A 251368-nucleotide genomic window follows, 5' to 3' on the forward strand; every position below is an offset into this window, starting at 1 on the left:
GAGTGCCATGGCTGCACCTGTGCAGTTCAAACCAGTCCCCACAGCCTCCCCCAGGCCTGGACACTGCGGGGGGGAGGGGAGGACCAAAAGTCCGCAACCCCTGGGCCCTCGGGCTGACACCTGCCCGCAACACCCACACGCTGAACATGCCCCGGGGCCTGCTTCTTCCCCAGGCGGGTTCCTAGGACGGGGACGGCGCGCCCCCTCGTGGCCGCGCGGGGAGGCGCCCAAGGATCCCGCTGTTGAGGGCAGGGCCAAAGGAGACCACCGCTTCTGCTCCCTTAGACCAGGCTCAGAGTTCTCAGCAGGGGGTTAGTGGGGTCCCAGGCTCCCCACTCTGCCACCGCCTTACCTCCCTCCACCGCTGGGGGTTTCCCCCCTGGATGGGATTTCTGCAGTCAAGGTCGGCCTTTGGAGGGAAAACAGCCAGGTCTGGAAACCTAAACAGAACTACACTGAAGAGACTAGAACTTGGGCAATTGTATGGTTATGGATGGAGCGCCCTAGGGTTCTAATTTGCCTTTGTCTTGATTGCGCCTGGATGTAGTGGTTTAGTTTTACCCGACTGTTGAAATTAGAAAAGATTGGGGGGCAGAGAGGGGGCATCCAACTTTTGTTGTCACCTGAGATCATACTGTGCTGGTGGGCAGAATAATGCCTCCTCCCTAGGACGTGCCCATGCTAATGCCAATGATGAGGAAGCAGAAAGCTAGCTACGGGACAAAGCACAAGCTGACACCCTGCAAACACACCCCCCACACATACACACTGCTGGGTGGGATAAGTGTGCCAGTTCCAGGAAGTTCCCAACTGTCTTAATGTTAATGTCCTACTAAAGGGAAAAACAACCTTAACTTGACAATGGCGAAGGCCTCCGGTATCTTGTAGTTGTCTTTAGCATATGAAAATTCTTTTGAAAACCTCTCTTTTTCCCTACCCCCAACTTCCAAGTATATAATGAGGCAAGATGCATAACCCCGGGGCAGCCTCTCTTTCTGCCCATGGATTCTGTCCCTGGGCTTTAATAAAACCACCATTTTGCACCAAAGACATCTCAAGAATTCTTTCTTCATCATCGGGTCCGGACCTCACCCCACGAAACCTCACCTATATCCTAAACTACATCATGTGGTGCCCAAACGTGGGGCTTCGAGTCTTTTCCTCTGCACTCTGAGCTTCTCTGCAAACTGGGTGAGTACTTCCTCTCCTCTTCCTTTACTTTCATTCCAGGGGCTCTTGGAGGATTAGGGTCTTACTGGAACACTTTGCTGTCCATTGCTTAGGCTGCAGTCCTCTCACCCGTGGCTACTCTATGGGGAGGAGAAAGCCTGCCTTTTGGCTGGAAGTTAATACCCTGGAGGAAATGGTAATGAGACCGAGAAACTTTTTTTTTTTTTTAAGATTTTATTTATTTATCAGAGAGAGAGAGAGACAGAGGCAGGCAGAGGGAGAAGTAGGCTCCTTGCTCAGCAAGGAGCCCAATGTGGGACTCGATCCCAGGACCCTGTGATCATGACCTGAGCCGAAGGCAGACGCTTAACCGACTGAGCCACCCAGGCGTCCCGAGACCGAGAAACTTTTTGCCCTCTCTTTATTCCTGTCCTTATACAAAGTTGTCTTGGGCACAGGATAGCAACCTAAGTCACCAGGACGGCTGCCAATCTTAAGGCTCCCATGTGAGGTTTACTCCTCATTGGTCTAATGTGACCCCCCCCCCCCCCCCCGCTTGGCGCTGGCCAAAACTAGTATCCGGTTGAACTAAAACCCACCCGGGGACCATTTCCCAAGAAGGAGGCTGTAAAGACTAGCTGTGTTGCAATGCCGCTTAGAACCATGACGGATTTCTGTCTTCACTGTTTTCCGTCTATGTCCTCTACTAACTACTTATGCTACAAAATTGGGTAATTTCCCTTTGTAAAACTTCTCGTGTTCTCCATGGGTTAAAAACAGTGGGTTCTTCAAGGCAAGGTAAAATAAGGTGTGAACAGGACCTTCTAGGCATGGTATTTCGGTCCATAGCTGGCACCCATCGAATCCAGAATACGATGGGGAAGGGGGGAGGGCAGGCCTCCCTCCTACAGGGGTCTTTAAAGGTGATAGCGATCATAGCGAATTTGTTTTGGGGGACGCCTTGGGTCGCTTTGACACCAGGAACCTCTGACATATCCTATGTGTGGGACACCACCCGGGAGTTCAGGGTGGGGGGTGGATTTTCTTCAGTAATGGACTTCTCCAGGCCTGGGAGCTTCTTCAGTCCCCAAGGATTCTCCCTTGAGATGCCTTTTCACCCACTGGAAACAATTCGGTTTGCAAAATTTAGGAAAGAACTGAGCTCCTGCACCGCTGCCTGGCCTCAGTGGGATCTATCATTTAGATCTCTTGGGCAGGAAACGGGGCAAATTGACCTGAGCTAACTTCATTGCGTGTACCTAGGTCTCCATCGCCCTACCCCAGGGCCCTGACCTAAGGACCTCTTGCAGAATGTGTTTACCCGACTGTGTAGGCTAGTAAACCCCCTCCTGACATACTGGATGATAATTATCTAAATAGGCCTCCTCCAGTAAGCCCGGGTTGCTGGAGGAAACACAGGCCCTCCCAGACAAATGGGACTCGCACTCTCTCTCTCTCTGTCCCTCCTCCTCATAGAGTTGGGGGCTTCTCCCTCACTCATTTCCCGGGTCAATGGCTGTGACTGGAGCCAACTGTGATGAGTCTACCTGGAGGCAGGGACGTTAAGGAATCTTCCCAAGCAGCTGCTGAAACTCCCTTTGTGTTGGGGAAATTTCCCTGTCTTCTCTGGCCCAACGTGGACTGCCTATCCTCCCCTGTGGGCGGGAAAACATGGCATCTGCTCCTCCAGAGCTGATGCGCTCTAGAACGGGAACGCTTGCTCGGCCTTCTGGCAGCGCTTCTCCTCTTCTGCCTCCCCCTCCCCCACCTCCTGTTTCTGCGCCGCCACCGTGGCTGCAGTCGCAGAACCGGCTTCTAGACCATCCTCCGTGCCTCAGGCACCAGGGCTCCTTTTCCCCTCGCCATCAACGAGGGAAGAAGAGCGCCCCCTGGACCTACCACACCCGCTCCAGATTTCCCCACCAGTGTCTCGGGTAAAAATTGGCAATGGGGAGGATCCAGGTGGAACATAATTCAGTATTGAAAGTGATTTAAGTTTGTTGGTTTGATTAAGTCAGACACGTCTTTAAAGGTATCAGCCCGAAATGTGAAACTTTTATTCTCTTGAGGTTTGCTGAAGGGCAAAAAAGCTCCTGTTACCTCTGTTGCAATTACTTAGCAAAAAGATGACTTAAAGTGATGGTTCATCTTGTCTGTCTCCAAGTTCTCATAGGAACTTGTTAAAAAAGGTTTCGAAGTCTTTGGGAAACTTGATGGTAAATGGGATCGAATTCATTGGACATCTAGGTCTTTTCTCGGTGAGATAAAAATACCAAAGCCTTGATTACTGAATGTAGGTTTGTACTTTTGACTTCTTATTGCAAAAAACGAGGGACATTTGAATCTGTTGGTAAACATGCTTTGTGCTGAACTGGTTCACAAATTTGCCCTCTAAAGAGTTTTGGTGTAACAGTTCACAGTTGGTTACTACCTAGTCTTCATTAGAGTAAGCTTTCTAAGAGTGCGAAATTCTGCTAAATGTAACTAAGACTGATGGAAATAAGGGAAACAACTCTATGTAGAAACATAGGAGATGTGTAAAAAAGGTATAAGGAATGGGAATGCATTTTTGTTGAAGGTCAAAGAAGGTAATTTTGTCCTAAATAAGATGGTTGTTTGGGGAGAAAGGGCTTGGGACAAAATTTAATTGCAAAAGAAAGTTGTAGAAGGTTTGTGAAGGGAAATCTTTGGAAAGGAATTTTAGGTGTGGTCAGGACAGACGAAGGTTGAAATAAAAGGATTTTATTTTATTTTATTTTAAAGATTTTATTTATCCATTTAGAACAGAGAGAGACACAGCGAAAGAGGGAACACAAGCAGGGGGAGTGGGAGAGGGAGAAGCAGGCTTCCCGCGGAGCAGGGAGCCCGACGTGGGGCTCCATCCCAGGACCCCGGGATCATGACCAAGCAGAAGACACGCCTAACGACTGAGCCACCCAGGCACCCTGAAATAAAAGGATTTTAAAAGTACAGTGGTATAAGATTGAATTTCTCTCTCTTTTCAAAAGACAAAATTTTCTTGAATTATTGGTCTGCTCTTAATAAGAAATTGTAAACAAACTTTTTTTCTTTTTTGTCTGCCCAGAAAACCAGGTTATGTTTTGTCGTTATCAGGTCTTTGATTACTTGGTTAAAACTTCTCAATGGGTGGCTGGGTGGCTCAGTCAGTGTCTGCCTTTGTCTCAGGTCATGATCCTGAAGTCCCAGATTGGAGTCCCCCTTGGGGCTCTGCGCTCAGTCAGGAGTCTGCTTCTCCCTCTGACCTTCCGCCACTTTCCTGCTTTCTCTCTCTCTCAAATAAATAAAATCTTAAGAAAAAACAAAACAAAACTCCTCAATATAAAGGAGCTAAGTCTTGCTAGCAACTATATAACCCTACATATTTGCCTTTGGGATCTCTTATTGTCACCTTGGTTAAATAAAAAAATTAAGTTTTGTAATATGTAATCCTATTCAGGCATGTGCTTTAAAATGTTGAGGTTTTTTTAACAAACTTCCCAAGATTTAAATTGTAAATAAAGTCACTGTGACTTATTAGGCCTTTTTATTTGGTATGTTAAGTTACTCTGGAAGCTCAGTCAAGCCTTAGGTTACATTTGGGTAAATGCTATGATTATTCTAGAGATGATATGCAGTTCCTAAAGTTTTAATATGTTCTGGTATAAGACCATCACTTAATAATTTGATTATTGAAGTCTTACGTGTCACAGAACTAACCAGATTACCTTGCCAGCCATATTGTAACCTCTCATCAGAGCTTTAACCATGTCTATTTTTGAGTCTTTTGTCACTTACAGATATTGTTCTTATTCTCTTGTATAATATTTCATCCTCAAGGAGATTCATATAAAGAACTTTTAGGACAAATACAGGTATTCAGTATCTTTAAGATCAAAAAATTGAAATGTAAGGATTTCCAGAACTAATTAAAGCTGCATTCAAACTAAACAAGAATAGTAACATGGGACTAAGTAAATTGGGAAAAACGATTATAGGTTTGTTTTGTAACTCTTGGTTGAAACATTGCTGGTTCTTTAATATTTGCTTTTCCAGACTAAGGCAGTTTTCTCTTAAGACGTTAGTGATATACAGAAATAATAAGACAAACCAAAGCATTTAACTTTTTTCTCTACCTGAACCCTCCAAAATGCAAAAGGTCTCTCAGTAACTATTCTTTCTTCCATGGCAATCATAGTCATTTGCATAAGTTCAATAAGAATCTGTTCTCCTTATAACAGGACACCATTGGAAACACTGGTTATTTTACCAAGGCTTTGACTGGAATGTCACATTTGAGAGAGACATGCAGAGACTCAGCTGTGATCAAACAGCTTTAAAGAACTAAGGTTGACTTTATGAAACATGGAGCTGTAAAGCCCCTTGGAAATGTTGGCCTGATACCTTGCTTACAGAGTTTTGGCGGAGTTTTGGCGGCCTCACTAGGTAAGTAAATGTCACTTCCTGGCAGGTGCAGGAACCTCCAGATACTTTGGGAACCTCATGAAGAGGAATTTGCCCAAATCTATAGGTATTGCAGGCAATTCTGATGGCAAGTACTTGGCTTGGCTTCTGGCCTGGAGAGGCTACTAAAAGTTCAACCTAGAGATTCCTTATAAAAAATGTTCCAGCAAAGCAGATTCTAAAAGATCAGTATGATCTATCACTATTCTTGCTGAGCTTCTGTAAATAATTTGGCCAAGTTTGTTAAAATTGGACTTGTTTAGTAAAATTAATTAGTCTTGATTTGGCTTTCTCTGGAAATGAAGGTTATCTTAGAGAGAAAAATTATGTTTCAATAACCCACCTTTATGGATATTAAATCCTAGTGTTGATTATCCTTAAATGTTGTTTGCCTAAGCTAGACAACTTGATAAACTTTAGAGAAATTGACACAATAGTTCATGAATAGGCAATCTTCTTGCTTGTTATTCTGTGGGGATAAATAATAACAGGACTCCATGGGATTATCATTAAACACCTGAAAAAAAATGGATTTGATTCTCCAACAATTGTATAATGCATCTAGCACCTTGACCAATTCTGTGTGGCTGGGATGACAAAATCGCTCCTTAAAAGCCAGAGTGTACCCCACTCCATGGGGTTAACTGTGGTCTTGTGGAGATAATGGATGGCCCCACTTTCTTTATGATTGAATTAGATGGTACACTTGGGGATGCCCTTATCTCTTGAGACAAGTCTTCTCAGTGTTTCCTTATAATTAGGATATTGTTAAGGCTGGACCTCAAACAAAAGGGCCTTCTTGATGGTTTTATTACTTAGTCACATTTATCCTAGAAGCCACCTCTATTGAGGTACAATTGCAAACAAAGGCTTTAGCCAAGCATACAACAGCCCTCCTGGTAAAAGGAGCCTCAGAGCTCACTATGGGACAGTCCCTGACCGTAATGACTTCACATCAGGCCCAGAGTGTCTTAGAGACCAAAAGCCACCAATGGTTGATGGGAAGCTGACTTACTAAATACCAGGCTATGCTTATCAATATGCCTGGAATTATACTTACAACCTGTCAAACTTTAAACCCAGCTACCCTTATGCCTGAGCCTGACCATTGAACTTCTATAAGCATAACTGTTCAGAGGTTACTGATCTTGTTCATTCTAGTTGACCAGATTTAAGATGCCCCTATTAAAAATGCAGATGACAGTTGGTTTACCAAGGGGACTAGTTTCATGCAAAAGGGAATAAGAAAAGCTGGGTTTGCCATAGTCAGTCTAACTTAAGACTGTTGAGGCCAAAGCCCTGTCAGCAAATACATCTGCCGCAACAGCAGTTAATAATGCCCACCGACGCTTTGCAGTTGCCAAAAGCCTTAAAAATCATTATTTTACTGACTCCAAAATATGCCTTCCTAGTCCCATATGCCCATGGAGCAATTTGAAGAAAAGGGGATTATTATCAAGCAAATAACTCCCCAATCAAATGTGGGCCTAAAATTACTACACACATTCACAGGATGGCCCTCCAAAACCGAATAGCCCTTGAAATCCCGACTGCAGTTCAAGGAGGCCCAAAACTAGATGGCTGGCTCCTAATGGACCCAGTGGTTCTCTGTGTCCATAGCTTCCCCCAGGCTGGTTAGCCCACTGTTCTCTGGGTTTTACCTGGATACACAGACACATTCTTAAAACCATTACCAACCCAGCCAACCTTCCAAATTTAAAACAATGGTGGACGTGTTCTACATCTCATTGGCATGACCAACTGACATCCATCTCTGTTCCCTCTCTGAGACTGGAGGATGTTGTTTGGCACATGGAAGCTGCTAATAAGTACCCGGTCAAAGCCCTAAATGACACTCAAAGTAGCATTTCTCTATTAAATACTGAGGTGACACAAATGTGTGATGCAGTTTTTCAACATAGAATGGCATTAGATGTTTTAGCTGCTGCACAAGGTAGAACTTGTGCTATCATAGAAACAGAATGCCGTGCATACACTCCAGATGACCACAGAAATATGTCTCGGTTTCTAACTGACATGAATCCTCAAATTGACACTTTAAATGATCTGTCTTTCCTTTAGTGATTGCTTTAAACTTGGGTCTTTGATTCAGACTTCTTTTTCTCATTATAATATTAGTTGTCATTTCCAGAGTCTCCCTGCCTGGTGCCAAGACACTTTCATTGACGTAACTTCCTGCTGACAGATGATCTTTCCTACTCGTGGAGGTTCACATATGTCATCCGGATTGGATTCAGCTGCCCCCCCTTTCGTAACTCCCCTTTATGTTCCCCAACTGACCAATATTGACCCATAGGTAAGGACATCTCTATGCCCCTATTCAGCAGGAAGAAGCTACAGAAGATGAGACCTTCCACCTTCAACAACCTTAAAGATTTAAGGGTCACAATTGTTCAGGGGTGAAATGATGAGGGAGCAGAAGGCTAGCTGAGGATAAAGCACAAGCTGACACCCTGAACCCCCACCCCCCAGTCCTGGGTGGGATACTTGTGACATTCCTCCAGGAAGCTCCCAATTGTCTTAATGTTAATGCCTTGCTAGAGGGAAAGACAACCTTAACTTGACAATGGCTAGGCCTCCCCTTTTCCTGTGAGTCCTCTCTAGCATTTGAAAGTTCTTTTTTTTTTTTTAAGATTTTATTTTTTTATTTGAGAGAGAGAGAGCATGAGCAGAGGGAGGGGCAGGGGCAGAGGGAGAGGGAGAAGCAGACTCCCCGTTGAACAGGGAGCCTGATGGGGCGCTTGATCCCAGGACCCCAAGATCATGACCAGAGCCGAAGGCAGACGCTGAACCGACCGAGCCACCCAGGTGCCCCTGTAGTTCTTTTGAGAACCTTTTCCCCTACCCCCAACTCCCAAGCATATAATGAGCTTCCACTCACAACCCGGGGGCAGCAGCTCTTTCTGCCCACAGGTCCTGTCCTGTGCCTTAATAAAACCACCATTTTGCACCAGAGATATCTCAAGAATTCTTTCTTCATCGTTGGCTCTGGACCTCACCCCACCAAACCTCACCTGTATTCCAAAACCCCATCACAAGTCACCTGTGCACATGTTCCATCCTGCAGCAAAAGGGACCCTGCAGAGGTGCTTATGTTAAGGACCTTGAGATGGGGAGATGATCCTGGATTATCCAGGCGGCGCCCTGCAATGACAAGGGGGTCCTAAAACCCAAAGAGGCAGAGAAGGAGGTCGGAAGGAGGCTGTGTGAGGAGGACGCTGCCTGCTGGGGCTGGGGCTGGGGCTGAGCATGGAGGAGGGGCCTCTAGGAGCTGGAACAGGCAAAGAGACACACTGCCTGATTAACCTGAAAAATAGAAACCGCCAGGTATTTTACCAGCCAAAATGGGATTTGTGGGAACACTAATGCTCTTTTAATATTATGCTTGGGAGTACAGTGTTGCTTTTGTGTAAATCTGACATCCAAAAGAGGGAGTGGTACATCTGTTTTATTCCCTGTAATAAAGGTGATTTCTGGGAATTGTTTAAAAAAAAAAGATGGGATTCGTGGGGAATAAAAGGGAAAGGTGATGTGGGACAAACCAGCTGTGGCAAAACCATAGGCGAGTCTGGAGAACAGGGGGAGGTAAGCTCTTCTTTTTGGAGAAAAGGGGTCAGTTGGGAAGGCTGTTATAAAAGTCCATCGGGGTGAAATGTGAGTTGGAAGTGTGCTGGCGTCTCCCTGGGGGACAAGGCTAGCGTTTCTTACTCTGGCCGGGTTAGTGGAGGCCTATCCATGTGCAATGTCAAGTCCCTGTAAGGTCAGATCAGTCTCTTCCCCTGGGGGCTGCGATGCCCTAGGAGGTAAGGAGAGTGAAGGAGCTCCCTTGCTGAAACCTCAGGACTGCACTTTAGTGAGGTTTCCCTTGACTTATTTCCACCCTCTCCTAGAGCCCCCAGAAGGGAAGGCAGCCCTGTGGACATTTGATTTGAGTCCAGTGAGAGCCCTGTTGGGACTTTGCACCGTCGGAACTGTAAGATAAAACATGTGTGTTCTTTTAAGGTGCCATGTTTAGGCGACTTGGTACCACAGGAATAGCAAACTGATGTAATCATCTAGCTCATTCACCTCAGCGGTAATGAGATCTGGGGGATGCGATAAATTCTGTACAAATTCTGCAGGTTGTCTGTCCTAGGTCGACAGGTCAAGGGCCGGTTTTATTCGTGTTCACGTGCTACGTTTAGGTACCTGCTGATGGGATGTGGGACCGGAGCAAACGGCCAAGGAAGAATTCCTGAGGTGTCTTCGGTACAAACAGGTGGTTTTATGAAAGTTCAGGGACAGGAACCCTGGGCAGGAAAAGCTGCCCTGAGATTGTGAGGAGTGACTGATGATATACTTTACATTGGGGGTAGAGGGTAGAGATAAAGAAGTCTCCAAAGGATTTTTAGGTGTTAAAGGAGACTTCCAGGATCCTGGAGGTCTGGCTATTTTCTAGCTAAGGTGCTTTTTCCTCTGGTGAAGCATTACCCTTAAGGCGGTTGTGAGCTCCTGGAGGAATGTCTTGCTCCGCCTGTCTCAGGTATGTATCCATGGACTGCAGGTTGTAAGGACATTTACTTTTACCGACATTTCTTTTGCTTTGTTCTCATCACTTGCCATCTTTTCTCTTTCCATTCTTTTCCCTGGGATTCACAGTCTGTTCCCTGCAGGGGCTCAGCAAGGTTCTTATAGGAATTGGTGGTCACACAGAAAGATTTTTAATTTTTAGGAGTGGGCTCTGTTACTTGCACGGGGAGGGGTAGGACATAACTTACAAAAAGGTGAATATTGGACAATCCTCCCATCAAAGGTACGAAGGAGCTCATTTTTGTTGCAATGAGTTCTCTTAAGGCACAGAGCTACTTTTCAACCTTTCACAAAGGGTGAAATAAAGAATGGGCTTTAGGGCTTTTCCTGGAAAGAGAGCTGTGCCTGGATCCTGAGCAGAGTGAGGTTTATATGACACCATGTGCTATTGCTTTCCTAAATGTTATGTACCGAAAATGAATTTTGTAGCAGCAGTATCTGAGTTCGCCACTGATTACTGACTATCCCGTCAGTGTGCACCAGCCCTGGTGGCACAGGGATGGAGGATGAATTGCTGGGATGCTGGAATCACCACAGGGCAACATGGTCCTGCCCTTGGTTTGTCTTTTTTTTTTTTTTTTAAGATTTTATTTATTTATTTGATGGAGAGAGGGAGGCAGGCAGAGAGAGAGAGGGAGAAGCAGGCTCCCCGCTGAGCAGGACCCTGGGATAATTTCTGAGCCAAAGGCAGATGCTTACCCAACTGAGCCACCCAGGCACCCTGCTTTCCTTATCTTGATAGCTAACTGACTTTCATCCATTCTGCTGATTGGGCCAGCGAGTTCCTCTATATCGACGGCCAAAGGCCTTCATGGAAACACTTGAACAGCAGAGCGTGAGAGCAGATGCGCGGTCACTCCATCGACTGTAAAAGTAGGGGCAGCCCTACCTTGGGTGCGAGTCTTTTCTTGGGTCTTTTTGTTACTGGTGGTGGTGGCGATGGTTGTGAGGATCGTTTCTGAGGGTTTTGTTTGTTGTTATTGTCTGTGGTTTTAACTCTGTCTAGGAAATAATTGTGGAGTGATAGCTTTATAGTAATTCTAGGAAGGCAAAAGGACATAACTAAGGACTCTTCCCAAGGAATATTTGCAGGTCTCTATGCCAACATTTATGGAAGGACTTATACACTTTTCAACTGAAGGGTATCAGTGAAAATAAAACAACTGGGGGCACCTGGGTGGCTCAGTCATTAAGTGTCTGCCTTCTGCTCAGGTGATGGTCCCAGGGTCCTGGGATTGAGCCCCACACTGGTCTCCCTGCTCAGTGGGAAGTCTGCTTCTCCTTCTCCCTCTGCATGCCGCTCCCCCTGCTTGTGCTCTCTCTCTGTCAGATAAATAAATAAAATCTTTAAAGAAAACTATTTATACTTTTGGGTCAGTGTTAGAGAAAAACAGTTTTCAGCTGTGGTCTGCAGCCCACCCGCATCAGAATCACCTGGGGTATTTATGTAAGAAATGCACATTGTGGGGCCCCACACCAACGAAATCTCTTGGCATTTGGGACCAAGGAAGTGGCTTCTCTGATCCCCACAGCTGATTCTAAGGCTCTCCAAATCTAAGAACCACTCTCTTCTATTTTCAGATTGGGGATTTTTACAAAATGAAGAAGGCAAGACTTCTTCTTTTAAACTTAGACTCCAAGTCTTAGACTATGACCTTCTTAGGGACAGTGTGCCTTTCCTACTCTTACACACTCAGCCTAGAGACTGGTGCCGAAATCAGAAACAGAGCAGGTGAGGAAAAATGATTTTTTTCTTTATACACATTTTCCTTTCATAGCCACCAAAAAGACCGTGTTTCATTTCCTCTAACAGACCCTGTCCACCAGTTATGTTGCCCTCAACATATCACTATAGCAACATATATAAATATCTATGGTACATTTATACACACGTACATGCCTTCTAAAGCACTGTCAGGACACAGACTAGGCTTTCCCACAACTGGAGGCTTCTCAGGTGCCACTTCAAAATGATCACCGGTTTGTCTTACACATGACTTTCACTGGGCTTGGCCTGGCCACGAGTCCCAGTTCCCCAGAGAGGAGTTAGGGTGATGCAAGGCGACAGCATATTCAGAGCGAGGTGGCCACACTTTGGAGATCCTAAAAGAAGGGAACTAGGAGGTGCTAGGCTAAGCAGGAGATGGTGCGTGGGAAGCCAGCGCTTTGGCCATGTGCATTCAAAGCACTCAGGAGCCGCGGTGTAGACTGACACCCAGCCTGACGGCGACCCGGCTGAGCTGGCCCCGGGGAAGTGTGGATCTGGGGGTCGTGCTGGCTGAGCCCCACTGGCCCTCAGGGCACCGCTGTCACTCGTGGGCTTTGGAACGGGCCGAAGAGCTCCCGTGTGGGGACCAGGTGTCCCATCTGTAGGCAGCAGGGCCCTGTGTCCCCTGAGCTGACCATCTGAGGACGGGCGCTGGAGCGAGAAGTGGCCGTTGCCAGTCCCCAGGCCAGTGCGGCACTAAGAAGCAGTGTCACGAGCTCCTCTACAGACTGTGCGTGTTTGCTCAGTGCGGGGCTGAGCAGCCCCTGGCGGATGGTGTCCCTTAGCCATAGGAGAGGCTGTCTGCTCTCCGCCCTCCTCCACCGGCCCGGCCTCTTGACTCCTCCTGGACCCTCCAGCAGGTGTGGAGGAGTGGGATCCAGGTCTCCTCAGTAGATTGGCATCTGCACCAAAGGGGGGCAGGCCCATCCTTCCTGCTGTTGGCAAGACCTCTGGCGGCTCCTCTTCTTGCGTGGCTCCTGGAAGGCAAGGGTCACAAGACTGGGGTGTACGGCAGAGCCCTTAGGGACTTCACCTGGAGACAAAAAGAACAAGGTGAGAGTCCAGGATCAGGGCCTGCTGGTGGCTGCCTGAGCTGCAGTGAGCACTGGGCGGTGGCAGAGCCGGGAGCTCAGAGAGAGCCTGACAGAAGGATGCGCCCAGGGCAAGGGGCGCCGTCCCGAGGTGCCACCAGGTGAGAGGGAAAGTTCCCCACCACCTCGGGCGGGTGATGGCCCTGCTCAGAGCCACTGCACACCAGGTGCCCAGATCCCACATTCCCTCTTCACGGGCCAGTTCACTCCCCAGTTCACTTGGAGCAAAATGATGGCTTTTGTGACCTCCCAGGAGCCGATGTGCTTAGTATGAAACATGCCCATGTAGAAACAGCCTGTGGATGGAATATTATGCAGCCATCAAAAGGAATGAGATCTTGCCATTTGCAACGACGTGGATGGAACTGGAGGGTGTTATGCTGAGTGAAATAAGTCAATCAGAGAAAGACATGTATCACATGACCTCACTGATATGAGGAATTCTTAATCTCAGGAAACAAACTGAGGGTTGCTGGAGTGGTGGGGGGTGGGAGGGATGGGGTGGCTGGGTGATAGACATTGGGTAGGGTATGTGCTATGGTGAGTGCTGTGAATTGTGCAAGACTGTTGAATCAGAGATCTGTACTTCTGAAACAAATAATGCAACATATGTTAAGAAAAAAGAAAAAGAAGAAGATAGCAGGAGGGGAAGAATGAAGGGGAGTAAATCGGAGGGGGAGATGAACCATGAGAGACAATGGATTCTGAAAAACAAACTGAGGGTTCTAGAGGGGAGGAGGGTGGGGGGATGGGTTAGCCTGGTGATGGGTATTAAAGAGGGCACATTCTGCGTGGAGCACTGGGTGTTATGCACAAACAATGAATCATGGAACACTACATCAAAAACTAATGATGTAATGTATGGTGGTTAATATAATAATAAAAAAAAAAAAGCCTGTGGTAGGAAGGAGAGAATGTTGTGCAGAGAAGTCCCCTGTTAAGTTCATGTCCCACTTACTTAATGAGGAGAGGGAGGGGCCGCATCAGCAGGGAGCTCAGAACCACCCCCCCAACGTCTAGTGCCCCCTCTTACAGATGAGGGCCGGCGGGCTCACCGACACTGAGGGGGCCAGCCACAGGGCCAGTTAGTGACAAGCCTGGGATTAGAACCCAGGCCTCGGGCCCTTTCCATTGGTCTCTGGGAAGTGCAGAGGAAACTTCCGAACAAGGGGAAGCCAGTGGGTGTGTGGGACTATTGGGTTACCTTTGCTGGGACAGGAATAAGGCTTTACAGAGGCCATCTTGTATGTGTTCTTCTAAACAGGCTCAGGAAAGAAAGGAATCATCAGAGAAGAACAAAAGGGAATTCGCCCCCCAAAAAAGGAGGGTGAAGTCATGAAGTCATTTTCATACTGTGGGATCAACATTCTCTCAGTTTCCATCAGGAACATTCCTAGGAATCGGCCCAACTGCTTACGGCAGAGCTTTAAAGTCCAAGTGAAGGGTTTAGTTTCTTTCTTTCTTCTTTTTTAAGTAATCTCCATGCCGAGTGTGGAGCCCAACACTGGGCTTGAAGCCACAACCATGAGATCAAGACCTGAGCCACGATCAAGTCAGATGCTCAACTGCCTGAGCCACCCTGGTGCCTTACCTAAAGGTTTAGTTTCTGATTTACAAGCCATTTGCCACACTTCAGCTTACTTGCTAGGGAATGGGTTAGTATTTGAAGTAAACGTACAGAATAGCTGCTATATACATAAAATGTTTCCCTTCAAGTTTCATTTTTATTTATTATCAAATTCTCTTTTAGTTCAAGAAGACCCAATGGTTTTCTTTGGAAAAAGAAAGATCAAAACTGAATTGCTGTTCTCTGCCGCTAGAGCGTGCAGTGGAATCAACCGATTCGATCGCATCTGGGGTTTATTTTTTCATGAAGTGAAAAGAGCTACAGGAAACACTAGAGCTGGTCCCAGAGCCCTTTCCTGGAAGCTAATTCAGAGGTGGACTCCCCATGTCCTCTGATCTTGGGAATCAACTCACTTGCTTTCGTCGGACTCCTGACTTGGCCTAAAGGAGGGAAGAAGTGGGGTGAGGAGAGGGTGACAATGTGACAAGGAGAGGAGATGGCAGGGGACAGACTGGGGTGGGAGAGGTGATGGGGCACGAAGCTACAAGGACACTTAGTGAGGACCTGAGTCCTAGGAGTGGACCAGAAATCCTCTCCGGGAAGGTCAGAGTGGGTCCGGGATCGTCGCAGACTCTGAAGGTAGGTGGGGATGGATATGGGATGGGTTGGGCCTGGGTTCTGTGGCTCTGGCGGGTGCAATGGTCTCCTTACCTCCAAATTAGTCCTTGCCTTCTTCAAAACATCATGTGTCCTGGTCACTGAAACAACAAAACAGCACAACAGGCAGAAGTGACCAGCTGGGCCCATACTTGCCTGGTGTGTTCTAAAGGGTATCCTTCTGGTCGCCCAGCTCAGGGTCTTCTGCTGCCGCCACCCAGTGCCCCTTCCTCTGCATCTACAATTACTCATGGCACAGGACGTTTGGGGACATTACATCGGTCTGCACCCCCCCCCGGTCTTTCTGGTCACGGTCCATCTGTAGCACAAGTGGGGAGTCTGGAAGTCCCCCCACCCCTAATTTCCTCTCCCATCCCCTGGCTCGGGGACACCCACACTGGCTGAAGATGAACTGCTCCATGCTCTCCTTCTGCTGGTTGGCAGTCTTCAGACGCTCCACTGTGCTCTGAAGGAGACTCTCCTGTTTGGACAGTTTGGTTCTCAGTTCCAGAAGTTCCCTTTTCATGGACTGTCCCTGGGGAAGGGAAACGGTCTCTCTGTCAATGGTCAGAAGGCCTAAAAGCACCCCATGCTTTGCTGCTCTTGAAAATCAAAAGTGGGATTCTATAATCTTCTCAACTATTTCTGGACTGGAGTCCCTCCATGAAAGCCTCTAAAACCCTCCAGCTGAGGCCCGCTTAGAATGAGGCCATTGGGTTGGAACTCTGAGAACCTGGGAGCCTCCATGCAGATGGACACAGGCCTCCACCCCTGCTGCTGAGGAGAACTGACCGCAGGGCAGCCCCAGGACCCCCAGCGGTGGTACAAGAGCTCACATTTAGCGCTGACACCAGTTCTAGTGCCCTGGCACCTCGGAGAAGGCTTGCTGGTTGGGAATGTTGTGCCTGGGGAGACAGTCTGCGATTTTGTAGATCTTTGGACCAACTTCAAGATGGCAAAACACCCTCTCCCTCAGAACTGGCATAGTTTGGGCCCATAAGGTGTCCGTGACTTTAATCTGGCCTTAGAATCCTGGGGAGGGCGGTGGGGGATAAATTGAGAAGCCTTCCTGTCCAGGCTCCCACTACCCAGAGTCCAGGCCTCAAGGCTGAGGGCACCTGGCGGGTGGGGAGGCTGACTCTCCCAGGCCTGGCCCAGAGATGTGGAGGGGCGCTATGTATTGGAATGACGCAGTGGGTGGCTCAAGGAGGCTGGTCATATTCTGTGGGGGTGGCATGGGGAAAGGAGTTTTCGACATTTTCACAGGTCCCTAAATTTTTCAGCTCAGCTAAGTTCCAAAAGTGAAAGAACCTGAACATTCCTGGTCACCGGGGTTCTCATGCGTCTACCCTCTCCCTGTTCTGTCCTTCCCTCTTTGCTGGGGGGGTGGGGGGGGTGGAGAAGGGATGTCCTCCGAGCTGCACTGCCAGCCACCACCACAGATGACAGGTCTTCCCCTGGGGACGCTCCCCTAAGGCCCCTCAGTCCCAACTCAGCTGTCTAGCTCCTGACCTTTAGGACTTGTGGAACCAAGGAGGCAGAATGGCATTTAGGGCAAAAGCGGTGAAGGAGGCCACCACTCACCGTGCTGCCAGACAGGGCAGGGCCGGGGGAGCTGGGCAGGGCCGCTCGCCAGAACATGGTGAGGAGGGAGGCCGACTCCTCCAGCGTGTGCTGCAGGGCCTGGGCGCTGCTCCCAAGTTCATGGATGCCTTTGCTGCCGGGCACCTGGGGGAGAGGGGATATAGCCCTGGGTACCACCGAGGCTGAGAGATCGCTCTCTCCCGCCCCCCCGCCCCCAGCACAGGGCTCAGGTTTCCTTCGTGAGTGAGGCACAGTCACGGGCCTGCTTGACCCTGTGAAACCCTTTTTTAACCTGGAAGCCGGATCTCCACCTCAGCAGTGACCTCCAACTTGCAAGAATCACTAGATTCCGGCTTCTGTCATACTCTCTGTAAGCTTCTAGTCCTGCTCCGTGCTCTCGGGTCTAAGGTCCCTGATTTTTGCCCTGGCACCCCTGTGCACATCTCTAAATCATACCTTCTGCTTCAGCTGGGCTGAACTATTTGTAGCTCCAAGGACTGAAATGCCATTCCCTTTACCTGGAATGCTACCCTCCATCACCCCGAGAACCTGCGTATCCCCCTAGTGGTTCCTCTAGGCCCCTGTGACTTTCCTTGCCTGGCACAATGACCCCTTCTGTGTTCGTGCCCTCACAACTCAGAGGATGGCTTCTGATCCTGAGCCCAGGGCCCCTGTTGTCCTTATTTACTTGGATGTGTGGCCTTCTCTCTGGGTTGGGGGCTCTGGGGGACAGGGCTGTCCCTGCATGTCCATGCGTCTCCAGTGGCTTGGAGAACGCAGCACCTGGTACCTGTCCTCTGAACAGGGAAGTACTCTGAGAAGGCACACTGCCCGTTTCCCTCCCCTGCTCAGTCTGCGCAGAGAAATCCCACGGCTGCCAGGCCTCTCACCCCTTCTACAACATGTGGCCCATTTGGATGCAAATCTTGAATTTCCAGCCACCTGATTAAGTGGTTTTACTCTGCCCACAGATGACCATGTGCCAGGGTGACTGGACCAGATAATAAGCGAACAAAGGGTGCTCAGTAGAGCACCACACATAAGCCAATACTCAGCAAATGTTCTACAGATGAGGATGACAATGCTCCTCAAGCTCTTCTGTGTTTCTGAGAGGAAAAATCAGTCAGAGCGGAGTTTATAGTGAAAATAGGGGATGGAGAAGAAAGGCCTGGCTGGGCATAAGCAGAAGATGTAGCCTCAGCTGTGGGAGATGTGCAGTGGGAGAAGGAGCTCAGATCAGAAGGAGAAAGGGCACGAGGAAAAAGGAACACCTAAGATCTACAACGTGATTACCTCTGTGCCCTGAGTTTCAAGGCCTGGGAAGGTGCAGGCTGATCTCACAAGAGCTGCTATCTTTTTGACCAGCAGTTTGCCCTCCCCTATCTGCTGTCGTAGGGCACTATAGTCATCAATGTGGCCAATGACATGGCGGCCATGTTTACTGGCAAAAGAACCATCAGTAGCTTCGCCCTCCAGCTTGGGAGGATTCATTACTGCCGAAGCATCCAAATCCAGCTCTGAAAAACAAAACCAGAACAACACAGAATCCACAGTGATAAGCATATCCTCAGTCCAGTCCATTCTAAAATAGACATCAATTACTGAAAGAGGCCAGGAACAGGAAAGGCACTCTGGGAAAGTACAAGCGAGGTATGAAGTCCATAGATTTCTGGGTTCTACATTTTTATAATCTTTCTTACATCAACTCATAATGATAAAATGGCCAGGAGGCAAATTTTATCCTTATTGACAAATGAAATATCCAGGACAAATATGATTTTAACAGAAAGTTTTTAATTTCCGGTTGAGAAGACACAGACAAATTAAGCTGGACACAGAGAGCACTTTCAAGGAGGGAGAGAGCACCATACAATGAAGTACAACAGAGCAATAGGAAAAACCACAAGAGGAAGAATAATGGCAAGAAAGGTGGCCACAGAAGGTGGAATGAGTAGGGCTGAAGACCTTGGGACCCGGGGGAAAAAAAATCTCTACAATCAGATAATGTGTCCATTAGTAACCAAAAGTTACTTGCATTGGTAATTTTATATCATCAGTCCCTGAATCCTTCAGTTGCCATAGTTACCATTTGTCTTATTGAAGATGGCGGTCTCTGAGCCAGGAGCAGCGGGAGAAGGGCCAGGGAACACGAGCACTGGAGAATTCATGCCAACATCTCGTACTGGAGGGGAAGCAATGGAGTCTAGGGCGTAAAGACAAAAACAATTTTCAGGAACCCTGGAAGAACCCTGGAACGCACTGCTCACCAAACCCATGCACAGCCTAGTCTTCACCAGCAGAGATCTAAGGCAGTGTGGTTTGTCTCTTACATCATCGTCACTCCCAGACCATGATTGTAAGCAACAGCAAACACATCCCTTAGTTTGGAACAAGAACATGTTCCTTTAATGTGTTCCATGAGAAGCAACTTCTGGTCTGAAGAATTGTTAGGTGCATTTTTCTAACCTGCATTTTGAATATAATTATGTGTGCAATTTCTAATACACTGCCTTGTAACTAAGTATAAATATGCACACCTATGATGTGGAGAACAAAGGCAAAAGGAGATGTAGATAAGGTTAAATGTCCTTACACCCTGCAGCCCAGGGACAAATACTTGAGGCGGGCAGAGTAAGACGTTACTTCAGGAGCTCCCAACTGTCTTAATGACCTACTAGAGGGAAAAACAGTCTTAGCTTGACAATAGCCAGGCCTCCAGTATCCCCTGAGTCTTCTTTAGCATATTAAAGTCCTTTTGGAAACTTCCCTTTGCCTCTGCCTCCCCCAACTCCAAAGTATATAACCGACGGCTCCTCACAACCCCAGCGCAGCTCTTCTGCCCATGGGTCCTGTCCCCGTGCTGTAATAAAAACCTTTTTGCACCAAAAATGTCTTTTTTTTTAAAGATTTTATTTATTTATTTGAGAGAGAGAGAATGAGAAATAGAGAGCACGAGAGGGAAGAGGGTCAGAGGGAGAAGCAGACTCCCTCCTGAGCAGGGAGCCCGATGTGGGACTCGATTCCGGGACTCCAGGATCATGACCTGAGCCGAAGGCAGTCGCCTAACCAACTGAGCCACCCAGGCGCCCTGCACCAAAAATGTCTTAAGAATTCTTTCTTGGCCATCAGCTCTGAGTCCCAATATTTCCACATCCCATATGCATAGTATATGTGTCAAAAATACTAAATCAAAGGATGAATGGACTTGTGGGCAATTAAACTAGCGTTCCAATCACCGTTCTGATGAGTTAGCGCTAGAAAAAATGCAGTAGGATGAGAAGGTGTGGCGGGCGAGAGACACCCTCCTGGAGACCAGGCAGCAATCCTACAGCGGAGGAATTGGAAAAGAGAGGAGACAGGGACAATCCTGCTCAGGAGGTGGCTTAGAACCAGCTCTCTAGCTCAGGCGTCTTGGGCGGATGAGCAGCAGAAGCAGTGGTGGAGTTGCTGGGGCTGAGTCCTGGCTGGGGTCGTGGGGGCACCGGGTAGGAGGGCAGAGTGAGGGGTCATAACAACACTACAACCATCACGGCAGCCTGGGTGGAGCCCGGCAGTTCCTACGGGCCACAGTCCACGTGACACCTTCTTATCTAATGGCCACAACACAGGATCTTGGAAGCATCACCTTCATTTGACAAGTGAGGTCATTATCTCATCAGTGAAAGTCTCGCAGGCCCAGGACGGGGGGGGGGGGGGGGGGGGCTAAGGATTAACATGCCCCAGGAAAAGCAGGCAGGAATGTGTTTGAAAGCTCAGCTTTAGATAATCCTGAGCAGAAATGGCTCCTGTTGAAATACAGTTGAAAATAGGGCCCTGGAGGTGAGAGGAGTTAGTGAATTAAAAAAAGAAGAGAAAAGGGGCGCCTGGGTGGCTCAGTCGTTAAGCATCTGCCTTCAGCTCAGGTCATGGTCCCAGGGTCCTGGGATCGAGCCCCGCATGGGGCTCTCTGCTCAGTGGGAAGCCTGCTTCTCCCTCTCCCGCTCCCCCTGCTTGTGTTCCCTCTCTCACTATGTCTCTCTCTGTCAAATAAATAAAGAAAATCTTAAAAAAAGAAAAGAAGAAGAAGAGAAAGAAGACGAAGTTGATCTGAGTGTGTCAAGATTGGGGGTGGCAGTATTAACATTCAGATAGAAGCTAGGCAAAGGGGGCTGGATGAAGGACTTTGAGAAGAGAGGGAGAGAGCAGGCAAGCAGGAGAGGGGATGACAGCCTCCGGGACAGGAACGGCTTCCACTCAGCTGAGTTCCCCTCCCACCAAGGAATGGGGATCTGGAAGGCCAGGGACACCGAGACAGAGCATAGTGAGGAGGAAGGACGGGGGCTGGAAACCAAAACAGCTGGTTCGAATTCTGGGTGGGGTCTCAGCTGTCGCAAACCTTGGTGTGCGAGTTAACGTCTCAATGCCGAAGTTTTCCCACGTTGAAATACGGAGAGTAAACCCTCCCTTACCTCTCGGATGAAAAACTTTGAAAAATTGTTTGAAAACCCATGGTAAATTTTATTTTTTATTTTTTTTAAGATTTTATTTATTTGAGAGCGAGAGAATGAGAGAGAGAGAGCATGAGAGGGAAGAGGGTCAGAGGGAGAAGCAGACTCCCTGCTGAGCAGGGAGCCCGATGCGGGACTCGATCCCGGGACTCCGGGATCATGACCTGAGCCGAAGGCCATCGCCCAACTGACTGAGCCACCCAGGCGCCCTGAAAACGCATGGTAAATTCTAAAGCACTCCACAAATACAAGGAAGAGATACTAACATACACAGCTGTTAACTGCGGAGCAATCCTTATCGTGTCAGGCACTTGTAAATTATTCCCCTTAATGCTCCAAATGGCCTTACAACATATATATGATTATTATCCTCATCTTGAAGATGAGAAAAGTAAGGCTTAAGTACCCGAGGACTTCAAACACCTTGCCCAAGGCAAGCAACTTGCACGCACAAACTCAGAGTCTGGAGCCCTAGCGAGCTGGGACCCTCAACCCCGCCCCCTCGCCCCAGGCTGGACACTGAAACGTCTGCGATTTCACCCGGACCCTAAGGAGTGTGGGAGAGGGAAGCCGGTCCCTTCCACCACAGACGTCCTGGCCCCCGCCCCCCTGGCTACGGCTGTCCCGGTCCCCTTGTCATTCCCACCATGGAAGAGCGGTTGCTTGTTTCCAGGGTCCTCCTGGTTGGCGGAGGAGGGGCTGAGGCTGGCGTTGCCCCCCTCACCGTCCAACTGCTGCTCCAGCTGCTGTCGCAGACCGTTGTTCACCTGGATGCTTCGCTCCAGCTGCCCTCGCAAAGCTCGGATCTCTGCCACCAGCTGGCTCAAGTCACTGCTCGAAGGGACCTGGTGCCCGGCATCCCGGGTGGAAGCTGAAAGAAGAGAGGGGAGGGGTCTGGTCTGGTGGCTGGGATCCAAGCTTTCCAAGCATTTGTCAGAACACTCCTCTGGGACACTCCTTTTGGCTCGGGATCCCGCTGTCCTCTCAGGGTCCCAGGCAACACATCTGGGACGGAGCTGCCCCTTTGCCCGTGTGGGGCCTGGCACGCAGAGTGAGACAGACCGCACACGGGAATTTCCCTGAGGCTCATGTGACCCACCTGCATCTGGAGAGCCTTGGATGAGCAGGTGGGGTCAAGGCCTATTATTAGTCCACTTCCACAGGAACCCTAGTGCTACAGGTCAGAGAGTGGGGTCTTCCGAGATAGGGGGTCAGCACCGCGCTACAGAAGGGCAGGAGATGATGGAGAAGGAGAGTTGATGCCTCCATGCTCAGGAGTCACCTCGGAGAGGAGAGGAGGCACCAGGCCTTTGACAGCATGTAGGAATGGGAGTCTCTGCTAGAGGCTGGGGGTCACAACTCACTGAACTGTTCTACTTCGCCATGTTTTGTTTTGTTTTTTACCTCCATTTGCCACACACAGTCTGTTTCTTCATACCAGGGATGAAGAGAGGTAAGCAATATTTTACAAGACCACATATCTTATCTGAAACCTTGAAGCCAAATATATTTCAAAAAATAGAATTTGTTTTGGTGTGTAGGAAGGCAATAGGATCCATATACCATCTATCATGTAGTGCATGCATAGGGTTGCATCTGAGCCACAGGCCTTTAGTCAAACACATTCATATATATTTTTTGAAGATTTTATATATTTGACAGAGAGAGACACAGAGAGAGAGGGAACACAAGCAGGGGGAGTGGGAGAGGGAGAAGCAGGCTTCCCGCAGAACATGGAGCCCAATGTGGGGCTCGATCCCAGGATCCCGGGATCATGACCTGAGCCGAAGGCAGACACTTAACGACTGAGCCACCCACATTCATATTTCTGTGATGAGCCGGGTGAACATTATCACTGAGTGGGGAAGTGAAGACTGTGAATACCCTTTCGGTCAGTTCAGATAGGTTTTGTGACCAAATGAGTATATGAAAGAGATATCACAGAATTCATGGTTCTCACAGGATTATAGAATTAAGGATAAGAGACTATGGGGCTTTAGTGGTAGTAGCTTTGAAATGACTCCTAAAACACCTATAAGAAGGGAGAAAGGCATGAAAGAAGATGTAGGCAGGATGAAGTGATTTCTAGATACTAACCCCAAAGCTCCATGAAGCTCTTTCCTATCTTTCTTTCCCTACATCCAAATTCTCACAAAGTTTTGCTTATTTTTAAAAAATGTTGTCCATCTATCCATTCCTCTTTCTCTTCCCAATAGCACTTTATATCAGACTCTCCTCACGTAAATGCCCTATAACTGCCCCCATTCAGTGGGTTTCCCTGATTCGAACGTCTCCTGACTCCAGCGTGTCCCACCAGTCCTACCGTCTGAGAGTTCTGTTCCCATCAAGTACCTATTTTGCTTGGAAAAACACTCATTTTCCATGGCCTGCTATGTAGAATGTAAACTTTCATCGTACTTCGTTGGTCCTCTACATACCGGCAGCTGTCTCATCAACTGACCTGACTTCTCACACTCCCTGATACAAAGCTCTCCCACAGGCAGGTTGGACCCGATGCTCCCATGAGCGCACATAAACTATTCTCTCAGGCTGCGGTGCGCCTGATACTTCTTTGAGTTCTGGTTCACCTTCTCATCAGCAAATTAGGAAATCCAATCAGGTTTTATGAAAATGCAAATTTGGCTGAATGTTGAAAATTCCATATTGCTTAAGGAATTTTTAAACATAAAATAAAAAAAAATTAGAACTGCAAGGCTGAGAGAGCCAACATCCCATCCAAAGCAAGAGCTGTTTCTATGGGATCCTTGACAAGTCATCCCTTTCTGTTTAAAGAGGGCTTGGATGGGAAGCTTATTCCTTCACAAACTAGCCATTCCATCACTTGAAGGCTCTAGGGGTAAGGAAGACATAAATTATGTAAGTCCAAATTCCACTGCCCTTCATCCTTTGACTCTTGTTCAGCCCTCTAAAAGGACACCAAACACATCAGCTCTTTTTCACCTGATAGTTCTTCAAATATTTAAAGCCAGTTCTCTTCTCCTTGTGACCTTTTCCAGGCCTAAAATTGGTTAGTTTCTCTGACAGCTCAAGATTTCTGGTCTCCCAGCATGGTGGTCCCTGTCTTCACTATGTTCCCTGGTTTGCCAATGTCCCTTTTACAAGATGGTGCCCCACAATCTAACAGTATTTCCGACATGGTCACTTCATATGGACACCACTCTTACCCTACTGCGGTCTCAGGTTGAATTGGCTTTTGTAGCAACCTTTGCCTACAAGTTCCTTGTCCCAGTGGGTTTCTAACTAACTCCCCATCCTCAAGCTCACGAATGGCTAGAGAGCCAGGCCTTCCCATCCTGTACCTCTACCACTGATAATTTTAATCAAGCTCAAGGTTTTTTGGTGTTTTTTTTTATCTTTTCTAAATTTATCATGTTGACATCAGTCCTCTGTTCTAGCCTGGTTGGAGTTATTAACTTGATGTTTAGAATACGCTCTCCCATTTGTACGGCAATGGGGAAATAGAAGAAGATTCTCCAACGTTAGATCAGTATTTTAGCAGGTGGCAAAAGTCCTCAAATAAAATGGTTTAAAATTTAAATCCAGGCTTGAAATTTAGATTCTAATAGAGGTATTTCTGTAAATGTTTTGCATCTTTTAATTTTCTCCCTGGGGAATGGGTCAGGGTGGGAGCAGGTTGCCCACTGTACTGGCTGCATGGGTGGTCAATCTGTATTAGTCACAATATTCAAGACCTTCTCACTTGATGGTGCCATCAGGACAGTTCTTTGAATTAAAAAAAAAAAATCACTGTATAAGCTGGACTTCTATCAGCTTTTCCCTGGCCATCTAGGTAGGCAGAGTTGGACTCTTGTGGCCTACTTTTAAGGATGTCTCAGCTGGATCTTGCTCATGTCACCAACCCCTGGGCTTTGCGCATGAGAGAACCCCTCTGTTCTTATTGGCAGCCCTAGACCTGGCTGGGAGTTTCCGAGGCAGAAGTCTTTCCAGAGCTCTACAACTCCCAGGGTAAAGACCTCACCAGGATCCTAAGCAAGGGCAGGGAGCTCATGGGGGAGGGGGGACGGGAGACACATACCTTTCAGCCCCTTCTTGGAATTGCCATAAAGCACCTCGTAGATCTGTAGCTCCGACCGGAGGGACTGGAAGAGCTGCTGTTTATCTTCACACTGTTGCTGCAGGAGGGCCAGCTTACGCTGCAGCCTGCAGGGGGGAAGCAAGGGCCTGCTGAGTGGCCAGCGCCCCTCGGCCGCTCCAGGGCACCTGCTGTCAGCCTGCCTTTGCATCATGGTGTTTTAGCCCGACATGTCAACCCAGGGGCCATGAAGACCTTTCCTTTTATTTTACAGATGTAGAAACAAGCTCTGAGAGGTGAAGTAACTTTGCTTGAAGTCATGCCATTAGCTACGTTAGCTGGGAGCAGACACACAGCTCCGTATTCTTACTGCCCCTACAGTGTTCTTTTCACGGTGACCGGCAGTTACAGGGTTTATGCCGGGGATGCGCATGACGGTTGGTGAGGATGCTTCCTCCATTACGGTGAGACTAATATCCTTAAACTAACTGGAAGGATGAGAACATTTTTTCTCCAGGATCTGATATGCTGAAAACCTTTTTTTTCTTTTTTTAAGATTTATTGATTGATTGATTTGAGAGAGACGGAGAGTGTGTGCGTACAAGTGGTAGGAGGGGCAGAGGAGAGAGAAGAAGAGGGAAAGAAGCCCAAGCAGATTCCAAGCTGAGCGCCAAGCCCAACACGGGGCTCGTTCTTAGGACTTGGAGATCACGATCTGAGCCAAAATCAAGAGCCAGACACTTAACCAACTGAGCCACCCAGGTGCCCCTGATAATGCTGAAGCCTTCTAAAATAGGGTTTTACTCTCCCAACTTTGGAGTGAAAAAGGCATTCCCAGAGAAGTCATTCCTTCTGCTCAAAGTCATCCATAAATCAGGAATAGCAGAGGGGAAACTGAGGGTCCCAAAAGGCACCAATACCTGACTTGCCAATATCCCTTCTTCTAAATCTGAAAACAGGGCCACCTTCCTTCTTATTGGGCTCCCTCTTACCTGGAGTCTTTCTCCTGGAGGGACAGGCGCTCCTCCTGGAAATGCAAGATCTCCTGCTGCTTCTCCTTCAAGTCTTCCAGAAGCTGCTGCCGTTCCCCCTTTTGGTGCTCCAGCTCCATCTCCAACTCTTGAAGCCGGGCTCGAGAGGACAGCAGAGCCTCCCTCAGGCATTCTGTCTCCTGGGAGCGCTCTGGTGAGTGGAACACAGGAGGATTTATACTGTGGGGCCAGAGGTCAGCAGGAAGAGGAGCCCAAGCTCATCGATCCTGACACACAGAACTAAGGCAACATGAAGGCCAGCTAATTCTGCAGCTGCTTGGGGAGGCAGAGGGTGTCAGCTCACCACATCCACACGCCCTGGGGAATGTGGAGCCTCCATCTTTGCAATGCCCTTGATCTTCTGATTTCATAAGGTCTACAAGGTCTACCCTGCTTTTAGAGAAAATGCTGTGGTCTTTCTTTCTTCCCTTCCTTCTTTCTTCCCTTCTTCCTTCCTCCCTTCCTTTCTAAGATTTTATTTATTTATTTGAGAGACAGAGCAGGAGCAGTGGGGAGGAGGCAGAGGGAGAGGGAGAAGCAGACTCCCCGCTGAGCAGGGAACCTGACATGGGGGCTCGATCCCAGGACCCTGGGACCATGACCTGAAGCAAAGGCAGATGCTTAACCGACGAGCCACCCAGGCGCCCAAAACGCTGTGGTTTCTAATGCTCACTATTTTCTAAGTTCACACACCCTCTGTGTGATAATCCATTCTTGAATTTTGCCAAAGACCAACATCAAGATTTCTTGTCTACGGTTTTTAGAATATATTATACTCGTCAATTTGAAAATGGGGACATCTGTTCTTTTCTGGGCTTGTGGCATCCCAATGATCTGCACGGTTTCTCAGAGACTATGGACAGGGACTCTGAGAATCGGGCTGCAGGTGCTGTCAGTCGTCCGAGGGGAGGCCCCGGGCCTGGCCGACTGCGCCTATTCACATCTTAGTGTCTTCTCCCCTGGGAGGTCTGTGCTAGTCTGTCCCGGCTGCAATGGGGGTTTAGCAGCTGTGCCTTCTCTCTTATCTGTGACCTCTCATTACTTCCCCATCAGTGACCTTTTCCCCTCACATCTTCCTGCTCTGGAGAGGCAAATTTAGAAATATGACTTGATGTCTCTCTTCCTGTTCCACAAGCATTCTTTCATTCTGGGCTTAATCCTTTAGGAAACTATTAGTCTTTTATGGCTAGTCAATAAATATTTGCAGATAAATATAATTTGTTATTGATCATATATTGATTTGATCAAGTCAACTGACACTAAGGTCAGCTGCTCCCAGGTCCCAGAGGAAATGATACCCCCTCCCCCCTTGGATGCCCATCAAATAGTGCTGGGAACGCTCTGGAGGACATTTGGCTGGTGCCTCCAGACACACAGTCCTGAGGATCCCTAAGCAGAGAGGAGCCCAGAGTGGGTAAGGGAGGGAAGGTAGTGGGAGACGGGGATGGCAGCTCAGTACTGGGGGAGACACACGAGGCTGTGGTAAAGTCTGGGCAAGTAGAACAGACACCTAACTGGTATCCAGTTTCATAACTAATGACTGAATATCTGAACGTCTATGGGTTGCACAGAGGTGGTGGATTTCCTAGAGCTATCTTTCTCCCTAGAGCCTTGGAGCATGAGGGCCCATGGTTGGGACCTCTCAGGAAGTAGCCCCTTCTAGACTGAGAACAGCCATGGGACTTTGGGTTGGCAGATCTGGTTGGCTGTTATATCCACCTTCTTCTCTTGACTTCAAGGGGTGATTGGTGTGGCCAGGAGGAAAGGGACCCGGAATGAGCACAGTGTGTGGCTTTTACCACCCACCTCTGGAAACATGACTCAGCTGAGCCTGAAGGCTCCGGTTTTCTTCCTTAAGGACTCTGTTCTCGTTGTAGAGCTGAGGTGTGGGTTCCAGGCCAGGACTGTAGAAATTAGAGGTGGATCCTGTCCCAGGAAGTGCGGGCAGACACGTTACACATTTGGGTAACAGATGCTTTCAAGAAGCCACCCGTCCTGTACCTGCAGAAATACTGTTCCAACCCAGCAGGAGTGCCTGGGGGTACTCGAGGCCTGACCCCCAAGCCTGGTGGGCCGAGTGCCTGGTTTCTGTGGGCCTCCTACCCGTGGGTTCTGTGCGGGCCCCACCACGTGCCCTAGCTGCAACGGTTCCAGGGGCTCTTGCCCCGCAATAGCAGCAGGTGTGCTGCGGGCAGGACAAGGGCGTGTACGGGGAACGGCCTCCAAGCGACAGCAGCCTGAGAGGACAGTGTCGGGAGAAAGGCCACCTCGGCGAGTGGCTGGGGGAGGGCGCCCGCTGACCTGGCTCTACCACCTGCCGATCCCACGACAAGGCACGGAGAGGTCAGCAGGCACTTATACGAGCAGATTAAGGATGGGATGAGAAGTCAGACACTCTGCGGACACACCTTGTTAGTTCTGCCAGGAGTAAAGTTCTCTCTTCGCTACAGTCTATCTACAAAGTGAGGATTAGAGGACCTGCCCCACCCGCCTTGCCGGGCTGTGTGGAAGGAGCAAGTAGAGGAAAGCCTAGCAGGTGCTTTGAAAAACGTGCCGCTCAGCCTAAGGGCCTTCCCTTCAGAAGTTCCCCAGTCGTGACAGAAGTGGCGGGCTCTGGGCCTCTCCTACCGTTCCCACGGGCTGCACAGCTGAGCCGGTGTTCGAGCTGCTCCCGGAGGCGGTCATTGATGCAGATGGACTCCTCCAGACGCTGGCGCAGGTTCCGGATCTCACCAAGATGTTCTTCTAGCAGGTCAGCCCCTGCAGCCATCCCGCCAGGACACGAAGGAGGTGGGAGATAGGGAATCCTGGTCACCAGTGGGGCCCAGGTGGGGATGGGGCTCGGCCAGTGGCTCCTCAGCAGGATCCCTGAACATCCCCATCCTTCCACCAACTGCATTCTCTCACGTGGGCACTCAGGAACACAGTGACTTCACTTAAAGAGTAAACTGGCTCTCAAACCCAGGACAGCCCAGCGCGAAGCATGCCCCCGTGGCCTCCTCCTACACACAGTAAGTGTGACGGAGTTTTAAAATTTATTTATTTATTTGAGAGAGAGAGAGAGAGAGCGCGCGAGCGAGCGCATGAGCGGGGGTGAGGGGAGGGGCTGAGGGAGAGGGAGAAGCAGGCTCCCCGCTGAGCAGGGAGTCCGATGGGGGACTTAATCCCAGGACCCTGAGATCATGACCTGAGCCGAAGGCAGATGCTTAACCGACTGAGCCACCCAGGCACCCCAAAGTGTGACGGAGTTTTAAATAAAAGTGTGCAGTGACCAGTGTAACTGGTGAGTGTGAGGGAGTTCCATATGGTTTAGAAAAATAACTGAAGTATCTGGAAAGGTGTGGTGACCTGAGTGTGACTTTCTCTCCTGAGTGTGTTAGGGAAGACCTCACTCTACCCTGATACCGTTCCTCTGACTGATTCTTGACTGAACATTCTTTAACGAGGCATCAAGCACTTCCTCCAGCCTCAGAGAGGAGGCATGAGGAAAAAGTCCATGAATATAAACTTCTCCTATGTGGTTAATGACATGAACGTGAGAGCACAATCGGGTCCCTGACTTTCCCAGTCCCCTGAACGGCAGTGAGGCCCTGGGCAGGGAGGCCAAATGGGGGCACTTAGAAAGGTCCAGCACGGATAGGACCCTTTCATTTTACCCCCACTGTGTGAGCTGGGGACTAGAGAAATGAAAAATGCCCCTGCCCAGGTAGGAGAGGGGTAGACTCTAAATGAGATTGCATTTCACAGGCTGACCTGCCCGGCTTTGTGTTTCACCTGTGGGTTTGGAGTTAAGCTGACACACAGAGGATCCTGAGGACCGGTCGCCTGATACACTCCCTTTCTGAGGCCTCATCACATCCCACTGGCTGCTGCTGCCCAGGTAGCTGGGCTCCAGGCTTCTGCCCAGTTCTGTGCTGCCCCTCAGAGGAGAGTGGGGCTGGGCGGCGTTGAGATAGTGGGAAGAACTGGCTTCTAAATGGTTGCTTGGCAATGCAGCTGGGGAAGCAGGGTGGCCGGTGCTGACACCTGGGCAGAAAGAAACCGGAGTGAGGAAGAGAGGATTAGAAGGGCAGGGCCAGCCAAGAAGTGTGGGGTTGTTAAGAATGGACACTAAAGGGGACATGCGCGATGTCGGAGATCCCAGTCCATTGCAGAATACCAATTAGATGAAGACCATAACCTATAGGCTGTAGCTTTCACCCCATGTATTTGCTGGCATGAGACACCAAGAGGCAGAGGATGGATAAAGTAGCTGAAAGTCACCGGTGTACACAAAGGAAAAGTCCAGTGGCCCCACTCCTGCCTTCTACTATAATTCCTCCTGATAGAGTCCAGGAAAGTTCCAGAAAGAGAACTCAGTCCTCGTTTCAGGGGATATAGCACATTCCTATTCACAGATGTGCTCAGTGCTAGCATCCATGGAGGGATGTAGGACCTTTCATTTAACTTAGGCTGACACTTTCATAGATCTTAGGAAATCACGGGCCTTCCCCTGAGCCAGATCATCTCTGCTTCTATGTAAAAAGAAGTTCAGCCCGTGGGAGAGACACAGAGAGGTGGGCAGGACTGTAGTTTAGGATATTCATATTCAGAAGACTGCTTTCTTTCAGGGATTATCAGCATGCGCAGCAGAGTAAACAGGTAGCTCGACCTAAGCACAGAGGAAGAGGTCATCATTCCCTCCAACCAAGCCAAACTCCTCTGAGGGGATAATGCAATTGGCACTTGTCAATTTTTATCTCCATTTGTAACTGGTTCTCAAATCTGGCTATATACTAGAATCACCTTGGAAAATGTAAGCAAACATATACTGATGCCTGGACCTCCGAGAGATTTTGCCTTAACTGGGGGTATAGCTTGGGCACTGGATGTTTTAAAATCATCCCAGGTGATTCAAATAGGCAGCAAAATTTGAGAAATACTGTCATGGGTCTCTCCTTCCCCAATTTGCAAAATACTAAATGTTCATTAGGATCATTGGGAGTTAAAGAGGGGGATGAAAAATGTCAGCATCTGAATTTTTTTTTAAGTAGGCTCCATGCCCAGCGTGGAGCCCAAGGTGAGGCTTGAACTCCCGACCCTGAGATCAAGACCTGAGCTGCGATCAAGAATCGGATGCCTAACCACCTGAGCTACCCACGTGCCCCTCAGCATCTAAATTTTAGTTGGGATTCAGTAAAGATGTTATTTCCTACCTCTTTCACACCCCCTTCCTCCCCAGCCCAACACAAGGCAAAGGGGGAAATCAGGGGCTCTCGATAGCTTACTTTTTAACCAAAGTCGTAGAAGGTTCCAAGTCTATCAGTAACAGCGATCAGTATTCTCATGTTCCCAGTTTGCCCTGGCCACACAACAGAGAGCACATGCCCTGAACCATGCAAAGACACCAGACAGACTCTAGCACAAGGAGATCTTTGCCCCACAGTTACCTAAGAAGCCGCCATGCACCACTGTCCACGTGGAAGCTTGGTTCAAAGCAAACAAGGAACGCCGGTAAGCTGTAGTTCCTCAGAGAGGACTGTGCTTCAGGACGGACAGACAAGACAGGGCTATAATCTTGTTCACCAAAGCTGGGACCATCCAAACTCTGGTCAGTGGCTCAGACTAGATAGGACTTCAACCCATATCATACCCAGACCCTTTTTCATGCACAGATATCTCCTTCTGTCTTTCCTTTTGGACAAAGGCATCACAAATATGGAAAGGTAAAGGAAAAGTAAGATAGAGCACACTCTTGCCATTTTGATATGGGACAAATTTGTTCTCCATCAACTGTTGGTTCCAGAATTGCTCAAATAATAAGTTCTAGGTCAGAGACATCAGAACCTTCTACTGATCTCTAAAGAGAAAGAGAAAAGATTGTTACAAGGGGCTTTCAGAATTTGTTGAGCTTAGCTCGGAGCAGGATGGTAACAAAACCATCTAGACAGAGAAAGTATCATGGAAACACAGGCCTGGGAGCAGAAGACCCAGATTCAAGCCCATCTCTCCCTCTTACTAGTAACTTTCAACAAGTAGCTCCACTTCCCTGGGACTTAGTTCCCTGCTCAGGCTCTACCTATCACACAAGTGGCGTGAGGCTCAGGTGAGACCAGGTTCGTGCTGCTGGGTAAGCCTAGATTGCTACACCTGCGAAAGCTCTGATACGCAAGAGGCAGTCTTCTAGACTTCACTGCCTGCAAAAATGGAAGATGTACAAACTGTCCTAAAAAGGGTCTCATCTAACTGGTTCTGGGAATCAAACTAGGACAGAGTAGACTAGACAGTGTATTCATTTTCAGGGGTGACAAAAGAAATAAGCTGGGGTAAATGACAACGGGGGCTTCAGGTATGTGAACTCTTGGCTGTGGTCCTAGGTCACTGGACATTGTGCCTGGTGACCCTTACCATCAGTCTTTGGCTCGCCTGAGTAGTTTTTTTTTTTTTTTTCCCAAAGGCACAGAATGTGGTTTTAAGGTAACATCAAACTGATTTTTAGGTTTTTTTTTTTTTTTTTTTAAGCATTACTAGAGAGCAAATTCCTCATGTGAGGGTTTTATTTTTTTCTAAGCTATAATTGATCACACACACAGTTTTTATGATGAGGCATCCAGCTCCGACATATATTCCAAAAAGATGACTGTACATAGTCCGTCACTGACACGATCAGTGATCTCTGGAAAGTCAGAGGACGGAATTTACAATCAGGTAGCACAGCCCGTACTTCCAGTTCCAGCCATCCCCGTGTCACCTGTCCAGGGGTAAGTGACCCTTGCGCTGTAGGAAGAGAGGCTTAGTCACCTGAATCCTCAACCTGATGAGGTCAGGATCTGAACTGGATAAAGAGCGTTTTTTCACAGCAGGAGAATATCACAGGGATGGAAAGGATTCCCGGAAAAGTGGCCACTTTGTCTCGCATAGGCAAGGCCCAGAAGCTCTCACCTGTACCCTGCCCTGCCCACAAACACGTCACCGGCGTGTCAGGCCTTCAGCATACTTGGTGGCAACCCACACTGTCAGCAGTGGGAAAGGAGCAGGTCTAGGGCCTGAGGAACCGATGAGACACACACACACCAGAAAGACAACAGTAAATATATTTCCAAAAAAAGCAAGCAGGGCCATCCGTCAATCATCCCCTGGCGGTGTGCACACCCCATGTCGTTTTTAAAACTCTGCCACCAAGCCGAAGCCATGCAGAGCCACACAGGGTGGGGCTGCCATGCCCAAGCACACACGTGCAGCAGGAAGTGCTCACTTTCTCCCAACTGTTTCTGCAGCATCTGCAGCTCCTGCTGAGCCTCTGCCAAGGAGACCATGGGTGTCTCACAGCAGCCAAGGAGGGGAGGGCCAGTGGGGCTGAAAGGCAGGAAGCTGGGTGGAGCTGAGGGCATTGGTGCCTGGGGAAGGCTAACCAGCGTGGGTATGGAGGGAAAATGAAGGCCTAGAAACACAGAGTTGGGAAGAAAGGGGACACGTCATTAGAAAGAAAGTGAGAGAAAGGAATGGGGAAAAGATGGAGAAGATGAAACTATTTCTTGTCCAGATGTCTCCCTGGGGGGTGGCTATTATTCAGCATGGTGGGGCTGACAAGGCGAAGGGCAAGCATTGTTACCCAGTGTTAGCTGACCCCTCCGCCTTCTCCCTTGCCAGGGATATCCGGCATACATATTCTAAGGCATGGTGGCATAACTGTACCCCAAGCAGCTATCCCAGGCACGGATAGGTCAGGACGGCTGTGCCTCGATGCTCCCAAGCCCCCCTGGGCATGAGTCGGTCCTTGCCCCTCTGACAAGACTCCCTACACCTAGAACCCCTCTGACAGCATGCGGGCTCACCCTGAGGAGGGCAGGAGTGGCTAGGACTGCGGGGAAATGTGCATTCCTCACGCATGTAATTCAAGAATCTCATGGAAACAAACCTCAGAATTGCAAATCCATGGGTTCATTCACCAAATGAAAAATAAAGGTCTTGGTGAAGTGACTCAGACACAGTAGCTTGCATGCCTGTCTGGGCGTTCAAATCACTTAGGAAAAATTCTTAATACATGCAGATTCTTCAGGCCCTGATCTACTAAGTCACAAACTTTGGGAGGAGGGCTTGGAAATTTGCATTTAAAATAAATCTTCACAGATGACCATGATGCAGGCCATCTACGGACAGGTCTTTAGGGACCCTGGGATGTTCTGATGTTTGAATCTGTCTCCTCTTTCCTAAAAACAGTTATATGGCAGGTAGCCTATGGAGGGAGCAGAAACCAAGACTGGCCTGCGGAGAATGCCTCCCGTAAAAGACAATGAATACATTCTAATCACATCCCTCACCCCGGGATGCTGACACGCTCACAGAACAGCGCTGCAAGGACCCCCACGTTGCCAAGCAACATAGGCCAGGCATCCTTCAGGGAAGTGTTCTGATTTTAAAACCCCTGGCCTTCTGCTCTGTTTGACCCCAAAGCATTTACAGATATGTCTATAGTGCTAGGCAAATAGCTTTTCCCCATGACTTCCTGGGCCAGCAGCTGCCTACTGTGGCCCAGAAACTTTAAACCCCAGCTCAGAGTCAGACACACCCCCTTCTTAAGATGTTGGTTGACTTGTTCTCTGGAGAGACGGGGGCAGCAGAAGGAAAGCACTTTGCTTTCTGCAGGCACCTTACCACCAACCACACTGAAGGCAGCCAGCCAGTGGTGGCAAGAGGTAGGAGGCGAGGACAAAGTTTGCCTTTGCCCTGCCATCACTGGTGCAGGGCTCTAACTGAACAGCACACTCCCTGGCGATTAGGTTGGGGCAGGCAAATGAAATGTACCCCTCCAATTGGCTGCAGGATACGCACTATGTACATATCAAGGGCTGCCCAGCTATTCATAAATCCATGAATGATCATATGTAATTGCATTACAACAACGTGAACAGCATCTTGTAGAACACTGAAGCATCCTGAGCTGCTGCAGAGGCTCACCACACAGATAAAATGGGTAATGCCTACAGGCGAGCAGTAGGAGTGACTTTCTTTTTGTTCTGTGGCTACTATAATCCTGGGAGAAACATTTTGCCTCTTTGCTCCCCAGAGTGAAATGAAAGAAACAAAGGAAAATGTTTACTTTAAAATGATTCACCAACTCCTGGTCAAAATTGGTATGCAGATCAAAGTCTGTTGCAGATCTCTGATTTGTCTAAAATATTTAAAACAAAGAAAATGCAGACACAACTGGTGAACTAGGATGGCCTTTTGATTTCGTCTAGGGGTTGATGCATAGAAGCCCCTGACAGGGGAAACATTCGTCCCTGAAGAAAAGTCATACAGGCTGCTGAGAGAGAGGAGACAGAGCTCCTGCCATGTTGGCTGTCGCATACCTGGATGGGCCTGGCTGGCCTCCGGGGGGGGGTTCTGGGGAGCTGGCAAGCTGATGGGGTTGCTGCTGGGTTCGGCCTTAACCCCCCGAGGTGCACTGGTTGCTGATGGCTTAGGAGACAGGACAGCGGAATGACTCGAATGATGGATGGAATCTACAAAACCCATGAATGAAAGAAAATGTTGGGTGGTCAACAAAGAACTGGAATCTGGCCTTATATTTAGCCAGGGGTACCAAGGCAGAGCCGTGCTTTCTGGGAAAGCACCAAGCACAAGCACTGTGAGCAGTGTTCATTTCTTTGCTTGCAGAGAGCTTCTTGAGTGAGGCAAACTACCTTTGAGGTGAGAGTGGGGCCCAGACCCGGAAACCGTGAAAATGGCGTTTCCAAAAATACCAGGCGGGACCAACAGCATCTGCGACCACTGACAGATACTCAGGGGGTACTGGCTCAGGACACGCAGTGAGCAGGACCACTGCAGGAGGGAGAAGATGTCCCGTTTTAAGAAGGAGGTCAGTCAGACAGTCTGTGCTCATGAGGCAGCAGGGAAGAAAAGTCTGCTAGGACCTTCTCACTCTTCCCACCGTGGCTCCCCTTGGGTCTACCAGCATGCACATCCAGAGGAGACCCAGTGACACCTTGCAGAGTCAGGAGCAGAGCAAAGATCCTGAGCCACTGGGGCCTGTGCTTGGTGCTGGGTCCCACAGCCACGTTCAAGCCTGATATACACCAAGATGGATCTACAAGGTCTGGCTATGGACGTCTCCTCTCCACCTAGAGAAAAGTGGTACCGCTCCGACAGTGGGGGCTACCTGAGTGACCAGGCAGAGCCTTCTTCTCTTCATAGTGTGTGTACTCGCTGGCTACATCCATGTCAGAGCAGGCTTCCAGCTCATCAGACAGGAAGGAGGAGCTGCTGGGAGAGCGCTGGGAGTCCGACAAGGCATGGCTGCTGGAGGGCGTGAGGCACCGGGCATCCAGCTTGGCCTGTAGGACTTCAATCACTTTCTCCTTCTCCTGCAGCTCCCTGCTGAGCCTAGTGGGGTGAAGGGGGACAACAGGTGAAGCCAAGGTCACCGGACCAACTGGTCCTGACTGAGGTACACGGGAAAAGCCACAGAAGTCAAGGGAAACATTCCTGCAAAGGATGATCAAAACAATCTATCGCTGATTAGGGGCGGAGGGTAGGTGGGGTGCAGAGGGAGGAGGAGGTGCAGTCGCCACCCAGGGCACTGGGCACGGGCGATGCTGGGAACTAGTGGAGACTCAGCCAGCCCTCTGAGGCACAGCTGCTCCAAGTGTGGCCCCAGCAGAGCTGCAGTCCAAGAACTGTTGGTTACCAGTCTCCAAGAAGATAAGTACAGTAACTGAAGGTAAGCAGTGAGAAACATACAGCAGCTTGGCATTGCCACTGACAACCAAGAGCAGGATGTGCGGAATCATCTGGTTGACTGAGGGTACAGTCCATGTATGTGTCTGTGATGGACTGGAAATGGAAACAAAACCAAAACACTTTGCTCTTCACCACAGTATTCGGAGAAGCACTATGTGGTCTAAAGCACACTTCCAACACAGAGGGGTTTGAACTAGGGGCTACAGTGGATTCTGAGCCCATATTTTACCGCATGTGATAAGATTAGATGCAGTGACTCATTGAAAACTGGTTCCTGAGACGCTGTGTAGCCCCCCAGGCATCTGCAACATCCAGGCCTTTCCCCTCCTAGGAACTGTACTGTGGTTCTTTGATTCTTCCTACCCCCTTGCCCCCCAGGGAAATTGGACGATTATTAAACTAGCTGCCAACTCAACTCAGGGTAAGCCAACTTAGTAGCACAAAGGAAGAAAGCAGAGGAGAACCTTGGGGGTGCCAAGGACCCCTGGAACCTGGTTAGTTTACTGTTGGGTCAGACTGACTCTAGGTTACCAAGCCTGGAGAATAAATACGCAAATAGAAATCAACAGAATTACAGCAAAAGAGAGTAAAGAATTAGGCTGAGGTGTTTTACGAATAAATGAATTCATTATAATCCACATTTCCCTGCCCTCATTTGTAAAGTTACAGTCACCCTGGACCCCTTGGGCCTTGTTCCTGATTCCTTTACCAGATGCTATTTCAAATTACCTGAGAGCCAGCGGTTCAATTCCAGCTTGATCTTTCTCACTTTTATGATCCTCTGTAAGCCAAAATCAGAAAGAAATGGTAAGAAATTAAACCAGTCCCACTTCCCACATTATAAACGCAAGAGCCTCTGTGGGTACAGAACGGTAACTCCTCTGTGTACGTCCAGGACATGTAGGAGAATTACTTGGGAAGGCTGCAGACTGTATCCTCAGAGGGGAGACCTGTAGGCTCTCTTGAGCTCACCAGCAGACCTCCCCTGACTGGGTGATCAGCATCATGACTTCCTCTGCCCTAAATCAATGCAAAGAAGTTTAAAAGGCACTTGCCTAGCTTCTCTCTGGAACATTCCAGCTTCCAAGCCTGCCACAGACTGACTCCCAGGTGCATGCTCTGTGTCCCATCACCGCATTCATGTAGAACCCACTCTTGCTCTGAGGAAATGACAAACGCCCTGCCCCACCTCTGCACCTGCCACCAGCATGTGGGATGGCTGGCCCCCAAGACTGATCCTGCCTTCGGGTACTCTCAGGAAATGTTTTCTAAGTAAAGAGCTCCAATAATAACCAATATTCCTGGCCCTTGCACTATGACATTCAATGTCCAAATCATGTCCAAAGGAAGGGTGCTTTACCCATATTGGGATTATATTCATGTATGACACCACGCAATAAACAAAGAGACAAACACTGAAAGGCTAAGCCATTGCCCAGAGCAAGCTAATGGCGGCATCTAGGCCACCGCTCGGGTCTTGCGATTCTCAGGTCAGGCTCTTTTCACCATGATAAGGTCCTCCGACCTCTTCTCCCTTTCTCCCCCTTAGCACTGGGTGGACACAGCCGGCCTCCCTGAAGGCCACTTGCCACAAGTGCACCAGTTTCTGCCGCTGCAATCATGACCTCCCCAACCCTGTGTCCCTCCTCAATGCTCCCCAGTCCTGATCCTGTAATGGCCCCAGGAAATGAAGTGGAAGCAGGACCCTGGGTTAAAAGGCCGTGCTGGAGCTGTGGTGGCCACCTGGGCCTGGGGCTGTGCGAGTGACCGAGTGTGTGCCAAAGCTCTGTGGGGCCAACTTACTGGTGCTGAGTTTGCTGGTAAGCCTCTCTGTCAGCTGGCTTCCCTGGGCAAGCTGCTCCCGGAAGCTCTGCCCCAGGTAGTAGTCAATGTCATTGCTCCTAAGAAGGTCCTCAAAAGATTTTACTGTATCTTTTGCATGCTGGGTGAGAAGATAACAGATACCTCTCCCTTCTCGTATCTTCTGGCGTAGGTATGACAGCTCTCGGGCCTGATCCTGAATCAGGGAATCATATTTCCTAATACAGGAAACAAGAGGAAAAAGTAAGAATGAAAACGAGTGAATGTTAAATTATGGGCCTTCGGTAGAGATTTTCGTGGGAACATCTCTAAGGAGCTCCCCCAGGCTGAATTCTGGCACAGAGACCAAAGAAGGTATTTAAGAGTAAATCCCACTCTAATACATGACATCAATTTAGTGTGTCATTGCTCTTACACTGTTTTGTATATGTTAGTCAGACATCCAGGAGAATCCTAAGTCCTGTGGAGGTAAATACAGTGCCAAATTTTACATTCCTCACAGGACTAGTAGAGTGTAGATTCACAGTTGATACTCAAGAAACACTAAATGTATTTACTGAGTACTCAATAAACACAATAAATAAAAATAAATTCAGTGATTAGAATCAATCCTGGGACACCTGGCTGGCTCAGTTGGAAGAGCACGCGACTCTTGGTATCAGGGTCAGGAGTTCAAGCCCCACGTTGGGTGGAGAGATTACGTAAAATAAATAAATACATGAACTTGGGCGGGGGGGGGGGGAAGAATCACTTAATCCTAAGTCTAGATAGGCTCTTTAATGCCTTCTATTTGGAAGACCATCTATATTACGGCAGACTGTATTTTGCCAAGATGACCGCTACGCAAGTTCCTGTGCCACACGATGTTTCGCAATGTGCCTTTGCCCCTTCTCTCATTAGCAGGTAGAAGCTATTCTCCACCTCCTTAAATGTGGGCAAGCTCTGTGACCACTGTGACCGAGATAATGATGGGAGTGACACTGTGCGAAGAAAGGGAGTAGCTCTTAACTGTCCTGGCAACATCTACTTCCTGTCTGTTGGAAGCCAGCTGTCATGTAGAAGTAGAACTACCCTGAGACCACCATCCCATGAGAGGCCCATCCCAGGAAGAAAGACCCTGGAAGACAAGAAGCCACGGGGGAAAGAGAGAAGCCAAGGAGCACCACATCTCCAGACGCGTGAAGGAAGAAGCTATGTCCAGCGCCAGCCACCATCGGATGGCAGTCCCAGGAGAGACCCCACCCCCCAAGCGAGAGCCATCCTGCCGGGCCCCGTCAATCCACGTAAATTATTGTTTGAGGCCACTAAGGTTTTGGATGGTTTGATACTCAGTAGAGATAACAAGGACAGAGACCCAGATAGAAGTCTACCCAGTGTTTTTCAACACAAAGTATCAGTAACAGTAACAGTTATGTAAGTAGTACTGAGAGCTGAATGTATGTTAGGCAATTATAAGCACTTGTACTAATTCACTTAAATCCAATAAACCACCCACTGAGATAGGTTCTCTTACCCTCCTCGTTTAATAGGTAAGGAAAGAGGCCCAGAGAGTCTAAGTAAGTTGTATGGCTAGAAAGTGCCAGAGCTAGGATTCAGGATTCAGACCCAGGCAGTCTGGCTCCAGTCTTCCTGCTACACCACATATCCGGTGGCTTTACTAATAGATTCCTGAGAGGAAATCCCAGAGACTGGTGTCTCCCAGCAGGGCCTACTGACCTTTCTTCGGATCTAGGCCTAGCATTTATTTATTTTTTTTAAAGATTTATTTATTTATTTTGAGAGAGTGAGAATGAGAGAGAGAGAGAGAGAGAGAGTACATGAGGGGGGGAGGGTCAGAGGGAGAAGCAGGCTCCCCGCTGAGCAGGGAGCCCGATGCGGGACTGGATCCCGGGACTCCAGGATCATGACCTGAGCCGAAGGCAGTCACTTAACCAACTGAGCCACCCAGGTGCCCCTAGGCCTAGCATTTAAGTAGGCGCTCTTCTGATCGCCCCGATGGGTTCTCTCTTCTACCTGCCTGGGCTAGCTCACCTCCAACACAAACTTAGACGTCACCAACCAAATAAGGGTCCAAAGAGTGCCCCCCTTACCCAGGCCATGAGGCTGATCTCAGCTCCTCTGCCAGCTTCCCTTCCACTCCAGTTTTCAGGAGCTGGGCCTCCAGCTGGGACACTCTCTGGATCAGACTCTCCAGATCCTTTTTAGCCTGAAGCCCCGGGGGGTAGAAAGCTCCAGTGCCATCAGACAGCCACCCCTCATCCTCGTCAGTGACACTATGAGGTGAAGATCCCTGGAGGGTGCCAATGGCCTTCAGCTTTCGTGGTCTCTCCAGACTAGATGAATAGTCACTTGTAACCGAGAGGGACCGGACCCGGCTCTTGAGGTTTTGAATGATCTTGTTGGCATTCTGCAGCTGGGCCTTCAGGTCTCTGATGTCCTTTTGTAGGACAGAGATGTCTTCCGACTTTCCAGATGCCTGGAACTCCTCCTGCTTCCCTCGAGGGCTCTCCAAGGGCTTCGTGCCCGGGGGGCTGGCCGCTGGTGAGCCCAGGCGCCCCTCCACCAGGGCTGTTTCCCCGAGGCTGTCGTGCTCCTCACACTCTGAGAAAAGACAAAGACATCTTCCTGAATAAAGCTACACCTCTCCTGCCGCTGTAGCTGGAGGTAGCTTTGGTGCTGGGGATAGGAATTACTAGAGCAGAAGTTGAGGTGGTTACTTTATTCAGCCCCGTGCTTTACTAGCGTTCAAACATGGTATTTCTTATCCCCTCAACAGCCCTGCAGGTCAGGTACAGTCACCTTCTACTGCACTAAGTGTTTTCTCTTTTCTCCATTTCAGTTTGGTGGATGTCCCTACAGTCAAAGGCCTTCTATGACGGAAAAACAGGTTTTTTAGCTTAGGGTTTGCATATCTGCAAAAGCTCATCTGGTCTCTTCATTAAAAAGTCAGCCTTAGATGATCATCTGTTGGATAAAACTTTTCTTCTTTTAATTAACAGCAGTATGTTGAAAACTAATTAGAGACGTTCCAACTCATACTCAGCCTCGTGTTGGACAAGAGTTCTCTGCCAAGCTTCCCGTGCCTCACTGGTCCTGGGTCCCCTTCAGTCTACAATAACCCCTCAGCCCTACTCCTCTTCAGGTGTGGGACTGGCCAGCAGCTGCTGGATATGAAGGCCGACTCCAGGGAGGCCAGGTGAGCCCTGCCCTTGTGTTCCTACCGGGACTGGTGCTCTCCTCCCGCTCAGCCTCATTCTCGCTTCGGCCGCAGGTCTCATAGCCCAGATCCTGGAGGTCCACTTGCACCTGCTTGCTGTCCTGCTTCACCAAGGATTCACCTGCTCAGGAAGAGACAGAGGGGTGTCACAGAGGCTCTGAAGGTCCCACATACCCCCTCAACCTCAGTGGCACATGCCTTAGCCCTCAGGGGGCAGGGAGGTCAAAGGCAGAGTGGGATGGATGCTTCTTTGGACTCAAGTGGGAGAAGAGACCACCCACTCCAGACAGGACTTCTTCCACCACGATGAGCCCATGTTTGTCACTGATGATCTCACTACAACAACTGAGGTTTTGTGGGGACCAGACATCTTTAAGTTGGGTATTATATATATTATCATCCCTAGAAGCCCCAGTGAAACTAGCAAGGGCTTTATCCACAGAGGCTCAGTAAACACGTGAATGGAGCTGAACTAATTTAGAGTCCTAAAACATCGAGATCCATACGGTTCTATAAGATAGCTACTAGCCAAATGTGACTACTTCATTTTAAATTAATTAAAATTAGATAAAACTCCCAAGTTGAACTAGCCACATTTCACGTGCTTCATAAGCATTTCCATCACCGCAGGAAGTTCTATTCAAAAGCATGGATTTTTTTTTTAATTTTTTTTATTGTTATGTTAATCACCATATATTACATCATTAGTTTTTGATGCAGTGTTCCATGATTCATTGTTTGTTCATAACACCCAGTGCACCATGCAAAACGTGCCCTCCTCAATACCCATCACCAGGCTAACCCATCCCCCCACCCCCCTACCCTCTAGAACCCTCAGTTTGTTTTTCAGAGTCCATCATCTCTCATGGTTCGTCTCCCCCTCTGACTCAAAAGCATGGATTCTAAACCAATGGTGAGGATGTATTTTTGAAGAATAGGATTTGGTGCCAAGAGGAAGAGAGAAACCATCAGTATATGTTGAGAGACGTAAAGCATTTTGCTGACTATACCAGAAATCAGCAAACCTAGATGTTAGCCCATTTCCTCCCTATATGCTCACTGCAAACTTGCTTTGTTCTTTATTCTTCTCTGCCAGGTGCAAAAACTGAAGTTAAATATCCATTTCCACAGTTCTAGGACCCTGGTCAGGATTAAATTTGTTTTGAGGCTGGGGAAGAAAAGGGAAGTCTGCAAAGCATGTAGCTTCTCAGTGAGAAGACAGACGCCCTGGTGATGGTGAACCTAAGACTTACTAAGCATGACTCTGTATTTCTCCAGCTGGTTGGCCTGGGCAAAGACCGTGGCTTCTGATATCAGCAGCTTCTCCCGGAGATCCTGATAGCGTTGTCTGCATTGAGCCAGCTGGGAGCGCAGGTGCTTGGTGGATCCCAGAAGGCTGAATTCTGACTGAGGCCCAGGGTCTCGGGCCTGGGACCGGTTATCCAGCTGTGAAAAGAGCCAGCAGAGGGACCAGGCAGTCACGGCCCCTTCCCTTTCTGAACCCTGTGGACTTTATTCATGGGTTTGTTACAGCATTCCTCACGCCATTTGGTAGTGGCTTGCTTTCCAGCTCTGAGCTCCTGCAGAGCTAGGATAATGTTTTATTCATCTCTGTATCTACAGCACATGGTACAGTGCCAGTAGAGTCCACTGAGAAACTCTCAGTAAACACTGGTTCAGGGGTTGAAAACAGGGGGGGAGAAACCTCTCCTCATCTCTCCCTGTGCTCCTGCCCCACCCTTGTTCCCCGCCCCCGAATCCTCTATAGTCTCCATTTACTCAATACTCAGCAGAGCCCCTCCCCTTACGAGGACCCCGATAGCCCTTCCTGTGGCTCAGGAACAGACACCTGGGATGAGCTGTGACGAAAATGGCAGTGATAAGGACAGATGTCATTACACACCACTTGTCTGGGCTGCCTTAACCCCCAGGCATCCCTATAAGCATCCCATTGAAATGATCTGTTTTGTGCCATCTTTCCCCACCGTACCGAGTACTTATGGGGCAGAGACCAGGGCTTGCTGCCTTCTGCCCAATGCCTGGTGCGTTATCTGGAAAATTAAGCGCTGAAGAAATATTTATGAAAAATTAATTACCCAAGTAATATTTACGAGATAATGCTGTAAAAACTTTTCTAAAGGCTGAACGTGTGAGGACCATTATTACCACTACTTGGGGGGCAAAGGTGCCCTTGTCTCAGTCCCTTCTGACCCACGGGGGCAGAACTGTTACCTCCAGCCCTTCTCCACAGGTCTTTCATTCCATCTAATCCCACACTTACTTGGTGGCCATCCACGGTGAGGGGAGTCCCAAGGTCAAGGCTCTGGGGTCTGGGGCAGGGCCTTATGGTCACGTGCTCCTCTTCTTGGTGTTGGGGCTTCTCAGGAGAACCGACCAGCTCGGTGTTCATTCTGTCGATCTCCCGGGCCAGGGGCGCAAGGAGCTCTGGACTAAGCTTACTATTCCCGTCCTTGCTGCTCAGCACCAGCTGTTCTTTGAGGAGGTTGATGATGTTGTGAGCATTCTTCAGTTTTCCCTGGAGCTTTCTGAACTCAGCCTGAAGGCTATTCTCATTCAGACCCCCTCTGGCTACCACAGTTTCCACTGTCACCTCGCCCTTCTCCTGGTCTTCCTCAATCTCCCATCCATCAGACATTGCTTCTCCCATCTGCTCTTTCAGCTCTGCATTCTCAAGGCAAAGGCTCAGCATGGTGTTCCTGCAGGAAACACACACACACACACACACACACAATGAGCGGCTGGCTCCTCTCTCGGCCTCAATTCCTGTAGCTCCCATCTCGGTCCAGCAGAGACTCAGAGACACCCCAAAACGTGAAGCAACTTCAGAGACCAACAAGGGCTCCCTTATTTTATAGACAAGGAAACCAAAACTCAGGAAGAGAGACTTGCCCGCACTACCACAGCTACTTGGTGGCAACACAATCCCTAAAAATCTTGGACTCAACACACCTGGTCAAGTTATTCAGCCTCATTTTTTTTTTTTTTTAAGATTTTATTTATTTGAGTTAGAGAGAGAGAGCAAGAGAGCACAAGTAGCGGCAGGCAGAGGGAGAGGGAGAAGCAGGCTCCCCGCTGAGCAGGGAGCCCAACACGGGACTCAATCCCAGAACCCTGAGATCATGACCCGAGTCAAAGGCAGAAGCTCAACCGACTGAGCCACCCAGATGCCCCCTCAGCCTCATGTTCTAATTTTCAGTGGCCTCTGGAATAAACAAGGGTACTTACAGTGTTAAGAAAAAAAAATAAGGAAGACCTTGCCTGGGACAAATTTATTATGGGTTCTACAATTCTATTAATTATCATTGGTCAGTTTTCAACCACTGGATGAGAAATTGGGACCTAGGAAAATAAGAAATAAATAATACCAATCAGAACTACAATCAAATGTACTTCTGTAATTATTTGCTTTATGTCTAGCTCTTGTGATAGATCATCTTTATGAGGTCAGGGACTCTCTGCCCTGTTCACCCTGTATCCCCAGGGCCTTCACAGTGCCTACCACGAAAAACATTCATATTTGTATAAGAAATAAAATGGATAAACAACTAATTTTCACCAAGACATCCTAGACTCCATCCTTTCTTCCCACCAAACCCTTCACCAGGGTTGGATGGAAGTGATAAAAAAAAACAAAAAAACATGGCTTTAACAAGGCAATTCATTTAAATAGACAGTTCACTTAACCTCTTTGAGCCTCCGTCTCCTTTTATATAAAATAAGGATAACCCGTACCTAGTGGAGTCACTGGATGCTTAAATGAAATTGCATATATGGCTGGTCAGCTCAGGATCTGCGGCAGAGGATCATTTTATTCTGCTATACCAGCTGCAGACCTGAAAAGTACTAACATCAGAATCCTATGAGGTGCTTGTTAAAAAAAAAAAAACAAAAAAACTTTAGAGCTAAGACCTATGGATCTACATTTTACTTAAGTTCTGCAGCTGATCCTTAAGCATGCTAAATTGAGAACTGCTGACTAGAAGAGGCAAGGGAGACTAGTAATTCACACCTGGAAGGATTAGCAGGTGGGTATCTCCCTAGATTGGGTGTCTTAGAATCCTGAATTGGCTGGCTCAGTCAGTAGACCATGCGACTCTTGATCTTGAGGTTGTGAGTTCAAGCCCCACGCTGGGCATAGAGCTTGTTTAAAAACAACAACAACTTATGCTTTCACTTAAGTAGAATTTCACTTCAGTAGAAAGAAATATCATGGGAGTGCCTGGGTGACTCAGTAGGTTAAGATCTGACTCCTGATTTCAGCTCAGGTCATGAGCTCAGGGTTGTGAGATTGAGCCCCACATCAGGCTCCGTGCCAGGCATGGAGCCTGCTTAAGATTCTCTCTCCCTCTCCTTCTACCCCTCCCCCTCCTTGCATGCATGCTCTCGCTCACTCTTTCTCTTAAAAAAAAGAAAAAAGAAACATGATAATTCAGAGTAAAAAAAAAACCCAGCATGAAGGATGATCACAAGAATATTTCCAAGATTGTTCGACAAAGTATACAGCATAGAAGAAAAGGCTTAGATATTAAAAATTGGGAGGCAGGGGTCTAGCCATAGACTAATACGCAACTTTGAGCAAGTTGCTAGAACTTTTTGGACTGGACTTTCCTTGACTGTGAAATAAGGATTAGGCTACATGCCAAGGTCCTTTTCAGCGCTAATATTATTCTATGACTTGGGGACGTTTAAGTGGCACCTAATAGGCAGGGAAACAATAGGGCATGAGTTAGAAATTGTACACTTGCATTGCTGTGTTCTAAACAACAGGCCCACAATGATTATGACCCTCAGGGATGAATGAATGAATGAACAGATTAGCCCTACATCATCAGCATGTTCTCCAAGCATCTTTTGAAAAAATGCCATTAAAAACAGAGTGGCCAGGGACGCCAGGGTGGCTCAGTTGGTTAAGCATCTGCCTTCGGGGGCGCCTGGGTGGCTCAGTCGTTAAGCGTCTGCCTTCGGCTCAGGTCATGATCCCAGGGTCCTGGGATTGAGTCCCCCATCGGGCTCCCTGCTCAGCGGGAGGCCTGCTTGTGTTCCTGCTCTCACTGTCTCTCTCTGTCAAATGAATAAATAAAATCTTTAAAAAAAAAAAAAAAAGCATCTGCCTTCGGCTAAGGTTATGATCCCAGGGTCCTGGGATCGAGCCCTGTGTCAGGCTCCCTGCTCAGCAGGCAGTCTACTTCTCCCTCTCCTCCCCGCCTATGTTCCCTCACTATCTCTGTCTGTCTCTCTCTCAAATAAATGAATAAAAAAAAAAAACAAAACAGGGAAGTCTGGGTGGCTCAGTCATTGAGCGTCTGCCTTCAGCTCAGGTCATGATCCCAGGGTCCTGGGATCGAGCCCCGCATTGGGCTCCCTACTCCGCGGGAAGCCTGCTTCTCCCTCTCCCACTCCCCCTGCTTGTGTTCCCTCTCACGCTGTGTCTCTCTCTGTCAAATAAACAAACAAAATCTTTAAACAAACAAACACAGAGTGGCCAATCTAACCAATGAATCAACTATATGCCACTTTTGTAAAGTTAACAAAACAGCAGAGATGATGAAAATTGCTATTCCATGATTTAGGGATTCATGCTGTTAAGAGAGAGCTGAGGGGAGATGAAGGGGCCCCTGTATAAATCCTCCTCTCTCATGGACTATTCTGGTTCCACATGCAGCAGTGAAGCATCATGGGCAGTAGGACCTTCCTCAATATGTTCCAGTCAGTGCAAAAGAGCAATACCTGGCATACAGCTGGGAGATTTTCACTCGTGACTATGTGGCTAATAATGGGCACTATTAGACTGAATTAAGACCAGATTTAAATCATTTGAATGATCATCATTATCCAGTATTACTGAGTTGTCTCTAAAGAATTTGAACCATTAACGCATGGAGCTTGGCAGGTGGACCAAGAAGCCCTACAGCAGCACAAATGCCTTGACTGCAGTGGGGTGAACTCCTTGGCTCCAGTGGCCTCTCGATGGGCAGGCTCTCCTCTGGGCGGTGTCCTACCTGATGTGGGCAACAGAGGAGAATCCTGCTTCCTCAATTTGAGCCTTTAGCTCCTTCAGTTCCCCCTCAGCTCTCCTCTTTTCCTCTAAGTGCTGGTGGATCTCAGCCCTCAGGTGGAGCATTTCCTCCTGAAGACCTCTGTGACTGTCCCCTCCTGTTGAGGAAGGAGGGGGAAGACATGCATTCTGGGTCTCCACGGCTGCCAGGCTCTTCTCCAAGGCCACCTTGATGAGCTGAAAGAAAATCATAATTTAAAGAAGTTAGGTCATGAAAGAGGATCCTAGAGGAACATCAGATTGCAAAGGCAGCCTTTTTTTTTTTTTTAAGATTTATTTATTTCACAGAGAGCGACACAGAGAGAGAGGGCACACAAGCAGGGGAACAGCAGAGGGAGAGGGAGAAGCAGGCTTCCTGCCGAGCAGGGAGCCCGATGCGGGGCTGATCCCAGGACCCCAGGATCACGACCTGAGCCGAAGGCAGATGTTTAACAACGGAGCCACCCGGGCACCCTGCAAAAACAGCCTTTAATGGGAACAAAAAAGGCAGCCCTAAAATGAGCTCACCCTAAGGACTTCTCAGCCATAAGGGCCCTGGAGACTGGCCTGGGTGGGGAGGACACAAGAGAACAGGGGTGATTGCTGCCATGGGCAGGAAGAGCAGCATCCAGATGTGGGTGAGAAAAACACACAAGCACATCATAAATAAAAACCCAATGCAAACACATGATGTTTACACAGGACTGGAGAGTGTGGATGCTGTGATTCTTCTCTTCCTGGGGGACAGAGTCCCCGGAGAGGCTTCTTACAAGACAGGAAACTTCCTTGACGCCACAACTTCGGAGTCCTTGACTACAAAGATCTCGGTTTGAGACACCAGCTCTCAAAGCATAAGACCAAGCCTGCACCTCAGGCCCTAAAAAGGAAGACTAAAATGGAAGGCACTCAGCTACAGGTAAAACAGCAGCTTAATTTCACTGGCAGCAGGAGAATCCCGCCCTGTAACTACGGAGAAGTTAAGTGAGACCACCTGCCCACTTGTTGGCTATCACCCTCGTGCTGATGCTGCCAGGCCAATTCTCTCTACAAATCTCAGCACCTGAGAGGAAAAAAAGGTGGAAATAACTTCCCAACACCTTTCTATGTTTTGTGGATACTCCTGAAGTTACTCTTCAGTGCATCAACTCAAGCAGATCACGTAGCTTTTCCTCAAAGGAGAGTTCTTTAAAGACTTTATTGTTCATCTTGGGTTCCTCTCCAGGTTCCCCCACACTTATAAAAGTTTAGAAACGAAAACCTGGGTCTGAGAACCCACTCAGTGTATGACTACGTATTTTAGTGCAAGCATTTCTTGTCCATCCGTCCAATATTTATCTTAATACATCCCAATGCCACGTTGCTTCTTTCTCCTCTCCGTAACTGCACTTTGGGGTTCTACTTAGCTTCGGGTCCATTTTGATCCCCCAGCTTCCCACCTCTCTCCCACAGCTATTTCTGGCTCATGCGATTTCTTCTATCTGTATTAATACTGTGACTTGGGGGCGCCTGGGTGGCTCAGTCATTAAGCATCTGCCTTCAGCTTGGGTCGTGATCCCAGGGTCCTGGGATCGGGCCCCGCATCGGGCTCCCTGCTCTGCGGGAAGCCTGCTCCTCCCTCTCCCATTCCCGCTGCTTATGTTCCCTCTCTCGCTGTGTCTCTCTCTGTCAAATAAATAAATAAAATCTTTAAAAAAAAAATAGTGTGACTTGTACTTGTCACTGGTAAATTCATTCTGGCTATCCAGAATCATTTCTCAATGATCCAAGTCCTCAAAATATTTTATGTGCATCTCCACAAATCAAGTAGTAGCCACTCAGTTGGGGATGATTTGTAGAATTAATTATATGCTTTATACCTTCATTCAGGTCACAAATATATTGAACAGAACAGGGCCCTGAGCAGCTTCAATGGATCAATGATCGAGAGAGCTGCTTGGCCTGGCACAAAGCCATAAACTTCTGCTTGTAACTGAGCATGGTGAGACCTAGGCTGTATGGGTAGAGTCGATTCACGGCATGGGTGCACCATATGTATGTGCCATGGCGTTTAGTAGAACAGCAGTTGACGTTGCAAAGAGATAATGAAGAAAGATGCATAGACACAGTTGCTCATTTCCCAGGCATTCCTAGGGTTCCGAGCCTGACATTTGTCTCCCTGGCTCTGCTGCCGGGCTCAGTTAGACTGGCCTATCTCCGCGTGTGCCATCAAGCACTTGGGACAAGATAAAGAAAGGGGGACTGGATAAGACCACTTTTGAAAATTTTGGACCTCAACCCTTCATTTCAACCATGTGATGTTACCTTTCTATATAAACCCTTTCCAACTAATTTAACTAAAATAAACATTGCCAGGGTGCCTGGGTAGATCAGTGAGGTTAAGTGTCTGTCTTCAGCTCAGGTCATGATCTCAGGGTCCTGGGATCGAGCCCCACATCGGGCTCCCTGCTCAGTGGGGAGTCTGCTTCCCCCTCTGCCCCTGCTTGTGCTCTCTCTCTCTCAAATAAATAAATGAAACCTTTAAAAAAAATAAATAAACATTGCCATCAGCTTTGAATATGGGCACTTTATTCTTCTCTAAAACCTAAGTGTTCCTTCTGTTTAAAAATAACATCTCACTTCGGGGCACCTGGGTGGCTCAGTCGGTCAAGCGTCTGCCTTTGGCTCAGGTCATGATCCTGAGGTCCTGGGATTGAGCCCCATATCGGGCTCCCAGCTCAGCAGTGAAGTCTTCTTATCCCTCTCCCCCTCCCCCACCCCCGTGCTCATGCTCTCTCTCTCAAATAAATAAAATCTAAAAAAAAACAAAAAACTCACTTTAATGATGCCTACCTTTTTTTTTTTTTTAAGTAGGCTCCACACCCAGCAAGGAGCCAACATAGGGCCTGAACTCATGACCCCGAGATCAAGACCTGAGCTGAGATCAAGAGCTGGATGCCCAACTGACTGAGCCACCCAGGTGCCCCCGCTATACCTATTTTTAAACTGCCTTCTGAATGTATGTTATCTTCCATTGATTTAAATATACCTAGTTTCTTTAAAAAGAAAAAATTAAGAACCACGGAATGTCAATACCAGAAAGGGCCTGAAGGTACACCTGGTCTAATTTCCCCCTTTAAAATTAGAAAATAGAGCTATGATTTGTTTCCAGGCTAATTTGGGTTCTGTGTCAAAGGGAGCTTACTTTAAGCTAACTTATCTTTAAAGTTGAAATGTAAATGCATGAAAAATGACTCAGAATCTAGCTTTTTAATCAGTTTTTCTTTCTCATCTATAGAAAGGTGATATTTCTATATTTTCCCCAAATAAAACCCCAGGGCTTTCAGTATGTGTGGTGGTAGTATGAATCCTTTAGGTCTGTTGTTAATTATATCTCTTACAAGTTCCTCCCCACTGGTCATTTCCTAATTAATCTGTTCTATTGCTTCCATGGTATAACTAAACCTTTTGTGTGTGTGCTGGGTTTCCTTTTACCCTACAGAAATCTATGTGCACATCTGATCTCTTGTTTGAATCGAGTTGTTTTGTTTTTACCCTATGACATATGTCTCACAATGTAAATCAGTTCTCACATGCGTGAAGGGCATTAATGATTTTTTCTCAAGTTCTTCACACTAAGTCTACTGACTTTTTACTCTTTCATTGCATTGGAATCTTGATTCTTGATTAACTTTTTTCCACTGCACAAGTTCAGATGAAGAAAGGCAATGCTTGATTCATTTCACAGGCATTTCCTAGTTATTTATTACAGACCTTACATTTGCTCGAGAATGGGATTTTGTGGAAGATACCTGGGGAAAATTACCAACATAGCCAGACTTGAGACTTCCTGATGTGAGTGAGTCTAAAAATAAGGATGCAGCAACTTGCTTTGGCTAAAAGATAGCTCTTGCCTTAGAAGGAACACAAAGTGGGATTTGTTTGTTAGGGGAAGTTTGTGTATGCCTGAGGTAGGAAGGTAGCCTGGTGTTGAGTAAAGTTTACCTTCCAAGGACACAGCAAGGAGGAACTCAGAGCCTAATTCCCCGGAAACCAGCAAACACAGTTTTGAGAATCTGGACACAAAACAGTTATGGCAAAACAAGCTTTATTTATTTGGCAGCAGGAGAGTCACACCCTCAAACTCCAGAAAAGTTGAAGTGAATTTACAATGATTTCATACACCATGGCTCCTCCTACCCAAAACTGGAGACTGATTTTCAAGGAAAGGTGATGGAAAGAAAATGATGCTTTCCCAAGATAGTCTTCATCCAGCAGGTATATAAATTTGTCTATCATGAGTCAAGCCCTAATCCAAAGGTTAACTAATAATTTATTAAGTAATTCTGCCACATAATAGGGCAGCCATTGCAAGGGAAATACACATGCCCCAATGTAAAGGTTTATTCCAGGGTTGAAATGACCTTCTCAGTATGTGGTCTGGTCATTTGCTCCATGCTATGCTATAGGAAGGAATCTGGCTGTCTTCACATCTGTGTCTCTGGTTCACTTTTTCTGAAGCTAATCCTGTCCACAGCAGCAATAACCACCAGTGACCAGCTGACTTCCCAATCTAACTCTTAGAGTGGACATTTGTTTATCTTGCAGATCCCTCTCTTCTCCCCAAAGCTCCTCAGTGACATTAAGGAGTGCAAGGCAGAGGGATCTGTCCGGAGAGGCAGCAGTATACATAATTAAAGTCACAAGCATTGGTTAGAAGGACTTAGAAGAAGCTGTTCAAGCAAAAGGAGAAGTGGAACTCATGCAAGAATTTAAGGGAGAAGTAAGGGTCAGGTATGGCTAGAGTAACAAAAAGTGGATCTTGGTAGAAGGTAAAGAAATGGTGTTGAGGACATGAGGTAGCCCAGACAACTAACTGCTCATGTCCTCAAGAGCCAAAGACTATGCCAAGTCCAGTGAGATTTGAGGAATGCTCATGTAGTTCTTTTTGTTGGTCTCCTCTTTTTCTTGTACAGGAGATAAAGAGGCAGACCTAGAAAGCCTCATTTTCCCAGCAGTTTTTCTAATAGCTCCAAGGAAGCTACCACTGGAAAAGTCCAGCTACTTCTGCAGAAGGATGGATACCAATGATCCACTTTCTCCTTAATAACTCAGAGACTCACATGTAGGAGATGTGATTGCTAAGTGTCACTATGCAAGGAGGAGACACATAGGAGGGCCAGTGAGTGCAATGGGATCACTGTCAGTGACTTAATCTCTGAGGTCCAGATATTCAACTCTTGAGCTTTCGAACATGCTGGTTACACCTTCACTGACGGCTGGTGGGAACAGTGTTTCAGCCTTGGGTACCAAGTTCTGAGGTTTGATGGGGGCTTGCTCTTGAAGTGTCACCTGCTGGTCACTGATGTGTCCCAACCTGGGTGGTCTGTCAGGTTGCCCAACAGACTTCTCTTTTGTGTAACGAGCTTTCACCAAGACAGATCCCTGCTTTGGAAGCATTCCAGTCCTCTTGGAGGTTCTCAGAGAGCACTCTCCTGAAGCAGGTCTTAGGCCTGCCACCTCCCCAAGCAGCCCTCCGATGACTCCCTGTCTTCTGTGGTGTGTTTCAGATACAAAAACCCAAGAGGGGAACTGTCCATGTTCTTGTAAGTAAACCTTCTTCTGAAGCTATAGCTATAGATGGCACAGAGGGGCAAAGGTGGGAAGGAGGGGTAAGAGAGAGAAAGAGTAAAAAAAAAAAAAAAAAAAAAAAGTGGATTGGAGAGAAAAGTGGAATGAGGGTAGGGGTTGGCTGGCAAGGTGGCTGGGAAGCTCAGGGAGGGCAGAAGGAAGACTGGGAAGTGGTTTTTATAAAAAGATAGCTTCTTCCTCTAGGCTCACAAGGGCTGCAGGAGACCACCAGACCCCAAAGGGCTCTGAGCCCTCCACCCTGGGAACCCAGAACCTGACTTGGACTTACTTGCTGGTGGCTATTGTGGGCAGCCTCCTCCTCGATGCTGTCCGTGAACTCGGTGCTAGCATCTTCAGTATCGTCCCCTGCAGCTGCACCTGGAAGTGGGTCCAGAAGAGAAAGGTGATTCCCTTCACAGGTGACTTTCAGACAGCAGCTAAAATTACACTTTTTGCCACCTGCCTCTGATTTCTTCCTTTCCCCATTGGCATGGCCCCCTAGCCAGCAGGGCTGAAGGCAGAACCAGGGCGCCTAATCTGTAGAAAAGCCTTATATCACTGATGCTTTCTTACAAATATTTAAGCTTAAGCCTTAAAACATTCGTTGGCTTTGACTGCACAGACCTGCACCTAAGGAGCTGGCTGTTAGATAGAGTGCTTATTCCTCTCACCTATTTCCAGAAAGCCTGAACCATTTCTTGTCCTGCCAGTCCAGTTATGTAACAACTTTCTCTTTTGAAACATGAGCCCAACATGACTAACCTTTTCCCCACCCTCGAGTACTGAGAGGGTCCCTGATTTCCTGGGGATAAAGGGAGACCTGCTTTCCTCATACTTCTCCATCTCTGGGATCATAGGGTGAGTGTATCTCGAGGAACACCCCTCTAGGGGCTCTGTGTTCTACAGAAGCTCAGGACTAGCCAAGGCTCAAGGCACAGAATGGTTTGGGTGTTTCCTAATTCCTTCCTTTAACCTCCCCATCTCTCTCAAACTCTTGCCCAATGCCAACATCTTTTGCCTGAAGAGTGTCTTATAATTCTTTGTCCACGTGAGTTTTAACACATTCTTTCATTCCTTAAAGATGGACACAGTCATCCGAGGGCACAAACATCTATGTCTTGCACTAAGGGAGGACAAATAGCTGCAGTTTGTGGTCTGGGCAAAGGTCTGAAACAGTGTTGACCAATAGAACTTTCTGCAATTCCATGTATGTGCTGCCCAATACAGCAGACACATGTGGCTACTGAGCACTCGAAATGGGCTAGGATGATTGAGGAACTAAATTTTTTATTTAATTTAAATTAATTTAAATTTAAATTCAACTAGCCACACATGGCTCATGGCTGCCATATTGGACAGAACAAAACTAGGGCATTTCTTCCTCTCCACATCTGTTACAATAAAAGACTGTCCATCCAATTTTAGGTTAAGACCCGTGGCCCACATTACTGATTTCTTCTGAAAATGGAGGAACTTATGATGGTTAATTCATTTTAACACCAAAGAAAATCTACCATGACACTCCCCGGGTCTACAGAACAGGTCTTATAGAACCTGCCCAAGTTAGAGAAGCTTGAGATCTAGTTCTGACCCTGGCCTCAGCAACCAACCTATTAAAACTCCTCTTCTGACCACTGAGTAACTTGTGCCTGAAAGAAATTTATGGTTTCTCCAAGGTTACACAGCTAGTCCCGACAAGAGCTGTGCCAAGGAGTCAAGTCTCTGGACTTTCAGACAGAGGCAACTTCTGGTGACAAATCAGATCTTTATCTTTGTTTCTTCCTCCAAGACCAAAGAAACTGCTCCTGAGTTCAGATATCCATGGATGAATAATGAGCATCCACTATCCTCTCTGCAGATAACGTGAACAGGGGCAGATCACACCTTCATTCCATCTCTTGGTATCTGCAAGTTCATGCTAGAGTATTTGCAATGACCCAGGCCAATCTTATTAAGGTATTGAAAGGTAGTAAGCATGTTGCCCTAACAACTTAATCTTACGACTCATTCCATGGATGTTGTATTAACTTTGGACCAAGTTCCTATGCCCTGTTCAATAAGGTCCTACCTACAAGGAGGTACCTCCACCACTCAGCATTCTTAGAAATTCCCTGGCAGACTGTGTACAATAGGGATTTCCAATACTTTTTCAAACCAGCCCCAGAACCATTTCATTCACAATACTGGTTGCAGAGAGATGGATAAACATACTCCCTAAGCTTTGACAACTCACTGAAATCTAGGATGCTAATTCACTTGTGGACATCCATATCTTACTATGCTTATTTTGGAAAATCTTTCCCTGTACAACAGTAGAGATCAGAATCTTTCATTTTTTCCTCGCAAAGAAAATGAATGTCCCACACAATGACAGATTAAGAAAACATAGTTTTCACATTGTTTCTCCCCTGAGCTTTGAGCTAGAGAATGATCCTGTGGTTGAAGAAAGCTCAGCTGGGTGAGCTGAACTCATCTCCATTATTATTCTTGGTGGCTTGTGTGACCATGCTGCCCCACATCCCCTGAGGATTCCTGTGCTAGGTTCCAGGAGTAAGGTAAGGGAGGATTGGAAAAAGTGCCTGTCACTGGTCTTGAAGGCTTTCATCTCACACGTACTGCCCTCCACTTACCTTTGTTTGCCTTTCTGATACCATGTCTGCATTTTTAGATAATGTTCTCTCTTTAAGTGACTCAGGGACACAATACCATGTGTTAAATGGAGGGTTAAATGGAAACAAATTGGGAGTTAAATGGAAACAAAGTAAGAATGCCCATTTCATCCCAATATTCTACTACATAGGAGTTTTGCTTTCCTTATTTATTTTTAGTGAGCTTAGTCTGCTGCAGTTCCTTCAGGGGAGCTTCAACAGGTGCTCAGCCTTTTACCAATGTGAATTAGAATGCTGAAGGCTCGGGTGGGGGGCAGTGGCTAGAATAAAGTTGAAAAAATTTTATAGAAAATACTGGCATGAATAAGTTATCCCACATAAAGCCCTGTAAGTTGACACTAGAGACCTTTCTGTTACCATTGTTTTTTAATCAATGACAATAAAATATTTTCTCTTTGCTGAGGGAATACCCTTTTCTAAGCTTTTACAAGGCAACAAAACACTATCTTCCAAACTAACTTGTAATGTTCCAAATCTCTAATTTAAAGGTACTATACTAAAAAAAATAGGTACTATACTTTATATTGGTGAATCTACTGCTTATTATTTTAGATACTCTGAAAAGTAAGAGTCTGTCACTTCAAACTTAATTTTCTTCTCCAGGTTTTATCTCCAGGTTAAGTTTCACATGTTAGCCTAGAAATTTTATTAAAAAAATTTTATTTGAGGCTTTGATGGTGGTTTCCAAATTGTGGTTCTTGCAAATTTCTAGGCTCAGAGCCATATATAATATAGGTGGTGCCCCAAACTCCCTTTTAGATTTAGAAAATTATTTTCCACCAGCTATCTAACTTGGTAAACTACACAGAAATAAAAGCCTCTAAAATACTGTAAATCCTTCCATGAAAACTTAAGTGTTATGCACATGTATTCTTTTAGTCATTGAAACAAAAATGGGATAGTTTTTGTGGAGATTTTTAAAATTGAGGATGGCATAATTATTAAGAACATGGACCCTGGAGCCCAACTGTTTAGGTTTGGTTTCTCCTTCTGTCATTAGTTATGTGACTTTAGGCAAGCCACCTTTGTGTAATTGTTTCCTCACTTACTAAGTAGGGTTAACAGTGATTTCCACTCCATACGTTTGTTCCCTAGTGAACTTCAAAGGATTCGCTGCGTTTAAAGTGCTTAGAACGGCGCTTGGCACGCAGTGTATACTCAATAAATACTGCCTTTAAGCAATATTATTATTGTTGTTGGTAAACTGATACGGTCTATGGGCTGAAAAAAGGTGGCCACAGAACCTAAGTGCAATCTGCTGAGAGGAATTTTATATTATAACTGGATGATCTTGATTGCATCTATCTGCACTTCCCTACTTCTGAGTATCTGTTTCCCCCAACAGGAGGCTTGAAATAGTACTTTTTGGTCTCTCTGCTTCACAGGACAGTTGAAAAACAGTTGTCAGTAAAGTAGGATGAATTCTTTTGAACAGGTGTTTTACAAATAGGATTCATCACTATTATATTACAACTGCCTTAAAACTCCATCATGTATGAATAAGCCTTAGAAGAAAAGTCATATAGTGTTAATTCTTCAGTCATGAACCCAAACTGGGTTACAAGACCCTTTTCCCTGAATGCCACTCTCCAGTCATTATTGTTTCCCCTTTAAGCTATTTATATTCAACCAACAGAAAAGGAGTGATATTTCCCACAGAGTTACTCAGAACACAGCAGGAGTCCTATTTGACTCATTTTGAAAGGGGATTCAAAGAATGAAAACTGTACAACATGAGTAAGCGTGTGGTGCCAAAAGCCCCCCGCTGGTCTTCCCCTCAGCACCAGGCTCTCGTACCAGATCCTCTGGGCCATCTCACTTTCACTCTTAGGCAGCCTGCCATGTGCTGATTATTACGAGAACTCTCACATGGTCGTGTCATGAACCAACTAAACTATCCCTGACTTAAATATTATGATGCTGTATGACAGAATCAAACAAGAAGCTCTCCTGTCAAACTCTGCATCCATTCCCTTCTGGATCATAAAAGAACTTTAAGATTTCATATAGCTCTCCGTAAGCTTCTGCTGAGAAATAAAACTCTTCCACTGGACAGAAGGAAAGAAAACTGCTGTCTGCAGTCGAGCCCCTTTAGGCTGTATTTTTGTCCTTAGACTGCAACATCTCTTAGGCAGCTTTTCTAGCTTGTACTTTATTCAGAAAGCAATTTTCCAGGGACTTAAAGTTCTGTAATGTCAAGGAGTTCTTCCTGTTTGTGGCCTCTTTTTTTTCCCCTCAAAGAACACAAGCAGCAGGCCTTTCTTTCCAGGAACATTTACGGGGGGAGAACCACCCACCAGAACAACTGGCTCCTCAAATCTCCATCCTGTTTGCTACTGCTCTCCCTCAACAAGGAGAACAAGAAAGAGTTATTAAAGTAAAAGAGTTCCATTCACATTTCTGGGGGAAGTGTGATGCTGTTTCTTTAGTCTCACTTCCTTGAGAGAAGAACAATCCAGGTTTCTTCCTCTTCCCTCCTCTAGTTAAATAAATTACAAAAGCATTCACTCAGGGGCACCTGGGTGGCTCAGTCGGTTAAGCGCCTGCCTTCCGCTCAGGTCATGATCCCAGGGTCCTGGGATCAAGTCCCTCATCGGGCTCCCGGCTCAGCAGGGAGTCTGCTTGTCCCTCTAGCTCTGCCTGCAGCTCCCCCTACTGGTGCTCTCTCTCTGAAATAAACAAAAAAATCTTTAAATTAAAAAAAAAAAAAAAAAAAAAAGCATTCACTCATTCCAGAGCCTTAACTTTGACCGGGATTTTTAGTACAATGATCAATAGACTGATTCTCCTATAAAGAAACAAACAAAGAAAAAGACATGAGCTTTCTCTACTTCTCTTCTCATCAGTCTTTTCAAGAATGAAACCAAGTGGTTACTGTTTGGCCTTTGATACTTTTATTGGATCAGTAACAATTTTTTGTGTCTCAACTAAAGCAGCTGAAATTCTAACACTTAGGTATTAAAAAGCACACTCTCCATTTCAGCACAAATGTTCACACAGTTTAACACAGCACAGTGCCATGAAGAAATGAATTTCCAGAGGAAAATATACAGCTTATTTTGGTGGGAAAATAGTCCTATAAGTAATCTAATGCCAAGTTACTGGATCATTTAACATGTCACTTCCTTCATTTAAATTGTTATGAAATTGCTTTACTTTTTCTCGACAGCCCTAGGATCAAAATTTTAAGTGATAGAAGTAAAATTGCTTTTATTATCAAACTCAATACTTCACGGAAACAGAAATTCATGACTTATAGAAAATACTTGTACACACACATGCCTCAAATTTTACAGATTGAGATGCTGGTATTTTAGAGCAATGATTTTGATAATTGCAAAAGGAAGCACTATATACTCATGTTATATACTAAAAGCAAAGCTACATGCATGTGCTAGACAATTTTGAGTTTTTAAAGGGAACAAGGAAGCCGATTTAGTTCATCTACTTAACACCCCTATTCTTCATATTATTTTCTATTGAACATTTTCTTGCTGAACTTCCTATTTTATCCTTTCAGTTTTAGCAAAAGGAAAACAAATGCAAAAAGAATTAGTACATCACTTTGTAAGTTTAATCATTCTTTTTTGAAATCTGGTAAAATTCGTATTGTCAGCTTTACATGTTGTGTTTTCCTTCCACTTCTCATCCTCTACTGGAAACAAATTACAATGCAAATTTTTTATTTGGGAAACACATCCTGGCTCATAGAAAGAAGTTGAGGACTTACCTTTTGTCAATACTCAAGACTACTTAAAAGCAACATGCCTGTCTTTTAATTATAATAAAGTTGTTTAACAAAGTTATTACTCTAAATGTCTAGTGAGAAGGTGTCTTAAATCCATATTCCAAAATGTAAAATGTTGTAAGACTCAAAAACTATTAACCTACAGAAACCACTCTGATGTATTGTCCCATTGACTCATTCCTTCTATTTTTTTATTACCAGGTTGCTTCATATAAGCTTCGTATTCCTAGCTACTCTTTCTACAGTACTGATGGTTCTTCATGACCAAAGGGAGAAGAAAAGCGCTCTAAATTTTAACCTTAAAAAAAAAGAGAGAGAAAATATTCTACATGCTTGGATCTCACAGGATGTTAGTTTCTGAAAAAGAAAGCTAATTTCATTTATTCTACCTCTGATACCATTTTACAAGGCAAGATGGAAAGTGGACTGTCAGGGCATGGGTTACTACTATTTCTTCCTAGCTTCATGGGACGATTGTCACATTTCCCTGCAGACCTGTGGAATTACTACGGAGGCCTAGTTGAACAGGCAACTTGAGTTTTTCAGGGACATCAAATGTGGAGATCCTATGACTTTTTCATATAAAAAGACCATGAGGGGCACCTGGGCAGCTGGGTTGGTTGGGTGTCTGCCTTTAGCTCAGGTCATGATCCCATAGTCCTGGAATCAAGCCCCAAGTCGAGTTAGGCTTCCTGTTCAGTGGGGAGTCTGCTTCTCCCTCTCTCTCTCCCCATGGCTTGTGCTCTCTCTCTCTCAAATAAATATAAAATCTTAAAAAAAAGAAAAAAAAAAAAGACCATGAAACCAGAAAACAACTTGATCCTAACAAACAGGAACTAGAGTTTGCTAATACCAGGTGCTCAAGGAAAGCAAAGGAACTGAAGTATTGTCCTTTTACGGTTTACAGTCTAAACGGAAGTGACTATAGGTAGGTCAACTTTTATCCTTCAAAGAAAAGAGCAATGTTTGGTATAGTCTGATCTGCTTCTCCTTTCCCTAATTAGAGAACCCTAGATCAAACTGGAAGAGAGACAGAACATCAGTTTTCTTGAATTGCTTTGCATCTGTGAACCAAACTTCCCAGCACCAGATACCAAATTAGCATAAATTAGCATAAAAGTGAAAGGTCTTTTATGTATATCTGTGCCAGAGGTCACTTAGGTATAAACTGTGCAAGTAGAATATACTAAAGAACCCTCCAGGAAACTTTTTGTGGCTAGGATCCTGTATAGGTCACAATTTTCTTAATCTTTATAGATCTCTTACTGTATGTAATGACATTGACACATCTTTTTAAAATATGAATAAGGAAGTAGAGGTACCAAAAATACTGCTCTTGTCCACAGTGAATGAAGAGAAGTGGGTGTGGGAGAGGGGTGGGTGAGATTCAGGATAAGCGCATACCTATCAAAGCAAAAGGCTGACAACATTAAAATAGCCCAGTCATCCTTTTCAAAAAAAAATGGTCACTTGGCTAAATGGCTAAGAAGAAAACACCAGAAAAACACTGACTTTTACTAGGCACTAATAATCGTCAGACTTCTGCAAAAGAAAAGAGTTTAAGGGAAAGATCCATCAAAAGGACTTCCATTTCACTCATTAAATACATCTTCTTAAGGAGTGCCTGGGTGGCTCAGTCGTTAAGCATCTGCCTTCGGCTCAGGTCATGATCCCAGGGTCCTGGGATCGAGTCCCTCATCGGGCTCCCTGCTCTGCGGGAAGCCTGCTTCTCCCTCTCCTGCTCCCCCTGCTTGTGTTCCCTCTCTCGCTGTCTCTCTGTCAAATAAATAAATACATCTTCTTAGAGGTCCTTTTCAGCTCTAAGAACTATAGACTTCATCTCCCCTGACTTACAACCATTACTTCGGGTATTTGCTATTATTCAAAAAAGAAATGGATGTAAAAACAAATCTATCAATATGGATTTTTCTCATTTTAAGTTCTACGCTTCTAATTAATCATGGCCTGGCTTTAATTCATTCAAGATTTTTTTTTTTTTAATTCAAGCACAAGGTTCTACAAGCCCATGATGCTTTCTCTAAAATTATTCTAAGGCTGAAAAATGCCTGACAAAGGTAGAATAATCCAGTAAAAGAAAGGGTCTGTGCTCCTGAAGAGAGAATGGAATCATACTGTATCGTGGTAAATAAAATTCTATGAATGATGTGGCCAGTCATAGCATCATCTGTCTGTGGGTTACAGAACAAAATTCATCAGTCGAGTTCTCTAATGAGATGCCAAATTATCACACAAAATTGTTACACTAGCAAGCTCTCTCCAGATAGCACTGTTTGCAAGCATCATTCCAGATTTTAGTCACATCCATAGTATCAGGATCAACCTCTTAGTTTATTCTTTGCCACAAAAATCACTTAATTATCTAAAATGTTTCCCAAGGACCAATATGAAGGGTGATTAACTGTAGCACAAGTTGGTCTGACTCTTCAGGATCCAAATCAGGAACAGAATTCACTTACTTTCTCCCCACTAATCTATTTCGATCATTTTTCAATAGGAAGTTGGGTTTCTCATTATTCATCCAGCTACCTTAATATTTCTAACACTTAGTAACATGTCAAGGTACCAAAGAGAAATTCCTACTCTTGGAGGATGATAGAAGCAGGAGTAGTAATTAGAAATTACTGTAATCACTATAAGCCTTTAGAACCTAAGAATCACCCATGGTTGATTCTTAACAGGACACTTAGAAAGCTTCCTTGGTCTGTTAGCAAAATTAAGGGAAAACACCTCCTAAATGCCCTGTAATCATATGACAGACTAGTCTTTGCTGGGTTGACATTTCTGTAAGTTCAATTACCCCTTCTTTCCTTCCAGAAAATTACAAAAATCTTTGTGCAGGGAAGGGTCTCTAAAGATTGGAAGACTAAGAAAGTAGATGGTTCTGCTTATACTTCCCAGCCCCTTCCTTAAATGACTCCCCACCCCAAAGGCCATGAAAATTGGAAAGCATTTCATTAAGAGGAAGGCTTACGGCTATCAATCTTTTGCAAAATACTTCATCAGAAAAATCCCAGGGTGTTTCTCCAGTAGAACATTTTCTTCCCTGTCCACTTCGGTTTGACCGATGCTCTTATCTGTTGTTACAGGCATGGCTAAGGTTACAGAAGCTGGACAGAATTTAGAATGTAAGGCAACCCATGTCAACACATGAACGTGAAAGAAATTAAAGTATCATGTGAATAATGGGGGGAAAACAGAAAACTCTTTGTGCTCCCCCTCGTTGAGAAAGAGTACTCAGTCACCTTTATGATGCTGGAAAGCCTCAATCCCTGTTCACCAAAGTCCATGTTTAAAACCTGCCATATTAGCTTCTAATGTAGGAAATTTATAACCAGCAGAAATATGAAACCTCATGGTGTTGAACCCGCAAAGCTCCAAAGTAATCCTGATTACTTGTTATACTCTTGACATTGAAGCTAGCAGAAATACAATCTCCAGGGCCCCTTTCCTTAAGCCTGTCGCGTTGCCATAAGAAAGCACGAAGACAATGACCCAAACCTACAAACCCAGGTCTACAACCTTTCTTTCTAAACTATTCGAACACTTCGAAGCCTATTATTTTAATGGAGTAATGTTTAAGCACTAAAACATGAAAAACATAGGACTCTATCTCATGCCACTACCAAATGAAAAACCAGAAGCAATACTTTCCTCTGGCTGCAATAAGCAATTTGGTGAAATGCTGAATTTAAAGGGGGAACATTACATTTGAAATTTTCTTTTTACATAAAGAATCATGATTCTGAAAGACAATCCCTGTTCACCAAATTCCAAGTTTAAAACCTGAAATGAGTTTTTATTGAAATCGTGTTGACTACATAATACTCTTGTGGTTTAAAGGAAAAATATTAATGGAATTTATAATTTCATTAGATTCCACCTAATCTAATTTCACTATCACTATTATTCACTTATCAACTCTGAAACGCTATCAGAGGAGAAGGTTTACTGTAAACACTTTGTCTTTGCCTCCTCTCTTCGACTTGACCCTTCCAATACTTGTAGTCTGCTATGGCAAGACATGGCTTTGATTACCTTCTGATAAGGATTATACCACTTTTGCAACGTCATTCTTATAGACATTTAATCTCTTTCATCTTGAGACATTTATTTGATTAAAAAAAATTTCTCTCAAAGAGGAGTTGGCTGATGGCAAAAATAACACACATGCATGCATTTACGACATGATATGGAACATATGAAATGGATGGTGAGAGTGGGGGAGGGATAAACTTTATTGGCCCACGGGGAGAGATGGGGGAACAAGGACGGGCCTGGGAAAAGTGAATATGGGTGGGAAAACTGAAATGGAATGCTTTAAAAAGGTGCACATACACTTTGTAACCTCCACCGTTCAACTCAGAGATAGATATGTACAGTGCCATACAGATAGACTAAAGTGAGTTTCACTTTGTAGTTGATGCTACTGGTAACAGTTCTACCGTTAGCAAGTCACCATTTAATTCTGCCAGAGTCAGACAAGGCTCTCGGGTTAGTGCAAACAAGGTTTTCCATCCTGGGCTGCAGGCTGACCCGCCAGTGCTCAGAAGGCATGCTTGTGACGAACTCGCACACTTTCCAGTTCCCCACCTCCAATGGCGGCCAGGGTCTCCAGCCTGCTTAAACGCTCCAGACTTCTTCCAAGAACTTCTTCTAGCCGACCGCGTATCACCTGGGCCCCTTCTAATTCCACCTGCAGAGTTCGGTCTCTCTCTGAGCTGAGTAAACATGCCACATGGAAGGAAAACGGATTAGCCATCAACTGTAATGAGTCTACGCATACTTCCAAAGAGCCATGATACTTTCTAAAGGATGCTCTCTAGCACACAGTAAGTGGACACAGTTTTTGTTTGGGCACTGTCATCCTTCACTACGGGCAGATTAGCAAGGCCTGCTCCTTTCTTTAAAGCTTGCCTCTTTATGCTAGACTGTGAGCCAATGTCACATAAAATTATAGTTCCTAAGACTTATCTCATACCCCTATAGCCAACATAAAGAGAAATTTTACTTTTTGATGAGTATTAGTTTCGAAAAACCAAAACCCAGGAAAAACTAAATGCAAACTGAAGCAATACTGAGCCAAGGAGGGTCACTATTGAAGATCTGTGTTCTCTCATTTGGTAACCAGACTGGACAGAGCTCTGAGAAGGAATCCAGTTCAGAGAGACCAAAGATCCAGAGATTCTTTAAAAAGTAATACAATCAACTGATCCTATTGTATCTTTCCTCTGCCTTCATTTTCCTAAAGTAGAAAGAAAAACAAGGCTTAAACTGAACAATCAACTAGAAGAAAATGAATAGTAAAAAAATAAAAATTAGGAAAGAGAAAAAGGGACAAGGGCAGAGGCAGGATGAGAAAAAAAAATAAAGGGAATATAAAATGAACAAGAATGATATACGTGACCCAAAAATCAAGAATACAAGCAAATATATTCACCATGATGGCTATCAGTGATCCTGGGTTGATATTAGCCATCATGGCAAATAAATTTTCTTCAATGATACTCGCTGAGTATCAATACCCTTTATATCCTCACTCCTGGAACAGGACATGGAGCAGAGGAAGGAAGGGAAAACACTGAGTGTTTAGTATACACAAGGCATTATTTTAGACACCTGACCAGTCTTCTCATTTGATCACTGTGTAGCTATATGAGATAGGCGCTATTCCTGACTTAAGACTCAAACACTAGGCTCTGAGAGATCCACACACAACAAATGACAAACAAACAATGACAAACTGAGTAGTCCTAGTAATTGTCTCTGTTTTTTAACTCCCTGCTTTGAGATCATAAGCATCCGCACCTAAAGAGGAATAGAAGGACAAACACTGCCGTTACTCTCCTACCTCTCTGGATGGGCGTGGAACTTCACCAGACTGCTATAGAGCTGTCTCTCTGCTTGCAAAGCCTCATTGAGCCGACTCCGTTCATCTACCAGCCCTTCGAGCATCAGCAGCAACTGAGGAAAGAGCAGAAGCAATACACAAACGGACATGAGACATGAAGCACAGCAGATCCTGAGATAGCAGCCAAAGGAATGTACTCGCATGCACTATGACCAAAAAAACTCACTATTTTACTACTTGCTTAAACTTTCTATTATATTTTACAGTTTTCAAATAAATGTCGCATTACCTTGTTTTTTAATCTTTAAAACTCTATAAGACAGAAGTCAAACATGGAAGCAAGAAGAAAGAGGAGAGAGAGGCCAGAATCACAGGAAAGAGCTAAAAGAAGGGAGTGGAAGGGAAAGAGAGGAAGGGCCAGGAGACATACAGCAGGACTTACTGGTACTCTTCATTCACTCAGTAAAGATTTATTGAGCACATTCTATGTGCCAGGCTCTGTTCTAGGGCTAAACTTACTACCTAGTGGGTGGAGGAGACACCATCAATCGCAGACCTGTATCACAGTGAGCTTTATAGTAAGTGCTGTAAAGAACATGAGCCATGATGTATGCAACCAGCAGAGAGGTCTGTTTAAGTGAACTGCTTGAGTTAAAAGCCAGGACTGGAGTGAAACGAGGAGTTAGTGAGAGAGAGGATAACAAACAGGGAGTACAGGCAAGAAGGTGTTTTTTTAAAAGTCTGGCACTGAAGAGCGGTCAGCTATGGGGTAGTGGCTTGAAAGGAAGTACCAATGTTAGGGGCATCTCTTGCTGCTGCTGACCAAGGCAAGGCAACTTAAGAGCAGATTCTCTATGAAGTTCCATCAACAGACCCTTTCAGAGATCACTGAGATTGACAGCTTTTCCATTGTTTGTGTCATAGTAAAAATAAGGTTTATATTCCAAAGACTTACTTGTTGTCTTCGATTTCCTAAAGTTTCTTGACCCTGTGATTCTACTGAAGCAACTTTTTCCCGAAGAAGTAAGACTTCTTGCGTCAGGCGTTCCATAGCTGGTATGTCTTCAGGATCAACCAGTTGCATCTGTAGGTCCTGAAAGTCAAGGAAAAAAACTAGTAATAGGAATGCGGGGCGCCTGACTGGCTCAGTCAGTGGGGCTTGCAACTCTCGATCTTGGGGCTGTCCAGTGCTATTTAGCAGAGGGGCAAAGAAGCAGATGTCCCTGAAATAGTCTGCTCTACTTTCAAGTGGAATATTGATAAGCCATATGAAATAATACATTCTTTGTGAAATCTCAGCAACTCTAATACAAGTCAGAAAGAATATGGTGATATTAAGGGGCTCAAACTGACAGTGCATCAAGGAAATAAGGACTGGCCAAGGGACTCAGGGTATCCAAATGTCCTTTGAAGATGCCCTACAGGTATTCTGAGCTGTAATCATTTCCAAAAATCTTGAAAAAGCTGTGAAAGACCTTTATGAGGTCTTCTTTAATCTGTATGTTCCTGGTCAGGGACTCCATGTCGGCAGCCTGCACCTGTAGCTCTTCCTCTTGCACGGCCACCATGGACTGTAGCGCAGAAAGTTCCATCTGTGGAGAGAAGAGATCCTGAAGTCGGTGCGCAGAGGACGCAATATCTGTCACACTCCCATTTTAACATTGAGGCCAAGGTTCTTCCATATTGTATCACCATGAGCCAGTAATGCAAGTGCCGACTAGAAGATGAATAACAGTGCTCTAGTGGGTCAAATCAATTAACCACGTGGTGTGGTACCAAAGGGTGTTTTATGGGAAGCTGTAATGGTAGCTTTCAGGATGTCCTCCAGTTTAATTGGCACTGTAAAACATTTCAAATTTGTTTAATTAATGAGTTTATTATGCTGCTTAAAAAAAATGGGTCACCATGAGCAGAGGAGTGAATCCTCCCAACAACCCTAGAGGATCACTATTCTTCCATTCCTCAGTTTACAGAGGAGGTGACTGAGGCAGAGAGAAATTAAGGAAACTGTTCAAAGTCACAGAGCTAGGAAGGGGGAGATCCAGAATGTGAACTCAAGGAAGCAGACTCAGAACACGGAGGTTGTAATGCCTTTCCTGCAGATTCTAACACATCCATATATTCTTTATGGTAATGGCAAGTTATTTGTAAGTACACGTAGTGAGGAGGGTTGTTTTTTTTTTTTTAGATTTTTATTTATTTGTCAGAGAGACAGAGAGGGAGAGAGAGCACAAGCAGGGGGAGAAGCAGGCAGAGGGAGAAGCAGCCTCCCCACTGAGCAGGGAGCCCGATGCGGGACTCCATCCCAGGACCCTGGGATCATGACCTGAGCCGAAGGCAGACGCTAAACCAACTGAGCCACCCGGCGCCCCATGTAAGGAACTATTTGGAGATAATTAAAGGAAACAGGTGTGACCAAAAAGACAGATGATACACACCTAGTTTAAGGTAGAGCCAAGCTTCCTAAAGAAAGCAGCACCTGTTTCTTTAAGAAAGTATAAAATGTAAGTTACAAGTAGTAAAAATTTTACTTCAAATTCCATCAATGATGATAGTTCACTATGTGGGCTGGTGATGATTTATAACTACACAAAGTTATTTGATGTTCTGGGCTCCTTTGGCATGTTAGGAAGAAATGCCTCTCCTGCCATTTCCTTCGATGTTGAAGGACCTCAGTTTAACTCCTGACCCTTCCCCACCCTTTTAGTCAGCCCCAGGCAGGTAAAGGGACTTATCTTAATGGTACGTTGGGGAAGAATAAACCAGGCATGCTTGACTTAGCTCCATCTTTCTTCTTTTTGGGAGGTACCTGCCTGCAGGAAGCCTGTTTTCGCCACTGCTTCTCCAAGAGCGGACTCTTCCTCACCATGTAGAGTGGTCTGCCAAGGCCCAATGTCGTCTGTGACCAGGTAGATAAGTCTACCTAATTCTGGGGATTGGCTAGCATGCCCCTAGGTTCTTGCATTAAGTTCTCTACCTAAGCCTTTATCAGTAATGCAGCCGACAAAATACCAAACCATCTGCCACTACTTTGTTTTCTCTCTCCGTTTGTTCCGATCTTGGGTAAGGGAAAAGGAGTGCTACTTAGGAGGCCCTCTTCAGAGACCTCTATCACTATATAGCCAGGTATTTGCTCCATATTAGAAAAATTCAAACACGAGGAAGAAAACATTATGGCAGCAAGATAAATGTCTGCAGTCAGGCAGACACGGGTTTTGGGTTTTAAATCTTGGCATAATCTCCCTACAAGGCATTTAAACTAAGCTTCAGTTACCTCAATTATAAAATGGAAATAATAGCTACTTTTTAGGGCTATGTGAGAGGAGACAAAATGTATTTAAAAGTGCCTGGCAGGCAATCAGTGAATGTTAACTATTACTACCACTATTACTATGATTTCAAGACAGTAGGGAGAATGCTTAAAAATTCAGGAAAATCGACATGGCTTTTGGTACATAACTAATATCAAAGGGAATGTGATTAATGAATATATATGGCACTGAACTGAGAGGTTGGTAACTGATTAAGGACACAAAAGTAAGCAATATAGCTAAATATCACTTACTCAAAATAACCATTCATAGCCCTAATTTGATGATCCCCCAAACAATACAGAACCAAAAAGTAACATTACTCTTGAATTAAGTATATATGAGAAAAACAGAAACAGCTTATGGAAACCAAAATCTCCAACATGAGTAATCAGATAATGGCTAGAGTGGAACCCCAAAAAAGGAGGGGAGCTAAGGGATTTTTAAAACTGGTATTTTTAAAATGCCATACAATTTCATATCCTCAAAACTTGAGTCATAGAATAGGAGGCTGGTTCTAAGAAGAAACAGAGTAATGAGAAATTAAGAGGTACAGTAAGATAATTTTACCACAAATATGAATACAGGTTTTATATTCTAGATCTAACTCTGGCAAAGAGGTGGACCAAATCTGAGAAGCCAAGAGGCTTGGGAGGTTGGGAGGATTCACTCATCTGCTCATGGTGACCCATTTTTTTAAGCAGCATAATAAACTCATTAATTAAACAAATTTGAAATGTTTTACAGTGCCAATTAAACTGGAGGACATCCTTAAAGCTACCATTACAGCTTCCCATAAAACACCCTTTGGTACCACACCATGTGGTTAATTGATCTGACCCACTAGAGCACTATTATTCATCTTCTAGTTGGCACTTGCATAGACTAGCCAGGTAAACTTAATGTACTGCTGACCCTCTAAAACAGATGCCCTGGTCACATAGAGCCTTTTAGTTTTAGTTGGTAACTGTTCTGTAGCCCTAATACTTCTTCCACATCACAGCTGAATATAACAATCAGCTGTAAAGGGAGGGAGAAGGAGAAGGGATTCTGTAAGGCCGAGAGGCCTCGTCTAAGAAAATTCATGAAAACTCTACTGCTAGAAATACAGCCTAATGGAAAAATGATCTGCTCCAAGTAATGACTTCTTAGCAAGTATTTTGAGTCACAAAAGACCTGAATTTAAATCTTAGCTTTGGTATGTCTTAGTTCTATGGCAATTCCCCACCTCCATGGTTTGGTTTGGTTTGGTTTGGTTTTTTGAGAGAGCTTGCTAAGCAGGTGGGCGGGGGAGGAGCAGAGGGAGAGAAAGAATCTTCAATCTCATGCCCCTGAGATCATGACTGGGCTGAAATCAAGAGTCAGATGCTTATCTGACTAAGCCACCCAGGCGCCCCTTCCTACCTCCATGTTAAAATAAATAAATAAGTAAATCTGCATTTCACCTTCTTCATCTATAAAATAGGTCCAATACCACTTAGTTTGCAGAGCTGTAAGCCTTAGTGTTAATTTAAGTACCCAGTAGAGTACATTGCATATAGCAAGTACTCAATGAATTTATTGATCATCCCCCAAATTCTTCTGTTCCATATTTCTAAAGCTAATTTCATGGATCTAACATCATAATTCTAAGCAGCAATTATATAGTATCTCATTTTTTCACAGATCCTTTATAATGATTCCAGTTAGCAATGGGCAGAGAAAGCAGCCTTTGTCTTTTCAGAACTTAAAAGTTTAATGGTCTCCATTTATAAAAATAAGAGCATCTTTTGAGAAAAGGTGTACATAAAGCAATTTCTATGTTTCTCCAGAAAGAAAAAAAAGCCTTCCTTTGCATTTGGACCTAGCTTTATACTTGGACAACTGTACTCTTTTAAAAATAAACTATTTTGGCATCTCGGCTCTTTCCATAGTTTGGCTATTGTGGACATTGTTGCTATGAACATTGGGCTGCATGTGGCCCTTCTTTTCACTGCATCTGTGTCTTTGGGGTAAATACCCAGTAGTGCAATTGCTGGGTCATAGGGTAGCTCTATTTTTAATTTTTTGAGGAAACTCCACACTGTTTTCCAAAAGTGGCTGTACCAACTTGCATTCCCACCACAGTGTTAAGAGCCGAGATGCCCCTCAACAGACGAATGGATAAAGAAGAAGTGGTCCATATATACAATGGAATATTACTCAGCCATCAGAAAGGATGAATACCCAACTTTTACGTCAACGTGGATAGGACTGGAGGAGATTATGCTAAGTGAAATAAGTCAAGCAGAGAAAGTCAATTATCATACGGTTTCACTTATTTGTAGAACATAAGGAATGGCATGGAAGACATTAGGAGAAGGAAGGGAAAAATGAAGGGGGGGAAATCGGAGAGGGAGACGAACCATGAGAAGACTATGGACTCTGAGAAACAAACTGAGGGTGTTAGAGGGGAGTGAGTGGGGGGATGGGTTAGCCCAGTGATGGGTATTAAAGAGGGCACGTACTGCATGGAGCACTGGGTGTTATACACAAACAATGAATCATGGAACACTACATCAAAAACTAATGATGTAATGTATGGTGACTAACATAATAAAATTAAATTAAAAAAAGAAAAGAAAGATAAACTATTTTGGAAGAAAATAATAGGAATTTTGAAATTAGGCTCACTAGAACACTCACCCGACTTTCTCTTTCTTTTTTAGCCATGAGCTCAAGTTCCTCTTTGGCATTACTCAGTTCCTTTTCCAGCCCCGCAACTGTGTCCAAATCTCCTAAAAATGACCACATAGCACTCGTTTTAATCACTATAACATCATATGACCTCGGCCACTTTGTTTCTGAGGAATTTAGTCTGAATACACAATCTCACAATGACAACAGAAATATATGCACAGATTGTTCTTTGCAGCATTATTTGTAATAGCAAAATACTGCAATCAATCTACATGCCTATAAAAAGAAGAGTGAATAAACTACAGTATATCCATGCAATGAGGGACTATATACAACTCTAAAAAAGAATGAGGAAACTCTTTATGAACTGATACAGAATAATTTCTAAGATATGTTGTTAAGTAAAACAAGTTGGGTACAAAAGAATAAATCTAGTGGAGCCTGTTTTACATTAGGAAAGGGGGACATAAGAACACACACATACACATCACATAGAGACATAGGATTGCTCTCTTACTTTGCAAAAAGAAACATAGGAAGGATAACCCAGAAATGAAATTGGTTGCCTTCGAGGGAGGGGTGAAAACCAGAGAGAAATGTCAGAGAAGCTGATGGGTCTCCTGAGCATACGTTTTTATATATTTGAGTTTTGAACGTTAATATTTATTTTCAATGTGTAAAGTTAGCTCAATAATAATGGGGAAGGAAAAGCCTAAAACTGAATATTAACATAAATAAATGAGCCTATATAATAAATAGATAACATAAGCACCCAGAAAATTAAAAAATTAATCCAAATAATTTTTTGAACTCACTATTCCAACTGTATACCCTCAGTGGGAAATAGTCTAAGGATTAAAAAAATAAAAGAAATCTTAAATATTATTTAATAGACTTATTGTTGGTAGTGATATTCATGTAGCAATTCTAAACTACTTTAGTGTATTGTGCGAATGGGTAAACATATTCATGTTAGAGGTAAGCAGGTTTCTCAAGGTCAAAAAAAGGCAGATACAAATACAAGATAAGGCAAAGAAAGAACCTGTGGTGTTAAATTAGAATTAGAGAAATCAGTATCAAATACACACACACACACACACACACACACACACACACACACACACACACACACACCCTTAGCTCTGAGAAATCAGTATCAAATACACACATACACATACACACACACACACAGCTCTGTTCACCTAAAAGGCCCTAGAAGCAAATGACATACCTGTGACTATGAACCCATCTCATGCCCAGATATGAGTACCTAAGTGCTATTACCCACTTCAAGGAACCAGAGCTCCTTGAAGTAATGGGCAGTTCCAGGGCTGAGGCAGGGAAAGGGAAAGGTGATCACAGAACATCTTATTGCGCGGGAAAGTGTGGACATGCTGAAAAACTGATGGTGACGTATCAAAAGGACAGAGGAACAGCTTGAAGGGGCTCCAACTGGCCAAATCAGGGGTAGTCTGGGCATCAAATGGAATAATGACAGAAACAGATAATAAAATTATTATTTTTTTTAAAAAGAATCCATTAGAACACATTGATATAAAAAAAATGGAGTGGGGGAGAATAGGGAAAGGGCAGCTCCTTATGAAAGAACAGGTGCTAATACACAAGGAAGAAATTTTAGAAATAGAAATCACTTTTTTAAACTACCAACGTAATTGCTGCTTCGGGCAAGGCTGAGAGGATGCCAGAAGCCCTGGGTGAGTGGCTGTGGGAAGACGGTCAACCTCTCAGGGTGCTGGGCGGCAGGTCACCAACACAAAGGGAGAAATGCAGAGGTCTGGCAGATACAATCTTAACTAAGGAAAAATACAAACTGCTATCATGTGCTCCTGACGTGGTGCACTGAGAAAGACCTCACCCTTGTAGTATTCTTGCCGAAAATGTTTAACTTGAACTGAACCATGAGAAAACAATCAGAACCAGACTGAAGGCCATTCGCTGGCCCAGAGTTTTCAAAAATGCCAACGTCAAAAAAGACCAAAAAAGTCTAGAAAACTGTTCTAGACTAAAGGAGACTAACGAGACATGACAACTAAATGCATGCATGGTCCCGGAGGGGGAGACCCAACCACCAGGAACGTTCCCGGGACAATGGGAACTCTAGATATGAACTGTACATTAGGTACCAGGACTAGACCAAGGTTAAATTTCCTGAATGTGATCATTATACTGTAGTTATGTACAAGAATGCCCTTGCTTTTAGGAAATACAAAATGAAGTATTTAGAAATGAAGTGTCATGATATCTAAGTAATTTTTAAAAGGCTTAGAAAAAACATTCCATCCGTGTGTGTGCACGTGAAGAAATAGTGCAAATGTGGCAATAGGTTAATAGGTGGTGAATCTTAATAAAAGTCTGTATGTGTATTCACTGTAGGATTTTTGCCACTTTTCTAGAAGTTTGAAATTTGCAAAATAAAAAATTAGAGGTACTTTTTGAAAAAAGGTAGATAGGGAGTAAATTAAACAAATGAAGCATTCTTTACTCTTTGACTGACAAAGTTTTCCTGCAAAAAAATAGCTACTTGCATGACTTACCTATGGAATTCCATTAATACCTTACACTATAACACAGACACAAACTTTCTACATTCTTCTCCTTTCTTTTTTTTAAAAGTAGCTCCATGCCCAGGCCAGCATGGAGCCCAACATGGGGCTTGAACTCACGACTCTGAGATCAAGACCTGAGCTGAGATGAAGAGTTGGATGCTTATCTGACTGAGCCACCCAGGCGCCCCCTTACATTCTTTAATATCATTAAAAAAATCATAAGTTAATTCTCCAAGTCCACAACCTTTCTTATAGCATTACAATTACCACTATTTCTACAACTCACTGGGTAAATCTCTTCCTTGAAGCTACCCTAGATCCCAACCTTTTGCTCTGTGAAAGTCAGAGACTCTAATCCCCAGCACTCATTTAAGTTTTTCTCCTACTCTTCAATGAATTCATTTGTTTTTAGGGAGTTCAAGACCTACAATCATCTCTTAGATGGCTGTGATCTTGGCAAATAACTTAATGTACACTGCCTCCCCCTCCCAACACTGTAATTCAGGTTATGTCAAGTTACTGTGAGTAGCCTCAGCCTGCTTGTAACATACCCAGGAGAAGGTGTCAGCCCCATTGTCCTGTTGTGTAGGTTGGGAAACACACCTCCTCCATTTCTGAACCCATGAAAAGCTATCTGGAAAGAATGATCAGGAGGCAGTTTCCCTGAGCCAAACTGTACCCAGAACAATAGTCTCAATTCAACACAATGAGGATAGTTCTTTCTAGAAAAGACAGGTCTTCAGCCTTTCAGGGGCAATCTAATTTTTTCCCCCTTATTTTTTTCCATTAAGGTAGGAAAAGAGAGTCTTGGCCAAACCTATTAACAGAGTTACAGAAAGAAAAGACAGAAGATTCCTTAGTGAAATTAAATTTGATACTTACCTAATGAGGACCTGGGTATACTGGTATCCCCTTTGGCAGTCAACGAAATGCTATCATCTTTGGAGGGTATATGCACTGAACCCTAAAAATTGGAAGAGTCAGGGGATTTAGAAAGGTTACAGGAACCATGATCATAATGACAAGGACTTCACACAATTTGGTATTAAAATGATCACTCATGCCTCAGACACAAAAAGAAAAGGCAGTTGCCATGAACATCTATACAAGCATGTAATTCTTACTTGGTCAGTCTGCTCTCTAAGATGGGGGCTGCTGGAGGTAACTTCAGTGAGTTGGTTAGAGATGAGTGCTTGGGACATGAAGTCTTTCCCTCCTAAATACTGGCGCAGGGCCTGTAATTCTGAATTTCTTTCCATCAGGGCTTGTACCATCTTCTCTGCAGTGGCCTAGTAAGGAAATCACACATACCATTAGAAAGATACTCTAGAAAACAAAATTTGTGTTCTGAAGTTATTCGTTAAAAGTCAACTGTTTATGAAAAGCCAGTGGGGGCCCCCCAAAATAGTTTCCTTGCTTTCAGTTTACAGGGAAAAACAGCTGATGAGTGGAAAGAAAGTCTCTCAGAGAAAGAACACTGGAAAAACTGAATATAACACATCTGTTACAGATCAAACAACCTGAAACTGGCTCTGCCAGAACTCGATCAGGCAGAGGTATTAAGATTCTGGTTTGAAGTGGGATAGCAGATGTCCTTTACCCTGGGATACATGTGCCTTTGGGCTGGATGTTCTTTACCCAAACATTCGTTTGGTTTGTGCCCTTTACATCTTTGCCTGCTGATACCTTATCGGATTGGCCTCCTCTGTATATCCTATCTAAAACAGCCATCTTTTCTCTACTCCCAGTTCTCTTTGTCCTGCTAAGTGTTTACAATGCACTTACCATTATCTGATATATGTGTATCAACTGGATGTAAGTTTCCTAAGGGCAGGTTCTATGATGTTTTCTTCAGCGCTGAATCACAAGCACCCAGAACAGTGTCTGGCACATAGTAGGCACTCAATGCATATTTATTGAATGAATCAATTACACGGAAACATTTTTATCAGACCATACAATCATGAGAATCTGAACCTCAAAACCACCAAACCCAGTTTATTTAATTTCAAATCCCAGTTTTCTAAGACAGATGATGGCACAATAAGGAAAAGATCTAGAACATTGTTTGTAACCATTACCACATAGGAAGTCTGCATTTAATCAGAAAATCTGGAAACAATAAACTCAGACTAAAATTACTGGGGATAAAAGATGATGAATCAGTACTGTATTAGCTGTATCAGCATCAACTGGGGACAATTACTACTGTTTTAATGAGAAACTGAGCTCTTGTCATAATTTCTAAGGTAAATAAAAGAATAACCTTACATTTTTAGTAAGTAAATTTTGGGATCTTCAAGGATTTGGACATAACCATCTTAGAGGTTAACACTACATTATTAGTTTGCCTGAATAAAAATCTGCAGAAGTTACTATGGGAAAAAACATAACAAATAACATACAAGATCTCTTCTGTATATGTATATATGATCTATCTGGCTTGGTATTCTTTTTCTAGCAGTGTTGTTTTTAGCAATGGTTCTCCAACGTGGCTTGTGGACCGGCAGCATCACCATCACCTGAAAGCTTGTAAGAAATGCAAATTCTCGACTCCTATCTATACCTCCTAATTTCTGTCCCCAGGAGGAAGCCTGGGAATCTGTGTTTCTAAAGAGCAATCCAGGGGGAATTTCTCCTGCATATAAAATTTAAAAAGCAGATCTAGAATACAACCACTACTCTTTTTCTTGAGTTAAATCAATTTTTTGTAGTTTAGTCATCTGCTAGCTTCTACTTCTTTACTATCAGGAGTGTATAATATTTCTTTCTGAGGTGAAATAAACTAATTCAAGTTACAAAGGGGTTAAAAAGAACACTCATATAAAGACTTCTTTTAGCCTCCTGCCAAAGACTTAAATAATTCAGTGATTTTGTTAGGTCTTCTCTAGAAGCAATTTCTGCAGCTCATGGCAGAATGTTTCTAAGGAAATGTATATTCACTTCAGTGAGCCTAAGGATTAGAAAAGAAGATTATAACCATCCCATGATATAAGGAAGCATTAGAGAATATTATGGTCAAATAACAAAGGCAAATGAAAAGAATCTAGTCCACCCTGAAACTGGCTGGGGGGGTGGGGATTGTGGGTGACTGGTCCCTGAAATGCAGCACACATCTCTAGGCTTGAGGAGAAAGATACCTGGGAATGAGCATAAATTAAAAATTGACTTTTGAGGGGCACCTGAGTGGCTCAGTCAGTTAAGTGTCTGTCTTTGGCTCAGGTCATGATCCTGGGGTAGTAGGATAGAGCTCCCAGCTCAGCAGGGAGTCTGCTTCTCCCTTTCCCTTTGCCCCTCCCCCAGCTCCTGCTCTCTCTCTAATAGATAAAATCTTAAAAAAAAGTAAAATCTCTTAAAAAAAAATTGACTTTTGAAATACCTGTGTACCAGTATTGTAAGATTAATATATTCCATGTTACTATAAATTATTTATTCTCATCATGGCCTTTGAAAAAAAAACAATCTTTTTCCCCTTAAGATAATTCAGATTTTAGGGGCGCCTGGGTGGCTCAGTTGGTTAAGCGACTGCCTTCAGCTCAGGTCATGATCCTAGAGTCCCGGGATCGAGTCCCACATCAGGCTCCCTGCTCAGCAGGGAGTCTGCTTCTCCCTCTGACCCTTCCCCCTCTCATGCTCGCTCGCTCTCTCTCATTCTCTCTCTCAAATAAATAAAATCTTAAAAAAACAAGATAATTCAGATTTTATAAGAATTAAGAAAAAATATGTCAAGTGTAAGTTTTCCCATAACTTGGCTAAAAATAGAAAATATCACGAGTCTTGAGAATTTAGAATCAAAATCAAAACACTCCAGAACCCTGTATTCCCTTCTGTCAAAATTATCAGAATATTAAAGAAAGAAAATGTACAGAATGAAGTTAATGGGTACGTGTGTTATTTGGGCACCCTTCTCAATGCAAAGTGCCTAAAAATCTTGCATGCTCTGATGACAGATGTAAAACCGTAGTCTAGGTAACAGACTAAAAAACCCCTAACAGAATGGACTGCAAAATGACACACACATACACACTACAATGTTCAAACGCTCCCTATTCCCAGACTATAAATGCACTACACTCTTCTGGTCTCTGCATTAGTCCTTACTTGGCTCTCCTGCTCCCTGGTGCTCAGAGACTGAAGCAGGCCTTGAATCTCGATTTCATGTTCCACTGCTTGCTTGTTTCGATCGCTCAGCAGTTCCTGCAGCATCCTTTCCTTTCGCTGTAGGCGCCGGCACAGGTCCTCTGCTATCTCACTCTGTCCCGGTCCGAGCTTACAGAGCAACGTGGCACTAAGATCCTAATACAGAAGGGACACTGTAAGTTCTGGGGGTAAAGAATTCCCTCTACTACATATCAAGGGGTTTATAAGAATCTGGGCTTTTTTCTTTAAATTTTTTTATTGTTATGTTAATCACCATACATTACATCATTAGTTTGTGATGTAGTGTTCCATGATTCATTGTTTGTGCATAACACCCAGTGCTCCACACAGAACGTGCCCTCTTTAAGAATCTGTTATAGAGGGGCGCCTGGGTGGCTCAGTCGTTAAGTATCTGCCTTTGGCTCAGGTCATGGTCCCAGGGTCCTGGGATTAAGCCCTGCCCGCATCGGGCTCCCTGCTCCACGGAAAGCCTGCTTCTCCCTCGCTGCACTCCCCCTTGTTTGTTTCCCTCTCTGGTTGTGGCTCTGTCAAATAAATAAATAAAATCTTAAAAAAAAAAAAAAAAGAATCTGTTATAGAAGAAAGAGCTATGAGATTCTGGAGAACAAGTATCATGTTTTATTCACTTTTGTTTCCCCAGATCTCACACAGGCCGGGTACACAGAAGGCTGTAAGTACATGCTCAACGAATGAGCACTTAACAATACAGAAAAATACTTATAATGGCAACTTACATATTGTTTTCTGAAGTAGGCCCTTTCCTTATTTGCTCAGGGTACATAATAATCAATATTAGATGAGATGAATGGACATGCAGTCCATGTATTTATTTTCTCCCCAGTATAACTTTTGTAGGGGAAACACAAAATAATAAGCTCTAAAAGAATAATGAGCACTATATTTCTCAGCATGGTGATGAAGTTCCTACTTCTATACTGAGAGGTTGTAGATGGTGGTTAAAACTGTGGAACCACACTGCCTGGGCGGCTTACTGACTCTGTCACTTATTAATTATGTTACTTTGGACAAGTTATTTCATTTCAGAAGTCTGTTCCCTTGTCTGTAAATGAAGGATAATAATATATACCTCATAGACTTGTCAGGATTCAGTGAGTTAACATTCATCAAGCAATTATAACAGTGCCTAACAAGCATAAGCACCATCACTAAATAAGGTTAGCTATCACATTATAGGTGGATGTTTTAGTTCTCATTAATTCTCACATGATTTAATTGAGAAAGATAATTGTCACCTTGAGTTTAGAGGTAGAGGAAAAAAAGTCCCAGTGAAAGCCAATGACTCACCCAGGCACAGGATGGAATTTAAGACTTGGGTCACTGGCCCCCCAGACCTAAAGAGTCCCAATCCAAGACTGAGATTATATAATCACTAAACCAACTGCCACTAAACCAATTAGCTAAAGTCTTGCCTCCACTTCTTTGTTCCTGTCATGCAGAGATGTCTGTAACTGCTGAATGATACTTTCTTGTTCCTTCTGCCAATGGCTAAATTTGGTTTCCCTTTCTTCTTTCAGCCATTGGAGGTTTTGACAGGTGGCAGATAACTGCTCTACTTCCAGGCCTTTGGCCCTCAGGAGACTCTCCATACTCTACAGTAACAGAGAAAGCAATGCAAGTCAAAGGACCACCCCACACTCCCCAGGATAAATAAGAAACTTGATCCACCTTCAAATTATCTCCTAAAGTATCAATTTTTTGCAAAAGGAGAAAACTTAGTAACTAATCTAACAATGCCATACTAATCTTTTCTTTGGTTTTAGAAACTCTCATCTAATTTGTTTAGAGAAATAAAAATGAAGCATTTTTGAGGAGGCAGGCTGTACTACACAGGAAGTGAAGGACTTCTTTAAGAAGTGGAAGATGCCTAAATATATAAGCTCTAAAATACATATCCAAAAACAGCCCACAGTAAATATTAATAATCAAGTGTTCTGTGGCTATACAAGGATATGCATGTAATATTAATGAGAAAACAACAGTGTAACAGTCGTATCCTGGCAATGCTTATGTAAAAGTATACAGATATTGACAAGGATTAGAAACAAATCAGGGGCGCCTGGGTGGCGCAGTCATTAAGCGTCTGCCTTCAGCTCAGGTCATGATCCCAGGGTCCCGGGATCAAGCCCCACATCGGACTCCCTGCTCAGCGGGAAGCCTGCTTCTCCCTCTCCCTCTGCTTGCTGCTCCCCCTACTTGTGCTCTCTCTCTGTCAAATAAAGAAAATCTTAAAAAAAAAATCAGAAAGGATAGCTAGAAATCCATATTCACTACTTCCCCCTACAAAGTCCACAGCAGAAGTACTAACATTTCTCACTTCCTAATCTACAATGATGATAACTGTTTTTGTTATTTTCATACTTCTTTTTCTTATAAAGCAAATACCTTGGTTTTCAGAAAATGAAAAGGGTTGATGCTTCAGGCTTAGCATCCAAGTGGGAGAGAGCTATCAACCATGGCAGACTGTGCTCTTACCTGCATGGTAGCTTCATTAGAGGAGAGAATACCACGCAATCTCTCTAAGTCATGATCTCGTTCTCGCACGGCGAGATGAAGTTGACGCAGTTCTTTTTCCTTCTCTTCCAGAGTGGAGAACTTTTCATCGATTGCCCGCTGCAAGGAAAGTAAGGATCCTAAAGCTCCTTAGGATTCACTATTGTGATCACACTTATTCAATAAAAATATAAAGGAAGGGAAGACCAACTCCAAAAGGTAGCATATTAAGTAGACACATATTTCTAAGTACCTATGTGAACAGAACAATCCATAGTGCTGTAAACAAAACTAAGTTGCGTACCTCTAGAGCAACATCTCGATCTTGTATTCTCTGCCGAAGTTTCTCAAGCAACATTTCATCTGCTTCAAGGGTTTTGTCTGACTTATCTCGATATTGCAGGAGCTCCCGAAATTCCTAATGAGACCAAAAGATATTTCCCTTTATTTGTTTATCCAATATGCATCGAATTCCTACACTTTGCTAAACAATTTGTTATTCATGATAAAAAAACAAAATGTTATCACTCTCAAGGAAAACACAGGTTAACAGAGATAACAGAAGACATACAAATTGTTATTGTACACATGTGTATACGTGTGTGTGTGTGTACACATTATATATACATGGGTGTGTATGTCTGCATAGTTAGCTAGCTACTAGTGGAATACAGGATGCACTGTCTAAATCTCCCTGAAGGTGTCACTAAAGATCTCACAAAAGAGGTTACATTTGCTCTGAGTCTTACAGAACTGGGAGTTTCCCAAGTGAAGAGCACGTGGGGGTATTTCTTTTTTTTTTTTTTTTTTTTTTCGTGGGGGTATTTCTATCAGAGAGAAAATGTATGCACAATACATGCACACTATGAAAAAACTATGCTCATCAGAATGTAAGAGATTCAATAGGACTGAAACTTAGAGCAGGAGACTGATCACAGTCTTCTTCAGTGTTCCAAATTCTCCCTCCAACGTTCATTTTATCATGTAAGTAACTGGAAATTTCTATACAGATGTCTTCACCTACTAGACTGAGAACAGTGGTCATATCTTCTGTCTTCCCAGCACTAGCATAGTATCTGGTTCATAGAGGTGTTTAATAACTACTTGCTAAATATTTATTGCTTAAGTCTTTCAGGTCTGTATTTATTATTTCCTACACTTGCTGGTTAGCATTGTGGTTCATGAATTGTACTTTCTACTTATTTTGAATCCTCCTGGTTCCCACCTCTCAATGTTCTACATGTAACGGGTACTCAACACAGGTGGACTAATCTGAGATTACATGAACAGAACTTTCAGAGCTCTGTGAGCCCAGTTTCAGTTAAAATCATTACGTAGACTCACCTGAAGCAGCTGCTCTTTGTGACTCAGACTGTGGTTTAGGTGCTGAATGTGTTGATCATGGGTTCTAATCTCGTTGTGTCTTTCAGTCTCCAGGGTACGAAGCTGTTGGCTTTTACTCTGCAATTCTCCTTGGAGCTGCTGCAAGGCTTTTCGTAATTCCTGAATTAAACAGATTCCCTTTTTCAAACAATCTAAAATTTTCACCTGGTTAGTAGTGAGGCCTTAAAACTTTCAAGGCATACAGAATAAAATATAAAGTAGCAGGAAAGTGCCATTCTTACAATTCCTTTGGAAATATTATACATGAACCAAATAGGATATGGGAAATTGTGGGAACTGTGAATGGCAGTAAGATGTAAATTTCATATTATATAGTTCAATACTTACTCTCTAGTTTAAAAATGATAGCTCTATATAACTACTAAGCAGAACTCTGTCCCACTGTAACCCTGGATAAGCTCAAGGACAGAATATGTCTATCATCCTTTCACATCTTAAAAAAAAAAATGACAGCATATGCTCTAATGTAACAAGATAAAGGAACCACCTAAGAATTTTTTTTTAAAGATGTGGCTAATTGTGCATGCCATTCCTTTGAGTTGGGTTATTGGTTCCCACTATTCTGTCTTGCTAATCTTTCACCCACCCTTCAAGAAGAACCCCAGATAGCTCCTCCTCCATGAAGCTTTCCCTGCCTCCCTTCCTCAACCCCTCCTATATATTCCAATAGGACCCAAACATACTTCCTTTACCTCATTTCAGTATTTACACTAAAATTCTGTTTATGTGACTGTCTCATACTAAACTACAAGTAACTTAAGAGAAGAGAGCCTGTGATACTGACTCCTGTATTTCCAGAACACAGCCCAGTCTCTGGCACATGATATGAGGGCAATAAATGTCAAACTGAATTACTTTGATTAAGCAAGTGACTCAAGGATTCAACACAAACTGTCCTGATAAAAAGTTATTATCAGGGCAAAGTCAGCATCTCTGGCCACAAAACAACTGCCAATTTACCTGGTTATGTTTCCAAGATGCCTCTTTCTGCTGTTCTCTTTCTTGGGCAGCAGCCTCTACAAATTGCACACATCGTTTGGCATCAGCCAGTTGGCGTTCTTTTTGACGTACTACCCTCTGGAGTTTCTGTATTTCAAGCTGGCTGTAGAACAAAGCACTCTGAAGATCAAGCAGAGCCACCTGCTGCTGAGCTGGGGACGTACCCTCTGAGTTCTGAAAAAAGAGGAAAAACCACAATCACAAGGTGGGCAAGCACCAAGCAGCTGAGAAGACCAACAAAAGCAAAACTGTGACTGAACGTGGCACTTCCTCAACTGGAGTCTCGCCTCCTGTCCTATGCGACCCTCACATACATGAAGTTGTCCAAGCTGGCTTTGGTGCAGCATTTCTCGAAGCTTTGCCATTGTGTCATTTTGACCTTCAATCACCTGGTACAACTCCTCGGTCTGAAAATGAGACGGGGAGTACCGAACATATTAGTAAACTAAAAATAAATTCCGTTCTCACCTGTACAGATTTTAGAAATACCAATTTAAAGATTTTTTATTTATTTGACAGAGACAGACACAGCGAGAGAGGGAACACAAGCAGGGGGAGTGGGAGAGGGAGAAGCAGACTTCCCGCAGAGCAGGGACCCCGATGCGGGGCTCGATCCCAGGACTCTGGGATCATGACCTGAGCCGAAGGCAGACGCTTAACTGACTGAGCCACCCAGGCGCCCCTAGAAATACCAATTTAGATTACACTACGATTTCTCTAGGCTAACATCTGTTAGTCTGATGATCTGTTTCTACAAAATATAGAATACGTGTCTACTTTGATGGAACAAATCATTTCCTCACAGGTCCCTGACTACCAAATATTTACCTCATTTTCCCTGCTCTTCAGAGTTTCCTTGAGGCTTTGAATTGTACCGTCTTGCTTCTGAGATGACTCCTGAGCAGACTTGAGTTCACAGCTCATTTCATTCAGTTTCTCTTGAAGAATCTGAATTCGGCAAAGAAAAACAGGTCAATTTCTTTTAACCTCTAAATCAACTAGAAAGTCCTTCCTCAAATCTAGGTTTAAAGGATTTCCTAGAGAATATTACCGTGTTAATTTTTCCCCACATGTAGTAACCATTAAAGCCCTAAATCACTCATTAAGACAAAGTAGCAGGAAATATGAAATACTTAATCCAATATTCAACTGCTTCAATTCTCATGTACTGTGCTTTCTCTGTAATGGGCAGCTGTACTGGGCACTTGTCCACATGAATCACTGTGGATTCTATTTTTTTTTTTTTGAGAAAGAGAGAGTGCATGCGCACGTGCACACTTGCAGACTTGGGGTGGGAATAGGGGCAGGGAGAGAATCTTAAGCAGGCTACTGCCCTGCACAGAGCCAATTGCGGGGCTCGATCTCACCACCCTGAGATCATGACCTGAGCTGAAATCAAGAGCCAGACGCTTAACTTACTGAGCCACCCAGGTGCCCCTCACTGTGGATCCTTTATACAAAGACCAAGGAGTTCTGTTATCTCGGACAGGACGGAACACTACAAGAGTACATCAGGCCACAAGCTCAACATTCAAATTGTGGGCACTGATAAAATTTTCTTCTAAGCAAATGTTAGACACCTTGGGCTCTAAAGGGGTAAGAAGTTAAGTTAAAATCAAAAGCATAAACCTCCTATCTTGGTGCCTTATAGAGTTAAAGACTACATTCAAGTTTTAATTACAGATCTAAAAGGCACCAGAAATTCTGATCTGTGCACAGCAGGCTAAAATCTTGATGAGAGATAAAGAAAGGAAAGAACTACATTTTTAATCAAAAATATTCCTTAGAGCAACAGGAATACACAGTATCCATCTCCCAAGTCCTACGCAGAGAGGTTAAGAGCCTCAGCTAGAGCCAGTCACAACCTCAGGAAGCCCTGTGATCTCCAAGGGCCTGGACTGATCATACCTTGTTGGTGGCCTCCATTTGCTGTATTTTTTCCTGGAGTTCTGCCAAGTGGGAATCAGATACAGACTGCTGAGTTATAATGGTCTCATCTGAATTCAGCTTTTGTTGTTTGAGTAACTCTTCAGTCACAGGCTTGGAAGAAGCAGCAAGAGAAGTAAGTTGAGTTAAATGTAGCCAACAATAAATTTTATCTTCACCAAATGTCTCTGGCATCTTTTGGCAGAGACTTAGAAAACCAAAATTGTTACACCGATTATCAGTACAAATTCCTGAAGACAGTTCTGTTCCTTATTGAGTACTGATTTACTTCCACCCTTATGATACCCCCCTGCTCCCCTTCCTATCTTTCCCTGTGAACTCACACAAACACTACATATTCAGTTAAAGCAAATAATTCATAGTTTAAGCAGAAGAGAAGATTGAAAAAAGGAAATGCTTAAGATGACCAAATATGCATTTTATCCTATTTCTAATCAGGGAATTCAATAATCAAACCTCTACCAGCCCTTAGAGCTAGAAAAGGTACATTTCGACTATGCCCGTTCACATAACTGGAAAAATGGGCAGATTTTGAATATGGACTATACAGTATATTTTATCAATACCGTACTTCCTCAATTTGGTAATTATACTGTAGTTATGTAAGAGATGTTCTTGTCTTTAGGAAACATATGCTTATTTAGTATATAGACTCATAATATCTGCAACTAATTCTTAGATGGTTCAGGAATAAAGAAAATAATGTGTCTATACAGACAGTGCGAGTGAAACAGCAAATGTAGCAAAATATTAGTAATTGGTGAATCTGGATAAATGCTAGCAATCTGTGAATCTGGGAGTTCCTTGTATTTGTCTCATGACTTTTCTATAGATTAAAAATGATTTTGAAATAAAAAGTAAAAAAAATTAAAAATAAATTTCAAAATCCATAATGGTCTGGGAAGGAGGTATGTTTATAGGAATATCAAGTCACCAAAAAGATTCAGGAGGAAAAAAAACACATATTGTTTATTATAATGTAACAATAAATCAGGCTAAGATAAACCTACCGAACTGGACCTAACATTCATTATGAGCTAAGGGTACTAAAATAAAACTGTAGGAATTCACTGTGGCATTAAAATCCATCTCCTTTCTCCCTGACCCTTCCTACTCACCCCCCACACCCATTCCAATTAGGAAAAATATAAATCCATTAGGAAGGGAAAAAGGCAACTGCTGTTCATTTTCCCTTTCCCTCACACTTTCAAACTCTGACTACCACCTTCTAGGCAGTGGGATTAGAGCTTCCCTTAATGCCTTCCTGCCAACAACTGACTGAAAGTATAAAGCTTTCAGAAAAAAAAAGTTTTTTATTCTTCCAACGCTATTTATCAATTTTTTAAAACATCTGTTAAGTATCATAATATGCAAAGCACTGTGGGAGTTGGGAGTGAGGAGCCGTATAATAAAGGAATAAGGAAATACACAAAATACCAGATAGTGACACACCCTATGTTGTAAAACAGAAAAGCATTATAGAGTGGCAAAGTTACTATAAGTTGGTTGACCAGTTACTTTGAACTGGTTAAATGGAGACCTGCAGGACAGAAAGCCAATCCTGTAGAACAATCTAGGCAGAAGGAACAGCTAATGAAAAAGGCTTACAGTGGCTATGAGCCCAGGACAGAAAGGTCTATGTGGTTAGAGTAGCACTTTCCAACAGAAATATAATGTGAGCCATGTATGCAAATTTAAAATTTTGTAGTACCTTCATTGACTAAAGTAAAAAACAGATGAACTCAATTTCAATAAAATACTGTATCTGAGCCAATATATTATATCCAAAGAATTATCATAGATAAAAATTATCAACCAAGTATTTTACTTTCCTTCATACTCAGTCTCTGAAATTCGGGGTGTACTTTATACACACAGCATATCTCAACTCAGGCCAGCCGCATTTCAAGTGTTCAACAGCCACATAAGCCTGGGGGCTACCTTGCTGTCTAGCACAGGGCTAAGGCCTACTGAGCACCGACAAGAGGAAGCCAGGGGCCAGGTCATTCAGAGCTTCTACAGCAGGGTTAAAGAAGCTGGAGTGCATTCTCATTGAAATGAGAATGGACTGCAGTGTTTTTAAAAAAGAAAAGTAATGCAATTGTATTTATATTTTATTTTTTTTTTTAAAGATTTTATTTATTTATTTGAGAGACAGAGAGAATGAGAGAGAAAGCACATGAGATGGGGGTAGGGTCAGAGGGAGAAGCAGACTCCCCGCTGAGCAGGGAGCCCGACGCGGGACTCGATCCAGGGACTCCAGGATCATGACCTGAGCCGAAGGCAGTCGCTTAACCAACTGAGCCACCCAGGCGCCCTGTATTTATATTTTAAAAAGATCACTATAGCTGTGGTGATTGGACTGGGGAGGCCAGTAGGAGCAGGGAGACCACACAGGAGACTGCTTCAGTACTGTAGGTGAAAGAGAGTGGCTGGGATGATAGTGGTAGGAATGGAGGGGGAGAGAAATAGATCTATTTGGACATGTTTTGAAAGGGGAGTCAACAGGGCTGGAGAGGGAGAAAGAGAAAAGAAGCAAAGATGACTCCTAGAAAAACTGAGATATTTGTTACTGTGGGTATAACAGGCAGCCTTGCCCTGAAGCACTGTGAATTATGTCACGCCATGGGAGAAGTAACTGTATGAACAGATATTCACAACAATTCTAACTGATAAAGAAATAATTTTATCATTTATTTAATGATAAAACATTCTCTACAAAACTCGGCTTCTCAGTTCCTCACCGTAAAACACCTTTCCAGTGAAATCTATTATAAATATTTTTCAAATTTAAACCATAACAAGAATTCAAGAAAATAGCTTCAAGTTTAAAATGGCAGGGAAGGTGGTCCTATTTATTCACTTTATTTAAAAGACTTTATTTGAGAGAGAGAGAGAGAGAGAGCAGGAGCACAGAGGTAGGGTGGGAAGGAGAAGCAGACTCCCCCCCCCCCCGGCAGAGAGCCTGATTGTGGGGCTTGATCCCAGGACCCTGAGATCATGATCTGAGCCAAAGGCAGACACCCAATGGACTGAGCACCCGGATGCCCCTATTCACTTTAAACCAAAGAATCTCAGAGTTGTGAAGGAAACTTTATAAACTATCTGGTCTAATCCCATCGTACATTGGAAGAAATGGAGACTTAGAGAAGATAAGGAATGTCTGAAGCTACACAGGAAATCAGGAAAAGGGTCCAGTTAAACCAGATGCACTGAAGCTGGGAATGTATCTTTCAATCTCTATAAACCCACTGGCTACCATATTGCCTGGAATGTTGTAGGGACTAAAAGTTTCTGTTTATTAAGAGAAGAACAAAAAAAACACAAATAAAAACAGGCCTGTCTCCTAATGCCCAGTCCAATGCTCTAATCCTTCGGTGGCTCTTTAGAAATAAGACCAGATCGATAGATATTTAACAAAGACATTTCAACAGCAACTTTAAACCCAAAGAATGCCACAGAACAGTACATGACGAATGTGATTTAATCTGAACCCATCTTGGCATTAATAATCGCAGGAAATCTCTAAATCTGTAAATGTAATGTACTGACCTAAAGGCTGGAAGATGTCTGTTTCGTTTTTATTTATAACACTTTATTATTGAACATCTCAGAAAAATGTCCTTTCAGACAGCGGTGTGTCTGCCAAAAGACCACTTAGCAAAGTCCCCTGAGTTAATGGCTCAGAATGAATTCTTGAGAAATATCAAGTACATAAACCAATATTTCCTAAGACAATTTTATAAAACCTGAAATCAGTAATACTCAATTTGGCTGAATCAGTGCTAATTGCCAGACTATAGGTTACTAAAATCATGTTAACCATACTAATGTAATTTTAAATTAAACTGTCTTTGACTCATTTAGGACAAAAGCTTCCCAGCATCAGAAAAGAGAATTGCTTCCAGGCCTGATGTTGCATAAAATAAGACCTTTAGCCTAAAAAGGCAGTTATTTAGATCTGTGTTAACAGCATTTTTCTTGGCACCTCCTAGTCCTCACAATAGCCAAGTCTTAGATCTGGAACTGCTGTGGTTTTCTATCCTACTGTTAATAATGGGAGATACAAAAGGGCTATCAACTAGCATAAAATTAAAGGCCTAATCTTTGAGCAGCATCTAATGCCTACACCTTCCAAAGGGCCTGATCTAGGTTATGTAGCTAAACTGTGAGAGGGATAAATACTCCATAGCCACACAGGGGCAGACCCTGGTGTTGCAAGGTTTAGAGCAAAGATCTCTTGCTCTGTGAATTTAGATAGAAAAGGAAATTGCACATGAGCCAGAGCTGAATTGATGTTTACTAAGTGACCACACCCCTCCTATCATCTCTTCTAGTTCAGGGCCACACAATAAAGGAAATTACCAGCTAGCATAAGGCTTCAATCTCTTTCTGTAGATATTTAAACTACCTTGGGTTTTCAAGCATAAATTCTGTGGAAAGCAAATAAGTCAATTTGCATAATGCCAGAAAATTAGTAAGCAGGAGTACTACACTGTTGCTATTTTTCTTTAATATAGAACGAGCGCCTGGGTGGCTCAGTTGTTAAGCGTCTGCCTTTGGCTCAGGTCATGATCCCAGGGTCCTGGGATGGAGCCCCGAATCGAGCACCGCATCGGGCACCCTGCTCAGCTGGGAGCCTGCTTCTCGCTCTCCCTCTGCTGCTCCCCCTGCTTGTGCTCTCTCTCTGTGAAATAAATAAAATTTTTAAAAAAGAAAGAAGAGAAAGAAAAAAAGCAATCAGAAGGAACTCTGATGATGACATTTAATAGTGTATAGAATAGGTACGTGGAGGATTAAACAAAGGAATCAAAATGACCTTACAGAACAATCTTGCTCTTTAGGATGAGAGCTGTTCTTTGTATTTGTAGTAGAATTTAACTAAAGAAAAAATTTTTTCTTTCATGGTTTTTTCTTTAAACAACCTAAAAACATAAGTACCAAACTAATTTACATTGATTTCTATTCTTTCCGCATTTATTCAGAGAAACAGACAAAAACCAGTCTGCCTTTGTCCCAGTTAGCTCTGTTCGGACATAAACCACAACAGGCCCTAAGGAGCTTAAAAGTCAACCAGATTTTAACAACAGATCAGAGACCCCAATACAGATTTTATTTACAAACACCCTGAGCCCAATTTAATCTATATCCCCCCACATCCTTAATTACTGGAGAAAGTGGCACAGCAATTAAATGCCATTATTCTTTAAGCTGAATGTTTTCTCCCTCCTCTCAATGTTTTATTACTCTACAAACAGTAAAAAGAATGTAAGCCAAGTGACAGCAGAAAGATTACACACTACAATTTAAAGGTCTATTTTTTCCAGTGTCCAAATGTAATGAAGCAAAGGAACCTGATCTAAAGGTACAGTTACTATAGTTTAAATGTGCTCATTAGGATGACAATTTTCTTCACTGAATCCCTAAAGAATCTCCTTGAAATCTTAGGTTACAGAAAGATTCTTTATTTAAAATATTATTTAATTCAATGTACATCAGGAAATGTGATTTCATATACAGAATAATAAAAAGGTTCTGGCTGAGAATGGTTAAGAATCTTTGACTCGCCTAAGTTATTTAAACCATGAGCTTTCCTCTAAACTGAAAGGCTGCATGAGACAGTCTTTAAAATCCTTCCCAATCATAAAATTTGTTGAGTCCAAGCACCAAATGATAGTATTTTTAATTAAGTGTGGAGAAACAAACTCTTGTTTTGCCTGTAATTTCCTAATTTTCCTTACCTTTCTATAATATTGGCCATATTTGAGGGGGAAAGGGGTTAATCTGCCATCTACCCTGTCCAGATTATCTGTAGATCCTAATATGAAAACACCATGTTTAATTTGTGACATCTATGTCTGGTTGCAGAAATACTGTTAAAACCCAAATTCAACTGTGAAGTTCCACTGAAAGAAAAGGAAGCAAAAGAAAAGAAGTATGGAGAATTAGGCTTTCTAAACATTTTATACAAATGAAAACACAATTTAAAACTTTTTGTTATTTATCCTTTTTCATAATACCTCATATATGTTTCTGACAGTTTTATGTAAATTTAAAAATATTTCTCCCATTTTTCTGCTAAGTTCTAATAATCTGTATCAAGTAGAATATGCCAGATGTTTCACAAAGTTAAGTGAACTTAGCATTCACTGTTGCTGCAGAAACAAAATAGCACCTGTCAGGTCCCCATATATAGCTGAATTTAAAAGGTTGGTATGAAATCAATTGGGCAGAAATGAATAGCTCAAATTAAGATCAAGTGCCATCTTCTAGTCATTAAGAAATTCAAGACTATAATGGAGGAAACCTTTCAAGAGGATGTCAAACATCCTCTTAACAGAGCTCTGTAGGCAAACTGGCTGTGAACAGTTTTTGCCTTAGTGTTTTAAATGACACTTGAATTCCCAGTTTCTTTTATGAGCAAGTCATTAGTCCTCAAATGACTTATTTATTATAAATATTGCCCAAAAAGTACAACACTTTGGTGGATTAATAGGTTTTCCCCAAATCTTTATCCTATGCCCTAATCAGTTGGAGACACACCTCTGGGATGAAACACTTGATGCTCTAGGGAGAACTAACTGAGAACTCCCTCGCGGACTGGGAGAAAACATCTATAAATCTAAAAATGAAAACAAAGCAAAAAAAGAAGGAGGTGGGAGACAGAAAAAGAGGCAAGAGGAAAGAGTTCTAGGGCCAGATATAAGATCAAATGTTTTTTTATAGGGTAAAAGTCAATTAAAAATGTCTTCTTGCCTAAAATTTCTGTGATTTTGATAATTAACAGAAGGCCAATGGATAATGTTACAAGGAGGACTGTGAAAAGCCAGTTAGTTGAGTGTGAATCACGCTTACTAAAATGAGACACAAGCAAAGGTGCCGCAAAAATGGGCTCAGTGATTAGTTCTCTCAAGTGTAGAATATTAACCTTCACCTAGGCAGAAATCATGTGAAGCCTGAGGCCAGCTAACTATAATCAGAAAGGCACTATGTAGCCATTTTGTATACCTGGACCCGAAGTGGCAAATAATCTTCACAGAGATCATCCCACAGCTCCTGGAGGTCTGAAAGCTCCAAGGGATAACTCACAGGTGTCTTGTAAAGGGGTTTCAAAGGCCGGTTATGGAAACCGGAACTAACTCCATCTGTCATGATATGGCCAGGCCTGGCTCCAGGTGGGCTGGATTTCACTGGAATAGGAAGCTTGCTCCCTCGGGGGCTCTGGATAGGCTTATAATCGAGACCTTTAATCATGTTAAGAGCTAGCTCCAGCTTGTGGTTACATATATGCTGTGGAGCCTGTTCATCTGAACAACAGTCGCACTTTGCAAGTTCCTTTGCACTTCTCTCTGTTTCCTCATCCTTTTGTTGTGGAGGACTAGCCTGGACACTTGCATCCAAAGATTCCACAGAGGATCCTGGTGTCCCTTCCTCCATGCTTTCTCCATCTGGGGGTACCTTTGTACTTGGTAAATCCGATGGCCCAACCTCAGACAATGCTGGTTCTTCAGTGCAAATGCTGGTGGACCACCTAGAAGAAGGACCACACGAGATACTTCTGGCCACCTTTCGAGGCACCTTACAAATGGCTTCATAGTCAGAATCAGCGACCCGCAAGGCTGCACAACCACGGCATCTCCTGGGTCGGTTTCCAGGACCTTCCGAACCATGGCAGCTGTGTAGCTCCTGAATCTGATCCTCGTTTTCTACCCAACACTCAAACCCTGAATAGGCAAAGTCTTCCTGGAGCAGTGCAGAGTATCTTACATCGGGTAAGCCGGAAATGTCAACCGTCCCATTCCCCGCCTTGGTTTCCGTGCTGGAGTCATCGTTATTCTTACGATACATGCTAGCAATGCAGAACTTGAGGCGGTCCTTCTCCAGCAGCAGTTTTTGCAAACGCTCAATAGAAAGAGCTTCGATCCGGGCAATAACGGTGTCGAATCTATAGATACGATCAAGCATGAAAGCACACTTGCTGCAAGCAAATTCGGCTTTGCCATCGCGGGCGACATCCTTGCCCAGGACGTGCGAAAGCAGAACCTGGAGGTTGAGCTTAGATGCCGTGTGGAAGATCCAGCGCCGCTGGTTTCCACACAGCTCCCGGGCACAGATCCTGCAAATCTCCTTCATCTTCTCTCCTAGCGATTGCCGAGCTTCCCTGAGGCGGCTGCTGCTTGGTGTTCAATCACTGACGCTTCGCTGCGCTCCGTCTCCCGCCTCGGTGGCCTCCGGCCGGCATGGCACAGTCCGGTGGGGTCCCCACTCTGCAGGGGCGCACCTCCGCCACCCGCGCGCTGGCTCTGGGTACCAGAGTGGGCAGCCCCGCCCCTCGGGAAGGGGGCGGGCGTAGAAACGCCTTAGGGGGATGCTGAGTGACAGCAGCGCAGGCCACGCTCGAAACCTGCCATGTCCCCTCCAGCTGTCTCTCCCGCCTGCCGCCGCGCCCCCAACGTCCTCCCTTCTAGCAGGCTGGGTTCGCGGTACACTAGCAGCAGCCTGCTGCTGACGCAAAAATTCGGAGATCGAGGATCAGATTTCAAGATGGCGCCAGCGCCTCGGCGCCTGCGGCCAGCGGCGGGTTCCTCTGGGAGCTGTAGTCCGGGAGGCCGCTCCCCGCTCTGCGCATGCGCGGTGGCGAGAGTGTTCCCCTCGCCCCAAATCGGGTCGCAGCTCCTCGCGGTGGAACCGAGACCTGGCTCCTTGTGGGTACCGGTGGACAGCAGGACGCGCGCTGGCCACTACCAGGCTCCTTTCATCTGCTAAGATTTCACCCAGCGAACGCACCAGTTCCCTAGTGGATCGTCCCTCCCGCCCTAACGGGATGACCCGAGGATCTGCGTGGGGAGGAGAAAGTTGAATCCCCTCCCCCTCTCTCCACGGCTAGTGCCACGTACTCTGGATAGAACAGCCTGGCAGCGCCACTAGGTACCGCTGCGCGCCGCCTCCCTCCCGCCAGCAGCCCCACCTCTTCTCCCTACCCAGTCGGGTGCCGGGATTAAAAGGCCCTGGGGCTGCAGCGGCGGGCGGGGAAACAGGGTTGATAAACCAGAGGTGGTAGTTAAGACGGATTTTAGAAGGGTACATTCAACCTCTCGCTCGACAATTGGGAGTATCTAGAGAAGAGGACAAGTGTTTCTCTTCCTCGCAGTGCTGGGGGTGGGCGGTGGATTTAGCACTGCTGGACGATTTGCCCTTTTTTAGAAAAGAAAAGAGGACACAAAGCAGTCACCTGAGAAAGAGTCCGGCAAATACCACGTGAGCGCAGCTGGTTAACCAAGATTTTTAAAATAGGAGAAAATGGGTTTTTTCAAGAATGTAGACACCTGAGAGCAGATTACCATCATCAAATTCTCTTTCAGGTTCAGGTGGACTGCAGTCCCTATTTTGGGGGTGGGGAGGGTACGCAAAGTTTAGAACAAAAGACATAGCTTCTTTGAGCAAGAGTACAGAGTGCCAGGGAGTACTGAGGTCTGCAGAATTAGGGCTGGACATTTCACTGACTACAGTTAAGTACCCTGTCTTATTCAACAATATACAGTTGTCACCCCATCCTTGGGTATAGAACTTAGAATGCACACAAACTGGGGGGAAGCTGGAGCTCTGAGTAGGAGGAATCCAGGTGTCAACTTCCATTTATAATAGAGAATTCCCTTCTTGGCTTGAGAGGCATGCAGACACCAGACAGGAAGTAAAACAGTCCCCCCGGCAATCACCTGGAGTCCCCCCAGAGCAGGACATTTCCCAGTTACAAAAATGCTAAATTTCACTGGCTTGCCGTTGGGAGAGGTTAAGGCCAGCAACAGTCTGAAGTATTTCTCAACGTCATCTCTAGGACAGAGCCCATACTCCTAAGCAGGAAGACATTAAAATGCCTTCAATAAGAACCCAGAAAAAAACACCAAACTTCCTATGGAGAATTAAAAGAAATGATTTAGAAGTGTTTTAACAGTGCTTGGCTCATTGGATAATAGCTTATACTGTTATTTCGATATTATAATGGAATATTTTAAGATGATTTTAAAACTTTGTGGGGCTCTGCACCCTTAAGATTGTATTGTTCTCTTATTTAATCAACAAAACAAAATCTTAGTAGCTCCATCTTGAGAGAACAGTCCTTTGTATCTTTGGGTTTGGGAGGTTACAGAACTTTGCATATGTTATTTCACCTAAATATGCATGTTCTGGCCCTAAAACCAAGAATGTAAAATAGACTTCCAAGTAAAACTCACTACAGCTGCATTTTTGCCTGCCTCTAGGTATATGAACTTCAAAGTCAAAAGAAAGTAAACAATCTTTGAAATCTGTAGTGATCTATAGAGAGGCAAAGAGTTTCTGGACTCACCTACCAACAGACAGCATCAGGACTATACCCTGCTGTACCCTGTCTGATGTGTAGTTCTAAAGAGCTGAAAGAACTCAAAAGGTCCATAGAAGTGCAAATTAAGTCCTCTTCCTCAATTGTCAATGCAAGCCGCATTTTCTTACCGGGGAAAAGGCTAATGAAATAAAGTAATTAATGAAACAAAGTATTTTTCAGGAGCAAGTTAAATAATACTTTTTAGTATTCTCTATTCCTTAATAAGATTTTGCATCTGATTAATAGTTTCTAAACTTTAATGACAGTATATAGGTAGCTTGGTGTAGAAGTGCAAATGAGTATAAATGGAGAAAAAGTAGTTTTATCATTGAAGAATAGGTTCGCTAGATATAAGTAAAGATCAACATACAGAGAGAGCTATACATATCTAGGCTTCCAACAACAGATAGGAATAAATCACTCAACAATCACAGAACATTTGGAAATAGCACTCTACTCACTCCTAGAAAATATATTTTAAAAACATTATTTTGAAGTGTATAGTAAACTATTATAGTACTAGAACTGGTCCTAATATGATTATTTGGTATTACAGAATTTCATCCCAACTAAATTTCATCCCATCTAAAAGATCACTGGTGTATAGATAACAAAACTTGAACATAAAAATTAAAAAATAAAACTTACAGGGGCACCTGGATGGCTCAGTCGGTTAAGTATCTGACTTTGGCTCAGGTCATGATCTCAGGGTCCTGAGATAGAGCTGCACTGGGTTCCCTGCTCAGCGGGGAGTCTGCTCCCCCTCTCCTCTGCCCCTTCCCCTGCTCTTGCACACACTCTTTCTCTCCCTAAAATAAATGAATAAAACTTAAAAAAAAAAAACTTAGAAAAATCAGGTGATAATAAATTCAGAACTTCATGGTCCTTATCAATATCACCTTGGTTAATATTTTGCATTTAGTTAATACTGGCTACCTATGGGGAGGGAAATAAAACTGGGGGTTGAATAGGAACATTTACTTTTTTTTTTTTTTAAAGATTTTATTTATTTATTTGAGAGAGAGAGAGAATGAGAGACAGAGAGCATGAGAGATAGGAGGGTCAGAGGGAGAAGCAGACTCCCCGCCAAGCAGGGAGCCCGATGCGGGACTCGATCCCAGGACTCCAGGATCATGACCTGAGCTGAAGGCAGTCGCTTAACCAACTGAGCCACCCAGGTGCCCGGAACATTTACTTTTTTTTATATATATACTATGTGTCATTTGAATTTTTGGAAATAAATGTGTATTCATGTATTTAAATTTTTTTTAATTAGAAAATATTCAATAGTAAAAACTAAGACTGCCAATTTAACACACTAATATCAGAGTCTAAGTGGTAACACTTAAACCTAAAATGAGAATTTTTTAATATATATGGTAACTACATGTATTATATATGTGGACAACTTATATAAACAAAGATTCAAAGGGGATATACAAGTTATTAAATAGTGATTATGTCTGAAGAGTGGAATTATGGATACTTGTTTTCTTCTTCCTTCATTTGTATTCTATAATTTTCTGTATTAAGCATGAATTGCTTTTGTGATAAGACAAAAAACTGTTATTAAGAAATAGGTAAGATAAACACATTTTGATATATTTATACAATACTAGTTGGCAATAAAAAAAAAAAAATCTGATACCCACAACATGAATGAATCTCAAAAGCATGTTAAGTGAAACAAGCCGTATACAAGGCAGTACATTCTGTGTGATTCCTTTTAAGTCTACCAATGAGAAAAATTGAATCCACAGTGGTAGAAGTGCAGAAAGTGGTTATGAGGGATGACATAGGGTAAGAACTGGTTGCAGAGGAGCACAAAGGAATTTTCTGGGGTGATGAAAATGTTCTATATATTGTTTTCAGTGATGGTTACATGGATGTGTACAATTCTCCAAGTTCATTGAACTGAATGCTTAGATCTGTAGATTTTATATATGTTAGAATAGTTCAATAAAAAATAAAAAGGAAATAAATATAAAATATGTATTACCCATAAACTTTTAATCTGAGAGTTTTTTTTGTAGTTAGGAATTAACCCCCACTTTATCATAAGAATAGCTTTGAAAATTGGGAAGATAAAATATGGCCTAGAAAAAATTCTAATAAAAGCCCAACTGCAAATTCAAAACTTTATAAATACTATCCATAGGAGCTTTGAAAAACATTTTATATGCATATGCACACCACACATACATGATTGAAACAAGGCATGCCGATAAGGTAAGACTTGGCGCTTCTGATGGGCGCCTGGGTGGCTCAGTTGGTTGGGCGACTGCCTTCGGCTCAGGTCATGATCCTGGAGTCCCGGGATCGAGTCCCGCATCGGGCTCCCTGCTCAGCAGAGAGTCTGCTTCTCCCTCTCGTGCTCTCTATCTCTCATTCTCTCTCTCTCTCAAATAAATAAATAAAATCTTAAAAAAAAAAAAGACTTGGCGCTTCTGAGATGATTTAGAATAGGATAATTACTTCTAACACTTATCAAAGTTACATTTTAAGGGAAAATTGGACTGAGAACAGGTTTCATAGTATGATAAGCTGTTACGAATTAAATTGTTAATTTTATGTATCAGCAGTTTGACCTCAAAATGTGTTGATAAATGCATTCACAGCACTTATTAGCTATATGTACTAGTTAAATCATTTATATCTGACCTTTAATTTCCTAGTCTACAAAGTAAACTTGTTGAATTTAAACAGTAGATTTTAAATTTTGGCAGGCATCAGAATCCCCTGGAGGGCTTGATAAAACAGATTGCGGGGACCTACCTCCTAGAGTTTCTGATTCAGTTCGCCTTGGGTGGAGCCCAAGAATTTGGATTCCTAACAAATTCCTGGATCTTGCTGATGCTGCTGTCTGGGAATCACACTTTGGAAAATCACTGAATTAGAGCTATCCTAAACTGTATTCAGAAAAATCTCAGTCAAAAGATTAGAAGTTCTGCAGAGTAATAAAAAACCCCATCAATGAAGAACTACTTACAGATTGTCGAATTTAGAGAACTATATTCTCATTTGAATCAAAATTCCTAAGTAGTATTATGGTAAAGATCTTTTGCACTATCTCTATTTTGACCTCTAGATTTTGGGGCCTGGGAAGTATCTCTTAGAACCATAGCCACTTTTGTAACCACTATGTTGTAGAGCTTCTAAGACCTAATTCTAGGGTGGTGAGTTATTTCCAAGTGAATTAGACGGAAAATTCCCATGTCCCAAACAGTTGTGTTAGGTTTCACTGCCCTAGTTATGACATTGGAAATAGTTGTTCTAATTACTAAAAACTATGCCTCCCCCCCAAAAAAAAAGTGATTTTGGCAGATAAGCTAAAGCAGATAAGGAAATGTAAGAATATCAAAGTGAGGCCAGTTAAGCTTTATGGAAACACAAGCATGTGCATGACTCCCCTGTGATGGTTGGAAATATTTAAGAAGCCAGAAGCAATCATGCTTTGCATTAATTAATAACAGCATTTTGAAAGACTTGTTTTAAAACCAGGAGATTACCAGTTCAACTACAGATTGCAATATGGTCATCAGCAGAATCCATCTTAAAATAGGGAAGAGTCTTTCAAGTAATTAAATACCTATAGCTAAAATAAAAATAAAAAATAAAAATAAACACCTATAGCTGTTTAAGTGAATATTATTTTTTTATTTTTTTATTTTTGAGATTTTATTTATTTGAGAGAGAGAGAGAATGAGAGAGAGCACATGAGAGGGGTTAGGGTCAGAGGGAGAAGCAGACTCCCTGACGAGCAGGGAGCCTGATGAGGGACTTGATCCAGGGACTCCAGGATCATGACCTGAGCCAAAGGCAGTCGCTTAACCAGCTGAGCCACCCTGGTACCCATTTTTTTAAATTTTTTTAAAGATTTATTTCAGAGAGAGGGAGACAAGCTGATTCCCCACTGAACGGGGAATCCCATGCTGGGCTCCATCCCAGGACCCGAGATCATGACCTGAGCCGAAATCCAGAATCTGAAACTCAACCGACTGAGCCACCCCAAGTGAAAGGCACCCGAAGTGAATTTTAAAGTACATGTTAAGTAAACCAACCAATGAGCAAGAATTTGCACAAACTCAGTATGTCTTTTCTCTGTCTTTAGTGAGCTTTCAGTTTAGTTGAAGGGGAGAAAATGTGCATGCCAAAATTAGTGCAACTGACTGGCAAATGAAATGGTACTGATGAATTCAATAAGAGTGCAGAAAAAACTGAAATTAGTATGGGCTGAAATAGTTGAGGGGGACTTGAGATGGGTCTTAGGATGAAATAGTTGAGGGGGACGAGAGTGGCACTTGCGATGGGTCTTAGGATGTTGGAAACAAAGAAAGGGACTTCAGAAAAAGAAAAGGGCATCAATAGTCTTAGAAGTGGGTTGGATACATTGCTAGCCTATATAAAGGGAGATGTTGGGGATTTTGAGGGGCATCTGAATGGCCTGGCTCATCCTACTTTATACAACTTATCCTCTATAATTGTTCATTCAGAGAACACTTATGAAGAGCCAACTGTAAGCCAGACACTATGCTATGGTGCTGTGGAAGCTCTGGCAACTAGAATTTATGTTCAGCAAAGGCGAAAGAATTTGGACTTAATGTTATGGACTTGAACAAAGAATGGCATGGTGAAAACTTCATCTTAGGAAGATTAGCCAGACAACAGGATGGACTGGAATTTCTGGGAGAGATTTTGGGACGGTTATAGGAAGACCTGCTAAAAAGCCATTGCAGTTATTCATATGTGGGGTAATAAAAAAAAAAAAGTCTGTGGGAATGCAAGCTGGTGCAGCCACTCTGGAAAACAGTATGGAGATTCCCCAAAAAGTTGAAAATAGAGCTACCCAACACCCAGCAATTGCACTATTGGGTATTTACCCCAAAGATACAAATGTAATGATTTGAAAGGGTGTCTGCACCCCAATGTTCATAGCAGCAATGTCCACAATAGCCAAACTATGGAAAGAGCCCAGATGTCCATTGATAGATGAATGGATAAACAAAACGGGACACACACACACACACACACAATGGAATTATTTCGCAGCCATCAAAAAATGAACTGTTGCCATTGCAATGACATGGATGGAACTAGTGGGTATTATGCTAAGTAAAATAAGTCAATCAGAGAAAGACCATTATCCATATGATCTCACTGATATGTGGAATTTAAGAAACAAAGCAAAGGATCATAGGGGAAGAGAGGAAAACATGAAACAAGACGAAACCAGAGAGGGAGACAAACCATAAAAGACTCTTAATCTTAGGAAACAAACTGAGGGTTACTGGAGGGGTGGGAGTGGAGGGATGGGGTAACTGGGTGAGGGACATTGGGGAGGCTATGTGTTGTAATGAGCACTGGGTATTACATAAGACTGATGAATCACAGACCTGTACCCTTGAATATGTTAACTAATTGAATTTAAGTAAAAAACAGTCTGATGTAGAAATGGAAAGAAAGTGGTAAATATGAGAATCATTTTGAGGGAATGAAGAGCAGGACTTGATGACACAAACGTAGGATGAAGGAAAAAAGGATTAAAGATGAAAATTAGGTTTTTGGTTTCAAAGACTGGTAGAAAACATGGTCCAAATGAACAGAAATGTGAGAGTTGAGTCCATTTGCAAAAAGATAGTGAAAAATTTGATTAGGAACATGCTGAGTTTAGGTGACTGAAAAAACTAAGCGGGGGCGGGGGGCGGAACTAAGTGGTGCTCTTCTGCAATCAAAGCCCAGGTGAGATGGGGACAGAGTTTCAAGAATGAGAGGGACAATTAACGTCAAAAGCTAGGGAGAGATTAGTAGGCAAGATAAGGTCAAGCATATCATTTTCTGTAACTGTAACTTGTAAACTTGTGACTTGCAAACTTCAGAGTTGTTACCTTTAGTTCCTCAGAATCCTTCCCTATCAGGTTAAACACCAAATTTGGGATTCTTTTTCTGAACATCTCTAGCATGTTCAGAAATGTTGCTTTAGGGCGCCTGGGTGGCTCAGTTGGTTAAGCGACTGCCTTCGGTTCAGGTCATGATCCTGGAGTCCTGGGATCGAGTCCCACATCGGGCTCCCTGCTCGGCAGGGAGTCTGCTTCTCCCTCTGACCCTCTTCCCTCTCGTGCTCTCTCTCTCTCTCATTCTCTCTCTCTCAAATAAATAAATAAAATCTTTAATAAAAAAGGTATTAAAAAAAAAGAAATGTTGCTTTACATTTTCACTACATATTCTATTTCCAATTCTTGAAACCTAAAACCTGAACCATGTCACTAGGTTTAGAAGCTTACCCCTCTAATCATCCTCCATACTATTTCCAGAACATTCATAGTAAAGATCCGTCGTTGTCCAATATAAGATGAAGTCCAAAACCCTCGGCTTGGCATTTCAATATCTCTACAGAAAATTCCTAATCTACTTTTCAGCTGCATCTCATACTCCCTCCCTAATCATATGGTGTGGTGACAGGACATAAACTGCTTTATTATCTGTATGACCCGCCTCCCTCTTTTCTAATCTGATGGTCAGGCCCTTAGCATTATCTTAACTTGGGAATTTTTGCAGAGCAAAGAGCAGAGGCTTAAGTCAAATGCATTTCCTGACTTTAATAAAATTCTAAACCAAGTGAGAAGATTAAGCCAGGTGTCCCAGTGGGGAAGAGGAGAAAGAGGTCTTTGAGGTCAACAGAAAAGGAGGGGGTGAGATTTCACTCTGATCAGAAAGAGACTGGTTGGGCCGGGGGTGGGGTGAGGGGGGGTGGGGTGCGTGCCTGGGTGGCTCAGTCGTTAAGCGTCTGCCTTTGGCTCAGGTCATGATCCCAGGGTTCTGGGATCGAGTCCTTCCTCGGGCTCCCTGCTTAGTGGGAAGACTGCTTCTTCTTCTCCCACTCCCCCTGCTTGTGTTCCCTCTCTCACTGTGTCTCTCTCTGTCAAATCAATAAATAAAATCTTAAAAAAAAGGAAGAAAGAAAGAGACTGGGGATCAGAGAGTAACAGGGATCCACCTCCATTCCATATTAGTGCCCCAGAGAAGCAGTAGGACCTGAGGGGGAAATGCAATGGGTGACTTGGAGAGGCTGGACTCTATATCAAGGGGTTCTGGCTCCATAAAAGACTAACATAACAAGCTGTCAGAGTTGGCAGAACCATGCTTTTTGGGGAAGGGGTACTTCAGGGGTGGACCAATGGTAAGAGTAATCCCTTGATTCTTTGGCACCTGATAAAAACCATCACTTTCACATAACTGAGAGTAGGGAGCGATGTATGTACCAAATGGATGAAATTGAACTTCCTGCTAGCCTGATTAGGATAGGGACTCAGGGTAACATTCAACTGATTTAAAGAAAGTAAAGAAATGTGGTATTTCCTGCTTAACTGAATTTGTTTTGTTTTGTTTTTTAAAGATCTTATTTATTTATTTGACAGAGAGAGACACAGCGAGAGAGGGAACACAAGCAGGGAGAGTGGGAGAGGGAGAAGCAGGCCTCCCGCGGAGCAGGGAGCCCGATGCGGGGCTCGATCCCAGGACCCTGGGATCATGACCTGAGCTGAAGGCAGACACTTAACGAATGAGCCACCCAGATGCCCCTTAACTGAATTTGTCAACAAAGGGTCATACCCACTGCGAACCTTCTGTAGGTGTTCACTGAGGCTCAGTCCTAGACCCTTTCACCTCACTATTTTTATTTTCTTTCAATATCATCTTATCCTTTCCCATCTTTATACCGGTAACTTTCCATTTATATCTTTATCCCAGAATTTCCTCTGAGTTCAAATCTGAAATAGCCAACTACCTATTTGTATCTGCATATGATATGTCAGAGACATCTCAAAATTACACTCTTCCCCTTACCTATAATACCCCCCACACTCGTCCCTCCTAACTGTCTACTAGAGGTCAGCAAACTATGAACTGTGGGCTAAATTTGTCCCCCACCTGTTTTTTTAAATAAAGTTTTATTGGAACATACATGCCAACTCATTTATGTATTGTGTATGGCTATTTTTGTGCTACAATGGCAGAAACCTAATGACCTGCAAGGTCTAAATTATTTACCATCTGGCCTTTTACAGAAAATTTGGCTAATCCCTGCTCTTTGTTTTCTTCAAAGTACTTATTACAATTTGCAATTAGCTATTTGTTTGATTACTTGGTTATTTATTTATCTCCCTTATTAGATACAAGCTCCTTAAGGGGAAGAGCTCTTGACTTTCTTCTTTTCAGTATTTTTAAAATATTTATTATTGAAATATAGTTGACATGTAATATTATATTAGTTCCAGGTGTATAACATAGTGATTCAACAATTCTGTACATTATTCAATGTTCACAATAAGTATAGTCACCATCTGTCACATACAATTGTCCCTATGCCATACTTTTCATCTCTGTGACTTACTTATTTTATAACTGGAAATTTGTACATCATAATCCCCTTCACCTATTTTGCCATCCCCTCACCTCCCTTATTTGGCAACCACCGGTTTGTTCTCTGTACTTATGAGTCCGTTTCTGTTTTTTTGTTTTGTTTTTGAGATTCCACATATATATATATGAAATCATACAGTATTTATATATATAAAATTTATACATATAAAATGCTCTAGGTCTATCCATGTTGTTGTATGGCAAGATTTCACTCTTATTATGGCTGAGTAATATTCCATTGTATATATATACTGCATCCTCTTTATCCATCCATCTGTTGATGGACACACAGGTTGCTTCCATATCTGGGCTAGTGTAAATAATGCTACCATAAACAAAGAGGTGATTCATCTTTTCAAATCAGTGTTTTTGCTTTCTTTGGGTAAATACCAAGTAATGGAATTACTGGGTTGTATGGTAATTCTAGTTTTAATTTTTCAAGGAACCTCCATACTGTTTTCCACGGTGGCTGCACCAGCTTGCATTCCTACCAACAGTGCACAAGGGTTCCTTTAGCCCCACATTCTTGCTCACCAACCCTTGTTATTTCTTGTGTTTTTGATTTTAGACATTCTGACAAGTGTGAGGTGATATCTGCCTGTGCTTTTGATTTGCATTTCCCTGATGATCAGTGATATAGAGCATCTTTTCATGTGTCTGTTGGCCATCTGTCTGTCTTCTTTGGAAAAATCTCTATTCAGGTCTTCTGTCCATTTTTTAATTGGATTATTTTGGGGTTTTGGTGTTGAGTTGTATAAGGTCCTCATATATTTTAGATATTAACTCTTTATTAAATATATTATTTGCAAATATCTTCTCCCATTCAGTAGGTTGACGTTTTATTTTGTTGATGGTTTCTTTTGTTGTGCAAAAGCTTTTTATTTTGGTATAGTCCCCATAGTTTTATTTTGCTTTTGTTTCTCCTTGCCTAAGGAGACATATCTAGGAAAATGTTTCAAGACCGATGTCAAAGAGATAACTGCCTATGTTTTCTTCTAGGATTTTTATGGTTTCTGGTCTCAGTCTTTAATCCATTTTGTGTTTATTTTTGTGTATGGTGTAATAAAGTGGTTCAGTTTCATTCTTTTGCATGTAGCTGTCCAATTTTCCAAGCATCATTTAGTGAAGAGACTATCTTATCCCCACTGTATATTCTTGCCTACTTTGTCATAGATTATCTGGACTCTCTATTCTGTTCCAGTGACCTAGGTGTCTATTTTTGTGCCAGTACCATACTGTTTTGATCACTCTACCTTTGTAACATATCTTGACATCTGGAATTGTGATACTTCCAGCTTTGTTTTTTCTTTTTCAAGTCCGCTTTGGCTATTCAGGGTCTTTTGTGATTCCATACAAATTTTAGGATTATTTGTTCTAGTTCTGTGAAAAAAACATTGTTGGTATTTTGATAGACACTGCATTAAATGTGTAGATTGCTTTGGGTAGTATGGATATCTTAACAATATTGGTTTTCCAATCCATGAGCATGGAATATCTTTTCATTTGTGTCATCTTCAATTTCCTTCATCAATGTCTTATAGTTCTTGGAATACAGGCACCCCCTTGGTTTAATTTATTTCTTGGTATTTTATTACTTTTGGTGCCATTATAAATAGGATTGTTTTCTTAACTTCTCTTTCTGCTACTTCATTATTAGTGTATAGAAATGCAACCGATTTCTGTATATTAATTTTTTATCCTGTGACTTTGCTTAATTCACTATCAGTTCTAATAGTTTTTTAAAGGTGGACTCTTTAGGGTTTCCTATATATATTATTATGTCACCTGCAAATAGTGAAAGTTTTACTTCTTCCTTATCAATCTGGCTGCCTTTTATTTATTTTTTCTTGTCTGATTGCTATGGCTAGGACTTCCAATACTACATTGAATAGAAGTGGTGAGAGTGGACATGTTGAGGTATGTTCCCTCTAAACCTACTTTGTTGAGAGTTTTTATCATGAATGGATGTACTTTGTCAAATGTTTTTTTCTCTATTAAGATAATCATATGGTTTTTAATCCTTTTTCTTGTTAATGAGAGGTATCACGATTGATTTGCAAATATTAAACTACTCTTGCATCCTAGAATAAATCCCATTTGATGGTGGTGAATGATTTTTTCAATGTATTTTTGGATTCAGGTTGCTAATATTTTGTCAAGGATTTCTGCATCTATGTTCATTAGAGATATTGGCCTATAGTTTTCCTTTTTTTGTAGTGTTTTTATCTGGTTTTGGTATCAGGGTAATGCTGGCCTCGCAGAATGAATGGAAGCTTTCCTTCCTTTTTTATTTTTTGAGGTAGTTTGAGGATAGGTATTAACTCTTCCTTAGTGTTCAGTAGAGTTCACCTGTGAAGCCATCTGGTCCTGTACTTTTGTTTGTTGGGAGTTGTTTTTGTTTTTGTTTTTGTTTTTTTATTGCTGATTCAATTTCATTGCTAGTAATTAGTCTGTTCAAATTTTCTATTTCTTCCTGATTCAGTTCTTGAAGGTTATATGTTTCTAGGAATTTATCCATTTTTTATAGGTTGTCCAATTTGTTGGCATAAATTTTTCATAATATTTTCTTATAATCCTTTGTATTTCTGTGGTATCAGTTGTTACTTCTCTTCTTCTTTTCTGATTTTATTTATTTGAGTCCTCTGTCTCTCTCTTCCTCTCCCTCCCCTAACTCGTGCTCTTGCTCTCTGTCTCCTCTTTTTCTTTTCTTTCTTTCTTTTTTTTAATAAGTCTGTCTAACTGTTTATCAATTTTGTGCACCTTTTCAAAGAACCAGCTCCTGGTTTCATTGATCTGTTCTACTGTTTCTTTTGAGGTACTTTGGACAGTATGTTTCTAGATATCAATAAATAATCATTGAATGACTAAATGAATAAGTCAATGCCTTTCCTTTTCATCTCTTATTAAAATCTTATTCATTTCTTACAGATCACAATCTTCCCTGCCTACCCCAGCTCATGACCTTTTGTTCTTTCTCTACTGCTTTATATTTTGTTTCCATCAGCGGCTTCCTTACCTTCCAATTAGACTATCATCTCTAGAAGGCAGAGACTAAACCTTATGCATCTTTGCGTTCTTTTTTTCCTTCATGTTAACAGTACTTTGTGCACTGGAAATGCTCAATAAATACTTTTCATGAAGCTGTAATGAAATCCCTATTTTTCCACCTCCTTTGCTGCTCTAAAGGGTCAGGACTACAATTGCCTTAGATGATAAGGCCTTTTTCTGAGACATGTTACCAATGAAGGTTTTATCTGGGAGACAGTGAGGTTGAATGGGGGTTTATAAATGAGTCTCCACTTCAACATTCATCAGCTTAATGAAAAGGATACTGAAGAGCTGCTTTTTTTTTTTTAATATTTTATTTATTTATTTGACAGAGAGAGACGGTGAGAGAGGGAACGCAAGCAGGGGGAGTGGGAGAGGGAGAAGCAGGCTTCCTGCTGAGCAGGGAGCCCGATGTGGGGCTCGATCCCAGGACCCTAGGATCATGACCTGAGCCGAAGGCAGATGCTTAATGACTGAGCCACCCAGGCGCGCCTGAAGAGCTGCTTTGAAAAACATCTCCTTATATGAAGTTGGCTGGAGCTGCCCCAGCTACTAATCCCTGCAAGGTTTTCAGTCTCTGCCTGGAGCATTTGGAGTGTGTTCTTGCCTTAACCTCCACGTCAAAGCTCTCCATGGTAACACTGGAATGTTTGCTATTTTAAGAAATATGCCTCACTGCATGCAGTGCTGTTTACATTAGGTTCCAAACCAGGCATAAATGCAATAGTTTGAGTGTTTGCTGATTAGTGTGAGTGGGAATGTCCTGATTGCTTAATGGATGTCTCACCCTAATTCTGTTGTCCTGTTTCATTTTTTAAGGCAACCATACTGAAATTACATGTTAATAAATATTATACTTAGGGAAAACTGGACAATAGAAAAATGAAATAAAACAAGAATTCTTCCAGACTTTCCTTTGCAAGTAAGTACATCATTTCCCCTTGCGTTCACACCCTCTAGGTCTGGTTTCATTTAAAAGGCTCTTTGAAATGAAGCTTCTACTCTCCTGAAGAAGGGAATAATGTCAATAACTGGAACTATCACCAGCTTTTCAGAGTGCAGGTCTTTCATCTGCAACTTTGTGAATATACTCACGAAGGAAGAGAAAAATGCTTTGTAAAACTTCACTTTTATTAGATTTTCTTTTTACTAAAAGATGTGGACATGTTGCTTCAGCATGGCAGCTTTATCAGAAAGCTCCTGAGTGCTCTGATCACAACCACATGCTCTCGATCTGAATGGACATGGGGGATTGGAAGCAAACATGGAGTGATGTCGATCGGTGGCATGTCAAGTTTATGGCTTTCCTTGTTGCTGTTCTATGGAGTTAATTATATGATAGAAGGTCATAAGTATTGTGTAAGTATGGCTAAAATGAATGTACAATATTTTGGTGGAATGGAAAAGGAAAACAGCTTGAGCGATAGTAAAATCAATTAAATCAAATAATCTTGATCAAAACTGTCTCTTATTTGAGGGATGGAAGGCTCTGAAGTGAAACTTCCTATACTCAAGAGATTATACCCAGTCCAGACTTTCAGACTGAGATCACATGAGAAGTACTGATCTATGGGAAATGGGATAAGAGGAGTGTTTTCACTTGGACTACTCAAACCTAGACGAGTAAGGTCTGTGAACTCTCCTTCTTCTAAAGCCCAACTGTGGTATTCTCTCAGCTGTGAGGGGTCAGGGGAGGTGGAGGAAGTGAGTCAGTCTCCAGAAATCTAGGGATGGCTTTGCTGGAGATGAGGGAATTCTTAAGTCTCTCCAGAGCAGGCCCAGAGCTTAGAAAATGAACCTGTGCCGGGTGCCTGGGTGGCTCAGTTGGTTAAGCGACTGCCTTCGGCTCAGGTCATGATCCTGGAGTCCCGGGATCGAGTCCCGCATCGGGCTCCCTGCTCGGTGGAAAGCCTGCTTCTCCCTCTCCCTCTGCCTGCCTCTCTGCCTGCTTGTGCTCTCTCTCTCTATCTCTGTCAAATAAATAAATAAAATCTTTAAAAAAAAAAAAAGAAAAGAAAACCTGTGCCTTCCACATTGTGGGGGTGTGGCTTCTGTGGTTAGAGATGTCATGGCAGACAAAGGTTGAGGATACAGTGGGAGTAAGATGCTGCTACTGTTGGCAGACAAGGATGACGCCCACAGCGAAAACTTCAAATGTCATAGAGAGCAAGAGTTGTCACACATTACTGTAGACAGAGGGGGGAGACAAAGTACTTTATAATTGGTTTTATAATGTTCTTTGCCTCTAATTCAAGAATGGACTAGATGAATAGTTAACTATTTATATATTAACTAGTTAATAGTTGTGTCAAACCATGATTTGCTATCTCATGAGATGACATCGATTATCTGCTCAGTCAATGCTCAGTCTAAACAACCCCCAGGATTGCCTTTCTAAAATGCAAATCATATGCTTTTATTCCCCTTTGCTTAACTTTTTTTTTTTAATTATCTGTTTTTTATAACATGAAGTCCTTAGCTTGACACTTATGGGATGTCCCAGTTATGTATTCTATCATTTTCTAACACTTAGCATATATTTGGTAATACCAATTTCTCCCAATTCCTTAACTATGTTCCATATCACTTTATATACCGTTCCTCCTATAATACACTTCTGTTTTCTGCCTGGGGTCCTCAGCCTTTAAGGCCCAGGTCAAGAGTAACTTCCAGGTGAGGTTTCTTTGACTTTCAAAGGTAGAGTTAATCCCTGTCATCTGTGGGTTCCTTTTGCACTACACATAAATTTCTATCTCTTCATTTATCGTCCTGTATTTTAGTTCTTTGTTTACATGCCAATCTCTTATTGGACTATAAACCCTTTAGAAGCTAAAACCCCCAGACCAGTCGTTCTTACTGAGCAACTATACCATCTCCTAAAGTGCATTTTCCAAATTCATGGGGTGTTTCGTGTTTTTATTGTCATCACAATGATGACTGGAGCAATGGGTGCTACATAACTAGCAATGGGCAGGGCAAAGCATTGTTCCAAATTCTGAGTGACATCTATCTATCTATCTATTTATCTATCTATCTATCTAATTCCAGTTTATATGAAATGCATTAAATAAGCAAATTAATTAAGGCAAATTCATTAATTCATTTTAACAGAGGTTATCAGGACCTGGGAAAGGGAAGAATGAGGAATTATTGTTCTGGAAATTTTGGTTCATTGATCTTCTGAGAGCTGGTTTTGAACTTTGTCAATAGATCTCATTTGGTCAGTGACACACGTGTACATTTGTGATACTAGCTCTTCAGAACAGCAGTGGTGAATATAGGTGTGAACCCAAATAAATCTATGTTCAAATTCTGCCTTAATAACTTGGGTTACGTCACTTAATCTAAATACTGGTTCCCTACTTGCCATGGGAGGTTTATACTACTTAGTTCAAAGGTTGTAATGAGAGTTGAAAAAAACTGCATGTTCGGTCCTCCACATAGTGCTTGGAGCAGGATCAGGACTCAAAAAAAATGGGTCCTTCCTCTTTCCCCTTCCTCTTTCCCTTCACTGGCTAGCAGCATGACACTGTTTCATGGACACTCAATAAAAGCTGGGTCTCCAGGGACACCTGGGTGGCTCAGTCAGTTCAGCATCTGCCTTCAGCTCAGGTCATGATCTCAGGGTCCTGGGATCAAGCCCCATGGTAAGCCCCACATCATGCTCCATGCTCCATGCTCAGCCTCTCCCTCCCCCATGGCCCCTCCCCCACTCTTGCACACGTGCACTTTCCCCCTCTCTTTCTCTCTCTCAAATAAATAAATAAAATCTTAAAAAATATATATTTTCACTGTAGGGGTCCCTGGATGACTCAGACGGTTGAGCGTCTGACTCTTGATTTCAGAGCAGGTCATGATCTCAGGGTTGTGAGGTTAAGCCCTGTGACCTGCTTGGGCTAGATATGGAGCCTGCTTAAGATTCTCTCTCTTTCTCTCTCTCTCCCCCTCTGCCTCTTCCTCCCACCCCCGCTTGCACACTTGCACATGCACACACACATGCCTATACATTTTCTCTCTCTTAAAAAAATTTTTTTCACTTGCAATAAAATTATGTTGCTTTCCATTACCAACATGTTACCATTATGATTGTAGTAGGAACAGTATTAGTATTATTAGTAACTCTGTAGGATTAAAATGTGAAGTTTTGTTTTGTGCTTTCATTACTGAGTGACTTTTTTTTTTCATTACTGAGTGACTTTTAAATGTTCCATGGGGCACTGGTGAGGTAATATAACTTTATATAATCACCTGAACCTAGATCTGAGTTCTGCTATATATATAAACACAATGTTAATATACAGTGAGTTTTCCATGAATTGCTATGAAAATGAAGAAAGGGTTGATTTTTGTTTTGTTTGGAAATTTACCAAGAGTTTTTCACCTTGGCGTTGTCACCCTCATTTACTGATGCCATTCCCCTTGCCGTTTTTGAATTGCCAATATAACATGACTGTATCAGGCTACATTTGAAGCTATGACATTCACTTGATTTGCCATACAGATATAAGCACCTGACTATGTCTGCTAATATAATTGTGCCCATTAATTTATATATTAAAATAAACATTAGTTTATAATAAATTATTCTTGTTATGTCTCGTGTGTTACTATACCTCACAGGGTTGTTTTGAAGCTTATATTAATTTGAGTTAATATATATGGTTGGTAGAGTAGCACCTGGGGCACAGAAAATGCTACAATATGTGCTGAAGTTACTACTATTGAAAAGTTGTTGAGTATTCACTGATAAATAGTTTTAAATTGCACTTAGAATATGTATCTAAGAAGTCCTATGAATCCATTTCTAGGTTTTATATTATAATAATGTGAACCATTTGAGTGTAACTAAATGTTCCCAAGATGTTATAGAAAGTGCTTCAATATTTCTTTTTGTCTAGGAGATTAAAGTGAGATATAATTCTCATTTCACCAGTTTGCCCTGTACCATTCACACTCTGTTGTGGTCCTCCTGGGGAGCAATCACAGAAATTGACAACTTTGAGTTGAGTCTTTGCCTATAAAACAGTCTTTCTAAAAAGAGACAAACAAAAAGGCACACTCTTAAATACAGAGACCAAAGTTGCCCGAGGGTAGGTGGGTGGGGGGATGGGTGAAACTGACAAAGGGGAATAAGAGTGCACTCATCTTGATGAGCACTGAGAAATGTATAGAATTGTTGAATCATTTTGTACACCCGAAACTAATATAACACTGTATGGTGATTACGCTTGAATAAAAGTCCCTTCAGAAACTTTACAGGTATTTCAAGATGTATCTTGTAAAAAGCCTATGAACTTTATTTTCCCCTCCTATCTGCCTAATTCCATGTTTATACATCATTTCCTGAATTTGTCAACCAGAGCTTTCTAACCAAAGTGAAGCCATAGTCCAAGAAGTTTACAAGTACAGCTGAGATAGTGATTTCTTCTGCCCTCATCGCAGCCCAGGCACCCAGACTGACCACCGCCAAGTAAGAAGCTCCATCCACTTACCACTGTACCTCACAAATATTATCATTTTCTATTTGTGCCATGACACAGGGAAGATGGGAAGCGCTGCTTTAGGCTAATTCTTCTCCCTGTTCCTTTTATCCTGACTCCAACCTCTCTATATGTGAACCAATAAGTTAAACCTCACAGCCTGCTTGATCACTGGTCTAAGACCTGTAAGAATATCCAGTAATTGTTTATGCTGCTTGGGCACAGATGTATTCTAGGGTTCTTTTATGAAATACCTTTCTAGAAAATTAAAAGTTGAACAGAAGAGGGGAGTTTCCCCTGAGGTAACTTCCAAGAGCAACAATATAGACTAATACAATTATTTTTACCACGGTAAGAGTTCTTCAATATTAAAACCACAGTATGCACACCTGACACTAATATAACACTGGTGGTTAGCGACACTGGAATTAAAATAATAAATAAATAAAAACAAAATTAACTGAGAAAGAACCCACATTAAACATCCTGTATAGTTATAAATCACTCAGGGTGGTGGGCAAAATTCTAATGGCCCCAATGCTTCCCAGCCCCTGATAGCCGCCGCATCTTTGAGTAATCCCTACCTCTAGAGTGTGGGCAAGAACTGCAACTTGTTTCTAAGGAATAGAACATGGCAAAGATGATGGAATATCGCTACACAGGTATGCTACGTTATGTGGCAAGTGAATGGATATTGCACGTACAGTTAAGGTCCCTACTCAGTTGATCTTCAGTTAACCAAAAGGGTTATAACTGTGGGCCTGACCTAATCAGGTGAGCCTCTTAAAAGAGTGTATAGAGGTAGAGAAGCCACGGACCCCCTCTTTCTCTCCACTGGTGGCTGTGAAGAAGCAAGCTGCCACAACCCCTACAGCCACCCAGAAATAAATTCTTCCAACAACCTGAGGGACTTAGAAGCCGATCCTTCCTTAAGTGAACCTTTGGATGAGAAAGCAGTCTGCTCACACCTTGCTTTCAGACTTGTGAGACCCTGGGAAGAGACCCAGCAAAGCCATGCCTGGACTCCTGGCCCACAGAAACTGTGGGACGATGAACGTGTATGTTGTGTTAAGCCACTAAATCCATAGTCATTTGTTACACAGCAATAGATGACGAACACCAAGGCAAACAGCTCAGGAAGCACTGCTCACACCTCACCTGCACGTCCATGCTGGTTGGGTCCTCCAACAGATGGAGCAGTTGTTGTTTCTCTCGAGACAGCTGTTCTACAAGCTTCTCCTGGGCAGTCAGGCTCTGATTCAGTTCTTCAATTCTTCTGGAGCAAAGAAAAAGTCAGAACAACACTTATGGTCCTGATACTATTATTGCCTTTATTTTTCAGGCCACTCCAAAGACAGCATGATCGAGTCCAGTCAGTTTTTACCTTTTTGGGTCATTGAACTCTGGTATTTTTTCTCAGACGGCCATGTATTCTCTGCCCTAGTGCCCTACTATGTACACAAAATGACTTTCTGCTTCCATTTTCACCAGGTTCACAGACCTCCTGAAGCTGACCCACGGATCTATAGATCATAGGTATGTAACTCTTGGAATAAGGGCCCAGAAGTTGTGTTTCTAGTTGTTACTGTTCCACTCAAGAAACAATTCCTGGATAGCCATTACGTAAACTCAACACACCCCACCAAATGCCTGGGAATATAAAGTTAGAAAACACACAATCTCTGCTCTGTAGAAACTTTTTTTTTTTAAGATTTCTTTATTTATTATTTTAGAAAGAGAGCAGGAGGGAGGGGCAGAGGAAGAGGGAGAGAAGGGGTTTCAAGCAGACTCCCAGCTGAGCGCAGAGCCTGATGCGGGGCTCGATCCCACAACCCTGAGATCTCACAACCTGAGCCAAATCAAGAGACAGACGCTCAACGAACTGAGCCACCCAGACAACCCTTTGCTCGTAGAAGCTTAAATTCTTTTGCTGTGTGTGTGTCAGGGGTTTGGGGAGTGGGGAGACTCAGCGACAAAGGAAACAAAAAAACAAAAAACAACACGTAACAGGAATAGAATGTAAGGAGTGCTACCACGACAGAGGTGTCTACTATAGAGTACACTGAGCGCTACCATGGAACTGTAGGAAAAAAGACAGAGTCATTGAGCTTGGAGCAGTCTGTGGGACGTTTAGGAGAAGAGATTCGGAAAACTGGACTATTTTCCAGGTATAGGGAGGAGCTTGAACCAAGGAACAAAGGCATAAAGATAAAAGATATTTTGGGGGAAGAGTCACCGGAAAAAAGTATCGGGGGAAGAGGTGAGGGCTAGAGAAGAGGCTGGAAATTCAGCCTTGGCTTTAGGTTATCAGACTGTGCACACCGTGCTAAAGTGTACAAACCACAGGTTCCCATCAACAGCTATTCCTCATCTGCTATGTGCAAGGTATATCTTGCTGTTTCTCTTACGTCTTTAGAGTACTAGAGATACCTGTCCTTGGAAAACATGCTGGTACTAAATGAAGTGTTTCCAATTGTCATTATTATTCCTATGTAGGTGTGTAAGACAGTGATAGTAGCTTGGGAGGGAAATAGTTGGGAGAAAGGTGTGGGGTACCAGAAAGTCAAGTAGGAAGCACAAGGCATTTGCTTATAATTTATAAATTAATTTACAAATTATAAATTAATTAAGATTTGTGGATGAGAAAGAACTTTAAAAACTTAAAAACATCATGCAACTGCAAGCTGTAATGGTAATTATGATGATGAGGGGCGCCTGGGTGGCTCAGTCGGTTAAGCATCCGACTCTTGATTTGGCTCAGGTTGCGAGATCTCGGGGTTGTGAGACTGAGCCCGCCCCTCATCAGGCTCTGGGCTCAGCTGGGAGTCTGCTTGAAACTCCGTCTCTTTCCCTCTTCCTCTGCTCCAAGTCAGGGTCCACGCTGGGTGTGGAGCCTGCTTAGGATTCTGCTCCTCCCTCCTGCCCCTCTGCTTGTGCTCTCTCTCTCTCAAAAAAAAAAAAAAATAGTAATTATGATGATGAATGTGGATTCCATATCAAATTCCTCATGGTATCTATGCTAGAACATTTCTTTTTTCTCAAGCCTCCAACTTTACTTATCCCTTTGACCCTGAGTCTCTACAGATGATCTATTCTCCTACTTTACAAAGTTGGTAAGGCCATTTGATATAAACTCCCTAGCTTTTTTTTTTTTTAAGATTTTATTTATTTTTTGACAGAGAGAGAGACAGCGAGAGAGGGAACACAAGCAGGGGGAGTGGGAGAGGGAGGAGCAGGCTTCCTGCCGATGTGGGGCTTGATCCCAGGACCCTGGGATCATGACCTGAGCAGAAGGTAGACGCTTAACGACTGAGCCACCCAGGTGCCCCTAAACTCCCTAATTTATTGGTCACATGTGCATATGTTTTCTTTTGTTTGTTCAACAAGTGTTTATTGGGATATGGACATGAGACAAGGGTCTCAGGGAATCTAACAGGGAAAACCTGAAAACAAATACAATGCCACACTGAGAACTGTACAACAGTGGATGTGTATATAAAACACGGCAACAATACACAGACTTAATTCTGCTGTCATAAAAGCATTCACAGAAGTGATAATTGATGCCTGAGTGCATTTTGAAGTATGAATAGGAGTTCACCAGGAAGGAAAAACACAGCAGATGTTTTCCACAGAAGGAAGAGCATGAGCAAAATTTGGGAGACCCGACATAGCATCATTTGCTTCTGGAGGCGATGTGTGGATTCAGGGTTTAGATTCCGGCAATGCCTGCGGCCACGTTACACAACTCCCTAAATGCCAGTTTCTTCATTTATAAAGTATAATAATCCCTACCTCTGGGGTTGTTAGGAGTATTAAACAACATTATAGTACTCAGCTCAGTTGTATAGTAAGAGTGAAACAAACTTTAGTCATCATTACTATTACTAGTCATGCATCAGTGAAGTGTGAAGGGGTCATGGTGGGGATGAGTCTGGGAGAAATCAGGGGTCAGATCATAAAAGGCTTTGATGGCCATCGTAAGGAAAATGGACCTTACCTCCTGAAGGTGTCGTAGAGCATTTTATTTTATTTTTATTTTTTTAAAAAGATTTATTTATTTGAGAGAGAGAATAAGTGGGGCGAGGGGCAGAGGGACAGAATCTTCAAGTGGACTCCCTGCTGAGTACAGAGCCTGACATCGGGCTCGATCTCATGACCCATGAGATCATGACCTGGGCCAAAACCAAGAGTTGGACGCTTAACCAACTGAGCCACGCAGGCGCCCCTGGAGAGCATCTTAATGACTCTGCCATGTCAGTGATCAGATCTGTCTCAAAAAGATCACATTACTCATTGTGAGTACTTTGTGTGTTTTTCACCTATCCAGTTAAAAACTACTAAAGGCTTTTTATGCCACCATAGTACCATGCATCTAAGAGCCTAAATTATGTGCCAGTTTGATACTGATGAATTTTCCACTTCAAAACTTCTCTGAATTGTTAGATTGCAATAAAATAGAGGGGGCAGGTCCTGGAAGTAAAGAAATAACTAGGAAGTTGTTGCATTAACCTAGACAGGGGCGACCTCAACAATTGTCCAATTACCGTTAGAAGAAAATTCAAGCTCCTTACGGCATACAAAGCCAGCACAATCAGACCTTATTCCCAGTACAGCCTGCCTCCCTCTAGTCTTTCCCAGACCCTCTGCTCTAGTTATGTAGAACTATTTGCTTGTCTTGAAATATGCCTTTCCCTCTGTCTCCCTTGCATAGTTTCTCCATCAGCACAGAATTTCTCCCTTTCCCACCTACTTCCTACACTATTTCTTCAAACTCCTATTCATCCTTCAAAACCCAGCTCAGATTTCAACTCCCCCAGGAAACTTTCAATGGCACCTTGCTCTTTTAGACTGGAATAGATGACAATCCTCTATGTTCCAGAGGGCATCCCATGTTACTTCTATCAGAAAACTTATTGAAATCACGTAACATGTTTCTTACCAAGAAGACATGGGTCTTTCATCTTTGTAACCTTTGTGTTTAGGCCAGTGTCTGGCATGTAGCAGATGCTCAATAAACACGAATAAGTGAATCCATGTCTCTTGTTTGCCACCATTTGACCATTGTTCTACTTATACCTACTTGGGCTCCTTACGGCTCAGAAGTGAGTTCTGTTAATGGATACCATTGAAGACTTAACCCTAAAAAGAAAATCCTTGGTTGTGGGAGCTATAAAGTCTTGGAAATTGTGAAGGTCTACTCTAGGGCCTTAAAAGGGAACAGCACAGCTGGTATATGCTTTTGTAGCCTCGAGAACAGGCAAAAGACAAGTGACAAACAGAGCACAGGAGGCACCTACTTGTCCCGCTGGGCCAGGGTCTCAGTGTATTGGTCAGGATTGACCCAGTCCGTTGGTACCTCGTCCCTGTCCTTGGTGACTCCCTTCAGTTTCTCTGAGAGCTCTAGGTTACACTCTTTCTCTGCTTCCACCAGAGCTGCCATGCGCGCAGCCTCATTCTTTGCTAGCCTGGATTCCTGCAAAAAGAACAACAACTGAGAGACTGTGAAGTCCCCGCCTAGGTTAGGAGCCCAAGACTGGAGATACTTGGATGAGTTGGGGAAGGAAAGTAGGGAGAGAAAAGGTGAATGCCAGGAGGCAGAGCAGTAGGGAAATAGATGAAAGGGGGCCCAGGCCCATGGATCTCTGGAAGTCCTGCTCACCTCCTGCAGAAGCTGGATCTTATTCTCCAGGAGCTCGTAAACATGCTCCGTCTCCTGCTGTCTCTCCTCAAACTGGCGCCGGAGCTCAGCTTCATTATGGCTGTTGAGATTCTCCACATCAGCCCTGAAACCACAGAGCATTCGCCAGTCAGAGCCAGCCATATAATTTAGCAAATGGACCCGTTAAGGTTGTTTCAATAATTCAGAGTCACAGTGATGAGAAAAAAAAAAAATGAAGCATTTTTCCCTCTGCAATTATTTGTGGAACTGCTTTTTCCAAACTTTTCAGGTAATCTTTCAGGAACTCTATTTTTTTTTTTGTTGCTTGTCAATCAGAATATACTTGACTTCCTAGAGGAGGCTTCATTATTGCTATCGCTTTAAGAGGAAATTAATTTGGGAGGTGGGCAGTCATCAAATGGTTCAGAATTCAACATCCATGTTCATCTGTCCCTGGTCTCTTCCGTTTAGACTGTTCCCCCAGAGTGCTTTGCTAATTCCCTGTCTTGTTATTTGACTTTAAAGTGTTCCTTCCATTTAGGGTGCTGGGACAGAATATCCATTTGGACAGCCACAGAAATGCTCTCTTCCTTTATAGCTAGTAACCCACAGACTATCCTGAATCTGGGCTATCTATCCAGTTTTCCCACGGCCCCATGCAGAGAACAGAAATTTAATCTATGAAGCTCGGGGTTCTGGCCCAGCTTTGCTTCTCTGATGTCCTTAGGAATGAGTGTCCAGGCACTAGCATGAAGCGGGTAAGGTGTCACAAGCTTATTTATAGCTAACAACAGCTGCCCTTGATGTCTGAGGATTAACAATTTGGAGGCAGTATCAGGTGCTGAATGATCTTAATTCCGGTTTGGTTTTATTCCTGTTTTAAGCCATTTGTTGAGAATCATGGACCATCTTCTTGTTCTCAAGGCAGAGAACAATATTATGCCTTCATAGATTCATGATAAATCAGAGCTGCTCTATCCAAGCCCAGTGGCACTTTAATATTTGACCGAGAAGTCTGTGTCTATGAACACCAAAGGGGGCTTTCCCAAAGATTCTAGGATTCTTCGGTTGATAATGGACACTACTCAGCACCACCTCAGAGGCTACATTTTCTTGAGTTCCCATATCATTATACAGATTGGGGGTGGGTGTAGAGGGTCTTGGTTGTACAAGGGACACAACTCAAGAAAATAACTCAAGACCTGTAAATAGGCAGACCTCAAGAATCATCAACTTTGACTTCATATTCCTTGACAAATGCAACAGACAACAGCTAACTACAATATCTTGAGAATGGAAGTTATACATTTTCTGAGTAACTCGGCAGGGAATGCCTGATTTAATAGGCTACAGCTGTTGTAAAGTCATAAGGGCGTTGAACTTGATGCCAGAGATGTAGGCTCTGCCACTCATTTGAGAAGACTTTAATGTACCTAGTTTTCTCATTTCTAAAAATAGGATAATGCCACCCAATTAAAAGTTGAACGGACATAAAACATGTTTTAAAAGCATTACATGAATCTCAAAATTTATTTCTCAATTGTAAGTTTTCCTAAAGTCTATTAGCTCATTTAATGACTTATTAAGTCTTTAGTAATATCAGCATCATGTGTACAATTGAGTCTGGTTTTGAGTATTCTGATCTTGTTGGACTGCCATCCTAAATATCAAGAAATACTGCAGAGACAGAAGGAATGCCAGATCAGATTAAATGTATACAGATCCCAGAACAGAATCTAAAAATTATTTTTAATAGCAATTTTAACAATACTTGTCATTGAAAACAAAGGGGTTTTTAATGATAAAAACTATAAATTATAAAAGTAACCATTTTAACAATACAGAATTACATAAAGAAAAAAAGAAACAAGGCTTCTCCCCAACAAAAACTCTAATCTCATTTCCCTGATACAAGTAATATTGAAGAGTTTGGTAAATAGCCCTCTAGTTTTTTTTTTTTTTAATGCATAATCAAGCAAACACATGTAGACACAGAGGGGACTGTTTGTCTTTACACAAAGGGGCTTATACCATAAATATCACCCAGCACTTTTCCCCCTTGCTTAGTCTATCAGGGACTTCCCACCAAAATAATAATATAGAGCTAACTCATTCTTTTAAATGATTGCATAGTATTCCACAGTATGTTTATATCAAAATGTCTTCAACCATTGCCCTCTTGATGGATAGCTATTTCTAGTTTTTTGCCATTATAAATAATGATGCAGTAAACATCCTTCTGCATTTATTTTTGAGGGATAGATTCCTCCTAGAGAGTATTTGGTCAAAGGTAGTATGTATTTTTCACTTTGGTAGGTAGTGCCACATACCAAAAATATTGCCATAATTCAAACTCTCACCAGCAGTATATGAGAGTGCCCACTTTCCCCCAAATCTATGTCAACCCTTAATGTTATTAGCCAATTGTTGAATAGGAAGTTTATAATCTTAGGCCCAGTGAATTTCCAATCCACCTCAATGTCTGTCAGATTTAGTAATAGAGCCAAAGGGAAAGAAAGCACATTGTTTCAGTTTCTCAATTGGCCACAGCATTCACAGGCCAGAGTTAAGGTGAAGGAATTTGGTTCCAAATCTATTGTTCTCAGATTAATAAACCAGGCTCTGGAAAGAACGAAGAGCTCAACTGGTTCAAACTGCAACTCACCATGTTTTATCTAGATGCTGTTTCTTGTCCTGGAGTTCTCGTTTCAGGCTCTCTACTTCAACCTTCAGCTCGATGTTCTGAAAAGCACACAAGCGTTAATCACCATTAATTGCCATAGACCCTCTGTCCTGGAACCAGGTTCCTACTTGAGTCTTGCCTTGGTCCACAGCTTCTCATCTTATCCCAGACCTCTTCATGACCCATGACATAAATGAGATTCACATGGATCAGTAACCCAGTCAAGGATGAATGGACTATATAGCTTTGGGATGTCCCTGAAGCTACTTATCTGTTCTCCCAAGCCATTCATTCTTGCCCCTGGATGATGAACACCACCAAAGTCTGTTTGTTCTCTAAGGCATCAGAGGATAGCGTGTATATTAAAATAACTTTTTCTTACTCATGTAAGTCTGCTTCTGAAAGCCAAATTACTGTATATAGAATCCTATCTTACATATAACTGGGGACTTAATTATTTAAAGAAATCTTGTTGCAAACGTTTTTGAAAACAATATGCTGCCTTTATCGTTAAATTGAATTTTCATAAATTGCATTTGCTTAAAGTGATAGGGGATTCTTATGGTAAATTTATGAAGGAGACAATTTTTGTCGAGATGAAACAGCAACAAATTACGACCTGACAAACACGAAAAGGAAATGAAAACATCCCAGGAGAAGTAAAGTATGAACAGAGATTTGGTGAAATGTTGTCCACGGAACGTCCAGTACAGCTTGAATGGCCTCGTGTATGGTGAAGAGTGGGAAATCAGCACAGAAAATGTTCACAACTAGTTTGTGAAAGCTATGCTAAGATGACTGAATAGTAGCCAGTAGAGAACAAGAACTCATCAGGGAGCTTTAGGCAAAATATTGCCATGATCAGGTCTGTGTTGGGGAAGGAGTTCACAGTAGATGTAAAAAAGATGAATGAGTCAGGAGGCCACTGCTCAGAATAGAGACAGGGACTGTCTGGGGTCAAAGAGGTACAGCGAGCAAGACTCAAAAGGCATTTCCAAGGGGGAATCTGTGGGGCTTGCTGATCTGTAAGAGACAGAGAAGAGCAAAGACAATGCTGAGATTTCTAGCATGTGGGTGGTAATGCATACTATTAACTAAAATAGGGAACAGAAAAAGAGGAGCAGGTTTGTAGGGGAACCTAACGAGGAGTCTGAAAATACTAGTCAGGGATTTGCTTTATTAAGGCTTAGAGCTGAGTACACACAGATGAGTTGGTCCCTTCCCTGAATACGCAGTATGAAACAGGAAGAATTTCATCAGTACTATGTTATGGACTTACCATGTGCACCTCAGTCTTCCCACAGGTATGTTACGGTTGCTTTTTTTTTTTTTTTTTAATGAAGATAATAATGTCTACTCCACAGGGGGCTTTGTGCAGATTCAGTGGGATAAGGGACATAATACCCCTAGAAAACTTAGAACTCTGCCTTGCACACGGCTGCTCAACAACCTATGTTCACTGGCTAATGAATGCCAGTCAAGAGAGCTCCGCCCCACCAGGAAAAATATTTAAATCTAAAGGAAATAAAAATGGAATGTTAACCACACTGGAATTAAAAGAGAGAAAAAGAAAAAAGAAAAAAATGGAGGATGCAAATTCTGTGGGCTCTCTCCTAGATAAGAAAATGAAGTCAGTACTTGAATTAACTTGGCAAAAGTTTCCAGGTCCCTCATTTTAAAGGTAAGGAAATTGAAACTCGAAGACTTCCTCTAAGATAAAAACAATAATTGAATGCAGCATTCTGTGCTCCAGCATTTCAGCCAGAGACCAGCCCAGGAAGCACTGCCAATTTTTGCTTGATTTAGTAGAATGTGGTAAATTATAGAATTAGGGAAGGTACTACATTAGGCAGTTAAGTATAGCGGTCAAGAACATAGGCCCTGAAGGTGAGAAGAGGAGTTGGCAAGCCACCTGCCCTCTCTAAAAGCGTCAACCTCCTCCTCTATCAAAGGAGGATCATAATGGCACCTCTCTTATTAGGGTGTTAAGAAGACTGAATGAAATAATGCTCAAAACGTATATTGCGCAATCCATGACATGCAGTAAGCATTCAGCCAATGTTAGCTGTTATTAACTATAAAAACAAAAATGTACCCTCTCTGACTAGGACTGCCGAACTTCTCAACCAATCACATGTTAAGCTAATGTCATGTCATGGAAAGGAAAGAAAATTACTACACCAAAGGCAGGCTATCCCAGACACCTGCACACAAATACATGCCCAATTTGAACAGTCTGCAGGTGAGCTATATCCTTTCAAGATAAGTAGAAAAGACAAAAGAAAAGCAGGGAAAGAAAAGAAGAAGTAGGAAGGATGAAAAATAGAATTAATTCTCCAGGCTTTGGCATTTGGTCCACTCAATCAAACAGACAATAAAGTTTATGAGGCTCACACAGAACTGCTAAAACAGTCTCATTTCCACAAGATTAGATCCAAATCTTATGATCAGTTATTCCAGTGGATCAAAGTACTTTCACGGGTGTTAGAAAATCTACCACATGGAAATGCGAGTACATAACCAATTGACAGCACTGCAGTCTAACCCTTCTGTAACCTCTTTCTGCAGAAAAATCTCTGCATGGTTTATCACATTTATTCATTATCCATTAGCAAATATTCATATGTAAATTGTCCAATTCTAAGTACAGCTGGAGCGGATCCCAAATTAACTCCATCTGCTTATCACCAAGTCTTGTCAGCTCTTGGTCAAGATATCTGAGGAAATTTCTGTACTCAAGAAAGGGGCAGCTGGGCTGGCAAGGAAGAGAGCCTTTTTACATGTCCCCAGAGGAGTATTCACCTATCTAATTGAAGAAAAAGTTTCACTGATGAAGCTAAAATTAAATGACTGGAAATACAATAAACCTTCATTATGTTAATAACTTGAGCTTGAGAACTTGGCTAATGATGAGTTTATAGATTAACTGTGTTTCATCAGACTTTCTCTGTGTCGCAACTTGTCTTGTTTCCGGAAAAATCACGCCAGTGATAACCAATTACCTAACTCCTCCAAGGTTTCAATTTTATTTTTATTTTTATTTTTTTTTTAAGATTTTATTTATTTATTTGAGAGAGAGAATGAGAGAGAGAGAGAGAGCATGAGAGGGGAGAGGGTCAGAGGGAGAAGCAGACTCCCTGCTGAGCAGGGAGCCCGATGCGGGACTCGATCCCGGGACTCCAGGATCATGACCTGAGCCGAAGGCAGTCGCTTAACCACTGAGCCACCCAGGCGCCCCCAAGGTTTCAATTTTAACTCTACAAATCGATCCACTGCTCATAACTTCATATTCATGCAAGTGTGTGTGTGTGTGTGTGTGTGTGTGTGTGTGTGTTTTAATTACTCTTCAAGCACCCTGAGGAGAGGAACTATGTCTTATTTTGTATCTCTCATAATTTGCTTCTGGGGTAAGTGCAGGCACTTAAAAGAACAAAAAGCTTGACAGCATACAGTCATTGATAAAATCAGCAAGCAAAGTATGTGTTAGAGATTAAAGGTTGCTGGAACCAAAGTTCTTCCCATTGAAGTTCTTGACCTCAGGAAGTTCTCAGTGTAGTAAGATGTGAATTGGGATCAGTGAGTGAGGGAAACGGATATCAGGTCTTTGCAAGACAGTAGGTTATAAGCCAGAGAGGAGCACAGCCTTCCATAGAAGAGTCCTTATTTGACACAAAAAATAAATATGGCCAGATCTCACTTTAAATCAATTCTGTAAACTAAAATAATTCAAGAAGAAATAGGTTAGCAGGAAGAAGAGTCTCAAAATCTGTGAGCAGACCCTCTTATAATTTGTGATTATTCAAAGTGAAAACTAACTCTAAGTGGGTGAGTTATTTTAAAATCTTTTCTTTTTAGAATTGTATCCCTTCTAAGGAAAAGTATAGTTCGTAAATATTTTTTGCATACAGAGTAAATTTGTTTTCCGGACCTCTCTGATACCCCTGGGGCAAAGCCGTAGCTCTGTAAAACAGTGTGAAGTATTGACTATTTTCATAAGGAGTTCAATGTGTCCTGACCAAGGGACAAATGACCGGTCCCTACAAATCCCTAGAAATGCATTTTAGTAGCTTCCCAGTGAATTATTTGTAGATGAAGCTGCTTTCCATTCACCCAGGTTTTATTGTTTATTTATTTAAAAAAACTTTTTTAAAGATTTTATTTATTTGAGACAGAGGAAGAGAGCATGAGCAGGGGGAGAAGCAGACTCCCCGCTGAGCAGAGAGCCTGACATGGGACTCGATCCCAGGACCCTGAGATCATGACTGAGCTACCCAAGCACCCTCCATTCACCCAGTTTTAAAGGAAAAATAGAACTCTAGTGAGTCTAAATATTTGGTTCTGTCATTAACTAACTGTGTGACCTTGGACAAGTCATCCCCAAAGCTTTCTGGTTTTTATACAAATAATTTAAATCAGAGCCTCTCCCTCCTGCCCCATAAGAATTATAATCAAACCCCATTGCTCATCTCAGTTGATGTGAGACACCTAGCCAGAATGTGTTCAAATGCAAAACGTCAAGTCCTTGGACCATAGGGTAGAGGAAAGACTTTATTCAGTCCCTGTCTTTCTACTGTCATCCACTAGCACAGTGAAGCCCCAGATTAGACACACAGGTTGCCCCAACATGTGACAAGTGTCCTTCATTGTCAGGGAAAGGACAATAAGGCGGTGTCTTCAACTTCCATAACCAGAAGATTACAAGCCAAGGGCACTCTTCTGTCAGAGACCGCCTTAGTGTCCAGTCCCCCAGAGAGATGGAAAAAACCAAGCGGAAAAGTTTCAGCTTATACAATACAAAATACAAGGATCCATAACCAAATAACAAAACTCCTCCATTCAGGTCACTCTTTCAAGCCCTACCCGTGTCAGTCCTTACCAGAGGCCTGAAAACAATACCATTTCCTTCCTAGCCCAGTTTACCTTGGTTAGACAAACACGGACTGAATCCACACTGAGGCCGTGGATGGGTTCTCAGGTGATCGGGTATTTGGCCAGATGCAGCCAGCGTTTGTGTATGTGTGTGTGAAAGAGAGACAGAGACAGAAAGGGTGCTCATTGGGAAGACGACAGGGTAGCTGACTTGTGAGATTTGTATTTTCAGCCAATTCTAGTACTCTAATAGGTACTAGAAAGAGCAAGGTAGTCACAACCATGGTCCTCAGGGAATTTGCAGCCTATAAGGGCAATTAACCAGATTATAATAAAGTGTGATAAGCAGAGGAGACCTACGGGCACGGGGCTGGCTCAGTCGGTGGAGCGTGCAACACTTGATCTCAGGGTTGTGAGTTCGATCCCCATGTTGGTATAGAGCTTACTTAAAAATGAAATCTTTAAAAAAAAAAAGAAAAGGATGTTAAGTGACGCCGTGGGTGGTGCGACTGCAGCTGGAGGGCAGAGGAGGCAGCGCGCAAGTCCTGTCCTCGCCATGAGGCTGCAGCAAGCGCCGATGTCTGGGAAGGTATTCATTCAGCGAGACTACAGCAGTGGCACACGATGCCAGTTCCAGACCAAGTTCCCCGCGGAGATGGAGAACCGGATTGATAGACAGCAGTTTGAAGAAACAGTTCGAACTCTAAATAACCTTTATGCAGAAGCAGAGAAGCTTGGGGGCCAATCCCATCTTGAAGGCTGTTTGGCTTGTTTAACAGCATACACCGTCTTCTTATGCATGGAAACTCATTATGAGAAGGTTCTAAAGAAAGTGTCCAAATACATTCAAGAGCAGAATGAGAAGATACATGCTCCCCAAGGCCTCCTCCTGACAGATCCCATTGAGAGAGGACTTCGAGTTATTGAAATCACCATTTATGAAGACAGAGGTATGAGCAGTGGAAGATAAACCATAGAATTAAAGATCCCACCTCCAGCTGGGACCCTCATCTATCCACTGGCCGATCGCAGAGTGTCCCCTACCTCCTCTCCAGAGCATCATTCCTTTGTATCTGCTGCCAGAGCCACGGTGCCATTTACTCCAGGGACTAACTTTCTAAAATTCCACACCTGGAGTGACCTCTAATCGCTCAGCATCCACTTTGTGTCTGCAAATTGTGTAGGACTCTGTAATCTTTTGATTCGTTTCTGAGAAAACACAATGACGCATTTCACTTTTTTTTATTCAAAGCCATTAATAAAATAGGCCGTTGATTAGCCCAACATGAAGTTTCTTTCTTATCTGCCACCAGGATCAGTGGTTCTCTTCATTCCTTGGGCCAGCTTCCCAGGTGGCTCTCGACTTCCACGTCACATCTCAGCCAGTGTTCAGTCTTATTTCCCCGAAATTCATAAAATGCTTTTCTCCAGGATTTTGGTGAAAGGTAGCCTGTGTCTGTGGTTTTGCTAATGCATCTCCCAGATTTCAAGGAACTACCAGTTTTGCCATGACTAAAATCTTAAAGATCTGTTTCTGTTCAGTTTCTCAAACTGAAACTCATTGGAAAAATAATGTACAGTGTTATTTGTTTTATGATAGCAATTATTCCTAATTAAAGCAGTATTCAATGCAATTTCCAGTTATTTTTCTTTGGAGAATTTTGTTATTATTGCATTACCGCGAATGTTGGGAAGATGTAGTATGTGTTGCGTGTTCCTTACAAAAATAAGTAAGCACAATAAAGTGGATGCTAAACCATCAAACATAAATGTGCCTGCTGTGTCCCTGAATGTGTAATAAGCAAGTATAATACATATTTTAATTACAGTTTTGTTATAAATATAACTTATGAGAAAAAAAATTGATAGGAATAATACTGTAGATTGCTAATTTTTAACTGTCCCTACTGGCAGTTCAAATCTTATGATTCATAGACTTTGCTCATATACAGTATTCAGTGCACAGAAATCTTATGATTGGTTCAAGTACAGTAAGTTCAGGGATTTCCAACTAAAACTTTCCAGTGAGAGTCAGGGTTTCTCGTTCTTTTGGCTGTATGTTCTTAGTATCCGGGTTTCTTATGCCCTTCCTTCATCTTTGGGGTTTGAGAGCACTGTTTTGGGGAGAAAGTTCAGAAATATATTAGGAAAGAATGAAACCGTTAAAAGTTTTACTTTCAGAGATACTGTAGGTGCTAATACTGGATTTAATCTTTCAGATTTAGTTTATTCAGTAAATCTCATTGGTCTGTGTAATATTTTAAGCATATAAAATTTGTTTGTTACTTTAGAGCCTGTAATAGTGTGTCTTGTCTGCAATAACTTTGCTGAAATAAGAACACATTAGTAAAATTTTTCTTAAAAAAAAAAACTAAACACAGAGGAGACCTAGCATCAGATAGCTGAACGGGAATGCACACAGGTGGGAGGTATAAATGGCAGCAGATACACAATTCCTGTTAACCCCTAGCTTTAGCCTCCAAAGAAATTACTCCTAGACTCAACTCATGTACGTCATAACTTGGGTTGCCCTTCCTCTCAGATCCCTCATTCTAATCTTTCAGGGAGGAGGCCTATAAATCAGAAACTACAGAGCTGCCGAGGGAAAATAAAGGAGGTGGTACTCAGGGCAGTGTATGTCGAGGCCGCTGGTAGGCAATAGGCTCAAGTGATGGAATGTAGAAAGGGCCCGCAGCGACCCCCTGGCCAAATATAGACAGGCCCCTCAGACGACCTACCTCGACAGAGCCAGAGGCCCTCACTGACCGTGAGCTACGTACAGCCAAGCACAGTTCCCAAAAAAGGGAAGATTCCATAGGTTGCCATGCCTCCTTACCTTCCCCCTTTAAAAACAGCCCCGACCACTGCCTTCTTGCAGAGAGTCTCTCCTCTGCTGTCCTGCCCATGGCTCCCTTGCGGTGGAGTCAATAAACTTCTATCTCCTCTGTTCTGCCTCAGCTGAATCCTTTCCCCGTCTGTGCCACTGGCTTCCACCCAATCATTGCCCTACATCTGGAGGCTCCCGTCCGATCAAGAGACACCCATTTAGACACCACAGTGTAGAATTTAGAACTAAACTGTCCTGGGTTCAAATACAAACTCTCTCACATTCTATTAGGTTGAATCACATGGAAGTGCAAATATTCAACCATTTTTTACAGTTTCACGTAGTTTCACATAGTTCATCCTCTGCATTCTAGAGGTAAAACACGTAAGCTAAGTTTTATTTTTTTTTATTTTTTTTATTTTTTTTATTTTTTAAAGATTTTATTTATTTATTTATTTGAGACAGAGAGAATGAGAGAGAGAGAGAGTACATGAGAGGGGGGAGGGTCAGAGGGAGAAGCAGGCTCCCTTACTGAGCAGGGAGCCCGACGTGGGACTCGATCCCGGGACTCCAGGATCATGACCTGAGCCGAAGGCAGTCGCTTAACCGACTGAGCCACCCAGGCGCCCACGTAAGCTAAGTTTTAGTTGCTTCGGGTGCTAACAGCACTACCTTTCAGGGATATTAAGAAATTAAAGGAAAAGATGTAAGTGAAAATACTTGACATATGGTGGGTGTTCGATAAACATTAGTTTCCCGAAGGGAGTAAGATGCATGAATTGGGAAGGAGAGAGAGCTCTTTCTGGCTAACCCTGAGTTTAGGAACCCAAGAAAAGACAGATGAAAATGAGGTGTCTTGGGGTGCCTGGGTGGCTTAGTTGGTTAAGCATCTGACTCTTGATCTCAGCTCAGGTCTTGATCTCAGGGTGGTGAGTTCAACCCCGCATTGGGCTCCCTGCTGAGAATGGAGACTACTTAAAAAAAAAAAAAGGTGTCTTTGGATTTTGATGGTGGGGGAGCCTGTGGGGGTGAAGGGGGAGTATATGAGAAACCACTGTACCTCCTGCTCATTTTTGCTGTGCACCTAAAACTGCACTAAAAGACAAAAGTCTATTTAAAAATATGGGGGGGCGCCTGGGTGGCTCAGTTGGTTGAGCGACTGCCTTCGGCTCAGGTCATGATCCTGGAGTCCCGGGATCGAGTCCCACATCGGGCTCCCTGCTCAGCAGGGAGTCTGCTTCTCCCTCTGACCCTCTTCCCTCTCATTCTCTCTCTCAAATAAATAAATAAAATCTTTAAAAAAATAAATAAATAAAAATATGGGGGAAAATAGGAGAGGTGTCTCGGGCTTGTTTTATTTAGACTCTGAGCTCAGAGGTCCCAATATACACACTGCCTTGGCGTTCACACTGATCTGTAACTTAAACCCTTCTCAGCCACCCTTTAAAAATCTTGGTGGAGTCCCAGAAGCCTCAGTTGATCTGACCCAACTGAGCTGGCAAGTGAGAAAACATTCACAAATACCAATGATCTCAGTGATTATCTCCCCCTCCCAGCACATTCCTCAGCAGGACGAATCTCTCTCACTTGGCTGGAGCCTCTCTGTTCACAAATAGGCCTGGCTGGGCTTAATTTAGCAAAGTGCAGGCCTCTTGTGAAAGCCAGGGGTGAGGCTAGAGCCCCTGCGATCCCCAGGACACCTTGTGTAGAGACAGGAACGCAGCCCCACCAAAGCGACTGAAAGGATTATTCAAAATGATCTGTTTCCCTCGGCTATTCAGGAACAGGAGCCCAGGGGAGCCATCCTGTGCATTCTTTGACTTCTCTTTGGGCAGCAGGTACAGAATTGGGATAAGTAAAAATTTACCCTAGAGTAAAAAGTTTAAAAACTATATTAATTTTTCTATAGATACATTGGTGCACAGGACACCAATGGCTTACTAAGTATTTTAAAGTTATCCATGGCTTCTAACATGATCTGACATTCATGTCCAAATTCAGCTCTCAATTCTGGATTGACACTTACTTTGATGTATTCTCCAAAAAGGATAAAGCCACTCATTGGTGTTCTGCAAAGTGCGGGATGGAGTCCATTTCTCACCCTGAAGCTTGCATACAAACTGGAATCGAAGTTCTAACACCAGGCAGTCACTCCTCCGAAACCTCGCTGTGTCCTGAAGCCAGGTGCTCTGATCAGGCAACTCTTCTGAAATTATACCTCTGCTTGGGACCAGGGACAGTGCTTAGACTGTAGACCCCAAGCTGTGTGGTGCAGGATGGCAACCATGAGCCACATGGAGCTACTGTACCCTTAAGATGTGACTAGTCCAAACTGAGATGTGCTGTAAGGATTTCAAAGACGTAATACACACTGGGTTGCAAAAACTAGCCACAACGAAAGCATATATAAAATCTCAATAATTTTTAAATATTGACTTCATGTTGAAATGATAATATTTTAAATATATCATTAATATTCATGTCATGCGTTTCTTTTTACTTTTTTTTGTAATGTGGCCACTAGAAAACTATAAAGTACGTTTATGGCTCCTATTACATTTCTTTTTTTTTTTTTAAGATTTTATTTATTTGTCAGAGAGAGGGAGAGAGAGAGCACAAGCAGGGGGAGCAGGAGGCTTCCCGCTGAGCAAGGAGCCCAATGCAGGGCTCGATCCCAGGACCTCAGCCAAAGGCAGACGCTTAACTGACTAAGCCACCCAGGCATCCCTCCTATTACATTTCTGTTGGACAGTGCTGCTCTGTAAGATGTTAGGTAAAAGATGTACTGGTTTCAAGTACATTGCATGAAGACATGCTCTGACCTGCATCACAGTTAGTTCTGCGGCATAAGAGCACCTTTCAGAGTTTTTATGGGTTATGGCATTCATCAACCAACAAAATACAGAAGTGACTCCAGCTAACTACAAGTGGAGCAAAACTATCTAGGGGGGTTGATAAGAGTAACTGAACAAAAATCAGATCACAGGGGCGCCTGGGTGGCTCAGTTGGTTAAGTGTTTACTTTTGGCTCGGGTCATGATCCAAGGCTCCTGGAATCTAGCCCTGAGTTGGGCTCCCTGCTCAGTGGGGAGCCTGATTCTCCCCCCCTCCCTTTGCCCTCCCCTCTCTGTCCCCCCTTGTGCTCTCTCTCACTATCTCTCTCTCAAATGAATAAATAAAACCTTAAAAAAAAAAAAAAAAAGCCAGATCACAGTACTACCCAAACTACGTTCAGACAGTAAACAGCAAATGTCAGGAAGGCAGGGCCCCCTCTGTCTCCTCACAATTGTGTCCTCATCACTAGCACAGTGTCCATACACAGAAGATGATTATATATTCATCAAATGAAAAGATGTTGTTCAAAACAGAAATATAACCCACTCAAACAATTCTCACTGTCAAGAATTTCCTTGTCTTACACTTTCTCAGTTCGCTGGCTTTCCACTTCTGCCAACCCTCGGAGAGACTGCTCAGTTCTAGGACGTTCACCTGGAACACCAGCCTCTGGACCTCTCAGGGGGAGGAAATAGCAAAGGTGGTCCCCCTTCCACCTTTTCTGTACAGACGGGCCTCACCCGCAACTTCTGGGTGTTTGCAATTGATCAACAAACTTACTAAGTTTCTATGATTGGGCTCAGCACTGTTGAAGATTATGTTGAAGTTACAGAGGAAGTTTGAGATCAATCCAACCCACAGAGTGTTTCTAATCTAGAAGGAGATAAGAAATGCATACATGGAAAGATGATCACCAGCTGGGGATTAAATAACAGGTGCCAAATAATGCATCTGAACTGTAATTTCAGGAAGAGCAGAGAGAGTGAAAGATGATTTCAGGCAACAGGGATGAGGAAAGGCCCACCCGAGCAGATGTAATCTGAGTTGGACTCTGAAACCCAAGCAGGGTTTGGATAGGCAGAGAAAAAAGATACAGGTGGTCCAGGTGTGAACAAGGATGTGTCGGCAGGAATGAGCACACACGAAAGGGAGTGACTCACTCCAAGAACACGTTTGCAAATACACAGTGTGAGAATAAAGCTTGCTTCCTGCTTCATTAAGAATATTGAAACAACTGGAAGAAAACTGACAGTCTCCTACCACCACATCAATCCATCCACCAGCATCTGTGCTCACACACTCTTTCCACTTGTGACCTCGGATCGACTGTCCATGCTCCTGTCTAAAGCCAAACCTCCTACCTACGCACTAGGTCTCATTCTCCCTACTGCTCAAAAACAACATCCAGAAAGTCTCCCTTCTCTCCTCTACCAATATTTCACTTTCTACTGGAAAATTCTGTTGGTATACAAATGTGCTGTTATCCCTCCATCTTTTAGAAAAATGTTCTATGGACCCCATACTGTTACTAGTTACTGTCCCGTTTCTTTGCTCTCCTTTGCAACAAAACTCCTCAACATACTGAGTCACACTCACTGCCTCGACTCCTCCTCCTTGTTGTTAAACTAATGCAATCAGGCTTTTGCCTCCACTAGTCCACCAAAATGATGACTCTAATCAAGATCTCTAAGGGCATTTCTGTTGTTAAATCCAAACGTCAATTCTTACTCATCATATTACTTGACTACCATTGGCATTTCAAAAGGTTGATCCCTCCCCCCGCCCCCATTACACACTTCCTTCACTTGGCCTCCACAGCTCCAGACTCTTGGTTTTCCTCTCGCTTCACTGGTTGCATCCTCTCTCTCCTTTGCTGGTTCTCCCACCTTTCGCCCAACTGTTAACATTAGAATGACCCACGGCTTAGCCTTTGGTCTGTTTGTCCTCCCCCTTGGTAGGTCAAACTCCCTTGGTGATCTCATCCAGGCTCATGGCTTTAAATACCAACTCTATGCTGATACCTTCAATATTTATATCTCCAGCACAACCCTTTTCCAACTGCTTACTTGATATTGCCACTGGCAATGTTCAACAACTATCTCAAACACAAAATGTCCCAAATTAACTCCCACTCTCCACCCTCAAACCTATTCTATACAGAGCCTTCCCTCTCTCAATTATAGCAGCTCCACCCTTCCATCTACTTAAGCCAAAGCCCTGGGGTCTTCCTTGATTCCTTTCCTTCTCTCATTGGCTCCTTTCACAGCCAATCCATCAGCAATTTCGTTGGTGTTCCCTTCACTGCTTATCCCCACAACTGCTATTATCTTAGTCTGATCACCACCAGCTCCTATGTTAATTACTGCAATGGCTTCCTAATCACCTATGTTGGCCTGTATTCTGCTCCTTCCACAGCCTATTCTCATTACCATAGCCACAACGATCTTTTCAAAAGTCAGATAGGACTGTCATTCATCAAATTATTCCCCTGCTTAAAATCCTTTAATGGCTTCCCTTGCCACTTGGAGTAAAAACTAAAGTCTCTAAGATGATCTACAAGAGCCATTCTGATCTATACCAGCCCCTTTACCTCTGAGGCCTTACCTCCAAACATTCTCACCCTTTCTCGTGTTGCTTTGGCCACAATGGTTTTCCAGCACTTTGTGTGCCTGGAGTGTTCTTCCCCGTTACCTGTTTGGCTAACTTCCTCATTTCCTTCAAGTCATTGCTTAAAAATCATTTCCAATGGCATAGCTACTTTGGAAAACAGTTTGGCAGTATCCTAGAAGTTGAAATAGATGCTTCTTGCGTGACCTAACAATTCCACTATGGGGTATTTACCCAGGAGAGATAAAACAAAGACTTGGACATGAAAATTCATAGTGGCTTAATTTATAATAGCCAATCACTGGACACAACCCATGCGTTCATCAACAGGTAAATGGAAAAACAAATTGCATTATATTCATGTGATGGAATACTACTCAGCAATAAATGATGAATACTGACATAACAACATGGATAAACCTCAAAATCATGGTAAGCGAAAGAAGTCCAATACCAGAATATACACTGTATTATTCCATTTATATCAAATTCTAGAATAGCAAAAGTAAGCTATAGACAGAAAACAAATCCGTGGTTTCCTGCAGCTAATGGTGTGAGAGAATTGGCACCAGTGTGACATAAAAGCAAATTTTCTGGGTGATGGAAATGTTTTACATCTTGATTGTGTCATGGTTGTGGTATGGTTATATACATTTGTTCAAATTCACCAAACTATACACTTAATACAACTGATTAAACAAAAAGATCAAAGGAAAATAGAAATGATAAAGAAAGTGGCAATGCAAACAGCCAAGTGCAAAGGGTAAGCAAGGAGCTCAGCACAGAGACCACCAATCTGGGATGCCTTCATTGCCTCAGGTCAGCCTTGGGGACTATAAGTGCTGTGAGGGTAAAACCCACTAACATGTTTACTTCCCTTTCGATTTCCTCTCTGCAAAATAAGTGGGAAGATTGGAAAGACTCTAACATGGTTCCCCATGATCCTTGTCTCCTGGTGTTCATGCCTTTGTATAATCCCTTCCTCTCAAGTACGGGCAGGATGCGTAACTTGCTTCTAATCAATAGAACATAGCAAAGGCGGGGCGCCTGGGTGGCTCAGTCGGTTAAGCGTCTGCCTTCAGCTCAGGTCATGATCTCAGGGTCCTGGGATCGAGCCCCACATCAGGTTCCCTGCTCAGTGGGGAGTCTGTTTCTCCCTCACCCTCTTCCTGCTGCTCCCCCTGCTTATGCTCACTCTCTCTGTCAAATAAACAAACAAACAAACAAATAAATAAATAAAAAGAACATGGCAAAGGTGACAGAATGTCACTCCTGTGACTATGTTAAGTTTTAAGACTCCGTTTTGCTAGCAGAATTGCTCTAGAGCCTGCTGATTTGATGAGATAAGTGACCATATGGGGCAAGCTAACATGGCAAAGAACAGAGGTGGCTTCAAGGAACTGTGGGCAGCCTCTAGCTAATACCTAGCAAGAAGCCAGGACCCTTTGTCCTAGCACCACAAGGAAATAAATTCTGCCAACAATCCACATGAGTTCAGAAGCTGATTTTTCCCTAGTCAAGCCTTCAGATGAGAACTTGGCCTGGCCAATATCTTGGTTGTAGCCTAGTGAAACTCTGAGCATAGAACTCAGTGAAGTCTTCCTCACACATAAATGGTAAGATAATAAATATATATGTGTTTTTAAAATCACTTTCTAAAAATGGCCTTCCCTGACCACTTTTTTTTTAAGATTTTATTTATTTGAGAGAGAGAGAGAGAGCACAAGCAGGGTGGTAAGGGAGGTGCAGAGGGAGAAGCAGACTCCCCACTGAGCAGGGAGGTAGATGCAGGGCTCGATCCCAGGACCCTGGGATCACGACCTGAGCCGAAGGCAAACGCTTAACTGACTGAGCCACCCAGGCGCCCCCCGACCACTTTTTAATACTGCAACCCTCCCTCTACTCTTACACTTTTTGACCCCCTTACCCTGCTCTATCTTTTTCTTTTTTTCCCCAAGAGGGCTTATTACTTTCCAATATTGTACATATTTTATTTATTTATAATATTTACTGTTCTTCATCTGTTTCCTCATGCCAGAATACAAATTCCATGAGGATAAGAATGCTAGTCTGTTCTGCTCATTGATATATATTCCAACCACCTCCAGTAGCATCTGCAACATAGTATGTGTTCAATAAATAGTTTTAAATGAGTGAGGCCTAATGCTTAGATTTCAACTAGGATCAATCTATTCTAATTGTCAGCAGAAACAGAGCACAACTAATCACCATCTGTCACAAACTGAGATATACCAAATCTACTGTTAGGTCACCTCTGAGTCTGTTCTTCCCCAAATTAAAAAATCCAATTCCATTGCCTTTTTCTCATAAGCCTCATTTTTCTGGTTTCCTCTGAACTCGTGGGGTCCCATGCCAGACTCCCCACAGCCTGATAGGACAGTGTACAGGGCTAAGGACAGTCTGGTTCCTATTACATTCTACATGGCAATTTGCACCTGTTTCACAAGGAAAAATGAGGTCAATGCCGCCTTTCAGTGTAGATACATCAATGAGACAATGCCACCTCTTCCTTTCACCACCTTGGTGAAAGCCACTATGAAAAGAGATGGCATTTTACTAGAGCTCCTTCTTTTCTCATTGGTCAGTCCTTAATACAATGTAGAGTGATTCACTAAGAGGCATCATTTGCATTTGAAAGAATGACTAACTTTAAATTCTAAAGAATGTGCCAAGGCCTTGCTTACTAACTGAAGAATCGGGCCATGGAGCTGCTGGGCTACCAGGTACACGCCCTGAGGCTATTCGATGCACAGCGGTCCTGTGAAAACTGGGGACAAGACACCAACTTCCTAGAGCTATAATATGGTTGAGATTGAAATATGTGTAAAATGCAGAGAATGGTGCCCGGCATGTAGTAAACACTAAATGGACATCCTCCTTCCCTGGGTTTAAATGGGAAGCATTTAGCATTTAGTTTCCCTGTGTCTGTGTGAATTTTGGGGAAAGTGGAGAGAGGATATGGGACAAAGAAGGACAGAAAGGGCCCAAGCGCGGGGAAAACACTGACACCAGAGACAGGACCAGACCCGGGTCTAGAAACTCTACCTAGAAATAGACAGAGGAGGAGTCCTCAGGCTGTTTTTCCTCATGACCACTTAATTCCCTCCAGCTTATATCAAGACCCCTAGGCACTGGGGACATACTCTGGCACTTTGAAGAAGTAGGGGAAACAGAGAAAAGAGGGGGCGAGAGAAAGTAGGAAGCTACCAGTTGAAGGTAGAGAAAGCCTCAAGTGGAGTTCCAGTTGAATCGCTAACTGTAGTGATTCACACCATGCCCCCTATGTGGCCCCTGCATACCCAACCTTTCTACAGCTAGAGGAACCCCTCTGCTCTCACCCCAGTTACTACTGTCACGACTCTGCCTGGGTCCTCTGAGGCTTGAACAGGTTTGGCAGCAAGTTGGGCTTCTCCACAATCCCACAGCCTGGAAGGGATCAGAGAGAAAGAAGAAGACTTCGAACGAAAACTGTTCCCCACCTGTAAGAAATCTGCTCCCCTGAGCTCCTGAGGTACACTGTCTTCATTTGATTTCTATATGGGAAGACCCTAGGCTCCAGCTCTGGACACAGAAGTTCCTGACTTTGGAGTGGAGTGCCAGCAACACACCTTCTCATCGACTTGAGTTGTGCAGGTGGGCAGTACAAGACTGTTTATATTGAGCATATACTCAGCTTGACTAGAGAGAATCTGGACAGGGAGGCCCACTGCCGTAACTCTGAGAGGGGCAGCCTCAGAAAGAAGCTCTGAAACCTGTCTAGAAAGGTGCCCTAGAAGGATCTGCTTCCTTCTGGCCCTCAGTTAGGACCTAGACTCTCCTTATGCAGCTCCAGGCCATGGCTCCCCTGCAGGCAGCCTCCTTCCATTTCCCCAGGGCCTTGGAGGTGGGCTTCTCCCTGCCTCAAGCCTCCGTGCAGGCTTTCTAGAGCGCTGTGTGCCGAGACAGGTGGCTTCCTGCCCTTCATGGCAGCGGGGCCTGGCAGGAGATCGGGAGATGAAAAGCTGGCTTTACAAGGCAGCCAGGGCCTTGCGTTTGCTCCCAACCTCTTTCAAGCCAAGTTTCCAAATAACAGGGGTGGTAACTGCCCAGTGCAGCCCAAAGTCCATTCTAAAGATCCTTGGCAAAAAGCCACCTGACTGTTACTAGCTTTCCACAGAACGGCATGTACCAAGTTGGAGAACTGTCTTTTGGTGTGTGGGTAGATTAGCTGCTATTTAACATGATAGGGCAGGTTACTTTCCAGGCTGCACCAGCCCCCACGATGCGCCTTCTCCATGTATAACAGATCCTTATTTCTCTGTGAGGTTGAACTTGCTTACATGAGACGGCAAAGGCCAAGAGCAGGAAGCAGAGCAAAAAAAAGTTCACAATGACTTTTGGAAACATAAATGACATAAATGAAACTCCTGGGGAAGGGGTATGTAGGCTGAGGAAATAAATATTTTCTTTTGGAAGCGCACACAGATTACAGAATCACTTATCTGTGAATTGCTCTAGCTCCTGCTGTGTAACATTCTATTTTAGCCCAGTAGTGCAAAGGGGAAGAAAGTCTAAACTCGTGACAAGTATATAAATCCCTTGAACTTTTTTTGAAGACCAAGGAAGTCACTGTAAATACGTGGACAGGGAGCAAGGCCTCCTGGATTCTAGCCTCAACTTGACCATTAGCTTGTTCTATGACCTTAGGCAAGTGACTTGACTGTTCTGGGCCTCAGTTTTCTTTCTCGAAAATAAATTAGGGAAAGCTAAGTGAATTATTATTTTTGCAACTTTTCTGTGAATCTACAATTATTTTAAAATAAAATCTTTCCGAAAAAGTAAACATGTTACCATGTGATCCAATAATTCTGCCACTGGGTATATACCCAAAGAAAATGAAAACACTAATTCAAAAATTCAAAAAGATATATGCATTCCTATGTTTATTGGAAGCAGCCCAAGTATCCATCTATAGATGAATAGATAAAAAGATGCAGTATACACACACACTGAAATATTACTCAGCCATAAAAAAGAATGAAATCTTGCCATTTGCAACAACATGGGTGGATCTAAAGGATATAATGCTACGTGAAATAAGTCAATCAGAGAAAGACAAATACCATATGACTTCACTCATATGTGGAATTTAAGAAACAAAACAAAAAAAGGAAAAAAAGAGATCAAAACAAACTCCTAAATACAGAGGACAGGGGCGCCTGGGTGGCTCAGTCATTAGGTGTCTGCCTTCGGCTCAGGTCATGGTCCCGGGGTCCTGGGATCGAGCCCCGCATCGAGCCCCTCATTGGGCTCCCTGCTCGGCGGGGAGTCTGCCTCTCCCTCTGCCTCTGCTGCTCCCCCTGCTCATGCTCGCTCTCTCTCTCTCAAATAAATAAATAAAAATCTTAAAAAAAAAAATACAGAGGACTAATGTGGTTGCCAGAGGGGAGGTGGGTGGGGGGGATGGGTGAAATAGACAAAGGGGATTAAGAGTAGATTTATCATCATGAGCACTGAGAAATGCATAGACCCATCATTATATTGTACACCTAAAAGTAATATAACGCTGTATGGTAGTTACACTTGAATAAAAAAATTATTGTTAGAATTATATTGAATTTACAGACAAATCTATCTGGGGAGATATATCATAGTATCCAAAAATTTTTGATTAATCATACTACTTTTAGTTTCTAAGTACAGAATAATCAATTTTTGCTGTTAAAAATTATTCTTATCAACAAAATGTTTTGTGATTGTTTATGCTGACAGTTCTCCAATTTTTCTGAAATTTCTTACATACAGCGTCTCATCCATAGTAGCAACTGAAAAACTGCCCTGAGGGGCCACAGGGGAGGGAATGAAAAAAAAGAAAAAGAAAAAAAGAAAAACTGCTCTTTATCATGTTACGTGCTAATAAAGCTTTCTCTGTTATACTATATATTAGCTATTCATTCATTTTGTTTTTATTGAAAAAATGATTTAATTTTATAAAGTATAAAAGAGATGGAGATTTTTTGGTTCTCCAACAAATAAAATAATAATTGGAAAAAAAAAAACAGTAAAGGGGTTTTATAAATTATCTCCAAGATCTTCTCTAGCTCCAAACTGTGATTCTGTGTTCTTGTTTATCTCCATTCAGGTGAAAATAAGTCTCTTTCCAGCTATCCAAAGATATTTGTGCCCACTCTTCCTACCTCAGACGAGATGTTGATTAGCCCCAGCTAATCAACTAATCCAAACCTATTTTTTTGCTTTCAACATATCCCGTAGTCTAGGCAAAAACTGAATTCTCCAAAAGCACATTAAAAACAAACTGAGGGTTGCTGGAGTGGGGCGGGGAGGGATGGGTGGCTGGGTGACGGGCATTGGGGAGGGTATGTGCTATGGAGAGCGCTGTGAATTGTGCAAGACTGATGAATCACAGACCTGTACCTCTGAAACAAATTAATACATTATATGCTAATAAAAAATAAATAAATAAAAAGAAAAAAAAACACTCCATCCATATCCACTTTGTTCTTGTAAACAAGCAAATTCATCAAGCAGGGAAAAGCTGTTCCTGGCAGCCCATGCTCTCAGAATCTCAGTTTTCCCTAGCAACTGGGCTAATTATAACTCCGGCTACCTGGTAACAGCGCTCGATTTCCCCGACATTGGCTGGCAGTTTTAAAGCCGTCTCAGCTCTGCTGGCCCCTCCTTTACTGAGAAGGCTTCGGAGGAGCTGCGAGACCGGGAGACGAATGCTAGGTGAGAGGCCGCTCAGAACTCCAGAACTTCAGCGCTGGGAGGGATGTTAGTGACCATCCCGGTCCAGCCCTCTGATTTTACACATAAGTAACCAGAGGCCCAGAAAAAGTGACTTGTCTTAGCCAGGAACCTAGCAGTCTTCCTGATGTCTTCCTCTTAATCTTTCCATCCCAACTATCACCCAGTCCTACAGATATTTTACCTACGTATTTCACAGGTCAGTTCCCTCCCCTCTATGCCTATTCCTGTGGCCCTCATCATCTCCTGTCTGGCCTGTCCTGATGACTTCCCGCCTTATCTTCCATCCTCCCCACCCACCAGAAGGATCTAGCGTGTTCCCTGCTGCTTAAAGCCCATCAGTGGCTCCTTATCATCCTCAGGATAACGTCAACAGTTTTTAAAAATGGCACAAAGATTTAAGTCCCACAGACTCTTCAGCACCATTTTGTGTCTAGCACTTAAATTTAGCAACACAAAACCACTTATAATTCTCCACGCCTTCCATGTGGTTTCTTGCCTTTGGCATTTGCTTCTGGCAAAAGCCCTTTCTTTCCACCTCACCACCCACTGACTAACTAATGATTACCCTCCTTTTGAAGACAAAGCTCAGGCATCATCTCCTCAAAGAATCCTTTGTAAATTTTCCTTCCATCTATTCTATTCAGTTGGGTTAGAGATGCCTCATTTGAGTTTGCTTATACTCTGTACACATCTCTTTTACTGCTTTTTACCACACCCTATCACTTGTGCTTTACTCATCTCCGAAGCCCCAACTTCCAGCACAGTACTCAGAATACAGTAGGCACCCAATGAATGCTGATGAATGAGCAAATGGATAAATCCAAAGCTCCCCATGATCTATCCCTTTCTTATCTTTCCAATCTCATCTTACTGCTGCTACAAGCCCCTGAGACCATGTTCTAGCCCTACAGAATGACTCCAAGCATGGCAAACACAAAATGCTTTTTCATGACTTTGTGCCCTTGTATGGTATATGCTGTTTCTTCTAAGATCCTCTCCCCATTCCTTGTTGTGTCCTTTTAAGATTCAGTTCAAACTTCACTAACTTGCAAAGCCCTTCCTGGTGGATTTTTGTCATTCTCCTTAGGACTTTAGAACAATCTCACATGCCTCTATGGTAGCCTTTTTTTTTTTTTTTTAAGATTTTATTTATTTATTTATTTATTTATTTATTTATTTGAGAGAGAGAGAGCACACAAGCAGGGGTGGAGGGGGAAGGAGCAGAGGGAGAGGAAAAAGCAGACTCGCCACTGAGAAGGGAGCCCGATGTCGGGCTCGATCCCAGGACCCCGGGATCATGACCTGAGCCAAAGACAGATGCTTAGCCAGCTGAGCCACCTGGGTGCCCCTATGGTAGCCTTTATTATGCCATTTTTATTTATTTGATATCTTTCTCCACCAGCATCTGGCACAGTTTCTGGCATATAGGAGATAGTCAATAGATGTTTGAATGAATGAATGAATGAATGCATGTGTGCAAACCTGAGTAATTGAATGGCCACGGTGATAAGGCAAACAAGGGAAACATTTGAGATAGGAATTTAGAAGGCCTATTCTTTCAACTATATCATGCTATTTCTATCAGTGTGTAAACTTAGATGTACATAACCAATAGGAAGAGGAAATAGCTTTATAATAAGCTTATGTAGAAATATAAATTTTGTAGACATAGTTAAGGAGATGATTAGAAATGGATTAGAATTAAATTAGACTCCAGAATTTAGTTTTAGATTTATTTTCTGGTGATTGGAAGAAAAGGTCTTAAATATTCAAAGAAAAAAATTTTCTTTTTCCCAACAGGCAAGTATTAGGACTTCTAATGAAAAGCTCTTAAAAATGAGAAAATTGGGGGCACCTGGGTGGCTCAGTTGGTTGGGCGTCAGACTCTTGGTTTCGGTTCAGGTCCTCATGTCAAGGTCTTGACATCAAGCCCCTTGTTGGGCTCCACACTGAGCACAGAGTCTGCTTGGGATTCTTTCCCTCTTCCTCTCCCTTCCCTCTCTCACACATGCACTCTCTCTCTCTCAAATACATAAGTAAAATTTTAAAAATGAGAAACGTGGGGCGCCTGGGTGGCTCAGTCCCTAAGCGTCTGCCTTCAGCACAGGTCATGATCCCGGGGTCCTGGAATGGAGCCCCGCATCGGGCTCCCTGCTCCGCGGGAAGCCTGCTTCTCCCTCTCCCACTCCCCCTGCTTGTGTTCCTGCTCCCACTATCTCTCTGTGAAATAAATAAATAAAATCTTTAAAAAAATAAAAAATAAAAAATAAAAATGAGAAACGTTGTGTCAAGCAAAAACAGAAAATAAGTTGCTTTTGGTCAAAGCTTCCACAATATTTTAAAGTAACTGTAACAATTATGGGAAAGTTGCTTAAAATTTTTTTTATTGTAGTAAAATATAAAAAACATAAAATTTACCATTTTAACCATTTTTAAGCATACAGTTCAGTGATATTAAATACATTCATATTGTTGTGCAACCATCCATCTCCAGAACCTTTTCCCCAACTGACTGTACCCACTAAACAATAACTCCCCAGGACGCCTGAGTGCCTCAGTCTGTGAATGGAGCCCCGCAGGGCTCCCTGCTCAGCAGGGAGCCTGCTTGTCCCTCTGCCTGCCACTCACCCTACTTGTGCTCTCTTTCTCTGACAAATAAATAAATAAAATCTTTTTAAAAAATAAACACACAAACAAACAAACAAAAAGCTCCCCTTCCACACCCTCCCCCTGCCCCTGGCCACCACCATTCTACTCTTTGTCTCTATGAATTAGACTATTCTAGGTACCTCATTTAAGTGGAACCATATAAAAGTTGTTCTTTGGTGACTGGTTTATTTTACTTCACATAATGTCCTCAAAGTTCATCCATGATATAATAGGTGTCAGAAGTTCCTTCCTTTTTCAGGCTGAACAACATTCCATTGTGTGTGTGTACCACATTTTATCCATCTATCGATGGATAATTCAGGCTGCTTCTACCCTTTGGCTACGGTGAATAATGTTGCTATGAACATGGGTGTACAAATATGTTTGGGTCCCTGCTTGCTCTTCTTTCAGGTATATACCTAGAAGTGGACATGCTGGATCATATAATAATTCTATGTTTAATTTTTTTCGAGAATCATCATGCCATTTTCCACAGCCAGCTGGCCAACATATGTTATTTTCCAGTTTTTTATTTCTTTGTTTTGTTTTTATAGCAGTCACCCTAATAGCTGTGAAGATTAAACACTTTTTAAACCAAGAACACAAATACCAGTTACGACTATTTAATGACAGAGTCTCCCTCCTTTCTTCCTACTTCTACTCCCAAAAAGAAGAGGAAATGGACAAGCATGCCTTACAGACCTCAGAAAGCTGAGAACGAGGAATCACACACACAGTGTGCGCAGACACAGGCTACATTCACACCAGGCTTCCAGAGAACTCTTTAAAAATAGTTTGGCCAAAGTTGTCCTGATTTCTCTTCTCTCTACTTATATATTTCTCCCTTCCCTACTATGCACATTTCTTAGACTTCACATAAGTAAAACATAGAGGGAGATAAAAACCTTAGCAGCTAACTAAACAAGGGTTTAAAGGTTTACTAAACTGTAAAAAGAAAACAAGAGTCAACTCTGTTAAATATAAGAAGAAAACCATTCACTGTGTCACAGCAACTGCACCATCCCTTTAGGCAATAACCCGAGAAGGTGCAACCGAGCTCTAGTAGGTGTCTCCAGGTATGCAGGATAGTAACAATCCTTTATGTTGATTTAACACCTAACACATTAAAACAGGTTTGCATATGGGGAGGAGGGCAGGGCAGGAATTTGCACCTCTATTTTAGGAAACAGAGGCTCAAAGAAGTTATGGACATGGCCAAGGACAGACGCGTAGCAAGGAATATTCAGAATTCAGGTCTTCTGATTGAATCCCAAAGTTGTCTACCTACATTTTGCCATCCCTCAAAGATAGTAGTCTTTCTCTAATAGCTTTCCGTTGCTTCAAGTCAAAGTTCCTAAATTGTATAGCCCAATGGAGTTCCTATATTCAACTAAAAAAAAAAGATAGTTCTTAAAAGCAAAAAAATAAGGGGGGCCTGGGTGGTGCAGTCAGTTAGGCATCCAACTCTTGGTTTGGGCTCAGGTTGTGATTTGGGGTGGTGAGGTCGAGCCCCACATCAGACTCCAATATTTTCTTTAAAAAACAAAACAGAAATTTAACAGACCCAACCTTTCCTATTCATTCTCTTTGAAGGAATATTTGTACTTGAGGGTGACAGTAAATTTGCTGCAATATGGACACTTGGATTATATTATGTTATTTACGGGCAAACTAAAATGGAGAATTAAGACAAATAGGACAAATGGTCCCAAATCCACTATTGAGGAAAAAAAACTGACTTAAAATAAAAAATGATTGGACTTATCCAATAATTGGACTTATCTGGGCAATTTTGTCATCTCTCAATTTGTCACAATAATGGCAAATATTTCTTGAGGGCTTACTATATGATAGGCATTGTGCTGATTTGAACTAATTGGCTCATTTAATCCTCCCTCAGATCCTATAAGATAGGTGCTATTACAACACCCACTTCAGCTCAGAGACATTATAGTATTTTCCCAAATTAACACAGGTAGCAAGTAGTAGAACCAAGATTCCTTCTCAGGTCTGTTGGGTTTAGCTCTTAACTATTATGCCCAGTGATCACAGAATAGTAGAAATGATGAAAATTTAGGAGGCAAGTAAACTCAATAGGCTGTTTATCATGATTTTTTTTTTAAATTTTTTTTTAAGGTTTTATTTATTTATTTGAGAGAGAGAATGAGAGAGAGATAGCACATGAGAGGGGGAAAGGTCAGAGGGAGAAGCAGACTCTCCGCCGAGCAGGGAGCCTGATGTGGGACTCGATCCCGGGACTCCAGGATCATGACCTGAGCCGAAGGCAGTCGCTTAACCAACTGAGCCACCCAGGCGCCCTATCATGATTTTTAAAACCTGCAACAGAAGTACGCTATGTATAAACTTCAAAGTTAAAAAATAAATAAATAAACTTCCAAGTTTGCTCAGGAGAAATATCATCCAATCTCAAAGATGAGAAAGCACAGCTCAGAGAAGTCAGGAAGTTTAAGAGGCCGATATATAATGAAATACAACTCTTTCACCTCCTATCTAAATAAAGGCCAAAACGACTTTAACCTTCTAGTATCAATAATGTCATACTTTGGGCGCCTGGGTGGCTCAGTTGGTTAAGCGACTGCCTTAGGCTCAGGAGTCCTGCATCGGGCTCCCTGCTCAGCAGGGAGTCTGCTTCTCCCTCTGACCCTCCCCCCTCTCATGCTCTCTCTCTCTCTCTCTCTCTCTCATTCTTTCTCTCAAATAAATAAATAAAATCTTTAAAAAAAAAAATAATGTCATACTTAAACAGTGACTCTACCTGGTCCAGGAGGACGACATTCAGTTTTTCCTGATGGTTTTGTTATTGGATCTGGCCCTGTCAGATTTTAAATTACATTCTTAAAAGGGAGCCTTAAATTTTTTTAAGGCAACCTTGTTGGGGCCGGGGCGGGGGGGCGGGGGGTGGGTGCAAGGGGGCGCCTGGGTGGCTCGGTTGGTTAAGTGTTCAACTCTTGGTTTCCATTCAGGTCATGATCTCTCTCTCTCTCTCTCAAATAAAATAAATAAATATTTAAAAAAATAAAGCAACTTTGGGTAATACTAACTTCACACAAGTTTAACAAGTAGTCATCATGGGGCAAAATACAGTTGATAGTGGTTTTATGTGCTCTTTGGGGACTGGATGTTTACCACACAGCAGTGGATTTCATAAATTCCAGGGTTGGGCATATTTCCAGTGGCAGCGCACTCAGCGATCATGAGAAGATGCAGGATTAGATAATCAACAACAACCAGGAAGTCAGCCAAGTTGCCACCCAGAAATTATTTACCAGAGCAGCTGCAGCCCAGAAATGCTCACAAGCCAGTCTCCCTAGGAGTGGGCCATACTCAGCTGTGGAACACTTACAGCATTTTCTCACTTAACCTTGTTCCAGAATCAGGAGCTATATGTATTACAGTGGTTTCTCCCTTCCCTGCTTCAGACCTTCAGAACAGTCTTCCCACAAAAGCTGAACCTACAATTAATATTTGCTACCAACAGGGGGCAGTGGTACCTGAATATGCCCCAGTTCCCTGGCGCAGAAGGTAAGCAGCCTCTTCCTGTCCTGTTTCTTTTTAAATTGCTTACAGAAGTTGAAGTTCAAAAAGATAAACACTCAACAGAAACGCCTCCAGTCTCACAGAACCAATTTTTATGTATAATTTAATACTACTTTATTAATCCATAGCTAGCATGAGTTTTAGGATTATTTCTAAATTCTCTGAACAGCTCTAAAGAGAGAAACCCTTAACTCCTTTAATTTACTTGCTTTGAAGTTGATTCTTCTGGGTTTTTATGTAATTCTCTAACTCTTACACCTTCTCATACAATTAAACATCCTTATAGCTGCCATTACAACTAAGGACTATATGTATTTTAGTCTCTCCCTCACTCAACTACCTAACTGAGGACTTGCCACTTGGTGGGAGAAAGACTGAACCCTCTCTCCAGTCCGTTTCTCCTAAACTTTCCTATACTTCCCTTGCCTGCAGTCATGGCGAAATGCTTGATTGTCTCTAAGACAGTAATATTCCATTCTTTAGTGCAAATATCTTAACAAAAATCTGCTGTAGCAAAAATACATAGAATGATAAAATAATTACTATTCACAAGAGACTTACGTATGTTTCACAAACATTGGTTTTATTTAAAAGAATCATGCATACAGCACCCAAATTAGTGTGGATTCTGACTTAGCTGGGTGTGATTTAATGGTTTTTACTATATTTAAAGAAGCGTCCTTCCAACGCTAAAGAAAAATCAAGCTAAGTGTGGTCACAGAACAGGGCTCTAAATTCCCATCTGAACCACCTGACTTACCATGTGATGCACTGCATGTCATCCTAGGTGTCTCTTCACCCACACTGCTACTCATTCATTGTCCTAACCTTGTGGAACGCGAGGCATATTCATGGGAATGCCTGCAGGTAAGATTAAAAGAGCCTCTTTCCCATTTTAAAATCTCATAGTAACTATTATTACTGGTAAACCTATAACTACTACCCCCTCATATACATAGGAAGCTATGAAGTTTACAAAGTGCTGTGATCAAAGTCTTCTCGTTTCATCTTTAGGGCTGCTATTTATTCACACTCTCAACAAACAATCTTCAGTGCCTATGGAGTTGTGCAGTATTCTTCATGCCAATTCTACAGGGGCTGACATAGACTCAGAAAGGTTAAGTAACTTGCCTAGGTCCCCTGGTTGTCCAGGGCTCCCTGGCTGGGGTGGTTTTCTGATCCCTTGTCCTTCCATCAAAATGGAACTGCCCTTGTTTCTCTATCAAGCCCTCATCACTGCATAGTGTGATAAACTAATTTCAACCATGATATTAATGATTGATAATGGCTTTATGTGTTTTTCTTCCCAAATAAGAAGAGCATTTTAAACCTTCAGTGCTTCCCAAATAATCACAGCCAAATGGGATGAGTAATATGACAGATGGATTGAACAAAGATTTGGTAAGAAGGGAAAGGAGGGGACACAGTAATTTGCGATTCCTTAAATCACAGAATGCCAGTGGGTGCCCGATGACTCTGGACTTAAGGCCAGGAAGAGATAGCGCTTAGTGGCAATACTGGGCTAATAAAAGGGTTAGCAACCTTGGCATATGACAATGTCCTGTGCCGACTCTCCCCACCCTGCCCCTCTAGAATCTTTTTTTATTTTTTAAAGAATCTTCTTAATCACACTTCTCTAGGAGTGTAATGGTGCCCTCCCACACCCCACCCAAAATGTTCCCTGAGGACAGTCTTGTTAGCCAGTGCAGAGCAGAGGGGGAGACCAAATGATTCAAGCAGTCAGTTGATTCAAACTAAAAAAAAAAAAAAAAAAAAAATTCCTTTCCCTTAAATAATCCAAGACATTGCCCCTTCCTTCTGCCTTGCTTTGGAGACAGCTAATGAAAAATGCTTCTCCCTCTGCACAAGGCAGAAATTCATTCACTATTTCTACCCCGAGGCAAAGACTGCCATTCACCCTCCCAGCCTCTCCATCTCTCTGCATTACCAATCGCCACTTGATAATATCTTCCTTGACTTTGACCCCTGGCAACTCCATTCAGGCATGTTCACTCTATAGCCACGTAAGAGATTGAAGGTCAGTCTGGACCAATTTCAGGAAGATTCAGGTTAAAACATGGAAATCCAAGAAAGACAGAAAACAGGGCTAAATCCCCCAGATGTAGCTGCCCACATTAGTTGAATTTACCAAATAACTGTTTGGGTTTCAAAGACACCGGTTATTCCTCTGATCCAACATATTATCTGGCAGCCTGCAAAAGCTTCCCAACCTTCTTCTCGACAGGACAGGACACACATAGACAATGATAATATTTGTATAGTCTTCTGGTGTAAACAGCTAGAGATTTAGAAGCTCAGAAAAAATCAGAGGCGACCAGCTCCAGGTCACTCAGGCCACTTGAGAGCTTGTCCAGACACTAAGAAGGCTGAGGAAGCCAACATTGTGGTAACCGATTAGGAAGCTTCATCCAAAAGCCTTGTGTCCTCTTACCAACCAAGGTGCTGTCTCGTCTCACCCTCCCCTCAGCCAGCCCCCTCCCTCTTCCTTCCCCACCCCCATCACTCACCCAGCAACCCAGACCCGCCTCCCGCTCAGAGAAGCGTCCGCCCCCTCCCACCCCTGAGGCCATCAGCACCCTTTTCTTATTCTTAGGTGAACTAGTCCTAAGCCTGAAAACCCCTAAGATTCGATCTTTTAAATGTTATCTGCATTATCATCTTCAAGGACAAACACAAATTTCTCAGGGAACAGAACTGCGCTTAGCCCCTGCTTCTTCCTCCATAGGCTCATTCTCTGCCGCCACCGAGCCAGAGCTAGAAGGGGTCCTTCTCTAGCTGAACATATGTCCTGGAAACAACCTGCTTCAGAGTCACCTTGGCAGCTTTTAAAAAATGCAAACTTCCAGTGAGCGCGTTGGCTGACTCAGTCATAAGAGCAAGCGCTTCCTGGGGTCCTGAGTTCCAGCCCCATGTTGGGTGTAGAAATGACTAAAAAATAAAATAAACTTTAAAAAAATGCAAATTTTAAGACCCCCTTCCCTTGCATTACTAAGTCAGAATCCCCCGGGGGTAAGGCAGGGAATCTACATTGTAAACCAGCTCCCAAAGGTGACCCTTCTGAACAGTTCCACGGCAGAGCAAATTCTGATTTGATCCAGCTCTGTCTCTTTACACATAAGGAAAGTACAAAACAGTCACAAAAGAGGTGAAATGAGCTGGTCCAAGGTCACCCCCGCATTCAGGTGGCCAGACCTGGCGTGGAACCCGCCTCCCTCCCTAGTTAGCACCGCCAGAGGTAGGAAGAGCCTGGATATCGGTGGGTGGGCCAGTAGCCCCCTGCCCAGGGCTGGAGCGCACGGCTCCTGCACTCACTCGCTTGTAGATGTCATCCCGGCTGGCCTCATACTTCTGCTGCATGCGCTCCTCCAGGAAGTAGATGCGCAGCTTGAGGCTGAAGTTCTCCTTCTTCAGGTCATTGAGATGCTGGGACAGAGTGCGATATCCATTAGACATGGTGGGCAACCCATGGGGAGCAGCATGCCCAGTCGCCCCCTCACCCTAGGAACATAGTGCAGCTGCACCGCGGCATGAAGCGAGCCGCTGGGACGCTGCCGAGGCTATGGCGACATGACCCCAGTGGCTGGCGCTCTCTCGGGGACCTGGGACTGGGCTCACTGCTCTGGGTGCTGGAGCGCAGCGCACTTTCCTTTTTTACCTCTGGGAGATATTTGCGGAATTCCTGACAGAGGAACATGCTGCGTGAACTCAGACACAAGTGGTGTAACCCGACTCCAAGCCGGACCGGGCTGTCACCCTCCCCAAGCCTCGCAGGCCCAACTAGAGGCAGTTAACAGTTTCTTGGAAAAGAGAGAAAACTGACCCCCCAGAAGCTTCCAGGAAATGGGGAATGGGAATACTTAAAGGTGCTGGTGGGCTTGCACAAAAGAGAAGAAAATGAAGGGCTGTGTGTGTTAAGTGGGCACTTAAGTCTCTGGTGGCCCATCTGCACAATAAAACACAAAGGGGAGGGGGCGCCTGGCTGGCTCAGTCGGTAGAGCTTGCCACTCTTGGTCTCAGGATCCCGAGTTCCAGCCCCACACTGGGGATAGAGTTTACTTAAAAAAAAAAAAAAAAAAGCAAACAAACAAAAAACAAACCAAAGGAGTGTGGCCAGGAGCAAGAAATAGGTTGCTATAGGAAAGAGCACATGTCAAATATCCCCTTTCTGTCAGGTGCAGATCTTAAAGACCTATTAACAGGAGGGGAAGGCTCTCCAATTTCCTTTGATGATCCAGAATTCACCTCTAATCAGTTTCTTCCCAGTTTTGCTCCCTGGACTTTTCAAGTCCAGAAGCAGTTAAATAAATAGTCTTTACCACCACGTGCCTCCCACCCCGATACACACCAGAGCCACCCCCAAAGAAAGAGTAAATCTAGTTCCGTGGAAATCTTTGCGAGCTATTACCAGCTAGACAAGCTCACAGCGAGGCAGGGTCAAAGGCTCCTTCCTCCAAGGGATGAGGGAAAGAGGGCTGAGGGGGAAAGGGGAGGAGAGGAGGCGTCAGTCTGGAGCCCAGAGATTTCAGCCAGTCACTGGTTCTTACTCTGGCACCTGCCAAGTGGAGCCAGGCACTCACCACCAGATCCCGCTCGCAAAGCAATTTAAGATCCTTGAATGACAGCTGCAACATTAGCAGGAAGTATTATTTATACCACATCACACGGGACACTGAAGGTGACTAGGAGACCATCCCACAACACAGATATGAAACACAGGTTCCTAGTTCCAGTAATACCGGGTTGAAAAGCATTAATATTAACATCAAAGTAAAAGGAAACTAGACCTTTATACTTAAATCAAGTACTCACTTCTTCCCTAACCTACCTGTTCTTCAATCTTCTATCTTAATTCTTCATAATAAGTCTAACCAACATCTTCTGGGTATCCACCGGGTAGTATGTTGGGCATGACAAATACAAAGATGAAGATAGTCCCAACTCTCAAAGAGCTGGTGGCTATACAGATGGAGGGATGTGTTTTCCACTAGAATCCTTCAAGCTTGTGTTACTCAAACTTTTTACATTTTATACCGCAGTCCGGTACACACACACACCTACACGGACAGACATAACTGAAAAGTTTCACAAAGTAATGTTACCATCACTATGTGTGATGTACTCTGGTGTTTTTCTATTCTATTTTTCTTCCTGGGAGTGACCCGCTGAATTGATTTCATGACCCACTAAGACGTTTCATACTGAAGTTCGAAAAACACTGCATGTATGGGAACCCAGGAGAAAGAGTGATTCATTCTTACTGGAAAGATGAGAAAAAAGCTTCACTGAGACTTGCACTGCCCTTTAAAGATAGAAAAAGTTTGTGATTAACATAACAATAAAATTAAAAAAAAAAGATAGAAAAAGTTTGAGTGAATAAAGTGGCCTCAGGAGGTCATCATTAGAACTGAGCATTCTCTCAAATAGATTTGGATTACATGTGGGCAACACATTTCTTACCATCAGCTGTAACTTAAGACAAAATATTCCTCATTTCTAAAAAAATATACACATTCAAAATTCATTTAGCTCTTTTCATTAAATCTGTGCTCTTGGAATTAAAGAGTGTCATTTAGGCTTAGAGAGAGCAAGGAAGAGGGAAGTCTAAATGAAAACTCAGAAGATCCTTTTCTGGTCTGAAAATAGCTTGTATTTGTTACTAAATAGCTGTAAGACCTTGGAAATGCATTTCTCCAGAGGCCCAAGTGTCCTCATTTATAAAATGAAGTGGTTGGAAAGTAGGTGATTTTCAAGGCCCTTTTCTGGTCTAAGCTCCTAGAGGAAATAACCTACTTATTATCTACTTATTACCTACCTACTACTAACCAGGCTGCCAGATTCCAGATTTGTGTTTAATCATGATTTCAATGTCTATTTAGATTCTTTTAGCACAAAAGATAGCTTAATAAAAGTTCATGGAATGTAAAATTGCATATGAATGCAGGGATTCTTACCCAACCTAGGTATTTCTTTCTGTACATAAATGCCTGATTCGTCTTATGCCCAGTGATACCTTGCTTTTCTATCTCTCTGGCCCTTTTTCTGTTTTTTTGTTTTTGTTTTTGTTTTTGTTGTTTTGCCAGCTCCTTAAGGCGAGTGCTTAAACAATGGTCAGTTCTTCCCCCTTCTGATGTTTTTCTCTCCATACTTTGCCCCTCGAGATTTTATCCACTTTTAGGGCTATCACTGTGGCCTCCCAAACAACCCCAAACCTTCCACCTGAGCCCTCTCCCCCAAGAGCTAGCCTGACATACCCAGCTCTTTGCTAGATAGCTCAACTTGAATGTTCCATTCTCAAGGCAAACCTCATAGCAAAAACTTTTGCCACAGTCTATCATGTCTGCCAGACTTCACTCCAGACATCTGTCCTCCATATTACAGGCAGAGTAATACTTTCAAAACTCAAATCTTATCCTGACACCTCCCTTAGTTAAAATCCTTCACAGGCGTCTCAACACTCTCAGAATAAGGAAAACGCTATCACATCCCCTCAAGAAACACCCCGTCTTTTCTCAAGCCCTCGTTCCATTCCCACCCAAACAAAGCCTTCTCTGCTACCCCAGGCCAGAAGGATGTCTCCCCCTTTTGAACTCCTCAGGCAAATATCAACATTCTGCAAGTGCTCATCGGGTGCCTCATGACATGGCTTATCTGTTGTCTGGAGGGGTTATTTACACCTCTTAGAGCTATTTAACTTTTCCTGTGTTTATGTCTCTCCAGCTAGTCTGTGAGCTGCCCAATGAAAGGGTCAATGACTCACACATCTCTCTCTCCTCCTTCAGCTCCCACAACAGCCCGGAAGCCCTCCCCAGTGACAGGCATCCCCCTGTGGAGTCACAGCCGGCTTACAATCAGCTCCCCCACACTGGAGTGTTCTGAGGGCCGACAAGGCATATTTGGTGTCTTGGCACACTCACTGCATAGTATTGAGGAAGCGATCCCTAAATATCTGTGGAATCAATGAGTAGGTAAGTATTCCATATATATTTCACTTTTTGCTGATCTGACTTGTTAGATAGGGGCTAGCTTGCTTATATTATTCTCACAATTTTCCAATAATATAGAAAAGTTTGTTTTAATAGCTCCAAAGAGACTACATTTGCTAGGATGGTTACTGCAGGAAAATTTCTAAGTTTATATGCCTATCTAGCCCTTTCTCTTGACTCTAATATGTATCTAACTTCCTAGTAGAAATGTCCACTTGAATATAGACTTGAATACTTGTGGCATCTGAAACTGAACTCTTGAGCTTTCCCAGCACACATGTTCCTTCCCCAGTGGATCCAGTTTCAATTGGTAACAACTCAGTATTTGCAGTTGTTTGGGCCAAAACCTTCTGAGTTATTCTTTTCTCTTCTTTCTCCTACACATCATCTCATCTGTCTGTAAATCTCATTGTTTCTACTTTCTTTTTTTTTTAAGATTTTATTTATTTACTTGAGAGAGACAGAAAGAGAGAGAGAGAGCACACGAGAGGGGGGAGGGTCAGAAGCGGACTCCCCGCCGAGCAGGGAGCCCGATGCGGGATTTGATCCTGGGACTCCAAGATCATGACCTGAGCTGAAGGCAGTCACAACCAACTGAGCTACCCAGGCGCCCCTTATTTCTACTTTCTATAGAGAGAGAATCCATCTACTACCTCTGCACTGGTATCTTGGCCACTCTAGCCCAAGATGCTATGATTGAATGCTCCCCTAAATTACTGGACTAGCCCCGATAACTGGTCTCCCTGCTCCCACCCTTGCTCCCCTATAGTGTATTCTTAGCACGGAAGCCAGAGGGACCCTTTAAAATACGTCAGATTACTCCTCTGCCGGAAACCCCCACTGGTTTTTCATCAAGTTTAGAGTGAAATGCTAAGTCATGGGCGCCTGGGTGGCTCAGTTGGTTGAGCGACTGCCTTCGGCTCAGGTCATGATCCTGGAGTCCCGGGATCGAGTCCCACATCGGGCTCCCTGCTAGGCAGGGAGTCTGCTTCTCCCTCTGACCCTCTTCCCTCTCGTGCTCTCTCTCTCAAAAACTAAATAAAATCTTTAAAAAAAAAAAAAAAAAAGAAATGCTAAGTCATTTCATTAGCCCATTAAGGCCCAAGGCCCTAATCTAGAACCCAGCTCCTCATCTTGTCTTTTCCATTTTTCCTACTACTTTCTCCCTGCACACTTTGCTCCAGCCACATGCTTCCCTTTGCTCCCCCTCAAAAATAGCCAGCACCTTCCCTCCTCGGGGTCTTAGGGCTTGTTGATCCTTCTGTATGGTATGCTCCTTCTCTAGATATCTGCAGATTCTCTTCCTCACCTTCATTACTTAGGTCTTTGATCAGATGTCACTTTCCACCTTATTTAAAAGTGTAACTCTCCCTAGACCTCACCCCAGTAATCCCTTCATTGTTTTTTTTAATCCATACACTTTCATTATTTAAAATATTATATTTCCTTATTTATTTTGTTTCTTATCTGTCTCTGCCCACTAGCATGTGAACCCCATATGAAAGGCAGGATTTTTTCCTATTTTGTTCACTGCTATATCACTAGTACCAAGAATGGAGCTAGGGATACAATAGGTGCTCAATAAATATTTGTTGAACAAAAGAAATGATGAATAAGGGCACCTGGGTGGCTCAGTTGGTTGTGTCCAACTCTCGATTTTGGCTCAGGTCCTGATCTCAGAGATGTGGGATTGAGCTTTGCGCTCAGTGTGGAGTATGCTTGCCCTTCTCCCTCCCTCTGCTGGTGCTCTCTCCCTCTCTAAAATAAATAAATAAAATCTTTAAAAAAAGAATTGATCAATAATTAACCCGCTGACTTTGACCTCTCTGGATTTAATTCTTTTTCTTTTTTAAAGGTTTTATTTATTTATTTGAGTGAGAGAGAGAGAGGGTGCTCCCAACCCCTCCATCCCCCCCACCCCCACAACCTGGGCTCACTCTCACCATCCTGAGATCATGACCTGAGCTGAAACCAAGATGCTTAACCTACTGAACCACCCAGGGGTCCCTCTGGATTTAATTCTAATAGAACTCAATCTGTATACAAGATTACACAGGTGTTTCAGGATGAGGAATTTATCTAAAGGCATCCTTCCTTATAAAATGTTATTTTTTTTTAAAGATTTATTTGTTTATTTATTTAACAGAGATAGAGAGCACAAGTAGGCAGAGCAGAGGCAGAGGGAGAGGGAGAAGGAGGCTCCCTCCCCACTGAGCAGGGAGCCTGACTCGAGGGCTCCATTCCCAGTACCCTGAGATCATGACCTGAGCTGAAGGCAGATGCTTAACTGCCTGAGCCACCCAGGTACCCCTAAAATGTTATTTTTATAATTAAAATAAACTTTTCTAACTAACTTCAACATACAAGACAGAATCTGAACTTTTTTTAAATTTTTTTTTAAAGATTTTATTTATTTATTCATGAGAGACAGAGGGAGAGAGAGAGAGAGAGAGAGAAGCAGAGGGAGAAGCAGGCTCCCAAGGAGCAGGGAGCCTGATGCGGGACTCGATCCCAGGACTCTGGGATCATGACCTGAGCTGAAGGCAGACGCTTAACCATCTGAGCCACCCAGGCGCCCCAGAATCTGAACTTTGAATAAGGGTTCTGAGCAAATGGGGAATGACACATTACTAGCAAAGGACAAGATGAACTGTACAAATAGTAAAACTATAGAAAATAGGAAAGAGAGACTATCAGAGAAGGTTCCACAGAGAACTGGCGTTTTAGCTCTCCTGAAAGGATGAATCAGGTTTGGCTAGGCTCCGGGGAGAACACAGGGCAATCCAGGCAGGGAGAACAGAAGCAAAAGTACAGAAGGCCAACTGGACTAAAACAAGAGCCCATAATGTCATATAATGGGGAGACAGAGGATGGGAAGTACACAACCATTTTTGAAAGAGCTTTTTTTTTTTTTAAGATTTTATATATTTCTTTGACAGAGAGAGAGAGCACAAGCAGGGGGAGTGGCAGGCGGAGGGAGAAGAAGCAGGCTCTCCACTGAGCAGGGAGCCTGATGTGGGGCCCGATGTGGGGCTTCACCGGGGGTTCGATCCCAGCATCCTGGGATCGTGACCCAAGCCGAAGGCAGACACGTAACCAACTGACACATCCAGGCACCCCCGTTTAAGTCAGGCTGAGGAGCCTGAATTTGTTCCTCCAGGCAGATCCTGGCTCTCAATTTGCACAGGTGAAGAAAAGGGCAACGGAGGAGGGCCAGGAGCTGCTTACTAGGAAGACTGGTTGGTTGGTTTGTTCTTTCTGTTTTGTTTTACTTGTTTGCATCTTGTAGCCTTAACAAACAAAAGTGCACATACCTGGGCTGCGCGCTAGACCTACTCTATCCAGCCTCTTGCGGGCAGGTCCCAGGTCTGTATGTTTTGTTTTGTTTTTTTAATTTTTTTTTTTTTTTTTTTTTTTTTTTTATTTTTTGGGATCATAGGAGGAGAGAGAGAAAGAGAGAAGCAGGGGGAGAAGCAGGCTCCCAAGGAGCAGGGAGCCCAATGCGGGACTCGATCCCAGAACCCTGGGATCATGACCTGAACCGAAGGCAGACGCTTAACCATCTGAGCCACCCAGGCGCCCCAGGTCTGTATGTTTTTATAAACTCTGCATTGCTGGGAAAATAAAGAGACACTGCAAGTTCTTGAGCAACCGACAGCACGTCTGTCTTTGTTCTCCCTTTGTTACACAGAACATCAAAAATCTTCACTCTTCTCTCAAAATACTTTTTTCCAAACATTAATGGCTCTCCCCTGTTCTTTTTTTAATCTCTTCTTCCCATCGTTTCTTAATGTGTTAGTTCACACTGGAAATAAGACTTTGATAAGGACTCAATCAATGCTAACAATAGTAGGAGGATTACAAGCCAGTTGTTGTATGTCATGCCACTTTAACATAACCAACTGGCAAGTCGGCCTTTAAAAAAAACTCAGCTTCACATTTGCTTAATCATACTCAGACCCCCCAGATTGCTCTCATAATGGAAATGGTTGAAAACATATTAACGTCTCACCAATCTGTCTCCTAAAAATAAAGGTCCACTCCACTAAAAAATCATCTTCATTGACATTCTTTTCAAATATAATACTTCTGCAGCTTAAACTCTGTTAACTCGATATCTATGATAATTCATACCTACATTTCATGAAAATAAAATTATTCTTAAGTAACTTAATATGGTAAACAGAGGAGCAGGAGTAGTGTTTTCAGTAATCCTGGACACTTTATCCATTTGTAAACAGGCACTAAATATTATCACTATTACTCATATTTATCCAGGTGGGATAGCATGACGTTATGGAAAGAGCAATAGCTTTTGAACTAAAGAGATCGAGGTTCAAATCCCAGCTCTGCTATTTCCTAATTGTGTAACTTTGGGAAAGATACTTAATAGTATATTAAGCCAGGAGACTGGGGTCTGGGTAGGCTGCTAAGAGGGTTGCAATTATATTTGTTTTTTAATCTGAGACAAACAAAGTGAAAATAGTGTTTGTTAAAATTTAGATATGAGGGGGGGCGCACCTGGGTGGCTCAGTCAGTTAAGCTTCCAACTTTTGGTTTCGACTCGGGTCATGATCTCATGGGTGGTGAGATGGGGCTCTGCACTCAGCGGGGAGTCTGCTCCTTCCCCCACTCTCTCTGCCCCTTCCCCCACTCACGCTCTCCCTTTCTCTCTCTAAAATAAGTAAATGAATCTTAAAAAAAATTTTAGATATTAGGTATATGGACAAGTATTTTATTGTCCTTTGTACATTTCTGTTGTTTGTGAAATAGGTTATAATTTTTAAAAACTATTTCAAAGGGAATGAAACTAGGAAGTACAGGGAGGCAGCTTTGAATTAGACAGGAGGATAAATTCTCTAGTAGAGTTGGATGTAATGAACTCGTTGCCACACCACACTCCAGCCATACATTCATTCATCAAATATTTACTGACCACTGACATTATGAGGGACAGTATATTTCCTGTCACAAAAAGGACACAACTGAAACTAAAGGACCACTTACAGGGATTTTGTTTAAAAGTCTTCACACATCTGCTAGGAGTGAGCTCTAGAGGACTTTAAGGATCCTTACTTATCCTGAAATTCCAGGTATGAAGCATATTTTCTCACAGAAACAATACTACCAAAGGTAGCACTAGTGAGAAAGCTATAACTTTTTGAAGAAATCTCAGAACATGCCACTAGCTCTCTGATAGTAGAGCCGTAAAAGGTGGTGGGAGTCGACCTGTTCTGACAGGGCTCTGGCTGCCTTCACAGGAAGGTGAGGGAGGAGAGTAATGAGCATGAAGGGCATCGAATTTCCAAGACAAAAGCAGCAACGATGACTGGGACCCAAGGATGATCCCCAATAGATGATTTAACCTACAACTTTTCTGTCATATTTTCCAAGACAGCCCTATGGGAGAGGGGCATACAAATAACTGGAGACTATTTCCTATCTTATAACATCCAGTGAAATCCAATCCAGAAGCCTGACTTGTTTTGGGTTGGAGGATAGGGGTTGACAGGAAGAGATGGGGCAGGGAGAAGGTGAAGGATGGGTTTTTCCACATATAAATATTTTATTTGTAAGACATCTCTGTGCCTGGGCATTCCTATGCTTTTCAGATAAAATCTAAGCTGAAGAAATACACAAGTTTTAATTCCTGGCTGTTTTGAATGACTTAGACTGAATTACAAAATTAATTGGATGTAATTATGCTGTCTTCACAACGACAATCACCTGCATAGAATCTAACAATGTACAAAGGACTTCAATGTATATTATTTCATTTTATCTTGTGAAGAAGTAAGCAGATTAGATACTATTATCTCCATTACTCTCCAGGACAGTGAAACATCAAGAAGTTAGCTGCCTTGCTCGTTGAGAAAGTAGAGAAGCACAGACGAATGCTTGCAACAGTCTGACCCCTATTGTATACTGACCAGGGTCTTAGTCATGACATTAGATGACCCCTGTGAATTTGAGAGTCCCAGTGACTGATAAAGTACTTCCACTTCTACCTCACATCCCTGCATTTTTTAAAAAAGTATCTCTCACTGTAAATAATCTTCCTCGTGACCCTGGAGGATCTGACCACCTGAACTTATATAAAACATAGTTTTCCCCATTTTCAAGATGAACCTCAAAAGGTTAAACAGTTACCATATGACCCAGCAATTCTACTCATCATTATATATACCAGAAAATTGAAAGCATGTGTCCACACAAAGTCTTGCATATGAATGTTAATAAAAGCGTTATTAGTAAGAGCCAAAAAAATAGAAACATCTCAAATCTCCATCAACTCATGAATGGATACAGAGTTGAGTATAACCATACAAGGGAATATTTTTCAGCCATAAAAAGGAATGATATAGTGATACCTCGTACAACATGAATGAACCTTGAAAACATTATACTAATGTGAAAGAAGCCAGGCACAAAAAGTCACACGTTGTATGATTCTTTATATGAAATGTTTGAGAAAGGCAAATACACAGAGACAGAGTGTGGATGAATGGTTTCCAGGGCTTGGAGAGAGACGGAATGGGGAGTGACTGCTAAGAGGTATGAGGTTTTTTTTTGTGGGGGGAGATGAAAATGTTGTTTAACTAGGTAATGGTAATTGTTTTTGTTTTTTTTTAAAGATTTTATTTATTTATTTGACAGAGAGACACAGCGAAAGCAGGAACACAAGCAAGGGGAGTGGGAGTGGGAAAGGGAGAAGCAGGCTTCCCACTGAGCAGGGAGCCCGATGTGGGACTCGATCCCAGGACACCGGGATCATGACCTGAGCCGAAGGCAGACGCTTAACGACTGAGCCACCCAGGCGCCCGGTAATGGTAATTGTTGCTCAACTCAGTGAATATACTAAAATCGTGGAATTGTACACTTTAAAGGATGAATTTCATTGAGTGCAAATTAAATTTCAATAAAGCTGTTACTTAAAAAAGAAGAAGAAAGAAACCCAAGCTGAGAGAGGTAATTTGCTCAGTCCTTTGCCTTTTGCAAAGGATTTTTTTTAAGATTTATTTATTTATTTATTTGAGAGAGAGAGAGAGAGAGAGCCAGAGCATGAGTGGGAGGAGGGGCAGAGGGAGAAGTAGACTCCCCGCTGAGCAGGGAGCTCAGATTCTCCGAGAGTCTCCATGGCAGACACTTAACCGACTGAGATACCCAGGCGCCATACAAAGGATTTTTAATGATCGAGATTCAAAGTTCAATTCACTTCAACTCAGTTAAAAGCAAACGGTTTAGAACTGATCATTTCTAAATGTTATGTATATTAATCCCTCTTAGATTATGGGGCCCTAACATGAAGGCTTGAGGAAGTATCCTCTCTAGCGCTCACTATCAAAAACTCATGGATTCCCACGTCTTATCAAGTTAAAGTTTTGTTATTACCCTTAGATAAAACAGAAAACATATAATCCACTCTGTATTTTGACACAGGAAAAACATACTCCTTAGGCTATCCTGAATAACATGTATAACTTTTGCACACCATTTTAACAAGGAAAATGCCAATCAAAGTCAATCAACCTAGTTTTCCACTCATCAGCTTTCACTTTCACTTCCACATGGGGTTTCTGCCCAGTCTACCAGAAGTTAACTATTGATGCCTGCCTCAGAGAGCAGACTGCAAATGCTACAAAGACCTGGCTTTTTTTTCTTTTTTCTTTTGGGTTCCACAAAAACCAAATCTTTCTTCTCAAACCCTGTTTCTAAAATTTCAACCTAATTCCTGAAGTTTGCAAAGTCTTTTAAATGCTAAAATATTAATAATATCATTCCATTTTCTCCCCTAAAACTCAGAAGCATACTGAGACCCATTATCTAAACAGCCTTTTTTTTTTTTAAGATTTTATTTATTTATTTGACAGAGAGACACAGCGAGAGAGGGAACACAAGCAGTGGGAGTGGGAGAGGGAGAAGCAGGCTTCCCGCCGAGCAGGGAGCCCGATGCGGGGCTCGATCCCAGGACCTGGAATCATGACCTGAGCCGAAGGCAGACGCTTAACGATTGAGCCACCCAGGCGCCCCTAAACAGCCTTTTCTTGGTATAACTGACCGAATGGCAAGAGAGCTAACAACAGAGTTACTACATCAGGCTGATAAATAAACCGTATCTTTGGCAAGAGCATCATGTAGATAAAGGACAGGGATTCAGACGATGTTCCTGCTGTCTTCCCCCACCATAGATACACACCCACACCACCCCCGATCCTAGAATAACAAGTGTCATGGTCACCATCACATTAGAGCACTGTGAACTACATAAAACCAAAATAAAATGAATAACAACTCCCCTGGACACCAAAAATAAATGGGCCAGCCAGAAATAGTGCTGTCAGAGACACTGAAATGAGCTCCATGGCAGAAAGGACACTTGAAATGCACTGACACTAGGAGATCCCAAGGACTCCTGGGCTCCAGACTCACTTCTCCATCCATTTGGCCCAACCAACACCAGCAGGCCTTGGTGTTTTGTTCACAACTGGTTCAACCCAGACAGATTATTTGCTGAGCTTCTAGGATTCAGGGGGTGACATATCAATTTATGGCCTCAATTATTCTTCTAGTTTTTCAATAATCCTTTCTCTAACCTTCTCTAGGAAAGAAGGTGATTTCAAAGGCACAAGTAAGACTTTCTCTAGGCATGAGAGCTAAGAGTTCACAGTGATACCATAAATGATCATGGCTACAACAAGAAGGCTTTGACCATAAGAAGGGATGGGTGGGGGCGCCTGGGTGGCTCAGTTGGTTAAGCAACTGTCTTCGGCTCAGGTCATGATCCTGGAGTCCCGGGATCAAGTCCCGCATCGGGCTCCCTGCTCAGCAGGGAGTCTGTTTCTCCCTCTGACCCTCCCCCTCTCATGTGCTCTCTCTCTCTCATTCTCTCTCTCAAGTAAATAAATAAAAATCTTTAAAAAATAAAAAAAATAAAAAAATAAAAGGGATGGGTGGGGGGAGACACAGCCAACTTGAACCTCAATCAACACCCTAGTGCTCCAGCCATGACAAGAAGCCTATTTGTGAACTCACTATGCTCTCTGCTGCCTCCGGGAATTTTCATGGGTGGCAGCATTAGCCTGGAATGTCATTGCTCTTCACCTCCCACTCAGCTCTGACTTGACTATCTCCAACTTGCCCTTGGGACTTGACTTAGATATTACCTAGTAAAGGAAGCCTATCTGACCCAAAGCCTGGGTGAGGGCCCCTCCCAAGTGCTTCCACAGCATATTGGGGATGCCCTCTTATTATTAGAATTATCTGTTTGACTGTCTTGCCAGTTAGAGTCAGAATTTTTCAAGAACAGGAAGGATCTCCTTATTTTTTTTCCCCCAAAATGAAAATCTTCTTACTGGTTTTTGTTGCTGTTTTAATAATCATAGAAGTACTACACCTGCTTACTCTAGTTGCTCCCTTTCTCAAAGGATGGCATCACCTAGAAGTTGCCCAAGCAAGAAGGCCTGGCCTCATCCACTCATCCAAAACATAACAAAAAAGTCTACGGCCATACCACCCTGAACGCGCCCGATCTCGTCTGATCTCGGAAGCTAAGCAGGGTCGGGCCTGGTTAGTACTTGGATGGGAGAAGAGCATTTGACTGCAAAACATAACAAAAAAGAAAGAGGTTTCCCAATCTGTACCAGGTACTACACTAATCACTATATCTACTAGTGAATGAGACAAACCCTGTCCCTGCTATCATGGAGCTCAGATTCTAAAGGAAAGACAGACCTTGAACAAAGAACTCATATTGTTAAAGGGAAAAGTGCAAGGCACTTGGAAGTTTACAAGAGTGGCAGCCTAGCTGAGATAGGAATGGAGAGATGCATTGGTGGGAGGTCATCTTCGGGCTTCTTCTCCCTTCCTGGCTCTGCATCCAATCAACAGCGTAGCCCTGTCCCTTCTGCTTCTGAACTCTCCTTCTCTCTTTCATCTGTCCCTCTCTCCCACTCCTACACTGTCAGCACCACCAGGCATTGCCCAGAATCCTGCCACAGCCTCCTGACTGCCCTCTCTGCCTTAGACTTCCCTCCTCCAACCCAGAGTCTGTGCAGAAGCCAAAGGGAATTTCCTAAAAGGAAAATCTGATCATGTCACCTCCCTGTTCACAAACTTCTGGCAGTTCCCCACTGAGCTCCGTTAACATTTAAAAGCCTTTACACAATTTGCAAGGCCCTGCCTCCTGGCTTCTCTCAGTCTTTCCCCAGTCTTTAAAATTATTTATTATCTGTCAGAGAGAGAGAGAGAGAGAGAGAGAGAGACAGAGACTGCGCACAAGCAGGGGGAGCAGCAGACAGAGGGAGAAGCAGACTCCCCACTGAGCAGGGAGCCTGATAAGGGACAGATCCAAGGACCCTGGAATCATGACCTGAGCCAAAGGCAGATGCTTAACTGACTAAGCCACCCCCCCCCTTTTCTTTTAATTATTTATTGTCAGAGAGAGTGTCTTCCTCCATTCTTGAGACTTCTCTGCACTCCTTACACCCACTTACGAAGGTATATTAACTTAGTGAGGTTTTTGCTCAGCTGAATCAGGGCACCTGGCTGGCTCAGTCAGTAGAACATGTGTCTCTTGACCTCAGTGTGAGTTAAAGCCCCACATTGGGTGTAGAGATTACTTAAAAATAAAATCTTTAAAAAACAAAAGAAAGGGCGCCAGGGTCCCTCTCCCTCTGCCTGCCACTCCCTCTGATTGTGCTCTGTCCAATAAATAAATAATTCTTAAAAAAGAAAAGGAGGGGCACCTGGGTGGCTTAGTTGATAAAGCCTCCAACTCTTGATTTCGGCTCAGGGTCATGAGATGGAGCCCTGCACGGGGCTCCATGCTGGGCATGGAGACTGCTCAAGATTCTCTCTCTCTCCCTTTCCCTCCCATCCTCCCCCCTCCAGTTCAAGGGCTTGGGCATTGGCGCGCTCTCTCTTTCTCAAATAAATAAATAAATAATGAAAAAGAAAAAATATTCTGTGCTTATGATCGCTCAAATTTTAGATTTGCCCCTGCATTTACTTGTTCACCTAACAACTTTTTGAATGTCTCCGGATGCCAGTGAAAACAAAATCAATATGCCTGGGGCACTGTGGTTTGGTGAGCATAGATGTCGTTTTTTCTTTTCTTCTCTTTTCTTTTCTTTTTGATGAGAGCGCACTTCTGGGAGCATTCCTTTCCCAAGGCCATAAGGACAGAGAAACACTGCAGAGACTCTGGGAATGGCCGGACTTGAAGGCAGCAGTGACGAGGCCCAGATTCACCTCATCTAGAATAGGAACCCCAGACTGTGATAACTCAGATCTCCATAAAGGTAGAAAAAAAACCCTTTTAGGGCTTTTTTCCCCCCTCCCTCCCCACAGACTTCAAGATCCAAGGGGAAAAATTTTCCAGCATGGGTGGGGCCTCAACAGGCTGAATCACTGTGGTTGGTTTGAGACTGCCCGAGAAAGCTGGCTACAAACTATCATTAGGCAAACATTGTAGCTGGTTTTGCTAAACTTCTCGTGTTAAAGACATTACTGGAAAATGGGTAAACAGGAGAGGGCAGTGGAGGCCCTCTCTAGAACTTACAGCCACAGACCTCCACCCCTTAGGGATTTTGTGTAAGGTCTGCCATTTTGATTCTATCTATAAAACCAAACTGTAAACATTCCATCAATGTAACCTCTCCTCTGAATGGTCCTTTCATTTCCCAAGAACCCTGAGAATCACTGGAGGCGTCCTGGCTGCCACTTTGTGCCTGCACAGCTTGACACAAGTTATCTGAGGCTTGGTCTCCTCACAGGCCTAATGGATATAACAATACCTATCTCATCAGTTAGGAAAATGAACTGAAAAACAGCTAAAATAAAATATGTTAAGCATCTAAAAAGGTGCCTGGTATATAATAAACACTGGATAAATATTATTTATTATTATCAGCTACTATTATGATCTTAATAAGTCCAGTCAGATATTAGAAAAGGTCTTTTACTTTACATTTATAATTTTATCATCCCAGTTTAGGTGAAAAATTGTCTTCTTTTAAACTCTTCATTAAAAACAAGCATACTTGCGCGCCTGGGTGGCTCAGTTGGTTAAACGACTGCCTTCAGCTCAGGTCATGATCCTGGAGTCTCGGGATCGAGTCCCACATCGGGCTCCCTGCTCGGCGGGGAGTCTGCTTCTGCCTCTGACACTCTTCCCTCTCGTGCTCTCTCTCTCTCATTCTCTCTCTCTCAAATAAATAAATAAAATCTTTAAAAAAAAACAAGCACACTTTTCTTGACTCTTCAGTTTCCTATCCTAACCAATCAATTAATACATCAATATCCTTCTTAGAACTATGCAATTTACTGTGAATACACCCAGTGACTACTGAGTGGAGGCTGGGGGAAACACAAATTCACTAGAATTGGCTGGAGGAAAATAAGGCAGGGGAAATCCAAATCTAAATCTCACAAGTTTAGTTTAGGTGATGAGCATTTACTGAGCACTTACTACATACTGGCATTACACTAAATGCTAGAAAGTAGAAAAGCATGAACAAGAGGTGTTTTCTGCCCTTGAGGAGCTTATAGTCAGGGTCATATTTTGAGACGGAGAATCAGGGAAGGCACCCCCCCCCCCCCCCCAAAAAAAGGAAATGGTACTTGAGCTGAAACTTGAGGGATGAGTAGGCTGGCAGGTAGGGAATAGGACAGAAAGGGTATTCTAGGCAGAGAGGACCACCAGAACAAAAACTCAGAAGGATGAAACAGCTCCAACTTGTGAGCAGGTCAGAATTAATGGAGCAAAAAGCATGTGATGGAAACTATTGGGAAACAAAGATTTACAGTCTACTTAGAGAAGACAGGGCCACACTCTGCTCAGCTAAGTAGGAGGCATTAATTGTTCCAGCCCCGACACCACCATACTTTTACCAGGGGAGCCCCCCAGCCTAGAAAGGACTCTCTTTTAGGTCACAAAAATAAGGACTTTTTTAGGCCCACATTAGGGGACATTGGATTAGTTCCTTTGCTCCTCTTTGTGCCTTTATTTCCTCACTTGTAAATTGGGATGGTAGTTCTGTTTCTTCACAGGGTCATCGTTGGCATTACGTGAGATAGTCACGCGCACACCTGGAGCAGCCCCTGGCACATAGAAGGTGCCTGGCGTTTGCTGGCTTGTTTCATCCGCGGACTGCTCTGGTCTCACTCATCCCAGATACGGCGGGGGCGGGGCGGGGCGGGGGCTACGACCCATGAGAAAGCACATGGCAAGGAGTCTGTGAAAATCAGTCTGGGGCGCCCAGGTGGCTCAGTTGTTAGGCGTCTGCCTTCGGCTCAGGTCGTGATCCCAGGGTCCCGGGATCGAGCCCCACATCGGGCTCCCTGCTCCGCGGGGAAGCCTGCTTCTCCCTCTCCCACTCCCCCTGCTCGTGTTCCCTCTCTCGCTGTGTCTCTCTCTGTCAAATAAATAAATAAAAAGAAAGAAAGAGAGAAAAATAAAATCATTCTGACCCAACAGCCTGTCAGGGTTTATGATCATGGTGCATAAAGTCTATGACACGGTTTCTATGAGCCCTGACAACCACCTTTCTGACAAAGAAGTGTGTGGTCGCCTCATTGTTATTTATTTATTACTTGACACACAGCGGGGAGAGATGTGAAATATCCCTCGCTGGCCTTTTCTCTGTGTCCTCTCTTGGTTGCTGAGAGTGGTTCCCGGCCCTGAGAAGTGAGGACCATGCCGCCATCTTAGACCAGGCGGCAGAGAGGAAGGACTTGGAAGGCTGCACCTGGGAAGTCAGCGGACCTCTGCTTGGGGCCCAGCTCAGTTCATTTCCCTCTGCCCAGCCCCCCCCGCCCCGCCCCCTCTGGCCACTCGTTCCATCAGCGGAGGTGACGCCCTCACTTCTCTGTTACAAATCACCTCTGGACCAAAAGGAACACATCTGCAGACTCTGAAGAGAGCACCCTGCACCACGTTGAGGAGCACTGCGGCTTTGCTCGCCCGTTCTGCACAGCAGCAGATGCAAAAGGTGAAAAAAAAGAGGAGGGATTGTTAGCACCTCTCTTCCCACCACCAGCACCATACAGCTGTTCAGAGCTTTAGTCTTCAAAACCACTTAATACTCCTGCAAGCTCTCTGTCTTAAAAACAAATAAACAAACAAAAAAACCCCACAACAGTATCCATGACAACTCTGAGAAAAAAAAAAAACCCAACCCCAAAAATAGCACCCTTTTTTGAACGTGGAATTTCATTATTTTATGTCAAAGGTATCAATCCCAAGAATGAAAGGAAGCCACATATCTGAGGGCCTATTTACACAGTCCTCAGTCCACACAGTCTGTGGGCAACCCCCAGGGGGCACCAAAGAGCTATTTCTTTTTTTAGCACACGGGGATGTAAGAAATCCCAGTAGACAGGTTCTATTGTACAGACTTCCTGGGATCAATCCAGGGCACAGGGAGGTGGGGACTTGTACATTATCAGTAATTTGGCTCTTGGCCAAATCTAAGGATAAACGTATCAAGACAGAGTACTTCAAGGGTTCAGTCAGAAGTTTCAAGCAACAATGCCAGATTCTTTTTGAGAAGCAAATGGTTGTGGCCGAGGCCACCTTATACTGCAGACAGTATCCAGGTATCTAGAGTGGTTCAAGCCAGGCACTGAGAAAATAAAGACAGCTGACTGGACTAGGTCTCCTGGGCCCACTATGGTCCAGTTACAGATTTTCAGGGTGCCATTTAAACTTCTTTATTTGGGCACCTGGGTGGCTTAGGTTGGTTAAGGGTCCAACTCTTTTTTTTTTAGTATTTATTTATTTATTTATTTGTCAGAGAGAGAGAGAGAGCATGCACACAAGCAGGGGGACCGGCAGGCAGAGGGAGAAGCAGGCAAGGAGCCTGTTGCAGGACTCGATCCTGGGACCTTGGGATCACAACAAAACTTCCTAATTTATTCAAGAAGTAAAGCAGGGGTAAAAATGGAAAGACACAATCATTGGTACAGGCAATTGTCCATGAACCAGAGTGCTCAGCGCATATATTTATTGGGACACATATACTCTTTAATATACTCTTAAAAGAGACATCATTACGGCAAGAATGCCCACAAACTAAGCCATGGGTCATATTTTTCTGAGACATCACTATCCCTTGGTGCTCCTTCTAATCAGGATAACACGATTTTCCAACCACATGACTTACCTTCTCAAAGTCTCGAAGAGCCTGGGTCTGCACCTGAGGGGCTTTTTCAAATGCTCTCAAGGAAGGCGTCTGTCCAAAGAGGGTCTTTTCACCACTTCTCCAGATCTGTGATTGCACTGGAGGGCCTCGATCTTTAGTGTCACTAAGAAAAGCTGCGAGTAAAACAGAACGACAAAAACATTTTATATAACAGTAGCACTATGATCATTCTAACTGGCACATTCCAGCAGAATTTGGTTTCTACAAAATACAAACTATTCTGGGCCACATGGAAACAGTTCACATAAAGTAGCCTGTGGTTGATCATATTAATAATGGTCCCCAGTGGGGCGCCTGGGTGGCTCAGATGGTTAAGCAACTGCCTTCGGCTCAGGTCATGATCCCAGGGCCCTGGGATGGAGCCCCACATCAGGCTCCCTGCTGAGGGAGCCTGTTTCTCCCTCTGCCTGCCACTCCCCCTGCTTGTGCGCACGCTCTCTCTGTCAAATAAATAAAATCTTTAGGGGCGCCTGGGTGGCTCAGTCGTTAAGCGTCTGCCTTCGGCTCAGGTCTTGATCCCAGGGCCCTGGGATCGAGCCCCACATCGGGCTCCCTGCTCGGCGGGAAGCCTGCTTCTCCCTCTCCCACTCCCCCTGCTTGTGTTCCCTCTCTGTCAAATGAATAAATAAAATCTTTAAAAAATAATAATAATAAAAATAAATAAATAAATAAATAAATAAAATCTTTAAAAAAAAATAGTGGTCCCCAGGGAAACGCACTGGTTTATGTCTGTGCCCCTTTGTGATACGATGCTCCTGCTACTTCATCAGGAAGTGGAGTCTCTTTCTCTAGCCTTTGGAGACATCAGATTGAGGTGGGCTTAGGGTTGTAGAGACAAATAGAAGATGTAGAAAAATACATCTTTTCTTGGTTGACAGAAGGAATCAATGACCCTTTCTTACTGAGCATTTTTTTTTAAATCTGAAAGAATGACAGCCATTACAATCCACTGAGCTCCACAGACAGCATCAGTATAAGTAAGAGCAAAAGGGGCTCTGGGTCACTCTGTGCCTCACTGAGGAAAAATTAACTCGACATATGCTTATGAACAAAGGAGCTAAGAGGCAAAATGTCATCCTATGCTTTTTCCATCCTTTCTTTTTCTCTTTCCTTCCTTCCTTCCTTGTACATTCTGGTCTCCTCTGTCAAAATCAATTGACCATATATGCACGGGCACCAAAAGCAAAGGCACCAAGAACAAAAATAAACAAGTGGGGCTACATCAAACTAAAAAGCTTCTGCTCACAAAGCAAAGCATTAAGAATGAAAAGGCAAGTCATGGGATGGGAGCAAATATCCCTCCCTCCCTCCTTCCTTTTCTTTCTGCAAACTTTCCAGAATGAGCACAAGAAGAAGTCTCCAGATACTGCAATCAATTCAGACTTTTGTCTCTGCTAAGAAAAGAAAGAAAAAGAGGAGGAAGACAAAAAGGATCAGGAAGATGATGGTAAGGGGAAAAATGCAGAAGATAAAATATGATGAAGAAGAAAATAGTCGGGCACCTGGGTGGCTCAGTCGTTGGGCGTCTGCCTTGGGCTCAGGTCATGATCCCGGGGTCCTGGGATCCAGCCCCGCATTGGGCTCCCTGCTCAGCGGGAAGCCTGCTTCTCCCTCTCCCACTCCCCCTGCTTGTGTTCCCTCTCTCGCTATCTCTCTCTCTGTCAAATAAATAAATAAATAAAATCTTTAAAAAAAAAATAGTCATGAGAAATAGGATGATTCCAATGTAGCATTTATTTTTCTTGTCTAAAAGTATTTAACTCCCCATTACACCACTGGTTTTAAAGAAAAAAATGTTGAAATGTAAGGCCATATGATTTGTTTTTAAACTGCACACTGTACACGGTCTTCATTTGTGTAAAATTAACACAGTATCAGGTGTGTCTTTTGATAGCCCTGTCCTTAATGGTATTTCCAAAAGCCACGAACCTTGCCTGGTAGAAGATAGGGGTTTAAATTAGAACAGAAATTTAAAGCAGGTTTTATTGGTGCACAGCACAAATTCGTTATGGATAGAGGTGGTATTTTTTCCATATTCAGTTGTCTTTCATTCAGCTTGTACAAAAGAATTGTTGTTCTGTTAATTGTATGCTACTCCGGGCGCCTGGGTGGCTCAGTCCGTTAAGCGACTGCCTTCGGCTCAGGTCATGATCCTGGAGTCCCTGGATCGAGTCCCGCATCAGGCTCCCGGCTCATCGGGGAGTCTGCTTCTCCCTCTGACCCTCCCCCCTCTCACGTGCTCTCTCGCTCTCATTGTCTCTCTTTCTCAAATAAATAAATAAAAAAAAATCTTAAAAAAAATTGTAATTGTATGCTACTCTGTGATTGCAAATTAATAATAATTATAGTAATGTTGCACCTGTTCTGTTGATATTCTGATTACTTCTAAGTAAACGTAAATGCTTTACTAAAGAGAAATTGGAAAGAATTATTTCTCCCACATTTAGGTGAAATTAAATAGGCTATTGAATGGAAGGCGATTTGATGAAACAGAACGATACATTATAGTTAGATTAGTGAGATGCGATAGAAGGAGACGAGCCTTTGAAGCTTGGATATGAATCCTGACGACTTGCAAATTGTGGGAATTTAGGCAAATCTCTCTTTTTAAAAGATTTTATTTATTTATTTGAGAGAGAGACAGAGATAGTGAGAGAGCACAAGTAGGGAGGAGAGGGAGAAAGAAGCAGACTCCCCGCTGAGCAGGGGATGGGGGGGGTCTCAATCCCAGGACCCCGGGATCATGACCTGAGCTGAAGGCAGAGGCTTTAACGGACTGCGCCACCCAGGCGCCCCCAAGGCAAATATCTTAATTTGGCTGAGCCTCATTGCCTCAGTAAAAATGGGAATAACAATACTTACCTCACAGATCTTCTATATGAATTAAAGGAAATAAAAAATGAAAGTACTCAACCTAATATCTTGCCTGTAGTAGGTATCATCCCTACCCTTCCATTTTTGCCCTAGCCCTTTGATCTTTACCTCAGAATGGAGGATCTTGATGTTCAAAGTAAGTATGGCAGACCCTTGGAATTTGTAGACTTAACATACACAGTTACAAATGCTAATTTTAAGTGACTCTGAAATCCCTAACACATTCAAATTAAAACCTTTTTCCATGTTGTGCACATGAACCATCTGTGCTTCAAGGCTGGTATGAAAAAGGCAAATCACTTAGCAAAGTAAGTAGAACCGTTACGTGATTAAAAGTTTTTGTGAAAAATGCTCCCCAAAAGAGAACTATCTTCACTTTGGTTTCATAATTCAGGTAGCTCCCAGGCTAATGTTAGTTCAGTAATGATATGATATTATTATAAATACATTAATAATAATAATAATATTCACTGGGTGCTTATTCCTCGATAAACTCTGTACTAAGAGCTTCTCTCACTTAATCTCACTTATGAGGCTGACACTACTATTGTACCCATTTTAATGGTATATGAGTAGAGATTTCGTTTGGCAAAATCTATCTTAATCTTTTTACAAGTGCCTTAAACCTTGCAATTACAGAATCGTTAAAAGCACGAAGAGTTCACATAAGTATTTCAATTATGATTTACTGCACTGTGCTGGGAAGGTGGGAAATTATATGCTACAGTGGTATGTGCAGGTCTGGAAATTAGAGAATATTGCCATAATGACTTTAAAGGGGCCATAATTTATGGGAATTATAATCAGCAAGCACTCAAGAATTTATCAAGGTAAGGCCCACGGCCTCCTTACCTGCTGCATGACTTGTTCTAGGTACCATCTCCCCTTCATCCTCTGCAAAATAATCTCTGTGGAAAGAAAATATATTGTTAATTAATGAGATACCACCCCACATGGTCCCCCCATCTCTGGGTCAGTAAGACACCTATGTTCTGTTTTCTTTTATTTCTCCACAAGTATCCATTAAGCTCCTACTATATATCAAGGGCAGTGTTAAGTGTTGGAGATACAAAGACAAATGCCACAGGAAGGGTTCCCATCCTCAATAAGTACCTGTAAAGATAGCCACTGAACAAACAATTCCATCATGAGGGAACAGCAAAGACCCCACGTCGGGGAGGAAGTCAATCTGTTAGAAGAACAGAGAAAACCAGTGTTGCCACCCGACCATGCAGGACCTTGTGTGATGGGGTAAGGAGATTGAGTTTTATGTGAAGGGCAGTGGGAAACCACGGAAGGATTTTAAATGAGGGAGTGAATGGTAAATGACCAGATTTAGATTTTAAATAGACGATTCTGGCTGCTGAATGAGGCAGTGTGGAGGGAATACAAATGGATGGGAAAAGCAAGAAGAAGTTGTGATGGTTTTGACTAAGAGAAAGTCAGTGGAGATGGAGATAAGCAAAAAAAGCTCAAGATACGTGTAGGAAGTAGAGCTGACTCAGAAAACTTGGAAACTTGGAAACCAGGGGCGCCTGGGTGGCTCAGTTGGTTAGGCAACTGCCTTCGGCTGAGGTCATCATCCTGGAGTCCCGGATCAGGCTCCCTGCTCAGTAGGAAGTCTGCTTCTCCCTCTGACCCTCCCCCCTCTCATGCTCTCTCTCTCTCTCTATCTCATTCTCTCTCAAATAAATAAATAAAATCTTTAAAAAAAAAAGAAAACTTGGAAACCAGATAAAGTCTATTAAAGGTAATGTTAAAAATACCACGGCTCGGTAGCAAGAGGTATGTTTGTCTAGCACAGTGAAAGTCACCATCCGTAGCAAAGAAAGGAAAAATTTTTTCAAAACGTACTCAACAAATACTTGTCAAGCACCTACTATGTTTTTAGGCACTATTTTAAGCACCATGAATATAGCAGTGAATAGAACAGATGGAAATGCCTGCACTTGTGGAACTTACAGAAAGGGGAAACAAATAAGTAAACTGTGTAGAGTAATTGTGGACAAGTACTATAAAACATTGAAGTAGGGAATGGGGAGAGGGAGTGCTGGAGGTACAGGGAAGAGGAAGGGGTTGCAGTTTTCAGTAGGCAATGTTTCTCTGAGAAGCAAGAGAGTAGGCATTGGGGAAAGAGTCTTCTAAGCAGAGAACATCAAATACAAAGGCTCACAGGAGGGAGCACGCCAGAGTGTTTGGGAGCAGAAAGGAGGCCAGTATGGCTGGGCAGAGAGAGTGAGCACATAGTGAGGAAGTAGTAGGAGGTAAGGTCAAGGAAGTAATGGGAAGGCTGTGCAGGGGTCAGAGCGTATAAGGCCTTTCAGGCCGTTGAGAAGAATTTAGCCACTAGAATCTTGTGAGTCAAAAAGAGAGCTGAACTGAGTGATGAATGCTTTAAAAGGGCTGGCTACTGTTTTGACAACGGACTGGGTGGGGAAGGCAGAAACAGAGCCGATTGCAATAATCCTACAGAGAGATCCTTTCAACATTTAGTTTATTCCTTAGACTCTTGGGTACACCCAGTTAGTCATTCCAAAAAGAACTCTGTAGCCAGAGATTTAGAGGGCTTCTCTTTTTAAAAGCCAGAACACATTCACAGGCAGGCGGAAGAGAGACTCGCATTTGTTTAGAAATTGTTGTTCTTCCTTCTGGGCCTCAGGGCTGGATGCTGGCATGAATCTTCACTTTGTTAAGTTCCAGATGGACATCAAAGTACCAGACAAGTCACATTGGACTACACACACCACCTGGTGGCTTTTTATTATTCAAAAGCAGATCACCAGCTTGTGGTTCTTCCAGGTCATCTGCCTCTTTCCCTTCTCTACTTCCCATTAAAAATGTTCCCTGAGAGTAGAACAATTAAAGAGATGATGGTACCGCTTACAAATCCCCCTCCGTTGAGCTAAAGTAGGGGAAGGATGTTGAAGCCATCAGCCAGAGCAATGTGTTGAAAGATTTGTGGGGAGAAAACTTACACTTAGCCGCTGCTATTCAGCCACTGAATGGATTCTTTTTTACTCAGCCTGCAGACTTAGGTAAGTAACTGTGCATCTGCCATCAGCAACATGGTCACTCCCTAGGCCAAATTCAGCCTAGCCAGCATGTTTTCATTTGGTCGGCACAAGGATGACCTACTTCTAACTTCTCTTAGAAAATGAATGGGGTTGGGCGCCTGGGTGGCTCAGCTGGTTAAGCGACTGCCTTCGGCCCAGGTCATGATCCTGGAGTCCCGGGATCGAGTCCCGCATCGGGCTCCCTGCTCAGCGGGGAGTCTGCTTCTCCCTCTGACCCTCCCCCCTCTCGTGCTCTCTATCTCTCATTCTCTCTCTCTCAAACAAATAAATAAAATCTTAAAAAAAAAAAAAAAGAAAGAAAGTGAATGGGTCTAGCAACACTGGGCCTGCCTTCCCACCTAAGGGGATAACCTGCTGCCTTTCAACAGAACAAACACAGGATCTCCAGTTTGTCACAGTCCTTATCTTACCTTCGTAGCCCCAGCTCGCACACTCACTTGTGATACCCGCCTGGCTCCATGTAGGTCTCTGAGACTGTCACCATGGTATAGATCAAGTGCAGACAGAATTTCATTTCTGCTTTAACGCACAGTCTTGGGAATGGATAAGGAATATGTGGTATATATACACAAAGGAATATTAGGCAACCATAAAAGGATGAGATCATGCCATTTGAGACAACAGAGATGGACCTAGAGGATATTCTGTTAAGTGAAATAAGACAGACTGAGAAAGACAAATACCATGCGATTTCAGTCCTATGTGCAATTAAAAAAAAAAAAAACCCAAATGAATAGAGAAACAAAATGCAGAATCAAACCTATAAATACAGAGAAAAAACTGATGGTTGTCAGGGGGGAGGAGATGGGAAAAATGGGTGAAAAGGAGTGGCCGACACAGGCTTCCCGCTATAGAATGAATAGGTCAGGAGGAGAAAAGGTCCAGCACAGGGAACATAGTCAATGATATTATAGTAGTGATGTCTGGTGACAGAAAGTAGCTACACTTGTGATGAACATAGAATAATGACAGTACCTAAACTTGTGGAATCACTGTTGTATACCTGAAACTAATGTAACATTGTGTGTCAACCACACTCAGGTAAAAGGAAAAAAACTCAGTCTTGAGTAACCTGATTGCTTCAGCATGCAGTTCACGAATCTATGATGATAAACTACTAAAATTGGTTTATAAATCACTTTTACCTCTTGGGCTTCAGTTTCCTCAAATATTTGTAAAAGAAATACACAGATTTTTCTAAGGTTCCTCGCAGTAATTATGCAATTCTATTCCAAGAGACGCTTAACTATAAAACTCATTTTAACAATTTCCAAGGATCTGGGGAACTTTCCAGACATGATCTCAATCAATCCTCTTTGCTCTGAAGATTCCACATTATAGATCAGGAGCAGGTTACAACAACGCAGAGCATACAGGCCCCATGAGATACTTGATCTTCTCCAGTCCACCCACACTCACTCTGAGCTAGCTGTCTGCCCATTGTGAATCAGTAAGTGGAAGGATAGAGAGGTCACTTTGGATGGGTACTGAGTTAATGGACGTACTTACAGTCTCAGGAGATTTTTAAAAATCACTTTAACTCTATTAACAGCTCAAGTTCCCTCCCTTATTGCCCAAGAGTGGGGCTCATCATCTGTTCCAAAAGGTTGGGAAGGAATCTGATGCTCCCCCAGGGAAGGGGCTCATAGTGAAGAAACACAGGGTATATATGTCCAGGGGATTGCAATTTGTGACAACATCTGATAAACCAAAGTGCAAAGAGAATTGACGTATACTAGAGACAGACTCCAAGCTAGCTAGGCCCTACACACACGCGCACACGGCTTTGTGAAGCAGTAATATAGGATGGTAAATTCTAAATTTTGCCAAGCCACTCTCTTGCTTAATTTGAAGAACCAAGCATTTTCCAAGTACAACCCACCCACAAGCTGTTCGCCCATTTATTGCTGCATGGTATGTTGCCCATGCTCTCTTGATTTGCTGATAAATAGCTAAGAAGATATTGGACTCAAACAACACATCAACATTTAATATCCCATATTACTAGCTTTTCCTACAGTTTTCCAGGGTGATTAGGTTGAGACTAATCAGAAAATAATTGACTTTCCCAAAGCCATCTGCTACACTCTGCTACTCTGTTGCTGTCAAACTGTGCTCTGATGATTTTTTTTTCCAGTAATTTCCCAACTATAGCAGTTTCAATTATGTCAGGAATATCCAAGCACTCAATTTTGCTTTGCTCGAAAATGGCCACACTGACATGGCTCCTTTCCAAAATGTAAGCAGCAGAGTGGTGCCACTTGTCTATTCTCTCCTAACATTGTGAGGACGGGGTAGAAACGTGGGTCCTCCTTTCTTACCAAAGGGCAACACTACGATGGAGCCTTCAGAGAGAGAGTTTCTATAGTGCAGCCATTGGCCCTCCTTTGCAAACTGCACATTTGGTATTATTGCCTTGTATTTTGGTCTGTTTAATTTGTGGACTGAGAAGAGCAATGGATCATGTTATCCGACTATATTATTCACGAGCAATGGCAAAATGGCAACCACACAACTTTACATTACAAAGCAGGTTGTGAGACAAATCTTTAAACAGTATGAGATGGTGGTATCCCAGGACCAAAGTCACCCCCCAAACCATGTCTGAGGAGCTGATGTCTGCCTAGTCCCCAGTACTTTCTTTTCCTTGGTTTCACTTATTAAAATTTTTAACCACGGGGTATTTCTTCCCTGATGAGAGTGCAAACTCCCAAAGGGACGGTTATTTTCAGGTCCTCTCCCCAGGGCAGTCACGTCCACTTAGGTTGTTGGAGCGCCACACAGTTTAGGCCCCTCCTTCATCACTTACCACCACTCTTGCTTAAGATCTGTAAGCCTGTGGACAAAGGCCATCTCTTGGAGGCATTTTTCTATCTTTCAGACTTATTTTTATAGAGTTTTTTGGGTCATAAACAAAAACTCAGAAGGGTAAAAAACAATCTGCTATAGCAGTACTTAGAGCAAAAACCTGGGCCATGATTGACGTTCTTAGGTTTTTTTCCATTCCTTTTCATAAACATTTATTGAGAAGTGGCTTATATGGCAAGCCCTGGAAACATAAAGATGAAAAAGAAATATACTCCATCATCAAGGTGCTCAGACTCTACTGGGGAAGGCAGATGGCATTCAAAGAGATAATTACAAGAATAATGAGATTTAAAACAGAGATTTTTTTTTTTAAGATTCTATTTATTTATTTATTTGACAGAGAAAGAGAGAGACACAGCGAGAGAGGGAACACAAGCAGGGGGAGTGGGAGAGGGAGAAGCAGGCATCCCGCCAAGCAGGGAGCCCGATGCGGGGCTCCATCCAAGGACCCTGAGATCATGACCTGAGCTGAAGGCAGACGCTTAACGACTGAGCCACCCAGGTGCCCCTAAAACAGAGATTTCAGAACATAAATGAGATAGCAATTAATTTTGTCTGCCTGAGTAAGCATAAACTGCCCCCAGGACCCACCCCCCACCCCAGGCAATGCTTTTACCTTTCCCTCTCCTCAAACCTTCCTTCCCCAAGCTCTAACCCTCAGGTAGGAGTATTAAGGGAAGTCAAGGGTGCAAACTGGTTCTTCATTTGCATTTCCCTGCTCAAACACATTAGCTTTGTGTAACTACTTAGAACCCCCAAAGATGATTTAAAATGTAAGCAAAGAAGGATCAGGACTAAGATTTGTACCATAGTAAAAATGCCTCTAGATAGGGACTAGAAGAGAATCTGCACAAGAGATAAGGATGGAGGTTTAGGATGGTAGAAAATACATGTGAATATCCACCTTTTTTCTTTTTTTACTATTTTATACTAAAAGGTTAAAAAAAATTTTTTTTTTTAACTAGGCTCCAACACCTAGCATGGAGCCCAATTCAGGGCTTGAACTCATGACCCCAAGATCAAGACCTAAGCTGAGATCAAGAGTTGGACACTTAACCGACTGAGCCACCCAAGCACCCCTAACAGTTTAATTCTTATTTTTTAAAAAAGAGAATGTATTTTGATCCGATTTACACTGCCCTTCTAATGAAGCCCTCAAAAAAAGATAAACAGTGTAAGAGATTAGGTTCAGTCTGACCTCCTCAAACAGTGGAGATTATGTGGTGTGACAAGAAGGTTGTTGAGGTTTGCTCAGCACTAGACACTGAACGAAACACACATTCCATTCTAATTCCTATATTCTTTTTTTTTTTTTAAGATTTCATTTATTTATTTGAGAAAGAGAGAGAGATAGCGAGAGAAAGCACGAGCAGGGGGTCGGTGGGGGGAGAGGGAAAAGCAGGCTCCCTGCTGAGCAGGAGCCCGATGCAGGGCTCGATCCCAGCACCCTGGGATCATGACCTGAGCTGAAGGCAGATGCTTAACTGACTGAGCCACCCAGGCGCCCCTAATTCCTATATTCTTAAAGCGCATTTGACATAAGTAACTAAAGTCTGGTCCAAAGAAATCTTTCTGATGTTCAGAGTCAATTTTTTATATTTTTTATTTGTATCCCCATTGAACACACTTGCAAATAGAAAAGGGTTGGAAGGAGAAGAACTGTGGCCTACTTTCTCTAATGTGTGTTCTGGCTTTGAGAACTTTTAAATGGTAGGGTTTCACAAGCAGTGGCAGCTTAGGAACAGAGACGTCTACAGGTGACCGTCTCTGGCCTGCCTGTGCCTGACTTCACAGTTCAACATGTTCTCTTCCAGTGGAATTCCCCTCAGCACAATCTTGCATTAAATGTCCATCATTACTGTGGACGATCACCACCACCCACCACCAATGCCGTCACCACAATTCATTAAATGCCCAATGCTTTCCAGGCAACATCTCATTCAGTCCTCACAAAATCCTGTCCAGCAGGTCCTGTATCACAGATGAGGAAACAAGGGGTCTAGGAGGATGAAGTGACTTGCCCAAGATCATACAGCTAGCTGGTGTCAAGCCTGAACTTGAAAATGGCACTTGACTACAAACCTTTACTTTTTTCCAGTATGTCTTATTTCTACCTACGCCTTTACCGGAAGCTTCCTCTGTACCTGGCTTGACTGCAGGGAAGTGACCCCTGAGAATCTGAGCGGAGAGGGAGGGTGGACAGTGATGTTGTGTCGAGATTGGATTTAGACTCAAATCCAGACACAAACTTGTTTTTTGAGATGCCAATTCATCCCGGCTGGACACAGCTCACACTTGAGTATTTGAATACTGGTATAATAGATGCCATGTGACAAATGAATTAAAATCCTAAAAGGGAAGTGGCTAGTATGAGTTTTTTTATAGGTCCTATCCTGAAAAGTGAGTCGTCCATCATTTTACACTTCCTTATCTTTACCCAAATCTCTCTAAATGTTCATGCCGTCCCTGAACCTCTTCTGTGCTAACCCTTGCCACCGTCCCTAACAGACAAAGGGAAGAAACTAAAAGGCAGAAGACGTGATGGGACAGACAATCAAAACAGGACAGGCCCATAGTGAACAAGCTCTGAGACTTCTCAGATCTTTTTTTCTCTTGCCAACAGAGAAAATGAGTGTATCGTCATGTTCCAAATGTTACCAAAGCCCACCCCCTCTCAGCACCAGAACTGCAAAAACATATTTGAATGCAAATAGGGTAGAAGGCACAGATGCAGAGCATAAATACAGAGAGATGATAATTTTTTCTCATCTCAAGACCTATCATTATAACCTCTGCAAGCTAAGATGCTTATTTGGCAAAGCCCCCTCAGAACAGAGACAGCATCACTCGCGAGTCTCCCTCTGCATGCCGCCTAAGTGCGGGCTGACTTGGCACTGATACAGCAACATCCACTTTTCTCCAGTACAGGCTGCAATTACACCCTTCACTCAACAGACTCTATTCACTGTGAGTGACCACGGCCAAATGGAACTCTGGCAGACAGTTTTCCGAAGGGCTACTAAGTCCTCAACAGCTACAGAGAAGCTACAAGCATCACTGTGCATCTGCGACAACTGATCCATGTTTTATCACCTTCTTTGCTCTTGTACTAAGTCTTCGGCCTAAAAGGAATGAACATTATATTTCTTGCTCGTATCCATCAAGGTTCAGAGAAACAAACCACTTAATGCCACAAAAAGGTAAAGGAAGTTAAAGTAATTCTTTTTCTCACTTTGCCCCATGAGGTTATCGGACGCCCAAATATCTAATAAATCTCTTCCCTACGCCCTGAATCAGCTAAGACACTGATAATTACTCTTTCAAAAGAGACGTGAAAAACAATCTGCTTCAAATTCAGTCACATCACCGGGGGATGGTATGTGGTCTCCCCACCCACTTCTCAAACTTAGCTTGTGCTTTTGACTTTTGGTCCTGGCAATGCATTCTGTAGTCCTCAATCTTATTAACAACCACTATTCACAAGGCACTGTCGTATGCCAAGGCAGTTGGCACAGTCCATCTAGGAGCCTTAGACCAAGCATCAAGAGATAGATATTTTTTCCTGTTTCTACTTACCCTTTTATTCACATAATCTTTTACTGACTATTTCCTTTCTTTATTGCATCTATTTTTAATGATTTAAAAAGAATGACATGCTCCTTCTAGAAAATTTTGGAAAGGAGAAAAATGTATACAGAAAAGTAATAAAAAAGCGCTACCACTTAAAGGCAACATTGACAAACATTTTTTCTTGAAGATTTTATTTACTTATTTGAGAGAGAGAGAGAAAGTGCACGAGCAGGGGGACAAGCAGGCAGAGGGAGAAGCAGACTCCCTGCTGAGCAAGGAGCCCAATGTGGGACTGTAGCCCAGACCCCTGGGATCATGACCTGAGCCAAAGGCAGATGCTTAACCGACTGAGCCACTCAGGCATCCCTCGACAAAGATTTTTTTTTTAAAAGATTTTATTTTATTTTATTTGACAGAGAGAGCGATAGTGAGAGCAGGAACACAAGCAGGGGGAGTGGGAGAGGGAGAAGCAGGCTTCCCGCCGAGCAGGGAGCCTGATGCGGGGCTCGATCCTAGGATCCGGGGATCATGACCTAAGCCGAAGGCAGACGCTTAACGACTGAGCCAGCCAGGCGCCCCCCTCGACAAAGATTTTTAATGTATTTCCTTTCAGTTCTTCAGTTCATATGCTTGTGAGAATTCCACAAAATAGAAATAACATTGCATGTGCAACTTTGTATCTTGATTTTATTTATATTATTGAAATCAAAGGTTTTGAAGAATGCATTTTTAGGGGAACAGTCAGGGGAGGGGAGCGGAGGAGGCACATAAGAGGAGGAGGAGGAGAATTTCTTAATGTTATAGATCTGCTAGAAATAAAAAGAATGAATCTAGAGTCTTCTTTTTCAGTATGGTTCTATAATGTACTAAAAAAAGCTTATGAAGGGAACCCTTGTGCACTGCTGGTGGGAATATAAATTGGTGTAGCCACTATGGAAGAGAGTATGGAGGTTCCTTACAAAATTAAAAATAGAGCTACTGGGGCACCTGGGTGGATCAGTCAGGTAAACATCCGCTCTTGATCTCACCTTAGGTCTTGATCTCAGGGTCATGAGTTCAGGCCCTATGTTGAGCTCCATGCTGGAGCTCTACTTTTTTTAAGCTCTACTTAAAAAAAAAAAAAAAATAGAGCCATCATATGATCTAGGATTCCCACTTCTGGGTAATTACCTGAAGACGATTTGAAGAGATATATGCACCCCTGTGTTCACTGCAGCATTATTTACAATAGCCAAGATATGGAAGCAAATTAAGTATTCATCAACAGAAGAATGAATAAAGAAGATGTGGCATATATATACAATGGATATCACTCAGCTATAAAAAAGAACAAAATCTTGCCATTCATGACAACATGGGTGGACCTAGAGGGTATTATGCTAAGGGAAATAAGTCAGACAGAGAAAGACAAATATTGTATGACTTCATTTTAAGATGAAATCAAAAAAATAAAGTAAACACACAAAACAGAAACAGACTCATATACACAGAAAATAAACTGTTGGTTACCAGAGGTAGGGAGGGGTTGAAGGTATCAGTGAAATAGATGAAGAGATTTAGGAAGTACAAAATTCCAGTTATAAAATAAGTAAGTCAGGGGGATGTAAGTTACAGCATAAGAAATAGAGTCAATAATACAATAATAATTCTGTATGGTGACAGATGGTAACTAGACTTACGATGGGGATCATTTCATAATGTATAAAAAATATTGAATTAGTATGATGTACGCCTGAAACTAACATGATGTTGTATGTCAATTTCACTTCAACCAAAGAAAATAAATTAAAAAAAAATAAAACAAAGATTATAGACTCCTAGAGGATAATAAAACTGACCGAGGGTGACCAAGGTTTGGGGAATGTTAAGGCAGTAAGAGACTCTGAAGCAGTGCTGAGAGCAATTGAAAAGGCTGCCCCTGAGAGGTCCAGGCTCAGCAGGGAGAGGGACAAAAAGCAGGTGGCGTGGAAGAGAGAGGAACTGCAGTAAGCGATAAGGTGAACTGAATATTCAGAAACAATGAGGAGATGGGGGTATTTGACCTTGTGGTCAGGAAACAAACTCAGAGTTAAGGATCCTAAGGGTGGAGACTTTGGAGGGAGGATGAGCTGCAAAGCTGGCTTGCTGAGGGTGTATGGAAGTGGATTGGAAGAAAGGAAGTGTGAGGTCCAGGCAGAATAGTAATATACACTCCTGTCTAGTGACCTTTCTACAACATCAGCCACTTGCAGGCAGGGTTTTTATATCATTCACTATCATTCAGCTAGCATTTAAAAAGTCTAGATCATAACAGGAATTTGATGCATATAACTTAAACAACAAATAAATGCAATTTGATTATATAGTGTCATCAAGCTTTGGTAACCTGCTGTATCCATTCCATAACAGGGAGACACCTACCAAACAGATGTTCATATCAGCCTTGTGGGGAATGCTCTTTAGAAAGTTCTAAAGTGAGAATCTTCTAAGTGCTAGAAACAATGTTAGATGCTGAAGATTCAGAGACAAACAACAAAAAGTTCTTTCTTCCAATAAGCTTAGAGAATGGAAAACTTCACGTAAACCGACTAGTTAGCTGCAAGCAATGACAGATAGCATGCTCTGACTACAGAAAACACCCAGAATTAGGTTCCAAAAATAATTCCAAAAGGAGGTAATACTAAAACTAATCTTTGAAGGGTAAAGCTATCCTAGTAACGGCAAGGCTATAGGTGTGTAGGTGGGAACAGCTGGTACAGGAAGGCCCACATAATAATTTTAGCTCAGGAAGAGTAAAATGACACTCTACAATCAGCTCCTTAGGTAGTCTGGCAGTAAGGCTGTTCCCATGATGCCAATAAACTGGAAATCTCTAAGTAATACACAGAAGAAGCATTGTCAGACCAACTCAGTTCCAAACTTTATATGTTGTCACTTGATACACATTAATGTAAATTTCTTCCTGCTGTAAAAACATACTGACTGAGGTTTAAGGCAGCATATAAACAATGTTGCCCATAATCCCATCACCTAATATAGCATCTATTTTATTTTTTCCTCTCCTTGCGATAGACATCCTAATATGTATGCATAATTTTTTAAAAATTGCCTTAATGATTTGATATTTCTTTTTTTGAGGGGGGAGGGCACCGGGAGAAGGAGAGAAAATTTTTTCTTAAAGATTTATTTATTTATTTTAGAGAGAGAGCATGTGCGTGGCGGGGAGGGGCAGAGGGAGAGGGAGAAATCTTCAAGCAGACTCCCCACTGAGCACGGAGCCTAATGTGGGGCTCAACCTCAGGACCCTGAGATCATGACCTGAGCTGAAATCAAGAGTTGGACGCTTAACCGACAGAGCCACCCAGGCACCCCTGTATGTGTAATTTTGATGTAATTTATATCCACTTTTACTTTCTTATTAAAATTTTATTAAAATTTTCTGTTTATTACCATTTCAGGTAATACTCCAAGATGGTAACAGATATTAAGAGCAAGAGTGAAGCATTTTACTCTGGAGAGGAGTAGAAGTTGGGATGTTGCTACTGATTCACCTAGGATACATCACTTTATGTCACTTTATGACATTTCCCCTTCTACAATATAGGGACTCGGGTCTTGAAAAAGATGGTTAAATTGAACCAAAATATCCTCTGTATTTCTATGAGTTATAGGACTCTAAACAGTAAGCAATTTGTGGCGTATATTCAACAACTAAAAATGTTTGATACAGTTATCCTACTTCTGAACATCTATCATTCAAAAATAATCCTACGGAAGATGTTTTATGTACCCAGATGTTTATCACGTATTATTTATAACAGTTAAAAACTGGAACCCTAAAGACCTCAGTGTACGGGAATGACAGAGTAAAGTAGTATATTTCCACATATTCTACATCATGAATAACAATATTCCACATTATGACATGTAAAATAAATACATTCTTCCACTGTGTTAAATGCTAGAAATTATTCGATTTTCTTTGTCAGTCAATGCTTTCTATATGTCAGTAGTTACTGCTTCTTCATACCCCTTCCATCTTGGTCATGATGAAAAGATACCAGTGGCTACTGTTCCTAGATGGCATTGGAGAAGCCAAAGAGAAAGAAGTTTCTGGAGAGTGGAAAAGCAGAAAAGGACTGGGGATAATGAGACACATTAAGGGAAAATGTATTAGAAACTATTAAAGTGCCATGAAAATACAACTTATAGTTGTGATGATGATGATGATGATGATGATGAATAGTCTACGAATAATAAAGTGCTTCAACATGAGAAAAAAAAATTCAGATCAAGTTTGTCTTGCTGACCACAGAACTCAGAAGATTTTCTAAGACTGAGGAAAACAAGTCCTCAGTATATTTGAATGTTTTAAAATAGAATTGGGTAGAGCCACCTTGGGTCATCATGAGATCTCTTTTATTCTGGACTTTCTTCTAACTTTAAACGCTATTTGGATTTTTGCCAGAGACAACTTGTGGAATGTTCCGAGCTTATTTTGGAGTTTTATTTATAAAATAGGGTCAATTTCAACAGGAGTAGTGTCCCAGGGCATCCGCTGAATGGATGGAGGCTCCACACAGTTTTGTATAAATTATCCCTAAACCATCTAGAATGGAGAGCGCACTATGATGAGAGGCACCCAGTTTATCCTTTCAGAAACAAAATGACCCCTTCCCAGTCTTCTCAATGTTTTTGAAATCCACCCTTAGCATGTAAGCTGAAAGAAGCACAGGGCAGGGGTATCCAGTCTGATCTAGCACACCGGAAATAAGGAAGCAGGGATGAAGGCACTGATCGAGATAAATTCCACAAGCCAAAATCCAAGTATAGGCCTATTTTTTTTTTACGATTTTATTTATTTATTTGACAAAGAGAGACACAGCGAGGGACACAAGCAGGGGGAGTGGGAGAAGGAGAAGCACGCCTCCCGCTGAGCAGGGATCCTAAAGCGGGACTCGATCCCAGGAGCCTGGGATCATGACCCAAACCAAAGGCTTAATGACTGAGCCACACAGGCGCCCCAGTATAGGCCTATTTAAAAGCAGATCAGAGTTTCGAAGGCAGAAATTTTTCCTTCCCCAAATGCAGGAAATTAATAGCTAGAAGTGCTGAATGTTTAAAAGGGAAATTCAAAGACCAAAGATGTTTCAGTAATAGAATTATGAGAAAGAGCATTTTCCTAATAAAAAAAAGTGCTGTACGGGGCGCCTGGGTGACTCAGTTGGTTAAGCGACTGCCTTCGGCTCAGGTCATGATCCTGGAGTCCCGGGATCGAGTCCCGCATCGGGTTCCCTGCTCAGCAGGGAGTCTGCTTCTCCCTCTGACCCTCCCCCCCTCATGCTTTCTCTCTCTAACTCATTCTCTCTCTCAAATAAATAAATAAAATCTTAAAAAAAAAGAAGTGCTGTGTGCAAAGCAGCAGCATCAGCACACTGGGCAAAGGTACTGGACTCAACCAGACCTTCATGCCCTGGGGCCTAACTGACCTCTCTGGCCTCAGCTGCCCCATCTACAAAATGGAGAGAAATGCGATTTCTGGTTGTAACTATGCATTAGTAAATGGGACTCTCTGCCAACTTACCATGAATTCAAAGAGAAATAAATGTCTCTGCTTCCTCTACAGTTAAGAAGGCGTGAATGTAGCGTTAAGCTAAGAGTTAATACGGAGCAGAATAAATGCAAATAAGCTATCAATGGGGATCATTTAAGTGCAATATAACCATGGTAAATGGGCTTCTTGTCTTACTAGAAGGCTGAACTCACTTTATGTGGGGGAGAAGAAACAAAATCAAATTTTTTGAATTTTGAGACTGAACCACTATTTTTCTTGGCTGTTACTTCCCTTCTCCAAGTTTGCATAGCCACAGCAGGCAAATACAATCAACACTTGCATTGTGTTAAATTAAATTTCAAGGTTACATAAAACAACACAAAACAGACTATTAAATTCCTTTCCTAACCCTCAATCTTATAGGTAGCCCTGAAATAGTTCAAGTTCACTTTTCCTTGAGTTATTTGTTTAGGGAAGTTGACTAAGGTTCACGTATGATTTGCCTGACTTTTACTCAGCTTTTCCACATGCTACAAACAAGAGCATTTCTGCCCCCAAAGGAGAAGAGACTTAGTAATGACTTTTCCAGCATTTCATAGTGTGGTAGGCTGGATAATGGCCCTCCAAAGAAGTCCACATTCCTATTCTCCAGAACCTGTCAGTGTGCCACTTTAGATGGCAAAAGAGACTTTCAGATGAGATTAAGGATTTTGAGATAGCGGGATTATCCCAGATTATCCAGTTGGGCCCAAAGTAATTACAAGGGTTCTTGTAAGACATACCATGGGAGAGTCAGAATTAGGAGAGGAGAGGAGACAAGGGAGCAGAGACTGGATTGTTGCCATTGCTGGAAAGGGGCCATGAATCAAGCAATGTGGACAGCCTCTAAAGCTGGAAAAGGCAAGGACTAGATTCTTCCCTAGAGCCTCCAGGAGGAACATACTCCTGCAGACATCTTCCCTTTAGCCTAGAAGACCAATTTCCAGACTTCTGACTCCCAGAAATGCAAGATAATATATTTGTGTTGTTTTCAGCCACTAAATTCGTGGCAATTTGTTTCAGCAGCAAAAAGAAACTAATACAATCTAAGGAATCTGAAATACACACTCTTCAGTGAGTTGCTAGTCCAGATAAGGAATTTGAAACACACACTCTTCTTTAGTGAGTTGCTAGTTCCAATAAGTGAGTGCTAAAAATTCAGAGCTGTAGAAGCTGTTTGCCTGACAGATATGAGACTTACAAGATGAGCAAAATTATCCTCATCATCGGGTTCCTCATCATCTCCATGAGCTTATTCCTTTGATAACTCTTACCTTATTCATGGATATGAACTTGATTAGTGACCAAGCCAGCTTTTTTATAAGGCCGGTGTATCCATAGGAAATTTGCTATTCCAGAACCAACAATGTTCTCCCCATATGATTTAACCAAAGAGTCTGGCAACAGTCGGGCAACATCCCTGGGAAAAAAAAACCCCTGTTGACCTCTAGCAGGGCAGATGATGCACAGATAGCAGTAGGGGATATTTTACTTTGAGAACTCAAATACTCAGCACCCTGTCCTTCGTGGATAGACTGAGCAAGATAAAGGGTATAGAGAGGCTCATGTGAAGAACCTGTCAGAGAGGAAGCTTTCCAAGAGCTGCCAAGAATGAAACTTGGGAAGAGAATCACAGTCTTAAACTTATTCATAAGCTTGAGTAGTCAGGATAAGGAGCCAGCTCCAGAACCAACTCAGAAACTGAATCACCAGCAAAGCTCAACTCCAGGCTGTATTTCTTTCTCAGCTGTGTGTGTTCCCTGGGCAGGTTATTTAATGTCTCTGAAGTTCAATTTTTTTTTTGTCTTAAAAATGATGACTATAATAACATTTCCCTCATACCTCATAGGGTCGTGGGGATTAGGTGAAATGAAGTCTGTGAAGGGATTAGCACACAAGTTAATAGAGGCAAGCCTAATAAACAGTGGCTTTATAGTTAATTTTTATTCTTTGGATTTCTCAAGTGCTTTTATTCTTTGGATTTCTCAAGTGCTTCTCCCCTGTGCTCTCATGCGTATTTGTGCCTCAGCCTCTATTAAAATTATAGACAATGAGAAAGTACAATGCTTGAAGGCAGAAACCCAGTCTCATTCATTGTTTCACCCTTAGCATTTAGCACAGTGCTTTGCCTGTACTGGGCTCTCACATTTAAAATAAATGGTTATGGGCGCCTGGGTGGCTCAGTTGGTTAAGCGACTGCCTTCGGCTCAGGTCATGATCCTGGAGTCCCTGGATCGAGTCCCGCATCGGGCTCCCTGCTCAGCAGGGAGTCTGCTTCTCCCTCTGACCCTACCCCCATCTCATGTGCTTTCTCTCTCATTCTCTCTGTCTCTCAAATAAATAAATAAAATCTTAAAAAAAAAAAATAAAATAAATGGTTATGAACTTATCTTAGCTGTGAGTCAGGAAACACCTGAGACATCAGTTACGATATAAGATTACAGGATTTTTCCATCTATGATCCACCAGGTGGTGAAATAAACTAGCATTTTTTTCTTTTTTAAAGAAAAGGAGTAGGGTGGAAAACATCAGAGTACAAAACACACAGTAAGGTTAAGTATTGTTACATGAAACTCTTGTTTCAGTTATGTATGGGAGTATACCTGGTTGTAATATAAATTCATTTCTTAGTGTAAGGGCAAAACACCCCCAAAACCAAAAAATAACAACAACAACAACAAAAAACACCCATGAACATTCTGACTCTTCCACCTCAGCAACATTTGGTATTTTCTATCTTTTCCATTTCGGCTCTTCCAATATGTATACAGTGTATGGCATTGTGGTTCTAATTTGCATTTCCCTGATGACTAGTGATGTGGAGCACTTTTTCACTGTATCTCAGCCCATCGTCTATCCTCTTTATAACTACTTTAGAAAACTATTTGGCAGTATCTACTGAAGCTGATCATGCATTTCCGATTACTCAGAAATTCTACATCTATGCATTTACCCAACAGTAATATGTACATATGTTCACCAAAAGACATGCCCAAGAATGTTGATAGATAGCAACCTATTCATAATAGCTCCAAACCAGAAATTGCCCAAATGCTCATTAACAATAGAATGGATAAATAAATTTGATATAGTTACACACAGTAGAATCCCATACAGAAGGCAAGAATGAATGACCTACACACAACAATGTGGAAGAATCCCACAAGCATCAGATGGAATGAAAGAAGCCAGATATAAAAGAGTACACAGTGGATAATTTCATCGACATAAGGATCAAAACCAGGCAAAACAGGGCGCCTGGGTGGCTCAGATGGTTAAGCGTCTGCCTTCGGCTCAGGTCATGATCCCAGGGTCCTGGGATCGAGTCCCGCCTCAGGCTCCCTGCTCCTTGGGAGCCTGCTTCTCCCTCTGCTTCTCTCTCTCTCTCTCTCCCCACCTCTGTCGCTCATGAATAAATAAATAAAATCATTAAAAAAAAAAAAACAGGCAAAACTGATCTATGGTGTAAGAAGTTAGGATAATGGTTATTCTTGGGTCACAAGGGCTTCAGGGGTGCTGGTTATGTCCTCTTTCTTGATCTGAATGCCTATTAACATGGATATACTCACATTGTGACATTAATCGAACTATAAACATATTATTTGTGGTTTTCTAAATTATTTCTGAATTTATCTGAAATCTAAATATACATTTAAATATAAAGTTCAGAAAAACAAATATCCTTTTTTTTTTAAGTGTGAACAACACTGATTGATAGAGAGCAAGAATCCCTCATTACCATCAAGTGATCATCTAGCCTTTGCTTGAACAATTTCAGGGTCAGGAATCTATTTACTACCCAGGTAGGTCACTTGTTAGAAACCTTTTCCCTTACGCGAAGCCATAACTTGCCTCCTCACAATGTGCTCTGTCCTAAGAGATTCCAAATCCATCGATTCTCACTACCACCAACAGCTCTTCAAATATTTGCAGGAAGCCACCATATCCACCCCGACCCCAGCCCTGTCTTCACTTCCCCAGACTAAAGAACCCCAGGTCCTTTGGTAACCCCTCAAGGTATGGTCTTCAATCCCCTGTGTCTCTTGATTGCATTAGTGATGCCCACAACAGAGCACTACCCTCTAGGAAAGGCCTAAGAAGAGCAGAAAAGAGCAAAAAGTAGAATCATTATTTGTAAATCTAGATAGCACAGGTCTACCAACACACCCAAAGCTTCAATTTCTTTAACACTGACATGACATAGATCCCTCCTGTTGGACAATCAGGTGAAGTCTCCCAAATCTTTTTCACAAGTCCTATTAAGGCCCCAATATCCCTTCTGTGTCTGTACAGTCGGTCTGCTTTCTCTTAGGAGTCAACACACACATTTGACCTCACTCCAATCGCCAAAGCTAAATCCTGGAGATGGAGCAATATCTACCATGGAAACACCTCTGGAATCCAGCCTCTCTATCCACCCTCACCCTGACAAACAAAAATGAAGTCTTTGTCCCAACACATTATCTTTTATCCCTGGGTAGGTCTGTTTTAAAGTACCTTGAGGGGAAGGACTAGGGGGAAGGAGAAAACACAATTCCATTGGGCACCTCCAAAATCTGACCTAAAAGCTTGCTGTCACCCTGGTCTCAACAAAGCCTGGGCAATGAAGGGCACCCTGGTCTCTTCCTTCCTTCTCCCCTCCTCCGAGGTCACTCCAACTGGAGACTCTGGAGATGAGCAATGCTGGGCTCTGCTCACTCAGCGCTTTGCCTTTTGTGTGACTGGTAGTGGATGAGGTTGAGAAGGAAAACGTGGCAGGGTGAGAAGGAGGAATTCTGAAATAAAGGTATCTCTAAAGAATGACCTACGCCAATCCCTCTCATCCGTGGAACAGGGAAAAGACAGAGAACCATTTCTACAAAAACTTCCAGGTAAGCCCCGCTGGGTATTTTTAATACCAAGACTGGGTGGAAGGGAGATCCATTAAGCAAGGAAAACGCCAGGGAACAGCACATGTGCAGAAGGCTCAAGAGAAGTGGGAATTAGAGAGGCATTTAAAAAGAGAGAGAGAGAGACGGTATCAAAGGCCCCTAGGTGAGGGGCGACTTCTCCTTAGGGGCGCGGGGGAGGGGGGCGGCGCACCACATCCGGAATGCGGGGAGAAAGCAGCGGCTCACCTACCTCGTCCACGTCTGCTCCATTTTCCAGGCGCTTCCCCCTCACTCTCAGGGCGCTCCTCACCCGGGAGTGGAAGCAGCCTGGGAAAACGAGACCCCTTGCCCACGGATCTCCAGCGCCAAGAGCGGCAGCTTTTCCCTCCCCAGCTCCTTCTTTCTGTGTTGGCGAAGAGAGAGCTCGGCCCCCTGCTTTTTGAGAAAACCGATTTGACGTGGCCGAACCTCCGGCGAGCGGTGCGACGGGCACAAGGGAGGGACTGTTCTCAGTAGGAAGCGGGACGTGGAGCGGAGCGGCGCCCGGAGCCGTTCGGGGAACTGGGGCCGGAGGCAGCCCGGCGGGGCGCGCACCCGCTCCCGGGCTGAACCATGACTGGCTGGCACGAGTTGCTCGGCACCAGCTGAGCTGTCACCCGCGAGCGGAGGCGGGGCTCCCGGCAGCCAGTGTGCTGGGGCCCAGCCAGCCCAGGTGACACGCCTCCCCGCCGGGCTGATGTGGGCGCAAGGGCAGAGGGCTCAGAGCGCTCAGAGCGCGCCCTACCAAGCCCCTCCGTTCCTCCCCCGTCCCACTGAGGGGCGCTGTAAGAGAAACCCAACTAACCGTCGGGAGAATTTGGAGAGAAGGTCCTCTCGTGTGCCTGCATCACCCCACCCACAGGTAAACCCGGAACCGGAGCCGGGGCCCAGGAGGGTTTTCGGTGCAGTCCTGGCTGAATGCAGATGAACACCCCAGATGGTCATTGGACGTGACGTTATTTTCCCAGAGATCGGACATGTCAGTCTCACCATTAAACGGGGGACAGGAACCTTCCTCGAAACCTTGCAGCCTTGTTCGCTGCCTCCATCTCGGTCAGGCCCTGATTTTATACTCTTCTGCATCTTCCGCTTCAGTTTCCCAAGCACAGAGACAACTATGCTTCATGTAGCTTCGAAGGGGGCAGAGGGTTCCTGAACTTCCCAGAACTCTGGAAAAACTTCAAGACAGTAGCCGACAGGACTAGAATCTCCTCCTTAATTATTCTAAGATCATGGAAAAGGGCCCTTTGGTGACGGCACTGCCTGAGACTCTGTACCATCTGTTTATGGGATGAGGTTTAAACAAGTCAGACATGCTATAATTAAAGTGCTTACAGCCCCAAGCTCCTTTTTAGCTCTTAAATAAAACCTTTTTAGTAAGTGACATGATCACCGTTATTACTAGCGTTACCAATGACTTTTTTATTTTTATTTATTTTTTAAAGATTTTATTTATTTATTCATGAAAGACAGAGAGAGAGAGAGAGAGAGGCAGAGGGAGAAGCAGGCTCCCAAGGAGCAGGGAGCCCGACACGGGACTCGATCCCAGGGCCCTGGGATCACGACCTGAGCCGAAGGCAGACGCTTAACCATCTGAGCCACCCGGGCGCCCTTATTTATTTTTTTTTAAAAGATTTTATTTATTTATTTGAGAGAGAGAGAGAATGAAAGACGGAGAAAGCACATGAGATGGGGGGAGGGTCAGAGGGAGAAACAGACTCCCTGCCGAGCAGGGAGCCCGATGCGGGACTCGATCCAGGGACTCGATCCAGGGACTCCATCCAGGGACTCCATCCAGGGACTCCATCCAGGGACTCCAGGATCATGACCTGAGCCGAAGGCAGTCGCTTAACCAACTGAGCCACCCAGGCGCCCGACCAATGACCTTTTTTAATTTGCAGAAAGCTTTATAGTGGGCAGAAAGCCCACATGTGGCAATGTTTGATTTGGTTATACTTATTTCAGAGATGATAGAATTGAGACCCCAAAAAGCTAAAAGTCTCTGCTAAGGCTCTGATACAGGTTGTCTTCTCCATGGTGTGACCCCAGACATTTACTCTCTAAATTTCTGAAAATAACGCCAACAAGATGTCTCTACAGTGAACTGATTTCTTTTAGGTATCCTAGGAGTTTAACTCAGGAAGGGCCCCAGCATGCCTGAGAATTGGTGAAACTGTGGGGAGCCGGTATTCTTGGAGCTGTCATCCTGCCTACTACGTTTTGGATAAATTTCTCTAATTATCAGCACAGAATAGGGGTGGGGAGGGCAAGATAATAATAAAACATCTGAGGGTTTATTGGAACCATCTAATAGGCCCTTAATCTAGAATCCCCAAACCGTAGCATTTAGCTTGGACCTAAGGCCACACTGCTCCTGAGCTTAGAATGTTTCCAGGAAACATTTTAAGGCCCAGTTTGACCCCAGACAAGGCTTACAGGCTACCTGTCCTGAAAAGAATCTCCTGCTGCAAAAAAACAAGCAAAAAAGGGTGAGGAGAGTCAGTTTTCCATCCTCCATACCAAAGTTGGTGCTATATTTAGTTCTGTCTCAAATCAAATTATGGGCTACTGAGTTTGGAGAGGAACTGTATTTACAGCAAGACATATGCTGCATTCAAGAAGTGATAGCATTAGCTGGATGAACTATGGGGTCTCAGAAGTGAGGCTAGAAAACATGCCAGTTTATTTTTAAATCATGTTTTTACAAAGTTCACAGTACATTCATTGTAAACAGTTGAAAAATACAAAAAGAAGTATATAAAAAGTAAACTACCCATAATACCCAGAGATAATCAATGTTAAATGTTTGTTGAAATTTTTCAGTTCTCTTTTTAAAATGTATCTTTTAACCCAAAACACTGGCTCTCTCTTACACACCCAAGAGTATATTCTTAAAAAGAGAGATTTCATTGTTGTTTTCTGGATTACATTTATTGTCAAAAGAACAAAGTTTTTGGTTAGATTGTCAAAAAAAAATACTCACCCATATATCCACTCTGCCAACACAACTTTAAATTTCTCTACATTCCATCTAGTCATTATCTACACATATTACATATCTATTTCTATAGCTATAATAACAGCCTAGACATAAGTTATGCCCTCCTTTTCTTACTTATTACATATCTGTCCATGTTGTTAGAGTGTTTATATATTTATTATTTTAATGATTGTATAATACTATATAATATCAATCAATAGTTAATAATATTTTGTTACTGCATAGTTACACTGTTTCTAATATTAGACTCATAAATAATGCCTCCATTATTTTATTCTTTTGAATTGTTTCCCTAGGATAACTTCTTAGGGCATAGGAATGTGAGGATAAAAGCACTTTCCAGGGATGCCTGGCTGACTCAGTCAGTCGAGCATGTAACTCTTGATCTTGGGGTTGTATGTTCAAGCCCAGCACTGGGTGTAGAAATTACTCAAAAAAATAAAGCCTTTTGGGGCACCTGGGTGGCTCAGTTGGTTGAACATGTGACTCTTGGTTTTGGCTTGGGTCATGATCTCAGGGTCGTAGGATAGAGCCTCCTCCCTCCTCCACACCCCCCCCCCGCTCTGCTGGGGGGGTTCTGCTTAGGATTCTCTCCCTCTCCCTCTATCCTTCCCCCTGCTCTCTCTTCTCTCTCTCTAAAATAAATACATCTTTTTTAAAAAAAGTAAAATCTTTAAAAAGAAAGGACTTTCTAATTTTATCATCTTACACAGCCTGAATAACACTAGGATTTATCATTTTAACTGTTCTCTTTAATAGGTAAGAAATTATTTAATAGTTATAAGATATGTATAGCTATGTATCTGTGCCTATCTATATAGTATATAAATAAGCATTATCTCATTTTACTTTATATTTCTTAGAATACTAACTAGTAAAATCCTATTTCATAGGTCTTTTTTTTTTTTTTAAAGTAGGCTCCATGCCCAGCATGGAGCCCAATGCAGGCCTTGAACTCATGACACTGAGATCAAGACCTGAGCTGAGATCAAGAGTCAGACACTTAACTGACTGAGCCCGCCTGGAGCCCCTTTCATAGGCTTTCTTGCAAACCATTATCTCTAGTAGCTAGTCATCCTAAAATCCCGTTGTGTTGTCACTGTATTAGTCATCTTTTTGTTGCAACAATGCTGTTTAACAAAGAACTCCTAAACCTCAATATTGTACCACAAACATCCATTCCTCACTCAAGGATCTGGGCTTCAGGTATGGATTGGGTGAGCAAGACTATTCCAAGTAGCTCTCATTTCAGGACCCACACTGAAGAAGCAGTGGCTACCTGGGGAATATTTTCATGGTAGATTGCCAGAGTGTAGGAGAGTTGGCACAGACTCTTAAAGTCTGCACTCAGAACTGGCACATTGCCCTTTCTGCAGTATTTCATTCCCCAAAGTAATTTACACGGCCAAGTCCAAAGTCAGTGGTGCAAAAAAGTGCACTCTGCCCACAGACTACAGGAAGGGTGAGTAGGTGTAGAACAACAATGCAATTTACAATCTACCAGTCCCTGTATGCTGTGCTTTCTGGCTTTTTGTTAAACTTTTCTGCTGGTTGATGCATGGTAACTTTATCCTTCCCTACCCATTTAAAGTTAGGTGTGGCTTTTGGTCAATGAAATGTAACTTGTTTTGGCCACTGAAATGTGAAAGGAAGTCTCATGTGTCCACTTCTAGGTAGAATGTAGAAGTTTTTAAGAGTCAGTACACAATCAGTGACTGGCAGTTTCCACTGTTGTATTGATCTTTGAAGATCAATATGTGCCAAGATGAAGCTTCCATCCACTTGGGTCTCTGAAGTGACTCAGATGATCAAAGTGTTCCTACTGGCCCAAATTGAACATGTGGAATGACCAAGAAATACAATTTTGTTGTATTAAGTTACTGAGTTTTGGAAATTAGTTACTACTGCACCATAGCCTTGCCTATCTTGACACATTTCTTTTTTTTTTTTTAAGATTTATTTATTTATTTATTTGTCAGAGAGAGAGAGAGAGACAGAACACAAGCAGAGGTAGCAGCAGGCAGAGGGAGAAGCAGGCTCCCCAATGAGCAAGGAGCCCGATGCGGGGTTCGATCCCAGGACCCTGGGATCATGACCTGAGCCGAAGGCAGCCGCTTAACTGACTGAGCCACCCAGGCGTCCCTCTTGACACATTTCTTACTCCCATTTTGAGTAAGAGAAGACTATAGATCCCATGATTCATGCAAACAGTTACACATCTTCCTCCTTGTGTTATCTCTACCAGATTTCTGATTTAGGACTCAAAGAATCTGGGTAACTAATGTCAATAAATTAAAGCAGTTGTAAATTCAATCACTTATGTTATTCTTAAGTACATTGCTCTTGAACTGGTCAATGGATTGTGCTTCAGAAATGTCTGCATTGATGAGAAAAGACAAAAAATAGGAAGGTATTTCTTTTTTTTAATATACTCAGCTCAGAATACTCCAATGGTACTTTTACCTTCCATTCATTTTTTTTTTAATTCCTTTCACCTTTCTTCTCCCAAGCTTGATGCTGGGTAAAAAGGACTATTGATTTTGATGTAAATTACTGCATGAACTATAAGGCAACAATAAAAATAAAACACGTCTAACATACTTTTGTTAGATTCTTTTCTAAGAGTGCTGTGGGTACTGACTTTTTTCATCCTCCCCAAAACCTGGTGAGCTGGGCTCTAGTTATCTCTGTTTTTGTAAATGACTAACATGGAGCACAGGGAGGTGAAGTATATTGCCTAAGTTCACAAAGCTAAGAGGTAAAACAGCTTAGCTCCAAAATGTCACACCTAACCACTCACTACACACACTGCTTCCCTAATTCTGACACCCAGCATTCACTGAGACTTAGATAACAGGACACTATCTGTGACTCTTTCATTCCACCGATCACTGTAGTTGATCAGTCAGTGGATGTCCCCTCTCTCCCTCACCACACCACGTCCATCTCTCTAACCTTGGGTTTGTTGTTGTTGTTTTTTTAATGTCCTTTCTAGACAGAGAGGAGTCATTCCACAATCAAGGATGAGAGTGTCTGTGGCTCTTAAAGATGGCCATGAATTCTTTCCTTCTTCCATTGAGAGATGGGATCTAATTTTCCTCCCTTTTAATCTGGGTCTGCCTTAGAGACCTACTTGACTGATAGAATGCAGCAGTAAGAGATGTTCTGGGACTGTCAAGAAGCATTGCACCTTCCATGCAAGACCCTTTGGACACTTGCTTTTGAAGTCCAGAGCTACCAGATAAGAAACTCCCATGCTAGAGAAACTATAGCCAGGGTGCAGGGGAGCAAGAACACCTGGCTCCTGGAGTCCCAAACAGACCAGGTTCAGCTACCAACCTGACAAACTCCAAATGCAGAGAGATGAGCCGTGGTGAAACAAGAAAGAAATTCATTTCAATGAGGTCAATCCTAGGAAGACAGAGAACTAATATTCAAACACCGTCTGCGTCTGCACGATGCTGGAAATACTTCCAGGTGTATATAAGGAAAATGTGGGACAAAGGTGGGTGGGTACATGCAAATGGACCATAAAAGCCAGGTCGATCATTGTTTTGGGGTCAGTTACAGCAGTCTCACTGGTTCAGGGCAGTCCATAAGCTTGAGGGGGTAGTTACAATGTCCATCAGGGGATGCTTGCGGCAGGATCTTTTTTATTTTTTTTTAAGATTTTATTTATTTATTTTTTTGTCAGAGAGAGAGCACAAGCAGGGGAAGTGGCAGGCAGAGGTTGAAAGGTCAGGCTTCCCCACTGAGCAGGGAGCCCAATGCAGGACTCGATCCCAGGGTCCTGGGATCATGACCTGAGCCAAAGGCAGATGTTTTACCGACTGAGCCACCCAGGCATTCTGCCTGCAGGGTCATTTACCCGAGTTAAGAGGTAAGCTGGGGATGCCTGGGGGGCTGGACCTAACTGGGCAGCGCCAGCTGTGGCTATATGGAGTAGATCTGCCCTGCTGAGTCATGCTAGGATTACTCACCCCCAAATCATGAGATATAAAAACATGTTTTCTGTGTGCTAAGCCGTAAGTTTTGGAGTAGTTCACTAAATAGCAGTAGTTAACCAAGCCAGTTTGGTACTGTAAATGGGGTGTTGCTTTAACAAAAACCTAAATGACTTTGAGACCTGGATGCAGCCGAACCTCGAAAGGCCTCAAGAGACTGTTAGTGAAAGCTGGAAGGGCACTGAGGGGACTCCTAGAGAGACTGCGGACAGTGAAGAAAATATTATTAGGGACTGACAAAAAATAACCTGTGTTATGTCGTGGCAGAAATTTAGCCAAACCATTACCTGTGGGAATGTGGAAAATAGAAACTATCCCTAGTGAATGGGTGGGTCTGGCCAAGGACATTTTTAGACAGAATTTCAAAAGTGCTAACTGGTTTTTTTAAACCACACATGACAAGGTATGGATGGGAAAAGGTGGGTTAGGAAAAGAAAAAAAAAAAAAGAACTGTGCAGTTTTTAAGCAGAATTTGGGGGAAATAGTCAGGACTTGCTAGGTTCAAAAATTAAACTGCTGCTCATCCCAGTCTCTTCAGATAGCAGAAGCTTTCAAAGTAAGAAGTAGTTGCAGGACAAACATCAAATCCAACATGTGACTGTTAGACCCATGGTTAATACCTCAAAATATTTAAGGTGGTGCCTCATATACCATTTCGGTTAAACCAAGAGGCCCATCAGAATCTCGCGGGTGTGCCTCTCTGCTAGACAAAGAAGCTTCTAAGAATCTGAGGGGCCCATTGTCTCAAGGCAGCCCAAGGTAGAGAAGACCTTGTTTCGGAATGAAATGTGGGCATAGCTTTTGTCTAGAGGAGTTGATTGTAATTAGTACAAAAGACACCATCGATGTTCTTAAGCAAATTGTACCGGCATGGACTGAAAGGGATTAAGACAGGACAGAATGAAAAAGATGCTTTTGGACCCTCAACCTGCCAATGAGAGCAAACAAGCTGAGAAAGTTACCCAACTACAAACAAGGACCATTTCTTATGGAAAAAATGACTCAAAGAATTGAAACCAAAAGCCCAGAAGGCAGGCCAAGAGGTCTTCAGATCCAGAGGAACCGAACTCAAGGAGCTATACCCCAGGAGCCTCATCTTCACCTGAACTTGATTTACATGGTAAGATTCTGGATTTCTGAGCTGACACAGTAAATGTTATGATACTTTTGGGCGCTGTGGGAGGGAAGGAGTTATGCATGTGGTAACATCTGTGGCCAAAAGGTGCAGGACTGTGGTGGATTAAGGATAGTCGAAAATTCTTTGCTGCTTCTCCCATTACGAGGTGGGGTCTAATTCTCCTCCCCTTGAATCTGGGATGGTTTTAGTGAATGGCTTGACCAGGAGAATGCAGTGCTAGGCCATAAATTCTGAGGCTGGGCAATAAGAAGTCTCACAGCTTCCACCTGGACCTCTTGAGATCCTGAGCCGCCATGAAAGAAGTCTGACTACCCTGAGGTGGGGCCCAGAGACCACACATGCAACATCACCCAGCAGCTCCCACGAAGCTGCAACAGGCATTACTCACATTCTATGCCTGAGGTGAGTGACATTGTTCTGGGACCTCCAGAGCAGCCTTCAGCCGAATACCACCAAGTGACCCAGTCCATGCCACATGGTACAGATACATTGCTCAGCGGAGACTTGTTCAAATTCCCAACCCACAAAATCACAAAATATAATAAAATGGTTGTTGTTTTAAGCCACGAAGTTCTGAAGTACCTTGTTATGCAGAAATTGACAACTGGAGCAATGCCTTAAAGTGTGCACAAAAATTCTGATACATTATTCATTCATTCATTCATTCATTCAAAAAACACTGAGAACCACTGTGTGTCAGGCACTATTCTATATACGAGGGACACAGCAGTAGAACAAACATACAAGTAAACAGAAAAGACCCTGTTTTCATGGTGTTTACAATCTACTGGTATAAACAGACAATAAACAAAGAATTATCTACAATATGCCAGATGGCGGTAAGAAAACATCCCAGCAGGGCAACGTTCTTTTATAAATGAGTAAGTGGGGCCTCAGAGAGAGTGACAGGCCAGTAAGAAGCAGGTTACCAGGTATAATAAAACTAGAATTTCATGTGGTGAAAGACTGTCCAACTGAGTTCTCAAATTCAAATCCCATATCTATATTATAAGTGAAACAGAGCAACCTAAATGGGCAGAACTGAGGCTCGGATGGATGTGCCTCATTTCCCAGACCATGCAGGTAACCTGGAGAGAAAAGGCCGCATGTGTGTGAGTTGAAAGATCTGCCCTTCAGTCGCTGTGGGGGCCAGGGCGTGTGTGACTCTAGGACTGTACACAGTAGGCAAAGCCACAGCTCCACCTCAGAGCATCAGGGATCAGAACCAGGAGCAGTTTATGACAGAATGGGAAACAACCCTTGGGATAAGCAGAAATACTTGTGTACAGTAGGGGGACTTTGAGAAAGACTTCATTACCTGAAGGAACAGGTGGGAGTTCAGAGGTAGCTAACACTCATGGGACTTAATTTATTCCCACAAGCTGACAAAACTCTGGGGCAATTTGGTTACTTTAGTTCTTTCGATTCAACATTATTAGTTCAGCAAACATGTACAGAGCATATGCTAGGCATTGTGCTATGTGTTTAAAATCTAGTGTGGGAAGTTAGGCAGGCACTCATCAAACAATAATACAAATCATGTTGTGCAAAGTGCTACAGGAATGGTACAAAGAGGAACTTAAAGGAGGGAATGATTAATTAAATCTGACTAGAGAAGGTTTCATAAGAGAGGTAGCGTCTGAGTAGAGTCCTGAAGGATGCTAGTAATTCAAAACTTTATCATACATTAGGATTGCAAAATACAGTGCTTTTACTTAAAAATTTAAATTTTCACTGGTAGGGCCACCTGGGTGGCTCAGTCAGTTAAGCGTCTGCCTTCAGCTCAGGTCATGATCTCAGGGTCCTGGGATCGAGTCCTGCATCCGGCTCCCTGCTCAGTGAGGAGTCTGCTTCTCCCTCTCCCTCTGCCCCTCCCCCGCCTCTAGCTTGCTCACTCTCTCTCTCTCAATAAATGAATAAAATAGTTTTCAAAAAGTAAATTTTCATTGGTAGAAGAAGAAATGTTCCCAGTCTCCCCTGACTGACTACTTGGGGTCCCCTTCATCTGGAAGAGCCTTGCAGCATCGCCGATGTCACTGACAGGCATCACAACAGAGTAGCTTAAATTCCTGGCTCTAGAATCAGGGAGATTTGAAAATCTCCCCTCCCCCATCAATTTCCAGCCCTGTGATTTTGACAAGTTAAACCCTGTGCTTTACCTTCCTCGTTGGTAAAATATGGTTAATGATAGTAACTACCTAGTAGGGTAGTTGTGAGAACAAAGTGAGATAATATATGAAAAGGGTTTAATTCATTGCCCAGCACATTTTAAGCATTCAATAAATCATAGCTATTTTTTATTAATGTTTGCATACCAGGCAGGATTCCAACACCCCATAGAAGTTGTGAATTTTAATTTCAGTTCTGCTCCAAATTGTACTCTAGGGCTAGGCCAGTGACCCAGATTTTCCATTTCTCAGTTCTCTGATTTATCATATAAGACCAAAGCACTGACAAGGAAGCTGGATAAGCTGCTTCCCTCACTTCCTGGCTGGAGTTCTAGGTGGGAAAAAAAGTGGATATTTCTTCCATCATGTATTCCTCCCTTTGTCTCCCAACCTTCTCCCCCTGTCTTGAGGACTGTGTGTGTGTGTGTGTGTGTGTGTGTGTGCGTGTGTTTATTCCGATCCATCTCCATCACTAGCTAGCCTTGTCTGTCAGCTGTAACAAAAACCACAAAGAAAGAAATTATGACCAAGCCTTCAGACAGCTGGTGGTAATTTACCCCTACAATCCCCCTCATTCTTTCAACACCCACTATTTATGTGTATCTGATGCTGGGGGAGGGGGAATCCTGCAAGAAATGTGGTATGCAAATTTCTAGGAAAGGGCTGGAACAGTGAGGAGAGACTTGTGTGAATTGCATGGATAACTCTCCTTGCTTTGAACATAGATGTTGGGCCTTAAAAATTAGAGCAATTGATGTGAGGGTTAATAAAGAAATTTCTGGAACCAGAAACAATACTAGAATAAATTGACAAATAGCTTCCAAGGCATTCATGACAACTGCACCATCACTAAAACGTGAGTCATTTTCCAGCAAAGGGACAAGCACTTCCAGTTTTGAGGCCAGGGAGCATGGATCAGGCAATCCAGGCCTCTTGAAAGACCCAGAGAGATGATAACTAAGCGCAGCGCGTGATCTTGGTTTAGAGCTCGGGTTAGATTCTGAATTAGAAAACATATTGCTTAGGAGAAGGCAGCCATATATGGTCTCCGCTTTTGTTGTTTCTTGTATCATGTCACCTACTAGCTTGTCCTCAGAGCGACCAAGATGGATTTCTCTGTATTTAAAATTCTGGCAGACACTGAGAATCCCTGGCATTCTGTTCCCTCTACAGACCGGACCTAAGGACATATAGATATTATACATAAAGTTTAAAAAATTCAGTGTTACGCTTCATATATATATATATATATATATATACACATGTATAATATATATTTTCATTTATATGTAAGTATATGTATATATATATTTAGAACGTAAATCAGGTTTTAAAACTTGCCATCTTGAAAAAATATAAAAATTTTATTTATTTTTAAAGATTTTATTTATTTGTTAGAGAGAGAGCACAAGCAGTGGGAGTGGCAGGCAGAGGGAGAAGCAGGGTCCCCACTGACCAAGGAGCCTGATGCAGAACTCAATCCCAGGACCCTCTGATCATGACCTGAGCCAAAGGCAGACGCTTAACCAACTGAGCCACCCAGGCATCCCAAAAACATAAAAGTTTTATACATATGAAAAAGCTGCAAAAATAGTACAATGAAGTCCTGTAAATTCTTCAGTTGATTCACCAGTCACTAACATTTTGCCACATTTGTTTCCCCCTCCACACACACACACACACACACACACACACAAATTATTGATGAATCTTTTGAAAGTAAGATGCACACTCTTCACCCCTACATTTCACTGTGCATCTCCTAAGAATAACTAAAACTATTAACTTATTGTGATTATGTAAAAGAATATATCACCTCTCCCAGGTCCACTTCTGTCACTATTAAACAGAATCTGAAGTATTTGCACTGAATTACTTAACTAATATCAGGAGCTCTCCCTGGTAGATTTTTGGCTCAAATCTGCACAACTAATGAGAGTCATCAAAGTAATCACTCCCAGGACAAAGGTAAATATACAAGAAAGATAAATTCCCTCTCCTACACTTAGAATCACTGGAGGCCAATTTCTTGTCAGTTTAGAACAGCTGTTTTGTCCTGTCTTCCAGCTGGCAAGGATTCATGCATACTGACATGCAGCTCAGAAAGCCTCACACAATCAAAAACAAATTTTAATGAGAAAGATTCCACATGTGCATATTCACTTTTGTCTTAATTTCTATGTTAGCATATAGGAAGCCAAAATACTGAGCTGTGGAACTCAGTATCAAACATCTGGCAATCCTAGACAAAAAAATTAGCCTACTTCAACAGTCTTTCACCCTCGCAAAGTTCCATACTTGCATAGTTCAACCACCATGATTCATTTTAATTAAAATAATTTTTTATTAGATGAAAGTATGCCCATTTTAGGCGAAGTCTGTGATACAACAGCAGGTATAGAAATACTAGTTGACTCTAAATCGGAAGTTGTGATGTACAGAGAAGAATTATTGCATCCTATATTTGTTCGCCTTGGTATGTTCTCAGGAGATGGAGAGGAAAATCAGACCCAGAAGATCCTGGTGCTGATGGACTGGTTCAAGCTTTTTTTTTTTTTTAAGATTTATTTTTTATTTTATTTTAGAGAGAGAGAGAGAGCACTAGAGAGGGGAGGGGCAGAGGGAGAGGGAGGGAATCTCAAACAGACTCCCTGCTGAGCACGGAGCCCAACAGCAGGGCTTGATCCCAGGACCCTGAGACTGTGACCTGAGCTGAAATCAAGAGTCAGATGCTTAAGGAACTGAGTCACCCAGGTGCTCCATCAGACTTTTGATTCAACTGTGAAGGTGTTCAAGACTGGACCTCAGGTAAAGGGAGAAGTGCACCACTTTACCTGTGGTACAAAATCTGAGGGATGCCAAAGATTCAGTAATCAAGATAACTATATCTTAATGCAATATTTTTCAAAACAAAATTATTGAAAAAAATCCACAATGAACAAAATACCAAAATTTTAAATAAAAGCAGGATCTGCCTCTGCGTTTGCAAGATCTTGGGAGTGAGTGCCTTTCTTGCCCTCTGGCCAGGGCCCTGGTTGTTCATCCCCGAAGGTGTGACAAGAACCAAATCTTTAGATGCGTCCACTGGTGTCCTCTAGTGCTGTGTTCTGCTGACCTTGTTGGCAATAGTGCTGTGTGCATCATGAACCGCCACATATCAGGTGGCACCTTTAAGACACCACAAGGCAAAAGTGACTATCCAGCCTCCTCCCAACCTCCTTCCCAAATAGTTGCAAGGCTCAAAGGCAAGTTCCTGTGATTTATAGGGCATTGGGGGTGGGAAGGGGAGATGGGGAGAGAGGGTAAAAAGAACAACTTATCTTATGAATTGCTGCTAAAGCAATTACACCAGAATGCAAATTTTCAAGAACCTGCCCTTTTAAGAAAACCCTGAGCCCCAACTCTCAGTTTGAGGCACCTACCCATTCAACTCAAAGATGAAATCCACTTCACCTTTTGCCTTCCCATCACTTGGACTATAGTTAGCTCTGGAAATCAAAGTAGCCATTCTATATCCTCCACTCAGGTTCTACTGTATTCAAGCTGCTTAGGGAATTTCATCAGACTGGAGCCTCTTCTTTGGCAAGAGCTACCTACCCACAACACCATGAACTTGATCTTGGCTAGTGCAGACCATCTAGAGCTGCCCCTTGCTGGCAGAACCTATCTTACAGAATTGTGCTCACAGATATGGGTTGGCCCTTGGATGGGTCATCCATGCTCCAGGTACTCATAGTCACCAACACGACCCCATATGGTCTTACACCTGACCTGCTTCACTCATTTATGTTACCACCAGGTTGTCTGCAAGCACCAGGCATTTGCATATCCCTTCAGGACATGCCTGGTTCCTAGTGGTGAGGCACCCGAGGCCTGCCTTCTGCCTCTGTATCTAAATCTGTCTCACAGGACCAGTCTGCCTCTAATCTTGAGTCCTTTGTGCCACCTTTTTTTTAATCTACTCTCTGGACAGGACAGGGGAATCACAGCTCAGAACCTCAGCCTGAAGAGCTGACCCATTTGCCAGGCTCTTGACAATCCCTTCACCTGAGGCCAGACTCAGCTTCCCGTTTTCTCTTACTGAAGTATAACGCAGGGCCCAGTCCAATTGAAAGCAGGGCCCCAGATGTCTACCTCAGTTTCTGACATCTTATTTTCAAGGATTGGGCCCTTTCCAGTCTTCCCTGACATCCAATTTTTTTTTTAAAGATTTTATTTATTTATTCATGAGAGACAGAGGGAGAGAGAGAGAGAGAGAAGCAGAGGGAGAAGCAGGCTCCCAAGGAGCAGGGAGCCCGATGCGGGACTTGATCCCAGGACCCTGGGATCATGACCTGAGCCGAAGGCAGATGCTTAACCATCTGAGCCACCCAGGCGCCCTTTGACATCCAATTTCTGCCTGGAAGACGAGAACAGACCAAGTCCTGAGAAGGTGGGGTAAAGGGAAAGGAAATCCTGGGGGCCAGCTGAGGTAGAAGGGAGGTAAGATACACAAAAGTCTTAAAAGACACAAAAGGCTTTTAAGGTTTCCCTGAAATAAGGAAGAGAGGAAAAAAAGTTGCAGCCATTGAAGAACTCGAGTTGAAGGCTGAGAAAAACTAGCCTCTGTGTCAAACTAGAAGAGTAAAAAGAGGGTATAAAATTTAAAGATGCACCAAAGTTCAGCATTGCCATGGTGCCAAAATCTGCCAGTTGGCTTTTCTTTTAGGAAACCCAATAGCTGAATGCTAACTTCATGTAGTTTCTGAACTTGTGCTTATGTGAGTACCATAATATCTGATGAACATACCATGTCCATGATACAAATAGAGTGTGCCACTTAGATTTGTGTTAATATCTGAACACCCACCTTCAAATACAGGCAAGTTTTCTAGATATAATTTGGAGTGAAAAATCTCCTTATATCTTTTACATGTGGAAATTCTGTCAATCCTTCAAAGTATAAAAGTTTAAGTATTACTTCAAGAGTGAAATGATGCAATAATGAAAAATAATTGGGGCGCCTGGGTGGCTCAGTCGTTAAGCGTCTGCCTTCGGCTCAGGTCATGATCCCAGGGTCCTGGGATCGAGTCCCCCATCGGGCTCCCTGCTCAGCCGGGAGCCTGCTTCTTCCTCTCCTGCTCCCCCCTGCTTGTGTTCCCTCTCTAGCTGTCTCTCTCTGTGTCAAATAAATAAACAAATAAATCTTTTTAAAAAATGAAAAGTAATTATGGAGGCTCTTAATTTAAAAATCCATAGTTATTAATTATATTAATAACATAAGTAATGTTATTAATAGTTATTTTAAAGGCATATATGCCCCCAGTTTCTGGCTCTGTTAAGCTCTGACTAGTATGAGGGCAGCTTTGCTGATTTATATGAGAAACATACTCTAGGGGCGCCTGAGTGGCTCAGTCATTAAGCGTCTGCCTTCGGCTCAGGTCATGATCCCAGGGTCCTGGGATGGAGCCCCGCATCTGGCTCCCTGCTCCGCAGGAAGACTGCTTCTCCCTCTCACACTCCCCCTGCTTGTGTTCCCTCTCTCGCTGTGTCTCTCTCTGTCAAATAAATAAATAAAATCTGAAAAAAAAAAAAGAAACATACTCTAATTTGGTGGCAAGTACTGCTACATGGTAGTACATAGAAGAGACAATGAATACACCAACTAAGATCTTTTCTTGGGCCAACTTTGATAAACAAATAGTGGGTAGGAACCATCACTATAAACTACATATACAAGGTGGCTTCCCGGGGCACCTGGGTGGCTCAGTCGGTTAAGTGTCTGCCTTTGGCTCAGGTCATGATCTCAGGGTCCTGGGATGGAGCCTCACATCAGGCTCCCTGCTTGGTGGGGAGCCTGCTTCTCTCTCTGCCTCCCTCCCTCCCCTCCCCCCGCCCAGCTCATGCTCTCTCTCTCTCACTCGCTCTTCCTCTCAAATAAATAAAATCTTTAAAAATTAAAAAATAAAATTAAAAAATAAAAATAAATTTAAAAAATACAAAGTGGTCTCCCAATAGGTTATCTAAGGCAGAGCTTTCCAACCAGTATACCTCTTGTGCTGCAAACAAGTTACATTGTCCAGACATTGACCTCCTCAACCCTTAAGTCATCCAAGAAGATAGCCAGAACCAGTCGTTGCCAGCAATGTCTTCTAGGGATGCTTGGAGGGCTGACTGAGCAAGTAGAGTCTGATGTTTTTTGTTCTGTGGATACAGACAGAAATAGCTTGGCATAGTCTTTGGCCTAATCTCTGGTTCCACTCGTCCTTTCTTTTTTTGTGCTTGATTTGTAAGGGCCTCCTTCCAAAAGGAAGGAAAGAAAGGAATAAATCCTCGTGTTCCTCTAATTTCCAGGAATTTCTGTAATGGATGCACACTATGGTAGGCAGTCTCTAAGGTAGCCCCCAATGATCCCTGGTAATCACACTCTTGGTATTGGAAAGAGATTTACTATAAGGGATTGGCTCATGCAATTATGGAGGCTGGGAAGTCCCATTATCTGCTGTGTAGAAGCCAGAGACCCAGGAAAACTGATGTTGTTCTCAGAACCAGGGGGCCCATGGTATAAATCCCAGCTGAGATTAGAAGACTAATGTCCCTACTGCTGCACGCAGGCAGGGGGAGCAAATTCTCCCTACCTCTGTCTTTTTGTTCTATTTAGGCCCTCAAGGGATTGGATGGTGCCCATCTTCAGTGGAGAAGGCAATCTGCCTTACTCAGTCTGCCAATTTCAACTGCTAATCTCTTCTGGAAATACCCTCACCGACTCACCCAGAAATAATGTTTCACCAAATATTTGGGCACCCTGTGATCCAGTCAAATTGACACATACAATTCACCATCACAGCCACTAAGTTTTGGGGTAATTTGCTATGCAGCAATAGACAACGGATACACAGACTCCCAGACTTACCCTTAATCCAAGGTGATGCTGTAAAGTTAGAGACCCAGCCCTCCCATTCACAAAGAAGCTATTATTCTCTTTAAAGAAAGACAAAGAATTTGGAGCACTTATTTAAGGCTGCACAGTAGGACCTAGATTTATGGTGAAAATTAAGGGAGCAATAAATAGTACTTTTATAAGACCATTCTGTATAATATAGTGCCTAAGCATTTTCTTTCCAGAATGTGCTTTCAATTACTACCAAGAACATCTTTTTTCTTTTAGAAGATAGATGCAATTCATGAAAACATTTCTTTTCTATTTAATTTTATTAATTAATTAATTTATTTATTTGAGATAGACAGTGAGAGCATGCGACGTGGGGGGAGGGGCGGGGAGATCAGAGGGAGAGGCAGACTTCCCGCCGAGCAGGGAGCCCTATGCAGGGGCTGGATCCCAAGACCTGAGCTGAGGGCAGACACACAACCGACTGAGCCACCTAGGCGCCCCCAGGAAAATCTTTCTTGTTGAGAATATAATAAAGCTGTACACTGAGTTGCAATATTTACTTAGAGATTCCAAAGTCGAGATTTATATAGCAAGGAGGCAAAAAGATGTTATAGATTTGAATATTATGGAGACAAGAAGGATGCTAAAATATGGTACTGTTTCTGTTTGTACACTAAGGTCACTTGTTCATGTTGACTGCTCACTTTCTGTGAGCTGATGTGGTACAGCTGAATGTGAGTGTGAGATGAGCACACACACAGTGGATAAAATCCCCCCAGTCTGTGAATTCATGTGCCTATTATTCTGGGCCGGGAGCCCAGCTTGCTTTAAGTCTTTGTTATTTGATCAGTGTCCCAGATTCTCCTTTGAAATGTACAATTCACCCATTTTTATTAATCTGAATAGGGAACTATCTGATGCTTTTTTGATAGATTCACGTCCAGGTATGCTCCTTTTTGTTTTAAACAGGTCATTCATTTCTCCATGCTTTCAGGACTTATACCATATGAATTAGAAAGCAAATCCTCACAAGGTCAAATTTTAATAATGGAGCTTATTATTTTAAAACAGATGACATTTTACACTTGTTATGCTAACTTGGAGACCAGACCACTTTTGCCAAAGCTCTAGCAAAGGCTTTTTGTTATTGTTTTGGTTTGTTTTTTAAGGAAAAGAAAATCTAGGGTCATTGATGGTGAGCACTGTGAATTGTGCAAGACTGTTGAATCACAGACCTGTACCTCTGAAACAAATAACACATTATATGTTAAAAAAAAGAAGAAGAAGAAGATAGCAGGAGGGGTAGAATTAAGGGGGGAAATCGGAGGGGGAGACGAACCCTGAGAGACGGTGGACTCTGAAAAACAAACTGAGGGTTCTAAAGGGGAGGGGGGTGGGAGGATGGGTTAGCCTGGTGATGGGTATTAAAGAGGGCACGTTCTGCATGGAGCACTGGGCATTAGAGGCAAACAATGAATCATGGAACACTACATCAAAAACTAATGATGTAATGTATGGTGATTAACATAACATAATAATAAAACAAAACAAAAAAACTAATGATGTAATGTATGGTGACTAACATAACATAATAAAATTAAATTAAAAAAAAAGAAAAGAAACATTTTTAAAGCAAGATGGGCAAAAATAATTACTGCAATGCACATGAAACATAAATTTAGCACCTGCCAATTAAGCAGCACTTCTACCATTTCCTAATTGTATCATGGTGCCACATTTTTTAACCTTTCTATAAAAAATGGGGATAATAATAATATCTTTCTCACAGAACTGTATTGAGGACTAAATGAGATTATGTTTGGTAAATTGCTTAAGAGGTACACGGGGGTGGCTCAGTCAGTAAAGCGTCTGCCTTCAGCTCAGGTCATGATCCCAGGGTCCTGAGATCAAGTCCTGCATCGGGCTCCCTGCTCAGCGGGGAGCCTGCTTTTCCTTCTGCCTGCCACTCCCCCTGCTTGTGTTCCCTCTCTCTCTGGAAAAAAATAAGTAAAATCTTAAATAAATAAATAAATAAATTGCTTAAGATACGGCTTGGTATGTAGCAAGTGCTCAATAAAAATTTTTTTAATAAAAATTACTAATGACATAAATTATACAGGCAATAATCATAACAATGATACTACTGCTGTCATGAATGTCAGTGATCCAAATCTAACTTAAAGAATTCTGTTTGGAACTCCTGTGAGATCCAGGACAAATCCCCTTTATTTATGAGGCCCTCCATCTGGTCATCATATGCAACCCTCTGTGAAGGTATTTTTTATATTATCCAGAGTCCTCTCTGTTGGACAGATCTCCATCCCTGTCCCCCATAATGAGTGGGGAAAAAACTTCAACTAAGATTAAGCAAAAAACTTCAACCAGAGGTTTCAAATACAGCTTAACACAGAGACTCCAACAGTGAAGTCGTCTTTCTCCATCTCCATCTCCAATTCTGTTCTGATTTTATTTTCAGCATCTGCAGGGTAGTGAATTATCTGCCAGGAGACCCTACATTCTCTCTGAGGCTCACATGCATTAGAAGAGAGGCTGCCTCTTTCAGGAGGCCCCTGAAGAATCCTGTTTGAGTCAAGTGCCTATCCCTGAACTAATTCCTGACGCCATGGGGGAAAATTAATCTTTTTTTTTCATTAACATGAAAAAAATCTTTTGTTTAAATAGACTTAATTTTCTTAGAGCAATTTTAGGTTTAAATTATTCTTTTTAAAAAGGCCCATGATATATCCTTTTTTAAAAAAAATTTTTAAGGGGCGCCTGGGTGGCTCAGCCGTTAGCTGTCTGCCTTCGGCTTGGGTCATGGTCCCGGGGTCCTGGGATCGAGCCCCACCTTGGGCTCCCTGCTCAGTGGGAAGCCTGCTTCTCCCTCTCCCACTCCCCCTGCTTGTGTTCCCTCTCTCGCTGTCTCTCTGTCAAATAAATAAATAAAATTAAAAAAAAATTTTTTTTAAATCCATTTATTTGACAGAGAGAGAGCACAAGCAGGGGGAGCAGCAGTAGGAGAGGGAAAAGCAGGCTTCCCGTGGAGCAGGGAGTCTGACTCAGGGCTCGAGCCCAGGACCCTGAGATCATGACCCGAGCCGAAGGCAGAGACACTTAACCGACTGAGCCACCCAGGCGCCTTGTGATACCTCTTTTTTAAACTTCATTCCCCTCATCCAATACATCATCCAATTCTGTTGGCTCTACCTCCAAAGCATATTTTGACTCCATTCACTTCTTACCAGCTTGCCTGTTACCACCACAATGTGAATCACCATTATCTCGTATCTGGTCTACTTCCTGCAACAGTCTTCAAAGCAGCCTCCTTTGCTTCCACTCTTGGCCTCCTAAAGTCTGTTCTACAAGTGCAGGGTGATATTTTTAAACATTTTCCAGATCACATTATGCTTATGCTTCAAACCCTTCATCGGTTTCCCAGTGTCCTTAGAATAAAATCAACTTCTTCCCATGGCCTACAAGATCTCAGTCCAACTCTTCCCCCCATCCCCTGCCACTCTCGCTTTGTTCAGCATGCTTCCGCGGCCGCGGTCTTCCTTCTGTTCCTCCAACACCCCCAGGTATTCGGACCTTAGGGGTTTGCAACTGCAGTTCTCTTACCACCTGCTCGATCCCTCGCCAATCAATGATTCTTTTTTATTTTCCTTATAAACCTTATGAACATGAGAAATCACTTTATTGTGGGCGCCTGGGTGGCTCAGTCGTTAAGCGTCTGCCTTCGGCTCACGTCATGGTCCCAGGGTCCTGGGATCGAGTCCCACATCGGGCTCCCTGCTCCGCGGGAAGCCTGCTTCTCCCTCTCCCACTCCCCCTGCTTGTGTTCCCTCTCTCGCTGTGTCTCTGTCAAATAAATAAATAAAATCTTTAAAAAAAAACACTTTATTGTATATGTATGTACTCGTTTGCTGTACCATCCCCACGACTTCATTAAACTTAAGCTTGTGAGGGTGGAGCGTTTATCCTATAAGCTTGTTCTTTGTTCTATTCCAGCACCCAGAATTATTCCTGGCATTCCATACATACTTTTTGAGAAGACGAATGAGCCAACTTTAGCTAAATTAATTTTTTTAAGATTTTTATGTATTTATTTGACAGAGAGAGAGAGAGAGCCAGAGAGCACAAGCAGGGGGAGCATCAGAGGGAGAGAAGCAGGCTCCCTGCTATGCAGGGAGCCCGATGCAGGGCTCCATCCCAGGACCCTGGGATCACGACCTGAGCCGAAGGCAGACGTTTAACCAACTGAGCCACCCAGGCGCCCCTGTTTTTTGTTTCTGTTTTTTTTTTTTCCTTTATAAAGGATTACTGGAAGGGAAGACCCACAGAATCAAAGAAAGGGTTGAAGAATCAAAAGAAAAGGCTCAGAAAGGGCAGAAGAAACAATAAGGACCCAGGGAATACATGGTTCCAACCATTTTTCCACCTTTTTTTTTTTAAAGATTTTACTTATTTATTTGCTAGAGAGAGAGAAAGAGCACAAGCAGGGGGAGCTGCAGGCAGAGGGAGAGGGACAAGCAAGCTTCCCACCGAGCAAGGAGCCTGATGTGGGACTCAATCCCAGGATCCTAGGATCATGACCTGAGCCGAAAGCAGAAGCTTAACCAACTGAGCCACCCAGGGGTCCCCCCATTTTTCCACTTTATGTGGCTCCACTGAATACATGATTTTATGAAGAAAGTCAGATTGTCCTAGTGTGGGGTCTCGTCAGCATCATATAGTTAGGAGACCTTAATTGACGTTCCCTTTAATAAACAATGGGAAAAAAGGTAATTCTTTTCTTTTAAGATTTTATTTATTTATTTGACACAGAGAGAGAGATAATGAGAGACAGGACACGCAGGGAGAGCGGCAGGCAGGCAGAGGGAGAGGGAGAAGTAGGCTCTCTGCTGAGCAAGGAGCCAGATATGGGGCTCGATCCCAGCACCCTGGGATCATGACCTGAGCCGAAGGCAGCCGCTTAACTGACTGAGCCACCCGGGCGCCCAAAAAAGGTAATTCTTTAAAAGAAATGTAAGATGAACCATGAGAGACGATGGATTCTAAAAAACAAACTGAGGGTTCTAGAGGGGAGGAGGGTGGGGGGATGGGTTAGCCTGGTGATGGGTATTAAAGAGGGCACGTTCTGCGTGGAGCACTGGGTGTTATACGCAAACAATGAATCATGGAACACTGCACCCCAAAAACTAATGATGTAATGTATGGTGATTAACATAACACAATAATAGTAATAAAAAAAACAAAAATAAAAAAATAAAGTGCCATGCAAAAAAAAAAAAGAAAGAAAAGAAATGCAGGGTTATTGTCCAAAAAGGGGAGAAATGAATGCTCCCACAGCCAAAAAAAGGCATTAACAAATCTCTGCAAAAATCCCTGACCTTGTCATCTACAAGACATCTACTTTATTCTAATATTAACTGATGCATGCACAAGAAATGTATATAGATTTTAATATTACCCTACATCAAATAAAAGAGTAAGATACATCTATCAAAAATCATACAGCACATTCAGAAGATTTGCTCCTAAATGTTTTCTCTCTCCTATGACTCAGAAAAATTTAAAGGTCAGAGATGGTTCTACAAGATACCTCCTTTTGGATGTCCCAGACTGGAGTAATTCATTTCCCTGATCCCTGCTTCTCCTACCATATTATCTATCTCAGTTAATGATATTCTTCCTCCCTCCATGACTGATTTAGAAATTTAAGAGTACTCTTGTTTCCTCCCTCTTGTTCAGCAAGTCCTATCAATTCTACTTTAGAAATTCTCAAAAGTATCCCTTCTTTCCCTTCCCCACTACCACTGCCCATGTTGAAGCCCTCATTGCTTCTGACCTTGAGTAGCTTCTCAGTGATCCCCTGCCTCTTCACTCAGCCCACCTAACCCCATCTCCCATACAGTTGTCACACTTACAGTTCTAAAGCAAAGATCTAAATATGACAGTTCTCTGCTTTAAAAGTTTCTATAGCACCACACTGCCACCACCCCCCTCCCACCACCGCACATCTTGGTGTGACAGAACACAAAAGTCTCTCAGAATTGTTCATAAATGCAGTAGTTCTTTTTTTTTCTAGAGAGAGAGAGAGAGAGAGAGAGAGAGTGCATGCGCATGCTAGCTGGGGGGAGGGGCAGAGGGAGAGGAAGAGAGAATCTTAAGCAGGCTTCAAGCCCTGTGTGGAGCCCAATGTGGGGCTCCATCTCACAACCCTGAGATCCTGACCTTAGCTGAAATCAGGAGTCGGATGCTTAACCATCTGAGCCACCCAGGTGCCTCTAAATGCAATAGTTTTTTGACTCCAGGGTTCTTTAACCCTGCTGTACATAGGAAAAATCAGTGTTTTTAAGGAATACTGATACTAGGGTCTCAATCTAAAAGAATCTTATTTAACTGGTTTGGAGTAGAGGTTATACATCCATTTTTATTTTTGTTATTTTTCAAGTTTTATTTATTTATTTGACAGAGAGAGACACAGCGAAAGAGGGAACACAAGCAGAGGGAGTGGGAGAGGGAGAAGCAGGCTTCCCGCGGAGCAGGGAGCCCAATGCGGGGCTCGATCCCAGAACCCTGGGATCATGACCTGAGCCGAAGGCAGACGCTTAATGACTGAGCCACTCAGGCGCCCCATTTTTAAAACTTCCTCCCCAACTGCAGGTAATTCTAATGTGTAGTTAGGGTTGAAAACTACTAATTTGAAAGATGACTAGAGAGATACTTCTACTTCCAGACAGGATGAAGTAACAGGGTCTGTATTTATTTCCCCTCACTCTTGACAGAAATAACTAAAAAATCAGACAAAATCTATTAAACAATGATTTTCAGGCACTGGCTATCTGGCAACATAGACAGTGATCCCAGAGACAAGAGAAACAAAATGAGCCCTTGCTTATTGCCCGAAGAGAGTTTACAGGTAGCAGTGGTAATCATTTACACAAAAACAGTAACAGTAATAGGGGATAGGAACATAATTATATACTTAAAATTAATTTTCCATTTTGGAAAGGTTTAGGGCTTTTTCTTTACATTCTATCTTTCTTCACGCCAACAAATAGGCAAATAAAAAGTTTATATCTTCACTTTTCCTTAAGGTCATATTGGTATAACTAGAATTGGTTCTTTAAAATTTAGGTATCGTTTCTATTAAGCTGGAGATTTAATATTTAATCACAGAATAACACCTGTAAGAATCTTATAGCACAAAAAAAAGTACAGAGAATTTTTTTAAAGGACAAATTTCAGGGCACTTTCAAATTCTAAAGTGTAATAAAGCTCTCTTGAGTATCCTTCAAAGTTAAAAGACTCTCCTTTCAGATTAATGAAAACATTAGGATTTGTAAAGCACAATGGGCACTGGAGATACAACCCGTGGTAGCTGCATTTGGTAAGGGATAAATGGAGTCTCCACATTGTAGGGAAGGGGGCCACATTGTAGGGAAGGGGGTCAAAAAGACACTTTAAACTCATGTCCATTTGACCACTCAGGTCAAATGATGCTGATCGAATTTAGAAAAGTATTATTATCTCATTGCTAATCTTCCCAAGGCTTAGTCCTCCAATTGTTCATGCCGCTACTTCTTTTCTTACCATCACCAGTTCTAGGAGCCAACCTTCTGGAAGAATGTGGTACTACAGACTGAAATCCAGAACAGTGGGTGGTGCTCTAGTTGTTTGCCACAATGTATAACAAGGAAACCAACTAATTTAGAAATGGATTAACTCTGCCTTTAGCACAGTATCGGGATGTGTTTATTAAAAAACTTTTTGTGCGGGCACCTGGGTGGCTCAGTCGTTAAGCATCTGCCTTCGACTCAGGTCATGATCCCAGGGTCCTGGGATGGAGCCCCACATCGGGCTCCCTGCTCAGAGGGAAGCCCGCTTCTCCCTCTCCCACTCCCCCTGCTTGTGTTCCCTCTCTTGCTGTGTCTCTGTCAAATAAATAAATAAAATATTTTTAAAAATAAATTAATAAAATAAAAAATCTTTTTTGCTTTAGAAATGCCAAAACCACCTACTTTGACTCTTGTGGATGTATTTTAATTTCAAAATGGAAATATAATAAGCTAACAAACAAAAATCTATTTGCTCTATAACAATATGTTAATGTTTTTATAAAAGTAATTCCTTTCAGATGTTTTGATTAACATTTGAGTGACATAAAAAACGCTTCAGCATTTGTGTGTGTGAGTAAAGTGATAGAAGCTTATTAAATGACGATACAGAAAAAGCTCTCGCGTGAAAGGGGTCCCTACAGGGTTGCCTGTAGGCAACAAGTTTCAGCATTCTTGAATACTAATATTTCATACAACTTAAGATAAAGCCATTGAGTTTAGCATTTTAAAGAAAAAAATTAAAATAAAAAAGGAGAATGGTAACTCACTGAGAAGCTATGTACCTAGTAACACTCATTATACAAGAAGCAAAAGACATGAATCAAAGAGAAATAAATTCAAAATTTATATTAATGAATTTCAATATACCTCTCTCAGTAATTGATTAAAAAAGTAGACACATGACATAGAAAACTTGAACAACATAATGAATCAACTCGATCTAACTGATCTTTATAAAACACACCCCTCAGCAACAGCAGGATACATATTCTTTTCCAGTGCACAAGGAACATTGACCAAGCCAAATCATAATCTGGGCCATAAAACAATTCTCAACAAATTTAAAAGAATTCAAATCATCAAGACCACAATAGAATTAAATTAGAAATCAACAGCAGAAAGAAGTCTGAAAAATCCTCAAATGTCTTAAAACTAAATACACTCTTCTATATTACCCACAGAGCAAAGAAGAAACTAAAAGTGAAATGAGAAAATATTTTAAACTGAATGAAGATGAATTCATGAGATATCAAAATTTGTGGGATAGAGTTAATGCTGTACTTGGAATGAAATTTTTGGCACTAAAACACTTGTATTAGAAAAGAAAGTTCTTGAGATGCCTGGGTGGCTCAGTTGGTTAAGCAACTGCCTTCGGCTCAGGTCATCGTCCTGGAGTCCCAGGATCGAGTCCCGCATCAGGGTCCCTGCTGAGCAGGGAGTCTGCCTCTCCCTCTGACCCTCCCCCTCTCATGCTCTCTCTCTCTCTGATTCTCTCTCTCAAATAAATAAATAAAATCTTTAAAAAAAATAAATTCAAAATCATTTAAAAAAAAAGAAAAGAAAGTTCTTAAATCAATGATCTAAGCATCCACTTTAAGAAACTGGAAAAGGAGGAGCAAATGAAATTCAAGGTAAGCACAAGAAAGGAAACAATAAGGATCAAGGGTAAAGCAAATAAATTGAAAAGAGAAAAACAATAGAGAAAATTAATAAAGCCAAAGCTGGTTTTCTGAAAAGGTAAATAAAACTGATAAAATTCTAGTCAAGTTTATCAAAACAAAAAGGGAAGAGACAAACACAATAATACACAAATAAACACAAATAAACATGAGAAAGATGATATCACTACAGACTCTATAAATATCAAAGGACCAATAAGAAAATTGTATTTCTGGGTGGCTGGGTGGCTCAGTCGGTTAAGTGTCTGCCTTCTGCTCAGGTCATGATCCCAAGGTCCTGGGAACGAGCCCCCTTGACGTCAGGGTCCCTGTTCAGCAGGGAGTCCGCTTCTCCCTCTTCCTCTGCCCCTCCCCCTCCACTTATGCTCTGTCTTTTGATTTCTCTTTCAAATAAATAAATAAGATCTTAAAAAAAACACATAAAATCATATTTCAATTTTCAAAACTGAAAAGTTTATGGCAATCAAGTTGACAACTTAGATAAAATGAACAAATTTCAGGGTACCTTGGTGGCTCAGATGGTTAAGCATCCAACTCTTGGTTTCAGCTCACGTCATGCTCTCAGGGTCCTGGGACTGAGCCCCTACTTGGGCTCCATGCTCAGCAGGGAGTCTGCTTCCTCCCTCTCTCTCCCTTTGCCCCTCACCTCACTCATACTCTCTCTCTCTAAAACAAATAAATAAAAAAAATCTTTTTTTAAAAAATGAACAAATTTCTTGGACTACATGAATTAACAAAACTTTCCCCAGAAAAAACAGATAAACCAAATAGTCCTGTATTTATTAAGGAAATTGAATTTGGGGATGCCTGGGTGGCTCAGTTGGTTAAGCATCTACCTTCAGCTCAGGTCATGATCCCACGGTCCTGGGATCAAGCCCCACATTGGTCTCCTTGCTCAGCAGGAAGCCTGCTTCTCCCTCCGCCTGCCACTCCCCCTGCTTGTGCTCTCTCTCTCTGACAAATAAATAAAAAGGAAATTGAATTTGTAGTTAAAAACCTTCGCACACAGAAAAACTAGGCTTAAAATTCTTTACTAGTGAATATAATCAAACATTTAAGGAAGAAATAATGAAATTTCCACTCAAACTCTCTCCCAATATTGAAGGGATGGGAATACTTCCCAACTCCTTTTTGGATGCCAACACTATCCTTATACAAAATTCAGACAAAGGTATTATAAATGAAGAATACAAACCAATACCCCTCATGAACACAGATGCAAAAATTCTTAACAAAATTGTGGCAGATCTAATCCAACAATATATAGAAAGTATAACATATCATTACTAAGTGAGATTGATCCCAGGCACCCAATGTTGATTTTAACATTCTTAAATCAATCAGTGTAATTCACCAAATTAACAATATAAAAAAAGAAAAATGATACAGTAATCTCAATAGATGTATAATTAGACATCCATTCCTAATGAAAACTCTCAGAAAACTAAGAATAGGAGGGAACTTCCTCAGCCTGATAAAAGGTACCTATGAAAAACCTGCAGGTAACATCACACATAATGATAAAAGACTGAATGCCTTCCTCCTAAGATCAGGAACAAGGCAAAGATGTTTGCTCTCACTATTTCAATTTAACTTTGTACTGGAGGCTCTAGCTAGTGTGATAAAGCAAAACCAAACAAACAAACAAACACAAATAAATGACAGACAGACATTGGGATTGGAAAGAGGAGTAAGATTTCATCTCTCTTTTTGGGGGGATGACATCATCATGTAGAAAATTCTATGGAATCTATAAAAAATCTATTAGAACTAGACAGTGAATTTAGCAAAGCTGAAGGATACAAAATCAATATACAAAGATCAATATAAAGTAGCAATGAACAATCAGAAATGGAAATTTTTAAGATGTTATCATTTATAATAGAATTAAAGATATGAAGAATTTAGGCATAAGTGTCTCTAAGATACATAAATAGTGTACACTAAAAACATGAAACACTGGTGAGAGAAATTAAAGACATTATTGTTCTTATTATTTTGGATTGGATAATTCTTCATTGCAGGAACTGTTCTGTGCATTGTAGAATGTTTACCAGCATTCCTTACCTCCATCTGCTAGATGCCCATATCACCCCTGCTCTGAGTTATGATAAACAAAAATGTGTCCAGATACTGTGAGACACAGTTGAGAACCACTAACCTAATAAATGGAGATATGCACTATGTTTATGGATCAGGAGACTCAAATTGTTAAAATATCAATTCTCTTCAAATTAATCTATAGGCTCAATGTGATCCCACTCAAACCACCAGCAGGATTTTTGTCTATATTGACGAGTGGATTCTAAAATGTATATGAGAATACGAAGGACGTAGAATAGCCAAAAATGATTTTAAATAAGAAGAACAAAATTGGAGGACTTACATGATCTTAAAACTTAAAAAGAACTGCGGTGATCAAGACAGTATGGAGTGGGATGAGCCTCAGTGGGAATGGTCGGGTGGCAGGAGGAGCTATACAGGATGGGGAGCTGCCAATTAAGCTGATCAAGATAACAACCTCCCGGAAGCACTGAGACTTGGTGGGAGAGCCCATGGGGGAAAAGCCAGTGGGGAGCCTGGCCGAGATTGGTGAAGTTCTGGGCAAGAAGCTGGAGGAAAGGGGCTTTGACAAGGACTATGTGGTCCTTGGTCAGTTTCTGATGCTAAAGAAAGATGAAGATCTCTTCTGGGAATGGCTGAAGGACACATGTGGTGCCAACGCCAAGCAATCCCGGGACTGCTTCGGGGGCCTTTGAGAGTGCTGCAAGGTCTTCTTGTGAGGCTCTCTGGATGGGCCCCCAAACCCAGCCCCAGCACTGAGTCTCCAGAGTTTGCAGGGCATGGGGACTCCTCCCCTGTCCTCTACAAAGGAAGAGATTGCCGTTGTCATATTCACCTATGATGTACTCCAAGGTTTTTGGGAGTTCTCTCCCCTCACCATTTCAATTTTGTTTTGCTCTTTTTTTTTTTTTTTTTTTGAATTCTCACTCTTGCATGCATCTCCCTTCTCCTACTCCTGCCAGTTTCAAGTCCACAATTGTCAGCTTTTCCAAGTGGATTCCTGGCCCTTCCCTCACTCCCACTTCCATCTCTGGTCTGTCTTACGCTATTTGGCTCCTTTTTTGGCAGAACAGGCAGTATCCTTGTAAAGTGTTTTTAAATCAATAAAGTCAGTGGCTTTCAAAAAAAAAAAAGACAGTATGGTATTGGTCTTAAAACAGACAAATAGATCAATGGAACAGAATAGAAAATTCTGACATAGACTCACATATATTTGATCAGTAGATTTCAATGAAAGTGCCAAGGCAATTAAATGGAGAAAGAACAGAATTCTCAACAAATAGTGCTTGAACAAGTGGATAACCATATGCATAAAATGAACCTTGATCAATACCTTGTACCACATACAAAAGTTAACTCAAAATGAATCACAGACCAAACATAAAATGTAAAACTATAACATTTCAAGAAGAACACATAGGAGAATATTTTTGTGACCTTGGGTTAAAAGCAAAATCCATAAAAGAAAAATTTGGTAGTCTGTACTTACTTTGGCAAAATTTAAATTTTTCTGGTCTTCAAAAGACACTTATTAAAATGGAAAGACAAGATATAGATTGAGAGAACATGTTTGCAAAGTACCACTATAATAAAGACTTATATTTCAAATACATAAGGAACTCCCAAATTTAACCATAAAAAAGCAAATAACTCAATAAAAAATGGGCAAAAGATTTCAACAGACACTTCACCAAAAATATACAGCTGGTAATTAAGCACATAAAAAGATGTTCAACATCAGTATTCATGAGGGCAACACAAATCAAAATCATAAGATACCATTTTGCACACACTAGAATGGCTCTAATAAAAAAGACAATAGTAAGTGCTGACAAGAATGGGGAGAAACGGGGGCGCCTGGGTGCCTCAGTCAGTTAAGCGTCTGCCTTCAGCTCAGGTCATGATCCCAGGGTCCTGGGATCGAGCCTCATGTCAGGCTCCCTGCTCAGCGGGGAGTCTGTTTCTCCCTCTCCCTTGCCTCAGCCCCCTGCTTGTGCTCTCTCTCTCTCTCAAATAAATAAATAAATAATCCTTAAAAAAAAAAAGAAGAAAAGAAATTTACCTAAGAGAAATGAAGGCCTATGTCCACACGAAGACTTGTACATGAATGCTCGTAGCAGTGTTATTTGTCATAGCCCAAAACTGAAACAAGGTAGCTGGTGAATTAATAAACAAACTGTGGCATATCCATACAAGGGAATACTACTCAGCAACAAAAGAAAACGAACTATTGATACGACATCATGGATAAATCTCAGAATAATTATACTGAGGGCGCCTGGGTGGCTCAGTCGGTTAAGCGACTGCCTTCGGCTCAGGTCATGATCCTGGAGTCCCGGGATCGAGTCCCGCATCGGGCTCCCTGCTCAGCGGGGAGCCTGCTTCTCCCTCTAACCCTCCCCCCTCTCATGTACTCTCTCTCTCTCTCTCTCTCTCATTCTCACTCTCTCAAAATAAATAAATAAATCTTTTAAAAAAAAGAAAATTAAAAAAAAAAGAATAATTATACTGAGTGAAAGAAGCCAGACAAAAACAGAGTACCTACCATATCATTCCATTTATATAAATTTCTAGAAAATGCAAACTAACATATAGTGACAGAAAGCAGATCAGTGGTTGATTGCCTGTGTGTTAGTGGGGGCAAGAAGAGCCAGGAGGGAGGATTATAAAAGGGAAGAAGGAAACTTTTTGGGATGATGAGCATGTGATAATTTCACAGATACAGACATATGTCAAAACTTTTCAAATGTACACTATAAATTTGCCCAGTTTGTTTTATGTCAACTATATCTCAATAAAGCAGTAACAAAATAATACTTACAAAAAGAGATGGCTAAAGAGACATACGGGTGACGTCTGATGTTAGAAATGTAACCTTCTCTGACATCACTCCCCCCGAGTTTTCTGCTGGCTCCAGACTATCCAACTAGAACATGCAGTCAGCTAGGGTTCAAAAATGCACCCTGAGGCAGATTGCCATCAGCTGGCAACTCACTTAATTCCTCCTTTTAAACAATTGCATACTTGAAAGAGGCTCACTTTTGAATTAAATCCTCATTGAAAAGTTCTATCACAGCATGGGTCTCATTTCAAGAAAGCATTTTCCCAGGGCCATACATTCGTTTTATTTCTCTGCTAAAATTTGCCTCCCTTCCAACCCTGGCTTCATTATTTTGTTAGGCCAGACAGAATTCACCTCTTATGTATGTGTGAAGCCCTCTCTGGTCCTCTGCTTCTTAGCATCACATTCAGTAGCCATTAATCACCTGGCTCATATTGCCAGCATGTAGGGGCTATAACAAGCCCCACCCCACTTCCCTGCCTTATCATGAATTTTACCTAAAGGAAAGTGAGCTTTGATGTCTGAAATGTAAACTTTACAGTGAAGACAAACTGGTTCAGAGAAAAGATGTGCCAACACTTGAAATGGACACAAGGATTCCCAGGCCAAACAGATTATTACCTAATTGAAAATAATAGCATGTCAGAAATAGAAAAAAAGAAGTACATAAGAAGAGAGGCTGATCATTAATGACACTCACCATCCAGGAAAAAAGAACCCACTTGTATCCCCTGTTGACTCTCTTTATTTTTTTTTTAAGATTTTTTTTTTTAATTTACTCATTTGACACAGATACAGAGAGAAAGCATGAGCTGGGGAGAGGGGTACAGGGAGAGGGAGTAGCAGGCTCCCCGCCGAGCCAGGAGCCCAATGTGGGGCTCGATCCCAGGACCCCAGGATCACGACCTGAGCCGAAGGCAGATGCTCAACCATCTGAGCCACCCAGGCGCCTCTGTTAACTCTGTTTAAAGCTTTAAATTTTTTAAAAATCTGGAATGCACTGATTATTTTCCCTTGCTCCAAATTCATTTTACAAAAAACCTTTTGCTTATAATTTGTTTTTGTACGCCGAGAGACCTAAGCAACAGAAGAGGGTCTAGTTCCCTGAGATGTGAGAATCTTCATTTTAATTTTTGATAATAAATCCTCATTATAATAATTTGCCTTTCTGGGTTTATACAGTAGTCTTGTGGATTTAATACCAGCCTGAGAAACAGACCCGACAAGGTAAAGACCAGATTCTAACATATTTTCCAAGATAACATCACTTTGTATGACCTCTTGGGACACAGTCTGCTTTCCCTGAAGTCTGCTTTCCTTTCATTTATTTGTTTGTTTATTTATCCTTTCCACAGTTCATCTTTCTGCTACAGCACTTCATACTATAGTTAGACGCACATAGTTTACAAACCATAGATTCTGACCTACTTGAGGGTAGTTAAGTACTGGACTCCACCACTGTTGCTCAATAAATAACAGAATTAAATTGAATCCCGATCATGTGCAAAGGTGTTTTCTTCCATTTTTTAGTTGATTTGATAGTTGGAAAATTGGACACCCAAAACACCCCTACCCAAGTATAAGCCTCTAATACTCATAAACCTCTAATACTATAGATAAGACAGGTATGGTTTTGGAAAGTAAAGGAGCACCCTGCTAGATCAGTTGGTAGAGCGTGCACTCTTGATCTAAAGCACCACTTTAAGCGGTCATGGAGCCTACTTAAAAACAAACAAATGGATGCAGGGTGGAGCCGACTCAGGGCTCAATCTCAGGACCCTGAGATCTTGACCTGAGCCAAAATCTTGAGTCCAATGCTTAAACCAATTGAGCCACCCAGGTGCCCCAGTTTTGTTTTTTTTTTTTTAAGATTTTATTTATTTATTTGAGAGAGAGAGAGCTTGAGCATGAGCATGGGGGAGGGGAAGAGGGAGAGAGACAAGCAGACTTCCCGCTGAGCAGGGAGCCTAACATGGGCCTCCAACCCAGGACCCTGGGATCAGGACCTGAGCAGAAGGCAGACACTTAACCAACTGAGCCACCCAGGCACCCCCCTTTTTTTAAAGTTTTTATTTTAATTCTGGTTAGTTAACAGACAATGTTATATTAGTTTTACGTGTTGCCTCAACTCCTTAAAAGCAATAATTTTGTTATGGGTTTCTTAATAGAAATGTGATTCCTTTAAGCGCTGTTAACTGAATGTCTTTGACTCCGTTTTCTCACAGTGGACAGTGTGATGAATAAATACAATTAAGTGTGAATAAACTAGTTTCCTAGTTTACAAATAAAGCACTGTCTTAAACACAGAGAACAGTTTTCATTAATATTTAGTTCTGTAATTAATCCTCAAAAGATTGTGATTTTATACATAGGAAACTGAGGCCTAGAGAAATGAAGTTACTTTTTTCATATCCCAGTTAGTTAATGGCAGCCTAGAGATTGAAGACACTATTGCCTTGTAGTATGAGTTATGAGTAGTGGGTTCTCATAAAAGAGTAAGCTAAAAATGCTAAGCCAAGAAATGCTTATTTCAAAAAAGGCAGTAGCACAATCTGTCTCTTCTCCGAAAAATCATATGCATGGCAGATTTTTGTCCTACTGATGCTACATGAAGAAAATGTAGGCCTAATCTGTCCAGTCTTCCATCTCAACGCAAAGGAAGGGGCTGAGTTTAAATAGAGCTTGTCCTGCACGGCCTCATCCGGCCAACAGGCATGGCCCCAGCTCTGCAGGGGAAGAGACCTAGCCTAGAAAGAAAGAACCATCACCAACCCCCACCCTGCTGTCTGTATCTTAGATAAATAAAAACTACATTATAAAAAAAGGGGGGTGTTAGAGAAAGCAGCGGGTACTCCTTCAATTGAACACCCGCGCGCATTTCCTGATCCTCTCTCTTCTTTTGCTATCCCTAATGCTTCCACCCAGGCATGGCCTTCTGCATCATGTGTTCATCTCTCCTTTGACTCGACCCAACAGGCATGGCCTCAGCCTCCTCTGCACCAACAAAGCGGGTGTCTACACACATCAAGCAAAAGACCTCGGAAGCGAGACGCGTTTCCCAAGCCTTAGTCCGGTACGATCCAGAGCCACACCTTTATTTCTAGGCAACTCCCCCACTGACTCTTCCCCTCTCTCCCCGGCCACCAGCCGCTTCAGCCCCCGCAAATCCTCTCCCCGGGGCCCTCCAACCCTCTCCAAGCTGAGGTCCCTCGTCGTCAAACCCTCCCAGGCGCCGGGATCTCCAGTCGCCCTAGGTCCCAGCCCCGGGCGCCGTGCTCCTGCCCAGCGCCCCGCGCGCCGCCAATCCCGGCGCAGACCGCGGGCTCCTGGGCTCCCGGGCTCCCGGGCTCCCGGGCTCCCGCAGGGCTCCTGCGGTGCTCTCACCTCATCCAGGGTGCGGCCGCCGCCGCTGCCTCTTCCTCCTCGGCCGCCGCTGCCCAGCTCCCGGCCGGCTCGGGCTGCCGTCGCTCCCGGCCGGGAGACTGCGGCGAGGGCTGCGGGGCTTGCAGCGCGTCCCCGGAGCAGTAAGGCGCGTGGTGCGCCCGGCGGGACGCGCGGCAGCAGCAGCTGCAGTCGCAGCGGCGGTGGCAGCAGGACGCGCTGTCGGTTCTCTTCATGGGTTTCCTGGGCCCGGCCGCGCCAGTCCCGGTTACCGTCCCTGCTTGGGTTTCCTACGGTCTTCCTGCACGGCCAGGGAGCATCCTCCGGGCATGGATGGTGGCGGAAACCTGGAAGGACCAGGCCTCCTCCGCGGCTGCCTCTGTCACCTGCTCCGCCCAGATTGCTTCTGTCCCTGGCGCACAAACACCCGCCGCTGCCTCTTCACCCTCTCATCAGCCCATTCTCTCTCCACCCGCTACCTCAACCTGGAAACCTTTTCATTCCCGGAGGGCACTCTTTTTTGTCTTCCTATCCGCTCCATTGTCACCGTCCTCAATTTCCAACCTTAAAAGTTTCTCCTTTTCTCACTCCTTCTCCCCATATTTTCCTGGGTTGTGTCTTCCTCCTCCCTCCAACTCAGCCAGCCTCTTCTATTTTACATTATTCTTTGCTCAGAATCACTACTTCTCCGGGCCGTTGGCTAACCCCGTCTCTCCCTCTTTCTCTCTTAAAATCTTCCCCTCCCTCTCAATTTTCCCTTTAGTTGTTAAACAACAAAACAAAACAAAACAAAAACCTTTCTCCTAAATAACCTCAGTTTTCCTTTCCGTTGAGACTTTCTGATTTCCATTTTTCATGAAAAACTCATAGTAAAGTATATATAGCTTGGTATCCGTAACGGGGATGAATTCATGGTTAAAAAACAGTTCATAGGTCAAATAAATCCTCCACTTAATGTTCGTTCTGAAAAGCCTTTTCTTATATTCCACAGTGTCCTTTAAGAACAGAAGCTAGTCAGGATCCAGCAAAGCAGAACGCTTCTTGCTACACTATATAAACAAGACTTGCAATGGGGGTTCATCTTTGTAGTAGGCACTATGGGCGCCAAAGTTTATAGACAAAAGTCAATATGGAGTGCGCCTGGGTGGCTCAGTTGGTTAAGCGACTGCCTTCGGCTCAGGTCATGATCCTGGAGTCCTGGGATCGAGTCCCACATCGGGCTCCCTGCTCAGCAGGGAGTCTGCTTCTCCCTCTGACCCTCTTCCCTCTCGTGCTCTCTCTCTCTCATTCTCTCTCAGTCAAATAAATAAATAAAATCTTTAAAAAAAAAAGTCAATATGGGCTATTGATGGATTCAGTGTAAACAAAGAAACTTACCTTAACACCTTTTCCTCCCAAGTCTGCTGTTCAGGCCTCTGCTTTTTTTTTTTTTTTTTTTTTAACCCAACACTATCATCCACCCAGTTGCCCAAGCCCCAAACTTGGGAGTGGTCAGAGACTTAATCTCTCTCACTCATTCACCTCATCCAGTCTTTAATTCTACTTCTTTACTGTTTATCTTAAGTGTCCCCTCGTATCATGATTCCAAATGTCTCCAGAAAATGACACTATCAGGTATCTCATTCTCTCTTTCAAACCTTAATCTGTATCTTTACCTCTGTTCCCCCCCCCAATATATTTTACCTGGGCAATTTACCCTACCACTCCCATCTCTTCTAGAATTCTTAATTATCTCCTAATTATCTTTCGTTGTCTTTATATCTTTGGCCTCACCTTCTCCTTTAGGTCCACCCTCCTTTATTTTAAGATTTTATTTATTTATTAGAGAGAGAAAGAGAGCAAGAGTGAGAGCGAGAGAGCATGAGCAGTGGGGAGGGGCTGAAGGGAGAAGGAGAAGCAGGCTCTCCACTGAGGAGGGAGCCAGATGCGGGGCTCAATCCCAGGACTCTGGGATCATGACCTGAGCCTAAGGCAGGCACTTAACCAACTGAGCCACCCCTGCACCCGCTGGTCTACCCCCACTCTTATAAACATGCTCAAGTCTCCTCATCTCGAAAATAAGGTCCTCCCACCTCTAACTACCATATTTCTGGCTTCCCTTCATTAACCAACTTGCTTGAACACACTGTATGCATTTGATAGCTATACTTCCTGACTTCCATTCATTATTTTAAAGATTTTATTTATTTATTTGAGAGAGAGAGTGCGAGAGAGCACAAGCATGGGGAAGGTCGGAGAGAGAGAGGGAGAAGCAGGCTTCCCCACTGAGCGGGCAGCCCAAGGCGGGGGGGGGGGGGCGGGCAGGGCTCCATCCCAAGACCCTGGGATCAGGACCTGAGCCTAAGGCAGATGCTTAACTGACCAAGCCACCCAGGTGCTCCTCCATTCATTCTTTACCACATCATTCTCTGCAGTCAGGCTTCCTATCCTATTACTTAGCTGAAGCTGGTGTCTTAGCAGTCTGACTTTGGCTTTGCCCACAGACCGATAGGAGATTTGATCTAATATACAAAATAAAAGGAATGTGGTTCCTTAATTTATTTTTTTTAAGATTTTATTTATTTATTTGACAAAGACAGAGAGAGCACACAAGCAGGGGGAGTGGGAGAGGGAGAAGCAGGCTCCCCAATAAGCAGGGAGCCTGACGCGGGACTTGATCCCAAGGACGCTGGGATCATGACCTGAGCCGAAGGCAGATGCTTACCAACTGAGCCACCTTAAATTAAGGTTCCTTAATTTAAAGAGAATATGCCATCTTCATTGGTTCAGGCAAATAAGTAGGTCAGTGAAATTACTGCAAACTCAAGAGGTAAGAAGTGCTGAAGCTTCCAGTTCCATCTAGGATGAAAGAGCATGCATCAGACTAACTTCCCCTTTGGGTGCAGGGTAGGATAGAATAGAATATATAAGTGTTTATAAATATAGAAAAACATCAAAACAACTCTTTGAAGAAAAGGAAGAGTAACCAAAGCAGTCAGGACTTGAATCTATGATCCTGAAAGAGGAGAAGAACAAGTGGGCTCCATATTCACCCTGAAATTTTTCTCCTGAGGGAATTTTCCAATCAAGTGCTAAAAAATAAAGTCCAAGTAAAAGCTGGCAGTATTACTGGGCTGAAGAGTCAAAGGTCAAAGTTCAGAGCTGCTAAAGTGGCTGGGACTTGAGGGAGAACTCCCAGAGAAAGAAGAATGGCAGAGATGTAGTTCAATAATCTAGTGCAAGGACACCTGAGTGGCTCAGTTGGTTAAGCGTCTGCCTGTGGCTCAGATCATGATCCCACGGTCCTGGAATCAAGCCCCGCATTGGGCTCCCTCTGTCTGCCTCTCCCCCTGCTTGTGCTCTCTCTCTGTCTCTGACAAATAAATAAAGAAAATCTTTAAAAAAAAATCTAGTGCAAATTCTCCTCAGGGTAGTGTCCAGTTGTAAAGCCCAACATGCACAAAGCAAGATTAAACACATACACACACCAGAAAACAGCAGTTTAGAGGCTAATGAGCTAAGTAGAGATTTCAGCACCTAATGATGAAGGATAGTTGGAAGGCAGACAGGCAGGGACAAGGGGCCCCCACCCTAAGAGGAAATCACCCTTAAAGGATTTTACACCACCCTGGAAGGAGCCCTCCACCCTTTCCCATGTGATAGATAGATGACAAAAACCTGACTGGATGGCAGGCGCATGGAGGGTTAATCATATTAAAACAGCCCACCAGATGTTTATAGCAGCAATATCCACAATGGCCAAACTGTGGAAAGAGCCAAGATGTCTATCCACAGATGAATGGATAAAGAAGATGTGGTATATATATACAATGGAATATTATGCAGCCATCAAAAGGAATGAAATCTTGCCATTTGCAATGACATGGTTGGAACTGGAGAGTGTTATGCTGAGCGAAATAAGTCAATCAGAGAAAGACATGTATCATATGACCTCACTGATATGAGGAATTCTTAATCTCAGAAAACAAACTGAGGGTTGCTGTTTGGCAGCAGACGCTTAACCACTTGCTGGAGTGGGGGGGTGGGAGGGATGGGGCGGGTGATAGACATTGGGGAGGGTATGTGCTATGGTGAGCACTGTGAATTGTGCAAGACCGCTGAGTCACAGATCTGTACCTCTGAAACAAATAATACATTATATGTTTAAAAAAAAAAGAAAAGAAGAAGAAGATAGCAGGAGGAGAAGAATGAAGGAGGGGGGGAATCCAAGGGGGAGATGAACCATGAGAGACGATGGACTCTGAAAAACAAACTGAGGGTTCTAGAGGGGAGGGGGCTGGGAGGATGGGTTAGCCTGGTAATGGGTATTAAAGAGGGCACGTTCTTCATGGAGCACTGGGTGTTATACACAAACAATGAATCATGGAATACTACATCCAAAACTAATGATGTAATGTATGGTGATTAACATAACATAATAAAAATAAATAAATAAAACAGCCCACCAACAAGCCCATAAAAACACCTGTATTTAGAAACTCCAGTGGCAAGCCTCTCGTTGTTGGGAGCTTTGTACTATTATTTTGCTATCCCTCAATAAACCTTCCTTTCCTGCCCACCACTCTGTCCAGTCTACTACTTCATTCTTTGAAACTGCATGACCAAGAACTGCGGGCACCAACACAGAGAAAAAAATCCTGTAACACTAATACAACTTGGACTTCAAACCTCTCCAAGGTAAAGAGACATCCAGGGCTTTCAGTTGAGACTCAAGAATGTTGCACTTTTATATATTTTTTTATTATTTTTTTAAATATTTTATGTATTTATTTGAGAGAGAGAATGAGATAGAGCATGAGAGGGGGGAGGGTCAGAAGGAGAAGCAGACTCCTTGCTCAGCAGGGAGCCCGATGCGGGACTCGATCCCGGGACTCCAGGATCATGACCTGAGCCGAAGGCAGTCGCTTAACCAACTGAGCCACCCAGGCACCCAAAAATGTTGCATTTTTAGAGTAAGGGCAATACTTAAGTACTGAAATAAGAATAGATCTAACAAAGCTTAAAGCCAAGTCTTTACAGAATCAAAGTGATCCATTGGTATTCTTTATGCCTACCAGAACAAAACTTAACTCTATGGAGGTAGATAACATCATCCACAACCTCTACATTTTTTTCCTCCACAATGTCAAAGATCTTATATAAAATTAAGAGGCATGCTAAATCCAAATCCAAATGACTAAACATGAGGAGAAAAGTTGTTTTTTTAAAGATTTTATTTATTTATTTGAGAGAGGGTGAGAGAGCACGCGGGAGCACGAGCAGAGTGGAGAGGGTGAGGGAGAAGCAGACTCCCCACTGAGCAGGGAGCCTGATGCAGCACTTGATCCCAGGACTCTGAGATCACAACCCGAGCCAAAGGCAGACGCCCAACTGACTGAGCCACCCAGGGGCCCCTAGATGGACATTCTAAATATAAAAATACAATAACTGGAAGTAAGACCCACTGGTGTGTTCAACAGCAGTTTGAATGCAGCAGAAATCGGCATCCATGAAGTGGAAGATAGGTGAATAAAAATTTCCAAAATGAAGGACAGAAAAAGTGCGTGTGGGGAAGAGCAGAGCATAATAGGCATTTGGAATACAGTCAAAAGGTATAATATATGTGTAATTGTAGTCCTTCAGAGAGACGAGACAGAGAATGGGCTAGAAGCAATACTTGAGGAGATAAAGACCAAGAATTTTCTAAAACTGATGAAAGACACTGACTTGTCAGGTTCCAGAAGGTTAGCAAACAGCAAGTAGAATAAATCACCAATATATCTCAGAAATAATAGAAGCAGTTGCAATTTAGAAATTTGTTGAAGTCAATTCTGCCATTGAAATGAAGGGGAAAATATTGACCAGGAGGCAGTTCTCATAGACCTAATCAACTCCATAGCTTTCATACAGTGGCGGGAGTCATTGTGCAGGGGCTGAAAAGAAACACACACAAGAAAGGATGGAAATTATGTCACTAAACAGAATTTATACTCAAATCAGCCCCTGCATGCCAGAAAAAGAAGGAGTTGAAAGGGGGAAATGAAAATGAATAGGTTTGATTTGTTGGTGGAAAATCAATAAGCTCATTAAACCGTACTTAGTAACTAAACTGAGACTGCCAACCTGTAAATTTCTAAATTTTGTATAACAAGGCAGGAAGATCTCAAGTGTCCTACTCCAAAAGAGGAAATGATTTCTAAAGGGGATTTCCACCTCCACCCACCACATATTAAACACAGTACCATAAACAAGTGAAACTACACTTATAAGTCACAGGTTCAGATAACTGGCATAAAATGATTGGTAAGCCAGGGAGGCTTAAACTGAAAAGGTTTTCTCTTCTTTCTCTACCCAACATTGAATTTCTGCTATGATGTTTAGAAACAGCTATGTGGTTCTGAGTTATCCCAAGAATTAAACTGGGTTCTGATATAATTTTGTTTGGGTAGCTCTACGGCCTTGGAATTGACTTAAAAATTTTTTTTGGCTTTGTTAATATTAAGTGTCCTATTACATTTTGTGTTGTTTGAAAGTGAGAGACATCAGAAATTTTGACTGAATCAATCCAACCTAATGATACTACAGAAAATATCTAGTAAAAACAGCTGAAGCTATAGCCGATGAAAGAATCCTGATGCTACCCAGGCACCTGATTAAGAATTCTGCTGGCTGGGCACCTGGGTGGCTCAGTCGGTTAAGTGACTGCCTTCGGCTCAGGTCATGATCCCAGGGTCCTGGGATGGAGTCCCACATCAGGCTCCTCCTGCTCTGCGGGGAGCCTGCTTCTCCCTCTGCCTCTGCCTGCCACTCCCCCTGCTTATGCTCACTCTCTCTCTCTCTGTCAAATAAATAAATAAAATCTTAAAAAAAAAAGAATTCTGCTGGCTGACAAAATATGGAAGCAACCCAAGTGTCCATCGATAGATGAATGGATAAAGAAGATGTGGTATATATATACACACATACCATGGAACATTACTCAGCCATAAAAAAGAATGACATCTTGCCTTTTACAACAACATGGATGGATAGCATATAATGTTAAGTGATATAAGTCAGTTAGAGAAAGGCAAATACCATATAATTTCACTCATATATGGAATTTAAGAAACAAAACAAACACAGGGCCCCTGGATGGCTCAGTCGGTTGAGCATACGACTGTTGGTTTTGGCTCAGGTCATGATCTCATGGGTCATGGGATAAAGCCCCATTTCGGGCTCATGCTCAGCAGGGAGTCTGCTTGAGAGTCTCTCCCTCTGCCCCTCCCCCCACTCGTGAGCTCACTCTCTCTCAAATAAATAAATCTTTAAAAATATCTTAAAAAAAGAAAAAGAAACAAAACAAACAGAAAAAAAGAGACATAGAAAAATGTCAGACTTAAATATAAAACAGCCTTAAATATAGAGAACAGGCTGATGGTTGGCAGAGGGGAGGTGGGTGGGGGATATGAAATAGGTGAAAGGGACTAAGAGTACCCTTATCATGATGAGCACTGAGTAATGTGTACAATTGTTGAATCACTATATTGTACAACTGAAACTAATATAACACTGTATGTTAAGTATACTGGAATTAAATAAATTAAGAAATAATAAAGCAAATTAAAATAAATAAAAATTAAAAAAGAGAATTCTGGGGGTACCTGGCTGACTCAGTCGGAAGAGTATGGAACTCTTGATCTCAGGGCCATGAGTTCAAGCCCCATGTTGGGTGTAGAGATTACTTAAATACATAAATGAACTTTAAAAAATTAAAAAAGAATTCTGTTGGCTGAAACTGAGTAGAATAAAAAATGTCAGAGTAACATTTTTACATTATAATTTCTGTGAGCTTTAAATTCCGGATTTTCTATGGGGTCTAATTTATAAATGGGAGGGATTTAATCTCTTAATTTTTGTCCTGGAAACTTGGTAATGAAAAAAGGTTAATATCCAAATTTGAAGTATCTTCTGATATTGTATAATTTTAGTGTGTTTCTCTTGACATTTTATTTCATTACATGATTTTTAGTGTACTATGTTAGATAACAACAGGTTAATAATTTAACTTGGTAAATAGAATAGGAAATAGTAGTTCTTAGGCCTTCAGACTCAGACTGGAGCTATACCACCAGCTTTTCTGGATTTCTAGCTTGCAGATGGCCATTCTAATAGGTTTATGATGGTATCTTATTTTCATTATATTTTGCAATTATCTAATGTTGGACTCTGCACTGGGCATGGAGCCTGCTTAAGATTCTCTCTCTCCCTCTCCCTCTGCCCATAGCCCCTCTCTAAAAAAACAAAACAAACAAACAAAACCCAGCTGGGATTGTGATATGGATTGTAATGAACATGGAATTATTGTTATTTTAACAGTAATTTGGGAATTATTGTTATTTTAACCCCATTAAATCTTTCAATCCATGAACATGGATGTCTTTCCACTTATTTAGGTTTTCTTTAATTTCTTTCAACAATGTTTTATAGTTCTCAGTCTATGAATCTTACACTCCTTTTGTTAGAATTGCCTAAATATTTCATTTATTTTTCTGCTGTTGTAAATGGAATTGTGTTCCTAATTTTATTTTTGGATTGTTCATTTTTCGTGCATAGAAATACAATTGATTTTTGCATATTGATCTTATATCCTACAACTTTGATAAATTCACTTATTCTATTTTTTGTGGATTCTTTAGAATTTTTTTTCAAAAGATTTATTTATTTGTTTTAGAGAGAGAGAGAGAGAGCAAGAGGGAGGAGCAAAGGGAGAGGGAGAGAGAGAGTCTTAAGCAGACTCCATGTTCAATGTGGAGCCGGACATGGGGTTCAATCCTAGCACCCTGAGATCACAATCTGAGCCAAAACCAAGAGTAGGCCACTTAACCAACTGTGCCACCCAGGCGCCCCTAGAATTTTCTATATACAAGATCAAGTCATCAGCAAATAGATTTAGTGTTACTTCTTTCTTTCCGATTTCAGTGCCTGTATTTCTATTTCTTGCCTGATTGCCCTGGCTTGAACTTCAAGTATAAGGTTGAGTAGAAGTGGTGAAAGTGAACATCTTTGTACTGTTTCCAATCTTAGAGGAAAAGCTTTCAGTGTTTCACTTTTAAGTACAATGTTAGTTGTGAGTTTTTCATAGATGTCATTTATCAGGTTGAGGAAGTTCTCTTCTATTCCTAGTTACCTGATGGTTTTTTTTTTTTAAGATTTTATTTATTTATTTGACAGAGAGAGACACAGCTAGAGAGGGAACACAGGCAGGGGGAGTGGGAGAGAGAGAAGCAGGCTTTCTGCTGAGCAGGGAGCCTGATGTGGGGCTCGATCCCAGGACCCTGGGATCATGACCTGAGCCCAAGGCAGACGCTTAACAACTGAGCCACCCAGGCATCCCAGTTGCCTGACTGTTTTTAACAGGAAAAAATGTTAGATATTCTTGAATGCTTTTTCTGCATTCATTGAGATAATCATATGAGTTTTGTCTTTTATTCTATTAATATGGTATATTACATATATTGATTTTCATAGGGTGAAGCAATCTTTCATTCTTCAGATAAATTCCACTTGGTCATGATGTATAATCCTTTTAATGTGTTGCTGGGAAAAGTTCACTACTATAAGGTATATTGGTCTGTAGCTTTCATTTCTTGTGAAGTCCTTATTTGGCTTTGGTGTCAGAGTAATATTTGTCTCATAGAATGAGTTGGGAGCAGTTCTCTTCTACATTTTTTGGAAGAGTTTGCAAAGCATTAGTGTTCTTTTTTTTTTAAGATTTTATATATTTATTTGTCAGAGAGAGAAAGAGCACACAAGCAGGGGGAGTGGCAGGCAGAGGGAGATCAGGCTCCCTGCTGACTGAGCCACCCAGGCATCCCAGCATTAGTGTTCTTTAAACATTTTCTGGAATTCACAAATTAAGCTCTCCAGACCTGGACTTCTCCTTGTGGGAGATATTATCATTATCATTATTATTATTACCATTATTATTAATTCATTCATATAGGTCTAGTCAGGTTTTCTATTTCTTCTTGAATCAATTCAGGTAGCTTGTGTCTTTCTCAGAATTTGTCCATTTCTTTTTTTTTTTTAAGATTTTTATTTATTTATTTGACAGACAGCAAGAGAGGAAACACAAGTGGGGAGAGTGGGAGAGAGGGAGAAGCAGGCTTCCTGCTGAGCAGGGAGCCAGATGCGGGGCTTCATCCCAGGACCCTGGGATCACTACCTGAGCCAAAGCAGACACTTAACGACTGAGCCACCCAGGGGCCCCAGAATTTATTCACTTCATCTAGTTTATCTAATTTGTTGGCATATAATTATTAATTGTATTTCCTCATAATCCCTTTTATTTCTATGGATTAGTAGTAATATCCCCTTATTCGTTTGTAATTTGTTAAATAAAAGTTTGTCTCCACACCAGCATCCTCCCCCCCAACCCCAAAACCTCCATAAAATTCCATTTGAGACAAATTTCAATTACAAAGTTACAACAGTTACAAAGATCAACTTAAAAAAAAAACAAACAAAACATAAAATGCTTCTGTTGCAATTTGTAGTAAATGGTATTTGTATCCAGGCTATAATATAAACTATCTTCTTGACCTTTTTCCTTCTTCCAAAGAGTGGTTTAAAATTATACAAATTTTAGGGACATGTGGGTGGCTCAGTCGTTAAGCATCTGCCCTCTGCCTTCAGCTCAGGTCATGATCCCAGGGTCCTGGGGTCAGTCTGTGCGGGCTCCTTGCTCAGCAGGGAGCCTGCTTCTCCCTCTGCCTGCCGCTCCCCCTGCTTATGCTCTCTCTCTCTCTCTTTCTCTGACAAATAAATAAAATCTTAAAAAAAATAGAGTTATACAAATTTTATAAAAGCATCTGATAGCACCTAATACATAATGTTTGTTTACCAGAGTCTTAAAGCATTTTAGAGGTTTAATTAGGGCTTTTTATATTACTGGTATTTTCAGGTTTTCTCAGCAGCATTTTCCATCTTTTTTCATAGAGCATATTGAAGAAAAGCAAGTAGTAATGTAAAACTTGTTCAAAACCCAAACACATTCAGTAATTTAAGCTGAGGTTTTGCCATCTGTGGCAACAAAAATGATGGATGCCAACATAAATACACAACCTATTCCCAGAGTAATATAAAAATCTAAAGATTTTACTTTTGCAGCAATACTTTGCCATAAATGGAAGTACAACACAGTCACAATGAGGACACTAATAAGAAAGGCAGTGTATCATACAAAGTTTACAAAAGTCACATCCTCCACAAAAGCATATTGTGATGCAACCTTTCCCCAGCTAAAGGCTGGTAGAAAGCCAACAGCTAGAAGTCTATGAGATCATCATGGCCACTTAACTGGAAGGAAACAAAGGTGCTAAGATCATCGTAGGGCCTTGTAGGGTCAAGGTCCCTCTTGGTGTAGGGCCATATCCAAAGATAGGTGAGTATTTTTGAGAAAATTCTGGTTTCAGTGCAGGTATATCCTGGTTTGTTCTCTGCCATGTGCCTGCTGCCTCCTTGGGGAAGGTCTGCTGTTTCCTAGCTCGGTGGGTAAGTCTGCCTCATTCTGGGGTAGAATTTTTTTTTTTTTTTTAAGATTTTATTTATTTAATTGACACAGAGAGAGAGGGAACACAGGCGGGGGAGTGCGAGAGGGAGAGGCAGGCTTCCCACTGAGCAGGGAGCCCGATGCGGGGCTCGGTCCCAGGACCCTGGGACCATGACCTGAGCCGAAGGCAGTTGCTTAACCAACTGAGCCACCCAGGCGCCCCCCTGCGGTAGAATGTTAGCAAGACCTTTGTGTCATTAAAGATCTAAATCCGTGTTCCCCATTTAGTTTGACCAGTAATAAAAGTAGTAGTATTATTTCTCTACTTCCTAGTTTGATCTCAGTTTAGAAGAGGAAGAAAGGATTGTTGTTTTGATCTCCTGAAGCCCCAGTTCAAAGCTGCCATAATAGTGCTGCATAAATAGTGAATAAAAAAGGGACAATGCTTCTGGGATTTGGTTCTCATTCACCTAAGGGCTCTGAGGTAGGCACATTGAAATTTGGGTTTGACTGTCAGATTTCCAGAACCAGAGGATCATACTCCCAAACAAAGTGGGGAGAAAAGGTCCCACATCAGATAGTAACAGAATGAGAGGGTGGGCTAAGGAGCAGGGAAAGGACAATCTCAAGGGACTGATTAACAAAAATTGTGTCTTTGGAGGACAGGGAATTCATCACAAGAAAGGATTAACAGCAATTTGTTGTGCCCCATTTCATTACATTTAATGTCGCATTGGATTCAGTTTTCAGGCACTGAAATGAGGCACTGAAATGAGGTAGGGCTGAATGAGTCAGGCTAATAATTTCTTTCTTTTTTTTTTTGAACAAGGAAGGATAACAAAGACCAGTAATAACTGAAATATCTGACCCTTATGATTGTAAAGAAAAATCACTCAGTGAGAAAGTTGTTCACTAATTTCTGGAACACCAGTGTGAGTAGAAAAGATAGGGTCCAGGAAAGAAGGAGCCGGAGGAATATGAGGGGGAAGCCAAGCAACAGTGGCAGTAGTTGAGACAACAGCAGCTAAAATCAGGAACTTGTAATGGCTGTTGGGAAACCTCAATCCACTTGGACTCCACAGAAGGGGAGTAGGGCTGCAGTTCTGAGGGACAATCTAGGTGGACACTCACGGTTAAAAAAAAAAAAATCACCACCCAAGGCTTTTATCATTCTAGATTGGGGTGAGAAGCAATAGGGGTAGACCTGGGTTGGGGGTAATGGGAGAGAGACTGAGCCAGGTAGAATGTAACCTCTACCAACAAACTTCATGTTTCTTTTGTTCACTTTTGTATAAACCAGCACCTGCTATTCCTAGCCCATAGTGATTGAACAGTAAATATTTTTTAAATGATTTTATTTATTTATTTATTTGAGAGAAAAGAGCACAAGGAGGCAGAGGGGCAGAGGGAGAGGGAGAAGCAGGCTCCTCACTGAGCAGGGGGCCCAATGGGGGACTCAATCCCAGGACGCTGGGGGGGGGGATCATGATCTGAGCCGAAGGCAGACACTTAACCAACTGAGCCACCCAGGTGCCCCAACAATAAATATTTTTAAATAACTAATTGGATAAATGAAGGGAATGGTTGACAGATATGTCTTCCCTTAGTAGAGTACCAACCCTGAATTGTGCTATATATAACCAATGCAGTGTTGTCCCAATCTATGAGCATGCCATTCATTTGGTCATTTATTCAATAAATATTAATTGAGCATTTGCTAGGTTCCAGATATGGGACACTAGACTCTGGGGAATAACACATGACTACTTTTTCTGACCTGAAAGGATTTGATTTAGAGGCTGGTAGGGGAAGGAAGAAATCTGTTAAAAAATTTTTTAAATTGGATAACATATTTTAGATGCTATCAAAACTACCCTAACTATCCTCATTCTGCTCCTCCCCTCTCCCCCCCCATCCCAACCCCACCAATCTCAAACTCCAAGGGATGGACCACCTGGGCCTGCTGTCTGCCTGGCTTTCCTGACAAAGTAGGGAAACCACAGAGACGTGATGAAAAGTCATTTCATGAGGTAGCTTCTAGAAGGCAGGGGCTAACTTTGCTAAGGCTTCATATTTGAAGCAGGCTATCTAACGTAATCTTATTTAAATAGAGGCCTTCACATTACTTACAATGCACACTTTGTTCTTTTCTCCACCTTCCTCCCCCCAGATCTTTACTTTCAATGTCTGGACCGTCTGTGTGAATGACACAGCTAAGGTCCGTGAACGAATTCAAGGATAAAAAGACAAATTCCTGCCTCCACAGAGCTCGCACTGTAAGGTTTAGTCAGGGATGATAACTCAAAATAACCACCAGCACAGACGCGGGCAGGAACGCTTTCCAGGCCTGCCGGAGATCGCAGAGCAGCCAAAGGGCGGGCGCCAGGGTGCGGGCCAGGGTGGAAGGTGGGACCGTTCTGGATTCTCTGGAGGTAGCCAATGGCCACCTGGGAGGCGGAGCTTTCGAACTGACTGGCATGGAAACTGACCAATCAGGACCTAATCTGGATGACCTGCCGAGGGAGCGCTATAAGAATTCTGGTGCTGCGGAGTAGGAGATGAGGGCGGGAGCCCAGGGCCGCAGCTGTTTACAAATCTGTAGGGAAGAGTTTCGATGCTTATTTTTATTTTTTTTTAAGATTTTATTTATTTATTTGACAGAGAGAGACACAGAGAGAGCCACAAGCAGGGGGAGTGGGAGAGGGAGAAGCAGGCGTCCCGCGGAGCAGGAAGCCCGATGCTGGGCTCGACTCCAGGACCCTGGGATCATGACCTGAGCCGAACGCAGACGCTTAACAACTGAGCCACCCAGGCGCCCAGCATTTCAATTTTTTAAAATCACCAGTTCGGCCGTACTAGTGCATATGACTGCCTATCAGGCCAGATATAGTGGCTTTCTATTCTTTTGTCTGCCAAAAGCCTCACCTCCTGAGAAATGCCTTTTTAATTTATGCAGTCATTCAATTCAAACAGGAGCTGGTATTTACTGGCAGACCTCTTCTAAGCACCATAGTCTGTGGGTAGACGAGGGGCAAAGGTTGCTAAGACTGTTTTTTTTTACTCATCTGCCTTACCTAACTTGTATCTGGCATCTAATTAGGCACTTAATAATTGTTTAAGAATAAATGGATTAAAGCCCCTAGCTATTGCTTCCTTTGATGTCGTTTGTAAAATCTCTGCAACCTTCTGACCCTTTAGGGGAAAATCTCATCCTGTATCTGCAGCTTGATTTAAGTTTAGATATGTGCATTACTTGGTTTCTTCAATAAGTTTTAAGAATTTGCTGGCAACTCCTATGATATTCAAGGCTTCTGTTTACTTTTTTCCTTTTAGTACAATGTTTACAGGCTCCAAGATTCTTGTACTTTTACCATTTCACAGTGTCATAAGGTTTCAGGAAGACAAAGAATAAGCTTTATAAATTTTAAAGTTCTAAACCAATGTTTCTTGATACCCCTTTTCCATTCGTTGTGAAACAGTTGACTACCTTCCATGTACTGATCATAGTGTTCACCATTATTACACAGTCCTTTATTGCTCAAAGGATCAAAGGGCAGGAGCTCAAAGGTAATGCCTGTGTGGAAATGGCATGATGCTGATCAAGTTAGAAGCAAAAGTCACTCAGATTCCGGAGTTCCTGAGGTCTAAGTGTTGGGCAGTCTCATACAGAGACAAACTCTGGCCTTCTGATAGCTCATCAGTGAGCTAGGAAGACCACTGTCCTCTCTCTGGAATTATCATTTTAGTGTGTCTAAGAAGAAAAAGTAAAAGGTGCAAGTATGAGTGTTGTTTCAAGAACAGGTTGCCCCAGGATGATTCTGTGTTCCTCTGTTAGTTAATTATTTTTGTTTTTTTGTTTTTCTAAGTAACAGAAACTAAGCAATAAAAAAGGACAGGGAATTTAGTATAAAGAAACAATGGTTGGGCGCCTGGGTGGCTCAGTTGGTTAAGCGACTGCCTTCGGCTCAGGCCATGATCCTGGAGTCCCAGGATCGAGTCCCACATCAGGCTCCCTGCTCGGCAGGGAGTCTGCTTCTCCCTCTGACCCTCTGCCCTCTCGTGCTCTCTATCTCTCTCATTCTCTCTCTCTCAAATAAATAAATAAATAAATAAATCTTAAAAAAAAAAAAAAAAGAAACAATGGTGACTTATAGACTCCATGAGCAGGAATGGTTATGGGCCTTGGGAAAAGCCTAAAGCGGGGAACAAGAAAGAAGCTGGGACTCTTGCTCCAAATCTGCTTCCCTCTGCATGCCTGCTATATTCTTCACTTTCTGCTTCTCTCCTCCACATTGTACCCTTTGTTAAAATATTTGATTTATGAATTCCTCATTATTGGAATTATTCCAGCAGAGGCTGAATTACTTTCTTTTGAGATTATGGCAGAAGGCATGTCCTTGTTGAGTGGAAGGGAAGTTAGATTAAGTTATATATATGGGCTATTTAAATGTAAGATACTGTGATTTTACCAGTTTAGGCTCCCGTATACACAAGGATTGCTTTCCATTTCACTTTCTCACTGTCTCTGTTAATAGTAACATTGATTTCTTTGTCTTATCTATATCCCAGTCCTTCATCTTTTGTGTGGAGTCAATCAATAGGTCTTATTGGATATACCTCCCAAAAGCCTCTTAAGAAATAATACTAGTTTTTTCCTAATAGTTGTGGAGCTGTAGAAAAGGTAATGAAAGCATGAGCTCTTTAACCTATGGATAAATATTAAGATAGAGTTGCATCACAATTAAAAGCAGAGGCTTTGGAGTTCAACCTCAGCTCAGATCTTGTTCCCAAATTTATTAGCTCTGTCACCTTGGAAAAATTACTCTTTGAGGCTTTTTCTCCAACTGCAAATGGGAACCTAATATTAAACAACCTTACTGGGTTGTTTGGTTAAATAACTAGTATCCATAAAGCACTTTCTATTTCTATTAATGCAAATGCCAATCATAAATGCTTAATAAAGAATAGTTACTAATATAAGTAATAATAAATACAACACTTGTATAACTTCTTCTTCTTCTTCTTTTTTTTTTGGTTTACAAAACACGTTAACCTACATTTTCTCACCTAATGTTCACAAAAATCCTGAGAGGAGGATAATATCCCCGTTTTAGAAATAGGGACACCAAAGTAAAGAGAGTTGGTAACACTTCCTCAAGTAGGATTATGTCGAGGTCTTTTGAATAGGGAGTGAATGCCCAGTTACTGGAAGTTCTGGCAAAGCTACCCTGCTACCTATGATAAGGGATGTAACAGAGATCCCAGCTTTTGGAAGGGTACCTTATTTGGTGATTTCTGAGGTCTGTACTTGGTCATTTTTTCACACATACAATAGATACTTGTTTTTTTTACTGGAAACTGTTCAAGGGTCTGGGATTGCAGCATAAACAAAGAAGCAAAAACCAACCAAACCAAAAAACCTCAAGCAGACAAAAATCCCTGGCTAGAAATATACGAATATAGAAAGTATTATGTATAAAATATATAATATATAAAATATGAAAATATATAGCTTGGTTTTTGTTTTTTTCACATACTCTGCATCTATGTACCCATTAATGCCCACCACCCCTCCCAGCCCTCTCCTCACACTTACAGAATTGGGAACTAGAAAATTGTTTTCAGTTTGAATGCCACACCCCTCAAGGCTCAAGGTTTATTCGAAGCTCCCAATCCAGAAAAGTGGGCGGGACCTTGGAAATTTCCGAAGGTGGAAGGAGAGACCGCGGAACTAGTGTTCCGGTAGTTGTGGTTCTCGGTGGGAAGCCAATTCTGAGGACCGGTAGTGGAAGGCTCCAAAGCTAGTTTCCGGCCACCTCAGCGGGAAGCGCAGACGCAAGCAGCTGGCTCTTCGGGAACTAAGATAGAGTTGTAACTGTTGTCGCGGCGGAGGAAGTCAGGGGGACTTCTTCGGCCATCCCGGCCAGTGTTGGGTCCCTGTAGCCTGTGAAGATGGTGTTGCTTACGATGATCGCCCGTGTGGCGGACGGGCTCCCGCTGGCCGCCTCGATGCAGGAGGACGAACAGGTGAGCTCCTAGATCCCCGCGACCCCAAGTCCCTGTCTGAGCTCTGCTGTCAGTACCGGATTTCTTCTTAGAACCCAGGGGACCCTTGCGACCTCCCATGCACTCTCGACCCCTCTGAATTGCTTTTTCATCCTTTGGCAGTGGAGGGACGACTTGTGAAAAGAAATCTTTCCTGACGGAGGAGGTATATTTTTGTCTTACCTGTTTCTCTGTAGAAAGACGCCCCGGCGTAGGGATAGTTTCGGCCGATTGTGACCACCCAGTGTTGTGTAACTCTTAAGAGACTTTTGTTAAAATTCGGGATTTCTAATTTTCTGCTGCTATTAAGGCTGACTAACAGGTCCTGGGAAAAATCAGCTCCCAAGTTCTTCAGCTTCGTCTACTGTGGCACTTGATCCTTGACCTATCTTGATGACATCTTTTGAAAGTGGGTGAGATAATATTGCCACATATAGACACCTGTTTGAAGTTCACTACAGTACTTTCTTTCAAGGTTATGCCCAGTTCCCACCTCCTCCAATAAGCCTGACTAAATTTCTACTGTTGAAATTATAGCTCCTGTGTTATATTCTTGTAACGCCTTGTACTTTTATTTTACTATTTTTCTTCGTCTTTCAATAATTTGAATTTCCTAGGAGGCAGTAGGCAGATCTTAAACATCTTTGTGTTTCTTATAGCTTTTACAACAGCAGTTTTATGCTAGCATAGGTGCTCAAAAGTGTATTGAATTGATGAAAACAACAACAACAGCCCCAAGTATCTTGAAAAGAAGCTGCTTTGTGCCTTAGAATCACAAGGGAAATTTCTGGTGTGAGACAGGTTTCTGGAGCAAGCTTGGGCGGTCTCTGAAGAAGGGAGGCTGAGAATGAAAATTATGTAACTTATTTAAAGTGAACAATTTTCTTTTACTTTCTTACACACCCTAAAAAAAAAAAAAAAAAAAAAAACAAAACTCAAGGCCTAAAAAAAAAGATGAGCTCTAGAAAAAATTCTTTTGCACATATCTCTTCTTAGGCTTTTCATTCATATATTCTTGAAAAAAAAAACCCTTATTAAACGCATCAATTGTGTCAAGCATGGTGATAATACAAGAGGTTAGAGGACACAGTCCCTACGTTCATGGGGCTTACAGTTTAGTGGGAAAGCCAGAAAACTAAGGAGCAGTTATAATATAGCACAACTACTATGGAAAAGGAAGAAGGCTCTGTGGTTGCTTTACTTACAGAAAGGTAAAGGTAAAAGGCTCTTTTACTCTTTTACCTTACAGAAAAGGTATCTAAGTTAGTTTTGGGAGACCAGGAAAAGTCCTTCCCAGAAGAAATGACATCTAAGCTGACAGTATTATCTAGTAATAAGAAAAGGTTCTATTTGGTTATATGCCTTTTAGGTTTGACTTGGAAATATGTTTATTTTCACACTTAGGAGAATAGTGATACAGATCATGAAGTTGCAAGTCATGCTCAGTGACATATTTTCTACTCATTGCACAAAACAAAGTCCAATCATTGATATAAACTATGAAAAATATAGTGTGCCCTTAATTTTCAATTGTGAAATACTTTTCTCCCAGTTTAAGAATTTTCTAGGACCACTCTACAGAAGGAGTGAAATTATTAAAATAAATGCCAGAGCATGACTTGACAAGGGACATAGTGTGGAAGAATTCTCCTTGAAGGATATATATACGTAGTTTGGGAAATGGTTTTCCCCGGGGAGAAGTCTGGTCAGTTTATTGCATTGGATTTCAACGTGGGCAAAGAATACAAAGTGAATTTGAAAGTCTACTTAATATTAGTAGTTCCTTACTCTCTGCCTTGATACTTTATTGAAAAAATAGTTGAGATATTATTGGGTATTTCTTTTTTTTAAATTTTTTTGAATTTTTAATTTTTTAAAAAGATTTTATTTATTTATTTATTTGTCAGAGAGAGAGAGTGCACAAGCAGGGGGAGCGGCAGGCAGAGGGAGAAGCAGGCTCCCCAATGAGCAGGGAGCCCGATGTGGGACTCCATCCCAGGACCCTGGGATCATGACCTGAGCCGAAGGCAGACGCTCAACTGACTGAGCCACCCAGGCGCCCTCTTTTTTTTTTTTTTTAAAGATTTTATTTATTAGGGAGCGTGTGTGGGTGCACTTGCAAGTGGGGGGAGGGGCAGAAGGAATGAATTCCAAGCCAACTCCACATGGGGCTCGGGAGTCCATCCCACAACTCCGAGATCACCACCCCAGCCAAACTCAAGAGTCGGTTGTTCAAATGACTGAGTCATCCAGGCACCCCTGTTGTGTGTTTCTTAACCAACTGAGCCACCCAGGCGCCCATATTGTGTGTTTCTTAATTTGATTCTGAGTTAGGTGTTGGACTACCAAGATGGGTTACTTTGTTTAATTGACAAGGAAAAAAATTTTCCACAAAAATATTTTTGTGATGGCAATTCCATAGTTATTTTCTTTAGGAATTTGGACTTTGAGGGCACCTGGGTGGCTTAGTCGGTTAAGCATCTGCCTTCGGCTCAGGTTGTGGTCCTGGGTCCTGGGTTCGAGTCCTTCATTGGGCTCCCTGCTCCGTGGGGAGCCTGCTTCTTCCTCTGCCTCTGCCTCTCTCTCTCTGTCTCTCATGAATAAATAAAATCTTAAAAAAAAAAAGATATTTGGACTTCGAATAGTAGAGTCCTAAACTTTTAATATCTGTAAAAATATGAATCCTAGATTCATTTTTGTTGTAATAGTATACAGAATATTTATAGAATACCTACTACATGCCAAGCATTGTGCTAAAGCCTGTCAGGTATATGATTTCATTCAATCTTCATACCAATCATATTAGGATAGTTAGTATTATTATTCCCATTTATAGATAGGAATCTCCCAACTTAGAGATGATAGGTTTTTTGTATGAGTCATGTAGCTAATAAGTAGCATAATGGAATTTTTCATCAGTTTCTTAACATCTGCACTGTTGATATTTCAGGTCAGATAATTCTTTGTTGTGGGAAACAGTCTTGTGCATTGTAGGATGTCTACTGATATCCCTGGCCTCTACATCTTCGATGGCAGTAGCACTGCCATCACCACCACCCTCCAGGAGTGTAATACTCCTGGACATTGCCAGGTGTGATTGGCAGAATCACCCCTGATTAAGAACCACTCATTTATCTGTCTGACTCTAGACCAGGGCCTTAGTGCCAAACTGGTACACTTTACTGCCTTGTTCTTAAAAAAAAAAAATACATTTTTAATAATGTATTTACTTCTTAGGTGTCCAGAAATAACTTTTTAAGAAATGGCTGTTTCAACCAAATAGGTTTTATAGTTAAGTACCTTAATTGTTCAGTCCAAATAATTCAATGTACTTTTTCAATTATTTACACTGATCATAGATATCATATGTTAGGTGGTTACTAGGTGCTAGTCCTGTACAAACTGCTTTATTACTGGAGATGAACAGTTATTCAGATAATACAGTACAGATTAAAATATAAAAAATGATTTAGGCAGAGTATCTCATGCACTGTTTCCTCTTTTTATTTATTTATTTATTTATTTTTAAAAGATTTTATTTATTCATTCGAGACACAGAGATACAGAGAGAGAGAGAGAGCATGAGCATGGGGAGAGGCAGAGGGAGAAGCAGGCTCCCTGCTGAGCCAGGAGCCGGACATGGGGCTTGATCTCAGGACCCTGGGATCATGGCCCGAGCCGAAGGCAGTTGCTTAACCATCTGAGCCACCCAGGCGCCCCACATGCACTGTTTCCTCTGTGCTCAACTAGAAGTGGTGGTAGAGAGATGAACTTTTCTCTTCAAACCTAGATTCTGATATTCTATTTCCTTTCTTGTACCTTTCTGGTATGTTTCTCCTTTTTTGGATGTTAGCAATTTCTTCATCTACCTTTCTGTTCTACCTCAAAATGAAGGGTGTTCTCTTTTCTTCCATTTTGCCCCCAGCTCTGTGGACTTGAAGAAGGTGTTTGATCTAACCAAGTATTCAGCAGGGAGCATCAAAAAAGCAGATGGTCTCTTGTACATTTAAACTGCCACACTCCCCCTATAATTGAGGGTTCATTAGTCATCTTACTGTAATTGTTTTTAGAGGAAAATGGTTGGTTCTTGGTGCTTCTGGCCTTTGACCAGCTGAGTTCAACAGGAATTTAAAAATGATAAGAGTTTAGCTAAACATTCTTGTAAAGACAAAAGGTGGCATTGGATATAATTAATTGTTCAGCAGTCCTAGGTGATAGCAATAAAAAGTATTATAGTTGCGCAGTAAATTTCTACCCTGTACCTTTCATATTATATATGGAACCAAATCCTAAATATGATATTGGATGACCTCAAATTAGTTTCAGCATTTGTCTGGACATTCACATCCAATTCATTATCGGATTGCTAACACATCTTTCCATTATACTGTATACAAGATTCCTCAAGTTTGTTCTAGATGAAGTGGAAAACAGAATGAGGACATCTAATCTGTTTTAGGTAGTCTAGTGACCGTGGGCCCTTTGTGACTTTAATCTTAAAAGCAAACTGAGGGTCTGTCTGTACAGCAGTGAATATATTGTTTTGTGAGATCTAGATCAGAGCTGCCACACAGTTTCTTGATCATTTCCTGTGAATTAGATTTAATATCAAATAGATCACCCAGAAGGTGGATCTGCTATCACCAAAGCAATTTTAATTGTAGAGGTGGTATAGCATGCTTAGGAACGGGGACCCCAGAACTAGATTGCTTGGGTTCAAATTCTTGCCCCTCCCCTTATTGGCCCCTAGTCCTTGGGCAAGTTTTACTTCTCATGCAGAAAGTGGGCATAAGAGTTCTAATCACCTCATAGGGTAGTTTTAAAGATTATTTAAGTTAAATTATGTGAAGTGTTTAGAACAGTGGTTGGCAGAAAGTGAGTGCTTTCATTTAATTTTATTAATTTGCCTATTTCTGAAAAATCTTTTCTGGTCTCATTTTGCCTTTCTGAAAGTTCACATTAGAACTGTACATATTTGTGGGTACAAATATGCAATAAACAGGAATGGGTAAATGAATAATTTCCCCATTACAAAACTAGTCAGTGCTTATTGTAGAAAATTCAGTAAATATGTATAAACAAAAGAACCAAAATGTTAATGGTGATTATTACCAAAATCCCTACTTAAATTATATCCATTTTAATGTATAACCTTAATCTTTGTGTGTGTGTGTGTATAAAATTAAATAATGGGTAATACTGTAAGACTGTTCACCTATTTTTTTTCACTTAGTATGTAGTGAATATCTTCTCATATCTTTAAATATTATACAACATTTTAATGGCTGTGTAGTATTCCAGTATATAAATATATACCATTTATATATATATATGTGTAGTATTCCAGTATATATAAATATACCATATGTTGTTTAACCAATTTTCTATCCTATTACTGAATATTTTTTATTTTTATATGCATTTGTAGTTATTTTTTTTTTAAGATTTTATTTATTTATTTATTTGACAGAGAGAGACACAGTGAGAGAGGGAACACGAGCAGGGGGAGTGGGAGAGGGAGAAGCAGGCTCCCTGCTGAGCAGGAAGCCCGACGCGGGCTCGATCCCAGGACCCCGGGATCGTGACCTGAGCCGAAGGCAGACGCTTAACGACTGAGCCACCCAGGCACCCCTGTAGTTATTTTTTTAACATATGATGTGTATGTATATTTTCAAAGATACAGAATTGTTGGATAAAACAATATGTAAGATTTTATAATTTCTAGTACACATTACAAAAATGACTATCAGAAAGATTGTGTCAGCATTGCGTTCTCAGCGATGGTGATGCTAATGGAACCAGCACTATGAAATGTTGGTTGGCGTGCCATGATCTCTGTGTAATCTCAGTGTGGTGCATTGACAGTCACTGCTTTGTTTGTTATAAACCCCTGAAACTGTAGCATGCTTTTGGACATAGTTTCTTATAGTCGATATAGTTATTAGTCTCTTCCTCTTAGGTTGCAGTAATGTTTACAGTACTTCTTATAAAGTCAAAGGATTTGTACCAGTCTTTGACAAATTTTTTTTGCCATTTTTCTCTTCAACTAGTTCCTTTAAGGTGCTCACCTGCCTTTAGCTGTCAAAACAGTTTTACTTAACATCTGTGTTTGTGGTTATTTTTTTTTTATTATTTATTTATTTGACAGAGAGAGAGAGTACAAGCAGGGAGAGCAGGAGAGGGAGAAGCAGGCTCCCCATTGAGCAGGGAGCCCGACGTGGGGCTTGATCCCAGGACTTGGGGATCATGACCTGAACCAAAGGCAGACACTTAACTGACTGAGCCACCCAGATGCCCCCAGTTGTGGTTATTTTTATTTTTTATTTAATTTATTTTTTTTTAAGATTTTTTTTAAGAAATTTTCTTTTTTTTTAAAGATTTTATTTATTTATTTGAGAGAGAAAGGATGAGACAGAGAGAAAGCATGAGAGGGGGAGGGTCAGAGGAAGAAGCAAACTCCCTGCTGAGCAGGGA

The 251368-nt window shown here is 42.8% G+C and overlaps 2 protein-coding genes, 1 long non-coding RNA gene and 1 pseudogene across 23 annotated transcripts in view; 3 read left to right on the forward strand and 1 right to left on the reverse strand.

Annotated features, from left to right (window-relative positions):
* Positions 1-11954: 11954 nt before the first annotated feature.
* PDE4DIP (phosphodiesterase 4D interacting protein) lies at positions 11955-227856 on the reverse strand. 21 transcript variants are annotated; one of them, XM_073896027.1, is made up of 49 exons: positions 227341-227856; positions 173426-173481; positions 169661-169812; positions 150826-150936; positions 121360-121436; positions 118695-118818; positions 118333-118508; positions 114191-114308; positions 85688-85819; positions 84608-84727; positions 84094-84186; positions 83741-83953; positions 82721-82879; positions 81681-81794; positions 81359-81496; positions 80296-80475; positions 78806-79000; positions 75829-75993; positions 75587-75668; positions 72144-72235; positions 67644-67760; positions 67124-67261; positions 66169-66281; positions 64911-65038; positions 54172-54260; positions 48241-48473; positions 44502-44937; positions 43474-43666; positions 42225-42341; positions 41094-41604; positions 38986-39221; positions 37912-37963; positions 36602-36825; positions 35793-35945; positions 33695-33880; positions 30235-30486; positions 29089-29220; positions 28267-28386; positions 26422-26611; positions 25433-25557; positions 22022-22246; positions 18975-19091; positions 18182-18405; positions 16889-17032; positions 15701-15839; positions 15359-15405; positions 15061-15087; positions 14285-14336; positions 12731-13022 (listed from the first exon to the last, which is right to left on the reverse strand). In XM_073896027.1, the coding sequence occupies exons 1-49, from the start codon at positions 227571-227573 to the stop codon at positions 12877-12879; spliced, it is 7596 nt and encodes a 2531-aa protein (XP_073752128.1). In that variant the 5' UTR covers positions 227574-227856; the 3' UTR covers positions 12731-12876. The 21 variants fall into 21 exon arrangements, with proteins under 21 accessions (XP_073752135.1, XP_073752128.1, XP_073752142.1 ...); XM_073896034.1 differs by lacking the exons at positions 169661-169812; positions 173426-173481; positions 227341-227856 and adding an exon at positions 151169-151244 and having other exon boundaries at positions 11955-12966; positions 84067-84186; XM_073896041.1 differs by lacking the exons at positions 14285-14336; positions 15061-15087 and having other exon boundaries at positions 12731-12966; positions 227341-227855.
* Positions 126776-127804, forward strand: LOC112824585 (golgin subfamily A member 7 pseudogene; annotated as a pseudogene).
* On the forward strand, positions 147253-161657 carry LOC141373388 (uncharacterized). The gene is made up of 4 exons (XR_012379291.1): positions 147253-147477; positions 148280-148359; positions 154293-154478; positions 161154-161657. It is a non-coding gene; the product is annotated as an uncharacterized lncRNA (long non-coding RNA).
* A 16792-nt stretch (positions 227857-244648) lies between the features above and the next one.
* Positions 244649-251368, forward strand: part of SEC22B (SEC22 homolog B, vesicle trafficking protein) — a 22217-nt gene continuing 15497 nt past the window's right edge. The window contains exon 1 of the mRNA XM_025872551.2: positions 244649-244876. Coding sequence (XP_025728336.1) covers positions 244802-244876 — 75 coding nt within the window. The 5' untranslated portion in view covers positions 244649-244801. The remainder of the gene's footprint in view (positions 244877-251368) is intronic.

This window comes from Callorhinus ursinus, unplaced genomic scaffold, assembly GCF_003265705.2.
Source record: "Callorhinus ursinus isolate GAN/ISIS: 27379988/994484 unplaced genomic scaffold, GSC_fseal_2.0 scaffold9, whole genome shotgun sequence".
NCBI lineage: Eukaryota > Metazoa > Chordata > Mammalia > Carnivora > Otariidae > Callorhinus > Callorhinus ursinus.

Coding starts and splice junctions, on each gene's coding strand:
- PDE4DIP (XM_073896027.1), bottom strand. CDS start 227,573: ATGAAGAGAACCGACAGCGCGTCCTGCTGCCACCGCCGCTGCGACTGC. Junction 41,605..42,224: donor GGAGGAGAGCACCAGTCCCG/GTAGGAACACAA, acceptor GTCTTTTCTCAG/AGTGTGAGGAGCACGACAGC. Junction 30,487..33,694: donor GCAGAAACAGTTGGGAGAAA/GTGAGCACTTCC, acceptor CTTTCTGCCCAG/GTGTCAGCACCGGCCACCCT.